The sequence below is a fragment of the Anser anser genome, assembly GCF_964211835.1.
Source record: "Anser anser genome assembly, chromosome: Z".
Classification (NCBI taxonomy): domain Eukaryota; kingdom Metazoa; phylum Chordata; class Aves; order Anseriformes; family Anatidae; genus Anser; species Anser anser.
The window spans coordinates 76,606,852-76,886,467 of record NC_139723.1 but is presented as its reverse complement, the minus strand read 5'-3'; the positions used below and the strand labels follow the sequence as shown (position 1 = coordinate 76,886,467).

General features: G+C 44.6%; 2 protein-coding genes and 1 long non-coding RNA gene across 18 annotated transcripts; 2 read left to right on the top strand and 1 right to left on the bottom strand.

Moving 5' to 3' along the window:
* The first annotated feature begins 57,475 nt into the window (after positions 1–57,475).
* Positions 57,476–60,775, top strand: PMAIP1 (phorbol-12-myristate-13-acetate-induced protein 1). The gene is made up of 2 exons (XM_083819265.1): positions 57,476–57,664; positions 57,870–60,775. The coding sequence occupies exons 1-2, from the start codon at positions 57,616–57,618 to the stop codon at positions 57,980–57,982; spliced, it is 162 nt and encodes a 53-aa protein (XP_083675391.1). The 5' UTR covers positions 57,476–57,615; the 3' UTR covers positions 57,983–60,775.
* Positions 60,776–62,184: 1,409 nt separating this feature from the next.
* LOC310890178 lies at positions 62,185–68,808 on the top strand. Of its 2 annotated transcripts, none has more exons than XR_014577084.1 (3): positions 62,185–63,097; positions 65,040–65,182; positions 66,400–68,808. It is a non-coding gene; the product is annotated as an uncharacterized lncRNA (long non-coding RNA). The 2 variants fall into 2 exon arrangements; XR_014577085.1 differs by having other exon boundaries at positions 62,188–63,182.
* PDZD2 (PDZ domain containing 2) lies at positions 65,825–263,905 on the bottom strand (the record flags this gene model as incomplete). Of its 15 annotated transcripts, none has more annotated exons than XM_083818839.1 (27): positions 65,825–70,102; positions 71,475–71,609; positions 73,573–73,843; positions 77,018–77,119; positions 80,462–80,579; positions 81,224–84,791; positions 86,799–86,943; positions 88,135–88,925; positions 90,087–90,255; positions 91,035–91,138; positions 92,141–92,225; positions 95,104–95,236; positions 97,203–97,320; positions 98,213–98,438; positions 98,600–98,673; positions 100,397–100,511; positions 102,976–103,095; positions 103,611–103,759; positions 105,711–105,822; positions 118,213–118,380; positions 120,313–120,445; positions 121,123–121,265; positions 133,760–134,162; positions 202,483–203,289; positions 240,228–240,392; positions 241,876–241,948; positions 263,551–263,700. In XM_083818839.1, 24 exons carry the CDS (start codon positions 202,983–202,985, stop codon positions 69,936–69,938), a joined length of 8,052 nt encoding a protein of 2,683 aa, XP_083674965.1. In that variant the 3' UTR covers positions 65,825–69,935. The 15 variants fall into 15 exon arrangements, with proteins under 15 accessions (XP_083674965.1, XP_083674966.1, XP_083674967.1 ...); XM_083818840.1 differs by having other exon boundaries at positions 240,228–240,386; XM_083818841.1 differs by lacking the exons at positions 240,228–240,392; positions 241,876–241,948; positions 263,551–263,700 and adding an exon at positions 263,887–263,905.
* Between the last annotated feature and the right edge of the window lie 15,711 nt (positions 263,906–279,616).

Here is a 279,616-nt window from a genome sequence, read left to right as displayed (position 1 = left end):
GCAAACAGTCTTGTTAATATAAACAAGGTAAGCAGGTGAAGTTAATCCTGCACTCAACTCATTGCAAAGCAAGCCCTAGAGTTTCATACATGAAAGAATTTAAGTGGGATCAAGAGTAAAAAGACGTTCAACAGCACCAGGCACCAACATCCGTACTTCCCAACTGGTAACCCTATTACCTCTGAATACGTTAAAGTCGAGGGTTCCATAATTTTGCTTCATCAGCTTCATCTCAGCTTTAATGACCTTGCAGCTGGGGCCATCCTGAGAACAAGGCTTGCTTCCTGGAAAGTGTTGAAGGGTGGTGGTGGTTAAGGAAACACTGAAATGTTCCTGTTGCCTTAGGGAAGGAATGATCTGGGACTGTTTTCTCATATAGTAAATAAGCTGAAAGTGATTTCTCGTGCGAGGGATGCTTTTGCTTGTGCAGGGTCATGTTAGCTTTGACCTGCCCAACTCAAGCATGTATGAAGTTGATCAAGCTGCATACTAAATTTTGGAACTCTCTCAAAGAAAAGGATGAGGAATTCAATCTAGTAAAGTGCTTATCAGCAGTTTTATTTGCACTGTTTATGTAGGAATAGGCATTGTTTCCTACAAATCATTCATAATGATGTTGTTAAGCTAATAATACAAATTCAAGTTTCTTTTCTGGATTTTGCTGGTAACTGGAATATCTCAGACTCAGACTTTAATCACCACAGCTGAAGGGGCTCTATCAGAACAGCATTTCCATGCTGGAAAGGCACAACCTCTGCAGAATGGGAGGAGAAGGGCAAGAATGACTCTTCAGAAATACACTGAGGACCTTGACGTTCATGAAGAGCTCAGAAGATCTCAGAGCCTGTTACATTAAGGTCAGTACAAATGCACAAAGAGGTCTGAACGTTTAAAGGTGATCCTGAAGAGAAAAGACTATTTCTCCCTACTTTCTACTCCCAACATCAAAAGTACTACAAAGTCATGTTTTGGAATTTAAGACGTTTCACTGGAGTCTTCAGGGGTATGCACCATGAATATTCTTAATCCATTTGCAACTGGCATTTGCATGGGTGCGTTTTCCATCTGCTACAATTAAAAAGAGAGTAACCGGTTATTATAAATAACCTTAATCCCACCACAGCATTTTGTTTGCCTCAAGTGTCTTTGTGGCAACTCCACCAGATCTCCAGCTGTCTGTGTTCAGGGAGATCAGAGCAGGACTGAAGGTGTAAACAAACAGAAAGCAGAAGTTTTGAAGAGCATCTTGGGCGTGGGATACTTCTGTGATTTGAAAGGCCTCCTGTTGGTCTTTTGTGAACTAGGTTCCCCCTTCATGTGGATCTGAATCCAGATTCAGACTGAATCTGTCTAGATCCAAACTCACTCTTCCAAGGAATATTGCACAGTCCAAGCTTAGCTGCTAAATACTCGCTTGGGCTTGGGCACATGGGGATTTCCCATGCCATTTCTGCTCCAGGAGGCATCTAGAGCAGCATCCCATCTCAGGCAAAAGCCAGAACCAGAAAATACAAAAGTCTTGAATAATTATATCTAGCTCCCCAGAGAGAGCAGTTTCTTCCCAACCTCTTTGTGATTAACAGCATTGCCTGGTCTGTAAAGGCCATATAAATTATGGAAGAAAGAGCCAGAGCAAAGGTAAAGAGTCAAAGCAAAAGTTATCAGGTATGATCCATGGGACCACAGGAAACAGATCTAGGACAGTAAGGAAGGGAGAGAAAAGACAGAGCAAAAAGTAAAAAAAGAAAAAAAGAAAAAAAGAAAAAAAATGAGGAAGAAGCAGAGGAAAACCAAGGAAGAGAAAGAAGCTGAAGAAATACCAGGTTACCTTACAGCAGAGGCTGAGGGTTGCCAGGTCTATATAGGTATTACACCCTGAAAATGGATGGCAGAGCAGCCAGGAGAGCATACAACAGAGCAGGAAATAGGTAGGGGAGGATGGTGAGAAGACAGACAGTGGTATGTTTGCAGCAGCACATAGGTATGTTTGGGTGGCGAAGAACAAAGAGTGAAGAGAAGGACTGAAAAGCTGGTGGAAGGCAGTTACTTCTCATCTCATTTCACCTATCATATGTTATATTGTGAAAGGGTGACAAACTGGGACAGTGAAACTATTTTATTTATTTTGCCCAGTAGTACAAGGTGTTAACTCACCTCTGGAGCCCAACACATGAAATACACCACAAAGCATGCATTACAATAAAAATACTGATGTAGAGGGAAGACGCTTCTTTTCACAAACAGTATTATGGCCCTTAATCCATGTAGGAGACAAAAAGTCTCTGTTTTCTGTCAGAGGCCTTTTTAGTAAAACACGTTAATGCTGGATCAAAGTAGTTGAAATGTGATGCAACTGTTTTTAAAACAGCCACGAAAAAGGCACCTCAGAAAACATGCAATGGAGACCATCAGACTTTGCCTCCAGAAAGTATCACAGCTACTGAAAGGAATTACCCCAGACTGCTTTCTCCATTTCACAGATAAATACAGAGCTCATCTCAGATTAGTAACAAAAATAAACACCTTTTGAAAATATCAACTAAAACAATAGCACTGCTGCCCAGGCAGAAAATAGGTAAACCATAGCTCTAAACCACCAAAAACAAACCCTGGTGCATGCACAAGACTTGACATGACACTAACCAGAGCAGACTTATTTTCTTGGGGGTTAGGTTTGAATTCCATTTTGTTATAAGAGATTAGGGCTGAAGAATGTGAAATCTTTCATGGCATCCTGGCTATCAGACACCAGTGGCCCCTAGGTGCATATGTGCTTCTTGTCAGCCCTGGCTCCTTTGACAAGGCTTGGGCCATCACTCTAAGCATGAGGATGGTAAGATAAACAGTTCTCTTCCATTCAGTCTTTGTAGTAATTAGAACAAGGTCCCCGTTCTAATTCCCATGTGTGCATAGAAGAAACAAAACAGGTAGGATATTAGATCTGATGATAAAAAATTAAACCCAACTTTGCACGCTCATTCTTTTGTTTGCATATCACAGGGGTAGCACAGAGGAAGACGGCCCTGGAAAATTTTGCCTCTGGTTGCAAATGAAGTGGAGCACTCAAGACTGGTGCATGTTAACGCAACCAAAACTCGTAAGCAGAGTCTAACACAGACCCACATGCTGGATCCTTAGCCCAATGGGGGTTGTCTTTGCAAACTGTACATGGAAAAGTGCAGGGTGTAGACATTCTGGCTTGAGCCAGAACAGACCTCAATGAGAGAGCTGTACTAACTGAAAATGTACAATTAGAGGGTTTGTTTTGTTTATTTAATTACATATGATTGGCAAACTTTATTTTGGAATATGGAATGCTGCTCACAAGAACAAAAATGTGCCCATTTCAGACAATGGTTTGCAAATGACAGGGAAGATTCCAGTGAGTATGACATCAAGCCACATGTGTGGAAGACATCAGAGGAGCGTGGATGAAGCAACTGTCCAAAAAAGTGCTTTTCAACACACCCTCACACATGCACACATCTAATTCTCATGCGTACAAGCTAAGCAAAGTGATGGAGCAAAAGCATTCATTTGCTTCTCTGCCTCAAACTCCTTGTTACGGCCTTGGGTAAGTGACGTAGGCCCAGACCTTCCACAGCCTAACTACCTTTAAGTGTGCTGGCCCTAATCTCTGAACCTAGGCACACTGTCTGCAAAATGACCTAATCTCTTCTCTCCCACCTTTGGACAGGTGGGCTTATGTAAAGTCTAAGGTACTTATTTGAGGGGCAAAATTTGACCCTGATCACAGTATTGAAATATAAAATACACTTCTCTAAAAATGCAAAATATTCCTGTTATGTATAAAAATATATATCTCACCCCATAAAATATGTAACTGCAGTTTCCTACTTGTTCTTGATGCAATTTTCTTTCAGGAGTGCTGCAGACTGCAATGCTAGTTTCTTTATCTTCTACGGGAGCTGCTCCATTGAAATTGCACTGTCACAGCCTCATCCACAGCAAGTCACAGCAAGGTCAGGTGCCCTCCAAGGTCTTCTCCTTGCAACACGGAGCCTTCTGCAGCCTGCAAAACCTACCTGCAAGGCAGGCAGAATTAACACACTTGCTTTGTCCTGGCACCTGTGGAAGAGCCACTTTCACGTGGCTAGCCTTAGGAAGGTTATAAGTAATGCATGGAGTGAAATGGATGGAGGGAAGCTGTGGATGGTTTGCAGTGCACAGGGAAGTGAAGCAGTCGTCACGCTGCTCTGCTCATGGTGATCGTTGGAGTTTGTGCCAAAGCAAACGCAGCGTGGAGACTTCGTACACGTGCCCCTGCTGTGGCATCTCCCCCAGCTGTGTTTTCTTTGGCTCGAGATCCTGCCGAGCCATGGGCACTCCGGGGTGACAGATGCATTAACACGGATGTGGCTGGGTGGAAGTCCCAGGGCTTCCAAGCCCTTTTGGTTGGGCAAAGGGAGGCTTGAGAGAAAGTAGGGGAGTGCCACAGGCTTTGAAATCTGCCTCTCCTCCCTATTCTGTGGTGCTAACAGCCCCTGCCCTCCTTGGAAAAGCTGGGACACACATGCACGCACTTCAACCCTCACCTCTAAGCCTACTGGCAGAAGGATGTTTCCACTTGCATGTTGTTCATCAGTGGGCAAATGGAGCTTACCCAAGCCCTCTGCTCACAGACTGGGGCAGGTTACTTAAAATGAAAAGCAAACTGGCATCAACATGTTAGCAACAACCTTACACTGACGGTGCACACGTTTCTCTACTGTGGAAACAGTGGTGTGTTTTGTGCTTTGCATCCCCTGCGCACTGTTTTTGCCACCTTGCTAGTACTGATATGCATTTTTTTCGCAAATTTCCTTCAAAATGAGACAGCTTTTACTGGAGTTTCACCCTGACCTTTGGTGCAGCACATGTAACCCATCACAGAAACGGGCTAAACCCAGCCCAGCCACCCCTTCCATTGAAGTTAATCTGGCAAAACACAAGTGAAAAAAGAAGAATACGACCTTCACTCTACAGCTTGTGACAGCTCACTTGCTGCTTATTTATTCTGCACTCCTTGCAAAAACACTCCACACATTCAATCACATCTCAAAGAAAGGGGTCAAAAGGCAAGTGTTTTTAAACTGTCTCAGTTAAAGAGTCCCTTCCCATTAGAGCCATGCTGGTTGTGTCAGAGATAAAAGACTGTTTTCCATGAGGATTGACCACTCTAACAGATCAACTATAAATTACACAGAAATAAACCCTAGCACACTCATAACAGGAAAATTAATCTCTGGCCACCCTCCATGATCAGTAGTGAACACGAATTCTGCCACCAACTGTATGAAAAATTTAAGAAATTATTTGAATATTTTAGTACCCATTTCAAGAGCAACTGTACTGCTTCTGGCCTGAGTTCCCTGCAGGAGATGGACAAATATTAGGAAGTTTGGTGCTGTCGCATGGGACACGTGTAGGGGATAAAATCAGTCAACAATAACAGAAACAAAAATCTATTCTTTTGAGCTTGCAAAGTGTTGACTTCCAGTGATAAATGATGCATGTGGGAGACTTCAAAGTTTGTTGAGCACAGTCAGGAAGCAAACAGGGGAAGATGGGAAAGACAGCTTTCCTGCCAGAAACAGGGAAAACCAACATTCAGATGTCCATTTAGTGAAGTGTTAATTGCTAAGATAAATACAAAAGTTACCTCGAGAAGGTCCTCTCTCTCCAAAACAAGCAATTTACATCTGGTTTGACTTCACTCAAAGTATTCTATTCCTTGTCTATCACTAAAAGATAGATTGAGCCTCAGCAAGAAATTAAGGGTGCTTTACACCAATGCATCTGAGACGCACTCCTTTTCATATCTATCCCTTTGCAGATCCTTTAAGAATTACAAGCTGCCAGGCCGTGATCTCCTGCATGTCTTACACCTTGTTAGAACAACTTTCAAAGCTCACCATGCTAAATCGTTTTTATCCTCACTCAAGCACCAACAGTGTCTTTTGCAATCTGGCTTCTACTCCTGTTGTCATCAGTACCAGTTATACAACTTTATAGTAAACTTTAGTTTAAAAGAATAAAAAGAGCATTTCTGGAGGAAAAACCAAGCCAAACAAACCGAACCAAACCAAACCAAACAAACAAACAAACAAACAAAAGTTCTGTTCCCACTATAAATGCATGCACCTACATTGCGATACAAAGATGTGATAGCAACTCGTAAGAGTGGCTGTGCTAGCTCAAACCAAAAGCCTTCCTAGCCCCATATTCTGTGTTTCATGGTGGCTATAAGATGATTTGTAAGCACATATGAAAAACGTGTATGATCATCCTCAACTCATAGTCTTCCTCTCTATGCTTACATAGGCTTACACCTGAACATTGAACCTATGCTAACAGTCTTGAGGAAATGTTTCAAAGAGCAGACCAAGGACAGGAAAGACTTGGTGGGTGCTTTGAATATACAAGTATGCAATGTTAGCTTTTAGCATCCAGTTCACAGAGAATAACTGTGATTATCACCCCAATCTGCTGGCTCTGCAATACAATTTACATAATAGTGTAGTATGTTCATACACTGCAGGAAAGGTACACAGCAGAACTTATGCTGGGCTACTCCAGTATCATCAGAGACACATATGCTAGACAGAAGACTTGCCCTAAACTAAGAACAAGATTGTAATGCATCTCCCATTTGCATTTGCCCTTTGGGGAAAGCGGTAAGTGGTGTTTGAAGTTATCAGAGGCCAAGACAGAGTGAGCAAAAATGCTACTGATGGCCCACAGCACCTTGGCTGGCAGGGGCTGTTGAGTAACAGGATTTTCTTTGTCAGAAGTTTAAAGGCAGTGGCAGCCAGGGTGATTAATGAGGATTCCAAGTCACAGCTTACAAGTAGGAAGAGCTATAAGACGGGAACATAGTTATTAAAAGTTGTTTTAAGGGAAAAACTTGCAAGGACGGAAAATGAATTTGCATGCGACTCAGGAAGCTAGAGCCAGCTCGTCCTGAAAACAGCTGGTCTTACAACCCAAGCCTCATCAAGGAGTCTCATCACTTGGAAGTCTCTGTCACAGGTAATTTAAAACTCATGGTCTCCTGTCTGACCTTTACTGCCCAACGTGCAAACGCGACACAGCGAGAGTCTGTAGCAGGTTAGCAGCAGCTGTAAAGGGCTTGCCCCTGCCCCAGAGCCTGCCTCTGATGCCTTTCTGTATTGCCTTTTGCAGACATTTGCACCGGGAACAACTGCAAATGCAAGTTGGAAACAGACATCCTCCTTTCATCTGCAGCTCTTTGGAGATGGAGGCCTGCCTGAGCATCCCTGCTGCTGCCAGTGATCACTGCGAGTTTCCAGTGATGGTGGTGATACTCGCAGCGTGGGTGGTACTTGCTGACTGTTATAAAATGAAAGCAAATTGTTCATCCCTTCCAGCTGAGGGGCTCGTCAGCAGCAGTGAATGCACGGGGTGCAGTTCTCTGTGTCAGCCCACAACAGAGGGCTCTGGGTTCAGGTATCTGCTTCCTCCTGGGGACTGACGGTTCCTGTTGATCAATGTTATACACCCTCCAGGCATCTTCTGTCTGATAGGAGTGAGGTCTTTAAGACCTTCAGATTCTGTGAAAACAGGAATCCAAGTACTTGCAAAAGAAATAATAAGTCCATCAGCTGTACTAAAGTTCTTATTGTTCAGCATCTCCTGCAGCTCTCTGGGAGGACCAAAAAACAGGAGAATTGAGTTACTTTGTTCTCATAATTCCAAATGGTCCTTTGCAGCCAGTAAACTGCAATTCCTTTTTTCTATATATCAAGTAATAGCTTTTCCAGGTCTATACCAGATCTATGCCAAACAACAAGGACAGACAAACAAAGAAAACAAGCATCGGTCAAATTACATTTCCTCTGATTTCTCAAACAGAGGAGGTGATTTCAATGCTCCAGAAAATTAGATTGGTTTTTTTTTACACTCTGCTTCTCTGAAACTATTTCTTGCCCAACTTAAGTCAGCTATTTTCCTGCCTGAAAAGTAATAGTCAGAAAAAAAATGTGCAAACAGGGGAATAATCCTGACGGCAACCCATTTCTACTGAACAGGGGAAATCAGCAGTGCATACCTTGGCACTTAGCTGAACCAAGCTGCCTTTCTTTACTGACTCTTCCTTCAGCCACCGTGTCCAACTATTTCCTCAGAATATATTCCCAGTGTGTGCGGGAGCTATTTATAATCCACAACACTTATTTCTGGATTAAATACATGTAGGTGGCTAGTTGCCATGAGTGCAAAGGAGGGGGGGGGGAGTTGAAGAATTACAAAAATATGTATGAAATATTGCACTTGGGATAAGGCGTTTCCAAGCCCATACAAACAAATGGGCTGTCAGAAGTGGTGTGAGCAGGCACAGCAACAAAACCAGCTGAGCAAGGCATCGGCATGGCCTCGCTGCCTGCATGTCCTCGGCCTCTTCTGGTGAGGGATCCCTCCAGGTCTTCTTTCAAGTCTCAGGCCAACACTAAAGGGCAGCCAAGAAACAGCTCAGAAGGGCTGCTCTGTTTATTCAGTATCTGCCCTAGTTTTAGAGAGTATGTCCATCAGCTGAAGCCAGTCCAGTCACTGGCCAGCTGCCTCTCTTGGAGAAGAAATGTTCAAGGAGTGTTTTTCCAATGTCTCTCATCAGCCACCAAAGCCTCCAGCTTCTCTTAGGTGTGTTTGCACGAGACAACCCTGGCCTCTAAGCCATTTGTCCCCAGGCTTGCTGTCTTCTCCTCCAAACCTTTTTCCTCTGCCTTTCCACTGGGTCTTTCCGCCCACCTGTCCCTGACTTCTCTCACTGTGCTTCTGCCCATGCCTCAGCTGGCACCAGTGCCTCCTCACCCACCAGGCACTGGTTTGGAGCTGGGGCAATAATCCCCCAGAGCTGCATCCTACTGCTGGTGTGGCTAGGGCTCCTGCTCTGGGACTGATGGCTTCAGCCACTCCAAAGCATATGGTTAACATATAACCACAGCAGCACCTTCTCCCGTTCGCAATTTGGCCTGAACAGAAGTGAACATGATCATTAGCTAGCGGTTAGATATGCAAGCTATGCAACTCATGCCTCTCTGTAATGAAGGAGGGGTAATCATTAATAGTGCAATGAACTGGTTCGTGCATGTTTATTCTTCAGTCACTCCTCACTTACTACAGCCTTACCCAATCTCAGTAAAATAATTTTGGACATTCAGCACATGTCATGCAACCCTATCTTGTGCTGACAAAGCCCACGGTATATCTAACATCCAAATGCTGCCAAAGCTCTGGTTAACCCTTCTCAAATAAAATATGGAGTGGCAAGCATGCATTTCTTGACGCGACATCCTTTCAGTTCCAAAACATGCATTCTGGTGAAGAATTACGTACATTGCTATCTATCCTCCTGGCCCAGCTATAGTCACAGTATCACAGTATCACAGTATCACAGATTTCTAGGTTGGAAGAGACCTCAAGATCATCGAGTCCAACCTCCGACCTAACACTAAGTACTCCACTAAACCATATCGCTAAGCTCTATATCTAAACATCATATCTATCCTCCTGGCCCAGCTATAGTCACTGCACTGTATGTTCCAGGTTGTCTCCACTGAGGGTTGTAATGAGAAATGCGTCACTGTGCTGTGTGCTGATGGACCAACCATTACATGAGTAGGTTGCATGTTGTGGTTTCACAGCACCAGTGCTCGGACCTTGTGGTGTCACTTTAGGTTGTGGTTGTTGGCAATGGGTAGATTTCTTGAATATTTAACACACTTCCCAAGTATCTTACTCACCTGTGTCTTACTCACAATTCTACCAAAGGAGCACTGAGTCAAAGTTTAGGTAGATATGCTACAGACTATCAAATCCATGAGTTATTCTGAATGGCTAAAAGGGGGTGTTGTGAGCAGCCATAGCTGTGCATTACTCTGCAACGAAAACCTGCAATTGGCAAGATACTTTTCCATTGCTCTGTAATTCTCAGGAGAGGAATACATTAAAAGAAACTGCATGCCTTTGGCTGTACTTAACCTGTTTGTGTCTGGTCCATATATATTCTTCTCCTTTTTCTGGCCAGTTGTCCGACTTATCTGTGGCCATTGGGTAAGACAAGCCTCGAATCTGCATAACACGAGTAAGAGCACAGTGGTGTCATCCCAGCACAACTACGTGGAGATAGGTGAGATTTCTGATGTATGGACAGCAAAGTCAGGTTGTCAGTCTGAACAAACAATATAATGCTAAGGCAAGTGGCAAAGCACAAAGCCAAAAAGCCTTGGCACTGCAGAACAGAGAGAAAATGTCCTCTAGCACAGTTTAAGCAATGCAGTTTTGAAGACATGGGGTTGTCCCAGGCCCATCCTTGGAGTCCAACCTCATTCATGTCACAGCACACGAAGTGCAAGCCAGCACTTAGAGCAGGTTTTGGCTAGTCTCTAGAGCAATTGGTAGTCAGTTGTGTGGGTACCTCAGAAATGCCTATGTATCTCATACAAAAGAGCCATCATTAGTGCAAAAAGATAGCAATAATTCATAAGTATTAATAACCTAGATGTGACTTAATAGCACTTTACTCACTCGGCATATGTGTGTCAGACCATGACCAGAATAAAGTCAAAATACAGGGAAAAGTGCCGTAAGTGGGAAATGTCATACAGAGGGTTTTATCCATGCAAAATAATAATAATAATAAAAATTATTCAAGATTGTGTTGCTCTGAAAATTAAGAATCTGAACTAAACCATGAGTGAGCAGGGGAAGAGAAAGGTAGGAGATGATCATTCTCAGTAGTATCAGCTGCCTGCTGGGGACCCCGTGGAACTGTGTTCTTATATAGCTGTGGGTCCAGTGAACGTCACAGCAGTGAGAGCCCAGATCTCCAGCTGGTCACATTACAAGAAAGTGTAACCTAAAACCTTTTAGTTCAAAGTATCTGGATCCATGCAAATGCCTAGGATGTGAATATCTGACTGAGCTACAGAAGGCAGAGCTGGGGCACAGGAGGGAAAGTGGCTGCAACAAACCCATGCACAACAAAACGTCTGTGTAAGGATGAAATGCACAGACTCACTTGGGCACAAGAGCAATGGAAAACTGCTCATTGTATTCAGCATCTGTGAAGATGATGAGGCAAATAAATAGAAGGGAATAGATCTCCCTTCAAAGTCTTTTCTCTTACACCAGCAAACAGAAAATTGGAAACACGGACAAGAGCAATAAATTAGGCCTGAATAAAACGTGGATGAATTTCTTTTCCCTCTGCAACTCTATGAAAATGTCAAAGTTAAATAAATGTTACTTCTTTAGGCACATCCTCCCAGCACTCTGCCCACTCCCATGAGACTCCATGTTAGAAAGTCTCTATGGCAATGTCATCCCTTCTTTTGCCCCTTCAGCCATGGCTTGGGTTTGCCAACAGTATGCCGGTGGCATCTGCCCTGACGTGTATGTGGAGCCCCAAGGGAACCAAGTGTCTGTTCAGGCTGTAAGGGATGATGTCTTGCAACCCCTTGGTGATGAAACTGATGGATGGGAGCCGTGTCCCATACATCTCCTCTTCTACTCTGAAGCAGTTGGTTACAGCTGGGAAGCAGAGACAGGAACAACCTCCTTCCTCCCCAGTGCAGTCTGAACTGGTGTGCTCCAGCAGCCCAGCTTTCCACCCAAGCCTCTTTTCGCTCTCCTGACCTTCACTAGAAACCGCTGCAGTCCTCACACTGCAGCAGTGGGGAGGAGAGCTCTGCCTTCGGCAGCATTCACAGCCCCTTAGTTTCAGACAAAGACCAAAACTGAACCAAAAGCTCTGCCAACTTTCTGACCCAGCTTGCTTTCTGGCTGTGAGATGTGCCTGGCTCTGCTTCAGAAAGGCTCCGATGACAAAATCGCATGGTCTTTCCCACAGTGTCTCTTTGACACTCAAAGGCATTCCAGGTTTTGCAGAAATTAGCCTCATCTTTTCCTCTTGCTTACACATTTTTATTGACCTGCCCCATTAGCGCACCACTGTGAAGGACCAGCTGCCAGAAACAAAGAGCTGAGAAAAAGCCAACAACTTAATTTCATCACAAATGGAGTTGCACAACACTCAAAGAGCATTCCCATACATACATACAGTGCAAAGGGAGGGGAAGGGAAGGTGATGAAGATCCTGTTACAGGGACTACAGGCACAAGCCGCACGCTGCAGAAGCAGCTCAGAAAACATGGAGAAACTGGTCAAGACAAGGTGAACAAATGGGTGGGCTGGATTAACAAATTTATTTCTAAACGAGTCACAGAGATGAAAAGAATGTGAGTTTAGCCCCGCTGCCTGAGGAAAGACATTCTCCGTGCCAAGAACTGCTGAGGTCTATGCTCAGGACACCAAGCTAGTGGACAACTTGCTGATAATTCATCAGCTCAGATCATCACCTTTGAAAGTTTTAGCAGGTGCCTGTACTATTGCTGACTTTCCTGGCTGGGTGTGGGTTAGAAGCAAGCACACAGGATGTGGTAAAAGCCAGCAGCTACATATCAGTCCAGGAGAGACCGTTGACTTGTGAGCATTTCAGGCTTGAAGCAGAAGTTCTGATGATTTTTGCTGTACACAGTTTTCCCTGCACTTTCTTAAGATTCCCTTTCTTTAGAAAGTGCTGCTGGGTCTGGTAAGAGCCTTTTCTGCAATGACCATCATACACGGTCTGTTGCATGAGAGGCTTTAAGTGAATTGGCTGCAGCAGAGGTTTTCCCCTTGCCCCAGGAAAGGTACGGCTGGGTAGGAAGTGCAAGACAAATACACCTAGGAAGCAACAGCATTCCCAGTTAGGAAAATGCATTTACCAACCCTGTTGCATTAAATTAGGATTGGGTTCAAATTAATCAATGCTAAAGCTAGATACAAATGATCTACTGAAGCTGTGAAGAGGGAAATTTTACTAGCTGACATCACATTTTTGTTTTGAGATGAAGACTTCCAAAATCCTTCCTGCTACCTTCTTTCTTTGCAGTGGAAGCAGAAAAAAGCCATTTCCTCCACCCATCTTTGTCTCTCCTGTACTGGAAAAACCACCCTGCACAAAACATTGTTCTTCTTCCTCACCTTGCTAGTGTTCTCACTAACTGCTGTTATACTGTACAAGAATTTTTGGATATATATATCTATATATATATTTTAAATCTTAATTGCACAAACAGTTATTTATTTGACCAGCAGCCCTGTGTTGGAGTCATCTCAGAGCAGGACCAAGCTAAAAAGCGATTTAAGATCCCATTTTAAAGTTCAGCTTGGGCCAAACACATTAAACCCTAACTGATAGCTTCCTTTGCAAACAATCAGTTTAAATGACTTCCTTTGACCTCTTTTTGGCAACTGGCATTTCATTCAAAATGATCAAAGCTATATGAGATTTAACAGAGCTTCTTCCCGCGTGGAATTTAAGCATCTGAATGAAAAATTGAATTTCCCAGTTTTGTGTGCACCATCTGACACTGGCATAGAGAGCTCGTTTGGGTTTAGGAGGATAAATCACCCTTAGAACAACACTGTGACTGTTGGGTATGCGGGGCCTAAGCCAAAGTGACCTTGGGTGCAAATCAATTAGGATCAGGGTGATTCTAGTTCAGGATTGCCCAACCACAAGCATGTAGAAGCTGGAAAGAAAAAACATATGTCCAATGCACCAGAAGCCCTTATCCAAGGGTTCATCCTCGGGTTCAGACAAGCAAGCTGGTAGGAAGAAGTTATGTCTGAGAAGTGTCAGCTTCCACTTCGCTGGAAACCTTGCAAACACTGACAGACTCCAGCCAGTACTTCTTGTTCTGTGGTCTTACTGCACAGAAGGAAACCTTTGTTTTTGAAGTACAATCCCTTTGCATGCACCTTCTCTACGCACAGGGCAGAGAACAGTCGTCTTGACTATGTATAACATCCTTGTGCATATTTCCAGAATGACTTCTACTGCCAGCACTCACTTCTCTGAGGGCTGTGCGGGATATCATTTCCCTGGAGGAACAAGTCCACAGCACTGATCAATCAGGGTCTATGACATTAACCAGATGTGTACTCTGTTGGATGCTGACAGAATGATTTTCATATTCCTATGAGAGTTTCAGTCATTTAATTCAACTCATTTGCACTCACAACTCACAGAAGCCATCATTATGCATAAGTAATTTAAACGGTATTATTTAAAAAAAAAAGACAAATAATTAACCATGTACATCAGAATTTGAGTACAAATTTAACTGTTCGAATCTTCAGGGAATTATGCAATTTAACCTCATAGCTAGAACTTTTACCCAGCTGGGACATTTCAAACATGGTTGTTTCTGTAATTACTGCATTTTTATGCAGGCATGCCCACCCCCCCTTCAGTTACACTTCAGCTGTGAACTCTCATAGATGAGGCACAAACTGCTTTGCAAAAGCATCATCAGTTTATGCATTCAGAATATCAGACGCACATGAGACTGCCATTAACAAAAATTCAGCAGGAAGAAGAAAATATCATTCCTCACTCTTTCTGGGGCCATCAAGGGGGACACAACTGGATTATGAAACAGTTTGCAACATTGTGTGGACAGTAGCACCATGCCACGTGCTTAATAGGACACGGGGCTGCTAAATGAGCCTCCAAGGAGCGGTATAACAAATGATAATCCGATAATGCAGGGTGGTGCATTATGGAGAAACAGAATCAGGACTAGGGATGCAGAGGGAAGAGGCACTTTCACACTGGAAATGATTTGCCATTTTTTTTCTGTGTGACTACAGAATAACACTCCTGCTGTGGTACAAGGCACAGGCAGAGCAGTGGTCCTGACAAAATGTTCTCTGACAGCAGCACATGTGTTTACCATTCATTTACTGCCCTCTATCACTTAAAGAGGTCAAGCCACAGCCAGAGGAAGACCTCTCTGAAAGGGAAATCCAGTATCTTGAATCTCTGCCTCAAGAAACACCACTAAGTTTAATGACAAAGACTCTAGAATTCTTCAAATTACAAATGCATCCCTGTACTTACTTATGGACTCAGGGGTGTGAAAGACTGCACACATCTAACAGTCAAAAAGGAGATAGCCCTGTACACATCCTCTTCAGCAGTGTAATTTTAATACACTTTTCTATGTTGTAACTATATTGTAATTGAAAACCTCATTTTTCCTCATGAATCTCATTCAAGCCCAGTTTACGCTTATGTTTCCTCCAGTGTTAGCAGAGCCATTAGATGGCAGTATATCCTAAATTATTCTTAGTGATGTCAATAGAAACAGGCATTTTGGTGGTGATAGAAATAAACGTGCTTCATAATGCGTTGGCAGTAACTAAGAACATCAAACTTCTACCATGAACAATAGTTCTCAGTTATCCAGGTAACTGGAAATAGAACATGAATTAAAAATAAATAAATAAATATAAAACATACAAAGAGGAAAAAGAAGCTAAATATTTGATCAGAGCAGTGACTTTGGGGTGATAGGAATTGAGTGTCCTTCACTCTGCAACTGGTATGTGCTAGACAATCGATGCTAAAAATTATGCAAAACAGTCAAGCCAAGCAAAACTAAAACAGCCCACTTGTCAGAAACTCTTATTAATTTTACAAGAGAGTGCTTGAGTACCAGTTATAGAATAGGCTGCCTATTGCATGAAGGTTTTTTACAAGCACAGCACAAGGAAACAGGAGTGGGAGCAGCATCAGCCTTGCAGCCAGAGCAGAGAGGCAGCCCCTGTGCCTGGGAAGCTGCACCACACACTTCCCATGAGAACTGAAGGGAGTGCTGCATCTAACATGCCACATAATCACCAGGTACTCTAATGTAAATTACACCAGCGTTTATTGTCCTGCAGAGAGGAAACATATTTTATGGCCATAGTTATACAGCAGGGGTCTGTACTGTCATTATTCTGCAGCAGCACAAGCCAAGCACTCTGCCTTCTTAACCTTTCCTTGCAAAATGCACAGCAGTTTTCATGAACAATTGGACTTCCACCACACTAGAAACAGAGTGATTTCTATAGGCATCAGGCTCTGAAACAAATGTAGGAAATTAAAAAAAAAAAAAAAAAGAAGAAAGAAGAAGAAGAAAAAGAAGAAGAAAATGGTGGGGGGGGAAACAACCTCATCTGGGACAAAAATGCTGGTAAGGTTAAAGAATGTCATATTCTAATAAGAGAATTATGAATTCACATGCATTCTAAATTCATAAAATACTATAAGGATTTACTAAACATTGTTAGGAATGTCCTTATCCCACCAGGCTATGAAAAGTCACTGCTAAATATAGATTTGCAAGAGTTTAGAACGCTCAGCATCCAGAAGAATGAGGTCCTCAGTCTGTTCCTGATGCCCCCAACACTGCAGTCAAGAGCAGAATGCTAAGTGTAGGAGGGGGAAAGCAGGGGAAGAGAGGACAGGGTCTTTTGGAGGACAGAGGTCTTTCTGGTACATTCCAACAGGACACACACAAGTGTATCCTTGATGAGCTGTTTGGTTACTGAAAACTGCAGTTTTACTTCATCTGAAACTATTCCTAAATTTAAGCTGAACTTGCCAAGCACTTCATACATTAAGAAAATATTAACTTTTTAATATTGAAAATGCAAGATATTGAAATTCACTGAGCTAGAGAAAGAAGACTTGTCAGTGAGAGACTGCAGTCCTAGGTCTTGTAAATCTCATCCTTCGTTTTATTAAGAATGCCTTCCTTGTCCCAAATCTGTTTCAGACTGAGCAGCTATTCAATTCCAAAACCTACTTAATAGAGTACCTATTGCTTATAATATCCCCATGTAAATTATATTAATATGAAGGCAGACTGCAAAACCTCTCTTCTGCTAACACACACAGATGTCTCATCCACAAAACCAGCCACCAGTGACAGGTCTTTAGCGTCCCTTTCTGATGGCAGTTTCCAATACTGCCACCAATTTCAGTTCTTTCCCTCGTTCAGAGGTGATAACCCCTGCTTTCACACATGCAAAAACAATCAGTGAGAACACCACACATCCACACAGTGCAAATCACAAGGTTACTTTTTTACTGCTTTAATTACTGTAAATACAAGAACTTGGGGAGTCTTTGAGACTACAGCAATGGAACAGTTAAAACATCAGCAGACAATATATCACTTATTAAATTTTGCATTACAATAAGGGTATCAATTGTATATCATATGGAAGGTATTTGATAATGTTCTCCCTTGTTACTTCAGTAAGACTTTGGAAAGTCTGTCCACTTGGCATTATGGCAGAACTCTCGTGCACAGCACTACACTCACACATGTCAGCTGTGACTTCATCGTCATTGCTTCCTATTCAACATTTCTTAGCAGCTTTTAAATAACAAAGTTGTTTACAGTATCTTTGGGAAAAGCAAACAAACAAAGAAAACATGGAAAACCCAAAACGAAACCCAAGACAAGCAGCCTTAAGCCACAAGTGCAAAGGCCAGGAAACCCTCTTGTCTTGAGATGGCTTCTAGCAGCAAATTCCCTGAAAGCCAGATTTAAGGGAGACACAACAAAGGGATTGCTTATATTTTGATCCTTTCATACATTGAACTGGGTCCATTGAACTGAATCTCATTAATTAACCTTAGAAGGGGTTAAGAATCTGAGGGCCTACAAGAGCAGGCAGGAACTCAAGATGAGACCATAGCATGGACCTAGGATGAGGTCTAGTGAGAGATGTCCAGATGGCAGTGGGGTTGGAACCAGATATCTTCAGAGGTCCTGTCCAACCAAAACCATTCTCTGATTCCAGGCGTGAAAAAGCTTTTTTTTTTTTTTTTTTTTAATATAAAAAATGTGGTGATGTTTGGAGGAATATTGCAAAGATTTTGGAATTTAGTGTAGTTTTGTGAAAATGTCTCTTGGCAGTAGAGAGCAGAGAGCCTTCCTTTGAACTCAAAAGGAGGTTGCAGTGGCTCACACCATGCACGAGGAGAACATGCCAGGTTGCAGGATGCCCCATGAGGTACTTGCTTGGAAACTTTGCTAAAGAAAAGCCCTGAGTAAGGAACCAGAGCAGGAGCAGGGTCTTGGCATGGTGCTGTTCCCCAAGGCAGGTGTCGTGTTCCCCAGTGTGCCCAGCTGCTTGCAGCTTCCCACCTGGCAGCTCCACGCTGAGGACCATCCTGCACAAGGACCAGCACCAAAGCAGGGCCATGGGCATCATCCCAGCTGCCAGCCTTGAGTTACACCCCCCTGCCACCAGACTGACACAAGCTGTGTGCCTTACTACTGCCAAGTCACAGGGGTGAAATCTGGTTTCATCAGCTGTCCCTTGAGTGCTGTAAGCCAGGCATACCCTGATACAGCATAGAACCAGGCCAGCGCATGGAAGATTTGGTAAGGCAAACATTGCCAGATAGGTGTCATTTTTCAGTCTTAAGCCATCTCTAAACAAACAGTGATAGCAGGAAGCCAGAGGGATTTACATTTCCCTTGACAGGACACCAGTTCCCTCGTCTCCTTCCAGGACCATATTTTACAGGTGGGCTGGCAGATAAATCCTACCCCTCCACCATTGCCCCTGGTAGCACAGCAACTGCAACACATGTTTCCCCAGCAGCCTCCTGAAACATTCATTTCAGCTGAAATATTGCTGGCCACAGAGCTGGGAGCCCAGTGCATAAGGACAGGGAGCCACTAAGGGTCATGGTTTAGTGATGGGGCTCAGTAGGTCAGATTGCACACAATGATCTGGAGGGTCTATTCCAATCTACAGGATTCTATGATTTTCTTTCCCATCGACATGAAAAGATTTAATCTCAAGACCAAAGCATAACCTAGCTGGGCAATTTGTTAAAAATCAAACCAAGTGCACAATGTGGAACAACTCATCAGCTGGGGACAGACCTGATAAAGATGTTCAGGACTGCATTTCCATTTGATGCAGACCACATAACCTTAAGCCATTTCCATACACTATATGTCGATGGTGAACTCACCCTGCCAACACAGCCTGCTCGGAAGACCATCACCAAGAGCCACACTGGCATTTGGGCCCAAACAAGCCAAACAGCACAACTGCTTGTGGGAGAAGTAAGCTGTTTTCCCTTACCAGGCACCGCAGCAGACAGACATCACCTGCAACAAATGCCCTCCTCCACACGCCTGCACTCCAGGAACCGTATGTATCCAACAGCCCCAGGACTTCGTTCCCACCTGCCAACCCCTCAAGCAAGATGCAGCTGGCTAGGTCACTGTCTGAGCTGCTGCCAGAAATCGCAGGGCCAGAGGGAGGCCAGAGCACATGCTGCAAAATGTGTTCTGTGCCCTGCCCAGCTACAGCCTTGTCCCACAGCTCCTCTCTAGCCAGGCAACCAGATCCAGCTCTTTGTGAGAAGAAGGCTGTGCTGAGACCTGTCACAGAGCCTTGTGCCATGTAACATCTTGAAAGCATTGGGATTTTGGTACAGAGGTCAGGCTAAGCTTGAATTTGGCATCCCCCCCTCTTCCCCAGTCAACTACTGCCAAGAATGCTTCTGAGGACTTTCTGCTGGAAGTCAGAGCTGTTGATTCACACTCAAAATACCTGTGGAAATACGGCATATAGCCTGTCTTTTTCCTGAAAGTAAATCTCTGTCTAGCTACGGTCTCTTTGGCAAAATCAGGTACTGTTGATGTACTGGCTCATGTTTTAGCCCTATTTTAAAAGGAATAATATGAATTCAAATATACGTACTTATTCTCAGGTTTAACAGACACGGCTCAGGTTTCTGAAATATCTACCTCTGAACATCCAGGACAGAGTTGCACCTTACAAAGGGAGTTGAAATGAATCCTTTTAATATAATTGACCAGGTGACTGCTTACAGCACTAACAAAATAAACAGAATGTGTTGTTTCAGTTACTTACAAGCTTACTTTTAGCTTGCCTGGTACTTTCAAAGCAGGATGAATCTCCCAGACCCCCTTCCATTGGAGGCAATGGTGATTATGTGTTCCCCTATTTACTACTAGGAAGTAGCTAAGTAACAAACACATAGAAACTATGCGTGAAAAAGCAAATACGGCATTAATAACTATCGAATTATTGCTTGGGAATGGACAATAGGATATCCAGTTGCAATCCTTTCCAATAATAACATAAAGCCGAGGTCAAACTTTTTGGATCTCGGCTATACTGGCATTTATTCCTACAAGGAAAAGGGGAAAAAAGAAGTTAAGTGAGGTTCCCACAGACCTTAAAAAGCAGAAACATCTGTTACTGCTATGAACAGCTCGTATGCTGAGTTCAGCAGGAGAAAGTCCAGCAGAAGGCCAGGTCTCTGCTTACCAGTACATGCCTCTGTACTCAATGGGAAATGATCAGAGACAGTTTCAAGGGACATATCAATAATTCAAAACAGCCAGAACAAGCATAAACAAATCAGAATTAGTGCTCTTTTCTATCTCCTGCCAGCAAGACTGGAAGATGTTACAGACGCATAATGTGCAGTCTTGAGCATCTTTGTCAGATCTGTCCCCAGCTGATGAGTTGCTCCACATTGTGCTTTTGGTTTGCTTTTTAACAAACAGTTTTGAGCTGAAACACTGAGCAGAAATTCCAGAGAAGTGAGTCTTGTTCTCAGCAATACAACCTTCTGTGTGGCTAGGGAAAATTACAAGTTCTCATGGACTCGATTTCTCTGTTTGAGAAATGAATCCCCATTTCAGCGATCCCCTACTCACTCATTTCCCAATGATGTTTTATGCTTTCTGTTTGTGACTTTTTTAACTCACTTTTGTTGAAATACATAACTATGTTAATATAAGACGACATAAAAATGTCAGAGATGCTGTTTTGTTATTACACTGATGTAAAGTGTGACCAGTAAAACTCTATTGGAACTTTTCTTCTAAGCAAAACCTCTTGGCAAACAGAGATCATTGACAGGGACTGGACTGCATAACTATAAGCAATTGCGCTGTGAGTAGCATGGGTAAACATCCACAAAGAAACTCCTGCTTCTATTTGGAAAGCATCAAGCTGCATCAAGGCTGTAGCAACCATGAGTCCAGAAAGGAAATGATGATGACCTGGCATGTCAGACTACTTAATCTTTCAAATATTGTATGTGGGAAGCCTCAGAGAAGTAGTCCTGTCAAAGGAAAGAACCTCTGTATGCCAGATTTCTCTGTAAAACAGATTCCCAGATACCACACTTTATTTTGCTTAGCATTATTGTATAAAACCCTTCCAATTGTGTGCAGAGCTAAAAAGCAAAAGGAAATGAAGTCAAGACTTCTGGACCCAAAGGAGTGAATCTTGGCCCTGCTTTCTCCTTCCTTTTGTGCTGGCATCAGTGTGGAGTCGCTCTTTGCCTCCTCATATACAGCAGCACAAGGAGACCCCAGCCCAGTGTCCACGGAGAACTGGCTGAGGAGCCTGGAAGAAAGGAGCCTTAGAAGAACACAATTGTTGGAGCTTGGATTTATTCCTTCATTTAGTTATTGCTGTTATGAATATATACAGAATCGTAAATTGACATTTTTTTAAATTATTGTTAACACAGTGAAGGACTGGAATTAAAGATAAGAGTGCAATGATACAAGGACCTACAGTTCAGACCCATACCATAGTATTTATGAAGACACAGCGTAAAACGCAAACACACCAAGAAACAGTGTCACCAATATGCACAGACAGTTTGACAAGCATTTCTTTCAGCAGCAATCCCTTTCTACAAAACCCCCTTCACCACCCCACCCCCCTTTTCTTTTTTCATTTGCCATGTTAAGCACTCCTTCCACAAACAGCTCACACACAGCATAACATGTAGCACCTTGTGCAGTACAACATTGTACCAGTACAACTGAGGACTTCAGGGGTCAGAATTGAGCAGGCAGCAGTAGGTAAGAGCTGCTCAGGCACTGCTGTTGAAAAGCAAAGCTCAGCAGAACTAGCTGGGGATTCTCTTTTAGATCTGTTCTGAAAGGAAATGTTACTGACTCTGAGGCAATTCAAAGGAAACATGTCCTGTGAGAAGGTCTGCAGAATCTGCCCTCTTGATCTCATCACTTCCTGTAGGACCCTCCAACTCTACCTGGTCCAAACCTGTAGAATTGGAAGTAGGTTCACTTCTGCAGACCAGCTGCAAGTGACACTCCAAGAGAGCAATCCACATACACCCCCATGCCCAGTACTGCTTGACAACTCTTTCTAAATTGTGCAACGACAAAGACTTAAAACCACTGCCAAGTGGTCCAGGGCCACTTAAATTCACAAAGATCTGGATTAGTCCTCTCTGAAGTAAGTTAACCCATTGACTTTCAAAGCAGTTGCTCTCCTTCAGGCAACATATGGCCTTTCTATTGCCCTAAAACAACCAGTTCGCATAGCGTGGAGTTAGAAGGAAAAGAGAGATGAAAAGGAGAGTCACTTAAGCGTCCAAAATGATGTAAGGGCTGTGTCGTAGCCCAGAGTGTTGCCCTTACCACAAGAAGTTAGGATTATATGTTACATTCCTCCAGGTGTGGCATAAAGGTGTTTTTCAAGATGGTAGCTGAACACTGTAGAGCTGTATGTAGCTGAGGTTCTGGACTGTTGTGGAGCTAGCAGTTGGGTATGACACAGTTGAGAACCTCTAGGAAAGGATTAAGGGACAAGCAAATAAAGTGGATGTCACGCTGGGAGTCTACTAAAACCAGGATGATAACATTATTGAATTATTCTTAAACAAAGAGATAACTCTAAACCAGCTGCCTTGTCCTTATGGATGACTTCATCTTGCCAGATATGAACTGCGAATACCACAATCTGATACAGACAGGTCCATGAGATTCCTAAAACACCTTGACGATAACTTCTTGGTACAGGTACTAAGGGAGATGACTAGGAAAGGTTCCCTCCTAGATTTGTTGCTTGTAAACAGAAAAGGTCTCACAGGTGAAGTGGTGAATGGGGGCCACCTTGGGCATAGTGACCATGAAGCAGTCAAGTTAGTAGAGTTTAACAGTCCATTATATTTTTCAGTTTTCCCAGAGGCTGGTGCATGATAGGGGATGTGATATACTCACTCAATGCCATGTTCTTTGGCCCATGTGCCTATGAGATTGTTTTGGAAATGAGTGCCATTATCTGACTCCATTCTTTCCAGAGTACCATATCAACATAGCTCTTGCTTTTCAAGGCCCAGGATAGTGTTCCAGGCAGTAGCATGGAGCACAGGATATGTTTCCAGCCATCCAGTGGTTGCTTCTGCCAATGTAAGCACATGGCACTTGCCCTGGCAGGTTTGTGTGAGCATGATATAATCAATCTGCCGGGCCTCCCTGTATTTAGATTTCAGCCACCATTCTCTGTACCAGAGAGGCTTTAACTGCTTGGCTTAATTGTAGTGCATATTTCACTATTATGGACAACCTGTGCAGTAATGTCCATGGTCAGGTCCACCCCTTAATCATGAGCCTACCTATATGTTGCATCTCGTCCTTGGTGATCTGAGGTTCACAGGCCCATCGAGCTATAGATAATTCACCCTTATGTTGCCAGTCCAGATTCACCTGAGCCATTTCAATCTGAGCAGCCTGTTGGTTGTTTTGATGTTCTTCAGTGGCCTGACAGTTTGGTACATGAGCATCTACACGGCATAATTTTACAACCAGGTTCTCTACCCAGGCAGCAGTATGCTGCCACCATATGGCAACCCAGATGGGTTTGCCCCTGGGCTGCCAGTTGCTCTGCTTCCATTGCTGTAACCACCCCCACAGGGCATTTGTCACCATTCATGAGTCAGCACAGCGATGGAGCAGTGGCCACTTTCCCTGTTCAACAATATCGAAATACAGCTGGACAGCCTTTGCTTTTGCAAATTGGGTCAATTCAACTTCTCCTTCAGCAGTTTCTGCAACTTGTGTAGGACTACATACAGCAGCCTTCCAACTTTGATGCTTTCTTACAATATGACAGCACCCACCAGTGAACAGGGCATATCGCTTCCCGTTTTCATTATACAGTGGGCCTCTTCAGCATACACCACCTCCTCCTCTGGTGATATTATGAAGTCCCTGACCTCTGGCCAGTCCTTAATCACCTTCAAGATTCCTGCGTGACTGGGGTTTTCTATTCAAGCCCGTTGTGTGATCAGTGTGACTAGAAGGGACCATTCCTCTGAACATCTAGTTTGCTTTATGGCAAAACCAACTTTCAGGAGGATTTGGATTATTGTCTTTCTCAAAAAGTTCTTCTGCTGTGTTGCCCCACAAAAATGTCATCAATGTACTGCAGATGTTCATGAACTTCCCCCTGTTCCAGTGCAGTCTGGATCAGCCCATGGCAAAAGGTAGGGCTGTGTTTCCACCCTTGAGGCAGTCGATTCCAAGTGTATTGGAAGCCCCTCCAAGTAAAACCAAACTGTGTCCTGTAAACTGCTGCCAAAAACATGGAGAAAAAAACATTGGTGATATCAATTGTGCCACACCACTTGGCTGACATTGGTTCTAGTTCATATTGAAGTTCTAGCACGTCTGACATGGCAGCACTCAGTGTTGGTGTGACTTCATTCAGGCCACAATAGTCCACTGGTAGCCCCCATTCTCCATGAGACTTTTTCATTGGCCATATGGGACTAATAAAGGGTGAGCGAGTCTCTGATCACTCTTTGGCTCTCCAGTCGACGAATCAGCTCATGGAGTCTCAGTGCGATACTGGTGCCCATGCAAAATTGTGGTAGCAATTAGCACCTGCTGCTCTTTGATCCTCAAAAAGCTCACAACAGAAGGGTCCTCCGAGACACTGGACAAGGCAGAGAGCTGTTTAATGCCCCAAGGCAGCTATGCCAAAAGCCCACCAGTACCCCTTTGGATATTTGAATTACCCTCTCCTGAGGTAGTCTGTGCCAAGGATGCATGGAGCCTCTGGGCCTGTCACAATAAGGCACTTTTGCCACTTATTCCCAGTTAGGTTCACTTCATCCTCCAATACAGTAAACTGTAGGGATACTCCGTCACACCAGGAATAGAATGGAAACTTTTTATAGCTTGATGACATTAGAATACACTGTGCATCGGTGTGTCCGATGGGACAGGCCATCAAATCCACACAGTCCAATAAACCCAGTTGTCCCTTTCCTCCACCTGGCTGGAGGCAAAACCCCTCTAGTCCTGGTCATAGTATGCATTACCCACTTCTTATTAATACTAATCAGATGTTCTTTCATTAAGATCAGAAGAAAAATCAGCCCTTCTACTCTGAGTAACTGCCCACTGGAAACTGAGTAGCCATTTTCCTGGTAGAACGCCCTTTTGCCATTGTTTTTCCTCTGGCACTCATGTCTTTAGGGTCAAGGTAGATTTTCAGTCCCAATTCCTCACATCCTCCCTGTGGTCATGCAAATAAAGCCACTGGGTGGCACATGGTGTGTACACACTTGAGCAGAAATGCTTACACCTAATAGCTGAGATACTGGTCTGTACAGGTAAGGGGGAAGATATTCTCTGAGCTGCTGAACCAGTTTCTCCACACAGACACAGGCCCATAGGGAAGAAGAGAGACTTTCTTCGTACTGATGAAGTTGGCTAGACAATTCATCCACTGTATGCTCCCCTGTCTTTCCAGGTCATTACTGCCAGTGAGTTGGCTTATAGAGATGGTATGCGCTGTACAAATTTCTGCCACACAAGTTACGTGCACTTCACTTCATCTGGATCTTTGGATAACTGGTCATTGACCAGGTCATCATAAATCACCTCCAGCACAGCTAATTTCCTCAGGTACTGGATACCCCCTTCCATGGCAGTCCACTTGCCTGGGTGACATGCGACATCTTCCTTGAAGGGATACGTTTCCTTTACATCTCACAGAAGTCACTGCCAGAGGCTGAAGGCTTGCCCCTATTCCCATCGCTTTATCAATAACCCCTTTTTAGAGTGGGATCGCAGCTACTTGCCTTCACCCCCTAGCTAATTGCAGGCTACTGGCCCCATTATTCCAGCATGGGAACAGCCAGGTGACAACATACCCACCCGGATGATGGCTGAAATCTTTTTGTGCGCCTCACAGCTCACTCAGTGACAGGAATCAGGGGGGTACTGCCTCGTTCATCACTTCTGCTTCTTCCTCCCAGTTCTTATGACAGCCCTACTTCAGGGTGGCCAATCTCACCCACTTCTTCCTCCTTTGCCTTCTTGGTAGAAGTTTTTTCCTTTACTAGATGAGCTGATTTCTACATCCCGTGTTTCTTCTTGACTGTAGGGGTGGCTGATACCAGCACGAGCTGGTTCTCTGGATCAGCTGCAGCATCTGCCACAGGAGCCCGATCAGATCCAGAGGCATTTTCTTCCTCTTGATGGTGCTGAATAAAATTGAATAGTGTACTTCGATAGGTGCAGGCCAGACCCCAACACAGTGCAGTGAGCTGTAAATCTCTGGCATTGCCAGGACAGGGGCATATCTTTTTAAAAATTTTTAGGATTAAGTTCAGGGGTGAATTCCAAAACCATCAGAGGTGAACACCATGGTAGATACCTGCCCACATCCTCCCACACACTTCGCCACCACAGGCACCCTGCCTCAGGGCACATCTCTGGGTGGAATTCGTAAGCAGTAGTTTGACCTTAGACAAATCTGGAAACATGCAGGAGACAGCAACAGGATCACGGTAGTTTGAACGCCCCAAGAATATTCACAAATTTCAATAATTATTATAACTCACTCAGAGGAGAAGAGGTAAACAGTGTACTTATTAACAGTTGCACAGGAAGGTTCCTGCAGTGTAAGGATGATAGCAATACTGAGTACAAATACCAGATTAAGTTCACAGTGGTTGTAACATGAGTGCATGCTGTACAGACTGACAAAGCCATTAGGCCAGACCTTAGAGTTGATAAACAACAAGAAAGGAATTAAGACAAAATCTTGAGAGCAAATAACACTGTGAACGAATAAATCAATATTGTGACCAGCAACTATTAAACTAATATCATGCTTATAATGAATTTGTTTTAACATGCTCTGGTCAGATCTGTTGTTAAAACAACCCTTCATGCCCCGTGTCAGGCACCAAAAGGTTTGTTGTGCTTCAACCAGCTGTGTGGTGCTGAGCTGCCTGCCAGTTCACTCAACCACACTCTTACACCAACAGGATAGGGGAGAGAACTGGAAAAAGGTAAACTTGTGGGTTGAGATAAAGACAGCCTAATAGGACAAAAAGGGGAAAATAATATGAGAATATACAAAAAAATATGCACAATGCAAGTGCTTACCACCTGCTGACGCCCAACCAGTCCCTAAGCAGCAGCAGCCCTCTCTAGCCAGCTCCCCCAGTTTTATTGTTCAGCATGAGACTGTATGGTGTGGGACATCCCTTTGTCCAGTCTGGGTCAGATGTCCTGGTTCTGTTCCCTCCCAGCTCCTCATGCACCCCCAGCTTCCTCCCTGGCAGGGCTGCATAAGACCCTGAAAAGCCCTTGACTAAGTGCAAGCACTGCTCTGTAACAACTAAAACATTGGTGTGGTATCAGCATTATTCTCACCCTAAAATCCAAAACACAGCATGATACCAGGTACTCAGAAGAGAATTAACTCTATCCTAGCTGAAATCAGTAAAGAAGGGATGGCATCAGAAGGAACCTTGTAGTGTGGCATACTAACCAGATTGGTATGGGGGACAGAAGCAGATGTCAGATATAGATGGAGCTGGACAGTGGGCTCAGACCCTGGCCCTGAGCAAGGAGTCCAGGGGAGCCATCCTGGTCCCCCACCCTCCCCACAGGATGCAGCACAGGGAGCAGCCAGCAGCCCCAGGCAGTGTCCACTGTACACAGTGGCAGGATGCCCAAAATCGACAGCTGTGCAGGGAAACCAAGCAGGCTCCCTGGACAGGACCGGCACCTGCAAGTCCTGCCAGCCTCCAGGACTCATCTTCAGGCCCCCAAGCCAGGCAGTGGATCTGAAGAACTGCCCACTATGGTCTGTTCCTCCTTCCGGCCACCAGCATGTGGGAACATCACGGGCAAGAACATCCTTCGCAAGGAGAGGAGGCTGCCTCACAGAAAGGAGGACCTGCTGTGGCCTCTTAGATTGTCCATGGCCCCTGCAACACTTCCCAGCCTGGCCAACAAGGCACCAGGACCAGCTTTGATCCAGACCAAGGAAAGTGATGGCAGTTCTACAACTGGCAGGCACGCAGACTCTGCCTTCAGTGCCAAGAGAAGCGCAGGGAAATTGGGCAGGCTCCCAGTGCCTGTAGACCCTGCTGGCCCCCAACCACCTCAGGACTGACATTTGGGAATCCAATCCCAGCAGTGGAGCTGAAAAGCTTCCAATTGTCTGCTCCTCCATGCAGACCTGTGTGAGAGCTTTCTTTGACCAGACAAGGGGCTACATTGGTGGGAGGACAAGTCCCAGCAGCCTGTTGGACTGTCCATGGCTCCCCCAGTGCTTCCCAACTTGGGCAACAAGACAGCTTCAATCCTGGCAAAGGCAGGAGACAGCAGCACTGTAACTGGCCAGCATTTGAACTCTGCCCTCAGTGCACTGCCCAAAAACCCTGGGCTGGAGCTGACCCCCTGCCACCTTCCTCAAGCCCAAGCATCTCCTCCAGCTGGAGGAGGTCAAGCAGCAGGAGCTTGAGGTGTCCCTCACCTGCCTCACACAGCTGCAGAGTAATCAAGCTCCTCCCGGGTCCAAAGTCAGATGGTTGTGCTGAGAACTCTGCCATCTTTTGGAACCAAAAGTAGTGAAGAGCTCCTTCTCAGCTTAGAGCCTCAGCTGAGGGGAGGCCTCATGGCAGCCTACAGCTTCCTCGCAAGGGGAGTAAAGGGGCAGGTGCTGATCTCTTGTGACAGTGATAGGGCCTGAGGGAATGGCACAGAGCAGTGACAAGGGAGGTTCACACTGGACATCAGAAGATTCTTCTTCTCAAAGGTGGTTGGGCACTGGACAGGCTCCCTGAGGCAATGGCCATGACACTGAGTCTGCCAAAGTTCAGTAAGTGTTTGGGCAATGCTCTCAGACATGTTTGACTTTTGGGTGGTCTTGGTAGAGCCAGGAGTTGGACTTGATGATCCTTGCGGGTCCCTTCCAACTCAGGATATTCTATGGTTCTATCTACCTGGGGTAGAAAGAAAAGCTCAGCATGGCCTGATCTGCCTTCTCTATACCGCCTCTCAGAAAACTCAGAAAAGGACCATCAAATGCACTGTCCCCAACAGAAAGCAGATAACATCTGTGTTCACACTGTCGCTACAACCATCATGGTCTGGGAAGCAGTTTTCGGACAGTAGTGGTGCAAGCTATGGCTTTACAAAAGACTTGACAGTGTCACTCAGTATATAGAAACAAAAAATCCTCACATAAGAGGGAAAGCCCTCACATTCCTGCATTTGGAAAAAGTGCAGGAAAATAAACAAATTTCCTCACAGGAAGGAGATATCCAGTTGCGTCTCCAAGATTTGCACTTTCCTACCTAAAAACAATCTGGAAAGGTGGTGGACTAGGCTTAACGATGTTGACTCATGAGGAACAGTAGAATGCCCTCACAGCCCTGAGCAAGTACATGTCAAAAGAACAAAAGAAGTTGCTAAAATTTATCAGAGAAAGAGGCAGCTTCAAAGCGAACAAAAGGAGATATCTTCACACAAAGTCTATTTAAAACGAAATCTAACTGTAATGGGAACTCTTAATGTTTTGCCTGGACTCATTTAATGAATCTATGGAAGAAAAAAAATCGTGAGGAGTTTCTAAAGACATAGACACCTTCTCTAGTTCAGAAAGCTCGCAAGTACTACACCACTGGAGCCCAGAGAATATAGCAATGGAGCTTTCACTCTAGGCTTGCCTTATTAAATTCTCCCTAAAGAAACTCTTACTGGTCATTGATGAAAAGAGTAAATGGGAAAGACCATTATCCTGACCAGTTATAGATCTTCTTGTCAATGCATCTATGTGTAAAGAAAATGTTACACTTGAAACATTTGGCATTCCTAGAATAGAGTTGACCAAGAAGTGAGAAAGGCTTTTTCCCAGGGTTCTCAGCCCCGTATCAACACAAGGTTTTCAGGAAACAACTCTATTCTAGGAATCTACTTCAATCAGAGACCAAAGCAGAAAGCAAAATTCTTCTGCCCTTCCACCAACTCCCATTGCAGGAAACAGCCACGCATAATCCAAGATTAGCAACACAACATGTCTTCCAAGAGTCATAAGTCCAAGTTATGTTATCTCTATTATGTTAAGACCCATATGGTAACAGTGCCCTTTTTAGAACTCCTTCAAAATCTAAGTAGTCAGCATCATCTGTCCTTCTCCTTTCAATGGGAAACAGAGACATGGAGGTACAGAGTACCTTTCACCTTGTTCTTCTTTAGGTCACTGATAGAAACCATATTTACAGGCAGTAGCCTCCTTAAGGGAGGAAGCAAAAAAAAAAAAAAAAAGGAAGAACATTGCCAGGAAAAGAATTGGAAGAGCTTCAGAGGCAAGTGCAACAGAAGTGGCATCATAACTGTTCTCACCCTAGTTGTATGAGAATCATTGCAGCCTCCAGTTTAATGTTTTAACTGCAATCTCACAACTACTGGCCAAGAAGATGAGACTTCAGAAACTTAAAGACTGTTTCAGTCAGTGCTGCCAACTTTCTCATTTTATTGCCTGCGATACCAGACTTAATGTTTCTCAAAGTCCCACATCCTGAACACAAATGATTAGAGACAAGAAGACTAGGATGAAATGCCCTAAGTTTCCATCTGTTTCATTTCAGATACTATGATCTGAGCAGTACCAGCTGCAAGTTTTCTCAAAAAAAATCCCCATTAGGAAATGCTGACTTCTTAAAATTTAAACCCTTTGCAGGACTAACAGTTCTGACAGAAGCTCTCAGATCTAGACTAGAATTGTTGGTCATCAGATAAAAAGGATCCCAAAATAAAGTCACCTGGAAAAATTGCTTTGAACCATTCACCTGCGGTTACATGATTCTCAATAAATAAGACCAAGATGAAGGTCATTGAAAAAGGCAAAGGGAGAGATCAAATCTTTTCATCGTGCTGGAACTGGGCTATTTTTCCCAACAGACTTTGAGGAAGCCTGAAGCTAGCAGATACAGTTTATATTTGGACTGAGCCTAACACACTGATGCTGTGCTGGAACTCAACAGTAGAGCAATAAAGTTAACGTGCACCTCTGTAAACTTCAGTATTTCCCTCCTTCCCTTCCTCTGAAGTTCTGCCACTGTCAAAACGTCCTGTTTCTGACAAGTACCAAAACATTTTTCAAATGAACTTGCTGACATACAAGTTGTTCTCCGTTCTGGATTGCTCTGTTTCAGTACAGTTGATTCCTACTTGACCTCTTTCTTTAGAAAATTGTCCCCTTATGAAATGGCATATCCTGGTTTTCACTGACAGAACAAAGGTCAGTGGAAAATAAGAAAGTGGGAGCTCACAGAAGTTGTCTGCCTTTCACTTTTTAACACACCACTCTGGAAATTTAAGAACTGCCAGAGACTGAAGTACAGGGCAGGAAACAAAAAGGCATATTTACCCCCAGCCTTTTTTTATTTTTACAGAAAGCTGTATTTTCTAACACTAGTATGATTCAGTCATCTAATCCTTGCTGGTTAGCAGAATTACTCAGTAATAGTGTTGCAAGAATGTGTTGAAACATTCTTAGAAGTTTCAACATTTGCCAAATACTGGGGGAAGAGATATTTCTAAAGTATAAAACTGAGCATCTCATTTCTGTTCATACTTATTCTTCTAGAGGCAGTTGGTATCTCTGAGGTATTAGAAGCCATTTTGGTGACAACATCCCCAAAAATCTGTTTTTCCCCCTGTCCTGTTAAGAAACAGTTTGCCAAAAGAGCCCTCAGCCAAAACCAACAAGACATATGGGCATTTCTGGGAGTACACACATACCAGGATTGTCAGCAACAGCCAACAGTTGTACAAAGCAATCTGGAGACCAGAGCAAGGAACACAAGAAGTTTTGCATCAATTTAAATGGCACCAATGCTTTGCTCCCCTTGCATACTGCTTAAAAATAATTCATGTACAATGCATGCAGTAAAGACCACAAAATAAGTAGAAAGATGAGGTTTGGGCAGGTAGTCAAAGAATAGTAAATGAGAATTGTCTTGCACCGAAGAGATCAGGAAAAAAAAGGGGGTCTCATGAGGTCAATATCATTTCAGTGTAGTTACACCTTTTAGGTCAACTGAAGCAATTAATAATGCCCTGTTTATGCTTAACAGCCAGGAGAAATCATCAGAGAATGGGAGGTGGTGGTACAAACATGACAGCTACAATAATGAATGCTTGGATAAAGGGAAGTCTTAGCTTTTATAGAAATAGGAAGGAAGAAACCAAAAATTAAGTAGAAATGCATTGTTGGTTTTACTAAATGAGTACAGAAAACGTTCATCTCCCACTAATCAAAGAGGAAAACTTTTTTAGTAGGAGATGTATTGGTCTCCACAAGACTTTTATTCACTGAACAGAACAGCACACAACACATATAGCTGCAGTCCCAGTTAAATCACACTCGTCCTTTAACTCCAATACTTACTATAAACAAGCCAGCTCAAAAATAAGCCACCACACCCACCAAGTTACAGGGACCACAGGTCACTCTCGGACCCTTTTTGAAGACAGCATTTATTAACATGAAAAGCTACTGAGGAGTAATGGCAAAGTCCACAAAAACAAAACAAAACAAAAAAACGACAACAGACTAAGTGCTTATCTGGCTTTTGTTGCTATAGAATCCCATCACCTCCTAAACTGACGTGTATCATTTATCACCACAATAACTCAATGACGTGAGGAACTGTTTGTGTAAATCAGACAGGAAAAAGTATTAAATGACTCAACCAGTGCCATGGAAAGAGTCTGTAGTAGAGACCCAGGTATTGAATATGTCTCTCCAGAACTTGTTCGGGATCTTTTATTATAAGGTTATTTCTGTAGAGGAAAAAAATATTACAAGGACTCAAAATATTTCAGTGATTTTTGGTAACCTTATCAGATTTCCAACTATTGAAAAAAGTACTTAGTCCAGAATATTTTATGCATGAGAGTTGTTTTACATTTGAATACACCCAAAATGCTATTTTTAGAAGAAATATCAAATAGCATCAAATAGCATGTTGATGGAGTCCCCCATCAACAACAACAAAAAAGCTAACATCCTTTCCATAGATATGCCACACTGAAGAGGGCTGAGAGTTTCACACCACATGAAGGAACACCACCCTCAAAAAAAAAAATCAGTTCTAACAGTTTCTTCATTTCTCCTATGAGCTTTCCACAGTACTATAGGTTTAAAGCGGACACCAGACTGTTTACTTTTCCACTGAAAAAGTTGTCAGAATAATAAACACACTTATTTAATGACAAGATGTTGAAAGGCATTTTGAAAACAGAAAGTGGGAACATGATGTCTCTGGCAGCTCGAGTTCTCCTGTTCAGGGGACTCATATCTTAAGTTCAGCTTCCTTGCCCACAGTGGGTGACAGTACAGAACAGTGAACTGGTACAGTCAGGCACACCACAGTATCTTCCAAGGCAAGAGTTCACTTTCAGTCAACCTTATCTGCACAAGAGCAAAAACATCCCTTTTCATGGTAAGCAGAATAAGCCACAGGCATGAGGGGCTGGAGATGCTTAAATCCACTACGTGTCCTGCTGAAAGGCCTCTAAGAGCATCCTTCAGAGCTGTAAAGAGGTTCAGAATACCCATCAGGTGTATGAGGAAACTAATAATGTCTATCCTTTGGTGAGAAAGTTCACAGGACTTGGATTTGGGACACCCAGGTGAACAGACTTGGATATCACAATAAGTCCACTACAGTGGGACAGAACCGCTCCCCTCTGTTATTTCCTATTTCTTGCCAGTCAGCAGTAATGATATTAACTCCATGACAAGGAGGGCTTTCTTGGACTAATTTGCATTTATTTCACCTTGGTCCCAGAGCTTGTTGCAGCAAAGTTTTCTGAAGCACCGTAAAAATGATTTGTTACCACAGTCTGAAATACAGGAAGCAGCTTACATGACAGTTTCCACATCTCTCTCTTTCATAAATAGACACATCTGTAAGCTGCTGGTTAACTGAAAGGTCAGTGTCTCTGCATTCCAGATGTGCATTTGGAAACAGCCTGACCTGCCAGCCCAGGCTCCACAAGTGTTTGGTACAGAGACTTTTGGAAGCTTGTGCTTGTGAAAGCATGAGAAGACAGTGTGGGAACTGCCCAGAAAACTCAGATTTATTACAACTTGATATCCCCAGTCAGAGAATATCATCTAGGAAATGCACACATTCCTCTTTTGTATTCACTAACGCCTCCTACACAAGCAGAAGTGAAGACAGAAACAACCCAAATTGCTTTCTACTGAAGCCACAACCTTTTTGTGATACCACAAATATATCCTATAAATGTATTCCCCACAGCGATTTGCTCAAAAAAAATTACAGCAATACCAAGAAAGAAGCATTGGTCATTTAATTCTGCCACTCCATGCTGAAACCACAAGACCATCTCCCTCGCTCTCAGAGGCAAACTGTGCTGTAGGCTAAGCCTCTTCTCTAGGAACCACATATGACTCTTTTGTCCTCACCAAGAACTCTCAACTCAAGCAGAAAAGGGAATAAGGAACAAATTAGAATCAGATGTTAAAAATAAAAACAAAAAAGGAGACCACAACAGACACTCCTATCATTTGTCTGCTAGTTCAACCAATGACCCAAGATCAACCTCCTGAAAGAGTCATACAACAGCACATAAAATGTTGCCCCCCCCCACCATCCCCCAGTGCTTGAAATGAAAACACGCAGTGGAAGACTCATTCAACCTGAATAAACTGACCTGGAGTTCAATAAACAAGCTTTAAGACACTAGTGATAAGAAGTTGAAACATCCAGTACAAACAAGATGACTGCACAGCAAGAACCCTGAGCTACATGCAAGCTCCTTGGTACACAACAGAACACAGTGACTTATCTTCCAAACTTTTGTTCTTTAATTCCACTTTTCGTGTTTATGTACAACACACCTGTGTCATAGGGACAGGTCGATACACACATCGACTCTTTGGCTTGTTTCAGATTAGAGACTTTGATTGCAGACCTACGCTGCTGCTTTCCTATTAAGGCCTCTGATTAACTCCTGGTGGTAGTAGTTAGAGCTGTGTGTCATTAAGCAGAGAGCAAATATAGCAACTTTCAAATCCCTGCCTCCCAAAGGAAACACAAGTTTGTATGGCAGCTGCTTTCTAGGAGCTCTAATGGGTGTGAACATATAGCAGTACACAGAGTTCAACTGCTGGATGGACACAGCCCAGCAGAGGCACCAGGACACATGTAGAGCAAATGCAGTGACAGATGAGTGGCAGCTAAGACAAAGAATTTAAAGGGAGACCTGTCTGCTGGGGAAATCCCCATCCATATTCCTCATCTTATATTTTTGACTCTTTAACCCTCACCTTTCTGTTTTATCTTTGTCATCCACTGCACTTACTGGAGTTTTTCCCTTCCCTCTTGGGGGTGGGGGTGATAGGGAAAGGTTCTGGAGGATGAGCAGGGAAGAAGTGCAAGAATAAGAAAAGCTTACGTTTGAAGTCACACAGAGTTGAACAAAATGGTGGGCATTTTCACCTGCTGCCACAAACCTGTAGCTACAGAAAAAATAGGGGTAGATGGTGTCTTGCAGAGCTCAGCCCATTCCTGAGCAGTATTTCTAATTCCTTTAACAGACGTTACTATGGTCCTTCAGCAATGCTGGTAGTTGCAGGGACAGAGGAGACACATCAGTTCAGACACACATTTGCAGGATTTCACAGTGGGGCTGTACCTGAGACCTAGCAGAAAAAAGATACAGAATGCCATGCCTAATGCCTCAGTCACTGCAACACCTCATGGCAAAACAGCAACAGTGGTAGGGCTTGATGCCTTCATGCTTCCTCAAGTGACCTGTAACTATCTTCCCCAACAGTCAATACCACGCACTGAACATCACACCGTTGTCTAAAGCCACCTCTGAGACAAATCCAAGGCTGCATTTAAATCTCTTTTGCTCAAATTTTACTCTCCCAGTGGTGGCCAGGGACAATTCCAGTCCCAAAAGACAAGATAAAAGACATATAAGGGGTCTTACAAAGCTGGACAAAAATCCAAGACATTTTCAGAAACAGAAGTTCAAACACAGACCTTGTCTGCCACAACGTAAGGGTTGAAGTGGGAGGAAAAACATCTCACAGGAGGTGATGTAGGAGACATTTTTTTCCTGCTCTTTCACCAGTTCTTCTCTAAACTACCTGCACAGCACCTAAATATCAATAGCACGCAAGAGTAAATATGATTTCTCCTGGTCTGAACAGGTCCATGTCCCATTCAATCTGCCTTTGTCGAGACCATCTCACGAACATTCCAGTTATACCCTGCTGCCACCCACTTTCCCACTAAGTATCACTACACTCTCACACTGCTTTTTCTTTTTACTGCTGAGGACCCTTTGTGTTTCTATTTCCTTATTTATATTTATCTTAAGCAGCAGTTGACTTCTGAGTAGCTTTGCAACTCTCTTTGCAGAGTGCATGATGGACCATTTGCCCTGCAGAACCCTGTCCAACAGCTGCTTCTCTCCAATGTTATTTTATATCACAAGGTAAAAGCCTGTGATTTCCTTCCTCCTTTTTCTTCCTTCCCCTCCCTCCAGAGGTACTTTTGTGTTATGTTTTATTGCTTAGCTGGGCTCTTTCCCGGAGCACCACGTATCCTGTACATTAGGGCAGCCATCAAGCACTGCAATACCCAGAGAAAGGAGCAGTGAGCCCTTAGCTCTCCCTCGCTCCCTAGCTGTCCCCAAACACTCCTGCAGATATTGGTATCTCCATTTACTCCTAGTCCCTGCAGTAACAGCACCACCTTTTGGCTCCCTGCGCGATTTCCCATCGGAAAAATGCTGTGATTTCCCATCGGTAACTCAGCGATGTCTCTACGTAGCTCTGAGCTGCCCAGAACGAACCCTTGCCTACCTTACCTTGTAGGCATTTCACCTGGCATACCTTTGCCTAGGTAAAAGGGGGAGTTCACAAGCCCCTGAGATAAGCAGTCATCTCCCCCCACAGCCCATCACCTGATCTCTTCTTCTCCTAACTTAATAGCTTTCCAGATAAGATAACTGGTTAGCAATTAATTCCCTCTCCACCCAGCTCTGCACTCCGAGCCCAGCAAAGCAGGCAGTAGCATGGCTCAAAGCACACAGTTTGCATCCTGAACGTACATAAACATGCCAATCCTTTGACCCTTCTCTAATTGGCCTACAAACATGAGGTAATTAAACGCAAAGGAACAGTGCTCATAAACCCAACTTCTTAGAAACAGCCAAAACATAGTTACTTGCCTGGAGCTCCTTGTGTCTCTAGCATAAAAAACAAGACCTGAAGAGAGCTGATTTTTATTTATTTATTGAGACAAAACAGTACAAACATAACACACAAAAAGAGAGGTTGCAACCCATGCACATCTAAAATATAAACTCACATCAAATTTTCAATGATGCTTGAAGAAGAGCCTGGAACCACAGGTGCTTGCCTCCTTTATTGATGTCATCAGACCTTACAGCTAGAACACAAAAGCTACCATTAGCTACCATATCTAACTGGGACTGTATCTACCCACCAAACCTCTCCCCCACATCTGATGTATCCATCCCCCTTTATTGATCTGATTTCCACCAGCTGAGCTCTAGTCCTTCTTCCTGCCCAAGGGGTTAGATGCACCGGCAAAGGTGAGGTTCTTCCTATCAGGGGTAAAGCAGAACAGATGTGCCCCTTTACTGCTGGAAATTCAATCCAGTCCAAGTAAGGAACTCAGATTTTATTTCTTTTTTTTTTTTTTAATTCATTTGAATCAGTTTTGCTCAGAATTCTGTTGAATCCGCTTCGTTTTGGGGCCTAACCTCAGTTACATGCCCTGCTCAAACCCCTTTAGGAATGTCTCTGACACCAGAACTAAACCACTTCTTGAAGACCAATAAATGCATGCACCTGCAGCTAGAGATTCAGAGAGATGTCTGAAGATGTAGAGCAGATTACTGCTATCCTACAGGTCTGAGACTGAAAACAATTAGAGGTTGACTCATGTTTCCTTGGACTATGACTGTGTGCCTTGAACTTTGCAGCATTAGAAAGTGAAGCAGACAGGTGTATTTGAAGTTATGCTCACAGGTATCTATGTTCTGATTTATAACATGTACCGGTAGCCTTGAATTAAATGAAGAATATTACATCAGATGACGCATTTACAACAACTTTCAAAATCTAAGCATAACTAGGCAGCAGCTTTCCTTCACTGCTTCTGATTCACCTGTACATGAGTCTAGTTTCCCTTCTTGTTTGTTACGTTTCTCATACAAAGCCCAGGAACCCAACTCTGCTGGGCTAATGCTAGCGATGAAACACCAGGACATGCAGACACCTTCACAATGTTGATGTCATGATTGCATGGGCTCAGGTGCTGTCAGTCCCTAAAAAGTTAATGAAAAAGTTGGTGCGATGTCTGGTGTGCTTTTGCCTTTCCCAGTTCAGTTCTTCCAGGAGCCTGGTTCAAAGCAACTCTCAGTAGTGTTTCAGGGTCATATTTTGGCTAATCAGCAGCCATCTCTGGAATGAAAACTTGGCTGAAATGAACGCATTAGCCTTCCTGTCACAGCATCTAATCTGAGTTCAAATGAAAAACAAATATGCGAAGACTGGAACGATGTTTGCCTGTCAAAACAATCAAGATGAACACAACATACGAAGGAAATAGCAAAGAGTTCTTTTTTTAAAAAAAAAAAAATAATAATATTTATTTAAACAGTCTCATCCACCTAGGCATAGCTGTACCTGGAAAAGAAATTTCAGAACATTCTACATTGCTTAACAGCAGCTCCTGCAAAAAGAACAGCAGCTTTAGCAGAGGCCATTGCTAACATCTGTCAAGTTTTTTTCTTAGTCATGTACAGCCTGACCCCAAACTTGCTGCAGTTAATAGACAGAGTCCCATTGACTGCTATAGACTCACATAAGAATGCAAGCTCTCATTTTCAAATGCAGCGGCTATTAAGAAAAGGGAGAAAAACCATTTGTCCCTTATTTAGGCACTTAATAATGGGTTTAGGTTCTGGTCATTAACAGCTTTATTTGGCAAATACAGCCCATGCTAGACTTCTGACTAGCTGCACTTCTTCTGGATCAGGGCAAGATTTTAATACCTTATAATCTTATTACAATTATCTTATTATAATCTTGGAAGTATCTGGGATGTATTATACACACAAACCCAACAGGAATTGAAGTTTCTCTGCTGAGAGCCAATTCTGGCCAGCAATTAGCAGCTCAAGCAGCCTCTGGAGCTGACTGACCCCTTGCTCTTTCCAGCTGGAGCTGGCAGACACTGTCCAAACCCAAAGCTGTTTAATATATTTTGTCCTCTTAACTTACTGAAGAGATTTCACTTACAGCAGCCCTAAAATACTGATTATTCTAATTTGTCCATAATACGAGTATGGTTAGTGAAACAACTCACTTCACCTGTCCTGTAGCTATCTCTGATAAGACACCTGGCAGGGTTCAGTAATCAGCTTTTTGTTCTCAGACTACTGCAGTGTCCATGAGAAATATGATGTGATCATTAAAGGAAAACTGAAAACCAGCAAGGCAAATAAAGAAACCAGCAGGAAAAATCCTATATACTCTCTAATTATCCATTAGGCACAAACAACTCCCATATAAGTAGATAGTGCAAATATAACATTGTTCTCTTATTTTATATTAAGCTGTTGTTTTAGCAGTTGGATGAAAATTAAGATCTTCCCACATGAAACTGAAAGAATCGGTCTCCCAAAAAATAAACTTGGTTCTGAATGTTGGCAGCTGTCTTCCTTGGCTTCCCCGGCACCTCAAGCACCAGCGGAGATGCTCAGGGCTTGGACACTGGGAGCAGAAATAGAGAGACCAAGTAAGAGCTTGGCACATTTTGACACAGGATTTTTTTCTGATGTTTTTCTTTGAGCTTCCACTTTGGCTTCCCTCAGAAACCCACCCAAACCCTCCCGTCTCAGCCTTTGGCTCACACGGACAGCAGAGGGAGCTCAAGCACTTAGAAAACAAGCCTGCTCTCCTCGTCACGAAGAAATATGGTATATAACTTGGTCCGGTTCTCTGCCCCGGAGCCCCAAACATACAGTTCTGAAGCTTCCTCGTGGCACATGGAGGGATTCAGAGGATATCTTTGGGCTTGTTTCATTTTCACGGATTTTTTTTTTTCCCAGAGGACTTTCTTCTCTACAATTTCCCTTTTACCTGATATTTTGAGGTACTGCAGCATCACTCAAAACTTTCCCAGTTTTCCATCGTCTGCTAACAAGACATGGGCCTTGCCTGTGAATGAGCCCTCCGTTGATGTTAATGGCAGCCCTGGCCTGGCCTGGACCAGCCCTCTCGGAAAAGAGAGTTTCACATCATAAAGCCACATTGCCTTCCCACAGTAGTTCCCTGTCTCCCCAAAACAGAGAGAACATGGGAATATAGCTTTTTTCTACAAGGCACTGGAACTCATGGGGCAGGGCAATTTGTAGGATGGCTTTCTCTTTCTTACTACTAGTACACCGAGCTACAAGAAACTCCTAACAGTCTTGAAGATTTTGGAGAATGAAATGGCAGGTGAAACTAAAGACAGGTAACTATGACATGGGAGAAAAAAAATCCCACTGGCTAAAAGTTCAGCATCTGTCTTATGTGGCCATGCCAATTTCCCAGGTGAATATCCTCTCTGACTCAACACAGGACTTTCTGGAAGAGTCAGAATTACTTAAATAAGATGTCTTCAGTCTCACAGCCTTATGAGAATTATGAAAACATAGAAAGTATGACTTTCTGTTCTCATCATAATTTCTAACATCACTGAATCCATTGTTGCGCAGCAGGTGAGCAGTCACTCCTGTCTGAGCCTGGCTGAATGTCCCTATCAAGAGTCAAATGTGAAGTTCAGAAAAAGGACTTAAATCCAACAGGAAGACAACATTCAGCTGCTCTTACTCTTCAATTTCAAAGTTGCTTTTTCATCAGAACAGTGTGGAATTACCAGCTTTTCTTTGCCAGCAAGAGAATAAACATCTTGCATTTTCCACTTCTCTCTGTTAAATTTTGATCCAAAAAGGGATAAGGGTTTTTAACCATTCTTCAGCTCTAAAATATCACTGGAGGATACAACAAAGTAGCCCCAATGTGACAAAGGTGAAGCAAGGCAAGGGGAAAAAGGAAAGGGAAAAAAGGAAATGGGAATAAGGAAAAAGGGAAAGGACAAAAGGAAAAAGTAAAGAAACAACCACAGCAGAATTTCCAGTTTGCAAAGAAGGGCAGTGAATCACAGAAATTGTGCAATTTCTTCGTGAGAAATGTTAGTCTAGTCCTTAGAAGTCTCACATTAAAAAGCACTTTGCTATAAATACAATACCCTGACATTCTGTTAAAGGCCAGAAACACTTCGCCTCTCAAGCCCCCCAAACAGCCAAGTAATTGTAGTCATCTGATTCATTAAAAGACCTGTATTTTTAGATTTAGACTTCTGCTAAAGAAAATACTGGGTATTTTTCCAGTAAGTGTCATTTTTGTCTGCTCTTGTTTTCTTTGCTAAAGGTTAATGAAAGTAGTAAGAAAACATCTTCCTTGGAAAGTCAAGGGTATCACTGCTTTCCTAGGGAAATGGATGGTATCTGGGAGAAGAAACCATGGCATATGCAAAAATGATGATTTTGACCTGAAATCTCTGAAGGCTGCTTGGGAACACTCAGAATTGGTGCTGACACATGGTCATTTCTGGATTAAAGACCTGGGCAGGTAGGTCCAGATTTTGCTCAAAGTTCAATTCTGTGTGTTTGGCACTTTAAAATGAAGATTCTGCCCTCTTCATTTTTTCCTTTCCAACCCTGCATATCCTTGGCCACATTAAGTCTCAGCAAACCCTCTGGTTACCTTCCCCTGTGCTGCTGGAGAGGTGAAATTCATGGTCTGCACATGGGTACTTCTGGTGAACAACTTCTTACCTCCTCCCCCTGCTATGCAGAGAGCACTGAACAATAAATTTCTTCCGCATAGGGAAGTCAGGCCATAGCCTCCTGGAATCAGTAAAGCCAGACAAGAGACAGTTTCCCATCTGGCAAAGACACCGTTTCTGCATTGTGCAAACCTTTGGAACAGGACTTGCAAGCACCTACCCCACACATGAGCCAACACTAGGTCAACAGTGCTGACACATAAAATCTGGCATAGCTCACTGTGGCCAAGTGTAAGACATACTACCGATTTTATATTTTTTTAGTAGTTTTTATTAATCACCCTCTTTGTCCCTGCACAGGAAACTTTCACCCCATGGGAGAGGGAGCTGGAGGAAACCTGTGCTCCCCCAGAGACAGTTTAGAGCAAAGCCTGGCATCAGTTGCTGCCAGAACGTTTAAAGATGATAGACTGCACCTTGGCTTGAAGTGCTGGAGCTCCAGCCAGACATGAGTTTGCTTTTGCCAGTTTGGCTAATGCAGGAGTAAGCTGTGACAGGAGAACAGGGCAAGAGCAGCCCTTGCTCCTCGCTGATCCCTAGCCCAGAGGGCCCCGAGGAAGAAGATGCACAGATCTGTGCTGATGGAGCACCCTCCCCCCACACCAAGACCTCCTCACTGATTTCCCACGAGGCTCGCAGGTTGCAGGAGGCCCAGATGTGAAACTAAATCAGCATGAGCGGCAGAGCAGCAGGCAGCTCTGCAAATGCCAGTGAGCTGCAGATGTTCACTTCATGTAGCACAGGGCTTGGTCATCGTCAGCTGGACACTGCCAATGCACTGTGGTTGGTCCCCCTCTTCATCCCTGCCTCAAAATGTAAAGTTCAGCCTTTGAACAGCCTGGGTATGGAAACCTCACCCTGCTGCTGTATATTCACAATGACCCAAAAAAGGCCGTTTTGCATCCACTGTCCTTCCTACCCAGCACTGATGAAGCTGGAAACTTCATCCCTAAATGACTGAGTTGCAAACTACAACCACAAATCTAAATTTCATCTCAGGCACCTTCAGTTCTTTTAAGCAGAACTTGCAGAAGCACAGTTTTCAAGCAAAACAGAAACAAGCCCCCTAGCTGCACAAAAATATGGCAGCAGCAGCAAAAAAATAAAAAATAAAAAAGGCATTTGTAAATAACTAAAACAATTATTGTTACGAAAGACTACCTTAGTAAAGTGAACCCCCTCTTGCATGAACCTATGTTAACCATGAGGATCCAGGGCTGTCAACACCAGGCTCCAGAGAAGGACTTGCAAACTGCAGATGCACCAGGTTGTTTCTAGCTCAGCCCCGGCACTGCAGGCTATAGACTTGGGGAGCAGGCAGAAGATATCATTTTGCTGGACCTAATGAGTTTCTCTGGCCAAGAACTATCCCTAAACACATTGTTATACTCTAAAATCAGTTCTTCAACTCCAAATAGTTAGAGGCTGTTGTTGTTTCTTTCCCCTGTTGCATAGATAACTTGCAGCTGTTTGCAAACAGCTGATAGGAATTTTTGATCGCCTGTGTAATACCAGTGTTGCTCCTGCCCCCAAACTGGAGCAATTTATAAAACGGTGTGAATTTCAAACGTGTAGTAGCAAATTAGCTATTGGGAAATATTTCTGTGCAGGGGTAAGCTGTGTGTGAAGGTCTAACACAGTCACTCTGGAACTCAATTTTCCAGCATGGGATCTGGGCCCTCAAGTCAGGTTGCCCAGTCTCTAAGAAATGCATGAAGTTTCTGAAGGAACCTTCTGCTTTCTCGTAAATTCATCTCAGGCCCTTTCCTCTAGAGCACTATGTCTCTAGGTAACTGCCACTGAGTGGAAGTGTGGGCCCTGAGGTAGGCAAATGGGACCTCACCTTCAGCTGTTACAAGCAAAGGCTGCAAAGAACTTTCATTTCTTCTTCAGGCATCCAGCAACAATAAAGCAAAGATAAGAAGCACTTAGTGAAGTCCTGGTAAACGCCAACACTCCTTTTGGGCAATTCAGCCAGATAAACTCCTGTCAGCCTCACAGGCAAAGATCTTCTCAACCAGACAACACAGAAGGATGGAAAGGAACTACTTGGCTCGCTTCACCCAAAGGGATCTGTTACCTCGGGTAGTCAGAGAAAACAGCATGATTTCACAGGCAAGCCACACCAATCAGCCAGTCCTGAGCTACAAGGTGAAGAAAAGCTCAGCCACCAACAACCAACTTAAAACCAAAAAGACACCTGCAGTATGAAAAACTTCAAGGTGAGGTCTGAGGTTTTTCACAAAAGTGAAAATAGAAAAGATTAGTGCTCTGGTCTTTGGGGTCCTTGTAGTATAAGTAGTTACTGAATTGTGACATAAACTTTCAGGAAACAGGGTGACTGATCTCAGTGTTCTTTAAAGCAGGGACTTTTTCAGGATTAAGCCTTTCAGATAGCAAGTGATGCCTAAAAGACTGCATTTTCACGGAGTTCAAGGTATTTATTTTCTCCCAGCCTAGAAAGTGTTTGCTTTTTTGTGGTTTTTGAATCAGTAACTTAGGGTTTCTTTTGTAAAATGAAGGTGACTTGATATGTGACCTAAGCAAAGCTAGATAACAGAAGGGAATTTTACAGGGCTGACAACTGCTTCAGTGGATGACTCACAGCTCTGCTGGGTAAATTCTGGGCTGCGGTGACGCGTCGCTCATGCAGAACAATAAATTAGCCCTCCTGATGAAATGATGCAATACCCATTTTGTAGGCATTTTCAGAGTACCCCCTCCCCCCTCCAACTATCTCCTGCAAACCCTTCATTTCCACGAGATTTTCTGTATGCTCGGGCTGTGGTTTCCATTAGCTTCCTGCTCTGCAGAACAGCTCTGTTTCCACTCCATGAGCCCCAGACAAGCTATTTTCCAGGAAGTAGCCTGGGAAAAGTGTTGGTAGCAGCTTCCTGCACTGAGCTCCGTGCATCACCCAGCCCCAGCAGGCTCTGCTTTATCAGTGGTGAGATGATGAGACCGTTCAGGTTTCAAGGTTCCCATCACCACTTGTCCCCAGCGCACAGAAATATGTCATACTTTCATCCCTTACAACTCTCCCATATTTTCTGGTTGACTCTTCCTCCTTCAGCCTAAAAAAGCTTCAAAGGCTCTGTATATTTGAACACTTCTGCTTCCCAATACTGTCCCTCCTTCTTCCATCACACCTTGCACACCAAGGGCCCTAGTACATCTCAATGGGCAGTGTGGCACCAGGGTTGCAGAGGACATAGCCCAGAGCTTCTTAGAACTGAACCGAGGAAACTCGTCAATAAACAACTGTCTTCTGTTTCTCTTTTGGGCTGAAAAGACATTTTGGAGTGAAACCCTAAAACAAAAGAGACTTTGTCTCTTTTCTCCCATTTGGAAGTGATATGAAGGTGTCAGGACAAAGGCTGCATTGGGAAACCTGCTGCATAGCCACCACATCTGCCAGTCACAGAGCCATGTCAGACACAACAGTGCTGCTTCCCTTGAAACAGCTGTGTAAAGTCTGGACATCTTCCTCTGAAAATCAAGTGGCTTTCAGTCTCCTGCTCTTCACCCATTGTTAAAAGAAAGCCTTTTATATAAGCATGACTGATCATTATTATGTCTTTGCCAATACAAAGAAGGAAATTGATAAAATGAATTTTACCATGCAGAGGGTAAAACCCAGTACTTAAAGCCATTTTCAACGCACTCTTTACTCTGGCAGCACCTTTGCTGCAATGGATCAAACCATTCAACAGAGTCTCCATGCTCATGAGGGCATCTTCTTCAAATACGGAGCCATACTTGGACCTTGTGACATTTCAGGCCACCTCAGTGAGCAACACGATGAAATTCTGCCAAGAGGCTGACATCATCCCCACCCAGGGGCACAATACAAACATCTAATTTTGTTTAATTTATTTTTTTAACAGCAATCTGAGCAGTTCTGCAATGTGAAACTGCTGAGGTTTAACAAGGAAGAATACAAATAAGCTCCTTCTTAAAAAAAAAGGGGGGGGATGGAGAGAGAGAAAGGGGGGCAGAGAAGGAAAAAAAAGAAAAACAACAAAACAGAAAAAATCAAACCATGTCTCTAGTGAAGCCTACTGATTGGTAAGTCATGAAACTGCAACGGAGAGAGTCAAGCATCACTGAAAGTGATTATTTCACTTTCCTGTGGGGCAGAGCACTGCCCTGACTTACAGAAGCCACGGCAGCGAGGGATCCGCTTCTCTGAGCAAGCAGCAGTGGTTAGCACCCTACTGCCCAGGGTGTGCAGCGGCACCACAGCGGAGCCAGGCTGGGGGTGGTGGCATGTTTTAATGTGTCTTCTGTCCCGTTCTCCTCTTCCCAGACATCAGGATGGGGATTTGAGGTCCCAGGCTAACAGCAGAGCGTGAGGCATCGTGGAGGTGGGCATCTCTGACAGTGCTGCTGCGCTCACGCAGGTGACCCACTGGCTCAGCTCTTCCAGGATATGCAGCAATATTCTAAGTCCAGGGGCTAGTACTAAGGGAAAGCATAGCATTAATTGATGCAAGTGTTAATTGGGTAATTAGTTTGTTAAACTGAGTCAACAAACAGCAAAAAGGTGTATGCCATCCTCTACTCATGCATGTTTGTCCAAGTGTGGTGAGCCTGACTCAGTCCCCAGTCCTGGGCACGCTAGAAGTGGAGGAATTTAGGGAAGGGATGATTTATCTGATGATCGCGTCCTTCCCTGGGTGGCCTCTTCAAGCTTCATCCTCTGCACCAATGGCTTGATAAACAACAACAACTTCCATGTTGCTTTTGTGCAATAAATGTCAAAGGAATAAAGGAAAGAGAAAACATCAACTGGGGATTTCCACTGAGAGTCTGTGGCTAGGCTAAGCCTCCATGACACAATGGAAAATAGAAAGGATCAACATTAAAAAAAGAGTGACCTGCCGGTTCTCTATCTAGCCACTTCATCATCATCAGAGCCTCTGACCCCAAATAATAAAAGGTCACTACTTCTCCAGTCTCTACAGGAGGGAGTGGGACAAAGATTTTGATTATCATAAAGGGTCCATGGAGTTTTTTGGGCTTCTTCCCTTTATTTTTCCAGTTTTTGCATTTTAGTCTCTGTCAGAATGTAATTTAATGGTCTTAGTTGAGTGTAGCTTTTCCTACTATGCTACATCACCTGGAAATAAGTAAAATTTGTTACTGCTCTGAAACTTCTATTTTTTTCTCCTTTTGAAAGGACCCCACTCTCCCTGTCCCTAACATTGTCAACTTTGGCAGTAGCCTGGGTTAGTCTATACATAGAAACAAGAATTTCTGATCATTCTGTGATAAACAATCACAGAAACACTGCAAAGAGGGATTGTAGAGAGGCCTCTCACCCACTTCTGTATACCAGAAATTACTGGACTGTGGAAACACCAATTAAGGCTAAAGCAAAGAAGCATGGAGATAGATAGATTTTAATCATGCTGGCTATTTGCTGAAGCATGTTTCTAAACATGTATTTAGAAGTTGTCCCATTTCCTCTGCTTCGGTAAATATACGATGTGTATAGCCCATAATTACACAGGCAAGTTTTGATGACTGCTTCCTCTTTCACATAAAGGTTTTTTTCTCAGTTTTGTTTTTAAGCAGACTCTCCCATCAGCTGATTTTCTATGTGTATAGTCGTAAATTAAAAAGCCCAACAAGACGTCCCCAGAGACACAACAGGCCAGCCCTGCGTTTATTCCCGTGAATGTGCCTCAGCATTCCTGGTTTTCAGAAGTTTACTGCAGTTATCTACTTCTTGTTTCTTGTAAATGACCCAAATAAAGAATGAGTCATGGTGGCAGAGCTCACAGACAAACAATAAGATGATGGTTTAGAGCTATGGATAACCACTCTGCAGGTTACCAGCTGCCATGCAGAATTTAGCCACACTGCCAAAGAGCGTACAAGTCAAAAGTGCACAAAGAATAGTGTTAAAGTCAAAAGTGTAAATGGCTTTGGGAGAAAACTTTTTCTTGCAAGATTAAAAATAATTAGTTAAACTTAATATGTACCCCTGAAATATATCCTCTGAATCAGGGAGTCATTAATCTTCTAGATTGACAGAAACAGGCAGAATAGAAGAAGGGAAAAATTACTTCATGCCCATCCTGTTTTCAGTAGTCTGAACATCTTCCTTCTCACGTGTCCCATAGCCACCATTACAAGCAAGTGCCTGGGCTGACCCTGCCTGGCAAGACTTAACCTGCTGTACTCCCTTATGCCCAGAGAACAGGAACAAATATTTATTAATCACAGGAAAAAGTATTGATCCTACTGTCTCAAAAAACACATTCTCTTTGGTCCTCCACTCCAATAATATTCTTGCCAATTAAACCTAGATTCACAGTGAAAATTTCCCTCCATCACCTTTTCCACCAGTTGTGGCCATACATTTATTGCTGGTGGGAATGGAAGAGCAGTCACACACACAGAGCTGGAATGACCTCGGATTTTAAGAGAGCAAGCATGAGAAATTCTGTGTCCGCGGTAGGGCACAGAGCTCTGCTTTGGCAGCGGGCTGCACAGAGTGCTTCCCCCACAAAGACCTGTGCACCATGCCTGAGCAGCAAACGCCATGGTGTGCAGAGGAGATGTAAATAGAGGAAGAGAAATAGCAGGTAGAAGATACCTGGATGAACCACAGCTGCAGCTCTCACAAGCTCTGCTCACCTATGAAACCCATCCTCCACTTGGCTCTACAAAAAAAACAGACCATGTTCTGCTCCTGGGAGAAGTCTACAAACCACGAAGGCTGCCGTTACCGCGGGAGGTCACAGAACAGCCTCCATTTCCTGGCTGCTGACTGTCTGATTTCTCAATTTGCATTTTCTTTCCTATGCATATAGAAAGTGGGTTTACGGGCTGTTGGATTTGTAAGCTGCTGTACTCATGGGAAGATGTTAAAAGTAACAGAAATAATGAAACAGTCACGTTAGAATGATCAAAGAAAATTCCAGTTAAGGATATTTACTATCTTTCTCATGTCCTGACCAATAAATCTGCCAAATACACCAATGAAGAGGATGTCTATCATCCCTTCAGTATAAGATGGGAGGTCGCCACCAGGGTTTTCAGCTAACAGGTCACTTTGCCTATATACCTGTGAAAGAATGTGGTTTTCCTTTAACCTGGCATAAGTATCAAGTGAAACACATTATTTTGGTGATTACTCCAATTGTAGACAGCTCATATTTCCAACCAATTGTATTACAAATGATCTATGTAGATTAATAATGTAATTTGATCACATTAATAGTGTTACTAATAATGTCAATCCAGTATGATATGTCAGCAGCCCTCATCTCAAATATCTTACTGCCAATTAGAAACCAAAAGGAAAAATAGTACTGTTACTTTTTACCCATTCTGCTTAAATTCTGGTGTTTGTGGGTTTTTTTTTGTTGTTGTTTGTTTTGTTCTTTTTTTCATTGTGTTTGTTTCTTTGTTTGTTTTTCCTGTAGTTTAAGAATGTACCAGTTTGGTAGTATGTCGCTTAGAAGGAAGATAAAATCATTCCAAACCCAGAAGCACCACACACACACAAAATAAAATAAAAGAAAGCAAGCAAAAGTGTAAGAAAGGAAAGCTAGAGACAGAGAAACAAGTACAGTGAGAAACAGGAATTGCAAAGAACATCTTGAGCAGATATAATGATTATTGGAGTTGCCAATACTGGATTTAATGCACTGCTTTTCTTTTTGTCTTTTGGTGGATAACTTCATAAGCAGGCACTCCGGAGATTCTCCTCATACCTCGGAGGTGTCACAGAGCTACAGATCCAATGCGTCAGTGCCTGACTACCCTCATGGCTCTGATTTCCCACATGTGATACCAAGAACACCTTTACTGAGGGTTTTAAAAGCTTGATGAGGTATTTTGCTTGTTGTTTTTCTGGATGCCATCACTTTCTGCTTTTTGGCAAGTGTTGACGCAGCACAAAAAGAAGTTTTCCCAGTGATTCATCCTGAGTCAAAACTGAATGTTGACAACAGTTTGTCTGACCAAGCACGCGAACTTCTGTGGGCATCCCTGATACGAGCCTTCTGGGTTTTCCGATTGCACAGATTTGTTGCCCAAACACAGTATTCTGTGACTCTGTGAGCTACTGAGCTGGAGAGACAGATGTCACTATTGCTAGATATACACTGGCTTCTGCTCAACATGACCTCTCCTGGACAGCTGGAACATGAATCCCAGGAATACGATGATCATACCGACAGCCACAAGGCCACCTGCCTCTCACTGCTGTCCCCACTGCCCCCCTGCATGCACCCGTGCACCCCCAGCCCGAGTGAAGGAACCTGGGATCTTCATCACCAGTGAGGAGGAGGAGGTGGTGGTGGTGGTGACCTCAGGTTTCCAAAAAAAACTGAGGAATGCCATGAGAGGCCAGTAAGGGAAGACCTGGGGCTGCCAGGGAAGCAGCCCCACACTGCTCACCCCTTCCCAGCCCAGGGATGTCCCAGCACCCGTAACCACCAGCGACACCTCAGGGGAGGTCACCAAGGTCACCCCAGGGAGTCATCTGGGTCACCCGAGGAGGGTCCAGATCCCATGGAGGTCACCATGGCCACCCCAAGAAGGTCTCATCCCATGGGGTCACCTCCTGGCGTAGGACAGCCCACTGGCACCCAGGACACCCCGGTGTCCCCTGCCAGACCTCTGCCACCACCTTAATTAAATTCCCTTTTGTTAAACAAGAAAAAAAAATCATCAACAACCACAAAGCCAGACTTTATGTGCCGCTGCAGAGCTGTGCACATCTTCGAGCTCCTTGCAGCTGTGCAGACGATGCGCGCGCACACATCCCAGCTCCCCGGGGCCCCAGCACCCACCGCAGGATGATGAAATAGGGAGGCAGGATGGCATCATGGTCACCCAGCATGACTGCCGCTGCGCAGGGCCGAGCCCTACACCTGCCTGTGGGACACAACCCACACACTTCCTCTCCGTGACCCCCCCCCTTCTTCTTCTCAGGTGCCCGCACTGCCCTGCTCCTGTCCTGCAGACACAGGGTCGAAGGGGATGGGGACAGCCCTGCCGAGGGGCTCGCAGGTGGCACCCAGACCCACGAGGGGGGGCAGGTGCAGATGCCACCAGGACCTTCCCAAAGGAGAGGACCCAGAGAACAGAAACAGGTTGAAAAGTACAAAAATACTTTGTTGTTGTCAAGCACAAAGCACTTTTTCCTGTTTCCTCTATTTACTTCTCCTTTATGCCCCTTGGAGTCAGCCAGTGCATCTGCTGAGAGATCTCTGGTGAGGAAGAACACAGAGTCCTAACCCTCAAAAGGACACTTTTTTTTTTCTTTCTTTTTTTATTTTTTTCTGACTTGTTTGCTTGCACTCTTAATGTCAAAGGTCACCACAGCAGCTTTATCTTTCCCACCAGTCATCACCACCACACCACTGGTGCATCCACGGGTGGGAGGAGCACGTGGCACACGATGGGAGAAGCTTGTTCCCGCGTAAAGGGCCAGCGCGGACAAGAACTAGGTTCAGCTCTGTGGTGGCTTTGTTTGTCCTGCTGTCAGCATGGGTCAGCGTGCTAACAGCAGAGCACTCAGGGAGCTTGGTGCTCCCGACAGCACCTCACCACCCTGTCCCACCACATCCTCCTCTGGGAGCAGATCATACCACCAGAGGAAGTGCTGGGCACCCCAAATGGAGCACTGGTTGGCAGGAATGGACAATCCTCCTTCCATTTCTGCTCAAGGTTATTGCCAGTGACACATTTCTTGCAGCCCTTCATGCCTAAAGCTCCTGCACCAGGTCTGCAGGACAGCTCAAGGGGGCTTTCCATCTCCAGGGGAAGGGGTTTGCATGCATGTGTGTGTGTATGTGTGCATGTGTTTGTGTTTCGTTTTCTTTCCTGTCTAGAACAAGCAGCGAATATCACACCCTCCTCCTTTTGTCTACATCTGGGTATGAAGAATAAAACCAAAAAGGAAATGAGCTCATTTCAGAGTAAGTAGTTACAAAGCTTTAAAGCGAAACCACCTCACATCATGTGATGATTTCAGCCCTCTCGTACCAGCTCCATTGTCAGTCTAGCAGTGAGCCAAGCGATCCTCTCCCTTCACCATCTGTGTTTCCCTGACAGCTTTCACCCCAGCACGATTTCAGCTTGCCCCACTTTTCAGCCACTACAGCCTGCATGGGGTCCATTAATGTGGGGGGGCACAGCCTGCTCCTGCCAGCTCTTGAGGTTTGGGCTGCAACGAGCTACCCACAATAGTCTCGTGATTTTGCACCTTTCTTTCCTAAACAGACATTTTAAATTGAAACACAAATCATATATTCATTTTGTTCTTTGTAACAAAGACATGTTCTTGCAATCCCTGGCCAAACATACCTAATCTCTTATTCACAAAATCATGGATGATTCGAATAGTAGAGGAGATCCTAGACTTTCTTACAACATCGGACATTCTGTCTGCCTCTTCCACATGTCTAATCTTCACAGTGAAGTAGACTTAAGTCCTCAAAATTTCAAAGGAGAAGGTTCCTCAAAAGACATTGTATTCCTCTTTGGTTCCATCCCTGCTTTCTGGTATTAATTCTGCTTGCCTCTTTCTCCATGTTCCCCAAATAAAATCTTCCTCTGCTTTAAAACTGCTTTGTAGGATTTAGGAGCTCTAAGTGATTCTTTATCAAACTGGAGATCATTCAAACAAGGCACTTCCAAAACCCAGCTTAAAGAAAGTATTGCTCAGATTAGCCTGACAATCTTCTAACCTTTCAGAGCAGCTCCTGTCCCACCTGAAAGAAACACTGCAAAAGCATGGGGGAGATGCTGTGGTGCTGGGGGGGTGGCTTGGTGCCAGATCAGGACACCTGCTTTGGATCCCTCCTGTTAGACTTCGGTGAGGCACCAGAATGCCAGGAAAAAAAATGCCAAGCATATCGTCTGTGGGATTTCCTTTTCCTCTATGCAACTATTACAACAAAGTGCAGAGGGGGTTGTAGAGAACGGGGGGAAATTTGAGGTAGCCAGAGCCTGAAAAAGATCTGGCAGCGCAGCAAGCGATGATACTGTGAATTCTGGAACAGAGCTCATTCAAATAATCATTGAAAATAACCACAGGCACAATGCCAAGACAGGCTTGTGCCAAAAAACATGGCAGCACCAGTGCAGCTGTATTAACAGGATTCGTGATGTTTACAGAGACGCCCCTGCACACAGAAGAGAGTTCTGCAAATATGCCACCAGCTCGATAAACGGTGATCAAAGTCAATATTTACTTTACTAATACCTACTTGTTCTGGATAGCAGTTACAAGGACTGGTCTTTATAAGGATTTTGTTATCTTCGTGAGTGTTAAAACCTGTTTAACGAGCTACCTAATGAATTTTGCCTTCTTTTATGGTGGTCCTTCTTGACTCAAAGCATTTTGGTGACCACCAACATCGGAAACGGCCTCACATGGAACCACCTGCAGTGTCTTTGCTTCTGCTTTCACAGGAAATTCAGCACACCAGGTAATCTGCCCCAGCAAATTTAAGACTTAAGACCAGGAAAAATCAGTCAGCTAAGTTTTCTCACAGTTACTGCTTGATTGAAGAGCACATAGGGATGCAAACTCCCTTATACTCCAGCTATATCACGGAGGGGCTCTGGTACCTAACCACATCCTCAACCAAATGTTACTGCTGTTGGTAGGAAAACTGCCCCTGCCTCTGGTGGGCATCATCAGACCAGAAACACACCTGTCATCCTTCAGAAGCATTTTCCACCACTGAAATAATTAATGCGGCTTGTTTGGCATGCGGATCATCATGGAGATGAGTGTTCATCCACCCTGTCAGGGGGAGAGTGCTGTGATACATGAACAAGCTGTACAGCTCGCCTTTTGCTGAGAAAATGAAATGATTAATCTCCCAAAGAAAGCAGGCTAGAGAAAACAGCGTAAGGGAGAGTCTACAGATCGTTGGTGTAGAGCAATTAGGTAATAATTAAACAGCAGGTAAAACATCTGTAAGTGGAGTGCTCCCTAGTTTCTATTTTGCCTTTTTACGAACGAGAGTAGCAATAGCATTGTGCATAACTACATAAATCTGCATTGACCTCACTGCCGTGGAAGTGTGGGGAGCACGACAGCAAATGCTGGAACCTCAATTTTTCCTGCAGTGTGAGAAGTGAAGCTGAGGCTAATGCCTCAGGGCAGTGGTTGTGTCCCCATCCCTGAAGACATTTGGGAGATGTGCAGCCATGGCACCAAGGGACATGGGCTAGTGATGGGACTGAGTAGTTCAGGCTGGTGGTTGGACTTTCTGACCATGAAGGTCTTTTCCACCTAAATGACCCCGTGATTCCACTTGTACCAGTCAGAGAGAGCCCTGGAGGGTGGCTGCCAGAGAAGGGCAAACAAGACAGAGAGATCTAAGCCACGACGAACACCTGACGGCCTGCTGAGGCCAGCACGCAACGGCCATCGCCCACACTTGGCACGGCCGCGCCCTGTGGCGCTTGCCTGAGATGACCTTTGGCTCGTGCTCCCGGCAGCCACGCTGCCCTTCCTGCTCCTGCTTTCGCGAGCATCAACAGGAACCGTCGAGCTGTGGTGTGCAGGAACGGGAGGAGAGAGGGAAGCAAAGCAGCTCCTCTGCAATCACGGAGCTGTCGGCACGAGACAGAAGCTGGAGGAGCAGGAGAAGCTTCTCGTAACGAAGCGGTGGCAATGATTTTTTTGAGATCGGGTAGGGAGGCGCAGTAACAGCTCGGAGCTGATTCAGCACAAATAACAGAGTTCGGAGAATAAGCGGCCACTTTCCTTTCCCTGTTACTCTTGTTTTCGTTTCTGCAACATTCGTTTTCCTTTCATCACCGCTGCCAGCTGGTGTTATTCATGCTGCGGGTCGGTTACGCCGTGGCTTTTGATCAGATGCTGCTGGTTAGACCGCACTGCCCAGGCACCGGCGTGGCTCTGGGCATGCCATCTCGAGATGATTCTCCCTTCCCAGCGGCGTGTTTCCTCCATCCTCAGGTGCTGTTAAACAGAAATAAAGCGGAGGGCTGCTCCGAGGGGCGGGGACTGCTCCGCTCCGCTCCCACCGATTACCCCCCTGTGGCTGCGCGCACCGTGGCCGCGCTCGGAGGAGCGGCAGCGAGCAGCAGCGTTCATTGCTGCTCCGGCAGAGCAGCCTCCCAGGGACCTGCACTTCCCACAGCCACGCTGCTTTATTTAGGGGAACTGAAATGCAAAACGTCAGAGCTCGCTGGCAGCCTGAAACCGCAGCGGTCTATTTTTCACTCTGCCCCTGTTGTGCAATGCTGAGCGCAGCCCGGCTGCGGTGCCTCCATCACCCAGGGCCAACGATGCTGCGATGCGGGCCAGATCCGGAGCTGGTGCAAGGCAGCTCTGCTCTAAACAGCGGGGCTTCCTGCTTCGCTCCACAGTGCTCACACACACAGCTCCGAGCGTGGCAGCAGGGTGGCACACGGTCAGAGGTGAGCGCTGCAGACACTCCTGACTCTGATCCCCATTTTGCCCTCTTGTCCACCTTTTTTGGGAGGAGTCAGTGCTAAGCAGGACAGAATAGAGAGGCATTGGTTTTCTGCCTTGCTGGAGGAAAAGTCGTCAAAATAATATGATCTAGTAATAGATCTCTCTTGAAATCCACACAGGAGAGCAAGACCACATAGTCCTTAGCCCTGCCCAATTATGCAAAACAAATGAGCGCGGTAATTCTGTTTTTTGTTTCACGGGGAGGAACACACATGCACCCAGCACTGCAAGGGACTGGGCACCTGTCCCTCCTACCCATGCCCTGAATTCATCAGTGCCTTCCTTGCGTTTTGGGGCAGATGAGGCAGGGCAGCGATTTAGGGAGCAGCCATCAGGGCCGTGGGATGCAGCCCAGAGCATCGCGCACTGCCACCAGCATGAGAGCCGACACGTCACGCAGGCTGATGATCTCTGGGGCTGTTTGCCTGCCTTCCCGCCACCCAAAACCCAACAGACCTGTTTTGAAGGAACAGTTTCTTACATAACAGGAATCGTTCGGTCAAAGGGCAGCTCTCCCTGAACGGGCCTGGGTTACAATCACGGGTGCTTGCGCAGCTGAGAAAAGATCCTAAAAACAATGAGTCAAGCAAACAAATCTATATAGCATGTTAAATTTTATACCAAGGGATGAGGGATGAAAGCAAAGCATTCTCAGTCAGCGCAGGGGCTTCTCGGTGGCCAGTTTAAAGGGCTCTGATACCAGGCACCAGCCCAGCACACCACAGAATGCTGCCACAGCCCAGCCACCCTCTTTGGGACCGGCAAAAGCCTCGTCCAGCCACAGCCTTTGTTAGGGCACTGCACCCCGAGACATGCAGGGAAAAGGGTTTCTGGTCTGAGCTGGTGAAAGCTTCAGGTCACAACAGATGTTAAAGTCACCCGCTTGTCTTTAGAGGCTCTGATCCCACAGAAAGGAGCTTCTCGACAGCCCGTTGCAGGCCTGTATTACACCTTGCTCTCTTTCCCTGCTAGAAGCTGTGGTTTGATGTGAAATGTGGGCGTTTACTGGCATCCAGCTACAAATCAATTCTTCGTTATGTCTGACACTTCCACTCTTTATGCCAATCTGTTTTCATTTCCCCTAAATAGGAACTATGGGACTATGGCCTGTGCCACGGCACCAAATAGCAAGTTTCCTATGGCCAGGAGGCAGACAACTGACTCCTGTACTACTGACAGCCCTCCCTGAACTATGCAACAAACTCAGAAGGGCCACACTGCAATTTCAGCTCCCTTTCCATGTAAAAACCATCCAAAATCACAGTGAGCGCAGGCGCGTAGGGACATGGTTTAGTGGGTGACAGTGGTAGTAGGGTGATGGTTGAACCAGATGATCTTGGGGAGGTCTTTTCCAACCTTAGTGATTCTGTGATTCTATGAGTGTGCCCCAGGGGATGGGGGGGAAAGAGGGGGGGGGAAGGGGGGTCAGCCAACCACACCACGACGTGGGCCAGCTTACTTCCCCACGGGTTTTTCAAGGGCAAGCTCATCACCACCTTGAAAAAAACCATACAGTGCTGCGTTGGGAGCACCTCCTGGCTGAGAGCAAGGAGCTCTCAGCAAGACCCTCCGGGTCATCTTGCACTCCCACTCCTTTGCTTCTGCTGGTCCAGGTGCAACTCATCCCCCTCCTCATCTTCTTACTAAGCCCACCCTGCTGCCCACCACAAGCACATCCTGCTCCTTCGCTCCGTCTTGCACACTCCTTGCCTTCCAGGAGCGCATCCTCCACGCCTTACCAAGCCCACCCCCACCTCTCCTTGCTCAACCCAAGCACATCCCTCGCCACCTGCCCCTTACCCACAAGGTGCAACCCCAACCCCTCCACCTCCCCGAGCCCACCCCACTCCTCCATCCCCTCTCCTCCCCCGCTCCCCGTCCTGCCCCGGCACGCCGCCCATCTCCTCTCATTTCGGCACCGGCGGCGCTGTCCCCGCCGCCCCGGGCGCGCTCGGGCACGTCGCCGCCCTCCCATTTTTTTTTTTTGGGGGGGGGGGAGGGCGGGATCCCCGCGTACTTTCCGAACGTCACAGCCCGGGGAAAGCCCCTCCGCCCCGCCGCTATTAGAGCCGCGCTCCGCCCCGGCCGCCGTCATTTGCCCGCCGTCGCCGAGCCGTTCCGAGCCGTGACAAGCCGTGCCGAACCGTGCCGTGTCGCCGCGATGATGCCTTGCAGGACCCTGCGCAAATCTGCACCACCCCCCGCCGCAGGTACACCGGGAAGGGAGCACTGGTTGGGGGGCGGGGGGGTAGGATGATGGGGGAAAGGACGGGGGACAAATCCGGGTGTCACGTTTTTTTTGGGGGGGGTTAATATAGAAAGGAAAAAAAAAAAAAGCGATTTTTTATTTTTTTTTCCCCTCTGATTTGCGGCCGGTAGCGGTGCGGGTGTGAGCGCTGTGCCTGTGCTTTGCAGAGCGGGACGCGGTGGCGGAGTGCGCGCTGGAGCTGCGCAGGATCGGCGACAAGGCGGACCTGCGACAGAGGATCCTGAACCTCATCGCAAAGCTGTTCTGCCCCAAAACGTGAGCCCCCCCATGCTCGGCGGGGCACAGGAAGAGAGGGAAGACCTTGGCTTTGCAGATCTGGAACGAGAGACTTCGCTTATACTGGGGGATGGAGAAAGCTCTTTGCATCGCGTTTTGCTACCCGGAGCCACCGAAGGATGGCTGTCGCAACATGATTTCTTTGGATAGTGTTACAGCATCATCGGCCTATGGATGCCAGGCTAGAAGGAAGCTAGCGCTGGGCAGAGCCCCTAGGGCCGGGTGGCCAGGGGCAGGATGCAGCCGGGCACAACCTGTCGTGGCATCCTTCAGTCCCCGCAGCTACGTCTCACCTTCGGGAACAATCCAAAACCATGATAATAATTAAAGAAAAGTCAGCATCTTGGAACGCGGGACCGTCTGTCACAAGGTGAAAGGCAGCGTTCAGGTTCTGACTGTTCTCGTTTCCTAAAGCTCGGATTCTGCTGGACAGGGGGGGGTGTGTGTGGTGATGGGGATGTCTCAGTCATTAATTAAACCACTATCTTTATTGAAAGGTTATTTGCTGTTAAAAAGTTGTTTCACAGACTAAAAACTACAATTCTATGAATTAACATAATGTTGTGTAATTCTAGTCTATATTATATATATATGTACATATTTATATTTATATATATATAATATATATTTATGCAAATATGCGTACCCTGCTTGCACGAAAGGACTATTTCACAGAACTATCAACTGAATGCTACTTTTTTACTCTCAAAAAGCAGTATGGAAAAGTGTTAAAATCATGACAAAAAATATATATATATATATATGTTTTTTAACTAGAAAAAAGCATAATGTTTTCTGATAGTAAAAGAAATACCCCGTGCATCGCAGAAGGGAACGTACTTTAGTATATCGTTAAATATGACGTATGAATAGATATTATACAAATACAGATATTGAGGTATTTGAGTTTAGGGGAAGAAATTCTTTCAACATGATAAAGAATTTCTTGAGAACAATACGATACCACTGTATTTCTATAAGTAACAATATATTTCTCTTAGAAAAAGAAAAAAAGAAAAAAAAGTAGATCTTAAAGCTGAATCTGAGTTTTCTTAAGTACATTATTTTTTCAAAAAAGGCAGCTATGTCTCTTTGAAGAAATAATCTCAATAGAACTGAATGTTACAGTCAGTACAGGAAAGTATCCTTGGGTTTTTTAAATGTTCGGTGATACTTATAAGCAGAGGTTCTTCCCCTGTACTTCACTTCCATTTCATTTCATGGTATCCTCATCTAAGTTCCGGAACGATGAAGCTGCTGTAGTACACCCGGTGAATGGTGATGCGTTACGCCTATCTCACTGAGGGGTTCCCCTCGGCTGGCTTAGAAGGAGCTGAACTAAGCATGCAGCTCGCTCTCGAGGCAAGTGCTAACCCTGCTTGTCTGTTCTTGTCAGACGTGACCCCAAGCAGTGTTCTTTCTAGCAAGAAAATGCTTGTAGCCGGTCACGTTTTGTTACTACCTCTTCAGTCAGTGTTCTGAAGTATGCAAAATAACCATCTCCTTCCGGAGGTGCAGCGTGAAAAGAAACATGAAGTCATACTCTCGCTTCTCTTACTAACCGCTGCTTTCGTGTGTACGTTTGCACTGTGTAAGGGTGCATAGCTGCACCTCCTGAATTCTGGCTCAAATTACAGTTCTTCCTGCCTTGTAGTGACGTCTTGCTTGTATTTATAATGTGTTTTTCAGACAGCTCTTCTGAACCTGACTTTGCAAAATGGTCGTTGCACAGCTTACTTAGCTTTGCTCGCTGTCACGACCAACCGTGTGTGGCTGTTACTTGCTGACAGTGATTTCGCTGAGCAGAAGGGGGCTGACTTTGCCTTCTGCTTGGAGGACTTCACCCAGTTTCAGCAGCGTTACTGGGAGCTTTGCTGTTGGCTTGAGCCATAGGTACAGTTTCTTCCTCCTCTAAGCCAGCCAACACCTTTCTAGTGAGAATGTAATGTTTCGCACATAGCTGTTATTCACCTTAGTGTCGCAAAGTAGCATGTTTTGCTGACATGTACATAAGTCGGTTTTCCCAGTATTAAAAAGTAAATGCAAAGAGTTTTTGTTAAACACCAGCGTCCAGGCAAAGCTGTTCACCAGGGGCAGCCCTGAACATGGTGGAAATAGTGCAGCTGCAAGCCTTTGGCCCAGGCAGCCCTGCAGACTTCATTGGGGGCACTGCGCCTGTCTGGGCCCCCAGAAACATGCAGCATTAGCATTCACAGTAGTAGCTGAAATGTGTTTGGCTAAGAGTGTTCTGTTTAATGTATGCTGCTTTGAAATTTGATAGAAAAGTAGGTGCGGGGCTCATAGAGCCTGGCCAATAATTTAGGCTGTAGCACACAAAAATGTTACCAAAAAAAAAAAAGTATTGTATCCCCATAAATGCATTGTCTTGGGGCCATCTAAGTTAAGTACCAGTGCAGTGTTTTTCTGTCTAGATCTGCAAGGACTATTTGTTTTTTGTGAAAAGTTTTCATGTTTCTCTGAAACTTGTCAAGAGTACTAGCATCCACACTGAGCTCAGGAAAAAGACCTAAATTAAAGTGATCAATGCTAGTACATGAGCAAATACTCATAGACGTCTTCCCTAAGTTTCCTTTTGTTACTTCGCCAAACCATCTGCTATTGTATGATTAAAAATATGAGTTTGTTTTTCTTAAGGCCCATTCTGGATAGGGGCTGGTTATTTCACTGTATGTCCTATGCATGTATGTCTTGAGTTCTTGTTGAGATAATAAATATGAAATGCTAGCAAGAAAAATGAGTCATTGTTGTAACTTTGTTTTTTTGAGGGCTCCGAATTAGTTGTTATATTACACAAATCCCTTCCAAATAGCTGGAAGTCAGAGGGCACACACTGAGACAACAGCAGAGTGCCAACAGATTGATGCTGGGAGACCAGGCTTTCATTCCTGGCTGTAGAGGAACAAGAACTAACCTTCTCCCTGAACTTCAAAATGGCACACCAAGGCCAAGGTGTTCTAGTATTTTCTAGTGACTTCTGCCTACAGAACATTGTGGTGGTGGCAGGGGCACCTGTCAGGGGTACCTCTGTCAGAAGCACTGCAGCTTTAAGGAAGGAAGAGGATCCCTGGGGATCAATGAAGGGCAGAAATTTTAGCTAAGATTTTTTTTTTTTTTTCCCCCTCCTTGGATGCAGGCAGAAAGACATGCAGGGTTTTGCCAAGGTCAGATTTTGACTTTCTACAAAGTTTGATGTTGGCATTCTGGAATGGAAGGAAAATTGTACCACTTACCATGAGGGATGGCACAGAGCTCCCTCCACAGAGGAAGCACAGAGCTGGGGTCCAAGGACATGGCTATGGGGAGAAGAGCCTGAGACATTCACCGTGATGCTGTGCTTGTCAGCAGGCTTTGCCCTGGCTCCTCGTGCTGCTTCTCCCCAGTTTTACGGGTGGGGAGAAGCACCACTCTTAGGGCACGCATCTCCAGCACAAGGAGGGCTAAAAGTGTCCTGGCCAAAGGCCCTGGTTTCTGGTGAATGACAAAATAAATAAATAAATAAACCAGAGGGGAGCAAGTCCCTGTCCCATCCCAGTTAGCCTCCAGCAGAGCAACTCACACTCCCAAGTCTTGTAAACCTTGTGAGAGCACCCCAAGCCACCCTTACCCAGTGCCTGCACAGTCCATACCGGAGCGCGATGCCGGCGGCACGGCGTGACACGCAGTGACCTGCTCCTCCCTACAAGGCACAAAAATAAAAATCTCACAATAGAGGCACAGCATAGCCATCTGAAGAAGCCTGACTCACCCCAAGCAGATATCAAAAAAAAAAAAAAAAAAAAAATTCAACAGACCAAACCCACCTGCCAGGGCTGCCAGCCCAACATGCTCAGCCCCGGGTCACGTTCGCGCTGTGCTCAGCTGGGCGCAAAGCAGCCCTGTGGCAGCCGCCAGCTCACTCTCCCACACCCGAGACTGGATGCACAAGTGGCATTTCCTAAACAAATTGCTAGACACCAGACAACACCACCCCCCCACCTCCCCCCCCCCCTCCGCCCCTGGATGTTTTTTCTAAGTCATTTGGAAAGCAATAAGTCACATGCTGCTAAGTATTTTTAGCATGTGCCCTGGAAGGAGCTCGTTTTCTTATTTTCCTCCCATCGACACGAGACGGTGTGAAGGCATGACGTGCATCCGTAGAGATGCTGGAGGCCAGACAGGAAGGGCTGGGGATGTGATGCGCTGGCTTTCAGTCTGGCAGGGTTTTCCGTGAAGCAAGTGACTGTCTGATGGCGGGATGGTCAGTGAGCAATAGTCCCGAAAGCTGTTAGGGCTGTAAACAAGGGTCGTTGGTCAAGTGCTGCACTACATCGTCTGGGTGACGGGGTGAGAAACTGGCCGTGCCAAGGCTGCCCTCCCTTCTCATGCACAGTCGTTTTGCAATGCAAATCTCACCAGTCCACGAGCCCTCCAAAAGCATGGAGGCAGGTGTCTGCAGCAGCAGGCATCCCACGAGACAGTGCCTGTGACCTACAACCCTTTCTGTCCCTTCACCTTACGGATGTTTCGGCATTGCTCCCCAATCCACATGAAGGGAGCACATGCTGCTCTGCTCCAGGGACCCCAGGCACCCCCCTGTAGGGGACATCCCCCAGCTGGGCACAGAAGCACTTGTCTCACTGGTGTTGGATAAGGCTGGGAGCTGCCGTGGGACTGCTGGCACCCTGAGTTGCTGCTGCTGCTGCCACCCCAGAGGGCTGGGACAGCTCCAGGACAGCACATTCATCATGGGAGTTTTTTGCCTGTGGTGTTTTCCTGCGTTAGCATGCTCTGCCCAAGTCAAGGTACCACCGTCATGCCTCCTCCCTCAGCACTGAGCCACGGAATCTGACCCAGGACCGCAGCCACCTTTTCCAAGCGCTGCGCTGCAGGGACTCACGGGCAGGTTTCCCCTTACGCCTTCCCCTCCCCGCTCCCAAAAGGGAAGTGACTGAGCTGTGACGGAGGCACAAGGCCCTGTTCGCTCCAGGTCCCTCCTGCCAGGATGAGGAATGAGGGCAGTCACTTTTACTGGCAGCAGCCAGGCTGTGCCCAGCACTGTGTCAGGGCAGGCAGCACGTCGAGGAAATCGTTTCACCAGGTAGGGAAAAACTGCAGGAACTCCAGCTTCATGGAGCTTGTTTGCTCAGCGCAGAGATACCAGCCTGATTCAGCTGCCCAGGGAGGTAAGGCTAGCGTACGCGGAACTAGCAGATGACAGGCAAGAAGGTTCTGGTTTTATTGCTGATTAACTTCAGAAAATACCCTGACTAATGGAAAACATCGTTCCAGTCACAGCTTTGCACAATGCAGGGCAGAAGGGCAACCCCCTGTTTGGGAAGAAGATGGTTATTTACATCAGGAAGTTTGTTGGGAAGGATTTTACATTTTTTAAAGGGGGAAAAAAAAAAACATTTTAGAAATTTTCTTAATTGTGATTAATTTGTGAAATCTTTTAGCTGAGTCAAGTGCTTTGAGGAACACATGACTGCACAGAAAGGGCAAGACTTGGCTGGCTTTCCCTCTAAAGGAGAAGTCTGAAATGGGCCACAGCTCCTTTTGCCAGGGCAGGTGATGGCCCTCTGCATTCAGCAGTGCTCCTTGGTGAGAAGATCCCACCTAAACTCCTTTACCAGAAACAGCAGGGACCGGCCCCAGATAACGCCGCATCCCGTGTTTCCCATGCACCCATTGGGGCAGAGCTGCTGGACACAGGATGGAGGTGATGTGAGAGCACTTATATGACCTGAGAGTGTATAGGAAGAAAAAAAAAAAAAAGCACCAAAACTTCTGGACCAAAGGTCTGAAGCTCCCAGGACAAGGCAAGGGGCTGGTGGTGCAGAGAGGACATGACACCTGGCAACCGGCAGCAGAGCTCGGGGTGGTTTTGCTCCCCCTCACAGATTTTGACAGAATCCCAGAAATCTAGACAGGTCCATAAATGACCACACCAGAGGCAAGTGGACCCTAAGTCAGGGTGAGAGATGTTAACAGACCAGGAGAGCAGCAAAGACATCAGAAATCGTAAATAAACCAGAACTTTTCAGGCAGGATGATAAACTTGAGTGCAAAAAAGTCAATGCCTCTACTTATCTCATTTAGATCTCAGCCCTGTATGTTAGTGATATGGGAATCAAAAAAAGTTGTGCCCCAAACTGTGAAGTCCTCCTCCTTTTTGTGCTAATTTCCCCCATGGACCAATACCCCCAGGCTTTCAGAAAAAAATTAAAAAAAAAGTCTCTGAAACATACTTGGGGTGGATAAAACCAAAACCTAACTTTCTACCGTTGTACATAGCTTAGGGCATAAATGATGTCCCAAGTGCTAACCCATTTATGGATTAAGTCCATCGTGTCTAGTCTCTGCTGTATTTCTCTGTAATGAGCCACTGTCTGGGGCAATTAAGATTTTAATTAATGGTTTTGAAGACTCATCCTACCAAAGCCAGGCTGCTCTGAGGCTTGACCCTATGGATACCCAGCCTTATGTTAGGAGGACATGGGAGAAGGACAGACAAGTGGGCTGCCTTTGTCTAGGAAAGGGGCTCGGGGCAGCTTGGAAGCCAAGGCACCACCTTTTTTTGCAGGGTGATTCAGCACAAGAGCCGGGACTTTTCCCTCTGCACGTGACTCTTGTTCACTCTCGCACCCTTCTGGTGTAGCAGGTGGAAAAGAAACCAAAAGTAAACGCGGCAGCCTGTGGGGCATGAGCCTAAAGACGAGGGCGATGCCTTTGGAGCAGGGGGAGCAATTGCCATCCTCCCCTCTCAGAAAGGCCCACCAGCCCTTTCGGCAGCACTGTGCACCACAGGAACTGGTGTGAAGCTACCAAGGCTCGGCAGGAGGGAGGTGGGCGAGCACCGAGCAGAGGCACGCGAGTAAGAGGGCAGGGCTGGGGGGGCGAGCCAGCCGGGAGTTTCCAGCCATGCAGCTGCTGCGAGCGCCCAACCCAGCGCTCAAAACACGGAGCAATGCACAGCGACTCAGGAAGGCCTGTGAGGAGGATATAAATGCCTAACCCACCATTTCCTTCCCCCGGCTCAGCCTACCTCGCAGCAACTAGCTGACATGTCCGGGCACCTACAGGCAGCGCTGGTTTGGGGCGCCACTGGCATTCCCCGTGTCGAAGTAGCTCCTGAGGAGGACATCTGGACAGTGCTTTCCAGGCCAACTCATCCTTCTGGGAGGTAGGCTTGCTTGGAGCCACACTGCAGTGGCAGCGAAGATGGCTGTGTCTGTAGAAAGGTGGATGCCGATGTTCCCAGTTCAGGGGTTATGGCCTTACCTCCTGCCATGAGTGCTGCTGCAGCTCCATGCAGCACACAGAGGTTACATCCAACCCAGTGCACACCACCAGCATACTGGGGTTTTGGAGGGGAGCTTACCCTCAGGGAAGGTTGGAGACAACAGCAAATACCAGGCCAGGACTAGCTGTATATACATCTTCCCTTGTACATACAGCCCGTCCCCCTATAGCCCAGTTGCTTGGCAGAAGGTTGAGAGGCTTGCTCCTAAGGAAAACTGCATTACACCTTTGCCATCTGCATTTTCCTTGCTAAGGGGCAGGAAAAAAAAAAAAAGCACATCTTTCCAAGATACCATAGCAGGTCCTAGAAAACACATTTTAACACTTCATAAGTGCCTTAACTCTTTTTACACTGAACGACAGTTCTTAAAGGGCAGTATTTTACTTCTAGCTTAGATGCCCATCCTGACAGCACTAATGCTTGGGTCCTTGTGCTCTCCAGGACAGCGTCATCTCTTCGATGTCACCTACAGCCGTGGACCAGCCAGACTTTGGTGTAACAGAAATAAAATACCTGGAGGAGTACTAAGGATACCATTTATTTTCAAAATCACTAAAAAACCCAAACAAAACAGTTTATGGTGATACAGATTTACATAACAGAGACAGCAAATTGGAAAATGTACAATCTATTTCATGTTATTGCACTCACTGTTTATAATATACAAGGCATTTTAAACAGTTTTCATTAGAAGAAGTTTTATTTATATAAATAAAAGTGTAAATATACAATATTATACAAGAAGTGTATCAGGCTAATACACAAAACCTACCTATAGTGGGATCCCCATTTCTCACAAAATCTAGTCTACTCATCAAATATTTGCACGTGTACATTTACATACCCTAAACATAGAAACAGGTAAACATTCCCACCTGGGAATGGTCCCTTCAGATTTTGAAAAGAACCACTGCAGAATATTAACTAGGGTTAATTTTAAGTGAGGATTATTAGAAAACGAGTCAATCAATGGTTTCTTAATACTTATCTGCCCTCATTATTTTTTTTTATTTTTTAGCAAGAAAATGATCAGATATTGCTCCCTCGCTAATTTAGGCCTAACCTCACAGTTTTGTTTTGTTTTTTTCTGAACACAGGTGCAGTCCCCAAAGACGCTGGGAAGAGCTTCCAGGCACAAAAGGCTGCAGAATATTCAATTGTGGAATCACACCGGAGCCTACTCTCATACCCAGGATGTGCCCCAAGCCTAGGAAGCAGCAAAGCCAGACCAGACCAGACCTGCTCTATCTAGGAACAAATTCACTTTGTCTGGCATGCCTTCAGGTCCCTGATGACGAGTTTTGGACCAAGTGCATATTTTCATCCTGATTTTTGGTCTTTCAAGTTGCAGCTGTGAGTCTTTGGAGAGTCACTGCTCTCCTCCTGCCAACCCTTCTGCATGGCAAAGAATTACCATGGGGACTGGCATGCAAACAGCAAGGCCAAAAATGCTCGTGAACATACTGAATACTGATGAACTAATGCAACTTCCTTTGTCATTTTGACGTAACCAGGCTCTCAGAAAAGTAACAGTTACTTTGCTAGGTGTGTAACAGAAGGTTCACTACATGTTTGCTCTATCTATCCTTTTTGTAATAAAATGGACCCCCATTACGTACATCCTTGGGCTTTTTTGGAACTGTCACCCCAACAGAGACATCAGGAATTGCTACTGTAATCAGATTAACACTGGTAGCATCGGTAAAGATGTTTCCTGTTCCTTCACCAAAAATAAAATAAAATAGTATTTTCCAGAACAGGAACAATCAGGGTTAAATACTATTCTTTTTCTTGCTGTAAAGGTAGTAGAGAAGCATATCATTCTACCCATATTAAGTATCAGACTTAAAACATTAAACCTATCTTTTACATTATCGCCACTACTGAAACACACAGAACTCCCTGGCTCTCTTTGCTGTTACTTATCCAACACATATCTACGTGCATGTAAAATAAAATACTGAACAGTATTCAAGTACTGAAAAATAAAAGCCTTCTATATCACTCACAATGAACAGTATCTGCAAATAAGTGTCTGAAAATACTCACCACCTATCATTTTAAGACACCTCAAATTAAGTTTGATTTACAAAATAAGGACTTGATCTTTGAGCTCACACCGGTTAAAGAGGGAGCTATATGTCCTCCTGGCATTGGAACCTCAAAAATTTTCAACTGTGTACTGAAAAACAAAAACAAACTCCCATTTCCTAAAACATATTTGTGATTTACCACATTAAAGTAGCAAAAATTCAGTACTGCACTTGTACGTATTATACATATACAGGTATGCATTTACTACACTGCATTAAATTCCACATGCATTTTATGTATCTATTATACACGCTATTACAATCAGATTTTGGTCACTCCTGAACAAGGCCTAGCCATTTCATTGCCAAATGTCTGCTGTTTTTCAGCAAACAAGCAAAGCTAACTTTTTTATCCCCATACGGTCCTCTGACCCAACGTGCTGCATCTTCCTGAAACCTACCCACCACTGAGGTGACCAAAGGTGAGAAACGGTCCCGATGGAGGGGCTGAGCTTTGGGTTCACAGGGGACCCAATTCCACAGCCGTTTCACAGCATTGAACCTGAATTAGCTTAAACACACATCCTGCGGGCAAAGCGGCTGTAGGACTATGTACAGTATTGCCTCTTTTGTAACCAAAAAGTTGCATCTCTCCCTGGATTCTCGTGCGAGTGCATGTCACTGAAAAAGAATTAACTCTATTTATTTGTAGGCAAACATTGCACAGCTTTTCTGCTCACTTGGTCTCTGGTTGCCTCACAGAACCCAATTTTTTTCTGCGTATCACAAGCTGCAGACTAATGAAGCTGTCACCAAAATGAACCAAACCGAGAGCCCACCATCCCGGAAGCAATTGCTCTAAGCACTGTTGAATAAAGATAAGCAAAATGAATGATAGCATGATCTTGGGATAGGGCCAAGTGACAAGCCCAGAACTTTTTGTAACAGCAACGCGGTGTCTTGCCTTACTATAAACTTCAGATTTGGACCAGCTCCAGGCTGAGAGCTCTTCACCCTGGGCATGCTGGCTGTGAGTGGGTCTCCAGCCTAATGTGACAAACAACCTGAGCACTCTGGAACAAACAACTTGTTCTCAGCTGATAAGGATGCTGGCCCATTTCCTCCTGTATCTCTTTTATGTTGTTTAGCCATCCCAGATGTAGGAAGAGAAATAGCAGTCTCTAATCGTTCGCACCCATACATTCTCCTCCCTATAGAGCAGACTATAAATAACACTGGGCAGCATGGCCCGCTGCTGATACCTCTACCAGGAGTAGAGGTGAGAAAATCCGAACTAAATGCCTGCAGCACTGCAACTCTTAGTTTTGCTCTATCTATACCATGGCTTCTCCCACCTACGCAAATAGTTTTCAGTTTCACCATCCAAAACCCTCAGCATCAGCCCGTACACAGCCGGGCAGACTTACACCTTGCACACACATACTCACCCACTCCCACACAAGCGAAAATAAATACTGGACAGGAAAGGAAAAAAAAATTAAAAAAAAAATAAAAGCCACCACAAATATGGCCAATTCAGATTTTATCTGTTAAAAAACCACATCCTTAGACCACCACTTTCCAGCTTGAGTATTTCAAGTCAGGCAACCATCAACCTCTTGCAGCTGAATAAAAGCAGCCCGGCTTCCAGACGTACTTAGCGATCACTGAAGTCTGTGGGATCTGCAAGTGCTCAGCACTTGAAATTGCTCCTCTTTTAAATATATATGTATATATAAATATACACACAGATACATTTAAATATAAATATATATTTAAAAGTGTCTAATGTTAGAAGCCTAAATTTGAAAATTCAGACCCCAAGTTTTATCGCTCCCCACAACTAACAACTCAGTCTACACCTTGGTGAACGATCACCTAATATTTGGACTTGATTTTCTTGCTCACAAATTTCAACTGTATTATTGCCAAGTGCTTTCAGATACCAGTTGCCACTAAGAGCAGATTCAGTTGTGGTGGACGCTGAGTTAGTTCATCAGTTTTAAGAGGATTTTTCACCTTTGCAATAAAATGCTCATGTTTTAGGCATAAAAGTTGTGCAAAATTATACTTCTCTTTTGTCATGCATTTTTAGCAAAACTGCACTTAGAAGAATAGAGTGAGATTGTTCCAGACATTCTCTTATTATAACAAATAAGGACCAGACCCAAAGTAAGAGTCCTGAAGTCAAGTTATAGCTAAGCGATACAGTACAGTCTAAATACCCACCCTTGTCAACAGGATGGCAACTGACAAGTTGTACTCCTGATGCCCTGCAGGTACTAAAAATATCAAGGACAGGCACAGTGTTATTTATCTCAGTCAAAATACTTTAAACCAAACCCAGTAAAGGTCTTGAAGTTCCATTAAAACTGCCACATAATACAAAAATGTCTCTAGCATTTGGTTTCCTTCATCCTCAGTAACTAGGTGAGATTTTATGACATTCATCACACTCATTTGCTCAGTGGTTCTCCAAGGCTTTTAGCACCTCTCTGTAAAGCATTAAGACACTTCTGTGTGGCATTAGAAACAAGGACAGCTTCTAGCCAGTTTTTAATGTTTTGTCTTAGAAAGTGTGAATAGATGTAGTGCTCCCATCATACTGACGTCCTGGGTTTTCTGATTAGTAACTGAACAGGGCCCTCTGGCACAGATTTAATAATGTTCCAGGCATCGTAGTGCATGAGGCCAAGTAATGATTTTCCACTAACAGCAAGAATTTCATCTCCAGATTCTATGTTTCCAGCTTGCTCTGCAGCACCACCTAGGAACAAAAGGAGGAAAAAGTGACTGAGAAGAAGAAAAAAAATTCCTTTCCACTGTGATGAATAGCAAATAAACCATTCTTCTAGCAGTGATGATTTCAATAGAAGTCACTTGTATTCAGCTCAGCTCTAGCAATCTACCCCCACGCTTCCTCTCAGAGAAAATGCTATTTTAACCAAGAGAAACCCTTTTTCTCAGAATAAAACTCTGTTTATGAAGGAAGCAGCACAGATGTGTGAAAGATGCTGTCCGTTTACTCTATAGCTTTTAAGAAAATGTGATCGACAAAGGAAACATACAGGTGGTATGCAGCATGGATGCATTTTCTCGAACAGAATTTTAACATGTTAATAAGCAGGTAATGCAGCAGATTATAAAATCTAGGTAACAAGGACAGACAAATCAAACATGGGTAGCAAACTCTGGACAAAGACACCAGACACAGGAATAGCCCCTACAGCGAGGCACACCCTTCACTGCTGATAAAAGTAAGTCTTCTGTAATGATAAATTAACTTGCAGTATCAGCCACCATGGGGAGAGGAGGTGAAAAAAGACTGTATCTAAGGATATAAATTAATGACCTCAAAAATTAAACATGCCATTCACTCTAAGAATCATTTTGAAACAGGAGAAAAACACATGCAGGGAAACTGATAAGCAATTCAGGAAACACCATTTTAACTTTTTTTTTTTCCTTAAAGAAGGACTATATCTCTGGAAAGTAATCCCATAAAAATGTTGATCACCCACAGCTTCATTGACAGTTTCAGCTTCTTTTAAAGTGCTACGTTTTTCACTAAACTGAATACCAGACTAAGCCAGATAAAAATCACAGCATAGTTCTGGCATTGGTTTCCTTTCTATACACAGTTTATCTAAATTTAGCCACCTGCCGACAAACAAAGCATTCAAGAGTGGCTAATACTGGTATCTAAGAAAATTAACAAAGAAAAGAAAAGTAAAGTTAATAAATGGGTATAATGCAGGATGGCGTTTTGAAACCACACTGATTATCTCCTTTGTGTTTCTCTCAGAAAAGAGAATCAGATAAGACTTGAATTTCTCAAATCGCTACATACTGTATTGCTGCTATAATTTAATGTCTACAATAGCAGACAAGCCTAGGAAGGAAATGTATCATATTTAGTAAATCAGACTGCTGAACACACATTTACTAGCAGATGCAATCCATACTCATTCCCAGGAGTGCTTTTTTCTAATGACCACTTTGGTTAGTAAGTGTTAATACGTGGAGGACACAAAAAAACACACTCATTTTAAAAAACTGAATTCAAGAATTAAAATGTCTATACAATACATACAAGGAAAACTGGGATAATATCCACTGTATTTCCATGTTTGCCATACCTTTAAATATTCTTTTTACAAGTAAGGGCCTGTCTCCAGCAATGGAAGCTTTTCCACCATCAAGACTGAATCCCAAGCCAGCAGAGGTTTTCAGTAATTCGACACAGATGACATCATTCATGTCCAGGTTTGGATCTGTGACAGAATACACACAGCATCTTGTTATGCAGCTAACAGTAAATTGCAAGTTGTGTTTGGTTGGGTTTGTTTTTGCTGCAGTGACAAAGCAATTCAGAGTTCAGTTTATACACAAACTAGAACGTGTTGTCACCCAGTTTCTCAGAAGTGAATGCATATTATCGCAGCTGTGAAAGGCTGATGGTTCAAAATGTATTTATGCACTCAGACATTTTCACTTTGCATATTCAACAAAAACCTGTCAAGGCATTTTTGTGTGCAAATTTAAAGCTGAACTTAGTAAAGACTCTAAACATCAACAAAAGAATTGAAAAAATTATTAAAATAGTGTGGAGAACATTTCATTTTCTTTTATTTGTTTCTACCTCATTATCCAATGAATCACGTCTTTTTAAATAACAGTAATAAATGAGACATTACATTAAACAAATGTGATCCATCCTCTTAAGGGAGAGTTTGTAACCACTCATTAGTGTGATTAATTGTTTCTGTCTCATATGTCTGGATGTAATTATAATTGCCAATATGTTTATGCCGACTCCTAATTATCAGATATTTTTAGAATGCAGTAATACTGTAGTTGACATAAATTACGATTTTGCTTAGGAGCAAATAAATAAGTCTATAGTTTTGGGAAACAGGACCCTCTTTGCCTCATGTGAATGTAAAAATTCTGAGATCTGCAATATCACAAATTAGTGTTATCATTACCTCAAATGTCATCTACAACATATGAAGATACGCTTTGTTTCACAGGATGGAAACACGTCCTTAATAACCCAACGCTACGTTATTCGTGAGATAATGTTGCCCCCTAGTGTCTGCAGCCTACAGTCTGCATTGCCAACGTGCAGGATGTAGCATGTTTAGGGTAGAAAGGGATTCTGAAGTAATCACTTATATTACACCCACGGGAGCAATTACTGAACGGCTGATCCATTTACAGAGTGCCTTCCTCTTTCTTTTAGCTGTATTGTAAAACTTTCCTATAAAATCCCGTGAAACCATAAGATAATAAAAACAGCAATGGAAGGAAAAAAAAATACACAAAAAAGAAAACTGTAAAGACCATGGCTGATGAGTTTAAAATACAGGAGCAGCAGCTCCTTTTCGGTTTTCAGGGTGCTCTGAGCTGAGTGCCTGGTACTGCCCAGAAAGGCCACCAAGTCTCTGAAAATCAGCTGTAACCACTGCCCGCTCCATCCCAGGGACACGGCATTGCTTCGGGATGGAAACAACCATCACAGGTCAACCCCATGCTCCTGATGCAGCAGTATATGCTCAGGCAGGTACTAAAGGGTTTTGTGCCTTACTTCTACAAAAATTTGGGGTGTTACAAATGGATCTCTCAAGTGCATTGAAATGTTGCCCTGTTCCCAAACAGGAACTTATATTTTCACTGATAGCCACTTAACCCATTTATTCCTAGTTTTCTATGGGATGACTGCCTTGAATTTGACTTAGCTCAATTTACTGTAATACCAAAGTCATTTTTCCATCTGTCTGTAGTAGAAATAGTATGAAATCTTCTTTTACAAAGAACAAGGACAGTCTCTATGGATAACAAACCCCAAAAGAGTTTGTTTTTTTTAATTTTTATTTTTATTTTTTTATTTTTGGCTGTTTGTTTTCTTGCACAAACTACTGCTATTACTTTAAAGGAATTTATCACAGATTGGAAAAATATATGGCATCACTAACTTTAATAGAAATTGGATTAGGCTCTAGATGTCTTTCTAACTTTCTGCCTAGTTATGATATTTAGAACAAAAATACTACAGCAATAAAAAAAACCTGCATTTGGGCTCCAAAGAGAACAAATAAAAATTAAAGGTAATTTAATTTGCTCCCTTCAACCACATAAGGCACAGACGCTTTTAATCTAAAACACATGGACATTTTCCCCTTCAGTCTGCTCTGCAAGGGAATCCTTCCAAGTATTCTTGGACAAAGATCATACCTGTTCCTATTTCCATGGAAACATTCTTTCCAGACCCCACACATTTTCTGCCAGTAGCTGATATCTCAAGTCTGGAGGAATTGTTTGCTTTGTCTTTTTCCTTCTGGATGACAATGACCGCATATTTGTGTAGTCTCGCCTGATGGAGAGCATTCAGGACATCCCCATGGACCGAGCTTGCAAGAGACTTGCCGTTGATGGACAGAACAAGATCTCCTCGATGAATAGTCCCTTCCTGAGATGCCACTCCTTTGGAAAACACTCTGTGGACCTACAAGAAAGATTTGAACTTAGGGATGTATCAACCTTGTGAGCACCCATAACACTCTACATGCCAAGGTGAACATTCAGTCCCTACTATCAAAGTTTGCAATCACTGCCCGCTGCCTGGTTATCAGGCATACAACATTTGGTTCAACGAATAGCCTTGAATACTAAGGCCTAGGTGACCGGACAAAAACTGCAGTTAGTTATGGGGGAAAAGCAGAGGAAAAGATGCTATTATTGCACGGTCAGTTCTAAGCCAAAGACAACCAAAACCAGCTAGGGAATGTAGTGTCACAAACCACTTACATGCTTTTGCTGAATTCCTCAAGGGTTTTAGAATCACAGAATGGGTTGGGTTGGGAGGGACCTTAAAGACCATCTAGCTCCAACCCCCTGCCATGGGCAGGGACACCTCCCACCAAACTAGGTTGCTCAAAGCCCCATCCAGCCTGGCCTTGAGAACATCCAGGGATGGGGCAGCCACAGCTTCTCTGGGAAACCTGTGCCAGTGCCTCACCACCTTCTGAGTGAAGAATTTCCTCCTAACATCTATCTAAATCTCCCCTCTTTTAGTTTAAAGCCATTACTTCTTGTCCTATCACTTCACTCCATGACAAAGAGTCCCTCCCCAGCTTTCCTGCAGGCTCCATTTAGGTACTGGAAGGCTGATATAAGGTCTCACTGGAGCCTTCTCTTCTCCAGGCTCCCCAGCTCCCTCAGCCTCTCTCCACAGCAGAGGTGCTCCAGCCCTCTGAGCATCCTTGTGGCCTCCTCTGAACTTGCTCCATGTCCTTCTTGTTCTGGGAGCCCCAGAACTGGGTGCAGGACTCCGGGTGGGGTCTCACAAGAGCAGAGCAGAGGGGGACAATCCCCTCCCTCACCCTGCTGGCTGTGCTGCTTTTGATGCAGCCCAGGACATGGTTAGCTTTCTGGGCTGCAAGCTCACATTACCAGCTCGTGTCCAGCTTCTCATGAACCAACATCCCCAGGTCCTTCTCCTCAGTGCTGCTTCTAAACCATTCTCTGCCCAGCCTGTGTTTGTGCTTGTCTTCAGTTTACAAACTTCAAATGATACACACGTTAACTTGATATGCATGCTACAGCAAACTCAGTAAGAAATAACATTGTGCTGTGATACTAACTCCCCAAATTCCCACTGACTGGAATCCTGTGCAGTTTTCAAACAGCCTTTTAAGTGGTGCACAGCATCTGTGCACATAAATGCTCTGACTTACTGCAGCTATACAACGTTTAATTGCTCATCTCTTTTTGTCTGATCAAATACCATATGTGAATAGATGTAAAAGGATGATTTAGTGACTGAAAATTCATCTTTCCTAGAGTAAACAAAATGCTTTATTCAGAGTGGATTAAACTTCAAATAAACTCCAGTGAGTGCAGCTGAGACTTATTTGGCTGCCATTTACAGAGAGGGACTGACTAAATGGGTCAAGGCCTGATATTTAAAGACTTGCCCACCAGGCACTGTAATTTTAGCAGTCGGAATACCATTTCCCAAGCACACAGTTCTAGGTCCACCGGACCAAAGGTTCAAAGCAGCACGCCTGTGGTCACCGTTTTCTCTAGCATGGCGTTTTCTCTAGGAACTTCTCCTGTATACCCAGACCAACAGCAGGGAGTCAGAAGCCTTTTGGCTCCTATTCCCTGTCATTGCAGGGCTGTGCTGAGAGGCACCTGCCACAACCCTCCAAGTCTAAGAAGATAAATTTCCAGCCAGTCTAAGCAGGCATTCAGAGCTGGAGTGACAGCTTCAATAACAGATGACAGATGTAGCTATCCAAATGCAAGAGGTAAGTGGAATATACAGGTGATGTTCAAAACATCTGCTGCCTTCCCTCATGTGCCCAGACTCCTCAGGTACTTCAAGTCTCTCTAGGCATTTCTATTCCTGCACCCAAGTGAAGGATCTGAGCAGAGCAGCACCCAATGCCAAACCTAAATCCAGCTGGAATCCCAGGAAGTTAAGGACATTACAAGGCTCCCCAAGAGACCCACCCAGAAATCATGTTTTATTCATGATGGACCAAAAGCAGTAGCTCTTGATGCTCTTTTGCTCTCATGGGTAGTAACATTCAGGAGAAAGACTTCATCAGCTACTCAATCTGAGAGAGCTCAAGACTGTATTTTTAGGTAGCATCCCAGTCTTCAGGTGCGGAGCTCTCCTGGGTGGGGTGCTCTTGAGCTTAACCTTTGCTTACAGCTGCCAAATCCGTCATTACAGAAGAAAAAGTTTGGACCATAGACAGAGAACGCAACCTTGCTAGCAAGAGAAATAGAGTCTGGTCCCTAGACTGTGACTGTGTTCTAACTCAATGACTGCTTAATGTAAAATACATTTATTTATACTGGTCTTGTCTAAGAACAAATACCAGAACATTCCTGCATGGGTTGCTGCAGTCTCTGAAGACTGAGAACATATCCTTCTTCTAATCTCAGCACTTAATGGATCTCTCTCTCTCTTTCAGGGCAGAATTTAAAAGCATATCCTGTGCAAAGAAATCATCACAGAGGACACCACTCATCTGGGATTTTTCTGCCTCATCGATCTCTTTTTGAGTAGTGTTTCAACAGCTTTTTATCACTTTTTACATACCAACATTGCTTAATGCCATACAATATTCTTGTTTCAGAATGCTGTATAAGATGTTAAAAAAAATAAATCCACAAACAAAAACTCATTTACCGACATCCAACAGTTTTTAATAACCCCAGAACAAATCCGTGAAGCGAAATCCAGAATGCTTGCTGAGGTCAAAAACAGTCACTCTCAAGATCTGCAAAAACTTTCAAAAGTTTTTCTGCACTGAATTCACTTTCAAGGGCTAGAAATTAATATTTCCCCTGAAAGGCTGTATGCACTACAACTGCATGAAGATTTTATTTATATGCATAAGATTTAGACCTAGCTGTTCCCACCTGATAACAGACCAGTTACACTTTTAGAAACCATAATTGGCATCCATCTTCAACAATAAAAATTATGCTATCCAGACACTCTCTGATTTCAGTAGCAGATGGCATGCAGCCGCCTACGAGAGACATTGCTTTTATGACTATGAATGACTTGCGGTGAGTCTTGATAAACGAGCACTTGATCGAATCACCAGCATGCTTTAAAGTGAGCTTTGAAAAAGGATGACTTGCAGTCAACACTTACTGTGACCGATTTCTGTTCCAGATCTATTCCTCCAGCAACACTAAATCCCAGGCCAGCTCCTTCTTCTTTGCGCAAGACTACAAAGTATGCATCTTCTTTGCTCTAGCAGAAAAATAGGGGTGGAACAAAAGAGGAATGAGGAGAAAAACAAAAACAAAGATCAAATTCCTGCACAAATCACAAATTCCCAGTACTCTCGATTATGGCAAACGAAAAAAGCAACTCAAGGAATTAAAACTGGGATGTTATATACATTTCTTTTCCTGCTTCAGAGAGTACCAGCCATACAGAACCCAGGTGACCGCAAAGATTTCTTTAGTCAGTCAAAGGCTAGAAAGAAAAGTCAAAATTAGGGTAGTGGAAGAGTATAATACTTTGGGCAGCCTAGCTGAAATCAACTTCGCTTTGCTGAACACTTTGCAGTCAAAACTGAATAGTTCCAGTACACATTTCTGGACCAAGCAATGTACTTTCCAGGAAATTACTAACATTTGTTAGCCAATTTCTCCTAGGAGTTGAAAGGCAGTTACAACAGAGGGCAGTGGCATCAACCTTTTCTCAGAGTGTTGCCAATGTTGCAAGGGGCGATGACGACTAATTGCAGCTTGTGGAGGTTAGACGGGACGGCAAGAAATACTATTTCACTTGTGAGATGGAAGCGATGAGTCCATTAGTGATCCAAACAGGACTAAGCTGTGATGTTGTGGAAATGGAAGCATATAGCACAGGAAAGGGATTGTCCCTGGTCTGCACCAGGGCCAAGCTTGGCTCCAAATCAGAATGAAGGTGTGAAGCTGATTTCTCTGAAGTGATGAGCTGCTGCCAAAACACAGGCTCTGCAATGAGAGAGAAGCAGTCCTGTCCAGCAGTCTGGTGCCGTCTTCTGAACAGTTATCAGGACAAAGCCAGACACTGTTACAGATGCTGCATTTTGCAATGTAAGGGGGATTATAAGCAGGCATCTGTTGGAGCAAGGGGATAGTGACTGCCTGTGGGGCAGAGCACTAGAAGCAGGGAGTGGAAAGCAGGTCTCTGATCTTTTTCCTGGGATTCTATCCAACATCAATCATTTCCAGAAGCTGTCAACATTAAAATTAATGGCATATCATTAGAAACAAACCTCTTAATCTATTTAGCATTAAATGACATATTCAGCCCACTAAACTCCACATTTTAACTCAGTGTTTGCCTTTTAATTTCATTGCAGAACGGACAGGGAACTACAGTTTCTTATTGTTGTTTGGTGAAGCAGCACTCAAATTCCTGGCCTCACTGTGTGTGTTTTTGACAAATAATGGTCCTACGAAATTTTGTGCATTAGTGGCATCCCTGCAAAGCACAGAGCCACTGTCAAAAACTAATGTCACCTTGCTCCACACCACTCATCCATCAGGACTTGGGGTGAGAGAAGCAGTCTAGGATAAGTACATTAGTCCACAGTCCTCTGTAGCAGTCAAGACCTTCCTTACCCATACTCAAGTGAGAACAGCTTCACATTAGGCTAGAAACAATGGTCAGTTAAATATCTAGGTTAGCCCCCTTTAAAAAAGTGTGCTATAGTTAACAAACACTCATATCTTTGGCCACTAAATACTAAATCAACCATTTTTGCTTAAGAAGCCACACTCTTAAACAGCCAACAGGGGGGACAGTCAACAACACAGTCTGAACCCTGGCTTTCTGTTCCTAAGGAGATGCCTTTCCTTCCTTACCAGCTCTTAAATATGGTCCTCAGTAAGCACAGGTAATCTTGGGAGCAAACATCTGCCTATTCCTTTACTCAGACACACAGAGGATGCACAAAAGCCTCCAGTGATCACAGCTATCTGCTGGGCTTTGAAAAAAGCCAGCACAATAACTGCAAATCACATCCGTGAGGCAAGTTAACACAAATCACTCCTTGCAATGGACAGACAACTTATCTCAGAACTCATAAGGAACTTGCCTAGGATTTCAGAATAAACAAGCAATGCAAAAGGAAAGAGCTCAAATCTTTAGCTTCTCCATTTAGCGTGTTCATCAGATTCAAAGATCAGTCACAGAGATCTAATCAATAAAACGTCTTTATATACCTATCTATATATATATATATTATTTTTTTACAGCACTTATTAAACACTAGCCGTAAATTCAGCCCATTTCAGAGCAAAAGATGAAAAACTCTTCCTGAGGAAGCTCTCAGTCCAAATCGGGCAGTCCATCTCATTTTTCATCAATTGCATAACTATAAAGAATTGTCCTATTGTACATTTAAATCCAGTATTTGATTAGCATAAAATTTTCCAGTATACGTGCCATATTGGGCTTAAACATGGATAAGAAACTATGCAGACAAGGAGTACAGTCCAAAAAGCATTCAGTGTTATAAATATTTGAGTTCTCAGATTTTGAAAAGTGGCATAAATAAATAATCTCTCCAAGACCCCATGCAAAACACTTTAAAGAACACTTAATTACTTTAGGCCAGAAGTACAATCCAATCCTAAATTCTTTTGTAAACCTATCAAACCCCCTTGGCTCACCAAGCTATTGGGACTTGCAAGCTTTAGTTATGCTATCCATGGAAGGAGGTAAAGCTGGGTATTTTGGGGAGGTCCTATTCCCTTCCAGTCTGATCTACATATGAAATACAACCTTTGTGAACAAGACTCAGGAATACTCTAAATGCAGCTTGGCCAGCAGTTATGCAGACCAGATGGCAGTTTTCCCTCCAGTGCTGTCATTATTTTATCAACTTCAGTTCTAATTTAAAAAGGATGTGGACGTATCCCAAAAACACAAGCACTGCAAACAGAGAAAAGAACATCCTGGCAATCATTTCACTTTGGAGGTCTTCTATATACAACTAGATAATGAAGCAGATTACCTTTCTGCAATAAGTTCCCACAGAAAAGTGCTAAAAGCACACAGGGGTCTCTTACAAATCCTTCAGATGCCATGTTCTGGCATTGCAAGCCACCAGTTCAACAAGAGTTAAACAAGGTTAGTTCAATTTCTGTGATCTTTTGCTAAAGCAAAAGGTGCGTACTACTAGAATGGGCAGAGCTTTCCTGTGTGGTGGGTGAAGTGCGTCTGACCATGATAGTTGGTGGAAAGTTAAATTTTGAAGTGCAATTATAGGCAATTCAAGAAGGTTCTCAGCTGTAACAATGACTGAAATGGAGACATACTTCTCCATTTAAAATCAGTTTATTTGTTGTGGCTCTGAACTGCTTTCACACTGGACAAACGAGACCCTTTTTTATACAAAAAAAACACCACTGAAATACATTATGGGTTTATAGCAGGCATTCAAAAAACTGCAGAAATAAAACTACCATCGAACAGTAACCTACAACAGGACTAATGGAGGAACTCTGAAACAGTCCAGAAGAGATTTTATCTGTCATTAAGAATCCCTCTAAAACTACTGCCAATAATTTAGTTTTATCTTCTGGTTATTACCTTTACTTGTGCCTTGACATCCTGGAGCATAGTGGCAATGTCACATTTTGGTACTACAGCTGACAAAGCCGCTTGCAATTTTTGCTGGTCCAGGTTTGAGACGAGCAGCTGATCCAAGCTAAAATGAATAGAAAAATAAAAGACAGTGCTGTATTTTTAGATGGTGTAGACATACGTTTCAGGTGTACAGTTTAATTTGTGTTAGGGTAAGCAACAAAAGGACAGAACAAGCAGAAATCTTCGAAATGGATAAGAAATGACATATGCTGGGATAATTGCAAGGGGAAAAGAAGACAGTTTAGAGTAACTCTGAAAATCACTCTGTTCTCCATCTCCCTTCCCAATGATTTTAGCAATATTAACAAAACCAAGGAGACAGCTACTTTTGAGGACTGCATCTGGCAGGACAACAAGCTAGTTTGTCCCCGCAGGCTGCGCTGGCAGGGCAGGGCAGGCAGGAGGCAGCAACTGCTGTACCGTAACATGGCCAAAACGCAACCAAAAGGACCCAGCTAGAAGGGTCACATAAAACAAGCTTGACTCTGCCAGGATAGAGCACTTCATCCCATACGGAAGTGTGGCTGTCGCCAAACAGCAGTGCAGCAGCTCCGAAATGCAACAGAGCATGAAGAGTGAGGGGATTGAGGCCTGGGCCAAAGCTGTGTGAAACAAATACTGCCTCAGGAGAGCCTTGAGGGGATGAAAATGAAACACTGCAGAAGGATGGCTGATGGAAACGGCAATAGCAAAGCAGACACCAACCTGAGGGACCAGCTGTTTTCTGAGTGCTCCCCACCCAGAGAGCCAGCACAGGGAACATCATCATCTGAGGCAGACCCTGGTGTTCCTGAACTGCTGTCCCGAGGACTGCTGGCACCTGTCCCAGCCATGTCACTCTGGCTGGGCAAGCCGAGGGCTCTCCGGGGTGTGATTTCCAGCTCTGTCTTGAAGCACGCAGGCTGTGGCGGCCCCGAGAAGCCCTCGCCACATAGCTTGTCCAGGTCGGGCATGCTGAGGGCCCTCAGCTCCCGCAGCCTGGAGCGGGACAGCGGCGGACGCCCCAGGCCTCGATTGCGCCGCACCTGCGAGGCTGTGGGTGGAAAGGCGGCTGAGTCCACCCTGGCACTGCCCTCCTCACTCCTTTGGGACTTTCCTTCCCCCACGCCACCCTCCACAGCACATGTAGGCTCTGTGCTCACGGGAGACTTGGCTGTAGTGTCAGCTGGGCTCGGACTGCTGCCATAGGAGCTCAAGCTGCGCCGTAAAGCCCGTGGCGTGTCTGTGGGGCTGGTTGCAGCGGCCATCCCACCACACGACCTCCTGCCGAAGGGAGACCTTACGGATGAGTGTATATCGATGGCCTTCACAACTGGCCGGTCAAAATTTGCCAGGTTTTCGAAGGATTTGATCCTTTGTTTGACAGAGAAGGATGAGGTAGGTTCATGTGGCCAGTTTAGCTCGTAGTAGTAGTAATTCCTCCTGAAACTCCTCAGCTTATCGGTGGCAGAGTAGGTACTGTCCATGGCTGAGGGGGATGTGTCATGCACCCTCTGAGTGCTTTTGGAGGTGTATGCCTGCTCCTTCCCACTTTGGCCATTCGGCAGGTTTAGATGGACCATCTTTAACGTACTCGTCACTGCCTGGGGATATTTCTCCTCAGCGGCATGGCCCTGGGAACCCTGCATAGGATGAATCTCTGCAGCATGGCAGTCCTCCCTCAAGTGACCTGATAACTGGGCTGGCATCGAGTAAGTCCTCGTCACAGGTTTCGACAAGCCATAGAGATTTCGATCTCTGGCAACATCCACTTTTGAGAAATACTGTGTGGTCCCCATCTCCTCAGTTAGCTGACGCACCTCTGCATTCACCTCTTCATTTTTCTCTAGCAATGGCAGCTGCAAAAATGGTGCTGGTGAGGAAGAGGCAGAAGAGGAGGAGGAAGAGGAGGACGAGGAGGAAAGCTTCACCTCGATGAAAGTGCGCTGAATCTCCTGCCCTTCTGGCTGCTCCAGCTGAACTGCAGGGTACCTCAATGAAGAGGAGCCTCCAGCAGATGCCCCTATGTTTTGCAGATCTAACTGCCTAACATCATCTGCACTATAGATGCTCTTGATTGTGTTCAGGCCCACTCCAGGGTTCTCAGTTTTTCCTTTCATGTATTCGACTTTTGTTGTCTCCTGAGGGGATAAAGCGGCTTTGGACTGACTGTCTCCGGCTCTGAAATCATCCACCTTAACACTCTTACCCTGACACACTGCAGACTGCATGGAAACTTGTTTTTCTTTTGGCTTTCCCCATGTCTGCTGCAGGTGTGTTAGCTCCCCACAGCCACCACATTTCATTTCACTGCTTGCTGTTGGGCTGCTGGTGCCATTTTGGAGAGGCAGAAGTGAATCCTCAGAAATAACCAGAGATGGTTTATTTTCTAGCTCTGATTTCAGAGTCCTTGAGGCTGCTGAAATGCTCTTGCCAGCATCTGGGTTTGTAGGTGAGTTACGGGACAAGGGTGCTTTCTTCCCCAGGAGTTTGGGAGACAACTGTGGAGAAACCAAAGCCCTTTTCTGATCAGCCCCACTGACTTTGGTAGGATTAGTGCCAGAAGAATCTGAATTTGTCTTTGCTTTGCTTTTGATAGTGAACCCTTTTAGCTTTGGTCCCCCTTTGGTCTTCTGGCTATTTAAAAGGGTTTCCATTATACTTTTTTGTGCTATTCCCTTAGACTCCTGACAGGATTTTTTCTGTGACAGTGGGCTGTGCGGTACTGCAGCTCCTTTGCAGTGATTTGTGCCTGAGCTTTGGACTTTGCCATTTGAAGTTCTTCCACAAGTCACAGAGCTATTTTTTTCATTTTTCCCTGGCAAGTCATGAGTTCCATTAGCCTTTGGATCTTTAGATCTAGTGGGAAAGGGAGACCTGAGTGATATTGCTCTTGGTGATGATGCGTTCAGGTGATTGCTGTCTGTTTTAGACAAGTTGGACAAACAGTTGGTTTCTTTCTTTGCTAAGCAGTAGGTAACAGCGTGATTACAGTCATCAACCACTGTTTCACTTTCAGATTTGGACCTCTGTTCATCATGACATCCTTCCTTCTCAGGCAAGTTGTTCTCCAAGCCATTGACATTTCTAGCAGAGGAAAAGCTTATCTTTTTGCAGTGCAGAGACCCTTCCTCTTCAACAGATTCACAGCATTTTATGTTTTCATTATTGTTCCCCAAACCTGTCTGTTCTTCTGTACTTAAGGCACCATTGTTATGGAAAGAGTAAACTTCAGGGACATCAACTGAATTCCTTAAGCTGTCTTTTTCTGGCAGGAAGACAGAGGATGAAGAACACAGGGAAGCAGAAGAGACTTCTGAACACTGTGAAGGACACGAAGTGGAACCACTGCAATCTTCCAAGCCCAGTTTGTTGATGCTTGTCTCCAGTGATCCACACATCACACATCCTTCAGTTTGCAAAACTTTGCTGCTGTGAGGGTGCTGTGGGGACAGAGTGGATGAGCTTGTCACAGCCATGAGATGCTCCTCTTGACCAGGCTTTTGTGGTTCATCATTCACACAACAAATTTCAATTTGCTCCTCGTCCGACTCTAATACAGGACAGACTGCAGGGACATTAGCAGCAGTGCAAGGCCCAAGCAAAACATCACCAGTACGCTCAAATGTTTCTGTGACAGACTCTGTGTCTGAGTGAGAATCTTCTGCAGCCCCATACATAGACTTTGGAAACGGGTCACTTCTCTTACCATCCAGACAGTTTGCTGCAGGCAACTCATCCTCACTTAAACTGCTAAAATTCCTAGAGTAGTTATTTAAAGAGTTTTTATTCACAGTAAAAAGTTTGCCTGTGTTAATAGAGTCCAACACAGACAGCCCCAAAACCCCTTGTGCATTAGCTGCACAATTCATAGTTTTTTCCAGCAGCTCCTCCTTTGCTGGACTTGGCTCTGAACTGGGACAGCCTTCGTCGGTCCCGCAGCAGCACATTGTGGTGTACTCCTCTCGGAGGGGGCTTTCTGCTCGCGATGGGGTGCGCCTGGTCTCGGGAGCACCCATTTGGCTGAGCAAGTCATCGATATCGGTGACAGGGATGGCCGTGCTGTCCTCGGCACGGCTGCTCCTCATGGTACCTCTTTGCACATCTTTACTCGTGACATCAGGTGGCAGTGTTGCTCTCTCCATCGCACAGCCATCGCCAGCGTTTTGCAGTCCTGCTCCTTCTCGCTTCCCAGCACTCGATTCTTCCTCAACCAAGAGGACGCTGTTGACATCAGCTTGCTTTTGACTGTCTACTGCTGGAGACAGGATGAGGTTTGTAAATCTGCTGACAGCTGCATCATAATTTAAAAAAAAAAAAAGTTAAAAAAAAGCAAAATCCTGTCAGATGTAGGAAGTGATGCAAAACCACCATTTTTACTATAAAAATAGACACCCACATATTCAGACTAGATGTTTTCCTTTTGCCCTGCACTCCTGCTCTTCTGTAATGATATTCACAACTCCAATTAATCATAACCCTATATATCTGAGTAGCAGACAGGAGGGAGGAATTCACCCATCCAAGGTGAGTAGTCATGATCTGTTTAATTCTCATCTTCGAGATTTAAATAGTCAAACAGCCAACTGCCAAAGTGTCAGCGTGCAGTAAGTCAGGCTGAGCAGTACTGTTTCTCATTACTTGTTTGATCGAAGATGTCTCCAATAGATTGCACAGAGTACACAAGGTCCTGGCATAGCAAACTCCATGACAAGCTGTGCATAAACACCTTGACTCTGATCCTCTCGACACTCCTGCAGGTGCTTGATGTGACATGCATGGGTGATGTTCTACACACATTAAGCATATGGGCTTTACTGGATTCCTGGCACAGACATTTCCTCACTTAGATGTTTAACCCACTCCTGTACAACACACTGAGCTCCCTGTCACTGCTGCACTCCAGTACATACTGGCTAACCCATTGCTCCAGTTCCTTAATTTTCACCAGTCCACCCCAAACATTTGTTGGCACCTTCCTGCACTGCTTCTGGGACACACATTCCCATTCAAGCTGTCTTCCCAAGGCTGGTTACTACCAGATGAGGCCCAGAAAGTGCACGGAGAAAGAGGGGGTGTATTCACAGAGTCAGCATACTTTCCTGTTCATTCAAACATGTCAGCATGTCTCTCTAACCCTTGAGTAAACCCACAGGATTGTTCACACTGCTTGTCTTAGGTACCTATGTTAAGAAGTCCAAGCTCTTCTTGGAATCTACAGAGGGGAAAACATCCCAAAAGAGCATTTTGAAGCAGACAGGTTATGATTTGAAGTACTGCCCTGCTTTCCCTCTGCAGGACCACCCACTAAAGAGACCCTCTACTCTTCCAGTGGGGCAGGGTGAAGGGAAGGGGAAAGTAGAAGAGTTTCCTGACAAAGAAGTGCCAATGTCCCCATACCCCTCTGCTAATAGTCTGCAAAAGCCAGAGCAATAAGGAAATATGAACTGGACTCTCTGCCAAGCCAGGAATTCCTTAAAGAACAACTAGATTTGAAGCATCTGGAAGCAATTTAGGCTCACAGGTATTAATAGGTACATGAAGAAGATCATAAGCTAGAACGAAGCAAAATATTATGTTCTTCCTGAATTTGAAAAGTATGCTTTTCTTTTTCAAACACTCATTTCCACACCACGTAATTTGTACAGTCTGTGGGGAAGCATATATTGCTGTAGCAGCATAAATCAACCCTGAGCAGGAACTAATGAGGTATCAAATGTTTCAATTCAAACTAGAACACTTTCTGTAAGAAGCATGCAAATAAACATTTTGATAAGATTCTGGTTATCCTGGGTTTTCTGCATATTAGGAGAATTCTGACGCATGAAAGAAAAAAAGGGTCTTATTATCTTACTGTCCATTCACAAAAATATTGCTTAAAGTCAATCTCTTTAAAGAGATGCATGTAATTATAAAGGGTCAATGTATTTACTGAAGAGGCAGAGCAGTAAAACAGGTTGCCAGAACAGGGCTGCTGCTGAGTTAGCTTCAGCTCCACATGAAATGACTCAGACCAATGCAAATGCTGGCAGGAGGACCATGCAATAAATGGGAGCTTTGAACACTTGACACCAAAGTAGGTTTGCTCCCCCTCATCATGGTCCTAGGGAGGACCTCTGAAGCCTGGTTTGGTGATGAAGAGCTTTGTCTGCTTCACCAACACAGAAGAAGGTATTCCCTGTTTTTTAATCTGAATTGATGTGGAAACTGGGACAGCAGCATATCAGATCCAGCTGAACCAATCCAGTTTTCATTACTGGTACCTAGAATAAATGGTACAAAAGCCAAACTATGCTCTTACCTGCTGCTGTTTTCTGGATCTCCAGGGTTACAGATGTGGGAAGACATTGCATAAGCAAGCAGATTTCCTCATACGTCATCTTACTGACTGGGATACTATTGATGGTGGTAATCTCATCTCCTACAGCCATCTTGCCCATGGATCCCTGATACAATGACAGATACAAGGAATTTATAAATACACCTCATAAGCCCTGCTACAGGGGCAAAGATTGCAGAGAAGCAATTAATGGCTATTAACATTCTCTATTTCACATCACTGCAGAGCACAGGTACCTCTACTGTCAGTTTGCCAACATGTAAATAAAAAGCAGACTGTGCTTTTGCCAGGAGAGGAATTAATGATCAATCTCATACAGGAAGGTCAAAAGAGCTTCTGGGTTCTCTGAGAGATCAGTATCAGGATGGAGGACACAGCCTCTTTCATTTAAATGAACTGGGCTGGATCAGACCTGGTTTCTTCAAGACTGAAACTGTTTCATGTAGGAATTACATCCCTGGTCACAATCTCTCACTGGACTAAATGGACTCTTCTAAATAATTAAATTGGAAATGGAATAAGCTCTTAAGGTAAAAAACAAAGTATGTTTCTTAACACTGCATAGTACGTAAGAGAAAGAGGTGGGAACAGAACCCAAACCCCCAACTCTTACAGCCCAGTCTGAAGTACTGAGATACATCCCCTCTTACACTAGTAGCCCCTAAATAGATTAAAAATGCAATGTGAGTTTGTACACCAGAATATCATTCTTTCTATGTCTGCACCTTTGCACCTAAGTCAGCAATTCCACGTCCAGCATGAAGTCAGTATCCACACTAATAACAGCAAGAGACACAGAAGATCAACGCATTACTGGTACTATCACACCTCTCAGCAAACCTGGCCAGCACGAGGCCTCCTAGTACCAGATTTGTATAATACAGGGATACATGCATATAAAATAATAGAGAGGGATTTAAAACACTTTCTAAGTTGCAACGTAGCTCCTCTCTTAATAAGCATCTATATTACCGGGATTTACTTATCTTGTCTTTGCCTCTAGTAAAAATAAAGACAACAAAAGAACAATGCTTCCTCCAAACTGTAACTCTGAGTGTGGATCAGTCCATCTCAGGACATCTGTCTCTTGACTTTCTCTGTTTTTAATCAGCCAGGGTGCACTTCTGAATCAGAAACATTTCATTTAACAGGCATGTCAGAACAATATGGGGTGAGAATTTTTGCCCATCAGAGACAACTCCCTTGCACTTACTCTCAACAGATCACTTCCTTAATAATCACAATCCCTGCAAAGTGAAAACAAATCACAACAAGGCAATCCAAACTAAAAAATTACCCTTTCTGCTGCTCCACCTGGCCGCAGCCCTGTGACAACAACTTTTAAGGGCATGGCTTGGATTTCCAAATCCAGGCCAAATGACTCATGCTCATTGCGAACCAGAGTGACAATTTCACACTGGCACTGGCCCGTCCCATCAGGTGCTTCACACTTCTTGCTGTGAGGGAGCATCCTCGCAACAGGCTTGTTATAAGAGCCATGCTCCTCCATCCTCTGTCTCTGAAGGCTTCGGCACTCAGTGCTCATCATGCTTTTCACTCTCGTGACTGCTCTATGCTCCAGTTTTGGTGATCTCTTAGATTCCAGCTGTGCTTCCCGGAGCTCCCTCAAACTCAGGCTGCTGAGACGAACTTCAGGCACACTTGAGTAGTCAAATGCTATGATGGGGAAGAAAGGAGAGTCAATTTGCTCTGGTGTGCTGTCTGCAGACTCCACAGAGTTGCTGAAAACAGGGGAAGATGTCTCTGTGCCAATGTATTTAGGTGACTCACTGTCCTGGCTCTCATCATCAATTTCTACAGATGACGTTGTAATGACGATGCCAGCATCCTCCTGGCTCTTGGCCCTCTGGCTTCTTTGCATATGGGAACTTTCATCATCATCACTAGCATCACCATCATAGAAAACAACCCTCCTCTGTCGATGAAAGGGGCTGCGGGAAGATTTGGGGCTATCGCTAAGGATGCCAGGTCGGACAGACTCCACATGTTTGTTGTGAGGACCAGATGATCTCCCACTGGTTGGAGAAGACAGACCATTTGCTTTTGCCAGCCCTGCTTCTCTAGCAGCTAGAAAACAAACAAACAAACAAAACAAACAAACAAAAAACAATTACAATTGCATTTATCAGTGTTTTTAATATCATGCATCTGACTGCAGCAGAGGACATGTGGCATTGTTTGCAGGGAAGCTTAATCTCTCCTCAGAAAGCAAAAAGCAGGTTTTTCATGTCCTCCCTCTAGCTAAAATACACAGCAAGAGCAATGGCAGATAGCTCCAGAATTTATGGGTAATTCCTGAAATCAGCTCATGGCACATCTGGTTCTATTTTAAGCTTATTTCTAAATTATGACTATGACCCAAAGAAGAAAGGGATGCACATACACATGTGTATTTTACTTTAAACAACAGAATTTCTTTCACATCTTGCTTCAATCTATGCTACTGCCTGGATCAATTTACAGTGAGTGAGAAATGCTTTCTCAAACAAAAATACAAGCACATGACAATCAGTTTCAAATTAAAGTCTAATTAGCCTAAGAGTCCTTTTCACATCCTTCTTAGAAAGAACTGCATCTTTCTACATAGAAAGTTCACCCCCTCCACCCATGAAAATGCTTTTCAGCATTAAATAATGAATTTCCAGAGAAAAGTAAGTAGAAGACAGATTACTTGAGAAGCACAGGAAAAGGAGAATAAATATAATATCCTTTGAACCTGAAATAAGGTGCATCGCAATAAGGAAATTAAAGATTCTTTCACTCAATTACTATGGGGAGAAGAAAGATAAATATGCAAAATATCTGCTGTCAGGTTGAACATTTGATTGTTTTTATATCGCTACACGTGACATTTTGAAATTGTTTATTTGAGGTTACTAAGAACACTTTCATTTAAATGTAATCAATCAGATGATCATATGCCATTTGGGAAAAAAAACAGCAATGGCAGTGTTGTCAATCTAGCGTTGACTTTATTTGATTGGTTTGGCCATTCTCACATAATCAGAGCAGCAATTTGGACAAACTACCATGGAAACAGGCGTTTATGTGCATTGTTGTAAACCCCTTCCATCTTCCAGCCTTTCAGATGATCAGCACCAGCTTGCATTATGCTGCGAGGCATTTCTTACCAGCACAGGAATCACCATAGCTCTTCCACAAAGCAAACTAGTGCTCATTGACTCTCCCTGCATCAACCAAATGACCAGACAAATTTCTGTCACTTACTCAGGTTACCAGGAAGAATAGAGCCGTCGTCCAGCAAACTGTTCCTGTTCTTTTGACGGAGTTGCTCTTCATCACAGGAGCCAGTTACAGCATCAGAGAATGGGAGCTGGCTCGTACCATCATGCGAGAAATACTGGGAAAGCTCTGCCTCGGAGCTGACAGATCCCTGCTGAAAAAAAGTGAGGCTGGTGACCAGTCACCGACAATGCTTAAAGCCCTTCCTGCATGTAAGCACCACAATTTCCACTCACATCACCCTTGTCAACAAAGGAAGTTTAAGGCCAATTTTAAAAATATGGGAACTGACAGTATATTGAGGACCAAACTGTCAAACTTTGATGGCTGAAATGCAGCCTGTCAATGTGTTTTTGGCCTGCATAATAAAAAAATAAATTCCAAATTCCACTCCTTTGCAGATGTGGTTCAACACACAAACAAAGGATGAAACCACTCACTTCTGTACTTCCCTTCATATACCTTATGCACTGAGAGAAGGGCAGGGTTTATACTTCTGGGCACAGACTGTATGGCTTCTATGGCTTTCCCAGGAAAAAAAAAAAGACTTTTCCACTGCAATAGCTACAGAGAGAGACCAAGTACTCAGCCTTCTGCCCGTGGGCTCAGGTCTCTCCTGCTAACTCATTTCTGTGTCAGCAGGAGCTTCCTGCAGAGCAGGGGTGCCTTTGAGGTGGCAGGAGGTAGGAACCCACAGCTTTCTCTGCCATGCTCTGCACATTGATCCCAAAGGCTATGGCCATGCACACAAACAGGAGCTCACAGTTCCAGTGTCATGTTTTGAACATGCGGCATAAGAAACAAACACTTTTACAGAGACCATGCAACAGGGAAGGAGCACAGAGGTTTGGTTTTGAACTCCCTGATCAAGTGAGAGCCTCGGTAAAAGCTTCATTTGAAGCAGACTGTTTGTGTTGCATCTAATCCTTTTACCCGGCTTGCTGGCTCCAGGAAGCGTTTCATCGTCCAGCTGAGGGGAGATGAGGTCTCTCCTTGTTTGGCCTTCACACCAGGAGATGGGCTTTTTTGTACAGCTCCTGTTGAACGCAGTTTAGTTAGTTGCCAAAAAAATGGAAGTTGTGGTCCATATATCCAAACAAGCCCCTCATTCACCATCTGATCCAGGGGCTGCGCTTAATCCCACTTGTTATCTGAATTGCCTTCATAAAGTGAGATTTATTTAACATTTCCCAAGCTCTCCCTCAGATCAGGTGAAACATTATCACAGAAACACATTACTCCAGCCAGGCCCAGGACTGAGCTACGAACATAAGATGAGCAGGAGACAGCCCCCCTTGCCTGCTGGAGCACACTGCTGACTAGGTGCAACCACAGAAGACAAATTAGCAGCCACTGGCAAGGTCTACTGCAAAAAAAAAAATCTTAGCTGACACAGATATAAGGATAATTACAAATCTAACATTTCTGTTTAAAAATCACCTTACTGGTCACTTTGCCATTGCCAAGAGTTTGCTTTCACTGGTAAGATTTTAGTAAGTGCTAAATCTGGAGTTCAAAAATAAAAAGCAAACACACAAAATACCAGAGAATACTTTTTGACATGATCCCAAAGATTAAAATCAAATTAAAACATATAGTGCAGTACACAATATCTGGACTTTTTCAAACTCTTACACTGATACATCTTTGTTTTTGTCGTTTTTTTTGCTATCCACATGGGTAAGCGTACCCAGATGGAGTTGATTCTTCCTGCCCTTTCCCTACAGGGGTAGGGCAAACACCTCTTGGCACCCCTACTTTAAGATCATGGCAGCCTAGTAAAGCCCAAAGCAAGCTCGGTTTAGATAGCTGATTCATCTGAATCATTTAGATTCATCTGAATTCATCTAGATAGTTGATTCATCTGAAACAGAAGTTTTTGCCAAAATTTTTTCCGTGGACAGAGTGATTGCATTCCCCAAACTTGTCAGATGTTTTGAGAGCCCTCAAAAGATTGCTGATGTTGGGGAACCCTAGAGCACGTCCCTAAACCTTCCCACATCTGGAAAAGGACAAATATTTAGGAGAAAACATGCTGCCACCTGTGACATGAGAGGAACTTGTGTCCTTGCTCTCTCGGTGAGTAGTGCGTGCAATTGCTTCATCCATCTCCTGCTCAGAAACCTAAAGTCAAGTGAAAGAGAGAGATCAAACTGGGTACAAGAAATGAATATGGAAGTCTGACCATTTATTACTACAAATGCATGACTCATTTCTGATATGTTATATTAAAGCCACTGTAAATTATACATAGTTGAGAGCTCCTAAGCCTTCGTCCCCTGACTCAGACTCCCTCTGTCCCACCACCTCGCAGAAACCAGGAGGCAGATGTCAGCTAAATTCATGAAAATAATGTTGAAGTGCCATGCTATGCAAACAAAACTGCACCAGACTTAAAGAAGTCAAATTATGCCATTACAGCACAATTGTAACTCAATTAAATACTGTATATTGATTTATTGAGAAAATATTACTTTAAAATAGACAAAGACTGCTTTGTACAAGCATACGTCAGCAACAGAAGATATTCTGCTCTTAACGTACCGGAAGAATACCAGACTTTCCAAGACATTAGCTGTCATTTTAATTTTAATTTATCTTTTTTTTTTTAAAGAAAAAAACTAAATCAGTAATTGATAATTAGTGTTCTCCTGGCTTTAGAATAAATACTGCTTTACAATATTTGCTAATTTTCTCCTGAATTATTGCCATGCACTTAATTCTTATAACTGGCAAACTCCATATAATTTCAGAACAGGAAAAACTAGTCTACAGGAGTATATATTTAAAAAGAGAAAGTGAGTTAACTCTGTCAGAAGTAATTTCTGTACTCACTGCTTTACATGAATTAAAATTCAGCATAAAGAGAGACCAGAAACTTGAATCCTTCTGAACCAACAAGATTTGAAAGATTCCTAAGCAAACTCAGCAGTTTAAACATAGTTTAAATGCCACATTCACTCAGAATAACAAGAAGAAATAAAATGTTGTGGTGTTTCTCTTGGAAGTACATGAAAACACTGAAGTGAACACATTCAGCAACAAAATGTACTGTGGACCTTTTGTGTCATAAAATCAGAGATTAAGTATAAAAATGTCTAAAACAACATGAGCCTTTGTAGAAATACATCTGTTTTCAGCTTGTGGCATGACCTTATAGCAAACCAAAAGCCTTTGGGCTCCTGGGGCACAGGGAGTCCCTACAGGACATGGACCAAACTCTGACAGTGTGCTCAGGACCTTTACACAAATCATTAGGTACAGGATGTCCCCAGAGCAAAACTAGGTGCTGAGCAGACTGCAGTACTTGTTTAAAGCTAACCAGAAATCCACACTTCTGCAAGCTCTGCCCATTTTGATTCTTTAGCATCCTCCACACCTCAGGCAAATCAAACTGCTTCTGCAGAGAGTGACGAACTAGTTCTTAACTACTATTTTCAGGTTGGGGTATTACTAAGAAAAAATAAATTAATTTAAAAACCACCAACAAAGCACCAACACGCAAAAACTTCTTTAGATTCCCCAGTGCTGTCAGAAAAAAAGGCATCAGCAATATAGGATAAATATGGCTCCCCATATGGAATACTCCTTCAGAGAACCAACTATAAGGGACTGTGGATTCAGTATTGCCTGCAGTGGAAATGCTTTAGGGTCCCTCCAGTTCAACTTTTAACTTTACTTAGCAATTCTTGGCAAAGGATTTGTTGTCATTTTAAATATCACTTATGGAAAACTGTAATAGGATCCACTTAATAGTTTCCCTCTGTTACTGAGTAATGGCAAGCAATTAGCTTAACTCAGTTCATCTCAGCAAATACCTGGTTAGGTCACTCATCGGCTTTCAAGCCACCACTGCAGTGAGATGAAGGACGGAAGAGAAGGGCAGGCTCCACTCCATGGAGTTCTTATTTCATGCTACTTATAGACTCTGAGAAGTCTATATACCTTAATAATGCAATCAAATGGAACCATCATGCTGGTTCAGCACAGCATACAGACTCTCTAGAAATACTGTTATCTTAGGCTATAAACCCAATTCTTACCCCTCTCGTGCTTACCTTTAACTAGCAGAACCACAGCCTCTTTCTTTCTAGCATCACATGGCCTCACAGCAACGATAATAAACTCTGGGCAGTCGGACCCTATTTGTCTATTGTTTGTATATTTCATTTAGCAGAAAATACAGAATTATAAAATAAGAAATCTGAGTTCTCCTAGATATGGATTTATTAACGCCTCTATTTGTAGTTACGAGTTCAAAAGTCAGAGCTCGCTGGACCCACTAACGCAAATATTTTTACAGCTTCAGTCCTGTTTAAACAGGAAGGTTTTGTACACTCACGAAATTCTTTGAAATATTGAAATAAAAGAAGTCGTTATTCCCTACAGCTTGGTTAAAAGGGCTTTATCTTCTATCATCAATTTTTTAAAACTGATTTAAAACAATCACTCACTTTGTAAACACAGGCTTATTTTCAAACCTCCCTTGCACAGGTTTCACAGTAGCAGTACATTCCAGATTCTCATTTTTTAATTCCTGAAGGAAAACTTTGATCTTTGGACAGACTTTAATTTTTTAAAAACTGTATTCCTATTACTCTACTCTAGTTGATCAATTCAATCTGTTGATATTTATATTCCAGGCCCTAAATTATATTCCACTCACAGAAAAACTGCAAAATAACCTTAAGGAGGAAGATGATTTGTGCCATATTTGCGTTGCCAGTTGTTCTAACTATGAAGAAAGATGGAAGCACTTCACCCAAGCTGTTCCAGGAGAACTACCTTTGATCAGTGGGTGATGAAGAGAAAAGCAGCAAGGAGAGTTTGTGACAACTTACAAAACTGGAAGGCATCATGTCCTTTATCCTGACTTCTTGCACAATACATGCCATAGAGAGAAAAATACGATACTCCTCATTTGCCACCTTCCCGGTAGCAAGGCTCAGATTACAGTACCAGACGAAAACAGAACAGATACGCTACGACGTTTTCTCCTCACCTTAGGGTTAGGATGACGACTAATGATAAGGCTAACTGGACCTGGACCACATTCGCTCAGAATGGCGTAGGCTTCGCTTAACGCCGCGTGACGCAGGCTGACCGAATCTGCCTCCAGGATCTGATCACCCCGACTGCAGAGAGATATACAGCCAGTTAATCGTATCTGCCTTTTACAAAAAAATTTGTGCTTTTGACTTGTGGCCAAACTTTTCCAAAGATACTTGTATCTGGAAAAGATCTGATTTGCAAAGAAGCCAGTCTTGCTCTTGCTCTCAGTGACGTGAATGCTTTAAGTCCTGTTGACTTTGCAAGGGAGGTCCAGCGATCCCTTCTGTACTTACCGTCAGTGCTACAAACCCTATTAAATCAACAGAGAAAATTGGCTGCATTTGGACTACAGCGAAAGCAAATTTCAATTCTCTTTCTGCATTCAGATACTTGTTGGGCACTGAAGAGGAAAAATTAGATTCAGATGGGCAGTTCCTTCCCATCATATTGAATTACTTAACAGCAACACTGATAAGAAATTCATGATTTAGATAAAAATTTATGAAATGACTCCAGGAATACATTGAGCAAGATAAGCATATATTTGTTTCAAATTAACGTACCGAACCCATTAAAAAAAAAAAAGAGGAAAGCATAGATTGTTTAGGTTTGTTTTTCCAGTTTCATAACTTTTGCTTGTAGTGCTCAGACATCTGGAACTGTTCAAAGAAAAGATCATCAACTAGGGATATCATTAAAGCATTCTCCGTAATTACTGAAACATTTGCTTTAAATAGACACTTAAACAATCCACTACTGCTGATTTATGTTGGGTTACTTGTGACAATGGAAGTGAGCTAACACTGTGAGACCACATGCCAAAAGCAAAATAGCAATTGCACATGGCAGCCTTCAGTAGCCTGTTCTCTGGTGAAGGCTCATGAAATAAAAGGATGACCTGACAGTTAATTGTGTTGCTGCTTTGCCTACCTTTTAGGTTGAAACACCTATTAGAAACTAATAAAAAGAAATCGCTTACACAAACATAATTGGGAGGGGGAGCTCAGACACAGAGGGACTGAGTTGAAAACCTTTCTAGTATCGTAAAGTCAGTATCTGATTAACGTGGTTTTCCGAAATCAAAACCATCCTGTAACTTTTGGCTTATGGAGCCATAAACCACTGATGGGACAACAGGAGCAATGTCTCAAAGAAGCAAGCTAGAAAACTGGGAAGCATGCCTGGATATAATCAATCATTTAAACCTAATAAATGATGCAGCTGTTACACACAGACACAACCAGAACTGCAATTTTTTCCAAAGAGGCTTACAAGAAAGCAAGTTGGCATTAAAGAACTGTTTCCCATAGGCATTTCTGTATGGTTGGAACTTTTAAGGTTATTTTTTTTCATTCTCTCCCCCCACCTCCAACCCACGGGTTTGCAGGAATGTAACCACCAAATTATCTTAATCCCTTATTCCAGAAGCCAAATTGCTCTATCACAGTTTTCCTGGTGAGCAAGTAAACAGAAAGCACTCTGCCCACCACAAAAGCAAGGCTATCATGTAAGTCCTCTACAGCAGCGTTCAAGCCACAAATTCAGCATAGACTATGTGGTCCCAGCATGCCTTAACAACAGCCTCCCCTCCCGAATGACGCTCCCAGCACCCAACATCATTTATGAAGCAACACAGAAAGATAGAACATCTACCCCCAGCCCCTCTTAAGAGAGTTTCAGGTGACATAGCTTCTAACAGAACTCTGCACATGCCTGGTCAATCTGGGGTCTCTGGTGGATACTCTGATAAAAAGACATAAGGCTGCACTTCTTGCTGCTCCCCTTTCTCAAAGGGTGCTATCAGGCTTGGTTTTCTATATAGAGAATTTTTTAAAACCCCAAAACAAATTTTAATGACCATATTGCTTCTAACACAAAGAATACCGTTTCTTGAGTATTAAATACAACTTTGGAGCATCTTTAAATGGTTACTTCTTGGTGAACACTTAAGTATAAATCCCCTCCATGCTACACCAACCAATAGGTGAAAAGGAATTCTCAGTCAATGTTACTGTAAAACCACTCCATCACGTTTTTGCTTTAACTAACCTTAATCTGCCATCCATTTTAGCAACTGATCCTGGGGCCAGGCTGTGAATGTATATCCCTGGAGAACTGTTTTCCAGAGTAAGACAACAGGCACCGATGCCAAGTCCAACCCCTGGCTCTGTGAGAAACAAGAAGTACAAAGAGAAGTGTTGTTATTCCCCGCACATTGTACTCGCACAGGACACACAAGTGTTTGTGTTCCCACATCCCATCTGGAGACCAAGACTCACGTATTGTTTCAGGGTTGGCCTTAGGTACAGCCAGCCAGGAAGCCAAAACCAAGAGTGGAAATCAGGACTGAAAATATCTGATCCTGCCTGTTTTCTGAGATCCACCTTTGAAAGGACTAGCTCTGCTCCTGGCAAATTTTCAGTGTGCTTTGGGAACTGCCTAAGACTGGAAATGTTGCACAAGGGCTGATCTGGTCTGAGGCACAAAGGACTGGGAGATACACTTACAATTCTCACTTACAATTATTTCAAAAAATGGGAGCACAGAAGACACTGCTAACGGCACTGCCCTCTTTTGTTAAATACCTGCATGGCATCCGTCAGCAAAGAGGCATGAAGAAAGGTGAGAAGTTTTCTCTGATTCAGTGATTTCCCCAACCACATTCCCCTCTGCTTTCCTTCAGGTTACTGCATTCGTGAAGGAGGAATTACTGGACATCAGCTCTCTCCAAACTTTTAATCCAACCTTTAAAAACATTCCCCAAGCCTTTAAAGCAGGCATGCTTGTCCCACCACAAAGAGCATATGCACTAACTGTCCCTTGTGCAATTACTGATAATGAGACCGGTGCAATCATTGATAATGAGACCAACCCTCATGCAGGAGTCCAAGCAGCTCATCTGGGCAATTCTGAGCACTCTGCAGGGATTTGCCCTATTCAGGGCTGCCCTTTACAAGAAGGGCACAGATATTTGGGCTGCTGAGAGGCTAATTCACATTTTGCCTGGTATCTCTCAGCCACCTAATCTGTTCTTCCAGCTCACTCCAACAGACCCTCACCTTTATTGAGAGTCACATCCATGACGATCCTGTCCTTTGGGCCGGGGCCTTTGCGGCTGGAGGAGGAACCATCCATCTCGTCGGGGCCGGGGACCGGCGTGCCACCGCTGGCACTGGAGCTGGGGGAGCTGGAGCGGCTCAGCAAGGTGGGAGTCGCGCAGGGTGTGAGGCTTGGGCTGCGCAGGCGTGTGCGCACGGTCAGGGTCACCACACCTTTCTTGAGTTGCTAGACAGACACCAGAGAAGCCAGTAAGGTGACATGAAAAGCCAACATCTGCCAGTAAACCTATATATATATATATATTAAACTGTGGCTAGCAAAAGAATGTGCTAAAGGTCATTGAATGAAGAGAAGCGTGAACCTCTCTCATGCTACATCCGTGCTACCTTAAACCTCTGAATGGCCTCTTGATGGGTCAGCCCTTGTAGAGACTCTCCATTAACTTCTAGGATTTCATCCCCTGGTAATCAGATACAAAAAAAAAAATGTCAGCAATACACAGACTATAGAGATGTAAAAAAAACCTGCTTATACATAAGGCAACCCGCTACTATTTGGATTCCAATTAGCTGCTCAGTAAAAAGCTTTCTACTACTCTCAGTTTATTTTCACTTGTCTTAATGCCTTTAGAAGTTAATAATGATGAATTTGTAGAGTAAAGAATGCTCTTCAGTAGAAATCCTTAACTTGGCATTCTCATACTAACAAACCGAAATTGTCATAGATTTTTACTGAAGTCTGAAAATAGATGCTCGTAACATTAAGTCCAACGAGACTATAAAATTCCCCTTCTTTTGTGAGCATCAATAAAAGAAATGAGAATCTAAGTGAAAGACTACAGCACGTTACTCCAAAGCCTGTTCAGAAAAAAATGGCCTTGCATACACGTGCAGAAAGCAAATGTGTTCCTCTTACCAAGCACCTGTGGAGGGAGAAGCAAGTAGCTCACACACACTGCAATAGCAAATGCCCTTCTCACCCCAATGAACACTTCCCATGATACTTCTACCTGCTTATTACAAGCTTCCAGTTTTGGATCTTACTACTTATACCCAGCTGTGTTGAACCTCTTTCATTTTAGTAAAAGGAGGGCAAAATGAGCAGGAACCAGATCCACTTTCTGCAATTTTACTTCCATCTGTGCAAAATTAGATGAGGTGATGTCATCAGCCATGTCTACCCCTTCTCTCTTTTTTTAGCCCCAGTAAAATATAAAATAAAAATAAAAATAAATTAAAAAGTAGTTTGTGAGCTCTGAATATCCTGCGAAGGCTTGCTGGGTTTATTGGACAGCTGCTACTTATTGGCTTCCCATGGTGAGTTCACAACCCATGCTGCAGGGGCGCGAGCTTCCCTCTGGCAGTGAGTTTGAGAGCTGGCACCAAAAGCAGCCTCAAATACAAGTGTGATGAGATGTAAAGATGGAAGTGATGATATGAGAAGGATAGAAGTAGCACAGGAACAGCTTTCTGTGGAAGAGAAATTACCCATCCTTTAACAGAGGAGTTATAGACCAACACTCTAAACTTGTGGTCGCTTTCTACTTTTAACTGCCTAAGTGTTTGTCTGGCATGGGAGGACTCAGACCAGGGTCCAAACATGCATGGAACAGGCTACATATCCAGCTCATAGATTGAGACTGGAAAAGTAGTAATAAAACCAGGATATATCTGCTTCTCTAACGAGCTGGGTGATCCTACTGCCAATCCCACCTTTCCTCTTTCCTTTTTCTGGTGATGACTTTTACTTGTTGATTCACATCAAAATCATACCAAGAGGCTCATAAAACACAGGGGCCCAAAAAAGATTCCCAGGCACACCACTCTGTATAACCCCTTCTCAGACCAGCATCTTTAAGCCAGATGTTGGCTGGATAGATACGCTTCATTGCTATCGATGACCCTTTGTATTTGAGGAATTAGGGATTAAGGCTTGGGCAAATAAGGTTCACTGAAGGAAAAAATATCTTCATGCTATAGTTTTCCCTTCTCAAAACACAACATAATCAAGTTAACTTTTGTGATAGATTTTCCCCAGGATGGACAAACAGGGTGTGTTACAACCTCCACAGCCTCTTGCTGATGGCCAGGTGCCTAAAGAAAGCTATACTTGAATTTTTCTGCTGGACTGAAAAAGTATCCCATTCTGGTCCTTTATATACAGTTGGGTTCTCTCTACTGTACCTTCTTTAAGCCTTCCATCAGCAGCTGCCGCTCCATTTGGGAATATGGTCTTCACAAAAATCCCCATGCGTCCACGAGCAGAATCCTGACCTCCCACAATGCTGAATCCAAGACCCTGCAGAAAAAGGAGAAGTTGCACAGCTGGCACCTTACTCTACCATCACCTGTCAGAGAAAGACTGCCAGTAACGTACAGACAAAGGAGATATGAAGACCTAATAGATTCTGATGAATCACACTGCAGTCTTACTCTCTGCTTGCATCTCCTGATTTACATTCATTCTAACAGCAACACACTTCTCAGCCCAAAAAAGTAGCAAAAAAGAAAAAAATGCTATTTCAAGATCTTTTTTAAACACTGGATCAAAAGCTTTATGTTATCCTATTCCAACTTTAAAAACTGTAACACATTGCTCTTAAATTGACAGACAGTAGATTCCCACCCCTGAGATCTATATCCAAGATTAACTGTAGTTTTCTGCACTGTCACAGATCCTGCTTTTCCTCAGGAAAATAAAGCTTAAGAGCATGACATGAGGTCAGTGCTGTAATGTCAGGAATGTAGCTCAAAGGGGGCTGGCATGGGGGGGCTGTCACGCACATGTACATTTTTAATTATTCTGGAGACATGTACCACAGTGTATTTAAATAAATCTAGATCAATACATTCCCCAGGGCTCCATCTGTTAGCTCTTGCCCCCGTGCTGCCCTGGCTGGCTGCGGGACCGCCTTGTGAAGCTGATCAGAGAACGGATGAGCACAGCAGAACAAACCTCTCCCCCTTCTGCCGAGCTATTTCCCAGCCAAAGCACTTCCTTGATCCATACCCTGGTATTTCTCCTCTTGTCACTGCTCTAGTGGTTACACACTAAAGAGAAAAGTCACCGACCAGGTGGACAGGGGAAGTGTGAACCTTGTTATTCAGTGCTCTGAAGCCAGGGCAGCGCCATGGACAGTGCTGTCCAGCTGAGGGATGCTGTTGGAGCAGGCACTAACCCCATGTTTGCAACCCCATACAGCACACAGCTCTTTCATTTTACTCCATGAATATAAAGTATGCTACTATTGTTACGAGCTTCTAGTAATTTGATAAGATGCTACTGATTTCCCAAAAGGAAGCATCCTATCTCCACCTTGAAACACAAAATAATTCAAGTGAAGGTTTACTGTGCAACTGCCAACTGCAAAGCAACCTGCAGGAAGCATGAGTCTCCTGGCACTCCCTGAACAGACACAGCAGCTCTCCCCATGTCTGCATGGGGCTGATCGGGAGCAATACAGCTGCAAGGTACAGGGGTGCCCACCATCTTGAAGTGCTGTAATTCCCCATCAGAAGAAAAACTCACACAGATCTACCTACAGATGAAAAATCAAGGTCACGCACTTGGCTCCAAGCCATCAACACAGTGACTCTATGGAAATACTTCTTAAGTGCCACATCCACACAAAGATAAAAAGCAAATGCTACTATACAAATCATATGCACTGCTTATTCTAACACAAACAATTGCTCTAAAAGCGGGTGCAAAGCACCTGAAACAGCAATTATTTGAGGTGGTTCACAATGACTACAGTTTGCTTGCTCTCAACGGCTTTGTAACACCTTGGAGTTAGCTGCAGAAAGGCAGGTGAGGGTGGCTTATCACACAGGGAGATAAGCTAGTTCTTACGAAAAAAATGGGGTCAAAAAAGAAAGAGGTAAAAAAAACAAAATCACAAATACATGCTTGGGAAAATCTCTTTAAAGATCTGAAGCTCCCAAAACAGGGAGACTTACAAAAACTGTAAGTCAATCTAACCAGAGAAGTCACTGTTTCCAATTCTTTGTTAAACTTGAAGCACAACAAAGGATTTGTTTTGTACTTGAGCTTGAAAGTCAAAACAAGGCTTTTTAGTCCAAAACACATCCATCTGATGAATTTAAACAGTATTTCAGAAAAAAAATGCATATTTTTAGCATATTTAAGTGAGAGCTCCAACACTAGCATGGTCTAGGTTAGGGAAAACAATACACACTGAGTTTAATACCTTTTTATTCCCTTAGCATTCAGCTGGTATCTAGGAATTGTGCTAACACGTTACTGGGGAGTGAAAAGAGGACTCTGTGACCCAGAGAATGAAGTGCTCTCAGATAAACAATCAACCAGGAACCTATCTTTGGGTTTAACGCTTAATTTACAGTGATTTTTTAAATGTATCCAGGCTCCACAGAGATAAAATATGCTTGTCCATAAATATGCATGCAAACAGGTACTCTTCTGTAGCTGCCCCAACTTTGCATATACATACATATTTATAGATCCATTATTAATATTTGATATCTCAGTAATGACCAGACGCACCATATCAGAATGAAAGCCACCCCATGTCAAGTGTGTGACAGGAACATTGTTTGCCCTGCATTTCACAGGTGTAACTTTGGCATTTACATTTGAAAATGGGATTTGTTTATTGTTATTGTGCTACCTTCGAGAGCAAAAACCAGTCTCACCCAACTGCTGGAAGCCCTGGGGGTTGGAGATACCTTTAAAATGCCATCTCTTGCTACACGTGAGAAACCAGACATGTAGAAATGCTCACCTTGCCTTGCCCTTTCATCAGGACAATGTTGGAGATGATGGACGGCTGGGTCAGTCTCCATGGAGATTCCACCTGGGCGGCACTGAAGGAACGGGTGGATTTCTTCACGATGTGGTAGTCCTAGTAAACAGCAGCAAACAAGGGAAGTCAGTCACTCTGATTGCTTGGCACAGGCACTGGGATGTCATACTGGGAAAATTGTGTCGGGGAGGAGACAGCGGGGGGGAATCTTAACAGATACATTCAGATGAGTACTCAAGGGATGAAATCCTAGCTTGTTACAGTCAGATTGAACCCTGCCGTAATTTTCCCACATTTCACAGAGTAGCATCATTTTGTAATATACCAGTCACAATTTAATTAAAAAGATCAAGGAGAGCTTCATGATATACTAAAGTCCTTATCTGCTAAAAACAACTAAAAAATGCCTACATCATCAAGTCATTTAAATAAAGAGATGGGTTTTTAAGTGCTCAGATCTCTAGAGCTCACGGTATCATCTTTAGGGCCTGAACACAGCACCCCTCTTCACCATCCTCAGAGGAAAGAAGTTCGCCATAGGTGGCCAACGCATCCCAGTTTGGCATGGCGCAGTCTGAGGGACATGCAGTGCTCATACCCAGGTTTGCACCCACCTGCCTGGCTCCTGCTGACTCCAGCTGCTGCGGCAGAGAGTGCTTTCTCCCGCCCCGGGAGTATTTCACTGCTATCTCATAGCTCGATTCACCATTTTCCACCATCAGCTCATCGTCTTCCCCCACAGACTCTAAGCGGGATCCGGCACCTAGGAAAAACCACAGAAAGGTATCTCAAACAACTCAGAGCCGCTTCATCATCTTGGCAGCACACAATAATCACCTCCTGCAAGCCCCAGACTAACGATGTCTAAAAACATTGCTTCACTGTACCCAACAGAGCACTTACAAGCTAGGTTTGATCATCCTCAACTGAAAACTTTTCTGCTGTCACAGCTTTTGCATGATATTTCAGTGATGCTGAACTCCTCAGCACTGTCACTCATGGTAGTAAGGAAAAGCAGATAATTGAGCCAGTAGCTGAGGGACAGAAAAGAAATTCAGCTGTTCTCACCCAATAGCACTTGCCAGTGCAGTAAGCTCTCAAGCTTCATTTATTTAAAATTAAAAGACCTGCCACCGTGGCCGTATTCATTTCTGGAGGTGTCATGTCACTTTGAGGGAAATTTTTCTGGAAAGGAAGAAAGGAAAAAAGTGCCAAATAAATGCTGTTTCCTTTCCTTCTGTCTGTGATCCTAGTTATCTTCAAGAGGAGAAGAGTGCAGAGTTCACATTAGAAACACAATGACTCGTCCTGCAGGATACCCTGCAGTCACTGCAGAGTGCCCTGCTCCCTGCACCAGGGCTCCTCCAATTCTCATTTTCTCTGAGTTCCCCACAGGATCCAGTCCCAGCATTTCCTGCACTTTTATCCCTGTAATTCCCCCACCATGCAGGAAAGCGCAATTAACCCCTATTTTACAGATGAATCCCAAAACAGGCAAAATTCACACAAGTTGGGTTTTGCCTAAGTTTTGAGATTACTTTAAACCAATGCAAGCTGGAGCTGCCACAGGAAGGGTAAGCTCTGCTTCACTACCCTGTCCTTATATTGGACGCAGGGCTCACAAGCCATGTGCTGAGGGAGATCCATTGCACATTTGCCCAGATAAGCCCCAAATCTGTTCTCTGCCACCTCCTCCTGTCTAGGATGCTGTGTAAGCACCAACACTAGGGAGGGAGCAAGCACACAGACAGGGACAGCTGCTTGTTTTCACCCAGCATTAAAGGAATTTTACCACCGTACCCATAGGCAGGATTTGCACCCGCCTCTCAGAGTGCCATTTAAACCCACTCCCTGCTTTGGGGTGTGAAATCACCGCTAGTTTTAAAGCTCCCTTTCTATGGGTTTGCAGAATGATGTTGCTACACACATCCAGGAAGGCTACCTTGGCATGTCCCAGCATCTTGGCACTTCTTGCACTCCCAGCCCTCCAGGTACCGAAAACTAACCCTTTCCCATAACCTCCCCCTCTCTTCTTCTAGGAGAAGTCGTATTTCTGTGTGTTTTTTTTTTTTTTTTTTTTTTTTCCCCCATCTCTGAACACAGCTTCCCTTCTCATGCTGCATCATAGGATGGGAACCAGGAAAGAGGATGCTCGTGGCTGGATCCAGTGAGCCACCAGCACACAGCCACAGGGACTGCAGGCAGGGCAGCTGCATGGAGGATGCTAAAAACACCTGAGTAAATGGAAATTGAGGTGAACATCTGAGGGAGGGACCCTCAGAGTGTATTAGGGATGAGAATTTTGTTGAGCTCTGCTCACAGGTTACTGCTAAGACTTGGGCACAGCACAGTAGACAAGGGTGAGAGTATTTGCTATAACGGGTATGTTGGCGATGGTATGTTGAAAGACCTCCCTCATTACAGCCCATTAAATTAAAGCATACTGAAATAGGGAATGCAAATGATTAAGAAAAAATGAGAAGGGAAAAGAAACTACACAAAAAGAAGTTTCCAAAATTTTGCTTCATCTTTCTGTCAATACTATAGTTCAACTCAGGAGGCTGAATGCAAATGTCTTACAGCTGGAATTTTCCTTCCAAATTAAACCGATGCAATGTCCAAAGAAAAGAAAAACTACCTCACTTTTAGAGAGCTAAAAGAAATACTCATCAGAAAAACTTTACTACCGCTATCTTTTATCAACCCAGATTTACCTTGGGATCGACTTCTGTATTTCAGTATGCCACTTCCCAGAGTCGGACTCTGGTTGTTTCCTTTGGACACTTCTGCAGAAGCTGGATCTTGAGACTTCTCAGTTTCCATCACCTAAAAAATTAAAAATTAAAAAAATCTGATATAGTTGTGAACCAGTGAAGCTGACAGAATTCCTCTAGTTGTTATTAAGGGACAGAAAATTCCACTGCACATCACCTTAATTTTTCACAAAGATGTCATTGTATTAAGCCAACACATGTTTCCATGAATAATTTTCAGTAATGCCTTTGGACATTACGGGATATTTTTACAGATGGATATGCCTAGAGCTTGGTGTGACTGGGCATCCTCTGCAGGGCACCACACCAATGCCTCCACTGCACCTCCAGCACCCACACCAGCTCATTCAGGTGCTTCCACCACGCACTTTAACATTTTATGATAGCTTTTATTGCAATTTATTCAGCTCAGCAAGCTTCCAGAGACATCAAATGTTTACAGAGACAGCCAGTTTAAAAAAGCATTGTTTTCTTGCTAGTGACCACAGCTGAATGCCAACACGTAATGGATAAAAAGCTGATATAACAGGTTATGAGGACTGCACAGCCAAGCACGCAGCAGCTTTGGATTGCTCAGCTAAAATTTACTCAGTCCACATATCATGGAACCCCCAGTGGCTCCTTTCTCCACTAGTGGCTTCCTTTATCGAGCTGCAGTAATCGAGTTTTTCCCAGTGGTGCTGCTGCACAGCGATCCTTGGCACACACCAATTCCTCCACATTTTCACCCCATTACCCACTGTACAATTTTAGACAGCTCATGGCAAGGATGGAAAGTTTTCCAATACAACCACTTATCGGTCACGTTATATTTTCAATGTGCTATATTAACTGCTGCAAGTCAGTTTAAAAAAAAATCCCTTCAAATCACCAAACACTCATACGGTTGAAATAATTTCTACTTCCACTATTAAAGCTTAATAACGGCATGATTTTCCTCAGACCCTCCCTCCCATTACTCCATCCCTCTTCTCTCAAAACCGAAAAACCCACAAAGCTTGTCTTTTGCAGAGTCTAGACCTTGTGATTACCATTCAAAGGGTAACAACTTCAGGAAAGGATACAATTGGCAGATAAAGCTGAAGTGGAAACTGCTATTGGACTTTGGCTTTTTATTCCTCTCCCTTCAACATTAACAGCTACACTTAACTTGCACATCCCAGCCAGTTCTTGTTGATTTTTCAAGGCATTACAACAACAGCCTCAGAGTCTGCTTCTGGTATCAAATGCTTTGCAACTCATGAGCTTCACATAACAGGATTTACCTGAAGAAAATAACTGCATTCATATAACTGGTGCTTATAATTTGGCCATCCTGGTGAGGGATTCATTCCAGAAAACATGTAAAAATAAATAAGTAAATAAAATCCAAAAGACCTAAATCATCAGTGCCTAGACCACAGCTGGGGTATCAGAACCTCTCCATATGATTCCCTTGAGAACACACCCAAAATACAGCAGGACCATTTAGAAGTGAGCCAGGACTTCATGATTCACATAAAGTTATGCTGCAATTTACCATAGTAATGAAAATACCCTTTTATAATGAGAATGCCTCATGTGTAGAAAGGAAGAAAGCATTTGCTTTGAATTCATCACTACAATTTGTCTCTGAATTCATCACTACTGCAGCCCATTTCTGTCCTGCGCCAGCTCTCAGCAGTGACCCATTGGTACATTCTGTGTTCCTACCACACAGGGTTTTACTTAGTTTGAGGCTTTCTGCTTTTGTTTTGACTATTTGCATTCTGCAACTCCACAAGTTTCCATCTAGTGTGGTGAGAGGAAGGACAGCAGACAGTTGCTGCCACCTCAAACACCCCAACCCCGTGCAGTCCCAGAGGCTGTGAGCCTGCAAACACCCACGCTGCACGTAGGGTCTGCGCGCAGACACGCACATGTGGACACCAACACCGGGAAAAGCCTCAAGACAATCTCCGTGGCTTCCTGAAATTGAGTTTTATCCAACTTGGCTTCAGACTACAATAAGTCTGAAACATCTAAATTACCTATGCCTCTGTTTATTTCTTATTTTAGCAGAAATACTTTTCTGACATGGATCATAAACATTTAGGGGAAGACATTCTAGCATTCACAATGAGGTAAATACTCTTTAAGTTGTTGAGGTTGTCTAATAAACCACCGAGAGTTTTACCCTGCTCAGAAAACACTCAGAAATCCATTCCACAAAGCTTGCGAGAACTCCCAGCAGTTGTGTGCCTGTAATCTTTGGCTCTGTTGTAACTCCGACAAGAAAACCCCAGCTCCACCTTATCCCCCTGGCCACACGTGAACATATCACTTTTCTGTCTCAAGGCGGCCGCCAGGATTGTGACCATGCCATTTTAATTTTCCTTGCTTTCAAGGAAACAGAGCTTACTATTTCAGTTCTGCACGCCTCTTATTAAGCTAAACCCATAAATCCTGCCCGATTGCCGTCTCGGCGCTGAGGACAAGGGGAGCTTTAACACACGTGGTTGTTTGAACAGATTTGAGGGAGATCTAAAAATAGAGCCCATTCTGCCAGTTCATTAAGTAACTCCGGGATCAAGCGATGGTGACATCTCAATTGATTTCAAAGAAAACAGTGCTATCACGAACACACGGTCCTGGCACTAAACCAGGATGAACAACTGCCCCCAGAGCCCTTGCTCGGGCAAAACTCCAGCACGACCAGGCCCTTAATTAGGCAAGATGAGGAGCAGGATTATAAGAGTCTGCATTGTTTAACCGCAAACAGCTTGACAATCATCGCTGATTTACAAAAACAAGGCAGGACACATGGGATGATACAACTTAATAAGCAAACTGCTTTGCTGCTGCCGAGCTCCTCAGCTGCTAGCTTCCCCACCAGCGAGTCCATCCGACCCCCGGGGCAGAGCCAAAGACAGACGAGTTCAACGCGACTGTTAGCAAGCGAAACGGCGAGAATTAGACTCTGGCCATATGCAGCATGCCAAATTCAGCCATACCTTTGCTGGCAAAGGGTCAGACCAACTCTAGCCCACTGCTTTAAGACAGCAAAACAGCACCGCGTTAGAGGAGCGGCTGCGCCACTGCACACAGCAGCTCCGCAGGGCATAACTCCCCATCTGGTCCTGACGCAGCCAAGGCAGATTTTTCTTCAGCACCACAACCCCAAACTTATTTCATCATGAAACACCCCAACGCTCCTGTCCATAGGGCAGCCAGCAGGATGAAGGCAGAGGAGGTGGAACTGCCTCCATCCAAAAGCAGCCAGCACCAGCACAGAAAGCTGCAAAATGCCCGCTGTGAACCGGCCTTCACCTGGCCCCTGCAGAAAGTCCTGATAGTCCCTCGAGACTAGCAGATGCCCCAAAGGCTCTAACCTTTCCAAAAAGTTTGTGAGATTTTCTTTGAAGATGTGTTACATTTCTAAATGTTCCAGTTATTTGTGCAATTATTCACCACTTTGTGGGGCACAGCGTGCTTTAAGCCTTAAATGTGTCGTCTGGTGGGCAGAGAGCTCCACAGGCCCCTTCACCTTGCATGGAAAGAAAAATATCTTCACTTTTAAATTAGCTCTTTTTCAATTTAATTGAATCCATCTCTCAGATAAATTACAAAGTGCAGCACTATAATTTACTGGAATTAACACTGCGAACAATGCAGAGGACACAGATTTTCTCATCTCAGCCAGCACCGAGTTTCCCGTTGCTTACTGCTCTGATTCCACGGCGTGCACAAAGCTTCCCGTCTGCTGGAAGGATTGGGACAAACTGTGTTCAGGGCTGCATCGCCCAGGGGCAGCCTCCCAAAACTCAGCACCTTGGCAGGTGCCCAGTGGCAGAGGAAGAAGCATGCTTGCCTCAGTAAAGAGGCTCACCAGGACAAACCAAATACAGAATTAATTGCTTCTGGAGCAGGCTAGAGTGGTCCCTTCTTTCAAAGGGCATTGCTGATCTGCTCCGGCATGGCATGAACCCAGAGATCCAACACAGACAGGGATGGAGGACAAGAGGAGGAACATCACCTCCATATCACCGCTATTTAGAGCCTTACATCTCAGAAAAACGTGGTGCCCTGCTTTCTCACCCTGTGTATTTGCCGAGGCAGGCTCCACCAGCAAGACCCCACAGCCCCATCCTCAGGCTACGTTTTGCTCCACCGGTGCAACAAAGCAGCAGCTGCCATCCCCAGCAGCGCTTCTGGGAAGGACCCGTGTGGGTACACTGGGCACAGCCAGGGCTTCCTCCTGCCTGAGGGAAGGGGACAGGAATCGAGGACTCCATTACCTAATTATAAAACAAGAGTTGGAAACCTCCCGCTTCATGTGCTGCAAGGAGATCAGGAAGTCTGATAAAGATTCAAGAACTGGAGCTGCCCTATTTTCTGAATAGGTGGAAATGCTAAATAAACAGAACAAAAGCCTTTAAAGTGGTCTCTAAGAATGCCTGGCCTATCACTCTAACAAATCCCTGCATTCAAAAGCCAGCCAAAGCCTTTGCTGTAATGCAGTAGTTGCTAGAAAGGGCATTACTGTCAGCTTCAGTAAGTACAAAACCCCAATGGTTATTTTTATCGCTCTTTACCAAGCCTATGAAGATGTCACACACAACCTTGCACGTGAAACACAAGCTGGCACTTACCGACACAGAGCCAGCAGCAATACCTGCCTGCACACCCTCAGCAAATAGAAGAGAAACACGCTATGGAAGAGCTGAGCTGCTGTTATCTCCCAGAGTGCTCTATTTATTTTGTTCGAGACGCCCCAAACCTACTTCAATGAGTTTGATACGAGGAGACCAACACGCTGACCACAGCCCAGAGGATGCTGGCAGGCCACGGGTTCTCGATATAAATGGATCCCAACCACGCTGGCTCCAAAGACTCCCTGGTGCAATGTTGTATTTATGGCCAGGGCTGCTGTTAAGTAAAGGAGACTCCATTTTCAGGTTTCCAAACAGCTGTTAAAATTAGCACTCAAGTTCTGAAGAGACAAAACTTTCAAAATATCCTTTTAGATAGAAAGAAATGCAGGAAATGGCTAAGGCAGCTAAGTTCCCCAAGAAACAGGTATCACAGGCAACACATGCCTTGAAAATAGTAAGATGCTCCCAGTTAAATCATTCCTAATCCTTTTTGGATCAGATTACTGTTCTGCTGCAATATATTATGATTTTCACTATAAACATCTTCTAAGCTGAAGGAAATCAAATTCATACATTTCTGAGATGGTGCGCAAATGGATCACTGCTGTTTTCTTTTTTACGCTTTATCCTTTTTTTCCCCCCCAACATCAAAAAGGATGACATGTTTGCATGCAGTATATTCCTTGCCCACGAGATGTCTCCAAGTGCTGCACAGAGGTCCCAGAAGATTGGTCCTTGTAAACAGAGGAGACAAACGTGGAACTCAAGCTGTGTGAACACCAGTCCTGCTCCTCTGTTATTTTCTTTAATAAATGCTCAGCTCGTGGCTTAGCACAAATCCAGAGACTATACATCATGGCAAACAACAAGCTGCTGCTTTTTTTTTTTTTTAATGACAACCTTTTTACTCACAGTGAGGGACAAAGCAAGCAATAAACAATCCTCAAAATAAATAACTCTCCTGAGAATGAAGCAAGACCTCCCTAATACCAAAGTCAACCCACAGCTGCAGAGAGCATTCCCATGACACAGCTGGTGGAGAGCTTTGGATTTCAGCTCTAAAACCACAGTTTATATCATCCTAAGTACATGAGAGGATACGGAATACATAAGCATTAAGCGTCTTTCATACCTGAATCGAGGATCTGAAGCCTCATATGTTACACAGGCTGCATTTATTCAGGCACAGCACATCCAGAATACGTTTTAACAGAACCCAGACAAGACTGGACCATGTATGTGCTCAATAATTTGCAGATAAACAGACTGCTGATGCAATGACACAACATTCACGCTAATTCTCAAATCCTAGAGCCTTTATCGTCTTTCTGTTAATGTATGTGAACTGCGTGGCTGTGACAGCATCTCTCTTGTCCCAGTGCCATGAGGGGGTTATTTTTAGCTTGTTAAAGGCAGTTCATCTTCTTCAAAACTGGGCAGTTATCCAAACAGCCAAAGAAGAGACAGGCTGCACTGTATCTGTTGCTTTATGGGAAAAACCCTCATTCACAAAAACAAAGAGCAAGTAGAACCTCTACTGTAGATAAACTTGCGTTTCTATTATGCTGCTGACTTGGCTTTCAAACATGTCACATGGAAGAGCAAAAACTACAACTCCGGATATTGTCTACACTGATATTTATGGTCAAGTCAAAAAGGCTATCTTCCACCAGCCCAACCATCAGTAGATGTTTCATATTTTGTATGAAATAGCCTGCATCAAGTCTGCAGGGGACCCTTCAGAGCACTGTCCTCTGGGTAAAACAGCTTTCTCTGGGCTTGCCTTTAACACGAAGACTAAAAAAGAAGCCCATAAGAGTTGGAACCAAGGAAGTCCGTGAAGAATGTATTCACATTAACATCTGCATTGTGGATTAATTTCAGAACCTGTACAAAACAGTAATTCAATGACACTGCTGCCATGGGCCTTCCACCACTCTTCTTCCTCCCTGGGCTCACAAAACTCAAGCCCACATCTTCACCAAGCCCTTGCCTGTGCCACCACCATCAGCCCATCAGGGTTATTGAACACCACCGTGGCAATAAGATGAACTGCAGTCACTTATTTTAATGTGATACGACTTCTGGAAGCAACACAACTGCTTACACACAAGAGCAACAACCACATTAGGCAAACAAAGAGTTGGTCTCAAAACATTTTGTCATTTTCTCCTGCCCAAATTCCCATCTACATTTACTCAAAAAGCTTCCATTTCACCAGCCCTCTGGAGTCACCACAGGACCCAGAGCATCTATTCAGCTGTTCTGAAGGGCACCGCACGGGCGCAGACCCCTGGACATGCTGGACAAGGCTGTACCCCACTCTCACTCACTCCTCTTCAAAATGCCACAGATTTGGCACAAGGCAGGCATTGCAAATGTTTCCAGCCCTCACCACGAGGAGCTACTGAGCCCTTCCCAAGGACAAGGATGGCCACAACAGAGCCTCACACCAGGCTCTTCTTCATCTTCATCCACCCCAGTCAAAACATTTCAGTGCAAAAGGGGATTTCTGGTGGCAAAAGCTGTTTCTCGCTTCTCCAGCCATGCAGTCCTGTTCGACGGGTGAGTCATGTCTCAGCAGCCTCTTTCGAGACTGCAGTGCCCTAATGGGAATGAACACTCAAGTCTTCTTAGTAATGAGGGTCCCTCCCCGCGCTCTGCACACATTTAATTGTTGAGTTATGCTTCCTGTTCCTTTTCAATGTTAATGCTTTCTCTGAAATTCTCTCCCAGTGTTTCCAGAAGAACTTTTGACCCCAAGAGTGTTTTTAAACTTATGGCATTGTTATCCTCTTCCTTATTATGCTTGCATGGCTAGAGGTAATTACATACGGATTCCCTGGTAAGACAGAAAAGCTTGCAACAGAAAATAACTAACCAGCCCTACGGCTCAGATAATTAATAAAAACAGGGAGGGGGGTGGTGGTAAACAAATACATTTCTGCATATTCACAAAGCAGGTCGTTGCTGCATGCCTTGCAAAAAAAAAAAAAAAACCATAAGTGGGTTTTGGCAAGGGGTAAGGAAACCCCGCTTCTGCGAGAGACCTTTAACCAGAGACATCCTGTTTCTGTCACTTGTGGGAGCACCAAAACCTTGGTGGGTCATGGCCATCTCCACATGCAACATGCCCGCAGCTTGCATGAAGGCCCCCAGCACCACAAGCAGCAGCTGCCCAGGGAAGAGGCCCAGATTAAGCAAAGCCCAGAGGAGCAGTCCCCAGCCTTCCCTCCCCGCCTCCAGCAACTGGAGATCCAAACCTCCTGAGGCAGACGCCCTCGTATTGTGTTTAATAACTTTTTGGAATTTTTCATCCAGCCCATTAATATGGAGCTGTTCGCTGAAGTAGAATACTTCAAAAAGAAAATAGTCGGATCATCCCATATTGAACAACACTGCACCACCAGAAACAAAGGCTAAAAGCTTTTGAAGCAGCAAAGAATGGTATGTGCCTCCGTCAAGGGACCCGAAATGCCCCAGATTCATCAGACACTTTGCAAATTCTTGGCAGATCTGCTTTCTGTTCAGAGCTCATTTCCCAGGTTGCTCTGCCATGCAGCAGTACAGTGACAAATAGATTCAATTTCAAGCAACAGAAATGCTAGGAAAAATGAATTAAAATTAAAAAAAAAAAAATTGTCAGAGGTAAATATTACCCTATCATCCTATTTCACTTGGACATAAATAATGACATTTTAAAATAGCAGTGTCAATTGCACGAAGTAAAATATGGATTTAGGGTGAGAGTTTAAAACCCCCAAAGTGACTTAGGACAACTTAACACAACATGATTCTGTGGCCCAGTATTCTGTATCTGAAGTTAAGACACATTTTGGCCAAACTAGCTCTGAAAGAAATGTACTTTAAGGATATTAATATAATCCCTTTTCTGCCTGGCAGCACAAGTTTTATTAAAGTTACAACTTTTAGGGATGTTTCATGTTAAACGGGGCTTTACATAACCAGACTGTTAAAACAGAGCTCCAATTAAATTGTATTATGAATTTTTTATTAATGAAACACAACAAACGGACTTTCAAGTTCAAGTAAGCCTTACGAGTGCTATTTCTCCTAGATTACAGTTTTCAAGTGTCACAAAACTTTTCTGCTGTGTCCTGAGGAAGCTGAATAGCTCAGATTATATTTCCCTGGCTGAACTGGAGCCAAACTTAAGGCTTTAGAGAACTTACTCACAGAGAGAATATTGAACATCCATCACCTACAGAAGAGACATTTCCCCCCCCCCCCCCTTAATTTTCATGGAATCACAGAATAAATTGGGTTGGAAGGGACCTCTGAGGGCCCTGGTTCTGTCACCTCAAAGCAGAGACAACTTACATCAAGTTGCCCTGTGCCCAGTCCAGTTGAGTTCTGAATATTTACAAGGATGAAGGTTTGAAAATGTAAACCCAAGTGATTATTTTTCCTGTCCAGCAATGTCCCTTTGAATTCAAACACATTAGAAACCTCACCAGGCACGTGGGAGCTGCATCATGGTCTCCCTCCCTCCTCAGGTGGGCTGTGCAGGGCTCTCAGAGGTAATACTGATCTATCCCAGTGGTAACATTGATCTGTCTGTGCTCAAGTGTTGTGCGTAGGTCATCTTACAAACGGTCAGGTGCTGACACACTAACAGTAAGTCTGTCAGGAGTGTAAGTTATGGTTCTGAATACACAACTATACTTACAACAAAGTTAATGAAAGAACGCTTTAGGCAACACTAAGAACTCCCCAGACAGTTCGTCCTGAATGTTTTGTAGTATCTTCTCCACTTAGACTCTAGAATTAGACATATTTTGTGTTGGTCAGAAATACGCAGACTTGTTACTGTACCAAAACCTCCCACGGTAACTGAAGTCTAAACTGATGAGAGGCAACTGACCCCTGAGCTTTGCAAGTCCACAACACTGGTTGCACACAGGCAGATGTGAAGCTTGCCTTGTCTTCTCAGCCTTTCACACAGCAGCAACAAGGGGGGAAGTGGAGTCATACTCTTCACTTTGCAGAAGTGGAGTCAGGCTCTGGGACTTCAAAGAGCAACAGTGAAACCTCAGTTGACAATAAATCCCTCTGAATTACTTTTTTTTACCTGACCACCCAGCACCTGACAGCATCCCCTTAAGTCTCTGCAAAACCCTGCACAGTAAAAAGAAAATTTAATCTCTCATCAGAGGTGAGAAACTGGTCATGATAAAGTCAACTCCTGTCCAGAGCTGGGCTGAGAACTGGTGTCAAATCTAAGAGGTCTGATGCTTAAACTGAGACCTCAGTCTTAGTGACATGGTCCAGACCTTCAGTACCAGTGCCCCCCCCCCACCCCCCTGAGATGTCTAAAACAAGTACATTTATACTGATAAAAAAAATGGTCCAGCTTAGTTCCTGCTTTAATCACCAGCAACAGTCTCATCTCTTATCTATGGTGCAAATACAGGGAGTATACGAGTGCAAGAAAAGACATGTGATTACCATCAAGGGAGTGGGAACAGCAAAGAACAGTAATTTCCAGAGCAGTTTTGCAGTTATATATACACACATACATATATACATATATATACACACACACAGAGTATGTATAATCATATAGATATGTTTTGTGGTTTTTCTTTTTAAATCATATGATGCCTCATGCCCATGCTGCTGACCTTCAAACCTGCTTCAAAGCCTTGCTGTGAAAAATTCTCCCCACCTCGCCAGACAAAGAATAGCCACGTGTGAAGTTTATCTTTTCAATACGTTTACCTTCCCCTGTCCTGCCCGGTGGCACACAGGATTTGCGCAGCCCAGCCCAGCTGTCCCAGCAGGCTGCGCTGAGCTGATGCGGATGGATCAGGCTGCAGGTAGATCCCAGGGGTCTGCGCTGCATGGACTGCCCACCCCGAGCTGCAGAGCCCTGTCTGTGCTCCCAAGGCTGACACAGCAATTACATGGGGAATGCAAAGACTTCCACACTTGGGATTAGAAGAGGAGAGATTTCAGGTGTAGCCCAAGTGAAAAAAGAAGAGGTCCTGAGAGCCACCAAAAACTTAGCATGCCTACATCCCTCTGAATTATACTCCCTTCAATTAAAAAAAAAAATTCCTGCCATTCTTCTAACATGTTTATTGTACTCAGATTTCTGTGATTTTCCCTCCAGCCCCTAGCAATGCATTAGAAAAGCACAGAGCTATGGCCAACAAAGGCGACAGGCAGGCCAAACTAGCTCAAAATCAGGCTGTTGCCACTGCAGTGGCTTCAGACTTTAGGGTAGGCTACAAACTCAAGTACATGCTGAAGGGCTCTGGGCAGGCTTGCCTTCCTACTTTATAAATAAATAACAATCCCCTTCACAATCCCCTTCACGGTGCTGTGTACCAGTTACCTCAAGCTTCCCTGAATGTTATGTTAATTTGGAAAGGAAATATCCAATAACATTTAAAAATGCCCTTACTGAAAAACACACAGAGCTTTGCTGGAAACTCGGGAGCATATGAAGTGGCAAATCACTGTTAGCATGTGCTGAAAAATTCACTGGAACGCCAGGGAACTGCATCCTGAAGCCATGTATAATTAACTTTTGACAAAATTGATTTTTATATTCAAGCTTTGCTGAGCCACAAACTTACAAAAAATTATCAGAACTTGAAACATGACACATAGCAGAATGAAAAGTATTTCTAAAGCCAAAAGAATGCTCAGATGCCCACTCAAGTTTGCACTCAAACGCTACCATGTCAGCAGCACCGAGCATTCCTGATTTATTTGCTTTTCCCTTCCTCCCCTCAAAACAGCACCCCGGCACAGGGAACAGAAAACCACACAGAAATCACTAACAAGAAAACAAAACTTGTCACATTAAAGAGATGCTTGAGAGTGGGGATTGTTATAAGCATAGACTTAAAGCAGGTCAGAAATAACATGCAGGCATGAAGTGAACACCAGCATCAGGTAGATTATAGCGTGAGGCTGTAGGAGTGTAAAAATGCACAATCAAATCACCAAACCAGATACCACATCTGAGCCATCCGAAGGTTTAAGAGATTTATTATAAGTGCCACAAAAAAAAAAAATAAAAAAGGTGGGGAGGGGGGGAATCAAAAGAAAAAAAGGAGAAAAAGAAAGGATTCAGTTGAATCCACCTGCTTTCTCATGCTTGAAAACCAGCCTGTAAGCTCTTTAGAGTTGTGAACATCATTTTATTCTGCATTTGTACAATACAACAGAGGCCCAGAACACTGATGAAGCTTCAGAGAGCCACTACATTACAAATAAATAACAATAATCCACTTAATCTCTGCTTAATGCAGCCCCGAAGGGAATGCAGGCAAGATTATCAACCAACGGCATTTATTCAGCAGACCTTAAGTTAGAGTTTGCAGCCAAAAATTCATATCGCTCCCCCAAAAGGTGCCCATTGGCTCCAACAGAGCAAATAAAACCTTGAAGAATTGGATGATAAGCTGTTAAAGAAGTTTAGTTACAAAAGGAGGAGAGAGGAGAGCATGTTACCACGTAAGCACTGTGAGAGACTTCCCCATCAGTTCCAACAAAAGCAATGGAAGCGGGTGGAAAACAATCCGACAGCAGGGGAAAAACAAAGATCGCCACATAGCTCAGAGGACATTAGAGTTCCTGCTCCCCATGCCACTGCTCTGTTACAGTGCAGGAACAGAGAGGGCAGACGCTGCAGAAGATGGCATCCCCATTTCAGCTCATCAACCACTTTCCATGAGAAAAAGGGCTTCATTTGATCATCGCCCCATCCTGTCCATATCGGGCTGGAGGAGAACATGACAGATGCAAGCGGGCATCAAGGGAGAGGTTAAGAACATCATCAAAGCCACACTTACAGCGACCAGTGATTCAGGAGACACATTCACTCCCTTCACATCATCTTCTTCTGGCTCTTCGTTTTCTTTATTGTCAGTGCAAGAGACAGAGTCTTGGACTGAGCAAGTGCTAAGCAAATCTGGCAAACTGGTAGATGGGTACTTCAGAAAATCCCCTTCGGCAGATTCCTACCCGAGAGACAACAAAACCATGTTATATTGCACGCAGAAACCCACTGGAGTCACGGTGGCACGGCCCCATTTCACCTGCCCCATGAGAGCTCCTTGATAATCCTCCCCTCCGTACGTATCTCTGTGTGCTTGAACTTTAATGGCCCAGTTATAAAAAGCAGTCCCAGTTTTAAAGAACAAATACAGTAAACAGAGCCCAAAACATTTAGATCTTATAAAGGAGAATTCAAAACAAATGTTACCCCAGCAAGCCTGCTCCTCCCCGGTTTGTTAAATATAATAGCAAGCAGATTCAGGAGTTTGCAGACTCATTACATCCCAAATCACATTCTGCACTTCCCTGTGGATGCTTCTTTCACAAGTTTATCTATCTACATGCACAAGGAAAATAAATTGACTACACTACTTCGGAGAAGACAATGAAGACCAACCTGCCAAGCCTCTATGAACCCAGCCCTGACGCTTCAGGAGCTGTTTCCATGCTTTAGCAGGTTTTCTGGGAGGTAAACACATGCATCAGCTGAAAGCAGCGGTGAGACAGACCCTCGTTTTATTGCTTTCAAAGCACATCCTGTGTTTGGAGTGCTCAGCAGGCCAAATTGCAGGGCTGCTTTCCTGTACCAACAAATAACACCCAAAGGGATCTGCTGGGGAACGCTTCACCTATTTACACCTTTTTACACAAAGTTTTATGCTGTGAGCTTGTTCACAGCAATTATTTTGATGCAGCCATTCCATAATCAAGCAAACAATTTTAAGGAGAATTTTATGCAGGCTGCTGCCTTGCGTTTTGGCAGAGTCCAATTGTCTAAATGAAATACAAGATGTACCTATTTCAGTTCAAAGCGTGTTGTTTCCAGAATCAACACTGGTGGGGCTACTACCACACTGGGAGCCTAGAGAAGGTCTTGAATGGAGTTCACTGTCTAACTGAAACATCAGAGAAGCTACTGGCTATTCACTTTGAACATGGAAGGGCAGAGCCTCTTCTTGACAAACACAAGCGTAAGCAGCTTCCTAGGAGCATCCAGACATGAAGCCCATGGAAACTCACATCAGGTTGACTGGGACAACATGAAGAGGAAGCTTAAAAAAAAAAAAGTCAGCAATAATAATAATAATAATCCTGACACAGCATGTCCCACCTGGGAATAAAGGCTCAAGAGCGGTTCCTGCTACCACCTTGGCGGCCCTGCTGACCCCACACCTGCAGGCAGGTCCTTCTGAGACCCCAAGCACTTTTGGGAGCCTGTCTCAACCCAAGCAGGGGAGCATCAGGCGGTGGTATGGGGGAGCGAGAAACTGGGGTGGGCAGGATTTTCTTAAATTAATTGAAAATATAGTGTAACGTCCCCTTGATCTCTTCTGCGCTGAAAGCAAAACTGAGAGCCCTACTGATAAATGAGTTCCACTCTTATTCCCCTGAAATTTCATGCTACTTTATCTGCAAGAGCTTCACTCCAAGCTATTAACAAGGACAAAATAAGGAATTCAAGCCAAGAGATCATCGTCAGGAGACCTCTGGCACACAGATACAACAAGAGATAAGAGGCTCCATGGGCAAGCATTTGACGAGGCCGAGAACAGCCTGCTTTATTTAGCAGGCTATGTATATTTTAAGAAAATGTTTTTTTGGCCAAAACTTCAGTAACGTCTGCATGACTAAATACAGCCTCATTTGCACACTGAATGACAGTGACAATACAAGCAAATCAGTAAGCTGGTCTATCCCCTGCTGATTTGCCTCATATTTATGGCAGCTCCTGATAGTATTCCCAGTAGCTGTGCATTAAACTTAGGGGAGCAAACGCGCGCATGTGCCTGCATTTCAAAAATAAAAAAAACCACCCTTTCTGTGCACAAACCCTTGAGGACAGGGACTTAGGGGACACCACACCACAGAGAGGACATCGCATGTGCTGACCGTACCTTGCTAGCAACCACCAGCTGGACCAGGCCAGCAGCTGAGCGAAGGAGAGCCACAGCATCCTGGTGGGACAGCCCCACCAGTGACTGCCCATTGATCATCAGGAGCTCGTCGCCCACCGTCAGCCTGCCGTCCCTGTGGAAACACAGCAGGAATGGGGAGCTGTAGCGTGGTCCTGCCACAGTGTCAGGCTTTGGTGCCACACAGATGCATGAATAAAATGTGACCTGGCTGACGCTAAACTAGCATTGATCAGTGCAGTGCTATTTGCCCAGAAAGGGGGTTCAGGAAAGGCCCCCAGGACACCATTGTTATAACCAGAGCCATTTCACTATGTTTTGTCTTGCTGAGCCCCTCTGAACCCTCTCCATGCCCCACCAGAGATGGATGAGTAGCAGCAGTGAGCCCCATCTCCTCACATCACAGAGGGCAGGGCTGGGGGCGAGCACCCTGTGGTGCAGAGCCTGCACTCGCCCACCTATGGTCTCATGGGGAAAGCCCATCATCCAAAAAGGGACCAGGTCCAAAAAGGGGCCTGGGAAAAAAAAACACAAGCCATTGGGATCCTTCGGTTATACTCCATCACCAAGAGGATCTGTCTTTACCTTGGACTAAAGATACCGGGAGAGACCTCAGCGTCCAACCACAAAAATAACCTTTTAAGCTAAAAATTCCATATTCTCACCCTTATAGAGTGATGCAGGTCTCCACAATGGGAGGGCAAATCCCCTGCTCCCAGCTCCTGACTATGGCTAACAGCAATGGCCAAAGATGCTCTATGGCACCCACACCGAGCACCAATGCCGCCTCACCTGTGTGCCGAGCCGCCTTCCTCCACGTGGGTGACGATGATGCTGTGAGGGGACCGCTTCGACCCTCTGCCTCCCGTTATCTGGATCCCCAGCCCGTCGGTCCCCTTCAGGATGTGCATCTTCCATATGCGGCAACCTTCTCGCTGAGAGAAAACGGGCAGAGAGTCCTTGAATTTGGATTTGGACAGTGAGAGAGGGCTGGGAGGGTACAGGAGGGAGCGATTTACAGCCGTGCTGCCCGTCACCACACTTTGCTTTGTTATCTGTGGTCCAAGCGAAGGAGGCAGAAAGGAAGAAGCAGCACAGAGCAGGTGCAGTATGTAGAGGTTTCCTTGCAAGGCCTTGCAGCTTTTCTGAGCTACGCAGAGATACAGCTGCCTACGTCCTGATCCTTCCCGCAGCAACCAGCAGCCTTGAACACCTTCGCCAAAAACTCAAGGACTTGCAGCAGCTGGGCAAATGGGTGGCAGAGCAGCAAGAGGCTGTGCAAGGGGCACCTTGAATACCAGGCAGCACGGCTGCCACTGCAGCAGGGGCCAGACTTGCATTACGTAGCAGTGTTTCCCTCTCCGGAGGGGCTTGCAGTGTTTGAGACACAGAGAAGAAAATGACAGCCTCATTTTATCTGCTGCTGATCAAGTATTTCTTATTTGACAGCTGTTGTACAGACTGTAAATAATAATTTACCCACCACAAAGAATAACTTTTCAATATAAGCAAGGTAATAAGTAATGTTTAGGACAGCTTTATTATTTTTTTAATGATTATAAATCCAAAAAAGAGTGTTTTACAATCTCTGGAGCAATACAAAATGCAAGACAAGAACCTAGTTCCAATGCGTCCTACTGGAAGGACTGGGCACAAGGAAACATGGAAGTGGCAGGTATCAGCAGAACAAGAAAGGAAAGAAGAACAAACAAGCAAGACACAAGCAATTGTCAGGACTCTCTCAGAGAGGAGAAAAAAAAAATCAGGATAACAGAATTACAGGAAACCCTAGGAAGCTCGCAAGGCAGCAAAATGCACAATTCGGAGGCGATTTGAGGCTGCTTGCTGAAGTCACTCAGCACCGGGTCATCTATTTCTGACTGGGTCTGTGCTGCACACAAGTAATGTTCCTGCAGCGCACAAACACCCAAGTAGTGAAGACGATTAAAATTTCATGCCAAACTGTGAAGAGCATGTAGAAATTGCTGCTTGTTTCTGAGAAGTGGAACTGCTAAATATATCAGCGAACCTAAGGATCGTGGCAACAACTTGCAGATTTCAGGCCAATGCTGTTTATCGGAGCCTGTATTAAGTGAAGAGAATGTGCTTTTTTTAACCTGACCAGTGGGGCCCAGTGCTGAAACTTTTTAATGAAATGCAAGGTTTGCTTCTCAGACCCAGGAAAAACAGTATCTACACCAATATCTAAGAACAAAGTGAAAAATAAGAGATGAATGTTACATGGCACCTGGACCACAGGTACCAGAAACAGGAAAAACCAACCCAGTGTCTTCAGAGGTAAGCCAGAAGTTTGATCCTGGAAACATATATACACCTGTGGGTAATTTGTTAACCTGACAGTCATGCACATGAGCAATATCTCAACAGGTTTAACTGGGATGCTGAACACACTGATAAAAGCCCAGTCTCCTGTTGAGTAACAGGGCATGTCAGGACAGCGAATATCTTGAGATAAATTAAGAGTGATACATGAGACACCGTGTTAAATGCAGGGGCAAGAATCAATTGCATTTACCTACTTAAAAAAAGAAAAAAAGAAAAAAGGAAAGAGCTAAGCTACAGCACAACAATGCTCCAGAGAGATTTTATTGCTATAAAGTGCCTTGCACCCATAATGAAAATAGCGTAACACAAATGTCATATCCCTTTCTCCCCCAAATGAATCCCAGCTGTTATGATGGCACCTATTCTCCCAACAAGATGCCACTCCAAGTGTCCAGTTGTTAAATCCTGTTCAGAAGCATACCCTCTGATAAAGTTTAACAACGCAGTCACAACATTGTTTTCAATGATTTGCACTGAAAGGCATTTTGGAATGCCGGTTATGCAAAGACCCATGCCACACAGCAACCAGCCTGCATTCCTTGGCACTTCTCACTATCACACATTTAAAAAAAAAATCTGAAATTTATTCTTCACTGTCCTGCCTGCAAATATTCATTTACATAGCACAGCATTTCACAGCAGCAAATGGTGAGACTCCACTGCTCTTAACACAAGCACCATCTTATTCCCCTCGAAGTCCCATTAAAATCAAAAGCACCTGCACTCAGTCTGAGTGTGGACCTCAGAGTATGGCAGAGCACACTGAAGACAACGCCACAACCCCACACATACTGAAATACGTATTTCCTTTACTAGCTTTAAAGTGACATGGCCGCAGTCTCCTGTTTAAGAAAACCACACCTCGGGCTGCCTCTGGTCAGCTGTGGGCTTTTCACTGCGATAACTCAGCAACTGGAAATCAGTGCCCCTCACCAAAACATCCATACCTACACATTTAACCACGGCGGGGCTGCTATAAAAGCCCCCCACAAATACCCACATACCTTTCAGCTACATCACACTGAACTTCTAACAGACAAGTATTAAAAGGCAGATGTCCCAGCCTTTGGCTGAGGCTTCGTGGAGAAAGGGGGTGTTCAGCAGAGCCCCCTTCCCCTCCCCATGAAGGTGCTCTTCTGCATGGGATGCTTTGCAGCCATCTGGGAAACACAGATGCTTTCAATGAGCATCTTCTGTGACTCCATAACAGAGAAGTGTTATTAACACTCTAGGCCATGTCCAAGGATTTTTAAATGCATTTAAACTTGACTTGAAAAACCGCTTTCTTGGGGCTTTGTAGGTTCAACAGCATAAACCATAAATGCTTTAAATAAAATAAAAAAGTAGAGTGATGCATTTTACGTCTTCAATTTTGAATTTTTTTTTTTCCAAGGGATCATATTTTCAAGCTTTTCTTCCTAAATAAGAAGACTACATGCTCACTTAATCTTTAAATGAAAGCTAGGATTCTGGCGTATTTACTCAGCTCCAGAGACTTGCAATGCCCAAGGGAAACTCAAAGCACAGTTAGATTTGGCATTCACAGGCCTGATGCCGCTGTCCTTGGAACCTGCCTAATCCTGCCCAGAGGAGGACGGTGACTTTAACTGCTGAACGGTCTCCTATGTTAGGCTGCACAATGTTGCTTGCTGCCAGCTTCGTATACCCATTAACATCTGAACTTCTCCATCCTCTCAGAAGACTTCTCATAGCTTCACTTGCAGACGACTCGGCCCAGTCCCCGCAGCTTCGCTCACCGATGACACAATCAGCCTGCACACGCGCACCCAGAGCTCTCTGTGCAAGAGCATCTCATGCCCAAAGCACAGGGATATGCTGCTGTGCGTCCAGCAGGGTGTTTCAAATTGCAGACATCCTCAGTAAGGGCAGACCATAGCCCGCTCTCGCTGCTCTTAAGAATAAAAGCGACGTCAGGTCACAGTAACGAGGCTTGGCGCTTGAGAAGCTAAGTGGAAAGGGCTCATTTGATAAGGTGGGCTGGCGGCCCAAAACATCACACAGTTCACCTGAGATTTGGCCAAGAGGCACACTCAGAGACATCCACGCTTGCTTTGAGATCATCAAAGGAATGAGAAGGCGAAAATTCCTTTCGACTTTTGCTCCCCATCTGCTGAAAGCAAACTCCGCTCAGATACATCCCATAAGACGTTGTTCATAAACCCAGAGCAGCAGAGCTGCCTGCACAAAGGGATTCCCCTCTCCGGGAGGGCTGCATGGACCCTACGGACACTCGCCAGAGGGGGCCTCAGAGAAGAAGATGAGACCAGAGCATCGCAGACCTACGTTTTTGACTTCTTGCTCTCCTGTGAACACTCCTACAGCAGGAACAAATACAAACAGCCAAGTCAGAGAGGCTGCAGTTTGGCTAATGGCTATTTTTTATTCTCCTCAGTTACATCACTCATAGGTGACTCAACTTTCCTCCCAACTTGGCTCCTGAGAGCAGGCAGCACCTCTGATCAGATTTTTCCACTTGCAGACGATCAAAATGCATAAGCTACAAATAATTAAAATGTTTTTTTTTTTTTTTTTTTTAAAGACGGTGTGAATATTCTACTCAGATTAATCGCGAGGAAGAAAAAAAAAAAAGGGGGTCGCCTTACGTAACAGACCGCAAGCGAGAACAGAGAATAGGGCCGGCAGCTTCAAGTCGGTCCCCACAGGCCATCCTTCTCCACCGTGAAGCCTCTGCACATCAGGCAGCAGCCGCTGCGCGGAGCGAGCCCACATCTGGAATAAACTAGTGTGCCACAGATCAGAGAGGATGCGCGCTGCCAGCACGATGTGGGGAAGCTCGCATTACGCCTGCTCTGAGTGCATGCCATCAAACGCTCGGTTTTATAAGCGCGTCATTAATAAAACAAAAAGGAACTTTTTTTCCTCCTCTGAGTGTAAAATAAATAAATAAATGGAAATGTGTCAGAACTGCTTTTCCCTCCCGCCTTTCACCAGCTAATTGCAGGGGAGTTTAAAGGGGTTTGACTGATTTTGACTGTATGGTGTTTAACAAGTTGCAAATCTGTGTATACAAAGGAAAGATTGCTTTGAAATGTTATATTAAAGAAAAGCTTGGCAGGAGCAAGGTGTAAACAAATGGAAAACAGAAATGCAGTAAGTAGTTAAAAAGCCAGGCAGCAAAATGGAAAATGGAAAATAGTTGTCTACAAAAAGCACTTTCTGTCACAGCAGCAATTCAGCTGAATCTCATGTAAGTAATGGTTTTTAACCCAAAATCGGGCTGAGCCCCACTGAAATCACTGACAGCGATGCGCCACCATGAAGCAGGACCAGGAGGGCTTCATCGCCTGCATGGGACTGGTTCCAGCATGGGGACCTCATGGGTCTTCCCCAGCAGCAGAAGCAAGCAGCCGGCTCCTCCTCACCTTGGAACCTTGACATGTCGGAGAAAGTTAGAAGATTCACAACTTAAAAAGAAGCAGCAACCACAACAGGTTTGAGGGGAGCTACCAGTCAACACGCCGATCACACGCAGCTGAAAGCCAGCACTATTTCCCATACAGACCAGCATATAAGCATTGCCTTCAAGCACAGCAGCATCCGCTACATGGACAGGGAGCAATAGTGGGGTGGAAATAGCAGCGACGGCGCTCCCCAGCACCCTTCAGTGATGCAGAATAAATGAAAAGCACTTCTCCCAGCTGCCTGCCATCACATGCTGCCTCCTCCCACCAGCCCTGCTCCCCGTCGGACACATGGGAGATGCAGATCAGTGGCTGGTGAATTAACCTTCACGATCACATGCCAGGTGATTAGCTCAAACGCGTCAATCTCAAGATGCAGTCAAAAGCCATCACTCTTCACATCACAGATACATTAGTGTGAATGACTCATAATCACAAAATCATGCCAAAATCTGATTTTTGCAGATTCTTAACAAAGCAATTATTTCATTAGTGGATAATGAGTATGTTTTTCATCTAGTATATTACCAGGATGTTTTTAAGGCCGATCTGACAGCAGGACTCATGCTTTCATCTGCTGCCTTGGGTTCTGTTTTCACTGTTGTACAAGCAAGCTAACCAACTCCAAAACAAATCAAAAGTGGGGAAAAAAAGCATCTGAGTTCTTTTATCACTAAGTAATCCCAAGATGAGAGTTCTTTGCCCATCCCTACTGCCTGTGAAAATGTCTTAGCACCTGAGTCAATGAAGCCTTTGGCTTCTACCTCCAGCTGACGCAAGCCACTTGGTGCCTCTGGGCATCTCCAAACCACTTGAGAGTAGGAAAAGGAAAAGCAAAACTAGTAGCCCTCAGTATGATTTGCACAGTGTTGACCACGTGAACTTTCCATGTCCTCCAAACAGCTAAGAGCCAAGAGCACAGACACAACTGTGATTCCACTCAAGTGTCCACTGCCGATTTAACAAGCCCTCTTGGTTGGGCAAAGGGCCACCAGATGCCTGGCATCCTTCTACTGAAATGTGAGTGCTTTCCCCATGGAAAGAGAAATGTCCTAGGGGATAAAGCCTGGGGAACAGTGAAAAGAGAAAACATACCTTCCCCCAAACACAAAGACATACGTGCAATTAAAATACTCAGAATAGGCATCACAGATGACGGGATGAAAACTCCAGGACTTTAAGCAGAACGACCCCCAGGGACCCATCTCCAGAGACGGGTTGTTGACATCATTTCCTTGGCAATGGCTTTAAAGATTTTATCAGCCATTGCATGCACCTGAACTCCATAATCACCCCTTACAAAAATCTGCTGGAGTCATTTGTCATTCTGAGCCATCACCATCTGGATTACACCTCTCCGGGCTGCTCCCCTCCCTCCACTCACCTCTTGCCATTGAGGAGAGCTTCATTGCAAGATCAGCCAAAGGATTTCTCAGATATCCCTGGCCCTGGGGGGCTTCAGCACAGCAAATCCCCCTGGGGAGCTCTGGCTTTTAAAGGTTACAACTTATTTACGTTTACTCAAGGATCTCGCTGGCTCTCATTCTGATGCTGGGCTATTGGGAAATGGCTGGTTAGTTGGTTTGGAATTTTTCAGAAAAAATCCTTGCTGACTGCAGTAGATTAAAGCCTATCCTGCAGTAAGTCACCATGTCAGTAAAGCTGGGTCTCTCACAGGGACTATTCTTACAACTGCCAGTCAGGAATCTTTTGGGTTTGCTCTGTGTTTTCAGCACCCTGACTCAAAAATTAAGCGTATGTAGCTCTGTAATCATGACTTACATCTGAAACATTGCAGCACTAAACAAACGGCATACTCTATTTTTAGGCATATCCACTTGGTTTCAAACATTCACACGTAATGATTAAAACATCAAATAGTGTGAACTTACGTTCAGCTAAAGCCATTCCTTTGCATTCCAGTTGTGGATCCGCTGTATTGTTAATGCCATGTGCAAAATGAAAAAACACTTTTTGCATGGGTGGGAAATGCTTTATACCGGTGCTTTCAGTTATAGCTTGTCATAGCAGAGCACGCCCTGTGCATCTCTGCTGCCTTTGTGGGTAGTTCGTTTCTGACTGCAAGGATCCCTTCTCAAGATGAGGCATTAAAACTATGTCATTATAACTTCTCCATCACCAGACTGTCTCTACACAACCATGCCCGAAGCGTTTGGAAAATTCAATTCAAGCAGAGAATGAAAGAACAGATCCCTACTTAAAATTAAAATCTACAGCTAACACAGCTGCAGCTAACACTTAAATCACAGCAAAGAAAGGCAAAATCTTCAGTCAGTTGATAAAACTTGGCAGCAAGTGCAACTTATCCCAGAAAGTTGTGATGACAGTTGTTTTATGGCAAGGTGGAGCATAAAAAAAAAAAAAAAAGAACTGTAGTATCAGTATTAGTTACGTTAAAGCACTTCCTAAAACTCCAAGTGAAATCAAGGCCAAGTTTTGTCAGCGCTGCACAGCTACAATTAAAAGACAGCCCCTGAGAGACTTTACAACCCAAAGCAGGCAAGAGAGAAGGAAGACGTGCTTATCACAGTACAAATTAAAACTTCAAGACAGTAGATAGCCCCAGGATTCATGTTAATGACAGATGGAGGCAAACACACAGGATAAAAAGACGTTAAGAACAGAAGCAGGTTCTCAGGAAGGCCTTTGCATGTCTAAAGGTGCCTACAACAAGAACTGAAAATGGAGTTATTTATGTCTAAAACATGCATCATACAATAGTACCATAAAAGCCTTGATGAAATAATAATCATTGCTTAGGTTGCCAAAAAAAAAAATGATGCAAAGCAACTCAGCTTCAGTAGTTCAGAGGAGCTGTAGCTACATACCCTTGGAAGTTTCCTGCTCACAGCAAGGTCTGCATTTTGGTACAGCAAGTGCATGAGTTAGTGTTTTTTTTTTTTCTATCACATTTGAAAAACAGTAAAATCCTTAAAGTAAGTACGTTATGTCAAGTCTCGTGTTTTGATTCCTGTAACGTGCCATTAGCCTTACTCTTCTGCTTGGCAGGACAAGGAACATTTTCCATTAGCCAAAATGCAAGGCAAGGCTGGCATTTACCAATGCTAATTGGTAAATATTGCTATAGAAAGTCTGTCAGCCTTCCCTAACTGCAAAGCAAAATGCAATTCAAAAGCATTCAACCTTTCCTGAGACAAGCCATCTTAATAAGCAAGCAGTAACGGGACCGAACAAAGACGACTTTCTGATGAAGTGGAACCAAGCACAGTTTGGCTGACGTGATACGAAAGCAAGTGCTCCTTGGCAAAGACCTGACTGGTCTTTTACGTGCACACACACACACGTGTGCACCTGTGCACACAGTCATGAGCCCAGGGAGAGTTGTGGTCTATGTGAGATACGCCTGACTGGTCTATAAGGCAGCAAAATTGCCTACGTGTGCTGCTCTGGCAGCTGGAACTCACCGCTGAATTATTTGGGTTAACAACACTAAGCCCTTTTTATCCGAGATGTCCAAGCACCACAAGGCATTAATATACCCCTCGCCTTTTTTAAAGAGCTGGTAAGCTGGCTTCACAAAAACACAGAACATGTTTTACGGGGCCAGCAAATGCTGACTCCTTTCCACGCTGGACACACGCCCCACCACAGCCCGTGCCATGGCTCTACTACCAGCTGCACGTTTCTTCCAGCAAAGGAATGCCAAGGCACGGAGCCCCAGCCCCTCTCACCTGCCTGCCTTTCCTATTAAAGCACTTTTGTCCTACCCAATCCCCTTCACGTAGTTTCTGATGGTGACTGCTGAACCTGGATTTTAGTCCCTTACGAAGGCAAACGCCTGAACAGAAGCAAGAGGACTCAAGGGGTTTCTGGAGGAGTCTTTGTTTTTCTTTTAAGTGTTTAAGGACTTCTCAAAGCGTCCTGTTGGGGCAAAAGGAAGCAAAAGTGGCCGGTCCACTCTCTGGAGACTCCAAGCTTCTTCTGGTTCATTGATGAAAGCCTCTCCCACCTCACCAGGTAGACCTGAATCATTTCAAGCCGCCTTTGAAAACCACGCTCACCCCCACAGCACCTGTAACAACCCTCAGGTCCCACCACTGGTCCCCACCTGACAACCTATCAGCACTCCTTGGGGACTGAATGTCTGAGAAAGCAGCCCACACCTCTTCCAAGAATACTGTGATAGAGAAACCAAGAACAAAAAAATACGGATTCTGTCTGCCCAGTAAACATGGTGAAAACACAAAACTGATATCTTGCGAGGAAACCTCATAGTTTCCTTTTCTTTATCGTTTCCCAGTTGACTCCAGCAGCCCCTCCCCTACTCATCTTACATCCTTGCTCTTATAATTACCAGCCTAGAAAACATCCCCCTCTTTCAAGCCACTGAATAAAAGAAGCATACTTTGATTTCTGCATTTAAGCTCCCAGATCTTCCCAGGATGTGATGGGTCATTACTCCTGCTCCGAGATTGCCTGTTTTTAAATCACCGCGCACAACTCCCACTGCAGCCAGCCGGGGTCCTTTCCAAGGTCAGGTCTGGTTTCCAGGCCTCCAAGATCTTCCTGCCAGGCAGATACAGCCTTGCTACTTTGAATCTGCAAATTTTCAGGGGCATTTAGGTTCATCCTAAAAATACTGCAGCTTAACTTAACCACCTGTAAACATTAAGTACTGACTGTTAATTGACAGGTACAATATTTATTGAGGTTACATACCAGCAAACAGTCTAACAGATTTGTTTATACATCGCAACAGCAATGCCAAGTGCACAGGAGACACAGACCGAGATCTGGGAGATGAAAGCAAGCCTGAAAGGGACTGACACATGCACAGGAACCAGTAGCGCAGGAATCTCCTGGCAGGTTCATCTGACAAACAGTATTCGTCTCGGCTCTTGTTTTACAATTCAGCCCTGCTGTTAGCAGCACGCAGTGACAAAACAAGAGAAAAACACTGAGCTTGTGGGAGAGGAGGCACACTGAAAGCAAACAACACCCAAGATATGTGGCTGCCTCAAAAGCACTCCTGGCACAACTTCTCCAAGCCAGCAGCCATGAGCTGGCCCGTGGGTTCAGCAGAGCAACAGCCAAAGACACGTAGACTCAACCCAACCTCTTCTCCCTTATATTTCAGTTGCTACAACTTCCCAACGGGAGAAAGAGAGATGTTCCTGGAGTTAATATTCCAGTTTCAGTAATTCTTCAATCCATGTCCTGGGGCAGGGAGTGGGATGGAGCGGGGGGGAGGGGGGGGACCAGAGAGGTCCTCCCGCAGCCGTGCAGGTGGTGCAGCTTCTTCTCAAAGCCTTTCCTCCCACCCGCAGCTGACACCCAGCCTGCCAGGAGCTGGCTCTCGTTGTCTCGAAGAGAATATACTGCTCCCTGAAGGTGCCGGGCTGACAGCCCTGGATATTCAATTAGTCAATGCGCGGAGGAGATGGCAAGCGCCGCGCAGGCAGCAGGGATGGAGCAGTTCTCCCTGCAGAGAGGGTGCCCTGCCAATGCACCCTGCCCCTGTCCAGGAGGAGATAAGTCATCCCGTGGCTGGGAAAGGTTTGGCTCGTGCTTTGAACCCTGGAAGGAGGCTGCAACTCCTGACACTCAGTTCTGGATGCTGTTTTCAAACGGCTTCTGACACGACTGGATCTCACACGCCTGAGCACCAGGTCATGCTTTGGAAGTGGAGCTGTAAGTGACATTTGAGGCTCCCAAGTGTCTTTATCCCTTGTGCTTGTTTTTGTTTTTGACTGTTTCTGTGTTTTATTTTGTTTTGCTTTCTTTTAGTGGAACTCAAATAGTTTTGAAAATTTTATTCACTGTCACTGTTCATCATTTAGTAAGAAACTGAATCAAGCCACTGATTACTATGATAGCAGCTCCCGCACAGATGTTAAAGTGATGGGCATCTGTAAGGTCCTCTCGTTTTTAAAAAGCAAAGTATGACCAAGGCATGCTACTCAGGCTCCAGCTATTCACATTTCTCCACACTCAGATATCAGGAAAACATAATTAATACTGACACATACAGAGGTCATATCTCTAAGCAAAACATTAGGGGAGGGGGAAAATTAAGAGGGGGAGAAACAGAGAATCAATTTTACTAAATGACTGTGCCTCCCAACAGGCTCCATGACAGACACAGCACAACCGAACAGATTATAGCTTTTACGTTTCCAGTGACTCAAATAAGCTTTTACATTTTACAAAGCCACCTTGTATGTGCTTTGCATTAAAAATGCATTTATTGCTCACATCAACACTTGTATGTTCTGAATTTAGTAATTTACTTCTCAGACCAAGATGGCTCAAAACATCAAGGTAACACTAGCATGAAATAGCTCTAGATGAAGAGTTTCATATATATATATATATGTATGCTTTTGACTTCATCAAAACAAACTCTGATCATCTTCATTTATAACATATGTTTAATTAGACATCTTCAGAACATATTCAGTAAGTTTCTACATGGACCAGAGCCCTCAAAATACCCAAGGACTGAATTTATTTATGAACTTTTAATGTTTTCTTTCAGAAAGGTTTTACAAACTGCAATTAGGAGGCTTTCAAAGACCATACACAAGCTCCTTCCACTCCTTGTTGCACCATGAAATCAAATGTGTCTAACTGATGGGAATAACAGGTTTTCTCAGTTATATTTCTTTAGGAACAGCACTTTTTAAAATTTGCTTTATCCCCTTCAATGTATTTTCAGTTAGTTTACGCTAACAATCACCATCACCCCGCACGAGTATTGGGGAGCACTAATTCAGAGGACACATTCAAATCAGTGCTTCCCTCAACAGACATCAGCAATGAGTTGTCCACTCACACTGCTGCATTACCAGCTTTGAAGTCTTAAAACCAAAAGCAGATGCTGCAGCAAGCCCCAAGCCTAATAGAGCAGCGTTCATCTGTTTATACTATCAGTGTCTCTGGAAAGATTGGCAGACAGCTCTTCTGGTGATAGATGCATACTGAAACCTGATCAAGGCTTGGGTTATTTTTCCCCATCCAGCAAAGCTGCAATTCTAGCCAAGCAAACCCCAAGATCTCCATTAGGATGAAGAGAGAAGCAATGAAAGCCCCAAGCCCACTGTCGTCCCAAACATTAACAAATCATCCATCTCATCAACCCAGAGCAAAATTCACAATAACTTTCATGTGGAATCCAAGCACTTTTCAAACAAGTTTTGTAACACGAATAATTGCACCATAGTCTGGTGCTGAATCCCTTACCCTTCAAAAAGGGGAGTTAAAGGGGAATTTCAATTCCATTTTTAACAGAAGCTTTAAGGCCTTGTCAAGCTCAGACATGAAGACCCAGAGGTCAAAATGACCATCTCCTCTCTGACACCTCCTGCCCCAGTGCCGTAAGGTCATTACTTTTTATTGTTCCATAAAAAGAAATCCAGAAGGCAACGCTGACAAGTCTGGAAAATAAGGACCTTTCCCTTCGTCACAGACAGAATGTGACAAAGATTCCACATAATTATTATCTAATTTTCAAACCCTCCTGCTCCTCCCAGGTTTTGTACCCTAAGCCTGCGGCTGAACGCCCCGACAGCTTGGGCTGCCACACAGAGGATGGTGCACCGAAATTCCCTTAATTCATCTGTATACCTGCTGCTTGCTTCTCCAGAAAACAAACCTACCTGGGCAGGCTGGTCACCAATGTCTGGCACGCCGCCATCCGACAGCCGGGACCGGCACTGTCCCCCTGTGCCGTGGAACGGCTCCTCCACGTGGCCTTCTGCTTCCGAGATCTCTGGCTGAGCGACCTCCACCTCCATCGGGGTGCAGTGCCCGTTCCCGTGCTCCGAGCCTGGCTTTTCTTTGCCGTCCTTGCCACCCGGCGTCCTGGTGATGACCCCAAACTTCCTGGTCCTTTTCCCATTTTGAGCGGCTCTGTCAGCGGGTTCAGGGCTGGGCTTGGCTTTGGGGTCGCAGCTGTTGCTGTTGTTGCCATTGGAGGGAGGAAGAGGGGCTTTGCGCTTGATGCGGCGCAACATGATCAGGTAGACGAAGCCGCCATTCCAGCACTGCTCGGCCAGGTAACTGCAAGGAAAGGGGTGCAGGAGGATTAGTGACACCTCGCCCCGCAGCGCCCGCATCCCGCCCGACACCACAACGCGCTGCACCCCGTGATGCTTGGGTATCTCAGGCTCTGCCCAGCCAGCTGCTGGCCCGGTGTGCAAATACATTGGGACACCTCGAGGCATCAGCAAAGGCCCCTTCTCCTTTCAGTATCAGGAATTAGCACCAACACACAGAGATTCGAGCACGGCTCCCAAACAGCCCCAGCAGCTGCTCCAGCTGATCCCACCGCAGCATAACCACGCAACTGGTAAATACCACCGAAGGGGTTCCTGCCACACCAGCCTCCAGATCCATGGCACAGAGACATGGAAAAGCGAGGCAAACAAGGCAAAGCAGAAAGCAGTTCCAGGGGGAGAGGGGAGGGGATTAAAATAAATAAATAAATTTTTTAAAAAAATTAAAAAGCAGGCAGGTTTCCTTTGTGCAGCAACCCATAGGGCATTTGCATCTCAAATGAGCCTCCTTAGTGAAACTAATCTTCTGCTTCAGCATACATACATGCTTTGAAGGCCTCAGGGTTAAAAATCAGCCACTGGGGTAAGCAGGCATAGAGCCAATGGCCTCAGTACAGCAACGCGTGGCACTCTATGGCGTCCCAGCTCCCACAGACAGGGATGGAAATACGGTGGGTTTCCTTTACAGCAAGCACACTCCAGTCAAAGCAAGAGCTAAGTCATCTCAGCTGCGCAAGAAGCAGCCACCAGGTGCCCGCATTAGAGCAAAGCATCCCCTCCCAAAGTCTTTGAACATGCCATGCCTTGGAGGAATTGACATTTCTACTTCAAAAAAATAGTCGGTGACCTTAAAGAAACTGCACCCATTGATGCAAAAGGGGAATCTAACCTCATGCCTCTTTTGGGAAAGCATGTACCTCAACCCAAATTCTTGAAATATTTGGGTTTTCAGCCAAGGGTGTAACCAACCAGGAGTACAAACAAGCTGGAATTTGTATTTAACAGGTTTGTATGTGCCCTTTCACTTTAATTTAGACCCAAAAACTCTATTGCCTTTCTCACTAGAGAAAGCGGCAAGAATTTCCCAGAGCATCAAATAATCCTCAGCTGCAGCTGCAATAAACTTTCCACTAACACGAAGCAGTTGGTGAGCCTACAGCTATCAGAGGAGATGAGAAACTAGGTGTGGAGTTAAAGCATAAAAGGTCCTAGGAGAAAATAACACAGCATTTGTGGCTGAGAAAAAGAAGGAGAGACTCAGGAGTCTTCCACCTTTTTTTTTTTCCTACCTGTTTCTTGTAGGCTGATTTTTCTCCTTCCCTTTCTTAAAAGTTGTTTGGCCTTAAGTACAACCCTTCAAAGTTATTCCTGCATAGAGGTGACTTATGGCAAAACAGGAAAAGCAGCTATGATAACCCCTGAAGCAAACTTCTTCACAGACGGGTGAAGAAAGCTCTCTCAATTACTCAAAGTAATCTGGACCAGCCTGGCAGTGGCTGAAAATAACACACGATGGGTGTGTTTTTGTCCACAGACATTAGCTTCTAGTTTCAGTCCACTCCTTCCCAAAGCATAGATATCCCCCCCAGACAACATCACCATTCAAATTGCTTATATTTAATTAGGAAGTCTGATGTCCAAATGAATATGGCAACTATATAACCTTAAAAACAGCCCTGGAGCGAGAGATTTGAAGGATGAGTAAGGTTGCCTGTGCCAGATTCCCCTAATGAATATGGACCGGACCCCCACACCCTGGACAATCCACTCAGACAAATCTTTTATTGAAAATAAATAAATAAAATTAAGAATATTTCAATAAAATCCCAAACCCGTTTTCCTCCAAACTGTCTCAAAGCAGACAGCCGTGGAGCCTCTGCAGCTGGGTCAGCTGTCTGGGTGGCCACAAAGTGACACACGGCTCAGCGAGGTGGCCAGGGCGGGCAGGACCTGAAGGGCTCACTGAACAAATTCCAGAACTAAGATGGAAGCAGTTTTGATTACCAATTTAAAAGAAAAATTCTTTTAATCAACAGAAGAGGGACCATTTTGTTCCAGAAACAATACGGGCTGCCTGTTTTTCACATTTATCTTTCAACTCAAATTTCAAGGCAGCCAGTAAAGTTGATTAAAATTCATGACTTTTGCTTGCAGCAATACCACTGCACTCTGATCCATCACACACAATCCTGATAGCACTGCTGCTCCTGGCACTCGGAAAGAGAAAAGCAGCTCCTCTTCCAGTAGCCCTGTGTCTTGCAGGGGCGCTGCCCAGCCTGGTTTGGGCAGGGTTGTTTCTGACAGACTTGTTTCCGTGCAGGTGCACCGACGTGGGGGGGGGCATAAAACACTGATCTCTATCTCTAAACTAATCGCTGCTCTATTTTTGAGTGCCAGGAACCAAGTGCATGCATTAATCAGCTACTTGGTTTAGGAACCAAGAATACCTGGTTTGGGAACCAAGTGGAACAAGGGGGAACTTAGCGTATGTCCCAAATACAGTAATTTTACAGAGGAAAAAAATAATGTACTGTTTCATCTCCACTTGTGGCACATTTATTCTGTTCATAAAACGTAAAGTTATGAGAAGAGAAGAAAGAAGGTTGTTTTTTTTCCCCCCTCTATCCACTGTCCACAGAAACTCATGCCTACACTTTGGAGCAGGGCTCGCAGCAAGCGGTAATGGATGCAGCTGCGCTGAAGTCAGCAGGGCCGAGCTGATTTACTCCATATGTCGAGATGGCCTACATGTTCCAGGCATGCAGCCTGTAGTAACTCATGGTTTTATGTCTTCTTGAGTGCTTCTCGGCAGTTCAAAGCACACAATACATTTCCATGAAGGAAAAGAAATGTCTTCCCTGGGTCAGGGAGCAATTACCTCTGAGTGTCAGTATGGGATCACATACACCAGACGGTGTCCGGTATTTCCGGACAGGGTAAATCCAGCTGCTGCAAGGACAGGTACCAGTGATGCAATACGGGGCATCATTACCCTAGACCTCGTTTCAAACCAAACACCAGGCACCTCGTGTTGGAAAACCAGCACTGGTGAAACACCGCACTCATATTACAAGACAAGGAATTTGTGGTCATTTTTTGTCTTGCCCTCCCTCCCTAGGCAGGGCTGTTAAAGGTGGCTCAGGCTCCTTGGTTAAGTTCTGCTAAATACACACTGCCTACTTCGCTGGCTTCCTTTTCCTTTTGCCACTTCTTTCCCTATTTAAGAAAGAAACCAGAAAACCCCACGGAAGCCCAGCAGGCTCTCAGCGCAGGACAAAAGACAGGAAGGGCTGTATTAAACAAGCGAGAACCTGCAGATTCTTAATTACTTTCTATCAATCCAGGAGCATCCTGTGCCAGAAGGGAATTAAGAGATGGATTCAATAAAATGTACCTCTACAGCCTCTAGACTGCAGAAAACCACACGAGCTATACAGGATCCCAAATTCCACTTCTCAAGGGGTTTAACATGCACAAAGCAGAAGTGCCCTTTTTTTTTTTTTTGGTCCCTGCAGAGCATCCACAGAGATTTTAACAATCTATGCACCAAAGGAGTTTTCAGCAGGGCAGGATCAGAGCTGATACGTGGCTCTAAGCTGTGCGTATGTGGCTCTTGGCACAGGGCATGAGCTGCTGCCTCCAAGTTTTTGGCTATTCTGAATGTGGTCTTCAGCTTGGACAGAGAAGGTGAATGGAGCAAAAAAAAAAGTCTCTTTAGTGCTGCTTCCATTGATCCAATTTATTGAAAAGGAACTGCAAATCACAACAGATTTTTAACTTCCTCTTCCCTGTTTGGTAGGGGATGTAGTTAGGACTTGGAGAGAGCCCTGCATTGTGTACACTAGCGAAAAACCCTGGGCAGCTATTCCTAGTGCCAGTGGCTGACTACCCGTAACAAAATCTGATTTTAAGAACACAAGAGATTTTACTAGCTGGTAATACATCAGTTGATATTAGATCCCAAAGCAAAACATTTTACCAACAAAACACCCACCTGTGCTGTCTCTATTTACCAGTCTCTGCACAAGGCAGCGCCAAGACCCCTCGGCACAGGTGGGGAACCCAGTTTACCTATGCAAAAGGGGCTGCTCTCATCCTAGGAAACGTATCCTGCATCCCTTACATATGATGGAAATCCATTGTGGTCCAGTCTGCATCATTTACAACAACTTTAAAACCTCTTTCCACAGTGCATTTTAGTGGCAGGACATTTCCCCGGCACACATCAGCATTGCCCGATCATGCCAGTATGCTTTGTGCCTGCATGCTGAGGTCTCGAGCCCCACGCAATAACTGGTGCCCAGGGCAGGAATGCCACAGCTTTGTGGGGTGAGGCAAGGAGAGGCTCCGTGCCCTCTGCAATGATGAACAACTGCAGCAAAAACACCTGTTCAGGACAGTCACAGGACAGGCTAGGTACACTTTTGGAGGGAAAAAAAACAACGTATATATATACACATAGATGTGGGGAAGCCCCGTCCCAATCAGACAGGAAACCATCAAAAACCACAAAAACAACCAAGCCACGAGGGTGATCCCGGACCCTGGAGGGGATGACAAGCATTGAACCTCGGTATTTCTGCTGCGGTGTCTTCTCCCCAAGCAAAGGAGACATCACGGAAACGTCATTTTGGAAACATTTCCCATTCACACGCTCAGAAGGAATGGGCACCCAGCTGCTTCTGCTGCTTTCATCCCACTCTGGCCCCATCTCTGCTAAAACCTCAGCCTGTATAAAATGCCACCCTTAAGCAGCAGGGCAGACTTGCTCTTCTCCGCAGGAGAGAAACCATGATAATGTTAACAATCTTGAAAACTAGTGAAAAATCATTTCACACTTTAAACACTGCTGTAAAGTTCCCTTTGGCAAAGCTCAACCACAGGTTAGAAAATGCAACTGGTGGCTGGAATCAAGGGGCACTTACTGCTTCTCTTCCATCTGAGCTACTAAAGGACATCCGTCTCCTTCGGAGACCATTTCAGTTACACAGACAAATCCCATTTCTCCCCTACACCGAGCTGATCACTGCAGTCACACAAACTGGTAAGCTAGCTAAGTGCATTCCAAGTTTCTTGGCACGTGTGTGAAGTGTCAGACTCGGAAATGGTATTCTAGGGTAAAGTGAGTCATTTTTTCATTTTTATACATACGAGTGTGTGTGTGCAAATATAAGATTTACAGACTTGACGAGAGCATGCTGCGACAAACTCTGTCACATCCCTTCTCACTTGAGCAAATATAGACGGTCACACTGAACTACAGAAAAAAAACAAAGTAGGCTTAGCAGCCGTAAGAAAACATCTGGAACCACTTTAAGGCCAGAAATACTGAAGAAGTATGTTTATTTTACACTAATAATACTATTTAGCATTTCTACAGAACTTTTCATCCCCATAGATCAGAAAATACAGTGGAAACAACATCCACAGAGCATCACTGACACCCCAACAGCCAACCCACAGCACAGCTCACCAGGACACAGAGGAGGAATTCCAGCCCAGCCGACCGCTCTCCGAGTCCCTGCCTGGGGACCTGTGATGTCCTTAGCAGGACGGACAGACCACTAATTTTTATACTCTCCTCTGAAAGACTCTGGCATGGTAAAACATCTTGAAACCCCAATCTTCTCCAAGCTGGAAGGATGAAGAGCAGAGCAGATCCCTGCAGAACTGAAGCCTCCAGCCCCAAGGGGGATTTAAAAGCTAAAATTAACAAACCCTCTCTCCATGACACAGGCAAACGAGCTAACTTGCTTTTCAGGTAAGTCAGGGCAAATTAATGACTAATAGATAGTGACTGATCGAAGGGCAAGTGGCTCCCCTCACCTTAGTGCTGTCACCATGCAAGAAAACCCAGCCCGTTGAGGGCAAATTTTGGCAAATACCAGGGGACACTTTACAGGCTTCCCCATCTTTGAGCAGGGTTCAAGCCTGCATTAACACACGCAGCCAAAGCTGATGACCAAGCTCCAAAAGCCCAGGCAAACCTTGCTGCAACCAAGCCTGCGAGAGGTCTCACATCGGGGCTGGGGCACGTCCCGGGGGGCTGCAGGGACCGGGACCGCCTGCTACCACCTTCCCACCCACCTCCCCTGAGGACGCTGCTCTCCGTCCACAACTCACCTCAGTAGAAACCGACGGCGTTTGTAAACACAGCTGCTATTTTAACACACTCTTGCAGGCGCTCTTGCAGCTATGGGAGCCAGGAAGGAGCCAGGCAGCGCTCAAGCCAGCGTCTCACCGCCGACAAGCCCTGTCCTGTCCTGGGCTCTGCGGGCGATGGCACACACGAGGGACGTGATGTTCTCTACCTGCCTTAATAAGCAGGGGGAAAGGCAGAAACGGCATGGGAAAAGTCACTCATGGAGCCGAGAGATGTAAAAACATCCAGGGAGTGCATTCAAACAGCCCGGGGTGCGCAGCAGGGCTCCCACCTCCCTTAGGAGGACAAGCAGCTCCCAGCCCTCGGCTCGTGGCCAGGGTTAGGCAGCACCTCCCAGAGCCTCACCTCAGTGGCAGCTCTCTAAGGTATGCTGGGTTTTGTGTGTGGTTTTTTTTGTTTTTGTTTTTAAACTCAGCATAGCTAAAGTGTTGGCTTTCTGTTGTGTTTGCGTTCTTTTACTTCATCTATGGCATAGTTTTGACTATTAAATATAAAGCAAGGAATGCAACAAGACTTACTGAAACCTTGAAGGGAAAGCTAATTTGGAAGTTAAATCTAAGAGGTATTTTTCTGTGGCCTTTTATAAGCCAGTATAATCATGTTTGGTGCTGATTAGACCCAATCCTTCCCCTGGATTAAGACTGCTGGTAACCTCGAGCATCACACTGCATTCATGCTCATCTTGGAGGTGTCTGAGCTGCCCTCAGGCTGGCTGCTGTCGGGACGGACACCACCACCCCACAAACTCAGAGAAGCAACAGTATCAGCAAATGCACGGGTCAAGGTCTGCTCTTCATTGCTCAGCAGGGAAACCAAAGCAATAAGAATTTAAGACCAACCGGAACAAACATTCAAAGCCTGTGACAGCCCCTGCCAGCCTTGCCAGGGGCCCCAGGCAAGATCTCTTTGCCCAGGCTCGCCGTGAAATCCCCAGCTCTGGGAAGACGTGAAGAGGGAGCAGAGGGCTGCTGCTGTGTTTCCACAGACTCACTGCCTACTTGTGGCTTTCACTGGAGGATAAGACTCAGTTCAGCCTTGCGACATGGGACTATGACTAAAGGCTGGTGAGACATCTCACTCTGCCTGGTATCGATGCCGTGATGTGGCTTGGAATTTGGGAGAACTCAATTCCTCTTTACCCTGCTGCTCTACAGATCCCTTGCAGCACTCCATGCAAGCCTTTCCATGAAAAAAAAAAAAAAACAGGGCCAACAGCACATCTTACCCCACAGAGTTACTGCAAGGTCTAGGGCGGCGAAGCCACGGCATTACAGTTTCACAAACACCTTAAATCCGCAATCAGCCAACACCAAACATCGCAGCTTTCCTCCCACCCCATATCCTGTTTGGCTGCCGGCACAACCATTTGGGCAACCGTACAAATGAACCCGATGAGGGAACCAATCCAGCTTTAAATTAACCCAGCCCAAAGCAAACACCCAAAACCTCACACCTCCAGACAGGGAGCTCTAACCCAGCCCGACCCAGCTCCCAGCAGTAAGCACTCCTGCACGGGCTGGGGCAGGAAAGCAAGAGGCTGGTGGAGCTATGCAGGCTCCGGATAGAAGTACTGGCTCGCTCCAGCTGAGCAGCCAAATACCTTTGGTTTCTAAAATTAAAAGGCCAGGCATGCTCCCCACAGACAGCAGAGCCCAGCTAAATCACATCCACATCACAGGTGTGGAAAGGAGAGAGGTTAAATCATTGCAATGGTGCTAGCACAGAGCAAAAGCATGGTTTTGCCCTGCATGTTGTAAAGATGCCTCAGAAGCACAACCAGGGCTTTTGGAGAGCTGTGAGCAAAGCAGGGACCTCCAGAACAGCCAGCACATGGATGAAGGACACAGGTGGCCATAGTGAGCCTCTCCCCCTTCCCAGCACCAACATCCAAAGAGCTGCACAGCCCCTTTGCACCTAGAAACACCTCCCCGAGCTCTGACAGACATCCTCAACCTAACAGATCATGCAATTGCAGTCATCTGTCCCCAGTGAATAACACAAAACCCTCTGGGATTTGCTGATCTATTGGCTCTGCTAGCAGAACAGAGGAGTGACGTTGCATTTAGGCTGCAGAGATTTTTGGACTCAAGCTTTACAAAGGAGCTGATCCTACTAAACACACAACTCCCACAATTGCATCTGAGAGTCCCAAGAGACAGAAAAGCGCACAGTGCTTTTAGGGTTTGAGTCCTAGAGACAGGATAATGAGGATTAAGCTGACAAATTCTATTTTTTCTTTGGTTGGTGTCAGAGAGTACAAGCAGAAGTGGTCCAACTCAGTCCAACCATCATGGCACTGAATGCTCCAATTTGTTAGTTCACAGCTCTCCTGCAAATGCACATTTAGCTAGACACATCGCCTTGTTCACAAACATCATTTCCAGTTACGAGAAAACTGAGCAATTTAACACTTTCAGCAAGAGGGCATAAACTCAGACTCCTATTGTAACCCTGTAACACAGGGGTGAATGCGTGCAGTCATCCCCTTAAATCCGTATCCAAATACAAGTGCTGTCACCAGCACAGAAGGTTTCTCCTTGCCCTGCTTTCACCAAATACATTTATTTTCCAGAATGTCTTGATTTGGGTTTGCCTGTCCTCCTCAGGCAATGCTTTACCAGACTCTGATGTGGCATGGGGCAGCCTTGCATTATATTATTCTACAGCCTTGTCACTGTGGAACGGACAGAGGAAAAAAAAATGGCCAAAAACTGCAAAGCAAGGGAATTATTTAATCTGTAGAGCGCCTGTTAACCCCTTTCCCTCCCAACACCTCCATGATCAAGGGCTATCATCAATAAGGTTTCTCTACTGCTCAATTCAGCACATGCCAATGAACTTCGGAAGCAAATCTCATGTTCCCTGTTCCTGTGCAGAGCTGGGCACTCTCCAAGCTCCCACCAGGTTCTTCTCGGGTGAACTTCAAGCAGCACATACATGCCAGGAGCACGCTCCCTGCACTCCTGCTGCCATGCTCCAGATGATGCCCATCTGCGTCCAGCCCATGGGACCACAGCTGAGCTAACCCTAAAGCAACCCCAAAACCAACCACGATGTGGAGGTCAGCTCTAGCACAACACTTTCATCCTACAGACCCACTCTCTTTTGGGCTACATCCTGCTTAGCACAGACACTGGGTAATTGCTCCAGGCCTCTAACCACTACTAGAGTATTCTCTAATGTATTAATCCAAGGGAAGTTTGCAAAGACCGGGGCTATCGTCTAATTAGGTCCATGCATGATTTTCTGCTTCACGAGAAGCACAAGGACCCAGCCAGACAAGACTTGTTTGCAGAGCACGCTGAGCACACACACTGGAATACAAATAAATCCTTGCTTACTTTTTGCAGTAGTTGCAGTAAGTTACAGGGCAGCACCCAAAGTGTTGGCACTACTGCTGTTAATCGCGGAGAGGCAGGTTTTTGTCGTTAGCTCAGATATTCAACTTTTTTTTATTTACTTTTTTAAAACAATACTTCTGAATTAGAAAACAAATCTCAGATATGTTAGCGATGAGGCACTGGAACTTTGACTTTCAAAACAAGAGAATATGTCAATAACGATTTGACTTTATTCCAGATCAATTTTCACACTGTTTATTTTTAAAGTCTTCAATCTTGCATGGCAGTCGCCTTCCTTTTCTGCTGCATTCCTCCCGAGGTGGAAGACTTGCTCCAGATCTGAAGCCGCAAACAAGTTCACATTTGCAAAGTAAATCACCAAACTGAAAAGCGTACACGCCTCACATTAAGAAACAAGGAAGGGGTCAAAGGCCACCCACATGTGTACAACATTCACGCAGATCACAGCACTTCTCCTGCTTCATCCTGAGTGCCCAGATCTCGCTGATGCAATTCACCCCTTGCCACCCTATTTCCAGGGCTCTCCACCTTTCTTCCGTGCTACTTTAGGATCAGCCCCCTTTAAAACAACTGCTTCTACGTCTTGCTAATCATCCAGCCCACACCTTCCCCTCTTCCTCCCTGCAAATACAGCTCCTGGTTTCCATTCTCATCAGGCAGCAATGAGAATGCTGAGAGAAAGGGTTTGTACTCAAAACCTGCTGTGCGCAGGATCCCTGCCCTGAACGCAGCCCTTGCTGCCTCTCCTCCCTAGCTGAGAGCTGCTGAGATGTGGAGAGCCCTTCACCTCCATCCCCATTCACACCCAAGCTATTCCAGTGCTGTGAGGTCACCCCTTTGGGATAAAGCTTCCTATTTTTCCCTATGCAGGAGTTATCACAATTGCCCAAAAGGGAGGAGAAAAAGCACACATCCCACTGAAAGAGCTTTTATGCCAGCAGGAAAGTTTTGCAATATTTTAAATGAAAAAAAAAAAAAATCTGCAACATTGTTTTGGCAAACCACATTCTTTAGGTTTCAACATTAGCTGTAATTCCCAAAGTACCTCTTTCCACTGAGCAGTGAAGGTTTTAGATGTCTGTGAGCAATGAAAGGGAGAGGCAGAAAATTTAATCAAGTCTATTTTGCAGCAGGAAGCGGGATGCTGGGGCAGAAGAGACTTTCAAGGCTTTTGCTTGAGCTTCCGAGACGATCCCTATAAACAGGGAGAGGCCAAGCTTCAAATAACCCCATGCTGGCTTGGGGCAGATATGGATGGATCAAATTCACGACTTATGTACTTGTAGAGGCCAATTTTGGCAACAAGGGCTATTTGCCTCCAAAAGACCACTCCGTTTTTTGTGTTTTCCAGGATTTGTCACGATACTGGAAGTGGTAACTACTTCATCAGCTGCTGCCTCCTTCCCAAGGGGGGCTGGTGCCTGGCATTCAGCATCCCCACATCATCTTGTTTGACCACAAAACTCAAGAAGGCAGAAGCACGTACTTGAGGTGAGAAATTCAGCTTTCTACTAAAAGCCAAAAAAGGAAACCCTAACCCTGTGTTAGTGCAGGGGAAAAGCCTGGAAGTATGACCTGACCAGATGCTAAAAAAAAATTTTTTAAAGGGAAAAAGAGCCTGAACTCACACACACAGACGTGCACATGGACTGCACTTGACCAAGCATGGTCCCCCCATCCCGCGAGGCCATCAACACTTCCCTTAATTCACAGCCGCTTTTGCAAAGGACATTTTTGTCTTTTGAGGACCATCGCCTGCGGGGACGGCTGGTTTATTTAGCTATTTAACATCGCTACTTTGTTCTTGGCTGTGACAACAGGCTGTGCACACAGTAAATCCCAGGGATGAATGGCTTTCATCCCTGCCGATGCGGCTGCTGAGCTGTGCTTCCTCTGCTTGCTGCGACAGGTCCCCGGCTACAAGGCAGCTCCCCCTGGCTCAGCAGCTTCCCTCCACAGCACCAAGCCCTTCCTCTCCTGCTGCCCAAACGCAGCTTTGGTATTCCTGACATCCAGCCAGAATAAAGGGCTCGCCCTCTCTACAGCAAGAGAACTGTGTTTGCATTCATTAGGTTTTGCAGTTCCCTGTGAGCACAAGCATCTCCCATCGGAGCTCCCTGGCTGGGGTTATTTTTGCCCAGATGAGCACATGGCTCTGAATTCAAGCACTTCAGCCACCGGTGCATGGCCCTGCAGCTCCCTGCATCCCCAGACAGAGCCTGGATGTGAAAGACACCAAGGCTGGCACCAACCCTGGCTGAGTCGATCACCCCAGCCCAGGGGACACCTGGGGTGTCACCCCTCAACACACCTCGCACGCAAGCCCAATACAGGAGCCACAGCCAGGAGACAGCAGCAAAAGAGTTTGCAGAGGCAGGAGCTGGGCGATGCCAGATATACATGTGCCTCTCTGCAGCATGCCTGCCTCTTGGATGCTCGCATTAAAAAAAATCAGCTTCTAATTACATCCTCACTTTCTGTTTTCACCGCAGCGAGTTTGCACAAGGCCAAAAGAGAGAGAAGAATTAACGAACACGCATGGCAGCAGCCATAAACATTTCCTAACTTTCACTCTGTTGTGCAACACAAGATGGAGACATGCCCTCCTTGGAGGGCCAATAGATTACTGCTTGCAGATGATTTTAACTTGTCAACCACTGCAGAGAAGTTTTACTGGATTTAAACACAGACTTCCCAGAGTGCTGTAAGCACTCTGCCAGCTACAAAGCACCCCTCCAAAACCGGGGCCTTTTGGTCGATTCAGGGAAAACACCTCCCGGAGCAAAGCAGAGCACGGTGCGGAAAAGACGCGGGCAACCAGCTTCCCTGCCCCGGGGCTAGGAAGCACATTTGTGCTGATGGGGCCCACAGGGCTGAACGTTTATTTTAATTTATTTTAGGTTATTTCTCCAGCTTTGGCATGAGGCAGAGCAGCACCACGTCACAAGAAATCCCCTGCAAACCTTCTGATGATTTTCATCTATTATTCACTTACCACAAATCCTTGCCATTAACAAACTGTACTAAGGGAATCAGAACTTTCAAAGCCACAAATCTCCTAATAACTGCGGCCCCTTTATGCATGCTTCAGGATTAGCCATGTCATCTGGTTAGCAACTCAAAGCTGCTCTTCATTATTGGATTGAACCTGCCTGCAAACAGTGAAGAGATTGATAATACTGCCACCGACTTCAATGGTGCAGGAGCATTCATTACACGGCGTCCTCCTCCCGGACACATCAAGCCCAGTGGCACAAATTTATGCTGTGCTACTGTGCCAAAGACCCAGAAACCTCCCTCGAGCACATTAGCAGCAGCCTTAGCAGACAGTGCTTGAGTAAACTTGACTGCAAGCGCCGAGCATATATCAGCGTGCTCAGGCTTCACATTGGCTCCTAGCATGCAAAGTGAAGGCAGCTTTACACCTATCTGCTCTCGAAATTAAGAGTGCCTTTAGTTGCTTTGAAAAAATAAGAGCTTATTTAGTCAGTGCATCGGCTTCTTCAAAGAGTCTGCAAACTAATTAGCCACACTGAGTTACTATTAAAATACAGAGCTTACATGAAATACTCTTGACGATAAGAGAGCTGATGCCTTGGTACTAAAGCTATAGAATTAGCACAAACTGTTCATCAGATGCATTTTCCTATAGGCTCCAAATTATATTTCAAACAGTATTTTCCTTTCCCACAGCGGATGTGGAAATTCACTCACTTTGTTTGCTAGTTCAAAGCAATAATATTTTTTAGCCCATGTGCAGACTGAGAGTTTGAATATTCAACAGTGAGAGCATGAGGGGATGGAAGACACACACGCACACCAGAAGATGCTGAAAACAAACAGAAGCTGAAATTAAAAAAAAAAAAGGTAAGAAACAGTTGCTGTACTACAAAAGAGCCGTGCAGCTGTTGCAGATCAACTTTTATAGGACAGGGGGTTTGTTTAAATTAATGCATACTAGCCAGAGGCAAACCCTCCCGTGTAGATGCAGATAGGCTCTCAAGGAAACCAAACTTTACAAACCCCACAAGATATGCAAAGCCCAGAGACGCACACTGCAAGCCTCACAGATTTTAATTCCAAGAGTTTCTGCCCATCCCTGCTTCTTACAGAGCAGGTTTATTTGGCAGATAAGCCTTTGCTACTTAAATAATAATAAAAAGCTTCACAAGAAAAGACATTTCCTTTCCCCTTTCGACTTTTGCTCCTCCAGTCCAGCTGCAGCTTACAGGCTGACCTACAGCAGAGAAGAGCAGGTACACATCTGAGCACTCTGAGCCGTGCTCACTCCCCTCCAGGTCAGGTCCCTCTCCTGCTGCAGTACCCACAGGGCCACCAGTGGTGGCAGAAGCCCCATGCAGGGCATCGCCACCTCCTGCTCCAAAGGTGTTTGAAACCACAGCTCTGAACGCTGGGACAGGACCTGACAGCAGCTGTGGGGAAAATAACACTTGCATCTTAACAAGGGGACTCTAAAAATTCCCATTACACATCATCACAACTACTCCATTACCAGCTTATAACATGCTATTTACCTAATTTCCTTCCCTCCCCCTTTGCTAAACTTTCACTGAAAGTATTGATTGGACTTGTCAGCATGTTCTCACATTAAGACTGAATTCAATTAAACCAACAAGATAGCAGGTATTGGATCTGCTTATAAATAACAAGTAGCAACACGCACATGCTGTCAGTGTAACCAGAAGCAAGGATGCTACGTAACGCATTTTCTAACTACTACCTGTACACAAAAAAAGCCAGAAGCAGACTTTAACTAGCAACTGCCTGCAAGTATCAGGACAGCAGCAGTGCACAACTACTGCATTTTATTTCACACGCTGGATCAGAGTTTAATCTGAGCAGCAGCCACATAAATCCGGAGGGGCTCTATTAAAAACAAGTACAGTGACTCAACCCACGTAGAGAAGCACAAATTCAGTCTGAGCATCTGTATATTCCTTAAGAAAGCCTTTTGTTTAGCAACAAAATGTTTTTTGTTGGACAAGCTGGGGGGATGGATCACATTTCTGTCACAGGACATTTCTGCTCCTCTAGCAATGCAAAAGGGCGTTAGCCCATTTGCAATGCCAGAGAAATATTAGCTGTAAATGTGTGCGCCAAGCAACTCTGCCATGGGCTTTTCAACGTAGCGCTATTTTCAATCTTCCCAAAACAGCCACAGCCACCCACCATATGCTAGAGCAGCCCTAAGGCTATTCCAGCCCACTGAAGTCCAAAAACTCCAGCAGCAAGATCTCACCACCCCACTCCCTCCCCACCGAAAGCAAGGGACACTTTGCCACCTGCCTCAAAGGTCCAGGATTTCCTTTCCAGAGTGCAGGGATGGCTCCAAGCCACCTTAGGGAAGCCCTGCCAAGAGGAGAGCGCAGCCTTTTTTTGGGCATGCTCTGCCATTCACTGGGAGGGAGGCACAAGCCTGTCCAGGACTGGGCCTATCAGCCCCAGCACCCAGCACAGCAGCAGCTGCCCCAGGGACTTCTAGTTTCCATTCCTCACCACCTAAATACCATCCTTCTGCAACAAAGTGGCTTTTTTTTTTTTTTAATCCAAAATTAAATCAATTCATCACAGTAGTAACTTCATTACAGACAGAAATATTTCTCCCCTTCCTCCACCCCCCAAAAAAACCCACCTACCTTGCGTTCAAAGATAAAGCCAACTCATGGATCCTATTTGCTGGTATTTCATCAAACGAGAAGCATCTCAACACACTGTCTCCATTTGCCGCACTCATGAAAGTCGCATGCACAGCAGATAATCTTAACAAATTGCCACAGAGCACAACAACACTTCAGCAGCCACACACACACCCAGAAACAAAAGACCCACATCCATCTTAATTGCCATCCCGTCCCATTTCCATGTTGATGGTGACCCCCCCCACCCTATTACCATTATGCATTAGGACTGAAGTATTAAAAACAAAACCAGAAAGACACCAAAGCCACAGGACATGCACCTGTTGATTCTCCCATTTTTATTTGGTCCTATCTTGACACCGGGGCACTCTTAACAGCTTCATATGTTGCATGCAAAACCTTAAAATTAGCCTGCTACAACCTTTACTCTGAAATATGGTAGCACTTATTCTCCCACAAACTTTTTTTTGGCTGAGAAATTTGCTCTCACATGGATCAAATACAGAAATATATACACATACAGATACATATGCATAAACACTACTCATATGGATGCCATACAAGTACCATATGTTTTATGCATTGGACAGAGATGAGGTCATAAACATGACTGAGATACTACAGCACCCACACATACGTAACATATATTAGAAACACACACTACAGAATATTAATGGACTCAGTTCTGAGAAGTGCTGGGGGCCTGGTTTTGGTTACTATCAGTATCGGTGCCAGGTCTAAGTCGGGGGTCTAGGGATGCTTAACAGAGTAGCTATTAAATTTAAGATGCTAGAGGATGTAACAGTTGGCATTTAACACAGGACAATGATACAGATAAAAGCTATAGGGTAGTTAAAAATCCTACAGAACGGTTATCAACCTGCAAAAGGTTGAGATTAAACCTGCTGCATCCTACTGGATTTTGTGGCTATCTTTTATACACATAAGACACCTACACTACATGTAGTAAAACAAAGATTTTTATCACCTCAGTGGGACTGGATCCGTACCGGATCTGTTGTCCCAGTGTGTTGTTGGCCACCTCGTGTTTCATTCAATCGAGCAGAATTGCCCTGCTATTGTGCTTATGACATTTTCCATGCAAGACATTGTTCCCCAAAACAGTGCTGGCCTAAGCTGCCCATGTTACCAGGAGGCAAGAGGGGACAAGAGGCAGCACTGTGCTCACAAAGCCCTCCTTGTAGCGACTCTGACTAAAGCCCCTAACTTTGGGGAAGTTTTTGGCAGGGACCGTATTGAAATGCGTTGGCAAACAACCGAGAAAGATGTTGTCAGCTCTCCAGATGTTCCTGCCCCCTGAAAATCCCAACATATCTTCCCACATTAGAGGTCACCCCAGCCTTTTTCTGTGCATGGCCCCAATCCTCCCCAGCATTTCCACATTCTTTGCAAGGGATGAGAAGCACAAGTTCTTCTTTCCTCCTCTGGTTCTCCTAAACACATAAGCGGACACCAGGGAAGCGAGGCAGCGCCTTGCTCAAGCGAGGAGAACACAAAGCCAAAGCAGGAAGCCAACTCTTTGATCAATACTCCTTGATTTAATTAGCCTTGGACAACACTCAAAGTCGATGCCTTAGAAGACTGGCCACAGGCAAACTTCAGTTTGCAAGCGGGATTACTTTCACAATCTGAGAAATAAAAAAATAAAATAAAGATTTAAGCCCTGGAGGGCTTCAGGACAAATTTACCACCTAAACAGACTTGCCTTCAGCGGAGCAACAGCCATCTGACTTACCTAACAGTTGAGGCCCTACAAAGAAAACAGCTATTACACCAAATTTATTTATCTATTTTGCACTATTCAGTTTCACGTTTAAACTTAGCTAATACATTCTTCTTACTCTCCTTCTAAGTCAGTTCTTTGGATGGGAAGACAGTGATGGGGCCTCAGCAGCACTGCCCAGTAGCCCCCAGCGTAAACTTCCAGCTCTCTCTGAAAATAGGTCACAAAAGCCATTTGCTGCACATAAAAGCCTGTTACCTCCTCTGGTTTATTAAATTTTACCTCAAAATTGAGATCTCTAGGAATATATATATGAAACAGAACTGTTAACAGAACCCACCAATATCTCACTAATATCTGCCATATTTTAAGGTCTATTTAGCCTCGCCAATATACATGCATTAATTCTAATGTATTGGATCTGGACCAGAAGCTAAAAGCCAGGACATGAGGCCTGAAGCAGCAGTCTGGATGCAAGTCCTAACTTGGCAGTTTAAACACATATATAATCATCATTATTCAGACTCAGTGAAGGGAGGGCAGACCCTGAATCCCTATTAGATTTACTGACTTAATAATTTACTCAATTTACTAATTTCCTTAGTACATTCACTGACCCAGTCAGAAAGGATTCAAAAAGGAGGCCCTTAACCTAGGGAAGCCATGACTAGCGTTGCACACTTGCTCTGTGTCGTTGATGGCACCTCCAGGAGGGGTCACCCACTGCTGAAGACTCGCGTGCCAGGCCCTGCATTTAATCCCCAGGTGAGCACTGAGGCCTGCAGTAGAAGCTCAGTAGAAGTAAGGAGGTGGCAAGGGTCTCCCCACTCATCCCATCGTACCCTGTCAGCACACCTCAGTATCTGCTAACATGTCCTTGGCAGCCACATCACAGAGGTTTCTCGCTGCTGGTCAACGATTCACACTAAGTGAGTTCAAAGTGAAATGCCCTGGAGTACGTTAATTCAAATCATGACTTCACAGCACCAACAGGGAACTAATCTCTCACACCAAAGCTGTGCAAGGAGGATATGGATGAACAAGCAGGGCCACTTCGGACACTTGCTGCCAAGCATCCAACTGCAGTTGCTGAGGACAAGAACCCCCAAAATAAAGCTCCAACAGCCTTGGCACCATCCAAGGAGCACCAGGAGCAGGACCGGCAGCTCTGTGTCCAGGGCTGCCCTTCAATCCTTTCACGGGGGGGGGGGGGGGGGGGGGCATGCATGGTGTGAAGAGGCTGAGGATTAGGCAGGCCCTGTCCCACCACAACCAAGCCCTGCCTGCAGGCAGCAGGCCCGCTGTGCCACCCTTGCCCTAGGCACACCAGTGTTCGCAACGGGGAGGAATGGATATGAACGCACAATCTAAGCTCTCACCACCCAGGTTACACGAGTTCTGTCCCCCAGCTTTAAGCTTTATCCAAGCCAGCTTCTCATTACGCCTGCTAATTGAGATTTAGCTGTATGTGAAAGACAGTAAGCATGCACCGAGCACGGCACACTTCCTTGAAGCCTGTACAGTAAATTAGAAATTGCAGTTACACCATCGCTACTGGAATACAAATAATCTAGCCATGGCAATGATACCAGGCTTGCTGGTTAAGGCTGCTGGACAAACAGTTAAGGGTTTTCTGAGTTGAAGTACTGAAGGATGTAAGCAGATCTAAGTTTCCCCTCATTTACTGAACTGCTCTTGAGAGAAGACGGGTCTAGGAAAGAATCAATCACCAATTATTTTCAGGCTCACCCATCATCTTTACTTCCAAGCAGGCACTAAGGCCACACTACAGCTGGGCAAGACAGTTAAAGGAGAGAAAAGAAGAAGAGAAAGGAGAAAAAGGAAAAAAAAAAAAAAGAAAAAGGAAAAAAAGAGACACCCTCCCTGGTAACCTAGTGAAGGTATATAAATGGTACCTGATTCACAAAGTGAGAAACGTGACCATCCGGAGGAGGGGAAATCACAGCCAACCTCACAAGTCCAGAAAACGTGGGAAAAAACTATTTCAAACTTGCCCAATGAATAGGAATTGCTTTTGTCTGCTTTAAAAGCAGCATTGCTTTGACCACCAACGTGACCAGCAGTTACAAAAGGAGAAATCTCAAAAACAAAACAGTGAACTATGCCATGTCAAAAGGCTGCTGTCCCACGCCAGCGATATTCAGAGCTGGGCTGTGCTGCCAGCTTCCATTCATAGCCACTGTTCACAGGACAAAACAAAAGCCATTTCCCTACCATTTATACAGACAGAGAGACAATAGCACTCATAAAACCCCACGTTAAGTTTTTTAGAGAGATTTCTGGTTTGGGATCTGATCTGATCAGCCTGTTAGAGTCAGGCTCTAACCAGCCACACAGCTTGTTGGCATACTACTGTTTTAGAATTAACCCTTTCAATTATCCATCCCTACACACTTTCTGCATCCTCTCTCCATACTCTGTCCCCTATACAACCATGACATGAAAAAATTTCAGTATATGGTGTCACGCTTGTATGGGAACCAGCAGAAATTACCCTCACCTTTTCCGCTGAGCATTTGGGCTTCTCGTGAGTCTGTTTTTGCTTGGCCTTTTCACAGTGTGGCCAGTGGCCAAGGGAACTGCTTGACTGTAGCAGCTGGGCATGATGAGTCGGGGCACACAAATGCCTTTTAACCTCCTTCCACCTGTGTGCAGGGAGTGTTGGCCACTCAGCTGAACGCAGCCAGAATCAGCACGGCCCTGCTGAGCAAAACTCAGGCACTTGCACCAAGGTCAAACCTGCCCTATTCCCAACATCCTTCAGCAAGGCTGGGGGGGAACAAAAAAACACCACCACCAAAAAAAGACAATACCCAAAAAGTAGACTTTTCAGACAGTAAGCAAAGAAGTGCAGCCATCAGAGCACATCAGAGCACAAAGCGGGTTGCGATAGCATGGCACATAATGCGATATAAATGCACTAGAGCCTTAGCTAGCTTTACACTTTGCAGAGCCCACAACTTCTGAATTCACTAAAATAATAAAGCACTCTGACATTAATACAGTCATTGATGCTAAATAAAGCTGAGCACAGTCGTGCTGCTTTGATCAGTCTTTTCATAAATGCAGTATAAATAATATTCCTGCTCTTAAGAGGCTTTTACATTTGGAAAGTGTTACAGGGACACACCAGGCAAGTAAGTAGTGTTTTGTTTCTTTTTCCTTTCAGTCTTTTTTTCTTGTTGTTTTTCAAAGTGTAGACAGAAAAGTTAAACAACCCATTCCCAACAATCCAAACAATGTGTTTACATAAGGGTTTATAAAATGAAAAAGCAAGTTACTACACATTCAAATATTCTGCTCTCCTGCCAAGTGTCTCAACAGACTAATGTCCGCAGAGAAACAGGCTCGCGTTATAAGGCTTCTGTCCAAAGTTTCGAATTTTAAAAGCAGAATATAAAGAGCAAATACACACTCGGTCTAATAGCAGAAATCCCTGGCTGGAGGAGCCTCACTGGCTTTGTGCCAGCTGGGACCTGCAGCTGTCTGAAGCAAAGAGCAGGGTCCAGGTTTGCTCGGGGCAGAGCTGCTGCTTCCCCACCAGCAGCACAAAGGAGGGGTGAGCACCAGCTGCACAGCTCCTGCAGCCTCCCCGTTCTACATACCTGCTCCCTTACCCGTTCCACGCAAATTCATGGGGATACACCCGGCTTCTTCCAAAACACCCACCCTGGCGATGCCAGCCAGCTCAGGTCCTCAAGCTGTGCTGCTCCCAGTGCTCCTCAACAGCCTTCCCACAGCTTTTCACAAACCCCTGGTAATTCAATTAGAGCTGAAAAACCTGAGTGAAGCATCAACTTCTACTTTCTCCAAAGCAGATGTGTATGTGTGTGGTTTATGCTTGGGGTTATCACTAAGCCTAGCCTGTGCTACGCAGTAGTCCAACCCAGCTTTATCTCATTAAAGCCATTTCTGCCAATTAGCGAAAAAACATTTCCTTCTGTGACAATTAATACTTACAGCAGTTACCCGTCCAGTTCACAATGCTCTACAGGCATCCTTAAATCTTTATCTCCAGAGGCACATGCACTCCAGAAGGGAGCTGTTTTCACAAAGGTGGTATTTCAAAACCCTACCACACACAGAAATCAAGTTTAATCACAACATGGAGACACTTTACAGCAACTGTGATTAAATGCATCAGCCCTTCTGAGGGAGCACTGAAGGCCCTGACATTACTTCTTGCTAGGGGCGAGAAACACCTCCAGGCCTCAGCAGGGATGGAAGGAGAGACCATTGTGCATAAAGCACCAGGGTCCAAAACACAATTAATGAGGATATTTAGAAAAAAAACAAAAACAACAACAAAAATTTTACAAAGTTACTGGTTGCGGACCGAACTCTGAGGGGTCTCAACATTGCTGGGGATCCAAAGAGCTGCCCCCTCTGATCCCCAGAGCAGCTTCAATACCCATTCTGCTGAAATAAAACTCTCACAGGAAGAAAATTTTGGAGGCATACACCCCTGAGAGTTGCCTCAAATGCCTTCTGAGAGCTCGCTTCACCCCATACTTGTGGGGAACAATCCTTTCATAACGCAAGTCCCAAGAGGGTTTTTCCTGGAGAATGATTTTTTCCATTTCAGTCCTGTAACAATGCTATTCCCCCCTCCACCCCCCCACCCAAAAAAAAAAAAAAAAGAAAGAAAGCTTTATAATCCTCTGCTTTTTCATCCGAGTGGAAACCACTATATGACAGCTTTAAACTTTTCTTTCTTTAAACCCAGCACTCCTGCCTCAGCCATAATCCTCCTACTGGAAAGATCTGTTCGCGAGTCCCTGCCTCCAGGCAGGAACATCACAGCAGTGATTACGGTCCCCAAAATCCAATCAAATAGCCTCATCTTTTAGCTCAATGGCCATGACTTTAATTGGATGGGAATAACAACACAGAAATTAAGTGACAATTTATAGTTACAAACTGCTCCCAACCCACACCATTCCCAGGTTCAGGCTGCTTTGTCTGCAGCTCCAGAGTACTTTGAACTCCGGGGATGGCACATCTGACAGCACCAAAGGGACTTTTGACATCCGTGTTCCATTTTTAAGCCCTCCCAGGTACAGGGGCTTCTGAGACCTTTTGGACTTTTGATCACCTTCTGGCTCCATCTGGCTTTTCCTCCTCCCTCCAATTTTATCCACGACAGCAAATTTTGAGTAACTACAGGGAGATGCTCAAATTCTTACATTTTCTCTTTAAAATAATATGAACAGCACCTGTATAACTCAAATGGTGGAATTTTACTTTTAGAAGAGTTAAATTGTAGCTCTAATTCTGTAAAATCAGGACGCACAAGCTACAGTGCCTAAACTAAAGATGGATTAACTTTCTCCTCCAGAAAAAAATAAGGAAAGGATATTCAGTGATGAAGCAGTCAACACATTTTGCAACAAAAAAAATACGCAACCCCTGCCTTTTTAAAAGCTGCAGTGAAGTCAGAGAAGCTGCCACTGTCCAGAACAAATCAATGACACACCCTGCAATCAGGCACATCCACGAAGCGCAGAGCTTCGGTCAGTGTGCTGCAAGCGTACAGCGAAGCTGCAAAGTTCAGCTCGGGATCCCATTAGTCCCAGCTATGCTTCAGGTCTGCCTTTCTCCTGCAGAGAATGCGGAGATGTTTCTCCCCTGGAACAGAGCTGCTACAAAGAGGCACAGGGCAGAGTCCCATGGATGTGTTGAGGTCACCCATTATTTTCGGCACATGTACAGAGAAGGCTTTCCAGGTGTTTTCCTCCCTGTAACCCTGAACACCAGGCATCAGGGCGTCTCTTTTTTGGAGGAGCACGGTATCACCAAGCTGTACCCGCAGCTTGCAAAAGCCTTGAAATCACCATAAGTAGGAAGCAAAAAATAATCCTCAGCATACAATCCCTTCAAGTTATGGTTTGGCAGAGGCTTTTTTGAGCTACTGATCTGCACTGAGGTTTTTCCTCACAGAAAACAGTTAATAAGTGGAGAGGGAGAAGACAGCATTCCTTAAAAAAAAAGAGAAAAAAAAACTGGAAAGAAACAGCATGAGATACCGACACAGTTGTTTGAAAGCTCTCTCCCAATACACACAGCACAAGAGCCAACTCTTACTTTAACAGCACTGCCCATTTGGAACGATGTCCTAAAAACTGGGAGAGTTTTTAATTTCTTATTTGTACTTCTGTCCTTGCTTTAAACCCTCTTTTTTTTTTTTCTTTAAAAGACAAGAAGCCTCACTCTGTATCGCTGACCCTACCTCATTCTTAACTACACGGCTGACAGCTGCATCCCTCCTTGAATCTCTTCCAGATGTGATAGCAGACCATACCAGCACCACACAGGACACACACCCCCACTCTGGCAATCCATTGTGCTAATTAACAATCTGTCTTCAGAACAGACAGTAATCAATGAGGCCTAATAAACATACCGAAGCCCCATGTATCACAGCAATTGTCATATTGACGTGGCGAAAGGGCTCCTGCATGACGCACACCGGAGCTGAAAACACCACGACACGGCGATCGCAGACACACCTACGTTGCAGGATGAAATGTCCAAGCTGAATTCGTGCGGTCCAACCGCGATTGCATGGGCCTGCCCACAGCCTAATTAACTCTGCTCTTCAAGCCACTGTCTAGCAAGAAAGCAAATCTAGTGTTAGATCACATGAAATGGGATCTGAATTGCACCAACCGCAGAGCTACCAACAGCTCCTGCCAGGTCAATGTCCAAAAAAAAAAAAAAAAAAAAAAGCTGAAGGATTAGCTCTGTGCTCTAAGAAGGCCATGATGTCAGTTATCATCTGTCCTTCTGCGTATGGCACGAATCTAGCATAAATTATGAGCACAGTCTAGCAAATGTCCATCCTGACCTGCATCATGTTGGAAGTGGAGGTGACCCAGGCACACACACAGACCCAGCATTAGTGGGCAGCACTCCCTGCCCTCAGACAGGTCCCGCATGGGCTTCACGTGATGATTCCCACATCTACCAAAGTGTTTGGGCAGTACAAAGAACATTAACAACAGACAGGGTCCCTACTTGCTCCAGGAATTACAGAAACATGAGAGGTTACACACAGCAACCCAAGGCAAGACAAAGAACCGCCACTGCTCAAAAACGTGCTCTCCTGACAAGTGCTGTCTCTTCCGTACAGACATGGAAAAATCCTACCAACACAGTTTATTCATGGCCTCAGTTTGACCTGAGCAAAGAGCTCGACTAAGAACTAAGAAATCTGAGCCTTCGTTTTCAAGTGTTAGAAAGCAATCCAAATATTGTACTGTTATTTTTTTGCACATCTCCTTTTAACTAGTCTCTTGTGTATAGCTTTGCCCCTCTCACACAGCAAATTCAGCTGAAAATGAAGCTAGTAAAGAGCTATAAAAATCAACTTCCAAAAGCAACATCTGTACAGAGATGCTACAGGTATGGAGAAGGAAAGAGTTCTTGAAGTTCTTCAGGAAGTTCTTCAAGAAGTTCTTGCTCTTCCCCATTTCTGTATTACGGAGCTCAAGGCACACATTGAAATAGGAAGAGAAGTCTGGCATTTCTTTACTTCCCAAGTGAAGGATTATTTGCAGCACCTTCAAACGTTGCGTGCTTTATCACATTCATTAAGCATCACCGTGGAAAGCTCATCAGAGGTGCAAGTTCTTCAGTTCAGCTCACGTCATCCACCGCACCTACACTCAGCAACTGCAGAATACCCTTCAGGTAAAGCACAAGGGGTGATTTAAAACCTTCTCCTATCAAATAAAGGGCATGTGATGAATGCAGAAGCAAGGAAATGATTAGTATTGCTGAAGAGATCTTGCCATTTCACTCCTGAAACCTCCAGCTTATTATTTGATTGTCAAATTAGGTCTAGGCAGCTTCAGTCGAAACATGCTTTGTGCTTGTGCTCCAAACATCAAGTACATGTAACTAAATCCATCACTTAATAAAAGTTCCTGACGCTTTCAGCTAAAAGTATAATCACAGTGCATCTGGCATTTAAATAAAATAACCATTAGCACAGGAAACACCCAGCATAAAAGTACTGGGCCAAGCAAAGACAGATGAATACGGAGAAGCAGCATGGGACTGGATTTAATGCCATGTTTACCAGGGATCCGCTGTGCTGAGAAATGCAGAGAACTTCCTGTGGCAGGCTGAGCTCAGTTACAGGATTAAAAATGCAGGCTATGACTAAAACTGGAGATTTAATTATCTGGCTTAATTGGACAAGGAGGAAAAACAGCTCCAATATAAGCTGTGTGCTTCTAGAAGACAGCAGACTACTTTCACAAGAGCTGGGACACCTGCAGAGCTGTTAAGGGCTGAAGGGTTTTTCGTATTTCCCATTAAAACACACAGGTACCTATTCGTTAACTGGAGCAATGGAAATGGTCACTGGAATTTAGAAGGAGAAACACGTTACTTGAGATGAATTAGATTAAACTATACCAAGCCTACAGATTAGCATGAATTAGCCGCTACCGTCAGCAAGTCCTGGCAATGCTCCGACCCACAATCAGTGAACAACTCCATAAAATTTCAAGTCATGTTCACAATTATTAACCAAATCACATACACAACTGGCACCGGCAGACACTAACCAACCGTACAAAAATTATCCTCCTCAAAGCATGCATTATGCCCAACCCTACCACTGACTCATGAAATGCCCTGCAGCAGGTCATTTGATGTCTTTGTGCCTCAATAAAATAAGAATAATACTTTCTCGCCTTCATACTAATTGCCACTTAAGATCTATAGATGAGAAACACTATGGAAGTGATTACTAATAAATCACATCATGATATTCAGAGGCCCATATTCACTTTGCTCATCAATCAGTAGTGAATAAGGCCAGTTTCCTCTTCCTAGGGTTTAATCCCACTTGTTGTGGCTATTTTCCCAACAGCCACACTTACTTTCAAGGTCCTGCATGGTTTCTGTGATGCTCCTCTGCTCATCACACACCATCAAAACAAGCCCAGGCCATGGGTTCCACAACAGTGATGGACTCCCAGCCCAGGCTGCTCCAGGTTTTGCTGGTCCCTGCACTGGGATCCCACATGTACGTGTGCTTTCTCATGGCCCTGGAGTCACAAGGTAAGAAACAAGCATTTCAACAGCAAACCACGCTTGGCTGGCATCCCTTCCCACATGCTACTCTCATTTACCTAAAGCTTGACACATCCCCATGCACCACGCAGGTCACCAGCGTCATCCCTGTTGTGCCATGGAGAAACCTGCAATGGGACTGATGTGACCACCCAGGGCTTCCTCCATGAGGAGCTAAGGCCAGAGGTGGGATTAGGACAACCTCCATCAGGGCCACTGTGGTGCCCTGCTTTTGTGCTCCCATCTACATGGCAGCACCAGCGAACCAGGGAAGTGATGCAATTAAAAAGCAACCTGGGAACATCGCAAGGAAGATCCGTTTTCAACAGCATTGCATCCATGACCTGCTTGACCATGGGCCCACGCAAATACTAGCGAAAAGTATTTCCTTTTTTAAAGCTTTGGAGGCTTTAGGAGAAACACCATGTGCCAATCTGCTCCTGAGTTTCTACAAGAAAATAATAAGTGTGCAAACAGGCCTGAATATTGCCTTAGCCAAACAAGTGTTCTCCCACTTGTTGTGCCTGTGAAGATGAATCACTGCCTCCTGCAAGCTGTAATTTACTGGGAGGACACCAACCAGCTCTTTGCGGTAGGCAGGTGAAACCAATGCCTCCCCACTTAATTGCCTGTTTTTCTTCAAACTCAAACCTGGTTGGTGAGGAAGATCTCCCATGGATTACCAAACCCAGAGGACAGATTTAGTAACACATTCTCCCTGGCTAAGAGATCCCCCAGTGAGAAACAGACACCTTTGGAGGAGCTCCTTAAATTTGAAGGCTTTGGTTCATTCACATTCTTAACTGATCTGAATGATCTGATTCCCAAAAAATAAGATCTTGTCATGGCCAAGAAAACCTTTATTGCCAAAGGTTTCAACATGAGCTGAGGAGGCATGAGTCAGATCAGATGCAACAAAGGAGCATCAACAGCTAATTAATAGGATGCATCTAAGCTTCCCTCTCATAAAAAAAATAAAAAAATTAAAATCTATTCAGGCTTTAACAATGTCCTCCCCACCAATTATCCATGAGCGAGTGCCCTAACCATAGAAAGCTGGGCATCACCTCCTCCAACCATTTTATTTTTATTTTTTTGAATTAAAGAGTGGCCACAAGGGCTCACTGGCACGCAAACTCTGCTGCACATACATGCGTGACTGGTCCGGCACACCCAAAGATCACCTCACCGATCAGACCTGCAGGGAATTTGGTCTAAGAACACAGAGTTCAGGAATGACAAAAGCAGGTACAGGCATGAGATCAGCACTGAGGTTCCCAACACTACCACAAGGCCACTGGCACTGAGCATCTGCTGCAGAGCAGCTCAGGTGCCTTGGAAAACACAGAGTGTGGCCAGGCTACACAGGGAAGTTACCCTGTAAAACATGCGTGGTGCTAGGACACAGCAGAGCTGCGCCTGATTTCCTACACTGTAAGAGATAAAAAGCACTTCCTTATTTTAATGTCAACATCTTGTTAATTTGCCATGAACAATCAGGTACTGTAAAGCTGAGAGAAAGACAGACAGATGTCTGAACTGCTTATGGTAGTAAGCAGAGGGAGTAAAGGAGAAACAACTCCCACCTCAAAGCTTGGACCAAGTGATTACACACCTTCACAAGGTCAGACAAAAATGAAAGGACTACTCAGACCTAATAATCTCTATTCTTGCATACCCTATAATTTCTATCCCTTTCTCCTTACGTTTTTCCTGCTACTGATTCAGATGTTAGAAATAAACAAAATATTCAAGACAATTCAGCTGAGATCAGCTAATTAATTGTATTCTCAGGGCTAGAGGAATTGCTAAGGAATAGAAAATTCAGAGATGCCATTTGTCAAAGGTGCTTTGACTGTATTTATTTTGTTGTGTTGATACCATGAGCTTATTGGGTGTTTCCCAATGGAGAGGCTATCAATGGAGATCCATGTTCCCACTGCAAAACAATGTCACTTACTGTAAGTACACAGTGTTAGTGTCACCATCATCATACATTTACCAAAGGAAATTAAGGGGACAAAGGAGAAAGAAGGGGAAAAAAGTCTCCAAAAACCATGCTGTCCAGACAGTAGGAAACACTGAAAATACTGTCTCATGTATTTGGAGCTGAGCCTTTCTGAATAAATTAGCATTGAGCCACTGAGGACACATGGAAGGAAACTTTACCAAGTGCCAAAAACGACTTGTCTGAAAAGAATTCAGTAAATAGATTCCAGTGTCTGACAAGTGTACTCTGCACTGAATATTATCAGAGACAGCAATACTTCTTAATCATGTGGACTGCATTTTTAAATGGTAGCTCCTACCAGTTTAAGTCCAAGAAAGATAATCTGAAGGGTCCCTCCAAGGCGAGGCAGAACCGGTCACTGTGACAGATGCTGCTGAATCGGAGTACTCAGAAGTCGTTGCGTGAACCTTATCAATGTGTTATTTATTTTCACAGACTCGTTCCAGATTGTATTTCTGGCACAAGGGGTAAGATCAAGAGCATTTCTTTCAAGAGATGAAGCTAATGAGGGTAATTAACCCAACTCCTAAATATATAAGCCGTGCAGATAACAAGTCTCATTTGAATTTTGTTATTCTCGCAAAAAGCAGACGGATTGATCTGACCGGTTCCATGGGACTTTTGCCTTGCTTAAAATGATGAATGCTCTCCCTTTAGCTAGAGATTGAAAATCAGGCCAGTGGGTGTCTCTGGAAGAAAACCTAAAAGGAAAAGCTTCAGGGAGAGAACCTGCAATGAAAGCTTTTCCCTTGCTCAGCTCTCCAGAAGGATTAAGGGTGGCCAAATGAAGAGAATTTCTACACCTGGGAGTTTTATCGAGCTCTCTCTCTGTCGGGTCATTGCTGTGGACAAACATGATGTTGTTTCTCATGGAGCCAGCTGAGAAAGCGGATGCCACGCACGGCCCCAGACCACAGTCAGATTAGGATCAGTGAACACAAGGAGGCAGCCAGAGCCCTGGCAATCACCAACCTCCTGCAAGGGCACCAGGTGCAGGCAGACCCTTGCCCAGGACATACCTTGATTGCTGCAAAAGCCCTTCACTCCTTGCCACAGCCTCCTCCAGGTCCCTCTCCCTCTCCAGGGAGCCCTCACCCACGCTGCAGAGATGCTTTTCCTCGAGGCAGCTGCCACCTCCAGGGACGACAAAGGCAGCAGTTCCCAGCTGAGCAAACAAATCACTCATTTCTTCAGGTTTACAGTCAATTCAGACCTTGCTTTGGCCTATTCCTTGACTTTTGTTTCTTTTGCCAAGCAGCTGGCAGCTGGAGAACAGGACTGCCAACAGCTCTTGCATCAGCAGCATCTGCACTACATACTCACCACAGGTCTCAGAGAAACACACATCACAGTGGAGCAATGCAATGGGATCTTCATCCAAAATTCTTGATTAAGACCGAGTTAGCGTTGCAACCATGAGGTCTTCCAGAGCACAGTACTTCAAAGATCAGTAGATACTGAATAGTCATACTGTCCACTACAATTCGGAGGGGAACATGAATAATGGAGTATTTCACTTATTTGAGAAGGTGAAAAGAAGAGCTGGGACAATAATGTAGAACTTAAGATCAATAATGGCTGGAATTTAATCCTTTTTGTTATGGGGCAACAACCAAACAAATGCTACATGTATATGGCCCCTATCGTAATGTCAACATGCAGCAAGAGAAGAGAGAAGCTAAAAAGTCACAGCACAGGTATGATTTTTAATCCCACGTGATTCACCTCAACTGGAGGCTGTTACTGGAGTCACAAGGGGTGCGCACACACATGTAATTTTTTGGAGTGGTTTTCTCATGAGTATTCGCTAAGTGGCCCAACATCCTCTCTATTGTGGTAAACTCCACAGTCAGCTCTGACTGTGGTTTCACTGCCAAGACCTTCTCTAACAACAGCAAAAGCCCTACCCACACATGCATTTATGAATTATCACCAGGAGTAGCATCCCATAACCTTACAAAGCATTTAAATAAATACTTGTGATCAGTGCGGTGCTTTCCAGACTCTCAAAACCAGGAAAGTCCCACCTCCAGACACAGAATCATTTAGAATCATAGAATCATTTAGGCTGGAGTGTCCAGGAGCAAAAAGCACATTCTGGAAACCAGCCCTGCACCAGCACGGCGAGATGGGCTGCAGCAAAGCTGAGCTGAGACACCCGGCCACTACATGGAAGGAGAGCTTGAGCAGCACCATGATACTGCTCAAATCTGCTCGTTTTTTAAAATTAGTTTCCAGGAGTGGCCACATAGCTCACACCTACCAGCTCCTGGTAAACTGCAATTTCTTCCATCTCTGTAAGTCACTCAAAAAGTGCAGGAGAAAGGAATGGTGGAGCATGCCTGTGTTACTGCTCATCCCTTCCAGTTAAAGCAACCCATCCCTCCACAAATTTAAAAGATTTACAGCACCCAGAGGAATCTCACATCCTGCATCACAAGATAGAAACCACTCTGAACCCACTGACTGCCGAGAAGAAATCCAAAAGCCTCATCCGCTAACAAATTTTGGCATTTGATGGGAGGCAGCAAATGGCATGCTCCCAAAGACTTCTTTATCTGCTCTCAATACTTTTTATAAATGCATCTATAGAGTTAAATTAGTATGGATGTTTTTTTTAACTGCTTTAAAATGCTTTCACTGCACATGGAAAAAAGAATCTATCATGTGGAATCCCTGCAGTTTAAATGATATTTTAAACAGAACAATACAGACTGTAATGTTATTTATCATTTGGGTGTTAGTTGGGCTGAGCAGAGGAACAGACTGGAGCTCGGCACAGGCAGGACATGCAGTACAGGGTGCACATCTCCTCCCTCAGTGGCCATGCCATGAAAGCCTGGATCGAATCAGGCCTCTTTACAGTTGAACAAACCTTCAATCATTTGCCTCCTCTCCACCAGCAAGGACACCAACTGGCCCAGCCTTGTGATCTGTTTCCATTCCTCAAGCCTCCCGGTGCATGACGCCTCTCATCGTTCCTTCTTCCCTACACTATTCCATCCACCCGAGTCCTCCTCTCAGCTCATTTCTCACACGAAGCCCAGCAGTTATAAATCTACAGAGCTCTCTCAAAGACTAACGTTTCACAAACAACCACATCCCAGTCATTTCCTCTCTGGAGTTCTCTGGCGCATCCTGTTTATTCTGCATCTCTCCTGGTTGTATTGCAAACTCTCCAGAACGAGGACTTTCCACATTTTATGTCTACATTGCTGGAAGCACGTGGCCAGTGCTACCCGGTTCAGAGCTGTGAAGGCCAGAAGAGACCACTGCAAATACCTGTCCTGGCCTTCTGCACAACGCTCAAACTCCAGAAAATGACTTCTGCATTAAGACCCCAACAGTCCCAGTGGAGGTACACTGCTAGCATACAACCACGCTGTTTTATTTTGCATTTTCTCCTCATTCAGCTGCATGTTCAGTGTTTCTGTCCTTCATACTCAAGTCCTTCCAGTATTTTCAGCAACTAGCCTGATGTTCAAATTTTAGGATATGTTCTAATGCATGCACGTACCTCACTTCTGTGACCTCTGCACTAAGACAGTTGTCGTTAATTACTTGTTATGCTTTGCATTTGCCCAGTTCGTATTTAATGAACTTGTTCTTAGATAAGATTCGTCCAAGAAAATGGAAGCATAATATAAACCATAGAGTTAGGGTCCTGAATTTAAGAAAGCACGTCTGTAAAAGATTAAACAACTGAAATGATCTGAGAACAGAGTGAAGGGAGAGAATGAGCTGATGGCATTTGCTGGTATGCAAGGTATTTTTGTGTTAAAAACATATATACAAAAAAACCTTTCATGCACTCTGAATACCTGTATTAACTTTAATGTGCCACATGCTATAAAATGATCATCTTCTGAAGAAAAAAAAAAAAGGATTAAATTCCTTTGAGCCAAGTATTAAAAGCATTCTTAAAGCAAACAGACACACAAGGAATTCTCACAAAAGATCTGTTTCTCATCTGTCCAAAAATGTATTGGCTTCAGCTAAAAGTCAATCAATCAATACCCAAAGAATAAAATAATAAAAAAAAAAAAATTAAAAAAAGCTCTCTCCAGTTATAAATTTTTCTTTAACTACAATCATCTGGCAGTGGAGTATCGCTGACCTAACTTTACGAGCATCTGTCAGCTGCTGATGGCCACAGTGCTGTCAGGAGAAGAAAACAGCGATGTTTTGCTCATTTACTGAGCAGAGACCAGAAGTGACCCACCACAAATCACACGGCAAGCATTACAGTCTGGAGAAAAAATAAATAACCAGATAAAACAAATGGACGGGAAGGCTCAGTGCCTGCCCTACACGCTGCACAGTGCGCCCAGAGCTCCTGGAGGCTGCAAGGACCACAAGGATAAGTGCGACGACTGCTCCATCACCACCAGGCAGTTATTTGTGATGCTCAGATTTCATTATTTCTTCTAAAAAGTGAGATTATCCCACCTATATACAGCGTTTCCATGAATGTGGCATCACATGAGGCATTATACATGAACAGAAGTGCTTCCTCAATTTTCTTTTAATTGCCATGACAACTCTGTTTATTTGGATTTAAACACCACCCTGGGATGTTTATAATGCAAACAGCACAACATAATGAGGCAGAACGGGAAAGGGAGAACCAGTGAGCCACTCATTTGGCTAACTTTTGTCCAAACCCAGTAATGCAAAATAACCCAGTGTCAACAACTATCACAAGAAGTACAGGGGGATTAAGAACCAAACCACAGCAAACATTTCTTGCCATTTCCGTTTTTTTAGCAGGAGCAGCAATCATCTCGCAGCCCCAGTGGCTGGGAAACCGGAGAGGGCTGTACCAACCAGCCCAGCTGCCTCTGTGTGTTTCCACCTGCATTTGGCAACGGGATTTTAATTTGCGTCATCACCCGCCTCACACGTGCGTTTCCAGGGCTTGCTGAAGACACACTGATTAACTGAAGATGTCCTGTGCTCTGGGTAACAATTGTGCTTCCAACTGTGCTCATAAATATCAATTATTAAACAGCTTCACAGGACACTGCTTGTACTCGCAGCACATCAAGAGCGCTGGATCCCAACCCCACTGGGCAGACAGCACTGCCAGCTTCCACCGGACTTAAGATTCAGCTCCAATGCAGAAAAAAATAAAATAAAAGGAAAAAAAAATAAAACAAGTAACCTAATTTACAATTTACAGTCCTGCCATGGTTCTGATGGAGAACTGAGCAATTGTTTTCAGACACAATAAGCAATTATTCAAAGCAAGCCACTGAAATCAAGAGAGTAAGATCCTGCAGCCCATCTCAGAGACTTCCCAGCAGCGTGGAAAACGGTCTGGCTCCACCAGGAGTTTCTAGCGCCCCGCTGGCAATGCTGCGACCCCGGCTGGCAGGCTGAGCACTGAGCAGACACAGAAACCAGGATGGGCTTTTCATGATACCTGCCATTTTCAGGATCAGTCCCGCGATGCACAGACCCGTGACATTTGGCACAGGAGAGCTTCTTGTGGGCTGCTCCTGTGAGGACACCTTTCTGCTGCAGTACAGTCTCCAAAGCCCCCAGCTTCACGCAGGGTTTCTCATACATTTCTCAGCTAAGCATGCTTTTTACAGCTAACACACACAGTTTTACTAACCCAAATGAGCTACACAAACAGAACAGCTCTAACCCCCAAGCAAGAACCAATTTACCTGCATTTTTTTTCTAAAATTACCATTACAAGGAGACTGATTTGAGTTTAAAACTCTTGAAGGCAAAAAGAGTTTTGCTCTGTTTTGTTTTCTCCAGAGTGGCACAGAGAATTGGCGGAGCAAAGATTAGCTAATTAGCTAATTGCCCTAGGCACCCTCCTTCTATGGGACTGGCTATGAGTGGCTTCTAGCTTAGCTTCAACTTCTCCACATTTCCAATAAAGGATGTCTGTCCCACCCGTTCTGGCAATTTTTACTGCCTTGGAAGAGCTGAAAAACTATTTTGCAAGCACACCAGACTGGGAACACTGTGAGAGGTCTGGTGGGGCCCAGTCTGCGGCAAACACACTCTCGTACAGCCTCTGTATTAACAGGATTAAGCCATGCAAAGCTTACAAGCCTCCATATAAACCCCACAGATGCTACCCACCCCCAAAAAGGAAAGGAAAAAGTCTATTCAGGGGACCCTCCCACCCTCAATGGAGAAGAATGGATGCTGGATAATCTCCAAACAAGCCAACAAACATGGGAAGTCCCAAATTTGGGATTCCAGCAGCCCGTGGAGACAGAGAGCAGCCACTGCTCCACGCAGATCAGACACCCCAGAAGCGCCCGGAGAACCAAGAGGCACAAAGTCCAGCCTCACAACTGCTAAGCCTTACTTGCTTAACTACCCACACAAAACCAGTTTTGTTAGGACTTCATGGTGAGGCGAGTCATATAGGCCACAGGCAAATGTCTAAAAACAGCAGCAGGGTGGGGACTTTTCCTTTTTTTTTTTTTTTTTTTTGATTTCAGAACTGAAGTGCTGCAGCAGCCTTTTTTGACACACAAAATTAAGTTTCCTCAGAAGATAACACACTTAAAAGGGTCCTCACTACTAACATAACATCCACAGGTGCATAACAAACACCATTAACTTCTTAAGTGTCTTATGGGGACCAGTCAGACATGGACCAGCAATAAATCACAGAAGCCCTTTCTGAGTGAAGTGACACCTCTGGCTGCATCTGTACAACAAACGCAGAGGTTAGACCTGCATGCACGTTAAATCACTTCTCCAATGAACCACTCCAAAAGTTCTGAGCACAGTGTATTTTGTTTCCATGCCATCCCTTCAGAACATGGTAGGTTAATCTCGTTTAACCCTTTGTGCCAACATTTGTATAGTCTCCATCACTGCACTGGAATCTGCAAAGAATGAGATCTAGTTTAGTGCTCCTGGTGCTCCCAGGATCAATTACCATTTCATACACCAGTGATCCTTTACCGAGCCATGAATGTCCCCCAGCCTATCACAACCTCAGTCCTGCACTTTAGGAGTCTGATCTTTGAAAATTAGCTATTTGGCAAGTTTTACTGAAAAAAAAAAAAAAGAGAAAAAAAAAGGAAAAAAAAAGAAAAAAAAAAAAGGAAAACCATCCTACTCACACTGTTGTGAATATATCCAGACTCCATTCACTAATACTGCCTCTGCAGTGGCTGCTAGACATTTTAAGTTATGTGATTAAAAAGAAAGAGTGATGGTAATTGTGCACTAGAAATATGCTCTCATCTGTCACTTCTCTTTGAAAATAATGAGCTCTCTTCCTTGTTACATTCCCTGCAATACATCTTCAGAGAAGCCTTATAGAGATTAATGCTCAATTGCTGTAAATGAGCTTAGCTTTATTTATTCTGAGAGAGGATCTGGCCCCAAAGTCCCAATAAGCCATTGCTCCACCACCCTTAATAAAGGAAAATCCTATACTGGAGTTAAGACAGAACTTTGGCCTTGTGTCTTACCCGTAAATTCAGCGACGGAGATTTGGCATGTTTTATATCAACAAGCCATGCCTAAGTGTGTACTTTAAATGAGGATAAGATACGAGACAGCAAACACTATAAATCTTAACATGATAAGACAAATTCAATGCTTCCGCTGCTCATCTTCAGCTCTGCTGCGTCTTCCCTGTGCGTGCCAATGGGACCATTAACTTCACCCGCGTTCAGGCTGAACATCACGGGAAGCTCATTCGTGGCAATGTCAGCATTTGAAATATTTGATTCTTGAGCGGCAGTTCCGTGGCGGAGACTCCAGGGAAGGGAGGCACGGCACACACAGCGGGACCATCTGGGTCCCCACAGCACGCCAGGCTCCGGGGAAGTGAACCACACCACGAGGAGGAAGACCTCGGGGAGAAAGCAAGTGTGTTCTCAGAAACCACTGTGATTTCAGTCATCTGTTTTGAAACTGCAAGTGCTGTAAAGTGACAACACGCGAGCCACAACCACATGTTAGAGAGTTTGTTTTAAATCACGGGGTCAAAATAAGAGCCCATTATAACTCCGGTTAACATTCCCGGGCTGGTATGCAGCGACGCAGCCCACGCAACGCTACAGCTGGAGTGGCGAGGTCTTGAAAGCCATGTCCAAGGGATATGAGAAAACACCAGAACTGAAAACAGGGACAATGCCAGAGGTCTCTAAAAGGCTGGCGAAATCCTCCCCGCCAGCCTTTCCTCTTCCCATCGCCATTTACACTCCAGCTGCATCCAGGCGTCAGGACAAAACCTGGCTCACTGCTTGGGAAGGATTTTTTTGCACAGGCTTCATGGTTGAGCAGATCTAAGACTGTGGCTAAAGCCTCTTACGCTGGCCACCCAGCGTACAAATGTTCCCTTAAATAACCTCTGTTGAGAACTGGGGCTTCCACACCTCCATGGAAAGTATTTGGACCTCAAACAGAACATTTTCTTACCTAAGCAATAAAAAGCCTCTACCATGCAACTGAAATGGATTAGTTTTTATGGCTCCATGGGAAAAAAAATAAAGAAAAAAAAAAAACACTGAAGACTGATGCACATTTAAATAGTAATCCACCCAATAATAGGCTGCCCCATGAGTTTAACAAGGATTCTGTGAACCTGACCCTCACATCCCAATCAGCAAAGACGTGCAGATTAGCAGCAGGGAGCAGATGTCAGGCATGGAAGAAAATCCTACCTTTAGATTATTCTTTAGCAGAAAAATATATATAAATAACAGTTGAAGACAGACTCCTCCCCACGTACTAATACAAGTACAAATCTCCGAAGTGTCTCTTCAAGTACACACACTCAGAGTAAATTGTCACATATGAATTTTTGTGACTGGACAGCAAATGTTCCTCATTTCCAAACCATTGTAGCCCGGACGCTCACTGTCTCAACTGAGCATCTTGCAGATGCCACTGAGCTCCTAATCTCCCACAGAGCTATCAGGCAAGGCTTGTTTGCTCATTTTACCAGCTGGAATTCTCCAGGTGAGCTTTAAAGCTACTGAACAAACATAACATAGCAGTTAAGAGCAGATTTGGAGTACCTGATGGCCTTACTCAGACACTGATTTAAGTGAACATCATGCAAGAACAGACTACTCTCTCTGAAACACACATGTGCATTCTTGAAATGTATTAAGCTAATGCCCTAGATCTGTCACCTTCTCCATTAATAATTCAGATTATTGGCCATTCTAGGCATATACAATGAATGCTTCCAAAATCTGTGGGTTTTTCTTTTTTTTCTTTTTTTTTTTTCCCTCCAAATGACCCACTTGGTATATTTGCTGTTTGTAGAAAGGCCTGCAAGTTTGCTCAAAGCACAGGGAGATCACAGTGCACCTCTCTGAGCCGGAGCTGGGCTTGGGTGAGGCCCATGGAGATGATCTATTCTGGTCTTCTGGCTCTAGCGATTGAGCATGGCACAGAGGAAGCTTTTTAAGACCATTTCTGCCAGAGAGCACACTCTGATAAGCAAGTGAGACAGTGACAATACTATTTCAGTCATGTCTACAATGCCCGGAGCTGACAAGAGTTGATATTTTTCAGCTCTGGTCATTCCTACAGCTATTAAGAGTACAAATGAAAAATGCTATCTTCACTTTACATTCAAATCACCGGTTTCATGTATCTGTAATTTTTCATTAATTTTTTTTGAAACGAACAAAAACCTTCTCCAGGAACTGTTAAGAGTTGATAATAACAGAATACAAAGAGAGAGAATACAAAGCCATTTTTCACCCACCAAGAGGAAATATTTAAGATCACTGCTCTGACACATGTATGCTCACTGCCAACACCCTGCACACACACTGCTTGCCTGCAGCCCAGCTCGACGATCCATCCTGTTTACTATTTAGGACACACGTTAGAGCCAGACCAAGCTCCACCTCCCAAAATCCAGAAGAAGAGCAGCTTGTACAGATGGTGAAATTCTGGTGAGAAAGACAAACTATAAACAAATTTCCTAAAAGCTGTGCCTTGGGACAGTCTTATCTAACAATTTCACTAATTCCCTTGGTAGGGAAAGTAGCAGAGTACAAATGAAATCTGCAGAAAGCAGACTGCTGGGAAAGTTTGTCAACTCAAGAGGATGCACAGAAGTTTATTCAGAACATCTGAGGACTAAAACAACTGATGGAAGGCACAGCTTATAATCAAGCCAAGTGCAGTCATGCACTCTGGGATTAAAGAAATATGTTCTGCAGCTTGGGAGCTCAACAGCTGGAAATGACACAGAAAGAGAAAGACTTAGGTGGTTTTGTGGCTCACAGCAAGACCATAAAAAAGTCGCGTGTTGCCTGAGATCTCAGTAAGGCACAGGAAAATATACAAGACACCAGTAAGGTCCCAGCTGGAACAATGTGCAATTTCAGGTTACTGAGTTCAGGAAAGTTTAAGTGAGAGTGGAGTAAGGCAAGAAAAGGTCGGTAAGATGACCTCTCTCACGAGACAAAAAGAAGTTGGCTTTGCTACTGGAGCAAAAGGAGGGCTCTCTTTGAAGGAGAAATGGAAAGATAAAGCAGTATAAACCAGCCATAAAGAGATTTAGGTTGGAATTTGAAAAAAGGCTTATATCCACCAAAATGATGCAAGCTGAGCAAAACTTGCCAAAAGTCAAAATGAGGCAGGAGGCTGATTATTCAATGCAAGAAAATCAACAGCATGGTTGCCTGAGATAGCCCAAAACAAGGCCAACCATGAGGTCCAAAGCCAACACTGATAACACAGCTCCTCACCATATGCAGCCCACAAGCCCAGTGACCAAGGTGTGGGAGCTTCACTGCTACCCCAAAACCTGCCAGAAATTCTCTCACCTGCAGCCAGGTCTTGTGCCATCACCGGACTTTGGGCATACAGAGGGCCCAGACACACTATTGATACGCACTACAAGCTGCTTTACGTATGGACTGGCTTCCTGAGTCACTGCACACTGAAAAAGGGAAGACCTTTCCCCAGAAAACTTGAAGTTATGCTCTAATCAAGGCCAAGGAAGGAAAACTGGTGAAGGGCATGGCAGTCCACTTGAAATGGCTGGGGATGGAAGAAAAACACTGCTAAAGGAAAGGAAAAGGCCCTCTCCAGAGGGAAGAGATAAGACTATTACTGCTGAAGGCTTTAAAAACCATCACCATGATAGCAAGCAATTCACTACCACGGCTGAATTCCCGCACTAGTCCCTGATATTACCTAAGAAAATTAACAGTACAGGCAGGTGCAAACAAGGACCATTTACAATCATGTTCTTCCAAATTAAACCCTGTTTCAATGGAAAAACATGAAGTCAAAAAGGTGATGGGGAGGGAGGGGGTTGAGGAGAAGGAAAACATAGGCTAATTAATGTCAATCACTGTAAAAAACCATGACTGATGCTTTTGACACAACCCTTCAAGACAGCGCTTCTGCAGACAGCCAAGTGAGCGTGAGAAGGGTGCAGGAATGCAAGCAGAGGGTGCCTGAATACCCACACAATGCAAAGCCATTTTGCTCCAATATATATATGCAAACAGTGTTCCAGATGTTGCACGAGAGACCTATGGATGTTTATGTCTTCAGTACGATCTCAACGGAGAAGGCTTAAAATGTAGGAGGATAAATAGAAACTAGACTCCAAATGGCTTGCATGCACAACCGCTGCTAATAACCGTACACGTGCAATGAAGGAGGACCACCCCAACACGCTTTTCTTCTGTGCCACCTTCCCCATCTGATTTAGAAAAGCCACAAACAGCACTATAAACTCATTTCAGGTTTCCCCCCCTGGAACTCTCTAGCCATGAATAAAAAAGGAGTCAATAGCCAAAAGTTAATAGAAAGATAAATGCTCAGTTTCCCTCTATCCCTTGGCCACAATCCAATGCTTTCATTTTGCTGCAATTTTGAGACTAGAATACCTGACACCCCCTTCCTCAGACTTCATCACAATACAAAAGACAATTTCCTACTCTTAACGAAGCACTGGCCAGAGGCTGTGGTCAGCAATGTTATTGCATAGTGGAAACAGCTCTTACCTTATGGATCTTGAAATCTGCATTAAATTAAAAGCAGTTATAAAAAGTGTCCTTAAAAATACCAGCATGTGTCCCCATGTCCCCCAAGTGCTCTCCTACAATTCACCTACAATGCAAACAACAGCCTTTGGCTGACGTGGTGTTTGTTTTTAAAGGGCAGCTGAGCTCATGGAAGACAATATAACACATACTTTTCCCTTTTCCTCCAGGAGCGCCCTGGCTGCTCAGCCAGCTGCTGCACTTTGCAGGCAGCTGGACTCTCTTAAATTTTAGTTTTAATGGTGAAACTAACTTTTCAGCCCTGAACCAGATTCCAGTTCAGCTTTCTGCATCTCTAACAGCTGTTTCCGGAAGGCTGCTCAAGTACCACGGCTGAGTGGCGGCTTCTTTAGAAGTTTCTCCCCTGGAGGATAACTTCAGAAACCATCTTGGCTGGTCTCAACTTCTTCTTTAGAAGCTGCACTGGAAGGCGTTTCATGGTTTTTTAAGTAAAAGAAACACTTTAAAAGGATTTCAGCAGCCGGACTTAGAGTATGAGACCCTGTTTGCCTTTATCCAGAGCTTATAACAGAGCCTACAGCTAGGAGAGAACAGTCACATTCCTGTAAACTGGTGTAAATCACAAACAATTTCATTTAAGTCCAGCTGGAGAGAGCAGCCTGAAGAGAGGCTTCCCTCTGAAGCCCCAGTGGCACCTCAAGCAGCCAGAAGACATGGACACACAGAAAAATGCCGGGGTCTCAGCCCTCACTGCTGTTTTTTACCACCATTTAAACTTCTGTAAAACAGTGTGTATGAATTAGGTTCTCTGCACCCAACAGAAGAGGAGCTTCCCATCTGCAGCCCAAATTCTGGCTGAGGATGCTGGCCGCAGCCGAAGCTGCCAGCAGGGGCTGAGCAGAGCCGAGAGCAGTTTCCCCGCGTGGACCAGACACCCGGCTCTGTCCCTGAGGATCAAGCTCTGATTCAACTCGGCACTCATTATTCCTCCCTTCAGCAACTTGCAGCCAGCCAGCAAGACCAGAAAGCTTTCTTTACGTCAAAGGTGTCATTTAAGCAGGAACAGAGCGTAACACAACTGCGCCAAGCAAACAAACTCAATCTACCTACCTCGGCTCATTTCCTCTTCCAGCAGGCACTTTACAGAGATTTTCCTTTGCTGTCTCTTGCAGATGCATCCGTATCCCTAGAGAACCATTTCTCTATCCCATCCACAGCCCTTTCTCACTCTTTTGTCCTCACTCTGCTCTTCAAACGCCGGCACAGGGAATTCACCAGTTACATCTTCAAAGACTTCCCACGCCACTGTTGGGTCTTGTAATACAGGTGGTGCCTGGTGGTTCCCACCATTGCTTTTTTACTTTTTGTCCTTATTTCACAAACAACATGAAAAAACTGAGGTGATGCACAAAGCATTTCTATACCCTGCACAGCTTTATTCCCAAAAGGATTAACTTCTCATTACTGAAGAAAGCAACTTTCCCCAATTTCTCATAAGCTGGCTCATCACCAGCCAAGCAAGGGAAGTGGTTTACACAGGAGATGCCACTTCACAAACAGAAGTCAACAAACAAATCCATTCTGTACCCAAACTGAAGAGGCATGAGTATCAGCTCAGCACATCACACTTATCTCTAGGTCACTGGTCAAGACCTGTGGAATCAAGAAGTCGCTTTCAATAAATATTTTCACATTGAAGAATCTGGGAAAGAGCCAGAAACTCCAGCCAGTTGGATGAATACCCAGTACAAGCCAAGCAGTCCCTTATGGTTATCCTGTGTCTGGAAGCTGGCCTCTTAGCAAGTCACTTACATCTCATGCTCATTCATATTTTAAACATCTCTTTTAAAAGCCGTTTCCTACAAGACTGTGTGTTTAAGGATCTCCACAACTTTTTACTCTAGCTGCTGCATCCTCCTCCCCCCTGCTCTTCCAGCTTTGACCTAGAAGAGCACAAGAGCTATAACTGGATCAGTCCACCTCAAAAACATCCTGTCCCCAAAAGAGGAAGGTCAGCGCTCAAAGACACAGGACAAAGATCCTTTGCCTGGTAGAGTTACTCTCTCCTCAAACTGCGAGATCATCTGTGAACAACCAGAGCAAAAGCTGACCCTGCTAAAGCATTCCTGAACTGTCCTGGATTACAGACAAGAACTTGAAAATGTGTTTCCTTCCTGCCCAGTAGGGTGAGATTCCTGCCCCTCTCCCCAACTCCTGTGTCAGCAACATCAGCGCTGACCAGTTCCTTTCCCTGCTCACCAGCAGCTGCAGGGATTTACGGATACATTCCCTGTGTATTCTGTACAGGCTCATGGCAGTACTTGGAAGCCGCACCACAGTTTGTTGAGACAAAAGGTCAAATTCTGCAAGTTACTGCAAATCTTCAGTGCCAGCAGAATTCACCCAGAGCCAAGAGCTTCTCCATAGCGTAGGAAGTGTTTAAGATGCTGTGGGACAAATCAAGCGAACTATGCCGACAGGAACCCCAGCATCCAGAAAGCAATGCTAGCAGCTATGCAAACAGCCTTCCCCTCACAGTGTTACTCAACTTGTGTTTCATGCTGGCAGCGGTAGACTTAGTCCATCTTATGTTGTCAGGAGGAGAGCCATGGGCATGCCATGCCCCAAGCCAGCAGTCCCGGACCAGCTCACCCCAGCACAGGGCTGAGCAAACACAGCCAGGCTCTGTCCTGTGCAGGCCTAGGAGCAGCAAAACCGTTTTCTGATGCTCAGTACGAGCTACATGGATCAACTTTGCCTGAGCCAGCTCTGCTCTGAGACAACCTGGTGTGCTACAACCACCTCCCCACGACCAGAAGCCCTGGAGATGCCTCCCTGGGACACCAGATGGACCAAGGCTGGGTCCCAAAGCAGAAGCATTTCTGCACACCTCAGTTCTCCACAACTCCGAAAAATGGACCATGACACGTGACAGCTTTTGGCTCCAGCGACAGGTAACTTCAGCCTCTGATCGCTGTCAACATTCGCAGAGCACTCTGCACAAAGGGGAGCACTTCCCCAGCACCCAGGATTAAGCTCTTGCTCACTTAACTACATTTTGGCCTACAACAATGGAATTCCAGCATGTATTTTAACCAAATGTATTATTCCTCATTAGCAGTCTCGGGCTGTTACAAGCCTTTAGCCCAGTGAAACATTCAGTGCATTTATTCCAGGACTGACAGCCCTCCTACGACAAGCAAAGCGTTTCCCATCCATCAGGCAGAGCAGAGGTAGCGAGCCCTGCTCCGGGGGCTGCACAGCACCTCGCAGGCAGCCTGGGCTTCGCTGCAAACCAGAGCTCTCTGTCCGAGCCACAGCTTCCCTGGGGCAAGGGCTGGAAGATGGGGAAGGACAGGGAGGAGGAAAAACGACAGGACTATGAGGAAACACATCGCAGCCTAATGTGAATGAAACCATGCATGCATATGTACACGAACTGAAGGCATATTCAGATGACCCAAACTTCCCTACAGTCCTTGCAACCAGCATTTTCATGAGGCTGGCTACAAGCAGCTCCCCAGTTGAATCCTGTGAGGCATTCTCCAAGGGCTGCTGCCTTCCTGCTGTCCTTCATGAACATGCAGTACCCACAAAAGCATCCATTTCTGCCCACACGTGTTAAACAGGCTATCGCTTCAAGTTCTCTGCGATCACAGCTCTGCCAGGACTGTGGACTGTACCTTAAATTAACTTGGAAAACAAGCCAGGGAGAACACAACTTGACTGTCTTATCCCAGGGCTAGAAGGAAGAGTATTAAAAAAAAGAGAGGGGAAAAAAAAAAAAAGCCCAAACCAGCCAACAACTCTTTACACCAAATGAGCAATTTTATTAAGGAAATAACATCTAAGCAAGACATGCTGCACACACAAGTTCTGCAGCTGGAATCTCTTGCAGCTGATGTTTCTCTTGGTGGTATGTAAGGCAGAAAATAATTCAGCTCAGCTTTGGGGGCTGGTGGTGGCCGCAGCAGGCACAAAGCATGGTAAAAAGCTAAAAGCAGACCTGGTAGGATATATAGAGTGAATCTGCTCAGAAGCTTCTTTTTTCCCCTCTGCAGCAAAGTGCAGACTTGATATGATTGCAGAGACATGCCAATGTTCAGCCTCAAGGGAGAGGCTCTGGATGACCAGAGAGCAGCCCTGGGCCACTACAGCCTACCAGAGACTCGTCTCTTCCCAGGGACAGCCCTGCTGCCAGACTGTGCACATGAGGAGGAAACTCTGCATGCACACAGGGGACACTGCCCCAGGGCAGAAAAAAACATGGTGTCTATAGGAAGGGCTACATCCACTGCGACAGAGCTCCACAAACATTACTTGGAAAAATTCATTGCATTTCCATTCCTTGGAAATGTGGATTCAAAGGGGATAGTGCCACTCAAAAACACATAGGCAGCACCTGCACCACATCATGCTGTCTTTTCAGTCTTTACCCTAAGCTAAGGCCACATTGCTTATCACCCTTTAAAAAATAACAATGAAGCATTAAACTGTAGTGACATACACCGGTCTATGTGGTGTTTGCTGGAAAACACAGGACATCTACACAGAAACAAAAATGATCTCTTCCACTTCACATACCTGTGAGCTTCAGAAAGTTATTGCTCTGCTCCCTCCAACTGCATTTCAAGGATCAGGGTCTGAACAAAGTCTGCCACCTTCTCCTTTCCCTTTGGGGAATGGTGGATGGATGCAGAAGTTCAGCTGTTAAGAGGAGGGCAGGCAGCTTGGTACCACTGTCTGGTTAAGGCTCTTTTCCTCATGCCTTCTGCATGTGAAGTGGTTTTCCACTAAAGACAGGGCATACAGAAGATCCTCCTCAAAGGAAGAATTCCCTCTGCTCATGCACAAAGCCCATGCATAGTCATACATCTGCTAAATCACAGCAAGATCCTTCCATACTGCCACAGGTTTTCTATTTCAAGAGGATTAATAATTTGCAGACAACACACTTTCCTGACCATGCAGAAAAATCATGACATAAAGGATATATCATTAACACATTTCCACCGAAAGATCACGCATAGAGATATATCAGGCGTGATGACTAACCCTTCCAGCAGAGCTGTATGAGGAGCGAAATATTAAATTATGTTTTTCTAAATACCATGATAATATTTAGTCACCGTAAGAAACATAAGCTCTCTTCCCATGAAAAAGTGAGCACCTATTTCCCACTCCAGCTGGAAGCTGGATGTATCCTGCTGAATACGTTTGCAGGTCAAGCCCAAGAAGAAATGTCTTCAGCACACATCTGACCCAAGTTTACCAAAACCACCTGGATGTCTCCCATCTCTCCATACCCCCGCTGTGAAGGGGGATCCCCATTCTGAGCCAGGAGATGGTGCCAGAGAGACACTCCCTGAAGAAAGGGGGAGCTGGAGGGGTAAGTGAAAAGTAAGAGATCCTCGAATTCTGCTGTCAAGGGTGCACCTATCAGCCTGTTTCTATTAGTCAGTATGAAATAGAAATCTAAAATAATGCTTTTGGATGCAAGAAACAGCTGCATAGCTCATGAAACAGCTCTAGAAAAGTTCAGATGCCACCCACCTGAGCCAGCAAACACCAGTTTCTCTTCTTCTTCAACAATTTGAGAACATTTTGGAATTAAAAGCATGGGATACATAGATATCTCTAACAAACACACTGACCGGAGGTGTCAGGCATCAGAAGTGCTGTTAGGAGAGAGAGGAATTAACCTTTCCCATGAGAGCCGCTGTTGTTAGAGGTATTAACATGGTATTTCGGAGCAGCACGGGGTCCAGTCCAGATTGCGGACACATTCATAAAACCTAGAGTTTTGTGAGCTGAATGGCACACACAGAGCACACTGTTGTGCAACACAATCCTTAGACGCTTCCCATCTGCACTCCATTTCAAAGCATATTTTACTTGTTAGCTTCATTTAGAAGGTCCCCCCAGTTCCGCTGCTAGAGAGGACCCTGCCAAAATGCAGAGCTGAGCAGAAGCACTGAATTTGTATCTCCATAAAGTAAATGTGAAGTAAGAATTAAGTACGCCTATGCCCTACATGTACGAAGCCCACTAAACACCAACAGACTTTTGTTTGCTTGAGGATTAGGAGATATTTAGAGAACATGATGGCTGTGGCACTTGAACGCCACCAAAAGCTCTCCTAACCAAAAGCAAGAAATCACGATTGATTTAGGAAGTGAGAATGCAGCTCTATTTTTCGCATCCAATTGGAAGACAATATATTTCCTTTATTAAAAACCTTCACTACGCAAGCCTGCCAAGCGAAGCTCCTCCGCGGGGCTTCCAGCAACGCTTTCATTTTAAAAATCTGGTCTTCGTGTGTCCTGCGGGAAAGCATTTTGTGACTCGAGTTGCGAAGGTTTCCTCCACGAGAACTGCTCGCTGCGCTTGGACAGAGCCCTTTCTGTCCCCATGGCACAGCGCAGCCCCATCCCAAAGTTTCTGCCCTGCGCCGAGCCCCCAGCGCGCAGCCCCCGCGCACCCCTCGCCCCGCACATCCCCGCACCGCCCCGGAGGTGCAGCAGCGGAGCAGGACACCTCCGTGCCTCCCTTCCCGGCTCGCCCCAAGCCCTCCCGGTTCCCTTCAAGCCCTCCCAGCTCCCCCCAAGCCCTCCCCGGGGCTCCGCAGCCGCCCCCCGCCGCCCGCTCCTCCGCTTCATCACCTGCCGCCGAGCCGCTGCTGCCGGCGGGGAGGCACCGCCGCCGCCTCTTCTCCTCCTCCTCCTCCTCCTCTTCTCCTCCTCCTCCTCCTCTCCACCTCCTCCTCCTCCTCCTCCTCCCGGGCGCGGCGCCCGGCCCCCGCTCCCCGCCCCGCAGCTCCCAGCTCCGAGCGCCCGCAGCCGCGCACGGGAGCGCGCAGCGCCGACCCCAGCCCCGCTTCTGCGCCCCCGCACACTTCTTCCCCCCAACACACACACACCCTCCCCGACCTTTGGAAGTGTCTCCACTCGCGGCGTGCCACCACCGTTCCCCACGACCTCTCTACGCGGCTCCCGGGGGTTGTTTTCCTCCCCGGAGCCTGGCCTGATGGTGCCAGAGCCAAGCGCCTTCATCCCATGCTGTCGCTTAACATCTCGGGCATTTTTCAGGTGTGTGCCTGTCCATCTCCAGCAGACCTAACAGCGAGTCAGGTTAGGTTGTACCCAACACTGCATTTTTATTTTTATTTTTTACTCGTAAACTTTAAACCATACAGCTGTGGTCACACCTGACTGCTGATGCCAGAAGTTCTGGCCATACGTTGGACACAAACCCACTGTTACAACTAAAAAAAAAAAAAGAGGAATTGTTATAGTTGCCCGCGTAGTCAGCTGGCTATAATCAGGACAAACAAGGACAAAACTCTTCCACCAAGTCCCACGCTGCATTCAGTCTGCTCACAGGCATCCCAGCTCCCACATACAGCACTACCCTGCACAGAAAGAACTGTCCCTCCTGTTTTTCAGGATTTTCGGCGTGATTTTCAGCCTTCCAGGAGTTTAGAGGGAGGCAGAAGAGACTCCTAGCTCTGTTCATTGGAGCAAAACACAGAGCCCGGTGTCAGCACCCCAGCTCCCCAGGAGCACAGGTTGTCAATCAGGTGCCAAAATGGGACCCACCGACAGTTACCATACCGAGAGCTAACCCCAAGGGAAGCTTTCAGTCCTTGGGATGTGCCTCTCTCTGGGGCTCAGCACTCCTAACCAGGAAATGCCTCCCTTCCAGATGTGATTCATGGCCTGATATCTCCCGAGAGAAAATAATAATAATAATAATAAAAAAACACCTTTATTTAAAAAGTGGAGAAGAGCTCAGACGGCAAGCATGGCCAGAGGAGGCTGTGTCCCTCCGCGGAGCAGCGCAGGGGCTGGGGAGTTCAGCCAGGATGTGGGCAGCAAGTTCAGCAGCCTCTGCTCGAGAGGAGAGGAACGCACATCGGCTGCTTCCTAGGAAAATCCGTCGCCTCCAGACTGCTCCCGCCGCCATCACCTTTTCTTGTAATTGTTTTCCTCTGTGCAAAAACCAATCCAAAATTAGGGAGAAGAGGTTGTCCTGAGTCCCTGCCCTAAAAAACCATTCCTGTGTTGACCCCACAACCTCATTAATAGAATAATACCAGAGAGCTGTGGAGCAGGAATAGCACAGCACCCCAGGGTGCTTCCTTTTGTCTCTGTAACTATTTAGACTACAGTCATAAACAGATAAGAAACAACAGGGGTTATCCAGCAGAATCCCCAATGAGATTGAAAGGCCAGAAAAGGTCCATAAAATGTTTATCCTATGGGCCACAAAATACGACCTAACCTTCTGTTCAAACCCATAGCCACCTCCCAGCTTGGTGACAGCAGAGCATGGCTTTCCTACATCTCTTCAGGAGCTCACATTCCGTTGAAATCTCAGGGGATTCGGCCCTACGTCTTCTCAGCTCTTATTTTGGAGAAGATGAAGAGCATTTTAGGCGCACACATGCAGCTGTGCATTTCAAAGCAATCTGTTGTGATATAAGCCAAAACAGTATTTGAGTCATATGTTTCCTTACAGATAAAGCATCAACTTACAAACACGTAGAGCAAGTCTGTCCAACAGAAAACTGGCTTCATACATATGTAAGCAACCAGGAGAACTACTTAGAACAGCCCATCCTCTAATGCCCCATAGAGCTGGGCATGAAATTCCTCTCTTGTTTAAATTTCAGGAGTACAAAATTCAGGATGGAGAAACTGTGGACTGATGAAACTATTTCCCACATCAGTCGAAATAAAGATGCGGAATAACCAGCTTGATCCTTAGCTAATCAAGTTGCAGTTGCATCCCATGTCACTGCACAATGAAAATGCCACATGGCATTTGGGGGACTACCATGACTTTGGGTTCTTTATTTGATGTCTTCTTTGCATGTTCAAGTTCTTAATTCACATTTAGAAAAACAGTGAATGCAAATCATCTTAGAGCCACATTCATACAAACTAAACTAAATTAAAGCCAGATCTGATAACGTGTTAGTATCAGAAGTCAGCAAGGAAGCAACTGTGAAGGGCTTGTAAGTGCTAGGTCTGGTCTGGAGCACCTAAAACCTCACCACATTTAAGTCTCGTCTCAAACATCACCTTCAAGAGCTGGAAGCACGGGAAACATTTGCTCTTTACAAGAGACATTTCCATTCTCCCAATACTGCTGTGTCCTGGGCACCAGATGTCTGCCACCCCTGTTCACAACACACAGATAAAGTCAATTATACAGTACATATCCTCAAGATCCAAGACGTTTGTTTATCTGATGGGTAGCAAAATGAACATTCAGATTTAAATGAAATCCCTTTGAGAACACAATAAGCATCTACATCCAAGACCACATACAACCAGAACAAAACTATGATGTTCCATTTTTTCCTAAAATAAAACAACAAATTTCAGAACTCTGCCAGAAACCACAAAAAAATGACACAAAAGAGGGTTAAAACTGAATAGAAGTCCAGCAAGCCAAGGACTGCAAAGGCCACGTTCTGCTCCCAGCTATGCCAGTGTAAATATAAAAATCACTTCCATGACCTCTGTGTGCATCTCCCCACGCTTTGCTAGGTCGATTTGGTATGTTCAGGCGGCGAGCTCCCTAAGTCTCTGCAAACAGCACCTTCAAAAAGCCCCATTTCTGCACAACACACTATTACACTACGTGACAAATGCCACGGAGAAAACCTTTCCCTTACCATTTCTTCTGCACACAAGAACAACAAAAGCCATTTTAAACAAACAAGCAAAAACAACAAAAAAAGTGTTCAAGATAGTATAGGAGTTTAATAGCTCTAACACACTACTGAGCATAAACAGCTCTGGAGACCTGAATGCAGCCAGGATCCCCAGAGCCCCCTAGGGCTCCTCTAGGACTTCCACCCTCATCCCTTCCTGCTGGCTGGAAACCCTCTGCAAGTTCATGGGGTCTTCAGAAAAATGCCAGTGACCAAAAAAATCCCAGACAGCTCCAGGTTTGGTTGAAAACACCACAGGGCTTAATCTTCTGTGGTTTTTTTATATGCAAATTGCAGACAGGCCCTTGCAAGACCTATACTAGAATTATTTGTAAACACTCACTTATTCCTCCCACCATACAAATAGTAGGAAATGAGATATTTTTGAGTCATTTCTTGTGGGGGGGTTCTCAAGTCTTGTCCCTGCATACCAGGAAGTTCTTCAGTTGTGCTCCTTAGTTACAGGGGCTGTAACCAGAGATGTTTTTTCCTATTATAGAAGGACTGATTTCTCAGGCAAAATATGAAAAGGAAATCATAAGAAACAGTATTGATAGCTGTTGGGAACTGTAACAGCTCAATGTATTAATACATTCGTTCATCTACATTTATTATTTTTATAGCACTCAAAATACAGTCAGTAATTTCTAAGGAAAATACAGATACGCTGTCCTTGTCCCAGAGAGCTTACGCTGTAACTTACTATGTTATGGCTAACTGATATTGAAAATATGAAAGCTTGATAGTCTTCAAAACAGAAATTTTAAGAAAAAAATCTCCCCACTGGGCTGTTTTTTTAGTTTGCTTAGAGGTTTCCTTGGAGGGTGAGGTGGGACTGACTGCATTCATAATGCGCTCTCTCTGCTCCCCACGAGCTCTCTTCTGGAATACATCTTCCAAATACACCCCATTAACCAGAGGTTCAGCCCCATGGGCAGAGAGCCATTTGCGAACCCTTTACAGTGTTTGGTGAGCAGCCCTGTTGGAACTGATTTTATGCACTTCCAGTTTATTTACAGGCTGACCATTTTCAAAATCAATTGTATACATGAAAAAATCCCCACTTTAACAGTATGTTCCATGAAACTCCAAACTGTGATGTAATGTATCTACATTTTACTGCTCTGAACTCATTTTTATTTACTTTTTTATGTACCCATAGAATTTATTTAGAGGTTGCTACAAATCTACAGGAGATAAAGCCTTTTCACCCAGGCAGTTCTCTAACTCAGGTATGTACTTTATAACAGAATAATACTATATCAATTAGTGCAGAACACTGTAGGGTTTTGTGGTGTTTAGTATACCGTATTTTACTGCAAAATACAAAGCAGTAACTAAAGACTGGAGAGCAGAAAACAGCAAGATCCACTAGTACTGTTGAAACAAAAGAGAGACTAATAACCTAGAAATCACACAGTTAAAGCAATTTGCCTATCTGCTACATTTAACACCAGCCACAGTTATTAAATCGAAAAAACCATTGAGCTGTCTTTCACCTCTCAACCCTTATTTACTGTTTGCGTTTCTCTCAGTAGTGTCCTCTGTTTAATTTTCATTTCTGTTCACCTAATACATTCACTTGTTTACGGTGCACAGACCAGGTTTGGACTCTACACAGCAACATGTATTTGATCAAAACAATCTGTTATCACTGCTTTTTTTTTTTTTTTTTTTTCCCCAGGATGGAAACACTTACCCAAGCTTGTTTTTAGAAATGATAACTTGAGGGCCAAATTTAGAATTGGATTACCCTTTCAAAACAAAGAAAAGTGAAAAGCCAGGTTTTACCCTCCCTTGAATTCAAAGACAACTCCTAGCAAGATCTCAATCCACTGCACAGAGCCAGACATTTTCACCCAGATAATCTTTCAGGCATCAAAAGAAAAATACTTCACAAAGATATAATATCTTAAATTATGTACTCGCCCTTAGATCTCAATTTAAATTCCATTCTTTTCCCTCCCTAAGGTGATGCCAGTTTGCTCTTAATCTTTCTCCCATATTACGCAACTAAGACAAACTTTTCTTGCAGGGTCGGAGACTGCTCTGATTTTTTCTTACCCTGTTTGGTCCAAAGGTTACCATTTCACAAAGCATCCTAAGGACATTTTCACTCCCAAGAAATATTTTGACAAGATTATTTATAACTCTGCTAAGCTCTGCTGAGTGTAAAATGTGACACGGGGTGCTCAGCAGCCTTGGGGAACGCAGCGTTCAGCGGGGCTTGTTTTCTTTGCACCAGAACAGCAACCCGAACCTTTCAGCAGCAAGGCTCTGCACACACAGTACGCAATGTACATCTCGTTAGACACCTCAAGGGTCACCAGATAGGTGAAAAATGTACTTGAAACCTGCCAGCCGCTGACTAGAGGCAGCAAGGTGCTGCCTTGGGTTGGCCGGGCTCTGTGCACCTCAAAGAATCATAAAGGTTGGAAAAGACCTCCAACATCATCTGATCCAACCATTCCCCTACTACCAATGTCACCCACTAAACCATGTCCCTAAGCACCACGTCCAACCTTTCCTCAAATAACCCAGGGGCAGTGATGCCACCACCTCCCTGGGCAACCCGTTCCAATGCCTGACTGCTCTTTTTGAGAAGAAATTACTCCTGCAACTGCCTCTGCCTCTTACTCAGCTTTCCATATGTGGACCGACCATGGATCTGGCCATAGATAACCACCACATGATGATGCCTCAGGCAATCTTGTCCAGCACGGCGCCCACAGGGGCTCTCCCTGCCTTCCCCCATCTGCAGCATTGGAAGTGACTTAACCAGGACAAGAAATGGGACCACTCGTGAGCCTGTAATACATCTCAGAAAAAGCATGAGGAAGATGAGGTGAAAGATGGGCCAGAGGAGTGGAGGGCTGGTGCCAGTTCCCAGCCCCAGCCATGAGCAAGACTGTGTGAGGATGCTGCGACAGGGGAGCACGGCCAGGCCTTCTGCTGGTGAAGGCTGCCAGGAGCACACACACAGTGAAACACACCTCCACGGGGAGATGCATTTGCAAAGCAGCTGAGGGAGCATTTTACCCCTCTGCAAACACCTGGCACGATGTTTAAGCACTCCTTTTCCTGCCAGCACCCCAGCCAGTGGGGTTTTTGTAGCAGGAAGGGTTACAGAAGCTCTCTGCTCAGGAGCTAACTCCTCCTTAGCAAATACACATCCTTATCACACAGATATGTATGTGCCTGCTCGCTAGGACTTCCTATCAAAGCAACATTTTTCTCTTCTCTTTAACAACAAAAACAATGTAGGTTACAGCAGAGGCTGCCCCCTCCAGCAACTTGCGCTCCACCCTGGAGGCATTTTATATTACTCTCCCCAGTGTCCTAACCCGGGACCGCAGAGACTGTTCCAAACGTGGCTTTCATTTTATGCTAGAATAGCTTCCATTAATGTGATAAGCTCCGTACCTTATGATATTCAAAGCAAAAGCCCAGATCTTGTTTGCTTTTTAAACATCACCAGCCACCACACATTTTATCTTTGCACACTTCCCAGCGCATGTCCAAATGTGCTACCCGCCCGCCACTTATTAATGATTCAAAAGCCTTCCTTAAAACATACATGAGATTTAAGAAGGACTTTGTTCCAGGAGTCTTCTGACCATTCTGTGCAGGCAGAGAGAATACTTTTTATTTTATAAACTGGATTTAATCTGCAGAAACATACTGCATCTGTTTCCAAATATTCTTTCTAAAGCCAGTTGTGAAAAGCAGTGCCAGAATGTGCTCATTTCTCTTTAAGGAGGAAACCTAATTTGGATTTCTTGATCCAGATCATCTTAACACCAAGGCTCAGTTTTGCTTGCTAAAGCAATCTACAGGCTCCAAATAATATCAACTTAATCTGCAAGGCTTCTTGCTTGGACTGGATGGGTCCAGCGTGCCTTTGTTAGAGGCTCCCACCGTGTGTCGGCAGCATCTGCTGCTGATGGCAGATCTCAGGCATGGTGCTCCAGGCACTCCACAGGCAGGATCTACCCTGAATTTTGGATCTGTTCTGGATTTTTCCCTAGGATATCCCTGTATCTCATTGGATCAGAGATTTATGTCTGGTCCGTCACTTCATGTTAAAATTTTGGAGCTGCGGCAGTTTCTTATGGACCAGTTTGTGGCAGCTTACTGCATTTGACAACACCTACTGCAGGTCCAATTCTCCTTTTACATGGTCATAAACTAAGAGTCTCCTCTTTAGTTAATCAAATTACTCTGGCATAATACTTACACATATGGAAGTCAGGAACCACTCCTATATCCTCTAAGATTTGGGATTCACCTCCTTCACCCTCAATCATTACGAAAAAGGTATGATCTTTTTTTTCCTAAGGGCTAAATAACAATTTGCCTTTTGATTGTACCCAGAGAGAAGGGCTATTACAAACAACAAATGATCTTCCTCAGCTTCAGGCTTTAATCTGGTAAAGTCCTAAGCCCTCCTGGGAGTCAGGAAGGGATTTTGCCATCAATTAAAAGAAAGAAGAAGAATCAGGCCTCAGTACTTATACAGGAACATTTTGATCAATTGGCACACTCTAAAGGTTACAAGTCCCACTATGCAGCTGACCTGGGGAAAAATGAGAGCAATGGTAAGTTTAAAATTTAAATATTCAATCAGACCAAGGAAGCCATTTCTCCAGGACACAACTTTTAGGCTACTTTGATGAATGCTGCAACAAGACCAGGTGACTAAATGTGACTGAGATCAAAACCCTCAGCCTTTATATCACGCTCACTTTTTTTTCTCTCACTTTCTGCATAAACTCAGTCCTCAGAAGAGGTGCCCTGCAAGTACATAAGAAGAAATCACTGAACACCAAGAAGAGCAGCACAAACCTATTCCCTGTGTCTATGCCTGACATCCCCACACCACAACATGGACTCACTGACTGCAAAACTGGAGACCATGACACAAGGGGGACTGGTGCAAAGTGAGTGTGAGAGAGAGGATGCTGGTGGGCTGGGGCATTCCAGTGCTAGCAGATGTTCCCACTACATGAACAAGCAGCCATGAGATACATTACATTGTTATATTTAATCCTATTTTTCTTTTTCTCACATGCTTATCTTGATACTGACGCTGCTTCCTCCTCAGCTCAGTTGCTTCCCAAGGAGCCTGTTTAAACTTGCAAGGAAGTTCTTACCAAATAATAGTCACATTGAACAGGAAGCCATTTCATCATATTTTCCCAAAGTCCTAATGGCCTCCTTTTTCCCCTATAAACCCACATCCAGCATATGAAGCCATCCTGCTAGGCTTTTGCACTGTTTCGGCTCTAAAAGATAACCCGGTGAGGGTAGAATATGCTAAGTTTTATATAACTACGTGACCCCTTGTCAGGGAGCGCTTGCTCCAAACACAAAGCTGGCAGCTTCATCAGGCTTGGCTTTGGACCTTCTCACTTCACAGCAAACCTCAATGTTCGTATCTGGAAATCAAACCTCAGCTGCATGTTGGCTGGAGCACCATGAAAAAAACAAGGTTTTTTTCTCAAAGCCTGCACTCAGCTCAGAAAAGGATGGTGTTCTGGCTTCCAGGCCTTGGAAAAACAGAGTTCAGTTTTTCCATTCTGTCACTATTCTAGCGAAACCCTGCAGGTAAATAAGTCTCACTTGTTTACACTGACGCCTCTTGGAGACACTGGGGAAGACTGAATAATGGCTAAATTCATAACCAGGCAGGTATCTCATAAGGTAGGACTTATTTGTATTGCTCAAATGTACATCTGCAGAAACAGGTATTTCAAAGAATTTTACGTACTTTATAACCCTCCAACGGATGGGCAGGTACCTGCAAGGAAATGTTCCACAGTAAGACCAAGCATTTAATAAAGTGTTTTTCCCCCAGAGAGCTCCAGCACCTGCACAAAGCAAGATGCTGTCATCGCCACCCTGCCACCAGTGCTGTGACTTGATTGCAGCAGAGAGAAAGGGCTTGACCAAGACCTAGCATTTCTTCAATCCACACATGCTATCCATTAGGCCGTAAGACCTTAACAGGGGTTTGATACATAGCTTTAAGTCATACATGGTTTAGGCAAGCATAAATTACAAGTAAATGATTTAAAGTAGAAACATCCAGGAGAGAAATGGAACGTAAAGCAGGCAATGAGCACAGGCACACTGCAGAAAGCAACACGACCTACAAGAAAGTAGCAAATGCCACTAACATGTGAAGGGGACAGAACTTCATGTGGAATTTGAGTTAGTTATTTACACTGGGTACATGCTGGATTCTTACACCAGCTTTTGACTCAGTATACGACAACGCATAAAATATTTTTCTAATCTAAAGGAGATCCTGACTTAGCTTCACCAAGAGTAGTGCAATTCCTCAAATGCAGCACATGGCCAGTGGTCCCAAGTGTGCTGCTGTTGAAGATAATATAAAAGGAGAGAATATGCTTCCTCATATTCTTTGATACTATTAATGGCACTATCATTAAATGAGAGAATATCCTCAAGGCTGGAAAATCCTCAGGGAGATGAGTATGGGAGCTGACACCTGGACGTGGGATTAGTTTCCTTGGTTATTAGAGCTGGCTGAACTGTTTTAACAGACATAGATATCTAATTTAATGACATATTAGACAAAACACTTTTGATTACTATTCAGCCAGCCAGAATTAATGAATTTCTAAGTCCTCTTTCCATCATAAAATTTTTCAACCCTCTAGTCTTTTTATCTCTTTTGTTTTCCAAGCTATTCTGCAATCCACCTCTCTCAAGACAGATGTTTACTGCTGTACTAACTTGCATGACTTTTTTTATGATGATGATGCCCCTTAAACTCATTTCCACAGTGCATGATTTGATTCTTGGGTCACCAGGGAAAGCATTTGAGTCACAAAATAATTCTAATAAAGCACTAAGATTCTGACTTTCTCATACACTATTTAAAACAGGCCATTTAAAAGCAGAGCCCTGCAGTAAACCCTTGTTGACTTTGAATTCCACACACCAGCCATTAGCTTCTGATCCATTTGGCATTTGTACACTTTTTTTAACCGTTATTTTTTTCTTTTTCCACAGCAAATCAGATGAGTTATTGAAAACTGATTTATTTTAACCCTGTAGTTCATCCTGATTAAATTGGCTAGTTTACTAAACAATTTTCTGCTCTGCTGTATATATCCTCTTACTTTCTGAATGCAGGCAACAATCTAAGAGCAGATCATACAGGAGACAATATTTTGTATTCCTGGGTCATATATAGAGTAGCAGGAGGAAGTTTGGAGAGCAGACTTTCTCAATTTCCATGGAGGCCAACTGGAAGCAATTCCACTGAAGCCCACAGCAGTACCTTACTGTCAGTGATTGTTTTTCTGTGCAATAAAGCCCCTCTTTAGACCATTCTGCAGTGAGCAAGACAGCAAAAGATGAAGTTATGAACCGTGGTCAATTTGCTCAGTACCTGCAGCCGTGCAAGGCTGATATTTCCAGGGCTACACACATACAGATATCCCAGCTCAGAGCAAACCAATCTCCCAGCACGCCTACAGCCCCAAACATAGCTCTTTCCATCTGAAGGTAAAGAATAATCTCCTGAGATTAAGCATTAAACTGTCAGATCCAGACAGTCAGCAAGATGCAAACATGAGCCCTGCACCAAGGTGCCAATGAATATGTGGTCCAAACCCAAAGCTATTCACCCAATCCACGTGGCATGAGAAATGAAACCAGGAATATTTTGTTGCTGCTAACTTCTCTAAAAAGATTAAGCTTCTGTCCTTCCCTTTTCCCAGCAACCTAAATTTTACAAAAGCCTTATGATATTTCTGTTAAAACAGGGTTAAAACCACGTGAAAGGCCTGCCTTGCCAGCCGCAGTAATTAAAAAAGTCATTCTCACTTATTTAATTTGTAAAGTCAATGGAAGAGCAGTGTCTTCAAGACAATTAGAACTCCTGTTACTCAAAAGCAGAGGGCAAATCTTGCTTTGTTACCTAAAGACTACTGGCTTTGAAGCCAATGCAACTATTGCTCTTTTTTATTCACAGGGCCTTGTTTTCAAATAGAGCACTTTGGGGAATAAATGTTTCACTTGAATTAATTCCTTTTCCTGTTTGGGAAAAAAAAAAAAAAAAACAGGTTTATTCATTTAGAGAACTTGGCAACTGCAGATTGCCAGTTACTTTTTTGGAACAGGTCTTTGACAAAGAATGTCAACCCACAAATTCAGTAAACATATGGGATTTGCAAGTTAATCCAATAAGGCCATTATGCTGATGCTCCAGAGGACTAGTCACCATCAGGAGGGGAAAGGACTTTAATTCTAAAAGGATTTCCTTAAAGCCATTTTCGAGTTGGGAAGTCAAGAGCAAATCTCCCTTTTAGTAGTGTTGGTTTGGGAGAGGGGGTTAAGATAGCAATAGAGAGACAACAGAAAAGATGTTTGTGCCCATGAATGTATGTTTCAAATTACATATTTGAGCTTTAAGAACAGCCTTTATCCACATTTGCCACTTTTTTACACTACAGTGACTGAAAATCAGAGACAATATCCCTTAAGATCAACTTTTAAGGGCCAGAGTGGCACTCATACTAATTTTAGCAGCTGTTTTTATAAGGAAAATTAACTCAAAGATCTGTCAGTTACTAATATCCATCAAACAAGTAATATAGTTAATGAATTTGGGAATTCCCAAATTCTGGGGGAAATAAGTAGCAACACAAATGCCTTCTGTTCCCTAGATTGTATGAACCACTTTGAATTGGCATGTACATTTATCCTCTTCATCAACTGCCTCTGTCTTACCAACTACTATTCTCTGTTCCAACTACCTATGTAAACTACAGCAACTGGTAGCTTTGCTGTCAGAGGACCGGATTATAATCTCTTTTACAAGAGTTTAAATAAGGAGCAGCTGCCAAGAGTCATTGAAGCTGCACAAATATACGAGAAGACTCAGGTCTTCATGATCAGCTCCCTCTCTGCATTTCGGCATAGACAAATCTGCCAAAAATGCAAACATATTTCTGTGCTCCTTAAATGGATCAGCTACTGAACTGAACAAGCCCAAGAAACAATAACAGACGTTACATTGCATATATATAAAGCCTCAAAAGCACACAGAAAAACACTTTTCACTGCTGTCTGGTGAATTCTTAGATAAGGCAGGCTAAATCCCTGGTTGACATAACCCCAAAATTGCTTAAAATATTTATATGACATTGCCCTCTAGAGGAAATTGAGAATAATCTATGTTCTAGCAGCACTTTTCTACAGGTGCAAATATGAAGCATAGCTTTCAACAGAACAATTAGTGTATTAGAAACCATTTTTGGTGAGAACTTCACACCCTGGTTTGTCGCTGTTTGCTTTCACTATTTTCAAGATGGAATTTCCCAGACTCATTGCTCATATTCCTCATCTAGGTGCAGTGTTCAGATGGCACCACAAAGGTTACTGGTAACAAAACATCTCTGTTTATCCCTGCACTACCAGAACAAAAAAAACACAGGCTATAAAAAGTCTGGAGCACTTACTAATCCTTCAGCTACCATGGCTCAAGGAGCAGCAGGTTGATGTATATGAGGATGAGGAGCAGGACATCACTGACACTTGTTTCATCAAATAGTTGCTCTGCTGGCCTGACCCCAATCCAATGACCAAGTAATGGACCGGGAAAACAGTCAAAATAGTTTCTCTATTTAGCAACTCTTCCTTATTTTTTTTGGAAGACCATTCAGTTATCTCTAATGCCTGCTAAGGAGAGGTGAAAAAACAGACTCTGGCATCATTTTTAGCAATATAAGAGAGTCTTAGCCATCAGCAGAAGTTTCCTTCAGTAATATTTCAATGACTCTGTTGCATTTTGAAAAAGCTTGAACCCTGGTTTCTGACAAATGCTCTTACTGAAGAGATCAGTCTGGCTGCGCTTCCTGTGTCTTGGACGCTCGAGGGTGAAATTTGCTGCTAACAATCACATTTGCTCTACTCTTGTCCTGTCTCAATAGGTACAAGTTGATCTTCCTGAACTGCCCCAAACCTTGCCACAGTGTAAACACTCCCTGCCATGCCTGCCAAGTTATCTTTTTATTGGTATTCTTCTGTTAAAACCCATTTCCCTTTGAAGGCCCAGATGATCTTGCTGAGCATCATACATTTTGTCCAGAGAAAGGTGCAAGAATGGCAATGCTAAAGAGCCCGCAACCGATAGCCCTTCCCATCTTAGCCTAAATCTGACAGAAAAGAGACAGAAAACCAAGTTTTCAAGGAGTATGTAATACTGCTCTGAGCCTGGGGGCAAGCATCACATCAGATAGGAAGAGCAATGAATTTTCCACAGGAAAAAAAAAAAAGAAGAAAAAAAAAAAAAGCATGGCCCAAAGCCATTCACAGCAGCAGTGGTCTCTGGTGTTACATGCGTGCCTCTGCTGTTCACACCTACATTTCTTATCCTCATCCTCTCAACTTGTGCCCGTAGATGGCAGGTTCCCCCTGACGAGCAAACGCTGAGCACAGCCTCTGCCTGTGGAACCGTCTCCTGCTCATCATCCCTCAACCCTCGACGCTCCCATCCTTCCCAAGCTAGTGACAGGGAATAAGCAGGCTTTAAGCTGCCACCACGGTTAATGCTTGTAGCTCTGGGGGGTCACGGCTCAGTCGTAGTGCACCTGGCAACATCACGACCATCGCACCAGCCATGCACCCAAAGCTACAAAAGGTGCAATTGCATCCTGCTTGCAGAGCAGCCCCAAAACTCTTCTGAGAATGGGAAGGCTGCTCTGCTCAGCCCAATGCTATGAGAGAAGACGTTTCAAGGAAGGCTGGAGAAGCCTTTCTAGGACTCATGGCATGTCAGTCAGTAGGGGTGGAAAAGGACAACTGGCCCTGTATCTCACTGCTACCTGCTAACCTGGCACCAGTCACCTCCTCCTCCAACAGCTCGGAGCTCCTGGCTCAAGGACATCATCCTTCAGCACACAGCTGCTTCTTGTGAAACTCTGGACTCCCACAAAATGAAGAGCAGTTCACATTTACAGATTAGAAGAGATGCTGTGAATGACTGCACATTGCATATTGGCGTGTAAGAGCAGAAGCATTATAGAAAGACCAAGAATAATGGGCACAAAGCGTTCCTTGCTCATGTTTTTGAACATCTATCTTTTTAATTATTGATGGCTGAAACGCTGTGCTGGCAAATGCACCGCTGGAGAGGCTGTGAATTTATCCTTCTGCGGCTGAAGGCCTCACCTGCTCCTTGCCTGGACGGTGGAAAAAAGTCACCCTGTTTTGTGCACTACAGCAGTTTGTCAATTAGTAAGTTCTGCTGCATCCTGATCGTGCTTCCAGATGACCTTAGAGCATGGGACACTTGCAGCGTGCAGGGCTGGAAATCCTACTCAGGATGGAAAAGGGCTCTTGCTGGCATTTTGGTGTCAGGGATAAATGACAAAGCACGAGGCTGAATTCACCAACCCAGACTATTCCCACAGTAGATCGCTGGGCAAGGCAGAGCTCCCTCCCAAAGAGTGGGCTTGTGCTCTGTAATTAGAGCATGGTCAGAACATCAAATTAAATGGAGATGCACAACCCCATACTTGGCAACAAGGTACGGCCTTCTATGCAGAGGTTTCATAGCTCAATGGAACAAAACAAAAACACCAAATTAAAAAAAGTTCCAGACAACCCACTCTGTAATCTCTGAAGCTTTAACACCTCCTAAGGCAACACCACCAACCTCTGTATGAGTCTTTTTAAGCCTGATGCAATCCCTCTGAAAGGAAAATGCGCAGAGCTGGGGCTGGGGAGCATTTGCTGCAGACGACCCTGGGGATTTGCCGAATTAGTCACGTATTCCCCCTGGATCACACTTTCTACAGAGAGAGGAGAGCTCTGTTGTTCGGTGGCAACAGTGCGTAGGAAGCAATGACAAGCACACCACCGCCAAAATTTTGGAACAAGCATGCAAGCACATGTAGGAAATCAGCTGTTTAAATTAGTGGGAGTCTCTCTGCCGTATTTATGGTTGTTGGCTAAAACGGAGCTGAGGGAAAAAGTAAATACGATGCAAGACAAGGAGGAAGAGGTGTTTGGAAAGCCTGTCGAAGAGGCAGTTGTAGTGGTGGGATGCTGCAAATGCCCATTGCTACCAGGGAACGGGCTGTGCCCCCGCAGAGGCTGGACTCAGAGCAGGGAGGTTGAGAGGGAAGGCAGGACCAGAGGGTGCAGAGGGAAGCCCACGCTCAGATTAATACAGCAAAGACAACAAACAAGCTAAATGATCTCTGCCGAGTCTGGGGATTAGTGACCTTCTGCTTAAGTCTTTTGCTCTTGAGAGAGGATTTGGGATAAATCTCATTTCTTCAGAGCAATTTATTTCTCAGCACGTGTGGCTAAGTCTGCCCATACCTTTCCTGAAGACATAAAGGAAGGGAAGAAAAACATCTCTTTCATAGTTTCTTAGTCCTGTTATATTTTAAGGGCAGGTGAGGGAGTTTAATATTCAGTATGAGAGCAAAATACAGCAGCCATGCTTCAGAGGTGGCTCCACACTCCAGCATTCAAGATGAAACGATAGACTTTCACAGGCTTCCTCTCATTTTGCACAGGCTGAGCTCACATTCACCATCTCCCTGCTCACAGAGGCTCAAGTGGAGGAGAAGCCCCCAGCCAAGACCACTACGTGCTGCTGATTTTCCATCCCCAGGACTCAGAAGCCTCATATAGCTTGGAGAACACATCAGCCTGTGCTGCCCATCCATGCCCCTGATAATGAGCCACAGGTCCCAGCCTCCGTGCCCTAATCCATCACTTTGCAGCAGGAAGATTGTTAATGTGATAAAAATAAAAAATAGAGGCAACAAATTCAACTCCACAATTGACTGGGGGCATTTTTTAGGTCAGTTGTAAGAAATCTGTTCCCTGAGATTGTATTTGAAGGCTGTGCTCTCCAGGACCACTGTGTTTGTTTTTCTCTGTGTAGTTGGTGCTGTTAATATTTTAACAAGGAGCTCCCACAGAAATGTTTGCCCCTTGGCCAAGGGCAAAGGGCCAGGATACATTTCCATTTGTTTTCCTATTAAAACAAAAATATTTTCTTATGAACATAACCAAGAGAAGGCCCTACTAACACCAGGCAAAACAGCTGCTTACACTGAGCAGTGCTTTGTGTTGGCAGCACTTTTGCTTTGGGAAGGAGGTGAGGAAACAAAGCAAAACAGAGCAATCGATCTGTACAACCTGACATGCCCGGGAGGTAGGAGGGTAGTAAGAGAAAGCTTTCTGCAGTGGCCAGGGATAGTCTTCTTGGGGTAATTTCTCCCTGAGAAAATGGATGCATGAAGGAGACTGCTCTGCCGAGCAGCAGGTCAATCCACAATAACTTCCCAAGAAACACGAGTCCTTCACAGGCACAGAAACCTGAAAACCTTCCCTTCCTGCATCCTGCCTGCTGTCACGTGCCCTAATGCCTGACTCTACCAAAGAATGGATTTATTGCCAAAAATTAAGCTGAGGGCCCCAGCTAGTGAGCTGAGAGAGCACAGCCCAAGGCATGGTTTGTCACACCATAGATCAACTGAGGATCAACTGAGGAAAAAATCACTTCGGTCTGCAGGGCATCATCTAAAAGTAACCCTCATTCACCATCCTCACAGCCTGCCATCCCCACATGCCAGTCAGAGCACCTGGAAGCGTTGTGAGCACCCCGCCAAGTGACATGGTGCTGCAAAATCCTGCAGGTGCTCCAGAGACAAGCACAGCCACCAAAGTGGCTATGGCGAGCACACCCACGCTCCTGCAGCAGCGGTATCTCACCATGGCATGGCACGAAGCTGGCCCCATAGAAAATGCAAAATTGGAGCATTGCGCTTTGATATCAAAGGGTGGCTGCACTCAGGGAGTTTTTTGTTCAGACAAGGAAAACTTGCTATTGTGGGAATAGGGGCAAAGCAGGTTATGATAAAAAAAAAAATCATTCAGTTCAAACTTCTGGGGAAGGGAGAGCTCAATAAAAAGTGCATTGAAACATCAGTTTTCAGACCGTGGTATCAAACTCTTGAGCAGCTCTCATCAGATGCGGCAAAAATACCCATTCTCCATTCCCATCCCCTCTGCTAATGTACCGCACTGCACCTCCTCGGAGGCAGAGCTCCCTGCGCCTTCCTGAAGATCACTGTTCAGAGCAGCATTGACCCTGAACACTGCCAGGGACTGCATATTGCACTTCCAGCACCAGCAAGGACTGTTTAAATACAGAGCCAAAGGTTTCATCCAAGTGAGCACATGGCCCAGCATGGTTATTGACTGCCACAGGCAAGCTGCACAAAGTGCTTTGCACATTTTGACACCTGTAATTTGGCTAGAAGTTCAGTATCACACTCTGTAATCAGCTGCTAATACTTACAGAGAAGCAGGATGGTATTTGGGATATCCATATATTGCACAACTAAGAATAGCACTGACCTGTTAGGAGGACCAGGACATTACCTCCACACTCACAGCTGTTCTGGAGCATGTAGATGTGGCGTGCAGAAGCAGCAAGCACTCAGGAAAGACCTTGTCTCTTCTGGAAGCCCCTAACTTAGGTAAAGTAAAAGCTTTGCCTTCAACACAGACACTTTAAAGCTCATCCTCCATTGCATGTCTGAATTCTGAAGATCTTTCTCAGCATCTTCAAAGATAAACTGATTTTCCCTGACATTCGGCATGCCGTATCTCGTGCTGGGGAGGAGGTCTAGCAAGTCCCCCAGGACAACTGGCTGAGGAGGAGAGACTAAGAAAAGGCCATGCAAAGGTACGGCTGTCAAAACCTTTCTCTGTTCATTTTTTGGAAGCTACTCCAGCTTGTGGGTTAAAAAGAAAGCAGCCAGCTCTCTGACCGTATTTCCACACATGGCAATGTTTGGCCATTTCTGGAGATGGGGAACATGATATTTTGAAGCAGTGGTTGGGTTTCCTCAATGACAAAATGATAATAGTATCTCATGTTTATACCACACTGTCATCACTTGAAATGTATCTTACTTTGCTTTCTTCAACAACAGTTTAAATTTGGAAATCTATTCAGCAGTGATTTTAGAGATTAGATGTACATAGTAGCTGTGTCCAACATTGCAGCTATGCTTGATGAAAGTCGTAATCAAATATTTCAAACTGAATGATATTCATGACAAAATAATTCTTTTGCAATCCTCCCAGGACTTACTCAATGAAGCCTCATTCAGTCATGCTCAAGAAGGGAAGGATTCATCTGTCATCTGGAGGAATACTAACAGCCTCCCTCCAGCAAATGCGTAATAACCCAAAATGAGAGGAGTAGTTCCAAAATACATAGGAAGTTGTTGTCTCGGGAAAAATAACCCATGTGTTTTGGAGACACAGTTATATAGACAGAAGATAAATAAATATGCAGAGTTTTGACTAACCTTTATTCAGTACTTCAATACAGCTCATTTCCCTGCAATTGTTATTTGATAGACACAATTTGCTAACTCTGAAGAGAGCAATAATTTTCCCTCAGTCACTAACATCACCAAAAATGCCACCACCTACATCATTCCTCTCTAATATAATAATACGCTGTTAAGCAAAGACCTTTGATGATTACATTACTGCGTAGTGTTTCCCTAAGTGAAAAGAAACAAAAAAGAAACAAGCTCAGCAATAATCAACCTGTTTCTACTGTTTTCGTGGCAATCAGGTGGAGTTTGAATAAACAGTATTTTTTGTTAAGAAGTCAAACTGGATTTGGCTTCCCTAGCAGGGAGTGACAGATGAGTGGTACCCTCCAATTTGTGCTCTTGTGCTCTTGCTGCTGTTGTGCACGGTGCCTGACCTTGTCACTACTTTGGGAGCTGAGGACCTGTAGGTGCAGGACCTGCCCTAGACAGTGCACAGAGCCCTCCACAAGGAACAATTTGTGCACAGCAACTGCAAAAGATGGGCTAGTTGAGGTGCAAAGCAATTACTGATTGTGGACGAAAAAAGAAATGCATAGCTTGATTCTAAAGTTCAAATTGCTTGAATACAAAAAAAAAAAAAAAAACCACACTCTTACTTGGGGGGATTTTTTTAAGGCAATCTGTCTGGGGCTGCCCAATCTGTTACAGCCCCAGCCATCTGTCCCCACATCCTCTAGAGACTCAGTAACTCCACAGGAGGGCCAGCAGAAGGGACCACGCACCTTTACCTGTCCTCTCCCATTGTCCAGCATATTGACTTTGCCCCTTGGCATATGGTAGGAGGGAGCTGGAGATGACCTGACGCCCTTGTACATGCACATTTCTGTCAACCCTGCTCACATTCCTGCTCAACCCCCACGAAAGAGGCGGAGTCATGAGACCCTCTGCTCAGTGCCCAGGGTCCCCAAGTACATGCCAAATTCCCTCCTGTTATGGAGGTAAATCAGCAGATTTCTTAAAAACACCAGTGTCTACCACAACACATTCACCAGGCAAGATAGGGCTCCCTTGGCACACTTGGCGGGCGAGCAATAAATCAGAGCTTTCATTTGCCCAATCTAGCCCAGTGTTTCAGGAGCTACATGCAGAATTTTAACTTTGGTGACCATGCACAGGCTATGCAAAGTACAACACACTGCAAATCACAGCACTTGCAGCCCTTCGTATCGACCTGGAAGAGTTTCTCAACCAGCCAGAGAGTGGTTAGGCAGATAGAAATCAAGCTAGGACTACCAGGTATCTCCATTCAGTGTGCTGTCGTGCTCTGAAAACTCGAAGAACCACACGGGAAAGCCTCTACTCCTGCCACCACAGAAGCAATACAGAAATACTCTACGATAGCTGCTGCTTTGCAACAGGTTTGCCAAAGGGCAAACTGATGTTGACTTTCAGCCTGTTATAAACCTATGCAAAATTGTCTCTGCTTTGAGCACCCCAAAAGAGAAACCTACCAAATGACACCCAAAGCATCCTGGAGCAGATCAGAAGAACAAGGTGGTATGCAGGGTTGGGACTACGAGGCAGCTCCCAAAGAAGTAAAACTGAACACCACACTGAGAGCATCCTCAAGGTCCCAAACTGTCATCCATCAACAGCACCTTTGTCCAACAGCAGTTAACAGTAAGTTAGGCAAGAATGCTTTGGATGCTGAAAATAAATCAGGTTTTGAGTAAGACGTCTGAAATTTGGCCTAAATTGGACATAGAGGACTCTAAAGCAGTATCTTAAGAAGTACGACACTGGGCCCATACCACCAAAAAGTAGGTACTCTGCCTATATAATGGCCAAAAAAAATCTCAGCTAGGGAAAATGGAGCACATGGTTCTCATTAGCAACAGCCACAGCTTGCTGGTCTAATAACAGAGCTTTCAGAAAGGAACAAACCCAAAATGAAGCCTTCGGGGATAGGATAATAAGAAGAGATTTCTAAACACTTTGGACCCCATTGGGTATTATCTTTCTTTCTGCATTAACAACAAGATAACATTATTGCTGGCCTCTGAAACCGATTCCTTTGGATTTTAGGAACAGAGACATCTGGCAAAGGGATAGCAGCACACTAACCCCTTTTTGCCACAAAACCTCTCAAATATGGGGGTGTGAGTGATCATCTGGCTTACAGTCACAGTGCTAACATTTATACACTCATTGAATTACAGGCTTGACCTTAACAGAGGGATATTATATCACACCTGCAAAGCCACAGCCAGGTTCACCTTCCCAGCATTCACAGATGGAGGAGTCACTGCTTTTGTTCTGCCACATGGCAGGTTCGGGAGCAATGGTCACCCCAAACCACAGCTGCAGACACACTCACAGGGCCAGAGGATATTCACTGCCCATTGGGAACAAAGGCTGTGCATTTTGCAGAATTATAACTTGCAAACATTACCAAGACTGTTGTGGTTTGCAAGCCTGACAACTGAAGCATCAGATAAATAACCAATGAGCATGTCTACCAGCCCAAAACGAGCAAAGCTGGGCCATAACAGATTTTACAGCATGCAGCAACTGAAAGAGAAAAAAGAAAGAATAATCTGTATCATTGTGAGAACCTTCATTTCTGATTTGAACTCTTGAAGGTTGCAGGTTTTCTGGGACAAGAGACAGCAAAGAGAGCAAATGAAATAGAATCAAAGGGAATTTATTAAAATGAAGTTATTTCAATCTGGTAAACACAAAAATGTCTCGCTTTGAAAAAGTCTCAGACAACATTCAGCTGTCAAAAAGCTTCCCTCAATTCAAATTATTCAAGAAAAATAAGATGCACCAGCAAAAAAAAGATTCCAGTGCTGCAGAGTGTGTATTCATTTTCAGTTAAAAAAAAAAAAAAAAAAAAAAAAGGTTTATTCAAACCCAGGAAGAATCCTGCCTTAGTGGAGACCCTCTGATGCTTACAATGCACTATTTTGTTGACACAATGACCCCTCAAACATTTCCAGTGGATGTGCAAGTAGCAGATGTAAGCTAGTTATTGATTTGCTTTTGTTACTTAATTTCGGCGGATCCCTAAGAAGGAAACCACAGCTCTCACAGAGGCTGGAAAGCAAAGGTCAAAACCTCCGCTCTCAGACTCAAATCAGCACCAGCCGTGACCTGTACCACATGCTGCAAGAGCCATGCACCAGCAACTGCTCTTCCATCCTTACCTCGCACCAGTGACGTCCACACCGACCATCAACTGCCCATTCAGAGAGAGAATCTCGTCCTTCAGGCGCAGCCTCCCGCACTTCCCAGCCGGGCTGTTTTTCTTCAAGTCCGTCACCCAGATGCACCCAACATCGAGCACCGGCCCCTTATGCCCCTTTCTCTTCTTTCCTCCCCGCCGCTTCTCTCCATAGTCCCCCAGGGCAGGGATGTTCCCAAAGCTCAAACCCAGAACCTCAGTTTTCCGCATCTCCTGGGCCAGGTAGACAGTGCAGATCTCCATATCCGAAGCCACGCTGTCCGTCACCTGCAGTTTGCTCTCGTCCACCGAGAAGTTGAGCTGGATGTACTCACTCAGCTTTTGGACGGCCGCACGGCACAGCTTCTGCTCGGCCCCCTCGGCCCCCTCCCGCCGGCTGTTCTGCAGCCACTGCCACAGCAGGGGGAGGAAGACCCCCGCGTTGTCCTGCGTGATGGGCATCGCCGTCCCCGGGCATCCCCTCATCGGCTCCCCAGACCGCGGCTCGGCCGCCCACCACGGCCCCCTGGGCCTCCTGGGGCCATGCTAGAGCGGGGGTGGACGCCAAAAGCAAGCCCCATGTAATCTCACAGGGATGGTTTTGGGACTCTCTTTGACCACAAGCACAAGGCAGGAGGTTTCATGAGGCCATGCCGCTGCCGGCCCCACAGAGGGGTCGGTGGATGAAGCACTGGGGAGCTTCGTCTGTCTGTCTATGACTTGCTGTCGGGGTCTCTACTCCACCAGGAACAAAGTCTCCTTTCCACCACAGTCACCGCAGCAGCTTGTCCTGCAAGGGGAAACAGCACAGTTAGGAGTGCCAAAAATGCTGCAGGTGTCCAGCAGCCCCAGCCCACAATCCCGCCTGGGACAGGACCCCAAAGCCACGCTTGCACGGCTGAAGCCGCTCTCCTTCTGTGATTTACCACTTGAGGGCACCAACTGCTCTTCTCAGCAAGGGAATAAAAGGTCACCATTAGCTCCTGACCTCCCCGGCAAGACAGAGAATTAACAGTCCTACAGAAAGTCCAACAAAATCTGCTTTGCCGGGGGTGCATGGCCTGACGCGGGTCTCACCATCACTGGTTGATGCTGAAGGACAGGCAACGGGGTCCTTCTCCTACTGGCTTGCAGCCAACTACACCTACCCTGCAAACAAAGTGTCTAAGGAACGTGGCTACCCATTTCCCCAGGACAAGAAGAGCTGTGTGGGTGAATTGCCCTGTTTCCTACACGGGTCAGAGAGGGAGAGACATGCAAGCAGACATGAGGCAGCCAGAGCTGGAGGTCAGCATGCAAGAGTGTGAGAAAGATTTTTTATCTAGGATTATTAGGATCTATGAAACAAGGAAAAACCCTGACACAAGTCAAGTCTGGCTGGCCAGTTTCTTTTCAGGAGTGATTTTCTAGCAGCATATGCTGCTCAGCAAACTGTGCTCCAGACAGGTAGAAGAAAGCAAAAGCTTCAAGCCAGCAGACTGCAGATCTTGCAGGTGGAAGATGCTGCTCCCCCGTGAGGTTGATGCAGGGCTTGAGTCAGGCAGAAGAACCTGTAGCAACAGTCCATGACCCCATGAGCACAAGTCTTTATAAGGAAGACTCTTACAAGATGCTGCAGTCCAAAAGCTGGATCCAAAGTGTTGCTGAAACACTGCCAAGGCATGCCCTCCTCTCTGACCACACAGCACCACCATACAGTGACCCAAAGATGCTCAGGCAGGAAGAGGGACAGGGACAGGGACAGGGACGACACGTCAGGGCCATGCATGATGCTCCTAAGAGGGCCCGTCAGCCACAGGGTGATGTTACACCAGCATCTGAGCAAGGATGGATGCTACCTCAGGGAAGGAGAAACTGGCCCATTGCTTAATGACAGGGACTTCTCAGTTAGGCTCAGAGTAAGATACGGGAGTGGACAAAAAAAAAAAAAAAAAAAAGGGAAAAGGGTAAAGACAGAAACAGCCTGGGCATAGTTCTAAACAGCAGGGGTGATAATACAGCCACAGACGGACCAGGAAACACAGTTAAGCACTCTGAATATCTTAGACCCTAATGCAATATTGCTGAATATATTACTTTTAACACAGGACTTAGACCTTCACTAAAATCTCAGACTAAAATGGGTACTGTAAATCCGCCAAACCAAGGAGGCTGAATGGGTCAGGAGACCAGACAACAACTGACTCGATGGTAATGGGAGAGTACAAGCATGAGATATCTGCCAGGAAAGTAACGCAGCAGAACACAGAGCGTCCTGGTGCCTTAGGAGCAACATTCTCACATAACTGATAGGTCAAGTAATCAGTGGGGAAGTGCCTCCAGAGAAGGACGTGTTGGGGGTAAGAAGATGGAAGGAAACTCATGTACAACTGACTGTCAAATGATGAAATCTGCCATACGCAAGGGATTGCAAACAGCAAAATAGAAATGCCTGGCTTCTGTACATTAGGTAAAAAAAAAAAAAAAAAAAAGAGAGAGAGAAAGAGAAAGCTAGGCAAAATTCATGCAGTGAAGTTTAAAGGAAAAGAAATCAAGGTGAGCTGTAGTTTCTCGAAGAAACAATATTTCATGCTCTAAAGGCACAGGCACAATAACATTTCAATGCAAAAGAAGGATCAGAAGACTTGGCAGCATCATGAGCTCTATGTTTACCTCAAAGACAAGAAGAAAGAACACTAAAAGGTTACTGAGCAGGAATTTAAAAAATAGTATGAACACAGGCAGAAATATTAGGAACATCAGGGCACAAAAATGAAATGAAACTTGCAAAAGATAAAAAAAAAAAAAAGATTTTATTACCCTTTTTATATATATGAATACCAAGAAGGCAGTCTGAAAAAAGTGTTGCTCAGATAGAGGGAAAGTTATTGAAAAGTGACACCAAAAGAGGCAACGTTGTTTTGATTTTTGCTATAGTCCTTGTTAAAATCGCCTGCTATGCACAGGGGATTAGTACAGTTAGCACTATGAAACATTATCACAACAAAGGTATACTGTCCTCTTCTCTCCCTGTGTTCCAGCACGAGATCAGTCCTCTGCCCAAGTCAGATATTTCCAGCCCAACAGGGTGGGACAAGCCCTACAGAACCGGCTGAAACAATCTCAGATACCTCCCTTCTGGTCACCTGTGACAGCTCAGACAGTTAAGGTGCCAAAAGTTAGGAAAAAGGCAAATGCAGTGCCTGTCTTCAAGGGCAGAAAGAGAAGCAGCAAAACAATGCTGTATCAGTCAGTCTAGCTTCAATCCTCAAAAAAAATCTGAAACAATCAAAAAAAGCAGTTTGCATGTCCGTAGAAGATAACAAAAACATAAGCACCAGCAGATATCGAAGAGACATGAAAAAAAACATATCAAACCAAATTAATTTCTTTTCATAATAGAGGAGTTGTTAGATATCATTTATCTGAGCTTTAATATAGCTTTTGACACTGTCTCAAACAACTTTCTCATAAATAAACTACAGAAACATGATTAAACGAGACTACTATAAAGCCATGCCCAGGGAGTAGTTATTAATGGTATGCTGTGAAAACAGAAGGACACCGTGAGCAGAGCTCTGCAGGATCTATATAGTCTGGTTCTGCTCAGCATATTCATTACTGACCTGGACGATAAAAGACAGTAGGCTTATTAAATCTGCAGATTACACGAAGCTGGGAGTGACTGCAGACACACTGGAGAACAGCATTAGAATCCAAAATGATCTTGGCAAAAATTTAAAAAAAAAAAAAAAGGTTCTCTAAAAATTGTGATAAAGTTCAGCAAGAACAAGTGCAAAGTACTATAAAAGGAAAGCCACACACAGAGTTGGCTAGGCAGCAAATCTTTGGGAAGAGTTGCAGGGTTTATAGCGAATCATACATGTCAGCACAGTCTGGTTGCTGTGGCAAAAAAAAAAAAAAAAATCACTGTCCCGGGATTTGCCAAAAGGGACAAAGCCTGTCAGGCTGTGATGCACCTCTGCAGCCTCACGCAGGACTGGGAAGGTCTCAGCAGCAAACTGCCCACTTGGAGCAGAGGGAGTATTGACATGACTGTCCATCTAGAAAATGTGATTACAAAGAAACTCAAGAAATTAGTACCAGCTAGTCTAAAAAGGAAAAATCATCTCAGGTGGGGTGTGAGAACAGAAGTTTAAAGTCTTCAGATGCCTAAAAATGTCCCAAAATTAAAAGTGGAAAAAAGCAGTCTATTCCCCCTGCCCATACAGAGTAATGGTTATGAATTACCTCAGGGTAGGTTTAAGTTAGTGGTTGGGTAGCACTGATAAAGAATGCCAAGGCACCAGAGGACACTGTCTTGAGTGAATGGAGTCTCCTGGTCTCTGTGGTGGGATACGCAAATAACCTGAGAGGAGATAAGGTTGGAGCCAGTCCTGTCTTGGACTGTGGGACAAACTAGATCTCTCCATTTCAGTCCTTCCTACGTTTTTCCCTTCAGCATCATTTTCTGTCTTAACAAGAACAGTGTGAGAGCTCATATAATGGGTAACATCCAGCGACTTTTAACAACACCTTTATGACTGCTTCAATGACAAACGTTGGTATGGCCTCCAGAAACCACAGGGTTCAAAACCGTTCAAACTCCAGAGGTGATCAGACCAGCTCACTCTTCAAAGCCATTTTTGGCCTAATAATGTAAGGAGTTTTCCTCTCTGATTTTGTCTGATTTTGACCTTGGTGGACATGTTATGGGCTGCTCTCTGCAAACAGTCCCCAGACTCCAGGCACTGCCCCAGTGCCTAATGAACTGGGGACCCCTCGAAAGCAGTTCTCAGTTTTAGCTCCACTCTCCAAAACCCCTGTGTGTTGGCCACTGACACAACTTGACATTGACTCAGCTTTGGTGCTGCAGTCAGACCAGGAGCATGGGGCACTCAGGGGCATCTGCACCCCGCACAAGGCTCATCCATCATTCACTTAGTGGCATTGCTGGAGGACTCTCCCCACACGCTCCAGGTCCCCAGAGGCGGGCAGCCTTCAAAACACCATTCCTCCACCCCGCTGCGGGTTGCCCGTCTACACCCCTGAGCTCAGTGCAGAGCCATGGCAGACATGATAATCATGTAGGTAATTATACAGCACTTTCAAGGGATTTCATCTTCTCAAACAAAACCTTCTGGCCCTGGAAAAAAAGACTCTGACAGGCATAGATAGGAAACACTCCTTCCAGGTGAAGTAGGCCGTGCAGGGAGGCCTCAGGGAGCCCTGTGCTCTGCGAATTCAGGCTCGGTGTCTGAGCTCAACACCGCTCTGCTGGCGACAACAGCAGCTCCACTGCCAATGGGAGATAAAAATAGTAGAAAGGTGGCAAATTGTTCTTCAAAGGAAAAAATAGATCTGCCTGATGAAAATGGCCAACTCAAAACTAAGACGAAATTGATTTTTGCTCGACTTCTGCAGAAATAGAGTCAAGACACAAGTGAGAAAATTTACTGGTGTTACCACCACCTTGCTTGCTTTCCGTGGGTGACAGACCTGCCTCACACGGAGTATACAATTCAAATACAAAAGACTGCCTTCATGCCCACTGTGGCATTGACACTTACATGGAGTAAACTAGGCCAGTACTGGCATGGGCAGCCCTGTGGGGACACAAGACCCTGCACTGCCCAGGAGTCCCTGTTCCTGGGGACAACTCTCCACTGAAGAGATCTTGTCCTTGTTGCTCTGAATCCCTCTGGGTCTACTGAGCGCCACTTTCTGGTCAGTGATTTAATCTCACAGCCTACCTGCCTCTTCCCAAAGACGTGCCACCACCACCCAGCGAGCAGAGGAGCCTGGTCCCTCCCTCACAAGGAACCCGATGGACATCATCAAATCCAGTCCCTGGCTATCACCCCTCTGTCACCCTCTACCCAATAAAGCTCATCCAATTTTAACTTAAACTAATGAGGTTTTACACCTCTGTTATTTTGCTGGGAAGATGTCCCACCACACCGTGTAGTCGGAAATGATGTGTAATTCAGGTTAAATCTATTCATAATCAGTTTATACCCGCAGACATGTAGGTTATACAGCTCTCTGCTCTTCTCTGTGTTTATCAGCTCTTCTCACCTTCATCCCTGAAGCATTTACAGTCTGAAAAATCAGCCTTTACCTACCATTCCTCCACCCACATAAGATGTGCTCCTAAGGGCTCAAGTACCACCCACATAAATGAACTGGATATCTTGTTCTCCATTTCCCAGAGAAAGGTTTTAGTTATGACTTGGGAAGTAACAGCCTTTCTTCTTAATCTCCAGCCTTTTGGTTCAAGACACCGAGTTAAACATGGGGGACGGAAGAGAAGAGGGGTTCCTTTTATTAGGCTTTCTTAGGGAATGGTCATCTTAAATCATTCGTTATAGAAGAATATGAATACTTACTTTAAATTAGTTGAGGCTCAAATTGTCAAAAAGCATATATGGATATTTAGAGCAAAACAACTTTTTTTTTTTCCTGACAAACTGAGCTGTTTCTTCCTACATCAGCCTCCTCAAAGGAGTAATATAAAGTATCTGCAATAATCACTTTCTTGTAGGGGGGAAGGAAATAAAGAGGGTCATTAAAATGTCCCATTACCGATTTTTAAAAGGTGATTTGTGCAAATGGCCAACACACAATCCTCCAGGATAACCCCTCAGGCATTTCTAGCTGAGCCTAAACTTCCAGAAAAACATACATACAGTTATTCTAAAAATTCCTTTTATCCCCTGAGTGATATCACTTTATAATTGCTTAAAAGGTTATGTTTGAAAGACAGTGTTAGTCTTTCATATACAGATAAAGGCATTGTACTTGTTTTCTCAAAGTCATCTGTGCATTCCTGCACCAGAGAAATAAGTTCACTGCCAGCAAAAGACATTCATTCGCTAATTTTTATTCAAGCATAGCTTTAATTTAATTTCTTTTACTTTTTAATTAGCAACTAATAGCAAAAACAACAACAACAACAAAAAAGTAACAATGGGGAAAAATCACCTAGGAAATGAATAGAGACGTTTCACTACAAGATGTGCCATTGCTGAAAGACAGTTTTACTGTAACTGTCCTTCACTGACAAAACTGAATCTGTTTTATTCTGGATTACCCAGTGGAACAAATCAGATACAGGCACACGGTTATGTTTCTGCTGAATTAGCCAGAGTGCATAGTTACAGGTCATCTCTATGCTATCCATAGGAATACTACTGATATTTGACCTGGCATAAAAATTTATATCTTACGCTGGCAGGCTTTAGGAGTTTTTGAGTAAATTTGAATTGACAGTGAGTTTTATAGCAGTCAGCATATTGTATCTCATGGCCTCAATGCTTTGAATACGGCTGTAGGAGCCCTAAAGCTGGATTTATAGTACAGTCAAACCACAGCCTTCGGTTTGACCTCAACACCAGTAACCAACAGGAACACAGGGACATGAAAATTGGGATGTCTGTTCTCTAACATCAGCTGAATTCCCATCTGGGTTCATCTCCTCAGGCTCCCTTTCTGGCCAATAAAGAGAAATGGACGCTGTTAGGAAATGGTTATCTGACCTGTTGTAGACACTTACTTTCCGACAAGATGCATGATCTCTTTCAGGTGCACTTTCTACTCCACTGCCTGAAAAAATGTGTGGCTAAGTCAAATAGAGGTATCTGAATATGATGCGATGAATCCTACTACTGTGACATGTCGTTAACCAGACAAGCTGGACATAGAAAAATGTTATAGCATAGCTAAATAAATGCAGTGGCAAACTTTCTGTCAATTTTTGCAGAAAGGTTCCCCACAATGCCTTCTCCACTGTTTTGATTTTCAAGTATTTATGTTGACTAAATCAAAAATCAAAAGACTTGTGCAAACATCTAGACTATCTAAATCAACCCTAGTAATTGCCGTGATGTTTACAGTATCAGCCCAAACAAGTCCTAAGAACAAAGAACAGTTCACAAAGAGGACACTAACATAGGCAAGAGCAGGAATGCAAAACTTGTGCAGGAAATGTTGCACAGCAAAAAGGGCCAAAAAAAAGTTAGATAAAAAACACACCTTACACTTGGATTTGTTTTGGAAACCTCACCACCACCAACAGTGCACAATATGGCTCTCTATGGTAGGTATTTTGTGCCAGGTGCTCTCATAGTATCTGAACCACTGGAAGTTAGTAAAATCCTTAGTTAAGGAAATGTGATCGTCCCCATTTTTACTGGGAGGGAAGAGAGCTACAAAAAGGCTACTAAGTGCATCCTACAGAGCCTTACATAAAGCCTTCCTGTAGCCATAATCCCACTGGAAAAATTGGTAAGTGTCACTTGTGCCTCTGCCAGGCCAGAGGTGGCAGTGCCGGGACACCAAGTCCTCTTGCTGAGCACCAATACTGGCTAAAGACATCTTGCATGAGCGTGAGCATCCCTCCTGACCTCTCCCTACCATCCTACCTGTGTCTGGGCTGCTTGGCTGTGTGCGGGGTGATCAGGGTGAGGCCGTCCTGTGGGAAGGGAGCAAGGCTCCCCTAAATTTGCCCTCCCCCAGTCCCAGAGCCTGGCAGCTCTTCCATGGCTGCAGCAGCAATGCCGTGGGCTTGGATTAACAAAATCCCAGCATGCTGATGTGCATATGTCCATGTCCATACAATTCTACATCGCTGCTCTCCCAGCTTCATTCTTTCCCCCACAATACTCACAGACACTTTCTTTTGACTTCAGTCACAGCTTTACACAGATTCTAGATGTGAGAGTCTCTATAAGCAAGCTCCCACAGACAGACCTTTCCACAACATGTTAAAGACCTTACCAACAGCAGAGAAATTATAGGCTCTGAAACACGAGCACAGTTGATACAGCATCCTTATGGCTACTGGGCCAAGAAATTATACCATAATTCAGGGCTACTCTGAAAAGCAGCCCCACTAGACCAGGAACATTTTGTGATTTTACTGATATTATTAAATTATAAATAGTTGAATATTGAAAAATACTTGCTATTTGCTGTACATCAGTGAATGAGAGCTCAACCAAAGCCTCTGTCTGCCACACTAAAATAAGGCAGCTCTAGTCCTTCCCTCGCTGCTTATTGCTGGACCTTTGCCTCTGCTGAAGTCACTGGTGTCCCCCTGGGGACAAGTGCGACAGCTTTTGGGATGGTGGGCAATCATTCAGGCAGCCCAGCTCTGAAATCACAGAAAGCCAAATCCAGTTGTGTTGCACGTGGCAAGAAAATGCTGGGCTGGAGGCACAACGATGCAGCTTTGTTGTTTTAGGTCTTTTATACCTTAAACAACCACTGGGTTGTTTGACCTCTTCAGCTTGGCAAAGAGACCTTCAGAACATATTTTTCAGCCTGCCAAAACTGCTGTGGTGTGAGAGGAGATCCAGGGGCAAACACAGTGAGCTTTTAAGCTGCACAGACAGCCTGGCTCGAACCGAAGGGCTGTATTTTCCATGATCATTCAGATGAATTAAAAAGAAGACGGCAGGAGAGGAAGCATCCGTCTGGACATCCATTATTAATGAGAGGATCAAATCTAAAACTCTTTCTGACACTGATACAGAAGCGCTTTAGTATGATCAAATTATTCTCTTCAGTCCTCACCCTCATTTTACACAAACTGTCTCCAACAGCCAGCCTCTTCTCCAAGTCCAGGTCAGGTAGGACAATGGAAAAGATTTTTGCAATTTCTAAATGACTTTTTAAATCTTTCCAATATTCTTTTACGCTGAACTTACTTTAAGTATTGAAAAAAGGCAGACCTGCCTTTTCACATTCATTTAAAACAGAATGAAATAACTTATTTCAAAGACAAGACTTAAAATCATCTAATTTTCATGTAATCTAATTCCCAGACTATATCAAAGCAAGAGTCTACAGCTGTCAGATATTGAAAAATATCTGTCTATCTACAGACCCTTAAAGACTACTCCGTTTTGTAGCAGAACAGAAAAAGCTTGCTTGAATGATGGAAGAGCTATATTTAAAGATTTTCTTGAAGAATGGCACCCATACCACACTCCAGTTGTTCAGCATCCTCTGTAAGCCAACATGCCTAATCATCCTTTGGATCTTTTCCATTTGCTGAAACATTCAGAGGTGGTGCTGGGAAGCTCCACTGTGAATTTTCAGAGTATTCATGATTCATTTCTGAGATCATTTATAGAAACAAAAAAAAAGAGTAACATAATTAAAGTCAGTGATGCTTTTCTGGATTTACTTTACAGTTGTGTAACCACAACAGAAATCTAATTTTAAGTATGCAGATTCCTAGAAACATCCGTTTACCGAGTTTTAAAATAGCATAGCTCTCTCACACACACATATGCACACAGAGAACTAGCCAAAACTACAGGCATACAATATAAATAACAGGGTTAGACTTTAAATTTACATTTAAGCACACAAAAAAGTGACCTGTGTTTCAAAAGCCCTCACTAATGTCACCTGCTCCTACATGATGTTGAAATAAGCATTCATCTACACCTCAGTGGTCACAAAACCAAATTCCTCATTTGCAAGGCTTTCTGAAGAAGCAGACTGAGCTTTCATGTAACATATTGAACGCTTCTATAGCAATTTACTGCACACACTAGTTCTTTCTGAAAACAACACATTAAGTAAGACAAAAAAGGTTTTCTGTATCTGTAATTATTTTTAAATGCTTCCACTTTTCTCTAAACCTTCCTGTGGGAAAGACATCCCCAATAATTATTCATAAAACAAGCAAATGCAAATAACATGTTCACTTTGGACCACATTGTCTGCAGGAGTCATGAATCCAGAATTACAAACAAACCACAAACATCTGATGTTCTAATACTGTGACTCTATATAAAAGAAAAACAAATGAGCCTAACAATTTTTTTAATTAAATTTTGATAAACACCAAGAAAACATACAGCTTAAAACCCTGTAAACTGAATGCAGTTGGAAGATGGACTGCTGTGATTTTACTATGTTACTGGAAAGACCACAATTAAGAAAAAGAAAAATGTCTGTTTTATAAAAAATTGTTTATAAAACTGTTTTATATTATCTCTTAACTCTGAATTAAGACAAGCAAAATTATTTTCAGATTTAACAAGACAGATTTCCATATCAGTACTTCCGCAATCTATTAATCAGCTCTAACCAGATCTGAGCATTGAAAATAATTAAACATCAGCCTCCTGTGAGTGTTCCCAGACAATCATGTCAACCAGAGCTTAAGAAAGGACTTTCCATGAAGACCTTTCTTGTCTCAGCTCTGTTAGATGTTGTAACACCTTACTAATCACTAATCATCACCAATGATCTCTTCCTTCCCCAGCAAACTGCACCTCCATTAAAAGTAAGGATGTTCGGATAGCAATTTAAATCTCTACTCCCCAACATCACATATATGCACCTGGAGGCAATAAACACATTTGCCTTCAACACTAGACAGCCACGCTTTCTCCGTGAGGAGTCAGTTTAGCTGTGTGAAGCATTTCAACGCGTTGGCAGAGCTCAGCTTCCTGAGAGGCAAGCGGGAAGCCAACAACCCATCAAGATCCTAGGGAGGGCATCTCTGAAACCAAGGCATCTCCTTGACCACCACCAGTAGTGAGGTGCACCCCGAGTGCTGGATTTTCACAGCTGGAGGTGAGCTTCTACACCCTGCAGTTATAGTTTAGCTCCTATTCCCTCTGTCAAGTTGATGCAGCAGGTTTTCAGGTGTCAAAGGTTTGTCTGTGACCTCTGAGGGACACAAACCACCGAACCATAACCCTGTCCTCTTAACCTCCAGGTGAACTACAGCAGTCTCCTGAAGCATGCATGCCAGACCTCATTTTTCTTTCCCAAACTGAAGGGTAACCTGCCTGGTAGAAACTCGCAGGAGGCAGCGAGCTGTCACCTCTCGGAGACACAACGTTGTTGATGCCGGCTCCACCTACAGCACTTCCATTTCCCCTCAGCCAGGTCTCTTGAAGCAGGAACCTCCTGCTTCTCCCTTGGCCGGGCCTACTCCTGAGGCACCATGGCTCCTGACCACACGCCACATCAGGCCCACCTGCCACTGTACCATCAGCACTCCCCTGCACACTGCTGGACCTCAAACCACCTCGTGGTCATGGGGAGCAAGCACACTTTTCTTGGGCAACATACCATCGCGGGTTTGGATGTGGGCAAATTTTATGGTTGCTTCTGTGGTTTCACGCAACTGAGCCCAGGATGTTCCTCTGGTTCCAGCAATAGCTGGGCAGGGTGAAACACTGCGGCCTTCGGTCCGGTTTCTCTCAGATGATTTTTTCTGGCTGATTGAAAATTATCTATTCAGAAAAAGGAGGGGAGAGTGCAGGCTAGAGACAGAGCAAGTTTAGCTTGTTGGAACATGCTTTTGGCAACCACCAAGTAATTTCTGCCAGGAGTGTAGGACCTACACCCAACCACTAGAGCCTGTGCTCCCAGGATAACTTGAGGAGACGCTTGTCTCCTGGAAGTCTCCCTACAAGCTTCAGCGGAGTCCAGATGCCACAACCCAGATCACATTGCGCAGACAGCTAGGAAACTGCACTCTTCAGGGACTCCTGTTACCACCATGGACTGGTTAGGAGACTCATTTTTCACCCATTCACGCTAACTGGCTACATACAATCTCACAAAATCTTCACACAGTCCAGGACAGAGGTTTCGAGCACAGAAGTCATTGGCATGGTAGTGCTCATGTATCCCTTTGGTGCTTTCAAATACTTCAGTGCTGAATTAAGCCCCAGTTAAAAATACATAAATAAATGTTATGGTTTATAAGTAATGATTCAGTGCTTTACCCAACTGTGTGTTTTTATGCAGTCATCATCTCTGCAAAGACAAGGAGCAAAGCCTGGAAAGCAAAGTCTTGCCTTTGGGCATTTTAAATATTCAAGTTTCTGAGCCAATGTTCTTACTACACTGAAAAAAAAAAGAAAAAAAAAAGAAAAAAAAAAGAAAGAAAAGAAAAAAAAAAAGAGCAAGTCCATTTGGAGTAAACACACATAATAATCTTTACCGTGCCATACACCAGTGTTACATTAACCATGCCCTGGACTTACAGAAATATCATATGCACTTTCATGTATCATGCCGTTCAGATGTGTGTAACAGCAGATCCTATTTAAATTAAGTCAGGCAGGCTTTCCGAGACATGGCAATGATTTAAGCACATGCAACAAGCAGACTCTCCCACATAAGCCCTCATCATAATCATTCTTTGTAACAGGATATAACCACTAAAAGAAAAAGATACAAAATAGAATGACCACACACCCCTATTTTCCCCCCAGACCTTCTACCATTAAGCTTGAGCTTCTAAGTCAGCCATTAACCACTGAGCCTCATTTAAACCAAACAGACTTTTCACAACTAAAAGAGTGCTACTGCAATGTTGGACTAGAACATTATAAATTAAATACACATTTTTATTTGGTTTTTAAGAAAAAAAAGCAAGAGCACTGTAGGCAAAAATCTAGATATTGAAAACTAAAGTCACAGCCCCTCAAACATTTGAGCAGCTATGTAATTTTGCTCACATCAGCAGACTTATCACGCACATAGAAATACAGTTGGGATTGGGAACTAAACATATATGTTGTCACCAGAATATTCCCAGGCACTGTTTGATGTGTATTCAATACTTGAATATTCAATACCTTGGCACAAGAAAATCTATCCCACCTCTTTATTTTTGAGAACACTTTTCTTCTACTTTCACTTCAAAATCTCTCCAGAAACAGCAGCCCAAGCAAGACACTGAGATCATGCCAAAGAGAGACATTTGATAGCCACATCACTGCACTATGTATCTGAGCAAAATTTAAGTTTTAGTGCTGCGATGATTACCGTTTAATTATGAGCATCCCCCAGGCAGGGGAGACCTGGTGCCAACAAGAAAAACAACAGAGAGAAGCAAATACACCAGCACTGCAGAAAGAACCTCTCTTCCCAAGCAGGAAAGCACGGGATGAGTTGGAAGCAAGTGCTGACAACCCGGCAGCCAGGGAAGCCAGAGTATGATGAAGGGTTGCTCTTCTCACCGTTCACTGGACAGGGCTGCTACACTCATCCCTGTTTTGCAAGCCCCACATTCTCCTCTTCTGGCAACAAACAAGCGTGGACCCGATTAAATAGCATCACTTTTAAAAGAGTTGCTAGCATGGTACTGTTTGGGAAGGGTGGGTAAGGAAAGGAGGAGCAGGGTGTCACACACAACTTCAGAAAGACCCCATGAAACCTAGGCAATTCTCTCTTCCAAAAAGAAAAGAATGAGGACAAGTGACAAACTCAGCATCACCTGCATACTGATGGCAGCAGAGGATTTGCTCCGCTGAGTCTGATCCACCCTTGGAGGTACCGGTGGAAAACCCCCACATTGGAGGTAAAGCAGCCCCTGTCCCTTGCTGGATCAATCAGACAGGATCAAAGATTTTCCAGAACTGGCCCAAAAGCCAGGTGCTGCCTGATCAATGTAGGGTTCTGGAGATCCACCATCATCCCTGCTCTCCTAGGCACCAAAGCAACTCTGCAGCTGATGGAAATTGGTCTCCCTAACAGCTCTACCCCAGAGCTAAAGCAGCACTAAAATACCTCCCAGTCAATGAGGGATGTGGTGGCCCCAAGAAACAATGCGGTAGCAGGAGCTTTGTCCGCAGCCCCAAACTGAGCTGGCCTGACTGCTCCATGCTGACCTCAGGGGGGCATGGACTTTTGTCGATCTTCACCCACTTTTCTTTTATTAACTCTTCTAAAATATGCAAGACTCCCTTCAGATTATTCCATTACTTCACATTTTGTCTGGCAATTTAAATGGTAAGCAGGCAGCTGGCATTACCGGCTGGACACACATGGCTGCTCAAAGCCCCACCTGACTGACCTCCAACCTTTAGTTTTCTTGCAGGCAAATTCAGATAAGATACTGCAAAACATTTCCCATGCTTCTACACATAGGGCTGTGTGAGGCAGCGAGTTGCCATGATCCTTCAGTTTGGGCTTTAGATAAAAAGCAGCATCAAGGAGGGGATCGTAACAGCTCCTGCCTAGGGCAGGAACCATCCCACGGCTGCGCTGCGTGGAGAGGGGCAGAGACACACCACAAACCAAACCTCACCCCTGAAGCAATGTCTTCGGAGAACATGCTAAATGAGAGCACAAGTGCTTTCTGCTCTTACTACCTGGAAAAGAAAACTCATTTTTAATTCACTTTTTTTTAATATTATTTTTACCGGAGCCAGAAGAGCTCTTGTACCAATCTCAATTGCTGTGAAGCACAGAAACTCACTCAATTGTCTCCAGATCATCTGGAAAACAGTAATATTACAGTCTTCTAACTCTGGGCTTTATAAGGTGAACCAATTAGTTATCATAATACCTATCTCACATTTTATAGCACAATAGTTTGTAACTTTGGTTTCATTTTCTTTGTTCTATCCCATAATAAAACATTGGCAAGTATGTATATGTCATCATGGCACTTTGTTTCTAAAAGCTAATTAAAAATACATTCTGTAAAAAGGAAATATATGGAAGTGACTTTGGAGGCCTAGATTTTAAGCTGCTTTCATTTTTTTTTGACATCTGTTTGCTGAGCGCATATAATTTCTTCCTTGAATTATTTAAATGTCCCAGTGCTTTTCTCAGAAAAAGAAAACTAGAGCCAGATGCCCAACCTCGAGATGAAAAACTCTAAAAATACAATCATGTACAGTTAGTTAAAAATTGGAATTTTAATCCATTGGGAAAACCTAGTATTTTAAAGAGACATATTCACTGGAAAATCAGAGGAAAACCCCTGTACATATCTGAATGTTCCAAGGAGCTAGGATAAGAAATCTCAAATATTTCTTTCTTTGTTGCCTTTTTCTCTGTCTTCGTACACCACCTCGAAAAGCTGAAGAGTTTGGGTGTCTGATGCCTTTCTTGCAGGCAAGGCTGGTGATCACACATCCTCAGCCTGCTGCTCCTAACTCCAAAGCAAAAAGCCCCCGGTGTATCGCAGGAGGCAAGCTAGAACAGGAGGTGTTGCCTGTGGCGAGGAACAACCCCTCACACAAATTACCACTGCAGGCTTTCCTTCCAGGAATATCTATTTCACGGACTCTGTATTCTTTGCTGACAAAACACACTGATACAAAATTTGTCACCACTTCCACAAAAAGCTTACAGGTGCAAACTGTAACAAAAATCCAAGGAAAGAAAGGGTATTAAGATATAATTTCTTAAAACTACATTCTACCAAGAGATACTGTGGATTGCTTTTATTAGAATAGGTTTGATATATCAGGTAACAATATTAAAAACGAAATAAACAAATAAACCTTTGCGTTACATCTGAGCTACTCACCCCTGAGGCTTCCAGCCCTGCCAAGGCCTCCTGGGATGGGCAGGTTGCTCTGGACTTCCCTTCTCCCACACTGCAACAGTGTACGTGTACACCTGTATCTTAAAACTGCTCATCTTTCATTAAAAATTTATTTTACTTTACACGAAAAAAAAAAATGAAGATGCAAGCAAGCTTTCTGGATTGTCATATGAGAGGGATAAAAATAAAGCAGACCAGCTTCCGACGCAGAAGTACGACACTTGGAGAGGAAGGGGGAAAAATGCTGAAAATAAAGGTTGCCCGGATACATTATGTTGCAGTTCATAATTTTAAGACGGAAGGAGATATTCAAGGTTTGGTTTTAGCCTCATTCTCCAGGAGGTCTCAGCTCACACACACACACATCCCATCTCATCCGATGTCCGACCTGAAGGTCAGGACCTGCTACCCAGAACCACAGGTAGGATGCTGTGCTCCCTGCAAGCAAATGCTTGCCCAAAGGTGCCGACCACCCTCAGCCTGGTGATCCAAAACACAAGGAACAGAGTGGAGATTTGTAGCACTCGCTGACCCAGCAGATGGCTGCGAGGGAGGACAGCATCTGTGCTCACATTTGCCTTACCCTTGAGGACCTCGCTACACCTCCGTACTGCCCATGCCTCTTCTCACCTGGACCCAGAAGATGATTTTGGTGCCAGAACGACTGTGGCCGTCAAGAAGGACCATGAAACACAGAAGCCACACTCAAACCCACCTTTTTAACCTGCACAGACACAGCAGGATCCTTCTGGGATGTGCTGAACCAGCCATTACTGCTACCTCCCCCTTTTTCTCACTTTTCTGATTTCTTCCCCCTTTCTGTCCCTACGGCTGCTGCAGGAACACTACAAGCAGAGAGGTGTGACCCATGCACAGGGCAGCACCCTAAGGCTGGTGCACATCTAATGCAGCTTCATCACACAAGGACCAGCCCCGCTGCCTGTGGGGTGCAGAGGAAGCAGCTCTCTTGGGGTCTCTGCCCCCTCGGCCCCAGGCTCCACATGCAGATCTGACCCCTACGGGAGCCCAAACGAGGGACAACAGCTTGGTCACAGCCCAAAGCACCATTCAGGCCAAATCATCGCAAGGCACCTTAATGAAGATCAAGTGAGTGGGCACCGATCTGCCGCTGCTCCTGACACCTCAGGAGTGTGAGCTGCAGCGCTAGTCTTTACATTTAATACAGTAAAGGCCTCAAAGAGCAGAGATTTATTTGAGAGAGCAGACAGAAATACAGCCAGGCTGCCCTTTTCAACCAGCACACAGTGAATCAAGTGCAGGCAGGGCTGTGCCCTCAGAGAGGGGAACTGGCATTCTTCCTTCAGCAAACAGCTCCGTACCTCCCATCCACACACACCAGACACTGCTTCCCAACCATTTCCCCACTCCTTTCCTTATTCCTCCCCCTTGTCCCACCATCATTATTTTGGGATGTTGTGGTCAAATGAGCCAGGCCAAAACCTACCAAATGCCGTAGGACGTTTTATTAATCCTGGAGCAATGCCTGAACAGACCCACCAGTCTGAATCACCACAGCTGCTTGAAAGGCTGAAGGCAGGATCTTCCGCATCCTTGAAAGGGCATTTAGCACCCCAAGCCCCTCACTTTGAAAACAATGGCTTTCTAAAAAACACAGGCAGCTTCAACAAACTTCAGACATGTTTTGCAAATCACTAGACTAGAAGCAAATCTCATCTGGCATTGGGAAGCAAATTTAATTTTTTTTCAATCTTGGCAGCTACACAAAACATTCATTGTCATGCGGGTGGCAAGAAAATGGAAACTCAAAATCTTACATTTTAGCTACAAAAAAGTTCAGAGCCCAACCACAGAATCCCAGAATGGGATTGGAAGGGTTGGAAGGGACCTCTGGGTCCATCTGGTCCAGCCCCTGATCAAGCAGGGACACCCGGAGCAGGGCGCCCAGGACCAGATTCAGGTGGCTTTTGAAGATCTCCAAGGAGGAAGGCAGTTACACAAGTGTTAGTGCCTGCAAAAGGGAAGGCGCAGGAACACAGCTAGCAGTGATCAGGACAGGAGCCCTCCAGTTTCACCTGTCTTAGGTTGTCAGAGGCAATCACTAAGCCCCAGTCATCACAGCCCAGCTGCAAAGCATGAACTGTTATCCAATGCAAACTCCACTGTGCCAGAGCCTGAATTTTCCCTCCAAACATATTATAATGGCTTGCTCTCTAATTTTTATTGTCTGCTGCAAACCAGGTTTCATGCAGTGCTGTGAGCCGTCTGTTGGGGATATTAGGTTTCAAAGTCTTGTTAATCAGCTTTCCATTGAATAATCAGTGAAAAAAACTTTCCTTAGTTTTACTTTTGCCTGTAGCACTCCTTGAACACAAGCGACTGAGCAGCACAAGGAAACTCTCACTTAAGGACCTGTGCAAACATTCACAGCCAGGTGCCAAAGAGTATGACTACCTCAAAAATTATCTCTGTTTAGGAGGGAAGAGACATCTTGGGCACTAACAAATAGAAAAACTTACTGAAGGACCAAATATGAATCTTTTGCACTCCATGGAAATATAATGCCTTACAAAGCTAGAGAATAAAAGCTATTTAAACATCATGGAAAACATTTCTTTTCTGAAGCTTATGACCAAATGGGTCAGGGCATTTTAACAGAACTCTATATGTGTTATCATGATTACTACACATCTTCCCAGCAATATTTTTTGACTTATATTCAGCAGGAAAATATAAGATGAATCTCAAGACCTGCCAGCTTTAGATCTCCCATTCCCTGAAAAGCCCTTAGGCAGAGAACTTGCCGCGAAGAAACCCAAAGGTCTGGAAAAAAATCAAAGCGACTTTTTGCAGCCATGGGGATCTGGACCGTATTTTGCTCTGGCTGTACATAATTTTTTAATGTCAAATATTCTTTGCATTAACATGCTTTTCTGTCTTGGGCAAGGACAAAGGGAAGTAAGGCTTCTGATTTCTTGATTTTAACCTACTACAAGTGCCTTCAAAGCTCGACTGCCCTTTTTCTGTCAGAGAGAGCACACTAACCTATTTTGGAAGGAATCTCAGCGGGCCTCTGGTTCATCTCCCTGCTTGAAATAGGCTTTAACAGGCGTAACACATCCCTGCAGATTTCTCCACAACATATTTTTTTTTTTATCTCCACTGATGCGGATTTTCCAGCCTCTCTAGGTAACTTCTCCAAGCAACTCACACCTTTATAGTAAGAATTTTCATTTCTAATGTCTGAAGTAGTTCTTCTTTGCTGCAAGCCTATGTCCAAATGGTATCTTCTATCTGGTGTTAGAAGAGGAGGGAATATGGGTGCTCGTTTCTTTCTCATCTTCAGAATCCTTAGAAAATCACATACACAGATCAAAGAAGAAAGAGGACTGAAAACTACAGACTGGGTAGAATTCCTGTGTTCGTTTTATTCTCACATTAGATAAATTTGTCATTTTTGTTTTATTCTAGATGCTAATGTGTGGCAACACCAGCTGCCAATTTAGACAGACATACTTGGCATGCCAAGATTTATGTCCCTAAGATTCACATCCCCTACTTAATTCTTCTGATAGTCACCAATGCTTCCAGAAAGACAGATTTACTTGGCACTCTTGAAGAAAACACTTACTTGATGAACGATGCTACCTCAAATCACAAGCCTCCCAAACTCAGAGCTCTTTGTCTAATGAAAACTATTACCGCTTTTTAATAAGTTCCTCAGCATTTAAAAATAGCACTCCTAATTTCCTGCTCCACCGAGCACCACCTTGACTTCAAGTCAAATTATTCACAACCTCTACTCCACCAGCCCTGGGGGATACGAGTCTTGCATTTTGGGGCTAAGTACTTCTCTCATCAGTTGTGAGCTGCTCTCTGAAGGAGGAAGGAGCAATGTGCTCCTAACAGTATCAGACATCAAAGCCAGGCCACCATTTTTTTTTCCTACTATTTACTCCAAATGTTGTGGGATGACAAGAAGCATCACCAGCAGGGTTTCTTTGAAGCAACTTTTATTTGACCACATTATTTTGGGGAAGGTAATAGTATTAATTAAAGGGTCCACCAAAAGATTAACTTTACCATGTGAGCACGATTTTGCAGTTTTAACTTGCTCTAGTTCTCCACCAGACACCTTTCTCCCAGGGAAACACCAGAAGTGAAATACTCACCTACAACACAAAATGAAGTGAAAGTCGTACTGTGCTACAGTGTGTCACGAGCCTTAGCAGTGATTTTTAAAAGTAGATGCTTCATCCACAGAGCTGGTACCCAGGTCCTGCCCAGAGCTCTGCAGAGCACGTCAGATCTGCTTGCACAGGGGTCAACCCAAAGATCCAGGCATAAAAGTGCTTCAGGAACCAGCAGAGCTTTCAGGTGAGTTAAGCTTTCCCCTTCACCCCAGCACAAGCAGAGTCAGGACTGATTGCCCCCAGAGGGCTCCAACATCACAAAGACCAAAACCAGCCTCTGCCCAGCACAATGGTCTTCATATTCTGCTTCCTTTTTCAGAAGTTGTCATTAAGCACTTCTTCCATTACTATGTGAATTTTTCAAACCTTCAAACCCACTAAGTTTCTTTGCACATTTTTGTAAATTACTTCTCAGATTAGCTTATTCTTTCTTGTTGACACTTCATGCATTTAAAATACTCTTACAGGTAATTGAATCTCTTAAAAGTCTGGTCCTTTCCCAAACTGCCTGGCTTCCTGGGAACCTGATTTTCATTAAATGCTTTTACAAATCTCTCTCCTAACTGTTTCATTAAAAAGCATCCTCCTATGGTTACGTTTTTGTTTGGAAGCCACAAAAAGAAAGAGTGCCCCCCTTTGTGTGCCCCATTTTTGTGTACAACTAGAAAAAAGTTTTTGACAAAAATAGGAAACAAATTCTGTACAATATCTGCCTTTTCAAGTCTAAACAGAATTATTCTAAGCACTTGAGGGAAAACTGTTTTTCTGACAAAATGTCTTAACTGAGGGCTTGGTCAAATGGTAGAGTAAATATCAAACACCAAGAGAGCTCCCCTAGCTTTGCCCTAATGGTTCTCGTACATTATTTTTGATTCTGCAACCTATGCAATAGAAGAAAAAACACTAAAGCACAAGCTGCCCACATTCAGTTTATTCAGTTACCCAACATCTCTGAAAAGAATTTGAGCTCTGACACTGTGGATCTTTACAAAACAAATACAAGCAAGTTCTCTCTCTGCAGAGTCTCGCTCAGCTTGTTTGGGCCAGTTTAGGTCGTGTAAATTGCATTTTCCTGAGTGTACAACTTGTGTATCTTGAGGGAGCTAAAAAAATAAAATCCAAACCCATACCTTGGTTTGCCTGTAGATAAAACTCAAGCTGACTCCAAGGGAACGACTTGCAAACGTTGCAAGTGCAAAGGTAAAACAACATCCAAAGGACACTGCGGAAAGAGGGCACACGGACACAGTGGGAACACAAACATACTCATAAAACATGAAAAGGTTCCTTTGCAGTGTTTAATTCTGACCCTCAAAACACATTAAAAAATCCATTAGAAGGTTTAACTCCAAATGCTAAAGAAAATGACTCCATCACATAAAATGACAGCATTTATTGAAAGCTTCCAGCAAATTCAAGAGCAGCTCCTCCGTAATTTTCTCATTCCCAAACTGAGAGAACCTTCACTCCACGTAAGTGTGGGACTTTCCAGCACGCCTCACCCTGTGCTAAGGACACAAATGATGCAAACGTGAAACAAGTTTCTGTTGAATAAACGGGACGTGAGCATACAACGCCTAGGACGTGGCAGGTCCTGCCTTGACCTTCATGTGTTACAAACCTTCTCTGAGGATTGTTTTTCTTCTTGACTACAAACAGTCTCGCTGGACAAGTCCTATTTCTGCTGAAAAAACAGACTATTGCCATTTTCCCTCAGATATTTCCTCAGAATGTATTTCTTGTGGTAGATAGGTGGATTTGGGAATGCGAAAATTTCAGTCTATATTCTAAGAGAAGCAAGAAGAAACAGCCTCAGGCAGCCAGTTAAAAAACAGACTTTTGACAGCGTGCCTAAATATATATGTGCTTTTTTATGTATAGGAAGAGAAAACACACACAGGACAACCTATTCTCCCAGAGATTAACCATAAAAAGAACTAATGGCTGCAAAATAAGGCTAAAATTATGAGCATAGGACAATTATTTTTTAATAGCACCGCTTGAGAAAGTACTTCTAATAATTATCACAGGTATGCAAACTCCTTCAGCACACCGCATATTCCCTCACTTTCTACACTAACACTGCCTTGGGCTTATTATGTATGCAAAACTACCTGGAGTGTGGCCACAGAGCATTTTTGTACTGCCTTTAACCACAGCTCTCTAAAATCAATAGCATCCGTACGCTCCAGCGCGCCTTGCCTGCTCCTCCGGGGTCAGGGAAGAGGCCCAGCTTAATACATACTTAATTCAATTAAGAGCTACACGGCAACAGACTCCAGTAAATTTTAACCTTTCCTCCACGCATCGCTTGCTAACCTGCCATTAATTAAAACACAGTTATTAAACTAGCGTGTTTATAATTGCAGTGTTTTCCATGAATGAACAAAAGCTGCTTGTGAGATCCAACCAAACGGCGCTTGTTCATTCACGGCGCGGGACCGAGCGTGGCTGCCTGCAGCCAGCTGGCATTTCGACAGCACAAACATCAGCCTATAGACACACACAGAGGCAGGTCAGTGCAAATAACGCTCTGCCCAGAAGAAAACACCACACCGGAATATTTAACGTCCCTGCTTTGAGCATTTACAGCTGAAAAAGGCACCACTTTCAGGTGCCTGATTACCCAGAGGAGCCAGTGTATGCGTTAGTAAGCCCAGCGTACAGGTATAACCGTTCTCCAGATCCAGCAGGTTGCAATCCATCGCCTCCATAAGCGCATTTGCAATTGCACTAAAGTTAGATATTAGGAAATATTAAATACCAGCGTTACCAGCACCCTGGAACATCTGTCTCCCATCAGGCAGACCTCGGGAAGGAATCGGCTTTGGATGGTGAGCAATGAGAGGTCGGGGCCACGGATGGTTCACTGACAGCTCCCCTTAGTAACCCATGGTGTAATTTCATGGAACACCCAAACCTGCCGAAGCAGATGAGGATACAGGACGTGCACCCCACGCCTCCCCACTGAAGGTTTTGCACCTTCAGTTAAAAAAATTAAGATTCTTCAGATGAAGAGCCAAATCACTCAGCACACAGCTTTGACACTGCACACGGTGTAAGGCAGCAGCAGTGCACGGATTAGCTACGGGTCTATCATCATGCATTATCAAATTTAAACAAACTAGTCAAGTGACAGCAGAGCCAGAGTAACAAAGGATTTTTCACTTAACATTACTAATCCAGAAATGTGAAGCAAACTCACAAAAGCCTACATGAAGATTTGAACTAAAAAATATATATGTATATAGTTATTTTGTCTTTCTTTGCCAAAATAAAATGGTAAAAAGTTTTGTGCATGTGGTTTTTCATTCATGTGTAAGTATACGACCCAATGAAAACACACTGTTTCTCTTTGGGAATGTTTTTAGCATAAGCAGAGCAATGGGAAGGGAAGACTGGATTCAGACATAATTCACAAAATCAGCAAGAAAATCTCTGGTCTTTCACCTATAAATCTAAGTGAATAGGGCCATTATCAAGATGGTGCATGACATATTTGTCATACTGGTTTCCCAATATTTCCTCTTCATGGGGAGGAATTCACCCTGGCCACCTGGCTTTGGATAGATCCCATTAATGACTTCCATTTTGTATCAGATATTTTCAATATTCGGCAGAAACCAGCTCACAAGGCAAGCGTAAGGCAAGACCTGCACTCCATGTCCCTGCTGCTCTGAATGCTGAAGCACAGAATAAAAAAGCAAAGGAACTTCAATGTTGAAGGGTTCATCATATTTCTGTCCACTGGGGCGATGGTGGTCTTCTCCCGCAGGGGGGGAGAGGACCTAGATGGAGAGGAGGAAACCCAATGAACGATCTCACCATGGGGAAAATGGGCAGAGAATGCAGATACTGTCTGATTACCTGACTGCAGATCCTCCGCTCTGCATTCAGTCAGATGGTGTGGCAAACTGAAGGGCAGCTCATGTCCCAGAGTCACCTTTTTTGATGGATAAACAATTTGCTGATAAGCTGCAAGAAGGCAGCAAGGTGAGACGTGACCACTGTGTCTGTGGAGCACATCCTTGGATTTCTGGTTTTGTAAGTGGGAACAGTTTGGAAGAGAGGAAGAAGACAGGTTCAAAAAGACGCATAAACACTTTCTTGTTACTCCTCATTTTAAAATTATTATGAAATCTCAGTCTTATTTTGCTTCACGTTCAGAAAGAAGCACCATTCTGCTTTGCCAGCAGCATTTAAAAGCCCTCACAAGTGTTCCCAACAGCATTTCTACACAGTCCCTACTCACTGCACACATTTGCAACTCAGGAGCAATTATCCATACAGCATATTCCATTCTGGCCTGCTCATTTGTCTCGTAACTATTATTCTGCTTTTCAAACCACAGTGACAAACTCCTCCCCTCGCACGAGCAGATGGGGAAATGTCATCTCCCATTCATAGAGGAGCCTTTGACCAATGTTCTGACTTCGGCAATAAATAGAGCAGAAGTCTGCAGAGCTACCTATGCTTTATGGCACTTTTTTTATGCATGAGCTCAGCTGTCAACAACGTCAGCAGGAATATGCATGATTTTACGCGCAGTGTTTGTCAGCTGGTCGTTTACTATGCAGCAAGGGCCCGAGAGCAGTGAAGAGCAGAAAATCGGAGCTCCCTTCATTTAAATTTATAATCTGCAAAATCAGGACAAGGAATGATAATAGCAGAAATCAGCCCAAGTAGTAAGATTTCAACCAAAATGCTGAAGATGCAGGAGTGCGGGGGAGCACCAGTAGTTACCCACAGCTTGTTAAAACACTGCAGAGAGACAACACAACTAGAACAGCTGTAGTAGGGGAGCAGGCGAGGACAAAAGCAGCTGAATGACAAGAAGCACAGTGAAAGGGGCGAGTCTGCTCAGCAAGAGCCAGAGCAAGACGGGTGGCAGCACTGGGGACTTGCTCCTGGGGACACTTGTAGGGATGTCCCCCCTCCAGCGGGTGGTTGTGCAGGGATGTGCTTGGCGCCATTCATAGCGTGGCTGGAGACGACAGCAGGCTCCAAACCGAGGGACACAGCAGCTCTTTATTGCAGCCAACAGCTGGCAATGTTCGCTGCACTCAGAGGTTGCAAATCAGTTTACATTATAATCTCCTGGATCTGCACGCTCATAGCATCTTGTATGTGGTCTCCAGAGAAAGATCTGCCACTGCTTTTTTGGAGGAGGAGGAAGAAATTGCTTGCACAAAAAACCCTCTTGACTTTTGTATTGTGGCTGAGTGGGAAGCATACAGCTGGCAAAACAAAGGCAAAACAAAACTGCACTTCAGCTGAGCAAATGCCCCCGAAACTTGGGCAAGGCGTGATCCTCCTTGAGGAAGGTCTGTACCAGGGGGGAACACGCTGAGCAGCTGTGGCAGGGAACACCTTTGTACACATCACAAATAACTCTCCAAAGCAACAGGCATCAGGAAGAACAAGCACAAGAAGAATTTCCTTAATTGTGTGGTTCTCTGAGGTTACCATCATGATCTATCCAACGCTTCATTTTAAGCTGCTGTCTATAACCAAGCTTACCAACTCTGCTTAAGTAGGAGCAGCAGTGGAAACCTACTTATTATCCTTTCCTGTGGACTATCTGTTGGAAATGTAAAAGTCATTTCCACTCACTTTTATACAGGGTAGGTGAAAGAAACACACTCAGATTGGAGTAGCTAGATGTAGGACCAATACATTGTATATTTGCAATTTTTCCTCTTCCTAACTATCTGCGAAAGATTTGTGTTATAAACTCTGGACATCAGGAGGCAAACTGTGGCACGCAGGCCATACTATTGTTGCTTACAAACTTACCTATCCCATTTCTAGGTAGGATGGGTTTTTATTTTTTCCACTTAAAAATAACATATCATACTACAAATTCTTGCCCCTCCATTTATTCCCACCTTTTCCACAGCTGAAGAGCAGGAGGCTTCAAGAGGGATCATCAAGCAAGAAAAGCTTTCCATGCACAGTTAAGTAAGGAAACTCATTACTGTGGGATGTTGGGGATCCCAAAACTACAAGGTGGGCTCCAAACCACAATTAAAATCACAAGCCAGAACTTCATTGACAGCTATTACACATAGCCTGAGGCTTACGCAAGCCTGCCAAGCCCAGAGCAAGAAAGAAGCATGGCAGAAGCTACCATCAAATACATGCCCAGTTTGGCCATTCCTTCCCAGCCACATCTCACTGGCCATTTTCCTCCTGCATTGTCCCAGGAGAAATCTGAGAGATCAAACAAACAGCGCACAGCAGCAAGGGTTTCAGCATCTCTAATGGGACTCAATGACGTGCTTTGGCTCTCAAACATGACTACAGGGAGCATCAGAGAAATGGTAAAATGCATAATAATTATGGACAGCAATGTTCAAAGGCTGCAGTTGCAGATGCAGCGATGGACACATCTTTTAACTGTTGTCTTGCTGGCAAAGCAGGTGCTTAGAAAAAGTATGAACGGCTACAAATGCCAGGAAACTTGGGCTCTGCATCCTTCCTTGCTTCCACAAGGAAGCAAAACCCTACAGTGTTGGTTTGTTCAGTTCTCTTCTTGGGCATATTTTTGTTTTTCTTCTGAGTTGTTCTTGTTGTTTGATTGTTCTCCTTCACATACACTAAGGGTCAATGTGAGGTTAGGCTCCACCGCCCTGGAAGAGAGGTCAGAAGTCTGGTTGAAAACTTGCCCTTTTCCTAACCTCTTACGAGGTCTAAGGTCTAAATCAGCAGTGATTTCTGCCTTGGATTCCAGCCCTTCATCCAGGGATCTGCTTACAGACTTCCTCACAACTCAATCACACATTTCCAAGAGAGTGTTGGAGTCCAGAGGTGCCAGTACCAAGCTGGGATGCCTAAAATGCTTTTTTTTTTTTTTTTCTACTGGGATTTGGGCATTTTGAGATTTTCCTTTTGAAGAAGGAAAGGGATGAAAGGAGGATTTAATGGTGCCAGTATCGCTTGCCCAGCACAAAAGCCTGCTGGCTCTGCATGCCTCCAGCAGTATCTCACCAAGCCTCGGTGCTGAGTTGCACTCTCGATGGCAGCTTAGAAGAAGGCACAAGAGCAAGGCTGGATTCATTCCCCGACACTTCCCTGCCACCATTCCTCCACCCTAACCCAGGTGACAGCATTGCTCTCCCTCCCAGGGCACCAAGGTGACCACAGCCCACGTGAGCCCAGTGCAAAGGAGGGGACAGACCTGCACAGCAGGGGGACAGGCGACATTGCAGTGCCTGGCTGCATCGTGGGACTGCTCTCAGAATGCCAACCAGACCCCAAAAGGCTCTTGCAGCAGACAAGGGTTATAACCCCTCTCTCAACCCCAAAAATCTTAGAGCATAAAAGATATTCTCGGGTCAGAGAAGAAAAAGAGACTCTGTACGGAGGCTAGAGAGACAGAGACTTATTTGCAAAGTTAAGCCATTTCATTCGTGGAGCTGCTCTGCAGCATTTGCAGTATTGACATGAGGAGACAGTAATTGCCAGGATTGTTTTCTGCTGAGCTCTCACTTTCCAAAAAGTCATTACCCAATCAGTATGGAAAGTCATTAGCTAATCCCCATAGGATGACGTTGTTAACAGAGTTTGTTGGATTGCCTGGACACTGGCCGAAAACATAATATATGAAAATACAAATGAAGGAAACATCTTAAGCATTACTCAGCAGGATCCTCAGCTGCACTGGGCAAATCTCTGTGCTCAAACACTGGGTGCTTTTCCGTGCCAAGTTCAGCCCAGCAGATTTCCCAAAACAATTCAGGAGAAATTCTGAACTGCCCCAGTTGCATTAGTTGGTGATGTCCCAGAGTGGCTGCAGCATTTCTAACAGCATTTCCCCTATGCCAAGAAGAGGAAGGGCTGCAGATGTAGCTCTGCACCAGAGGAGAAGACAACCATCAGCAGGCACCTCAGAGCAAGCTGGGTGCCAGAGAGCTGTCCCCTCACAGACTGCCAGGGAACGACTGACACAGCATCTATGCTAATGCAGCAGCAGTAACAGTATGCTCACTCTTGATCCCAGTTAAAATCATACCCCAAGACAAACCAGTTATGTTCAGAGCCCAGATTAGCTAATGTAAGACTACAAGCTAAAGGAAAAACAACCTCTTGATTAAATGTTAGGAAGGTCATAGGGAACTGGGTGAAGCACGGGGAAGACATAACAAAGGATATCAAAGATACTTGGGGTTTAGCAAAACCAGGGAAACTAGAGAAAGAGGAAATTGCAGCCTGAGATGAGGTTGCAAGGAAGACATTTTAAGAAAACCAATTCTGGGCAGAGCCCTGGGGACTGGTGGGAGACATGGAAGTCACTGCTGGCCAGGGTAAAGGGTGCTAAGCTTGGGCTCCAAGTAGTTAAGTGAATGAAAAACAGGAAAACAATTCCTCTAGAAGTAGACATTAAGTTAAGACACATCTTTTCTCTAAATGTACAGCAGCTCTGTTTGTTTGGGGTTTTTTGTTTTTTTAGTTATTTCTCCACAAAAATTTGTCTCCACATAAAAGACAGTGATTTGTACTGAGCTAGTTGACAGAAACTGGTGGTTACCATGGGAGAGAAAACAAACTTCAATTCCCATTAGGTCTGCAAATCCCAAGTACTTCCCTAAATAAGCTGCATGCATGCAAAGCATCCCCCGTGGGCCCCAGACACACAGGAAGGTGCACTGCTGCATTGACAGGTTATTTGCTGATCACACCTGGTGGCATCCACGAAGTGATGGTGGCGGTGAGGGTAAAAAGAGGAAAAAAATGATTTATGAAGTACAACTTAGCATTTCTAAAGTGGTGGGAATGCAAACCTGCATAAATGCACTAAGCACCTTTTTCCAGATCTTGAGGGTTTTCTGGTGTTATTTTCCAGGTTTCAGACCTTTTATTTAACAGAAACCCTCACACAAAATTGTGAGCACCCTGGCTACTATGAAGCTTTCCCCCAACATCTCTGGGCAGCAGAAACACTAAAGTACAAGCCAGTGTGACTGAGATCCAGGTACACTCTTCTTTGCACGTCCTCTGTTTTACAAACTGTACTGCTCAGACAGGCAGCATATCAGGCAAGGCACTGTCTATCAGCCTTCACCAACTATATATTTATCAGCTGCAACAAAGTACTGGTGAGACCACGGCGTTGCCCTGATCACCTCTGCAGGAGCAAGGGCAGCAGCAGCACATGCAGGCAGGTGCCCAATCCATAGCTTTCATGCCAGCAGTTCAAGCTTTTGGGTGCACAGCATGGGAAGCCAACAACAAGGCCAGGCCAGGCAGCCCTGGAGCTGGCTGCAGCCTGGCACCACACTTGCAATTAACTTTGACCACCTATAATTTGAAGAGAGGATCCACCGCACCACGTCACAAAGCACAAACATCCCTCTACGTGGTACTGATAGTGCTTTTTATAAACTAAGTACCAGTTTCTGCTGCAATATTTTTCACAAGAAACTAAAGCAGAGTACAAAATAGCGCTCAAAAAAAAAATGCTGATTTTATACATATGGAGAACCAGGACGGCTAAATCACAATATTTTGCTGAAGCAAAATATTAATTGCAGATCTGTGGCACTGCCTCCTTTCTTTGTTGGGAATATTAGTGAGATAGTCTGTATCCATGGTATGGAAGCTGTGATCTGTTGAATAAATTTGGAACTAGAATTTAGTTAGAGTGCTTTTTCCCTTCTTCTTCTCATTGCTTTTAGGAAAAGAGAGTAAAAAGAAAACCCTCCCACTCGTAGAAAACCCTCCCACACAGCCAAATATTCAGCAGCAAGCAAGTAGCTTGAAGTTGTTCAGATCCACAGAGAAACCCCAGCTCTGGCTGCCCCAACATTCAGAAAGTTGCCTGTAGATTTCTAGAAGATGCATGATTTCTTCAGGGGGGGTTCAAACAAAGAAGGGAGAAAAAGAAAAAAAATACGACTCCCTGAATATTTGCTTTTTAGATTTTGAAAGGAAGAAAGTAGAATATTCCTTGCTATTGTGCAAAAAGGATATTCAGTAGAGTTTTGTCTTAGAAATTATTTATTTTTGGTTACACATGTAGTTATGTCTGGTAAAGTCATCTTTATAAAGAGATTCAGATTTAGAATGAATAAACTGCTTAGATATAAATATAGATATCACAGATCATAACAAACATTTTTCCATGAATCGGCTCCATTGTACACCATAAAAAAAGTTCCCAAGACAACCTGGGTGACCAACAGAAATATTCCAGATTTTGGATATTTTACTGCAAGGCTTTGTGTCCCTTTGAGAGAAGGCTAGAAGAACAAGTTTATTCTCAGAAAGGAAGGCCTGAACATAATGAGAGTCTTCAAAGCTGTGTAAGGTTATAAAAAGGACAGCAGTCAATTGTACTGCAAGCCCATTGAGAATAAAACAAAAATTAATCTGCTTAATTTTCAGCAAGGACTATTTAGGTTACATATTAGAAAAAAAAATGCAAGGACAGGGCATACAGGAACAAGCTACTTGCTTTCAGCAAGTCCGTCCCTTAGGTTTTTAAAAGAACAGACTAAGTAAGCTGGGATCAATCAAAGATGGCCTAAGTATATTGGTCCTGCTCCAAGACAGGCAGCTGGATCCCACTGTTCCTGGTGTCCCTCTGGTTCTATATTTTTTAACTTTCTGGTCCATATGCCTCCTTGGAGCAAAAATAGATACTCGGCAGAAAACAGACACAATTCACCCCAACAGCCAACTGCACTACTATTGACCGCTGTGTCCTCACCAAGAACACAGACATACATTTTCTACACTGACCCTAAAGCAGGATATTCATGTACTCATTGCACTCAATACCTATCATATTGCAGCTGAGCATCGGTAAAACAAAAATCAAGGGAAAAAAGGTGCTGTAAGAACAAAGCAGACATTTCCAATCCCCAAGAAAAAGGCTTGGGAAGGATCATATAGGTCAGCTAGAGACAATTCTCATAGAGTCATCACAGGCGAGAAAATCCATGAGTGACAGCCAGCACCGCCAGTGACCACGAGTGACATTACCTCCATTACAGACCCTCTTTAAGCTCGATTCATGTGTGGTAGCGATGCCCTGGAGACAATGACTGAGTGACACAGGTGGCCATGGACCTCCAAATCAAGTGGATCAAATCAAGATCTCCTGTCTTCCTACTGAGCTCCCAGTGGATTCGAGTGCCGGCTCGCTGCCCGCTGGCGGCGCGTACGCTTGGGGTTCACACACATTTCTGCAGTTTGTACAGCAGCAGATTGTACCAAAAGGATGAGAATTTTCAAAGAAATTCCCTGAGGCAGAGGAAAACATCTGGCACTCCCCTTACAAAGTCTTCCCTGCCACCCACACATGGGTTGGACACCACATTGTGCTGTCAAAAACCTCAATCTGTTTTTAACAACTAAGCAGAAACATTTCCGGCAAAAGGAAACTTAACCTAAATGTTCCTTTGCCAAATGATGCTGCCTCCTTTCTGTTTACATTTAAGGGGGGAGGAAACCCATTTTCCTATGAAAACAAATGGGTAATTCACTCCCACCCCAGAAAAGGTCTCCTACCCCTGAGAAAAAATGGCTTTCAAATGATAAACCAGACCACTACAGATTAGGGACACACCACGACAAAAGCTCTCAAACAAACCTCAGTTCTACCTTGTCCTGTTTTGAACTGATTGAAAACTTATAAACCTCCCATGTAAGATGCCAGCAGGCCTGGTCAAGGTGCAAAGAAGGACACCAAGCACTATCCATTCCAGGGACACACACACACAAGGCGATGGCTGCTGCCTATTTTCAGTCAAATCCTAGAGAAAACAGCCATGAGAGAGGTTCTTCCCTGAAACAAGCTCACAGCAAAAGCCAATGATTCTCGATCACAACCAGATTATGATTTGCACAGCGGAGCCCAGTGAGACAGAGTTTAAAGCAGAGGCTTATTTTTCCTCACTGCTACGGAAAGCTATCTAACTTGCAAAGAGAAGTTTTCAACCCCTTTGTGGACACGAGGGTTCTGGTGTGCGGGCCAGACCAATGCGGTTTCATCAGGGCTAAGCACTAATTATTCTTTGCAGCCTTTTATTGCGAAACTGTCCAGTAACTCCTCTGTGCCTGCTGCCAGTAACATCATATCCAGCCGCACAATTACTTATTCCTGGGATACGTAGCTGGATGGGGTTATCTGTTTGTTGTTGCAACTACTCAGTGTCCTTCTCCCTTCCAATCTATTTCTGGAGAGTGAGGATGAGGAGCTGAACCATTCCCCACAACAAGTCCTTCCCCAAACACCAACACCCCTCTTTGCTGCAACTCTGGTTATGCTCTGCTTTCAGTTTCGCAATTGGCAAGTACTTCCCCATAGTATTTAAGAAAAATAATTAAGAAAAACACTACACAGCATAGCCCTGTTACCACAGTACACGCCTTGCCAATGCAAGGATGCCGGATTGTAGCACAGCACCTTCAAAATCATACAGGCATCTTAATCCCAATTTAGGAGTCCCCATACCTATGGGGAAACCAGACTGGTTCAGAGAGACCATCAGACACCCCTCATTTCTTCCTATCTTTTACCAAGTATCTGAAAAGAATTGAATGAAGTCCTTCAAAGGGACAGTAAAGGAAGAAGTACATACTTTTGGCAGCCAGAAAACAGCTCACAAATGAATATTTAAATAACCGTTTTTCTTTTTGTCCTACGTAACGTGACATTCAGATATATGGCCAAGCATGAAAAGAAAGGTCAGTGCACCAAGCCTGCTGTCCATCCAGGTGTTAGCACCAGGAACATGTTATCAGTCCAAGGGTTAACTTCCACGTCAAATAATTGGGTAAAAGCAGGTTCATAAACAACATCACAAATAGTTAGGAAGTCTCATAATTCCCAATAAATTCAACCCCAGCCATAAGACTTCCTGTACCTCAGACAGGGATCTCTGCATGTCTGACTTCACAGATAACAACTTGACATTGAAGATCTTCTCTAAGCTAATTCCCTGTTATTGAAAGGACCTGACATTTTTAATCTTTACATCCATTCAAATTCATATCATTTTGCTGACAAATACTTTTAAGACAAAAGAATTTGAAAATCACTATGATTAAATCCTTCGCAATACTTTCCATTCAAAAATAAAACATAAAAATCAAAGCCATGAAAAAGAGACAGACATTAATTAATAAACACATTCACAAAGCAAGCTCTAAACCTCTAACATGACTTTGCCAGAAATATTCAATTGCTGGGAGTTTCTGATGAAAGCCACATTAAGTCAGCTTGTAAATCAATTCCAGCTTTTTCCTCAGTAACTCAAGAAAGTCTTGGGTATTTACAGAAATTACAGAATTTGGAGAGGGGGAAGGGGTGACCAAGGCCACAAAGAAAAGGATTCTCATACCAGATCTGCTTGGAGCTGTTATGCTTCTATCATCATTTAACTTAAAACCCCTTCACAATATAGGCCAGCTCAACAACAATCATCATCATCATCACCCCTTTTATAGGAAGATGGCTTGTCAAAGCAAAGGGAAACGGACAGTTTGCTCACGGCTGGAAACAAGCCTTTTTAAGTCTAAAAAGGTCAAACCAGGACCACTCTACCAGCCACCGTTTTCCTGGCTGGTTTTCTGCTTGGCTTGATCAGCCACTGGGACTCTGTTACGCCCGGTGACTCCACGCACCTCCAGGTGAATATTTTGGCTGGATACATTGAACTTGAACTTCAAAGCCTACTATTTCAGCCATCAGGGCCTCAGCATGTCCCTCAAAGGGTGAGTGCCGCAGAGCCACCCACCACCTCTCAGGGAGAGGGAAAGGTTTTCAGTGACCCAAAGCACCAAACTGACCCTGTTCCAGCATTGGTAAACACACAGCAGACACAAAAAGTCTTCAAAGTAAGGAGTAAGGAAGTATTTCATATCATAGGAAATATTTTTAAGTGAGATCAAAAAAAAAGAAGTTTGTCTTTCACTTACATTATAAGCAAAAATTTAGTCCATAGCCCATCCATCGCACCTTCCTATTTCGCATTAACAGCTTTTATGTAGATACTGACTCTGGTTAAAAATAACAGACCTAATTGTCCTGCTGCATGCTCAGCTTTTAAAGCCAACAGCTCATTGTATCGAGGCAAAAATATAGTTTTATAACCAATGTTAAATAAATTACTTAAGAAATCATCCAGCTTAAATAGGCTTTCCTCAATTACGATAAATTACAGAAGTGATTTGTTGGCATATTAGTTACAGCTGCGTGTGTATGGGTGTGCTGGCCAAAACATTTCAAGATCAAACAAGAAGCTGAAAGCAGACTAGAATACTTATTATTTTGCTGAACACCATGTTCAGGAAGTCTTCACCATGGCCATGGGCTGCCCAAGTACAGAACAGACTGATCCTGCCTCCAAAAGCTTGGAGCTGAAGCAAAGGCCATGAAACAGATCCAAGCACATGGGACAAGTCAGGAATGAATGAGTGTATTACCACCTCACTTTTTAATTTCAGTGTATTAAAAAAGGTATACTTAAATCTCTACATTTCATCCTGATGCCTCTGTCATCATGTAACCATTATGCAACACAGTGTAATTAAAAATAAACTTTTCACTCCCCAGCAACAGTTATGCAATAACTTTTAATTAACTGAGATCCTTCATGTTTAAGAAAACATTTAAGGAGTTTAAATTATAACTCGGAGCCTTTCCTCATAGCATCATATTCAAATCCTCCAACAAAATGTATCTACATCTTCCTTCTCATCTCTCCAGTACAAAGATGGTTTGTCAGGTTTTATTTGGTTTTATCTGCTCGCAAGATGCTGTCTCGGGGTCCTAAAAATGCAGAGACATATTTTATGCAATCTGTCAGCAACTGTCTTCGGATGTAAGGCTACAGGGAGCTGATGAGCTCTTTTCTTATCAGAATGAGTCACAAAAATGGATTATCCACACTTAATCCTCCTCATACTGGTGAATTTCCTCATTTTTTGTTCAATTAAAATAAAATAAAACAAAAATTGGCCTGATGAAACCTTGTAAGAACAGCTTTACCTCGGGGTGTCCTTGCAGAAAAGAAACATCTCTCTGCCATTTTAGGTGCCCCCAGAGTCCCAGTCTTCCTGCTTTCAGCACATGTTCCCAGCGCTAGGGATGGATTCCCTCATGCCCCTTTTATTCAATCCCATGATGTGCCCCCACTGCCATGATCAACGGCTGCATTTTGGAGGTTCTTTTTTCTTTTGCCTTTTTCTTTTTCTTTTCTTTTCTTTTTTTTTTTTTTTGGCAAATTTGTCATCTCCCTGCAAGCTAAATAAATAAGAAATTGTTTAACCTGCATCCTTCACAAAACTTTTTCACTGTAAAAGTCTCACTAATCTGATTTCCTTGATATTTAAAAAAAAAAAATCTTTCTGCTAATTTTCATGAAAGCCAATGCCTTTCATGATCAGAACTGATACTCCCCTTCCATTCTGAATGGGGATTTAAAAAGAGAAGTGTGAGTTTTGCTGCTGTTTACTAATCCCAGCACAGAGAAAAAGAAATCCAAACTGCCCGAAAACTCATCCCTGAAAATAAAGTGATTTTCCTATAAGATTAAAAAATGTGTCTATTCACAGTTTCGAGCTTAAAGAGGAAAAAAAGAAGCCTGCATACTTCTAGCATATGGTCCATGGCCAACTTTTAGTGCAAAGCTGTCCCATCAGGCAGCGAGCAGAGAGGCAGAATGGAAACTAGGGTTTCATCTTTACGGTTATTTCCTTGCTTATTGGATTTGGGTTTTTAGCTTCACTCTGAAATGCTGCCATGCTACATTTAGCACGTAGTAGCTGGCACCACTTTAAAGGCCCCAGCAGAACTCAGTCAGCAAACGAGATTAGTTACACTGCACAGGAAGGGGGGCTTGTGCGTTTTGGGGAGCGAGGGGGAATCAGGAAGACATCCCATTGCGGTGGTGAAACAACAGAGGAAGGGGGAGGAGAGGAAAAGAAGCCTGTTCTTAAATTCAACTTTCATCTTAGCCAGCGTGCTCTACTTAACCGCACCTGGTACCACCGAACTGTCCTAGGAGACTTTCCCGCAGACTGCACTGCACGTGAACAGCCTGGCTACTGGAGCAGAAGTGTGTGTCTTGTCATGCCACATCAAATCTCAGGTTGTTGCACCCTGTCAAGGCCGTGGAGCAATGCAATCAGTGTCTGCATCAGTGCAGCCAGCGTCCTTCGGCTGACACGGGAAGGCAGAGGTGGGTGAGGATCCTGAGCGGGCTGATGGCACGATTTTAGCAGAGCTGGCTTAACATCCCTTCTTCTTAAGAAGAAGGCTCTGCCACTCAAAGCTTCATTTAATCTCTCACCAATGTGAAGGCAGCTGCAGTGGGATCCACCTCCATATGCCCCTACAGTACCTAATCTGCCATCTTCCATCACTTTGAGGATGATTTGGGGCCAAGTGCTTCCTGTAAATTACTCCTTCCTCTGCAAAACCCACTTAATGGAATTAAAGCGAGGGATCGATTTGGCCCATGGTGTATGTGAAGTACAGAATTAGATGTTATCTCATTCCATTACAGAAAGTTCTAAGTTGGAGGAAAAGTTTCATTTGTAGGCTGATAAAAGTTATTATTAAAACGCACTGCAAAAATAGGAAGGGATTTTTTTCTTATACAAGCCATTTTAAAATATATCATCTATGCAAAGCATGTACATCATTAAAGAGTTATAGATGACAGCCACAGAGAAAGTGGATATGGAGAAAAGTTTAATTATTTTTAAAATTTCTTCTTCTGTTTTCCAGACAGACAAGAAAATCATTAAAGCAGAATCATAAAGATTACTCTGCAAGGAGAAAAAAGCCTCCTCACATGCAACTTAAGGCACAAAATGAAGTTAAACACATACTTGATAATCTTCTATTCATTAAAATACAACTTCGGTTAATCCCTTTGGGCGTTAGAATTTCCAAAATGTATCTGTAATGTCAAGTTAAGGTACTACATTTCTCCTTCTATCCTGTCACGTTTTTGAGTATTTCAGCGTCTCTTCCTCTAACACAGAAGGAAGAAAGTTTTTATCGTTTTGGACCTGCCCCTTGGAAACCCTGCTTCCTCATCAGCCAGATTTTGCTTTGGGTGTGACTCCCTTCCCTATCAGAGGAGCATACTCAGGATTGCTAATGCCCACATGGCTAATCTCCTGGGGAGGAGATAAAATAATAGAAAAATAGTTGTATAAAATATTAACATCTGAGAATTACACCACTTTATCAATAAACAAAAAGAATGGAAAGGGATAAAAACATATTACCTCATGCTTTGGGCATCAACCAGCAATTGGTTTGGCTTCAGCTGCAACCCTCCAAGCTTTGTCCATGCAATCTCTGACAACGCTCTTGCCACCTTCGTTGTCATCACTCAAAGGCTGTGTAGCAATACTTGCACGTCTGTCACCTCTGGTTTCTTCCCTCTTCGCCTCCCCAGGAGAAGAAGTATGCACAGTTTAGAAAGTAAAGATGGTCCTTTGCGACTGTAATATTAGTTTGATTTACACATAGAATGCCATCTTGGGTCAACCTGGCATTAAATTATTTAGGTATTTTGTCACTTTAGGAACTACAGATTTGATTAATTTCACCTCACTTCCCTTCCTATATTATATATCTGAATGCCCATTTTAGCTGGCAGAGAAAAGCTGTTTTTTATAAGGAGCAATTCATTAGACTTTTCTAGACATCTCCTTTAAGGCTATGTGAAGAGCCCCAAAGCACTGCCAGTTTTTATGCACTGAATGCAAGACATGCAAGAGCAGTAACTCTGAGAGCACTTGTATTTGGTCAGATGAGCAAAAACCTAGGCACCTGTACACTGATTAAATGAAGCTTATGTGCAAGGTAAAAAAAAAAAAAAAAATCCACAGCTAATTCTTGGAGAAATTACTGAAAATTAAACCATTATATTATTGGCATAAACGCTGAACTATTTCTCTTCCTGCTACAAAGGTTGAGCAAAGACCCCAGTCCCACAGCTCTGTCCTTCTGGAGTCGGTCCAGTACTAGCCCAAAATCCATTAGCACCATGTGGCAAGCACAAGCTCTCAAACCACTGTCCAAAAAACACACACAAACCACTGATAATCCCACAGACATAGCACCATGGGAGCAACATGACAGTGCCTAGGGTTTTCCAGCATCCGTGCCTAACTCAAAGGAGTGTGAAGACCCAAAAATGACCGTACAACCTCAGTGTCACATGGAGTGATTTGACAGCACAAGAGAAATGCACATTTATTCCTGATGGGGAGAATTGCCGTTCAGTAACTCTTTTACCCTTCTTCCAGTAATTTACTACCAACCAGGAAAAATACCAGCCTTTTCTACAAATATGCATAAAGTATTACTACCATGTGTGTAGAGAAGGGTTTTTTCAATTTCCTTCATTGCAGAACTTAAGTCGTGGAGTGATCTCAAGAGAATAATGACACCAGTGGTCTGCCAGAGCCCCTCCATGTGTGTATCACAAACCACCAGACATCAGCCTCGTCCGCCGCCTCTGCTCCAGACAGCCCCAACCAAAATAACCACGGTGGGGAAACTTGCAGAGCCATTACCCAGCCACTTTTACTCAACCATATATACAATTTATGCTGACTTTTAAAAACTCCCTGTTTTCTTCAATAAATATTAAAGTTAGTTGAGGAAACCAGCAATGGCGTTTAGTGGAAAAAGAGGTTTTTGGCTAATTGTAGAAGATGTACAAGGAGAAAAATAATAAATAACAAGAGAGGTTACAAAAACAAAAATATGTCCTAGCTGTACAAGAGATGCTGAAGCAATTTCTGCTTTATATGCTGGGATGACATTTTCTGCAGGGCAAAACCTGAATATGACTGTCCTTATGGAGAGCATGGACAGCAATGTGTGGAAAAGGCTCCCAACCTGGAAGAAGCTGGTCTCTACCTGCAAGGCAGCAGGGAGGTAATACAGAAATCCATTGTCCTGTGTCCTTCTTGATAGGGTTGAGTGGTTGCACCTAAAAAAAAAAAAAAAATGCTGGGAGAAAAAGGGATGGGCTATGAACACCTCTTCCCTGCACCAGGGTCGCAGATCAGCCCCAAGCAGCTGCATGCAGAAGGCTGAGACCTCACACGTTTCCAAAGGGCTGCAGCGGGTCCCTGTCTGGGTGACCTCCCCCTGACATGACTGAATGTACCAGCCATGCAAAGACCATAAATTTGGCTATGAAATACAAGATACTGTCTCCTGTGGTAAAGGACGGGGAGGGTTGTTCAAAGGTGGCTTTGCTGCCACAGCATCGAGTGGCTTTCTGCAGGCGCAGAGGCCTTCCAAAGCATGTTTATACAGTAAAATTCATCCAAGTGAGAATAAATCTGGATGTAAAATGAAATTATTGTTCTGGTAAAATAGACACTCAAGGAAATAAAAATAATTTGTACTAAAGATTCCTCAAAAGTGCCTCAAAAAGATAGGCCCCAAACTCCCCCTACACCACCTGAGATCCTCTAGCCAGGCAGGAAATCACCAAACACCAACAAAAGTGGTGAAAACATATGGCCTCGTACTTTTTCCGGACAGCTTTGCAGCGGGGCCGGCGCCAGGCAGCGTGGTAAATCACTCACCGAGCTCTTTGGAGGGATGCGGAGAAAAAGGCAGGCACTGGACCTGCGCCATCCCACCCCTGCGTCACCTCACCTCACCGCACGGCTCCTCCTTGGGCCCACGTAATTACTGCCACAGAGCTGCAATCATCCCCTCACAGCCTGGGACACAACCGTGTTCTGGAGCAAGGCCGGCATCCCCACTCACATACAGGGACGGAGCCCCAAATTAGGCAGCTGAGGGGCCATGAGGGGAGGGGGAGGCGAGGACAGCCCCCCAAGGCTCCTGAAGGAGTTCAGGCAGGGGATGGAGGATGGTCTAAACACAGTCCCCAAAGGCAGAGCCACCGGGACCTGCAATGAGCCTAACGCGGGTCACTGGGAAGGGGAAAGGATGCCAAGATTTAGCATGAAGAAAGAGGGCAGAGCTGCTGGGTGAGCACGGAAGTTGACAGGGAATGGCACAGGAAGGCAGGGGCTGCTGGTCCTCACTCCCGAAACCACAGAAAGGGCACTGTGCACCCCATATCTGTCCTGTAACAGAGTTGCATTTGGGGCTGGGGGGAATAGGAGACAATATGGGTGTCCCTCCACCCCTCCGTACGGTGGTCTGCCTAAGTCTGCCCCTCCTCCAGTCACTGTATTCTGACTAAAACCAAGTGAGGCAACTTTACTCCATCCAAATTTAAAACCCTTCATGAGAGCTACGGTCACCTCTCGCACCCTCCTCCCCGATGCCTGAACAAACCCAGAGGTTTTGGAGGAGCCCCAACAACAGCTGAAGCTGGGGCTCACAGTTCACACAGAATCTTCTGGAAGCAATTAGAAACAATGAACACTAAACAGGACAAACAGCAGACCTTGAGGAGGAAGCCTTGTTTTTTTCCCTCTGTTTCTCTGACAGAGACTTTTGACCTTAAAATTAAACAAGCCAAAACCACTTCTGCATCTGTAGGTGGAGCACAGCAGATGGGCTTGGGGCTGCCAAGCTCCGGGGTGAGGTGGGCCCCCACAAAACACCCAACTGCCTGTAACTGGAGTTAACATTTCAAAAGTGGAAGAGTTTTGCAAACCGTGAACCTCTGAGCCTTGACAATGGCCAGTAATGTCTCACTGGCAGAGGTACTGCTCAGCCTGGTACAGAGAGCATGCAGCTGAGAGCCCTCATGGGGACCACAAGATTGCTGGTTTCCAGAGCAGGTGACAGTAGCTAATAAAGACTTTGCTATTTGCTGATGCCTCCAAAAAAATGGGAACTGTGCACACTTGGGCTTTCTGAATCCTACCACAAATCAGACCTTGCTCTGGCAAAACACCTTCCCAAGCCACATCACTGGAAGCAGAGCAGACTTTTCTCCACAGATCCTTGGGTAAACCAGCTCAGATCCCTCTTTCAGACCTGCAGATCCACCAGTGTGGTCTGTGGGCCCACACAACATTGCTACACCCTTGTCCTGACCTCCGGCTCCTGGGTGGGCTATATATTCACTTAAAGACTTCCAATGAAAATATCAGCTCAAGAAATCACAGCAACAAGGGATGATGGGTGGGGAGAACATTCCCCGCAAGAAAGAATCTGAGCTCTCTAATTACACATATCCCATCTAGATATTGTTGTAAAGAGCTCTGCCTACATAAGGAATAGGAGATTTGATCTAATAAGCAAATAAAAATCAGAAATCTCTCCTGCCAGCCATGAGAAAGACTATCAATAATTCATTTTAACAAAAAAGAACATCAAGGAAAAATGCTGTGTTGGTTTGACATTTTGATATGTTGGTTCAGGACTCTTCTTTAATGTGATGTGTAACAAACAGCAGAGTGCACCTATAAATGCCAGACATGCTTGTATATTGTTGAATATTACAGTTCCTATTAATATTCACTTAGGCTTTTAAATTAATTCACTTTGATTGCATTTATGTCTCTTTTACCTCCTTTATCCAACAATAGGCCAAGTGGAGCTCTCATAAATGCTACACAGGGTTTCCCAAGAAAAAGTTCCATACTTGTCACCATATTTCCATCTGCTTCTTCATGTTATCCACCACATAGCCTAACATCCAGCCCAACTTGCCTGACTTGCTGTGAATTGATTAAGAAAAACAAGTGAAGACTCAGAACAAGGTGTTTGTGTGCTAAATCAACCAGTGGTGCAATTTCACTCATATATAGTGGTTTAATTTCATTTACAATTTCCACAGGAGCCTTTGGCGGAGTGGATGAAATTTATTATATTCCAGAAAGCACAGGCTTGCAATCCACAGATTTCAACGTTATGTTGCAAGATGTATTTATTGCATGGAAGATGTATTTATTGCAGTGGAGAACTGTTGGCAAATTTAACATATATTGCTCAAGCTCAGTCTGTATTCCCTTCATGAGCTCTCTTGTGTCTCCCATGCACTGTCTTCTAAGTTTAGGATGGTTAGGGCAAATTTCTTCCAAGATAAAATCCTCTGTAAAATGCAGAGAATGGTTAACTACCTATGACTTAGCAGTGCCAAGGATGAGTAGAAAAGTAAATACTCTTATTGTTACATCACTTTGCTTAAGGATTCGCCTTAAAGTACATTTTTACGCAATATTCACACCCTTCTTTAAAAATCTATTTCCCTGGAGGAAAGTCCTTGACAGTAACCACCTTTTCTAGAGGATGACATTGCATGCACAGTATTTGGAGGAAAAGCAGTTGTCACTCAGGTCCTGAGCATGGCTGCATCCTACAATCTTTTGGCTATACATTCATAGATCCACAGGTTTTCTATGAATTGTAGTTTTTAAATTACTATTTATATAGACTGTTACAACTAGAAAAGAACTGTTCAGATACAGTTTGATGAAGGGGTAACAGCTACTGAATGTGATGACAGTCCAGATGGTAAAGCTGCTATCTAATCCAGATGATAGAGTCATATCATCTTCGTTATATCCAGTCAGTTGTAAACAGAAAGAGTCAAAAGGACATTTATTTATTTATTCTTACCAACTGTTTGCAGATCCCAATGCTGACAATTGCACCGACTGGAATCCTACAGCTCTGCCAGCTGCAGAAAAACAGCACCCACAGAAGTGCACCCCTTGATGCTTTAACCCATGCTGGCTAACAGGGGAGTCATCTTCCCACCAGCCAGTGAGCTGTCAGTGGAGAGCTTTTTCCACACACATCCACAAGAAACCCCCATCCCCGGAATCTCAGCTCCGGGCTGCCTCTGGGGAGCAGCTCCAAGGACAAGGTCTTCAACCCTAGGCCACCCGCACCCCACAACCCACACGGCTGCCTACCAGCCATCCCGAAACCATGCAGGCATTGCACCATACCACATGCAGAGGAGAGTAAGTCCTGGCAGAGCTTGCAGATGGCATCCCTGCAGGTGGGACCCGCTGGTCCCAGAGGCGGCCCTGGGCCTCCCCTTAATCACTTGGGGAAGGAGCACAGGGATGCGATGAAATGTTCCAGTTGAAGACAGATCTTGAGTCCCTTTTACAAGCCAACAGCATCTTAGTCTTGTTTTACAGATGGCAGCAAATTTGTTAAATCACTTGGATGCTTCCGAAAACTTTAGGCACTGTTGGAATAATCCCAAAAGAAAAAAGAAGAAGAAAAAAAAGCCACTGCCACTCACTCAAAGGACTACAACGCAAATTGCAAATCTCTGAAATCTATTTTAAAAAGCCACTGCCATAGCAGGACTGCCACAGCTGGCTGGTGTGGGGGGTCTTGAGCCCAAGACCTCACTTTACATAAGCCTGTCCCTGCCCAGATCTTTAGCTATATCATGAAAACTAGAAGGGGGAAAAAATATTTCCCTGACACACAGCATGAACATAAACACGTTATTATTTGAAAGGCTGTACAAAGGTTAAGCCTTTAATCCTTTTAATCCAGACAACAAACAAACAAAACCCCATGCACGGCTCCCAGAGCACTGCTGAGTGCTACCAGGTCTCTGGTGGGGACTCTCACCATTCACCACTGCAGCAATTGAAGAGCCTCCAGCTACAAAGTTGCTGCAGAAGAAATAGATGCATGCACGTTTTTATTCCCAGCTCTTCATAGTTTATTATGGGCAATCTGGTAGGCTGGCCTCACGTTTCAGTGAGAAGGGTTTAATTCTCGGGTCTGTAACAGCAAGGTTACCAGATTTCCAGGTCTGCCTGCTGAGCCAGCAGCAGCTGCCCTCTTACCAGCAGCACAGCTCTTGAACACAGCGATTCCTCTTACCTGTCATTTGCGTGTCCAGCACGAAGCTGAAGTCCCCCAGTCCAAGGTTCACCACAGGTGACCTGCAGGCCTGGAACTAATCAACTCCCCACACACAAGCACTTGTTAAGCGTCGCTGTCACTTCCAGAAGATGCTCTGCCATGCACAGAGAAAATGCAGTTTTTCCTCAATAAAAATCAAGAGAGTTTCAGGCAGGGAAGTAATCATGCAGTAACAGCAAGCAGAATATCAACTGCAGGGCATCTCGGGCCCGAGAGAGCTCCTCGTTCGGTACACCCTACGGAAGGCACTTTGCCTGGTGCAGTGCGTGCCCGTATTTGTACCACTCCCTCAATGCAGTATCACGATAAGCAGACATCAGAGCAGTAGTCCGAAGGGTTAAACGGATTTAGGACCTGATCTGGGTTTATCAGAACAACGGGAAATTCTTCCACCTATTTCAGTGGGAATTGGGTCATGCTGCAACCACGCATCTTAAATGAGCTGCAGCAAGAGTGCCACTAATTTCAGCAGTACTATTCGTGTGATTCAAACGAGAAGTGTGGTTAAGTATATTTATCAACCAAGTTGAAATGAAAAGTCTAAGCCTTCCACATAAGTGACATTTAAAATGCCATTCTCCTTTCTGCCACGTACCCGACCACAAATTGGTGAGCCACCACTTTATTTGCGTTTACTTCCATCAAAGAGAGCTACCACAGATGAGGTGCAGTAATTAAAATCCACATTTCCTCTCAAACCGTTTCTCACTTTTTCTGTATCTGCCTTATCAAGTATAAGCCACTTAGTGCAAATTCTGTCAATTTTGGGAAGAGTTGCTGGGCACAATGTCAACTACTTCAGCAGTACATAGACAAGTCAACAGAAGAGTTAACAGCCATGATGCAGCCCAACCCTCAGCAAGAATTTTTGACAGTCTTTTTGGAACCGAGCAGTCCCCTCTCTCCTCATTTCAGATGCTGTCCAGGATGCTGCAACAGCTCCCTAACCCTCACCCTGCTCTGCTACAAGATAGATTGGACCTCATCTCTCACTCCGAGCACAGGTCAGGCCGGAGCCGCGCTGGCAGAGCAGTGAAGCGTGTGAAAGCTGTAGGGCTGCTAGATGTCCTCTGGTTATTAGTGTAGTCGCTCTGGTGTATATCGCACACACCAGATCCACGTAAATAATTTTCACAGTGGTGCAGGGCATCACTACCATCCTGCTCGCTGCATCCCTGCAGCAGCCAGAGCTGCAGATCATGCACAGGGAGGGAAACGCAAAAAGCAGTGGAAAGATGCGGACGCAAATTACGTGACCCAGCCTACACACCTCAGTGCACAAGGGCAGAAAAAGAACACAAAGGCTCCCACCCTAGCCGGTGGGACTAATGCTGAGCAAATTCGAAGAGATGTGAGGTGGCACAGGGAGCTACTGCTCTGAACGAGCCTCAGTCTGTCTCTGGTCTCAGCAAATTCTGCTAAAGCACGTTATCAGTTTGAGATGATGTGGACAGCAAAGGGAAAAAAAAAGGAGAAAGGAAAAAAAAAAAAGCACCATGCAACACACATCCCCATTTACAACGTGGCCCTGAGTTACTGTTAGCACAATGCTTCTGCTGCCACGAGAACAGCAGGTGTCCGATCTCATTCTGTAAAACAGCAAAGGTCATTGCAAAATTACAGCTTGGTCCTAAGTCTGTTAAAATTTAAAAAAAAAATAAAAAATTCATGGCCAACTTAGATCATTTTGGAAGCAGTCACCCCTCTCCCAACCCCCAGCACAGAAGTGCCATCTCCCCAGGTTTTCCTCCCATCTCACAGCACTGAACAGTTGAATTTACATGCATTAGAATAAGATCTGTTGTAAAATCAAAAGACAAGGGGGAACGACTCTAGCAGCCGGGAAAGGGTGCAAAGAACTCTAAAGGCCAAAAAAAACCCTTATTTAGACATCCTACACGAAGACTGCCAGTGCCACGTGCTATCGGGCTGCCAAGCTCCCTGCTTGCCAGAGTGCTGACAGCATTTCCATCCCTGTCAGCTCGCGAGGTCACAGTCCCCGGGGACACTTCATTCTGCTTCCCACCCTGCTTTCCTTTAGCCCCATAAATTTCAGCTCCGTTCTCGCAGCCAGTAGCTCAAGAATACGACAATTAAAGATTAATGTTATAAATGCATGGAAAGTTGAAAAATCCAGATTTCTGAATGTCATGCCAGACGTATTCATTTTTAAACCTTACCCTTGTGGTTTAAGACACCAGGCCAGGAGTGTCACTTTTCCCCAGCAGACTGCAAATGCTTTCTCCTTTTCAGCTGCCAGCTAGTTCTGTGGGCTTATATATTTTTTCTTTATTTAATTATTCACTGTAATACATGAAACATTAAGCAGCTTCTTTCCACGAAGAAATGAGCGTTGCTTCCCAAGGACAACATGCTAAGCAGCCTTAATAGTGGGAATAAGGAAATGAGCTTCCTAGAACAAAGGGGAAAAGGGCAGGGAGAATGAGAGAGAAGCTACGAGCAGCTAGGATTTAATAACGCAAAAAGACAAGATTCCATTTCAAATAAAATTGTCACAATCAGCTGACCTGGGAAATAAAGGCAAAAAAAAAAAAAAAAAAAGGAGACTTTTAAAGCATAAAAAACCCATGTTTTCTGATATGACTCTTGGGCTAGAATTTTCTTCTTTCTTGATGTTTACAGAGATCAGTCAGCACAGAAGAAGCATGGATGCAATGCTGAGATATGTGACACCAAGTTGTGTTTTCTCAGTGGTACTAAACCCTGCTAGCTGCAAGAAACGCCTGTTCTCCAGGAGAACGGGAGTTAAAGACTGAAGTCATTAACGAAAGAGAGTCCAAGCCACAATTTTTCCTGTGAAAACAGGACTGCACACACAACTTCCAGCTTACGCTACTCTCATTTAATGTCTTCTGCAGCAGCAAAGAGACGGTCTCATCAGGTTACAGCACAGCCTCATCTCCTGACTGCATCTCATGACCATATCTCACCATCAACCCAGACAGGACAACCCTGGCGACCTTGCCACTGCTGTTGGTTTTGATGAAACTCCTTACCCTGCCCTTGAAAACCTAGGTAGGATTGTGGGGGCGAGAGGATTTTCCTGATTCTGCTTTTTATTTGTTGGGTCACAGAGGTAAAATTATCTCAGTTTGATTATTTAAAGCTGTTGGCTGTGGGGATAATCTGTGCATTAGCAGCTGTCCGGTGGGTGGTTAGCAGCTTTGAATCCATAGTTGGAAGAAAAGAAGTTATTTTGCACAGCGCTTAAAAACAGAAAACCAAGTGAACAGGACAAAAATCCCACCACAGCCTGACGATGAAATCGCTTTCTGCAGTAAGAAATCCTTTCATCTGCTGGCACAGTGGAGAGTAAGTCCCAGCCGTGCCCTCCTCCTGCTCTCCAGACCTCGCTGCACCTAGGGAGATGACCCTGAGCAGAGGCCAGCAAAGCACTAACTCCTGCAATTGCAATTCACCTCCTTCTGCCTTCCCAAAAGGAGACCACCAGAAGCACAGCTCGAACCAGTAGGTTCCAGAAACCCAGCTCAGGAGCTGCAAGCTTGCTATCATCAAGCTGAGTCCCATTAGCCTTGAGGTAAGGAGGGTTACAAGCCCCTACCTGGGCAGCAATTCCCCTGGGAAAGCTTAACAATGGACCTCCTCACCATGGACAAACAGAGTACAAATACCACTGGAGACAACTCTATCTAAGCTCTTCATCTGGTAATTCACTAAACAAACTCTTTGCCCAGTTGCATCCCTACCTGAGCCATAGCAAGCTGCTCCTTCCTGAGCCAGGACAGTTTAAGTCTGCTGATTTTGCTCTTGGGATTGGTGCTTTTTCTCCTCCTACCTTCCTCTTTTTTTTTTTTACTTTTTTTTTTCCTCCTCCTACCTTCCTGTAGTCTGCAGCTGCTGAGCTCCGGTCCTGTCCCAAAGGGCTGGGAGCCAGGGTGGGGTCAGCATAGTGCTGGGCAGATTTCAGGCTGCAAGGTTTAAAAAGAACAGACACCAACACCAAAGAGCAGGAAATCAAGAGAGGATAGCAAGGGATGCAAAACATCCCAGGGATAGGAGTGATGAGAAGCAGAGATGCATACTTTTCTTATTAAAAATCTGTATCTGAAAGAGAAGGGAGCATCCTTACACACAACAGACCTGCACCGTGCTATCTCTTCTCTTCTGCGTGGCCTAAGAAGGATGACAGGCACACAACTTTCATGTTACAGTTTACAATATAATCTTATAAATGTTTTATCTAACAGTTTTGCCACCACCATACGTGCAAGTGCTTTACGTGCTACGTGACTGTGCCCACACAGGCAATATCCACATGACTGTAACTGCATGAAGGATCTTTAGGCACAGTTGATAATATCTGGAGCATGTTAAAAAAAATGGAATATATAGTTCCCTCAGCAGCTGTACTACTTTTCTCAAAGTCTTTACTAATTAACATACATTAAGGAGGCACCAACAATCACAGACCCAAGGTCACGTTTATCTTCCCTTTAAACCAAGGCACAGAACACTATCTTCAGCATCGACAACACTGCAGTCTCAAGCGTCACATAAGTGAAACTTCAAAGAGTTTCTTTGCCATAAGCCTCTTTTTTTTTTTTTTTTTTTTTGAATTATAGAGTTAATGAATATGGCACCTATGTGGAGTGGTCTTCTAATTTGCTCTGCTACCTCTCTAGATCCCCAGCCCTTCCTGGTTCTGGGAGCTGCCAGCTCGAGCTGTTCCTCACCCCAGTGCTTCCCTGCCCTCCGCTTCGACCCCTCTCACAAAAACAAGCCAGTTGTTGGCTGTCTTCCTTCACGTGCATTGCCCAGAGTGATAACTCGTATTACAAAATACACAGAGATTAATTTACTGAAGTTTTGCTCCCAAAGACAAGCATGAAAACCATTCTGATGCACACCCAACATCCCTGCTGCCATCCTTCCTCCTCTTTAAAAGCCATCTCTGCCGTGCAACCAAATTTTATATCTTCTAGTAAATCATTTAAGAAAGCTTTCTCTGCTTATTACTTTAAAGAGTTAAAAATAGCATGGTCTATATTGTCTCTTGATGAGAAAAGAGACAGACAAGGCAAATGTTTTATTTATGTTTTTTATAATGCTTTAAAATTGGATGCAGAAAGATTTATAAATAGATTAATTTTAATTAGTGTCCTCATTTCATTTAAAAAAAAAAAAAAAGAAAACTAAAAAGCGTTCCTTAAAATTAATGCACTGCTGCCATGCATATTAACAAATATGCCAAGTCTCTGCTTGTTTTAAAGCCCCTTTGTTGGTTAGAGGGTTCTTTATTACATATCAAAAGCAACCCCTGAACAGTTACTTTCAGAAACCATGCTGGAATAAAGCATGGGACAAACACTTTTTCTTGCTTTTTAACAAGGCTGTCCCCGTAAGCATTATCCTACAGGGTAAATGTTAGCGCCACAGCCTTTGTGCCCTATCTTGCGGCATCATGAGGCCAGCTTCTCCCTCCAAATTCAGCCCAAGGAAACTCTTTGCTTTTTGTTAAGTCAAAGCTAGTCATTGGCCCCAAACCAGAAGCATTTGAATAATGGTTTAACATTTATCTCTCACTGAACTGTTTCTCCAGCGGCTGCAGAAATTAGATTCCTTGCAGATAAAGAGCAGGTGCAGTACCCAAGAAGATTTTTAAAAGACCACATTTGATGTCTTGACATTTGCGTTATATTTCATTACAGCATGAAGCAGAAGTGGAATCACTAAAACCCAGCAAGTCCAAGAAATACTGATATTGTGTTTCTGGAGCTCAGTAATCCACACACTGGATGCCTGAGTTGCAGATGCCAGCACTCCAGTCAGGAGAGTTACCAAATATCCTCCTTCGTCCCCATTTCTCCGGGCTGACCTGTGGTAAACATGCAGAGGTGTCAGAGGCTTTACCTATAGCACAAACCATGCAAGAGAATCTCACATTGTCTGCTGTCTCCAGGGTGCCAAGACTCAGCCTTACCCCTTATACACAAGTTTGCTTCCTGCCTCTAAATATTGTTGACATTTTAGGGCCATCTCTGAAGACATCCTCTCTCCCAAACACAGGCTCCCATGAATAAAATCTCTCACCTGAGCTGTTTCTTCCTGCCTAACCTCACTAAGATTTGACCTTCCTCCACCAACCACACCACCAGCACAGTTTTTCTCATTTCACACCTCAATTACTGCAACCTCTTCTTTCCTCATAACCAAAGTCTGACTTGCTTTCTCTCTAGCCAGCGCCACAACTGAAACGGTAAATAAAAAAATTAGCATTGCCCTACTCCTGGTTTTCTGTTCTTCAACACATCAGTGCAAAAGTCTTCTAGTGTTGACTTTGAGATGTATTTCTATCCACTTTGATTATATGCACTTTTACGGTGCATATTAGCAGGGTTCAGCCCCTCAACCAGAGCAGCCTACATGTTCCATTTCCTAATCAGGCATCTGTTCTTTGTTCCTGTGCCAGGAAAGCACTAGAGAAAAACTCCCTCCACACACTCCTGCAGCTCTGGTGCCAGTGGGCACTGTGGCCACCACTTGGTGCCTATGCACACACCATCTGGGGGACCAACAGGGGACTAACGTCCACACCTACACATTTTGGGGTCTGTGGCACTGGCAGAGGGAGGGCAGGATCTTCAGGCACTACCACAACGTCTAGAATCATTTTCTTTTCCACCTTTATCCTGTGAGCACCTTGCCCTCTCGGTGAAAGTTAAGTAAGTTAACATCACTACCTTTAGCTCCTCGCAAACTGATTTCCATCTTCTACCCCAGTAGGCAGGCACACAGTCCAGGCAGACACTACATGAAACCCATGGCTGTTCTGAGGGCATATGCTGCTGTGACACCCCCAACAAAACCCAAATGAACATTTTTGGATGTCACAGCTGTGAATAATGGACTTGCATAGGCTGAAGTCTGGCACCTTCCTGTGCTTCGGGCCAAAGAAAAGAGGGGAGGGAGAGAGAGAGAGGTGACACTTTCCCTCTCTGCTTAATGAAAGCAAATCTGATGGGGGTGGCAGGGGGAGAAACAAGCTGGGCACTAAACCCCTTATTAATTAATGCATGTTTTGAAAAAGAAATGCTACTGTGCACTAATTTCTGTTGGTTTCTAGGAGCTTTTGTGACCTTAATAATTCATGTTTATGCAAGCTGTTTATAATTTTAAGCAGTTGTTTCATGCAGATTTTGTCCATTGCATTTAACTGTGATGAATATATCTAACTGTGAAATGAGGTTGGTCATAATACTCAAAGGGAAGCTTTTTTAAAAAATAGTATTTTTGTAAGGACAAATAAAATTCACAGCTTTGTCTGAAATAATTTTCCATCCATTACTGACACACACAATGCAAGAAAAGGACAAATATTTTTTTTTCCCAGATTCATCTTTTCCCTTTCCTTTTCATGTTTTGGCAGCATTTCCTATACCATAAACTTTCATTGTTTCTCAAGCACGTAATCAGTGTGTGCTGTCTGTTTTGGTTTTCTTTATAGCAACAGGCGATTAAGAGGACTGAGGGGAGGGGATTACAAATAGCAAAGTGATTAGGAAAACTGAGACGCAGGTACAGCTCCTGAGGCTACCTTTACATTCACGTTTTGGATATCAATTTAGGCTCTTGCAATGCACAGTGCTAAATACCTAGAGGACTGCCTCCACACAGGGAGAGAGCTCCTTCTTCCAGGCTCATGCCCATCACCTACAGACGCACAAATTCTTCAGCACATCACTTCAGGTGGTGAACCAGACTCAGCAGCAGTTAGTCACCAGTTAGCCAGAATAAAGCCTGCCAGAGTCCAAAAAAAGCAGCTGCTTATGGGCCCAAACACTTTCCTAAGCCTTTCTTGATAAACCAGATCAGTCTATTCCTACCCATCCTTCATCAAAACATACAGGTCTCTGAAAATATACATTTACTTTGTGTCAACACAAGCTAGACCACGTTTCTCACTCTCGCTTCAGAATTTGGCCGCATTTAAGGGAACTGAGAACCTGCTTCTTCCTGGACAGTTTCGGAAAGAAGACAGGGATGTCGTTGTGAAAGGTCACCTTGCAAACGCTGGCAACTTGTACACATCCCCACCAGGCCAAGTATAGACTGGAAGCTCTTCTGTAAAGACTCTTTCTTGGTTTTTAGCCTGATTCCATTTAAACAAGTTCTTATTTAAGAAAAACAGCACCTCATTTCAATGGAATTGCAGTTTGCTCCTCAATATAAGCTGCCAAATACAGGTTGCAGCTATGCCTCCCAGCAAACAGAAAGTTTCCATCTGCAGCAGCAGAAGAGTGAACCATCCCTGCAGTGCCAGCAGCTTAATAAAATAAATAGAAGGGAGCTGAAACTGAAAAAAGGATGACTGTAGGAGCCACAGGCTCTTTGTTCCATGTTTGCTCTGGCTCTAGCAGAAATGGGCCCTAATAGATCATTTTTTCCACAAATAAGGGATGTGGACACTTAATACAACCTACACAAGTGTTCATGCTCACAATTTACACAATGGACTCCACAAATCGACCACTTCCCCTGGTCCATGCTGCCAGGCAAACTTCAGGCAACAGCAGCCTCAAATGAGACCAGGTATTTTTAAGGCCAGTCCTAGGTCTTCCATAGAACAGCTTGAGTTCAGTTATGACAAACAGTCACTTCTGTTGTCCTTCCAGCCTTTATCAAGTTAACGTTTCAGCTAACGACTAAAAGCATGCAACTGTAATTGGTCTTAGCATCTTAGAGTAGTTCTTAGAACAAGTTGCAGCCCTCTCCCTCCCTCACACCCACAATGGAAGTCAATAAATCCAGGCACAGTCCTATGAGTGCGAGCTCACTGTGGTATAATTGCCAGGAGCTAAAATAAAAGTGTCTTGATAATCGAATAATACATAAAGTTCAAACGTCTCCTAACTTTTTTATATATTTGTGTGCTTACAAGATCCAAACAAATAGTTTTAATCACTACAGATTTGGTACCTAAATCAATCAGCATCTACTCTGAGCTCCATCAGATTTAAAGGCATCCCCTACCCTGAGTAGGATTATCCCCACTGAACGCCGAGGACAGGCATTAACAGATGCCGTATCCTATCTTCCAACCCATAATGCTTCCTGCGTGCCATCAGAGCAATTATCTCTGAGCTATCGTCCCATCTACAGGAGGTATTAAAAGGCTGCAGATAAAAATGTTATTCACAAAGCAGGCTATTTCAAAGCAGGACTTCCTACGCACAGACTCCATTTTTCCGAACTCTCGGTACAGAGAAAAGCCACCATTGTACCAGATGAGCAGCCCAAAGATGAAATATCAACTCTAGAGGGTTTCCACGTTTCTCAAGCTGAACCACCATTTTTTATGCTTGCCCACATCCACAGCGGAAGCACACAGGAGATACAGAGCTTAGGACGAACGAACAAACTCCGAGAAATAGTTCATTGGGCAAAAGTGCAGCTGTGATATCCAAACCTTTCCCTACCTTATGCTCCAGGACATGCATTATAAGAGGGCAGCTGCAGGCTTTCTGGCAGCGTATGAGCCTCTCACAACACGACTGGTGATTTCACATCACATCCATCAGGCTGAAGCACTCAAGCTGCATCCACACCAGGAGCACCACGGTCCTTCCGATGAATGCTCCTTACTACTGTCATAACAAGCCATTACCTTTCATTTAGAATACGTTTAAACAGTAAATACATGAATGAAGTACCGAATGATTGAAGAGAGTGTTCTCCAGACAGATAGGAATAACTCATCCCTACGACTCAGAATTAATTGGAGGAGGGAGAATATTTTCATTGATATATTTCTAGGCTGTAAAGTGGCACTTGAGTGACAGGCAATTACACATCAAGCAGTTTCTGTTGCACAATGTACAGTGGAACAGATACAGCAGGAAGGAGGAAAAAATACGCCTAAATACACCACAAATAAAATTTTTTGTGTGCTGCCTGTATGATCAATGCAAACAACCACAAACATTTGCATTAAAATAGTGCAGTAAATAACCACCCCACAGCTTAGACATTTACAGCCACATTAGTAAATACACTTTCTCTTTCGCAGGGAGGGTGGTAATTTATTAAACCACCCAAACCAGACATCTTGCAATCTCCAGTCGTGCTTTAATTAGGAAGGATCCTTTTGAAAGCAGAGCAAAGGGCTAGATGACCCAGCAGGCCCTTTCCATCCAAGTTACCAAGGAGCTGTCATCCACCACACTTACAGCTAGGCATTGCGTGGAGGTTTACCTCCTTTGATGAACACATTGGCATGGGCTGAAAGGAAAAGCTGTGGGCCAAGGCAAGCCCATCACGCCCAGCTCCCCGCAGGCCCACACCTGTCAGGAGCAACAGCACACCAGCCGGGATAACCGTGCGTTTTGGAGCAGTGCCACCCATTTGTTTACTGCATTTATTTACTTCCAGATGAGCTACGGGACAGAAATCCCATTTGGCAATGATTGTGGCTTTATTCAGAGAAGAAAGGCGAGGAGGTGTGTTACTCCATGCAAAAGGGGAGGTGGATTTCTGCTGGAATAGGATGTGCCACATCTCATCCCACAGCCCAGGCCCCATCGTACCTACAAAGACATGTCCCTGCTCAACTCCTCATCCCGAGCAGCGGAGGATCCAATGCATATGGAGGAAGGCTGCTCAGTGGTATGGATGAGATGCTTTGTTTTTCTGCTGCAAAGACTAGAAGAGCAAAGGGTGGGGAAGATGATTAAAGGAAGGGTAATATAGTCTATGCTGCTGGGAGCCTGGAAGGAAAACTGGAAGTTGGCCTGAAGTCAGCTCACCCGCAAGGTTGTATTCCTGCATAAACATGGTGAGCACGTTCCCAGCAGAAATACCTGTGAATGCTCAAGAGCTGGAAGCTGGCACTGCAGATTTGGGCTATGGATGACCATGAGATAGGTAATCAGTCATGAAAGCCTCCAGTCCTTCAAACCTGGACATGCTGGGAAAACAGGTAAGAAAGAGCATAAGAGCAGGATTAATATTTTAAAGTCAAACAGCTGGTTAATGTCTAATACCTGTCCCACTTGTCATCTAACATCCTTCATGCTGGCAGTTGAGCATGGACCAGACAGGGGCTTTAGTCTTCAAAGCGAGGTCAGCTGCAATCAGAGCTCCTGCCAGACCCAGTTAAAGCTGAAGGGCCAACAGTCTGGCACTACAACGAGCAAGGTGCTGCCACGGGTCCCGTGCTGCCACAGGGGACGCCGAGGAGATGCTGGGGCTATACTATTTGCACCAGAGCGTTTGGCTTGCAATAAGTAAGGAAAGACTTTGAGCTCTCTGTTTTGGTGCAGACTTTGGACAGAAACTCTCACAAAACCCACACCATTTTGAAGTCTCTCCTTGATCTTCCATTGCACTAAAAAAGACACAAATACCCCAAAAGATCACACACCTTGGTTAACCCAAGACCACCACAGCCACTAAAATATATAACTCGATATCACAGCCAAACCTAACCCCACTCGACTAGGCAATCACTTTTGCTCCAGGAGCAGAGAGAAGCAGCAGTGTGCTAACCCCTTAGCTGCGGTCAGATGGCGATGGATGATTTATACAGCTGCTACACCTGCACACAGCTGGAGGCCAGGAGAACCCTGCTCCCAAATGGGCTGCATTTTGCCCATCTACCCTGGAGGGTGAGAAGATGGGAACATTGCTGAACCTGCAGACATCTTGCAATGGGATGGTGGTACTGGTAAGCCAGTATCCAGTGCACGCCGAAGCATTTACACCAGACCACGCAGCTGGACAGATGCTCTTGAGCAGATGTCTAACACCGGGAGGCAGCAGCAGGATGTTTTCCCTGGAACACAACAGCAACCAAAGAGGGTTCAGCATCTGTTTTAATAGGGCCTGACTCCGTCAATCTTCTGGGCAAAGCCCGCTCGTCTGAGACTTTGCGGAGAGTGAAGTGAGCATCAAAGCTCTCCTTCGTTTTGTAGGTCAGGAAGGCTTTGGGGCTGGCGCAGTGTCAGCTCACATTTATTCTGCAAAGTGCGCTTCAATTTTTCATTATAACAGCACCTACAGACTTTGATTGAAATAAATAATGAACCGATTTGTATCATGAATCTAAGAATCACTCTCTTCTGGTCCCCATCACGGATGGGATTTTCTTCCCAGTGACAAGCGTTAATGCATTTATGCCCTAGTTTCACACAGTGGATGGCACGATTGAAGTGTCAGGAAGGAAGGTTAGCACTGTTTTTTCAGACTGCTTCAGTCAGCCGCAGCAGTCCATTTCAGATGAAAACATCCCGACAGAGCACAGGCTGAAAGGAGGCTGGGTTTTAAACAGCACAGCAAAAGTCTTTTGTGTGGAATATGATTAAAATGTAATACTGAATAGATTTTTGTGCTGGTCTGAGACAGGGAGGATGGCTCTGCTCTGTCAAATTGTGGGCTTTTTTTTGCAGAGTGGCGGAAGTTTCACAAGTCTTTAATCCAGTTGAGACTCTGTTTTCTACACTTTCTCCATTTTTCTTTCTGGAAACCTCCCCCGCACGAATCCTGACAGGCACTTCTCCATTTCTGAGAGCTGACAGAGGACACCTGGCCACTCCCCATGGTGGGACCCAAGTCCTGCCTACCTGCTCTTCCAACCAGGCAAAAATGGCCACAGCCAAAACCCAGGGTGATCCTGACACGGCCTGATCTGAACCGCTCTGTGTGAATCACCGTCATTTTAATAATGCACAGTTATTCAATTGGGAAAAAAAATCAATTACCAAGAGTAGCCTTGCTGTCATTTCAAAGTTTTTGCCAAATTAGTTTAATACAATTCCATTTCAAGAGGAATTTAGATTAAGCACACACAATAAATGCTGTAACCCACCCAGGTACTAATCCCCTTTGCTAACGGTCTAACACGGCAGGGAAAGTTAATCAAGTGGTGGCCACAGCAAACAGTAATGAAATTTAAGCACAGCTGGCATACCTTACCACAGCAGCCTATTTGGAAGGCTGCACCAAAGAGGAGCCGTGGCAATTAGGCAGGTATGACAGCAGAGGCATTAGCTTGTGGAATTACAGGCCTGCTCCTGCCTCCTTTGCAAAGCCAGTCAGCAATATCAGCGTATCAGCAATAGATGAGGAACCCTTTTTAAAGAGAAAAATTATAATTATTTTATTCCGGGTAGTAACCACAAATTAATTTTATTCACCCGAACCACCTCTGTCGCTTCTGGGAGCTGTTGCTGAACCACCACAGGCTGCCCTAGCTGGCTCCACATCGCATGCAAACTTCAGGCTCCGTGCAGCGGGAGCTGCATGAGATACGATGTCTTGTGACATGGCGAAGGTCAGATTAGACTCCCTGACCTTCAGGCTAAATGCATCAGCTTCATGCAATGTATTCATATGGCAATTTTTTAATGAAGACAACACAACATTCAGAGCAATAATGCTTGGTCCGTGCGGATCTGCATTAAAGTACAATATTCACGTAATCACTTTTGTACATGATCCAGTCAAAATTAGCCAGAAGAGCTGTTACTGCAGCACACGGGTGCAAGACCAGCAGGTTGGACACACCAGCTGGGAATAACAAAACTGGCAACACGTTAAAGATCATACACCATACAACCAGCAGACCACAGGGAACAAAAAGCAGTTCATTAAAATGATATAGTTTCTAGAGAAACAAACCTCAATTTACTCATTCACTGCTGTCATTTTCACTCCATCAGCAAGCAGGTACATCCGAGTCAGGGCCCAGAATGGTGTAAGGCAGTGCCAGGCTCTCCCAGGCTCTACGCAGCAGCCAGCTCTCACATGGACAAGGGGGTCAATTTCAGAAAAATGCTCTTTTCTGCTCTCTCTTGCATATATTAATCTACGTGCTTATTCCTGTTTACATTATGAAACGTATGCCATTAAAGAGCTCACAGGATGTGCACTGCAGCCAAGTTAATATTGCTGTTGGAGTCTCAGCCTCCGTATTTCCTGACTTTTAATGCTGACCGGTTCTATTTTTTATATATATATATTGTTTTAATTCTGCATTTATCTACTGGAGTTTGTAAGTGGTGTGGACCCATTTGGGATAAGAATGCAATGTTGAGCACCAATTAGCACCTGCAGGAAACCTGGAGAAAGAACAAGCCCTATACTGAAGGCATTTAGAAATATTAGTATAGAAACGTGTACAAATATAGCACAGAAACATACGTTTAGCAATGGCATAAAGAAACAATTTGCAAATGTGCCTGAATTATAAGACCTTTTTGTATATTTCCATGGATAAAATCCACAGCTTTTGACTTAGGGCAACTTGACTGACCTTTCAAGAGCCAAAGCATGTGGTTTATACAAGATTTATGGCCAAAAGAGTAACAAAAATAAAAGCAAGACATTTTTTTCACAGATGTCACAACTTGTATTTTAAAGGCAGAAAGTAGAGCCAATTTTACTTAAAATAAGTTGAGCAAAGTGTTTCACAAACCTTGTGCAGATGAGCTAAGGCGGATGGACCTTACTTTAAAGCCTCCCATCACTGTGCACTCTTGCACCCAGCCAGACTCCTGCCTGGAGCCATTTCTTTATTCTATGAAGCTACTGAAAATCTAGCAAGACAGCGACTGCAATACCATGAAGATGTGTAACTCTAAAGGCCTTTTAAATTTGGCCCTTACAACACAGACGCTTGACTTCACCAGCATTGCCAAACAATCCTGCAGGAGATACCTGCTCGGTGAGATTGCTGCCACTGCTCTCCTCATTTCTAGGAAAGCCTTTCCAGAGTGAATGTCTGCTGGTGGTTTTTAGAGTAGCAGTCCCCCACCAATATTGTAAAGGTAATGTAAAAATGCCTCATGTCACAAAAATCAAAAGACTTTTAGCTCTTCTTCTAAATTAAAAAAAAAAAAAATCACATCCTACTTCTGTAAAACGTTGATGAGTTTTATAAAAGTGAAAAAAATAGGTTTCCTCCAGGCTAAGCATTGAATAATTTTAGAGAAAAAAGACTTCAAAGACACGTTTTACATCCTATTTGCATTTAGGCATTTTGTTTTTCAGAAAATTAACTCAGTAATATTGCAGGCTATTCTTCCACACACTGTGAGCTTCGGCCACCCAACAGACAACATGCCCAGTGCAAGAACCACATGAGAGAGGGAGAAGCCACTCTACGAACAAACAGTAAAGCTGGTGAGTGCTCCAGAGGGATTAGCACAATCTTTGCAATTTAGCGCATCCTGGGCATGAAAGGGAGGGTTGCAGGGGGCACACAGGTGTTGCCATTTGCCTTTAAATGAAGGTAAAGGAACTTTGACCAAAGCGGGCGAGTTTAACGAGATCTTCTTGCACCTGCTCCTTTGCCAGGGGCAGATGAATCCCAAGCCCTTGCCCAAGCCCTGACGGCTCTGCTGAAGCCCAGAGGCTGATGCAGGGACCTCGGGGACAGCACCTGAGCCTGCTGCACCCACCTCAGCCTGTAGACCCCTCGTACCAACACCCAAGCAGTGCAGAGGGGACAGGGAGCAAGGGTGTCCCAGGGATGTCCCCTTCCCGCCCTCCCCCGCTCTCCCAGCCAGCAGCAGGGACCTGACAGCACGCTGGGGGAAATTTGGGGGGCGGGCTGCAGTTCATTAAAAGGCTACCGAGGGGAAGCACTGAGGTTAACAGCATGGGCTACATTAAGCTCATTTATAGCTTTATGGCACCTTCAAAGGGGCACCAGAGCTTTCAGCAGCCAAGCAGAATGATCCCAGAGTTACAGGCTGAGGTAGGCTGTACAGAGGACCCCGGTCACCCAAAGGAGAGGCAGCACAGCTAACTTTGGAGTTTGAGGTCGGCTCTCGATGTTTGCCTCTCCCTCACCTCATCCACTGCCGCTCCCAGGCTCGCAACACCGCGCACACCACAGCCTGCTTTGTGCGGACAGGAGTATTTAATGACACAGAGAACTACTTTCTGATGATTATGGAGGGGAAAAAAAGAAAAAAAAAAAAACAGTCAGCCAGATGTTTCATGCTGTCTGATTTTATCAGTCTGCTGCATGCAGGCAGGTGAAGGGGGGGGGGGAGGGGAGGATGAGGAGGGGGGGTTTATGAGACTGCCACCCCTCTTGCCCATAGCCCAGAGCCAGGCTGCACTGCGAGACAGTCACACACACAGGACCTAATCCACAGCACATCACGGCAGGCGACGGAGATCCTCACCCTCCACGTGGGTGCATGGGGGTCAGCAAAGCAAAGGCAGGGCAAGGGGGTCCCCACAAGCACCCCCAGCCCAGGTGATGCACCCCACCGAGCCCTGCAGGGGTGAAACCACCCCAACCCTGGGGGGATGGACCCTAACAGCACCTGTGGGGCTGTGCCCATTGACCTACACGAGGATACACCCCACTGGCCCCAGGGCACGGGGTCCTCGTGGTCCATGGGGAATGCACCCCCCCGGGCGTGGGTCACGGGGGAAGCACCCCCCCGACCTCCCCAGTCCCAAAGTTGTGGGATGCACCCTCCAGACCCCAGGAGATGGAGCCCGCGGGGCAATGGGGGAGGCACCCACCGACCCCCAGAGACGGAGCCCCCCTTGGCACCGTGCCGGGGGGGGGGGGATGGAGCAGGTCGGTACCGGCGGGGGGGAGCCCCCAGCCGGAGCAGGGGGGAGCAGCAAGCCCCGCGCAGCCCCGCTAAGCCCCCTCCCCGCAGGACCGAAGCCGACACCGGGATGGGGGGGGGGGGGGGGGGGGCAACCATCGACCCCCCTTCGTCCCCCTCCGCGCCCCCAACTCACCTCGGAGGGGCCGTGGAGGGAGAGGGGGGGGCCGACACCCGCCCGCCCCCGGGGGCAGCCGCTCCCTCGCCGCCTTTTCTCGCCGCTCCGCACCGCTCCGCACCCGGCCCGGGGAGCGGCGGGGGCGGCCCCGACGGGCGGCGCGGGGCTCCCGAGAGGGGCGGCCCGACGGGGCGGGCAGCGACCGAGCCCTGGACGGGGCGGTGCCGCCAAACCACCCCCCCGGGGGGATCCCCCAGACCGCCCCGGTGGATTCCCCCCTTCACCAAGCGGGAGGCAGGGGTCGGCCGGACCCCCCCTCGCCCCCCCGAGCCTCCCACCGTGCGGTGCGGTCACCTCTGGGGGCGCGCCGGGCTGGTGACAAGTCCCTAAAATGTTTTTTCCCGGTATCGCTTTTATCTCTCGGTGTCGCTCAGCAGGAAGCGCTGTTTCCAAAAAGAGGGTTGAAGAGAGCACTGAATTACTCACCGAAAAAAAAAAAAAAAAAAAAAAAGAATCCTTTTTTTAATTAAAAAAAAAAAAAAAGTTCCTTCTTTACTCGAAACTTCAGATTGTTAAAGTGGAAACACGTTTTTAAATGTTCAGTTGCTTTTTAGGTCCACTTTTCCCAGCAGTGCGAAAGGAAGCGGTCAGCAGCTCTGGTTTCTCTCAAGCCAGAGTCCCTTCCTGGCTCATGCCCCGTCCGAGGCAGGGAGCACGCTTTCAGGCCTGCTGTCCTAAAGTCTAATCAAAAAATAAGTAAATAAGAGCTCAGATCTACCAAAGCATCTCTAAAGGGCTGTCTTTATTGCAGGCTGCAGCAGGTAGTCGCACGGCGATCTGGCCCAGATGCTCTGCCTGCCGCTCCTTTGAAGATGTTTGCTCACGACTGCAGCGCCCGTGCTGGTAACCAGACGGCTGCCCAGGGCAGCAAGCCCTTGTTTTGGAGTGGGGTCTTTGCTTTCTCTTTCTCCCGCTCCATAACAACATCATTTAAATCTCTGTAAAGTCAGGCAGACCCGTTTCCCCCGTTTTCCGTCCCAGCCGTGAGATAATGTTATGAAGCACTCCGGCTGCAGCACATTTGGCTCCTGGCAGGGTCACACCGTGGAAGCGAAGCCGATGCTCATAAACAACACTTTCGCTAAGCACTTTCACAGGCAGCTGCTGGCATTCAGTTTTGTAATGTAAATCTATCTTCGCTTCTGCCTCCTAGATATCGGGCCAAAAGGTAGAAAAGATACCGCGCTGTACACGTTGGGTTTACTCTGCAGCTCTCTATGGAAGGATCGACTTTGTCTACATCTGAAATCAGGAATTCTGGAGGCTGCCAGCAATATTTTACGTTCCTCTCTTACACATCTGAGAAATACTGTTTTTCTCCTGCTCTTTCTGAAGGTTGTGCACCTCTTCTGCAATGTGAACATCAAAATCCTAGCTAAATGTGGTTTCATGAGTATGGATCTCCCAACACTGACAGGTCGGATTTGCAGTATTTGTATTATCTGATGACGATAACATCAGCAGTGTTCTGTTTTTCCTGGACTCCAGCTGGATAGAGATTAAGTCTATCCCTTGATGTTTTCCACACTTCACGACCCAGAGAGTGGCCAAAAATCTCATTTTATTTTGCTTTAGATAAGGTAAGGTTGCTGAAAGTAAAACAGCTCACTGGATGCCAAAGGAACCTGGGAGAGAAGCTGGAGCCCAGGAAAAGGGGAGAGTAACAGCAAGAAGGGAGAAAAAGCAGGTTTAGCACATGGAGCAATATTCAGCTTTCAGGATTCAAATGCTGCTCAGATCATGTAACCCAAGGTGGCTGTATCAGTGGGACCAAATTTCAGCGGCCTGTTTCCAGAAATCTGGAGTACTTTCAAAGTCACAGCACATTTTAGTTACGCTAACAATGATTCATCCTGATGCAAGCTTTGACAATCTGCAATTTGGTCACACTTCCCCAGCACAAGCAGGGCTCCCTACCCTGACCTGTGACAGCGTCCAGAGACCCAGGCAAATCTGCTGAGCTGTCGCCTGCCCTCGGCAGTCCCCAGCCGGGGAGGTTCACGTTGTGCTGAAGCTTTTCTGTAGGTGCTTTGATGCTGCTTTGGTGCAGTTTAGTGACTTGGGATAGGCCGGCAGGAGGCAGGGCAGAAAGTGTAGATGAAAAAGCAAGTGGGGTGTACGTAGTGGGGCAGTAAGTGTCTGGAGTGGAGTAACTGGAATTGGGACTTCCCCCAGCAGCTTCCAAAATTCAGGCTGCAATTCAAAAACTGCAGTGTGACTCCTAACACGCTGCAAGCTCTGCTAGCAAGGCTGGTGTTTTCCCGTGTTCATGGAGATAAAGCTTTGCCTTTGACATCGCTCCTCTCTCTCCTCATCTCTGCCCTTTACGCAGACACACACGCTCTCCCGTGTATGTAGCTGGTATAAAATAGACCAGGGACAAGCCACCACTGGCTGTGCTGTTATAATTTCCATTCACAAGGAGGCTAAAATGAACTATCCTGTTGATTTCCTTATCTATGCGGAAAAATTAACCAGCAGGACGACGGTAATAACCTAGAGTTATCTTGGTCCTCAGGTGGACACTCTATTCCAATTCTGTTTGGAAATAATTACCCTGAAAGCAAAGTAATTTCTGCAGGATGGTGCCTGACTCTGAACAAGCGTATCCATACCCCTTCCCCTGTGACAGCACCAACAGTGATTTGCTTTGCATAAGCAAAGCCCAAGAGAGAGAACACATTACATAAATCTCCTCCTTAACCCTCTGCAGTAAATACGAGGCCAAAAAGGCTGAATTAGAGAAATCTTGGAAGTTGGATGAAGCCGTGCACAGAACACAAGAAGTCACAACAGGCTCAGAGCCACAATCGCAATTTCAGCTCTGCACGGCCTGTTGTCATCTGTAATAATGACACTCTGCTTTGTCCCAGCTTTAATTTGGATTCCCCCACTGCAAATAGGCATAACGGAAACAGAAAAAAAAAAAGAAAAAAAAAAGTCACAGTGCTGATCCAATACTTTTTACTACCTTTTGAAATCCTACTACAGCTTTACAGCAAGAGGAAAAATAAGCTAATAGCTGTGAATCTATCACTAGGGATTTCTCTCCCTCTCTGTCTTTCTTCCTGTATTTTCAGACTAACTGCAAGCCTTACTAGCACAGAAAGTTCCCCAGATGCAATGGGTTTCCCCCAGAGCACAGAGGTTTGCAACTCTTATGTATGACTTGGTTTAAATTAGCATGAAACATAGAAGATAACTTTATAATCTGCTTCAAATATACTGGGGTGGTGGTGGGGGGTGAATTTGGGGAGCAAACATGCTAAACTTTAAAGTAAGAAAATATACACTTGGATACATTTACTAGAAGCTGTTTGTGGATACTACACATTAAATTATTCTTTTGCTGCAAAAGTCTAAGATATGTAGTGTGTATAAATACTACTTTAACAGACCAAAATAAGGCAATATTAACCTTCAGAGTGTCTCAGATTCAAACATTCAGCTATAAATCTTCATAGAAACATTCATTTTCCAAGCTCCTGAGGGTAAAAGCCTCTCTAAGATTATTTTGCAATATACATAAGACACAGTTCTCTAAAGGCTCTCTTCCATGTAATTCCAAGATCATCACTTATTTCAATTACAGTGGCCTAAGGTGTCATAAGTCAAATTCATCCACTGGATGAACTTGACTGCCAATCTAATAACGGCAGGGGCAAATACATTTCAAGAAATAAATACGAAAAGTCTAAGTTTGAAAAAAAAATCAAGTACCAAAGATCCTCTTAGCACTTGTCATCAAGATTTTTTTTTCTAATTTCCTTAGCAAATTAGTCATCCTTCTCTTGATACCATCCAGTGGTTATCAGACCTGTTTTGATGCCGCATTTATTTTTCTTTGAAGTAATAAAGTTTGGACTTCTTTGGTTTCTGTTATTAGGTAGTTAACTCATAATTCCTCCCTTCGTCTACAGCCTTCTTCCTATGTGTTTTAGGATTTATTAAACATCATTGTTAAATACGTGGACACATACAAAGTCATTTACTGTTTCAAAGCACCTTCTTATATTTGACCATGCACAAAAACACATATCTGCACATGCCTGTTGGAGAAAATGTAATGTTTATTTTTTTTTTTGCCACGGTTGCTAACTTCTGTGTGCTGCCCTGACAAAACAGCAAGAAAGGCGCTGACGAACCCTTTCTTGCACAGAACCAGCACCAAGGATTTATAAAGCAACTCTGTGCCATAGATATAGCACTGCCAAAGCAATCTGCAGGGAAACGTCCCCATCTTCAATACGGAACTGGCAGAGGAAGGCTTTATCACTATGACATTAATCAAGGGCTGCGCAAAGAGAAGTGTTTTGAGAGATTAGCCAAGTTTTTAATAAACACGGCACCACAGCCAGTGCTGTCCCTTCCCGGTATGGGCAGGGCTCCAGCCTTCCCCATCAGAGCCCCCCAGAAAGGAGGGATCAGCCTGGTGTCACAAGCAGTGGCTGAGAACCGAGACCCCCGACACGTTCATCACAAACCTGCAGCTGGGGGAAACGCAAGCCACCGCTCTGATGTCTTCTCCACCCCAGAGCAGGAAGCACTTGCTGCGGAAAAAGCCCGTAAACAGCCTGCTCACCCTTCAATCAGAAACTCGTCACACGTGTTAATCATTACAGGCTCTTGCAGTCGGATGGTGGTGTTCATCTGATGAACTCAGCTGACAACTGTAGCTTGAATCTGGCCTGGTGTCTGCCCCGAAGTATGCTTTGATTTGACAATTACATTAAAACGCTGCCTGGATTTGTTTCTGTGTGTGCATGTGTGTGTCCGCGTGCGTCTGTACACATGGAAAGAAATTCCCAGTATTTTGGTGCTGTTTGAATGAGTGCTAAGCATTGCAGGCCATCTGTCAGTAACTGTACTTCTAAAAGGGGGAAGGAAAGGGAAGAGATATTTTAATCCTTTTGCTCACAACTGACAATTTCTCTGGAGATTCATGTAGCTCGGAAGGAGTGGTGTGGTGTACAAAGGCAGGTTGTGTTCAACAGGTCCCTGAATCCTTCACATCTTGAGGTCTTAGTATTTTGCTACGCCAGATAAGGACAATGGCATGTCTCCAGCCAGCCAGGGTGCTTTCCAAGGGCCTTGGAATCTCAGATGTAAAGCGATAAAGGAAGGCAAAATAATTGTGCTAAATAAGGGCAAGGCAAAAATGAAGTGTGTGGTCAAAGCATCTTTGAGGATCATGAACTTTCTCTGTAACACTGCATAAAGAGATTTGATAGTAAGGAGAGACTTAATTTAATCTGCCAGTTTTTACTACTACAATATGCACAGCATCCTTTTTTGTTCGTTTTTTTCTACTTGCCTGAGTTTCTCCCCAAATTGTATTTGATGGAAACTCTTCATCAGTAGATTTTTCTCAAGAAAAAAAAAAAAAAAAAAAAAAACTACCACCAACTGATCTGCAGTTGTCATTCCTTTGTCATCACACACCTGTTGCACATCCACAGCAGCCTGTTCCGGATGACTTTGCGTTTAGACTTCCTCATATTTCCTTTGTATTTCTTGCGCTTACTCATTTTAAAGAGGGAGAGATCCAAGGCTGACAAGATACGAGCTGGCTAACGGAAAAAGCTGCACACTTGAATTTTTTTAGCTCTGAGAGCATGTGATGTGAAGTCTTGTGAAGGGGCAAAAGTCTCTCACGAGCGCTCCCAGATCTTGCCTCAATGTCTGTTTTGAGCAACCAATACCTGGTTTCCCATTTTAAGTGAAACTCGCTGTTATTCAGCTTGAACTACCCGGGGTCTAGAACTCTGAAAAAGCTAATAAAAAAGTTTTCTACACAGTTCTATTTTTGTATCAAACCTAAAGCACTGCAAGCCAGAGCTGTTACTTCAAATGAACATTATTCTGTGTCATTGAGACAAGGGTGCATTGTAACAAGCGCTGGAAATCCAAAGGAGCAGGGAATCGAATAAATCACCTGAAGTCCTGGCAGAGAGGGAGAGACAAAGAGACAGACCTCAAAAATTAAACCGCTGCGTGGCTCTTGAAGAACTGCAATCTGCAGCGATAAAAACCGCCCTCGCAAATAACACCACCGAAAACTTCAGAGAGCCAAAATGTCAAATACCAGTGTAATTCTGCTAAATATCCCTGATATAAATCCCACCCCAGTGACAGTAAGGAGTCAGAATGTGGCAGATTTCCACCCAGGGAGCTGGTGCACGAGGGAGGAGGTGGAGGGACTGAGGAGACCGCTCGTGGCTGGGATGAGCAGCCCGTTACCTCCCCAGTCTGGTGAATTCACGCATGGAAGTGAGTCAGCACAACAGCTGTTTATGCTCCTATTTCTTTCCAAAAGAGGTAGATGAACAAGCCCTCTCCGCACTGGAGATCTGTCAGGTTTAATGGAAGGCAACACCTGATTTCGAGTCAATTTGCTTGGAGCAAAGAAGCCTGAGCGCCATAAACACCACGAACATCAAAGGGGTCTAAGTGATGCTGGTGAGATACAAAGGACTGTTACGCAGGCGGCCAAAGGCTTCTGCCTTTATATGTATATATATTTACATATATATATTACATATTTCATTGCTGGTTTGTGATCTGAAGGGCTGCAGGGGTGCAAGCAGCTGTTTTTGCTCCACTCCCAGCGCCCATCTCGGCCCTGCTCAGCCCTGTCCCGTCCTCTCCCCATGCCACCAGCCACCCTGCACCCATCCGGACAGCTGTGGGGAGAGCACACGGGGTCCCAGGGCCACGGTTCACCACCATGGATCAGCACAGATATGGTGGTGAGGGCAGTGGGCATTCATTTAAATATTACATGGATATTAATGTGTAAGTTGAGTAAGTTAAGTTGCAAACACTGGCTGGGGCAGTAAGAGCACCCAGCCCTGGGTGATCCCGGTCCAAGGCAAGTGGTGTGCTGCAGACCACCACCCTAACCAAAACAACATGCTGACTGCCTCAGTTATCTCTCTGGTCAGAAAGCCGGCATTTTGCAGAGAAAAATCTCATTGAGAGCAACACCAAAGCTCCCTCCGTTGTGGCACATGCGTAGCCACTTCCAGCAGCGGCACTGGAACAGCCCACGTCTGCTGCACCTTTCTCTACAGCATGGCCGCCTGCAGTGCAAGAAGCAAGAAGATACCAGGGCGCTTCTAAGGTGAACTTCAAGAGGAATTCACTGCTCCACAGCCCAGCTCTGCCCATCCCCTTCTCCCCCAGCAGCAGCCCCGTCTCTTGGAGATGTCACGGCTCGGCACAGGATGAGCAGCCACTGTGAAACCCTTACAAAGGAGAGGGAACTAATGGGATATTGCTATTTCTGGAGCTGCCCATTAGAGAAGCTCTTCTGTGGTACACAGCATGGCAGCGTACTTTTAAAAAAATAAATAGGAACAAGAATATTAGCAGAGGAAGCATATGTGGCCCCAAGACCATGACTCATCAGGTTAAATCGACCAGCTGAGGTCAGTACTTCTACTTATCAGCTTTTAGTTGCAAATACGGCGATGGGGACTCTGATTCTATTACTTAAATTTTACATGCTGTGTAAAATACGGCAGTGATTAATGTCTGTAGCTAAGGCAGCTAGCTAGCTAGATGTGCTGTTTTTAGAATTTGGAAGCTATTTCAAGGTCGAGAGGTTTAGTTTTCTCCCTAAAGTGGGTTTTCAGCTGACAAAGTGGGCTTCCTACAGATCACAGCGTCCGTATTTATAGGCAATAAAAGTATTGTAAGCTCTCATCAGCATCCAAAAACAGCCCAACCGCAGCCTGATGAGAAAAGCCCCACTAATTGCACATCCACAGCCACACATCCTCTGAGCATTGCAGGACCCTGAAAGCATTGACCGTAAGCTGATGCCAAACAGGAGGCAATTTTGACAAATAGAGAAAAACATTTCAATAATGTGCCGTTGTTTTTACCTTTGGGCATCCCAAATTTTTGGCACAAGCATCCTCCTCTTTAGTCAGTTGGTACCCTGGGCGTTCAGACCATTGGTGTGCAGGGGTCGCATGAGATGGTGCAGGTGGGGGCACACCTGTCCCTGGTTTGCTCATGGGTCGTGGCATCAAAGCTCAGCCTCAGTCAGATGATGGGAAACCACCTCTCTGATGAAGGTCCAATTTTTTGCCAGGACAGTGCATGCAGAACATTACAATAGATGGGAATAATCTTTCTTCCCCACCGTCTTATGCATGAGTTGTTGCTGTTTTAATACTATTTTTCACTTATTGTGAAATTTTTCCATTCTGGTCCTACTGTCAATTGAAAAAGAATAATAATTTTAAAAAAATCACAGGTGGTGATGATGGGGGGAGAGTGCTGCTCTCTGTCAAATACCCAGGAGCCCAGAGACTTGCCCAAGTACAATGCATTTGTACAGGAGGAGAAACACCCTTCTTTCCTCTCTTTTACCAGGAACCAGCAGCAGCACAAGGACAGCGTAAGCCCAGAGCAGAAGAACAACCGCCTTACCCCCGTTTATCTCCATTTCCCAGTGGAGGTAAGCTAATCCCCAGTGACTCACATCCCCGAGGCAAGGCAGCCGTACCGGGGGACCCGGGGCACCCTGGGGAACAGCCCTAAGAAGGGCAGCTCCATCCGTGCCACTCAGACCACAGCCTCTTAGCAGCCGGGCCCAGTCGCCAAAATATGCAAAACCTCCTCTAGGAGCCCTGTAGGGCCACGGTAATTACAGACGAGCTGCAGCACTGGCTGGGGCTGTGCTGTAATTACCAGGAACAAAGATAAAACCCGTGAGCAGGCTCTCAAGCTACTGGGATCAGAGCTCTGCTCAGTATTGCTCTCCACAGCTGTATCTCTCTGTCCACAGCATCAGCTGGCACCACGCAGGGTTTTGTCTAGCTTTACCTGCTCTCTAGTTCTTCAAGTTTCTTTATTTTTTGTATAAAGGCATGCTCCTGTATAAGACATTTTTTTGCAAGATTTTTCCCCTCTAAAGCCCTTGCTAGATGTTTCTTCTACATTTCACACTTACAAATTTCATTATTTTCCATTAAAACTGCACATACTCCAAGTCCCTGAAGCATCGAGGGGAGGTGATCTACCTGCTAACGTCAGCCTGATAATTTTGTTCTTAGGTTTGAGGCATCCTCTGCGGCCGTTGCCCCACTAAGTGCTCAGTCTCTTGAATTTTTCATGCCTAAGACGTCTATGACTAAGGCATCCAGAAGGATTATTCTTTTTTAAATACAGGTTAGCTACTCTTTTATTTGATTTGTGTGGGTGTTATTTCACTCAGCGCTTCGGCGTCTTGTGACCCACTTACAGGCTGAAACAGGCTCCAGTGAACTTTCATGTCTTTATGTTCTGGTTGCTCTGAACTTGCAGAAAAGAGCTCTGAGGCAACCCTAGCCTTGAGTTTTAAATCAGAAATGGCTCTTCTGTGCAAATGATTGAAAATACGTTATAGCAGTGCAATTCATGATTTTCATGAGCCACAAGGGCCAAGCGGGGTCTCAGCTGTGCGCAGGGTGCTGGGCTCTCCTAGAGGGCTGGGAAGCACCAGGGATTGTCGCGAGCTTTTTTAGCCCTCATGTCCTACATCCAAGGGGTCGTGGAAAAGGCACAGAGCCTCCCCAGGGCATCTCCTGGTTTACATGAGGCAGCTGGGGTGGAGGCGCTGCTGAAGCCCAGGTGCTCCTCGACCACCCCAAACCCTGCCTCAGGCAGGAGAAAGCAATGGGCGACCACCTCCCACCGACACCCCTTTGGAAGAAGTTTAAAAGAAAAAAACTTCTACCCCCAAACAAGTGTCCTTGCGGGGAACTCCACTGGAGCCTGGCAGTTTTATTTTGCTGGTATAATTGTGCCAGTATGACTTGTCTACTCTTCTGTACTGATATGCCCTTAAGGAGTTTAAGCTGTTCAGTCTGGTTTTGAAAACGTTGTGCGGTGACTTAATTTTGATATATATGCATCTTCATAGGGAAAATATCACAATATAACGGCTGGGAGTTACAGTCAGAAGGTCGGGCTTAGAAACGTAGGACAATTGCACAATGTCTGCACGGAGTTAACCCTGCCCAAGTAAAACTACCCAAGCATGAAACAGAAGATGTGCAAGGATCCCAATCTCGTTAGCCTCACATCAAGGCAGGGTGTCTTACTGGAAAATCTAATTTAGGCAAAGCTCAGGACACACAGTAGGAAACAGATACAGCTTTTGGTCAGGAGACTGGACAAAATCTGCTAGCAGTCCCTCTCCTCCTTCAAAGTCACCTTCGTTAGCACAAACTGAAGGAAGAACCTAGATATTTTGGAGCAGGCAAGTGAAGAGGTGGCTTTGCAAAAATATCCCAGTGACTCTCCACAACTTGGAATATTTGACTTCCACGTTCCACATGAAGATTTGCCTCTTCAGTCCCACAAGTAAGAAATACCAAAAGAAATTATATTTTATGTAAAACTTAAGAAGTCCAGCTCATGCATTAGAAAACCAAGCAAGTTAAACATTAGGCCCTTACTGAAACATATACCTGGTCTCTCTTAAGATAAAAGCTAGTTGATTATAAGAGACCACATATCCACATAGAAAAAGGCATTAAAAGAACAACAAACTGACTTTCAAAGGCAGCAGGCATTTGCAGAGCCATTGATTTTCCTGGATGCTGGGGTCAGTCTGTGCTTTGAGAGGTCTCAACTCCTTCCCTTCCCTTCCCTTCCCTTCCCTTCCCTTCCCTTCCCTTCCCTTCCCTTCCCTTCCCTTCCCTTCCCTTCCCTTCCCTTCCCTTCCCTTCCCTTCCCTTCCCTTCCCTTCCCTTCCCTTCCCTTCCCTTCCCTTCCCTTCCCTTCCCTTCCCTTCCCTTCCCTTCCCTTCCCTTCCATTCTTCTGCTCTGTCCTGGCTCTGGCACATCCCAGCCATGTGCCAAGAAACCCCAGCCAGCTGGAGGCATGCTCCTCAGGTTCTAGCAGCAGATGTAAATCATTCTTTACATTAACATGGGACACCTGCTTTAAAATTTTCCCTTTATTTTTGGCAAAGACTGTAATGGTCTTCAGAAAGTTTGCTTTACATTGCCTGTGGCTCAAAGCAGACAGAAAGCAAGACTGAAAGTGCTTGGTAGTTCCTAAAGAAATCTAGAACGCCTACATGCTTTTTAATTACATAGCTATATGTGCACTTGATTAAATTAAAAAACAATTACCACAATTAATTTATGATATGAATCAACTCTTTGGCAAACTGTGATTGCAGCTGAGTTTGCTTTTCGACTTTTTTTAGTGTGTGTGTGTGCGTGTGTGTGTGTGTGGATTCTCTGTAATTGGTACTGGCTGATGTTTCTCCTTACAGCAGAATGCCAAAAGGCAGTTAGTTATTCTGTGGGTGCTCTGGCTGTTCATTTCTGGAGTGACATGAGCCTTTTTCTCTTCCTGAGGGAGGCTGAACAGAGGTGGCAATTTGTTTATTGGCCTTAGTAAAGTTGAATTGCAAAATAAGAGATGCCAAGAGCCCACGCTGAAAACCACGGTGTGAATGAGAGTCTCGTGGTGTACAGATCGGTACGCAAGGAGGGACCCCCACGTGGAGTGCAAGTTCATGATGCACCACTAAGTTCCTTGATACTCTTTCATAAATATGGATGGGTATTTGTTAGGAAAGGCAAGTATTTTGCTGGTGTAGATACATAATCCTGTCTTTGAAGAAAGTGACAGATGTATATATTTGCTGAAAATATCCTAGAAATTCACGCTTTTGCAAAACAGTTTCTCACCTCCTTTTGTTTAACAGCAGTATCCGCAATAGGATCCTTTCTATATGGGATACAAATGCTCAGAGTAGTGAAACAACTTCATAAATAACACCCATGGACTTACATGACTTTGCAGAAGCTCAAGAAAATTCTCAGCCCAAGCTATCCTGACAGCAGTGGCTGGAAGTGCAGATCTTCTCTCATCCCAAAGCCCCCCCAGCACACTACAGGTAGGCCTTGTGGCTTTCTTTGGGTTGGCTGCCTGGATGAGACCTCCTTTGTGCATTACCTGCCTGATATCAACATTGCCTCAAAAAATAAACATAAATGCTGGCAGCTTTTCTGATAGTATGGTGTTTTCATTCCATCAGTCAAATTGGACATTAAAAATCTGCATCTAAATCCAGACCCATGAAAGAACTGAATAACGTTTCTAGCAGGTGTAAAAGCCAAATAGACTCATGCATACTGTTTTTGTCTGTTTCCTCGTTTTCTGCTTAAATAAAACAAGAGCAGACCACCATAGCCCAATCTCCCCCTTTGCTATTTGACCAGCCTGTCGAACAGGAAACCTGTTGGAGTGTCCGTCTTAGCAATCACACTCAAAGTGATGAAGCTGATCCCAGGGTTACAGGAATGTTAGTTGAGAAGGATGTTTAAAGCTCAGTGTTATATAGAATACCTCAGTTGAAAGAGACCTTCAGAGATTAGCACTTCAGGGCTAACTGAAAGCTAAAGCACATTTCTTAGGGCATTGTCCAAATGCCACTTGGACTAGGACAGTCATGGGGCATCAACCACCCGATCTTTGGAGGCCATCCAGATCAACTTCCTGGCTGGAGCAGGGTTTTTGCCATCATTGGGTCCAGTCAGCTATGGCTTTGTCAAGGCAAAAGTGTAAGATCTCGAAGGGTGGAGCTACCACAAAGCCTCTGGTGAACCTGTCCCAGGGCTGCATCACCCTCTTAGTGAAGATTTTTTTCCTGAAGTAAGTCAAACCTGAAATGCCAAAGGTGCTGTTTGATTTGTTCATTTTTAGAGTCAGAAATGAACAGTATGTCTGACATGTCACTCCAGAAATGAACACATCCACTGCTGTATTATCTGCTACTACTCAAATCAGTTGGTTGCTGTTGTTTTATCTCCCTCCCAAGTAGTTGTGGGCTGCTGTTAGAGGGCCCCTAGGCCTCCTCTTCCCCAGATTAAACAATCTCAGCACTCTCTACTTCTTCTTGTAGGCCACATCCCCTAGACCCATGGCCATCCTGGTAGCCCTTTGCTAGATCTTATTTTCTCAACATCCTTTTTGAGGCAGGGAACACAAAGTTGGACATTGGTATTCGTGATGGGGATGAGATCTCCAGTGTGGAGAAGAGGGGCCTAATAACTTCCTTTAAACTGCTGGTCACCCTCATATTGTGATGAGAACGTACTGGTGGCTTATATTCAGCATGCCTCATGGCCTGCTCCCACTCGGCTCCTAGCCCAAACTGATGGATTAGGTATTTTCCACCCCAGGTACAGGCCTCTGCACTTCTCCTTGTTGAACTTCCTCAGATGTCTGCCATCCCCGTTTCAAGTTTCTGTGTCCCTCTGAATGGAAGCTCATCCATTCAGCATGCCAAACACTCTCCCCTTAGTATCATCCTCAGCTTTTCCGAAGAAGTTCTTTGTCTCCTCATGTGGCTAATGAAGCTACTGAACAATATTAGCCCCAGTCTACTACAGGAGCCCAGCAGCCCAACCAGTCCTCACCTCACCCAACAGCCTGGACTTCCAGCCCATACTTCCATAGCTCCTTACGAGCGTGCTGTGGAGATGGTGTTGAAAGCGTCCCTGAAGCCAAGTGGTCTCATAGTCACTGCCCCCAGCCCCCCCAGCCAGGCATTTCATCACAGGAGGCAGTGGAAGTGGTCGGGCCCAGTTTGCACTTCATAAATCTTTGACCACTCCCAAGCACCTTCCTCCCTGTTACACGCTGGAAATGGACTCAAGAGGACGTGCTTCCTGTGCTTGCCTGGCACTTGGGACAAGTCTGACTGCACCACGTTCCCTGTACTAAGGACAGGAATAATTTTTATCTTTTCCCCTGTCCCCAAGGACTTCCCCCAGTCGCTCTGGTTTCTCCTGGCTGAAGCTCGCCATTTCTCTCAGCCCCCTGGGTTGAACCCCCTCATGGATCTACACACATTCAGCAGTCCCTAGTGCCAGCTGCCCCCTCCAACCCAAGCTGTTGGGGCACACACTGAGCTCTGGTTCAGGCTTTTCCAGCGTTTTCCATGTTTCATGTCAGTCATCTCCCCCAGTTGTTGACAGCCCTGTGGCATTCACTATGGGTACATGCAGCTCCCTCACAAGCCTAGATCTGCAGCGCTGGGTGCAGGAAGCCACGGGCAGGAGACAAGCCCCAAAGGACAGGACCATCCAGAGCAGCCCGGGCAATTGGCTGTGCCTCTGAAACCAGCCAGCAGCAAATCTGCAAGCCCTGAGAGGCTCAGAGACAGATGTGGGAGAACTGGAACTCATCTGATTGCAGCCAGAGGGCTGAGGACTGAGCAGATTCAAACCCCATTCATTACTGTAACCCCACAGGGTGAACGCTTGGATTTCTGAACTCTTTTCTGTGCAGTTGATGAACGTTGCCTGCGAGACATGCTAAGAGCAGGATAGTCACCAACCTGCTCATACCTTTAGTTATCTTCTAAGCAATTGCTTTCTGAAGACACACTTCAATTAAAGCTGAAGCAATGGTCTCTTCTCTCCATCACTGCACAGGGTAAATGAAAACATACCAGTTATTTCTGCCGCTCATGGCTCACAAATCCCTAACCCTCATGCTGACTGTCAGCCAACGTGATCTTGGCAGCACGTCCTGTCCATTCTCTATAAAAAAGGGGAGAAAAAAGAGGATACTTTAATACCAACAAAAGAAGACTTCTTCCTCTAGAAGAAGAATGTAAGAAGTTGGTTCAAATGCCTATCTGTAAATGCTGTGTACAGATTCCCCTGCATATCAGTGCTACTCATGCAGGAGGGATCCTCTATCCCTTTGGCTGAGTGTCTCAGGTTTGGGTATATTAAAATATGTGTAAATCTTCAGCTGGACCGCTGTCAGTGCTGGTGCCTAACATCAGGCAACATCTTTGCAGCAAGCAATTTACTAACGCAGTGAATTTAGCTCCATTTCCTGTTTGCAACGCATCCAACAGACAGACCTCAGTTGTTATTCTAAATGTGTTTATAATTCCATTTTATTTCAGCCTGTTTTATTTGTACATGTTCCAGCTTATGGAAGGTCACAGGCACTCTGTTTCAAGTACAACCGCTCACCCCCATGACGTGTTGTTTTCCTGGATGACTGAAACCTTTGTGAACGGTCAACTGTTCCTCTCCCACGCAGGCACAAGCACAGCCCCAGACGCATCTGCAGCATGTTGACTGGTGGGCATGAGCCAGACCCCTTTACACACAGCTCTCCAGTCTCTCGCGCTGTTCTCAGGGCAATGCTTCAACCCCAAATGTCTCTCTGGTGCGCATGGGACAGGATCACTGGGAGAGCAGCCTCCAGGAGAAGATGCTCAGGTCCATAGCTCACTGCCTGCCCGGACCGAGAGCAGCACCCACACCAGCCTAGAGGCTGTGAGGCTTCCTCACCACTGGCCCCTGGCCAGCTCCTCTTTCACACGGGAGTGGGGCAAAGAGCAATAAAGCTCACAGCCATGCAAGAGCTTTTCAAAATGCCATTAAGAACATTGCATAAGGCGCCTCAGGAATCGCAGGCCTCGTTGGGAGAAGCAGCCCTCCTGGAGCCATTTGTGTTCATGCACCAGCGTGACTTCTCCACCAGGTTGACTTTTCCACAGCTGAGGTGGGTTACCACGAGGTTGCTGCTAGGAGAATTGACCTGGTTTGGCTAAATTTCTTCTGCAAGTCCCTTGAACATAGGGCCTGAGATTTTTAATGGCATGTAGGCGTACTATTTAGCATTGCAAAACTTACATATGACTTAGCTAAATCTTACTTTCGGAAGTGACTGAGGTCCTCTGGAGATTAAGGAGTCAGAGCAGAATTCTAAGAGCTGGTTATAACATGACTCCATTTGAACAGGCAGAAAACAAAGAAGGACCTATAAAGACACTCTGACAGCAGCAAAGAAAGCTTACAAACTCCCTGCCATTTCACTTTACTATACATCGCTGAAGTCTTCTCCTAACACCTACTTTCAAGATCAATCCCAGGGCAAAGGGAAAAAGAAGAGATGTACAAAATGAAGGAATAGAGAATAGCAACACGTGCTAAATCCTGCTGGACTAGTGCATTAGGTGATGGCAAATCCTGTCTC

Coding starts and splice junctions, on each gene's coding strand:
- PMAIP1 (XM_083819265.1), top strand. CDS start 57,616: ATGATGCCTTGCAGGACCCTGCGCAAATCTGCACCACCCCCCGCCGCA. Junction 57,665..57,869: donor TGCACCACCCCCCGCCGCAG/GTACACCGGGAA, acceptor TGTGCTTTGCAG/AGCGGGACGCGGTGGCGGAG.